General features: G+C 40.7%; 4 protein-coding genes and 2 non-coding genes across 8 annotated transcripts; 2 read left to right on the top strand and 4 right to left on the bottom strand.

Moving 5' to 3' along the window:
• The first annotated feature begins 12,630 nt into the window (after positions 1-12,630).
• Positions 12,631-30,816, top strand: MALSU1 (mitochondrial assembly of ribosomal large subunit 1). Its single transcript, XM_065884247.1, has 4 exons — positions 12,631-12,888; positions 14,676-14,854; positions 29,187-29,268; positions 30,601-30,816. Exons 1-4 carry the CDS (start codon positions 12,633-12,635, stop codon positions 30,786-30,788), a joined length of 705 nt encoding a protein of 234 aa, XP_065740319.1. The 5' UTR covers positions 12,631-12,632; the 3' UTR covers positions 30,789-30,816.
• A 5,115-nt stretch (positions 30,817-35,931) lies between these two features.
• Positions 35,932-173,843, bottom strand: IGF2BP3 (insulin like growth factor 2 mRNA binding protein 3). 2 transcript variants are annotated; one of them, XM_065883523.1, is made up of 15 exons: positions 173,669-173,843; positions 172,234-172,294; positions 134,384-134,432; positions 71,675-71,726; positions 71,515-71,578; positions 61,587-61,868; positions 57,200-57,334; positions 55,784-55,906; positions 53,538-53,673; positions 51,891-52,016; positions 42,978-43,094; positions 39,808-39,882; positions 37,145-37,276; positions 36,319-36,432; positions 35,932-36,030 (listed from the first exon to the last, which is right to left on the bottom strand). In XM_065883523.1, exons 1-15 carry the CDS (start codon positions 173,841-173,843, stop codon positions 35,932-35,934), a joined length of 1,740 nt encoding a protein of 579 aa, XP_065739595.1. The 2 variants fall into 2 exon arrangements, with proteins under 2 accessions (XP_065739595.1, XP_065739596.1); XM_065883524.1 differs by lacking the exons at positions 57,200-57,334; positions 61,587-61,868.
• Positions 112,972-113,079, top strand: LOC136128670 (U6 spliceosomal RNA). Its single transcript, XR_010656255.1, has one exon. It is a non-coding gene; the product is annotated as a U6 spliceosomal RNA (small nuclear RNA).
• A 33,560-nt stretch (positions 173,844-207,403) lies between the features above and the next one.
• TRA2A (transformer 2 alpha homolog) lies at positions 207,404-228,233 on the bottom strand. Of its 2 annotated transcripts, none has more exons than XM_065883861.1 (8): positions 228,040-228,233; positions 217,523-217,656; positions 213,950-214,115; positions 212,289-212,477; positions 210,007-210,122; positions 208,780-208,905; positions 208,247-208,314; positions 207,404-208,078 (listed from the first exon to the last, which is right to left on the bottom strand). In XM_065883861.1, exons 1-8 carry the CDS (start codon positions 228,073-228,075, stop codon positions 208,068-208,070), a joined length of 846 nt encoding a protein of 281 aa, XP_065739933.1. In that variant the 5' UTR covers positions 228,076-228,233; the 3' UTR covers positions 207,404-208,067. The 2 variants fall into 2 exon arrangements, with proteins under 2 accessions (XP_065739933.1, XP_065739934.1); XM_065883862.1 differs by having other exon boundaries at positions 208,068-208,078; positions 208,786-208,905; positions 228,040-228,075.
• Positions 228,234-233,683: 5,450 nt separating this feature from the next.
• LOC136128665 (U6 spliceosomal RNA) lies at positions 233,684-233,787 on the bottom strand. Its single transcript, XR_010656251.1, has one exon. It is a non-coding gene; the product is annotated as a U6 spliceosomal RNA (small nuclear RNA).
• Positions 233,788-233,964: 177 nt separating this feature from the next.
• On the bottom strand, positions 233,965-235,165 carry LOC136128173 (nucleosome assembly protein 1-like 1). The gene is given in 2 exon segments (XM_065883926.1): positions 233,965-234,141; positions 234,143-235,165. Coding segments are annotated over 2 exon segments (1,185 nt in total). The 5' UTR covers positions 235,151-235,165.
• Positions 235,166-252,584: the final 17,419 nt, after the last annotated feature.

Here is a 252,584-nt window from a genome sequence, read left to right as displayed (position 1 = left end):
GCTGCCCATTTGGTTTACTCACTCCACCTAGAATCAAACCAGCCAGCCCTGGGCTCCCACTGTCCTCTCCACCCTTCTCCTCTCCCACCCAGCATAAAGTGCTCTCTCCTCTGTTTTCAACATGTTCTCAACAAAATGTCCCTTGAGTACACTGTTTATGCTGGGCTCTCTGCTGAACTTCTTTAACACAATTGGAATGGTTTGTTTGGAGTTGAGGCCGGGGGCCAGTTACTATGGCTGAATAACAAACAGCCCCATCTTAGTGGTGTCAAATAACTGCTTTATTGTGTTGATAGATTCTGTAGCGTAGGGATTTGGACAGAGCACTACAAGGTTGGCCTTTTTCTCCTCCAAGATGTCTGGAGCCTTGGTGGGAAGACTCGAGGAATAGGGGCTGGGGTCATCCGGAGGCTTGCCCACTCACAGGTCTGGGACCCCAACTGGGATGACTGGAAGACTGAGTTCAGCTGGAGCTATGGACAGGAGCACATACATGTGGCCTCTCCATGTATCCTCGACTTCTCATGATGTGGCATTTGCATTCTGTGAGGGAATGTCCCAAGAGGGTTCATTCAAGAGAGCCAGGCAGAAGCGGCATAGCCTTTTCTAACCTAGCTTCACGTGGCACATAGTGTCGCTTCAGCCATGTTTTATTAGTTGGAACACTCACAAGCCCATCCAGACTTAAGAGGAGGGGACATAAACCCAACCTCTCAATGGGAAAAGTTTCAAAGAATTTGGAGTCGTATCTTAAAACAGCTACAAGGCATCACGCTGTTGTAGTATATACTATTAGTTAAATCCTTTCTTGTTATTTTCCTATCTCACACATTTGTATCTTTTTCTTCCACGACATGATAAGTCCCCAAAACTGGGTCTTAGACTCTGAACCGTTCCTGGAGTGCTTCATCAATCCCTTCCTGACACAGAAAGCCCTTCGAAACAATTTAACGGAAATCAATAATCATTAGGTGGCTGCTCCGAGACAACTTGCTGGTTGCCTACTATTTAAATCCCACAAACTCCAGGTCTTTAGCTAAGATTTTTTTTTTTTCAGCACAGAATGAGAGGCAGAAGGTCAGCCACTGTGTCAATGGCATGGCTGGAGACTTATGGCCACACATAGACTAATTATCCTAGTTAAAACTCCTACCACCCACACCCACGGAAGCTTCACCATGAGCCATCCTGTCATCATGTAGGTAGGAGACCTCAGAGAAACATAGCTCAAGAACCCCACATTTTGGGCTTCCCTGGTGGTGCAGTAGTTAAGAATCCACCTGCCAGTGCAGGGGACATGGGTTTGAGCCCTGGTCCGGGAAGATCCCACATGCCACGGAGCAACTAAGCCTGTGCGCCACAACTACTGGGCCTGAAAGCCACAACTACTGAGCCCGCATGCTGCAACTACTGAAGCCCCTGTGCCTAGAGCCCGTGCTCTGCAACAAGAGAAGCCACTGCAATGAGAAGACCGCACACCACAATGAAGAGTAGCCCCCACTTGCCACAGCTAGAGAAAACCTGCACGCAGCAATAAAGACCCAATGCAGACAAAAATAAAATAAATAAAAATAAATAAATTTATAAAAAAAATAGAACCCCACATTTCAACTCTGTCACTCCCAGAAAAACCACTCTTGGTTTGGTTTGGTTTAGATTTCTGTGTTTTTTTATTTAACTTTTATTTTATATTGAAATATAGTTGATTTACAATGTTGTGTTAGTTTCAGGTGTACAGCAAAGTGATTCAGTTATACATCTACATGTATCTATTCTTTTTCAAATTCTTTTCTAATATAGGTTATTACAGAATATTGAGTAGAGTACCCTGTGCTATACAGTAGGTCCTTGTTGATCATCTATTTTATATACAGTAGTGTGTATATGTTAATCCCAAACTCCTAATTTATCCCTCTCCCCCTCTTCCCCTTTGGTAACCATAAGTTCATTTCCTAAGTCTGTGAGTCTGTTTCTGTTTTATAAATAAGTTCATTTGTATCATTTTTTAGATTCCACATATAAGTGATATCATATGATATTTGTCCTTCTCTGGCTTACTTCACTTAGTATGATAATTTCTAGGTCCATCCATGTTGCTGCAAATGGTATTATTTCATTCTTTTTAATGGCTGAATAATATTCCATTGTATATATGTACCACATCTTCTTTATCCATTTCTCGTCAATGAACACTTATGTTGCTTCCATGTCTTGGCTATTGTAAATAGTACTGCTATGAACACTGGCGTGCATGTGTCTTTTTCTTTTTTTCGTTTTTTTTTGGCTTCGCCAGGCGACATTTAGGATCTTAGTTCCCCAAACAGGGATCAAACCTGTGCCCCCTGCAGTGGAAGTGTGGAGTCCTAACCACTGGACCACCAGGGAATTCCCTCTTTTTCTTTTTTTTTTTAAGTTTTATTTTGTATTGGACTACAGTTGGTTTACAATGTTGTGTTAGTTTCAGGTGTACAGCAAAGTGATTCAGTTAAATTCAGCTAGGTTGCTTCCATATTCTGGCTATTGTAAATAGCACTGCAATGAACATTGGGGTGCATGTATCCTTTCGAATCATGGTTTTCTCTGGATATATGCCCAGGAGTGGGATTGCTGAATCATACGGTAGTCCCATTTTTAGTTGTATGAGGAACCTCCATACTGTTCTCCATAGTGATTGTACTAATTTATATTCCTACCAACAGTGCATGAGGGTTCCCTTTTCTCCACACGCTCTCCAGCATTTATTGTTTGTAGACTTTTTGATGTTGGCCATTGTGACTGGTGTAAGGTGATATCTCATTGTAGTTTTGATTTGCATTTCTCTAATAATTGGGGTTGTTGAGCATCTTTTCATGTGCCTTTTGGCCATCTGTATGTTTTCTTTGGAGAAATGTCTGTTTAGATCTTATTCCCATTTTTTGATTGGGTTGTTTGTTGTTTTTGATATCGAGCTGTATGAGCTGTTTTTGTATTTTGGAGATTAATCCTTGCTAGTCACATCGTTTGCAAGTATTTTCTCACATTCTGTAGGTTGTCTTTTCGTTTTGTTTATGGTTTCCTTTGCTTTGCAGAAGCTTTTAAGTTTACTAAGTCTAATTTGTTTATTTTTGTTTGTATTTTCATTACTCCAGGAGATGGATCGAAAAAGAGCTTCGATTTTTGTCAGAGAGTGTTCTGCCTATGCTTTCCCCAGAGGAACCACTTTTTTTTTTTTTTTTTTTTTTTTTGAGGAACCACTTTTGATGTGGTCATCTGGCAGAGGAGAGCAGACCCAGTGTGAAAACAAAAGCAAAGCAGAGTTCAAGTCATTTTGTCTTGATCAAGGGAAGAGTCTTTGTGTGGTTTTTCAGTGTGACAAGCGTGGGTGTTTCAGGCAGCTGAAAGCACCGTGTTGTTGAGTGTTTTTCCCGTGGTCATTTCCTGTGCGGCCTAGAGCCTGGGCATTTCAGGGAGAAAGAAAAGTGGAGGCGGGGGTGCTCTGTGAAAGAGAACACAGGCTTAGAATGCTTCTCAACTGGGATCCTTTCGGTTTAGGATTGTTGCCTTAAATTTATTGTCTTACGGTCAATCCAGGCCACTCTGATTTGCCCAACATGAGGACGTCTTGTCCCAGCTGTAGCTACTCTAACATTTTTGCAATGTATCCCCGAGAGAAGTGTTTGGGTCTTAATTTGATCATAACCATGTTATTTCAGAGCCCTAAAGAGAGCAAATGGGAGCAAAAAGAAGGAAGCAAAGATCCCCACTGTGGCTTAAGTCAGGAAGCCCCCCACAGGGGGAAGCCGTCTTCTTACAAATCATATTTTGTAGAAAACGAAGGGCAAAGTAAACCTTCCGATTTTTTTTTTTAAAACTCCTACATCCTTACATGAGGTAGATTAAGATTCTTTTTTTTTTTAATTTTGTATTTTCAACATTTTATTTTTTAATTTTTTAATACATCTTTATTGGAGTATAATTGCTTCACAATGCTGTGTTAGTTTCTGTTGTACAACAAAGTGAATCAGATATATGCATACGTCTATCCCCATATCCCCTCCTTCCCTAACCCACCCCTCTAGGTGGTCACAAAGCACCCAGCTGATCTCCCTGTAGTATGCAGTAGCTTCCCACTAGCTATCTATTTTACATTTGGTAGTGTATGTATGTCAGTGCTACTCTCTCACTACGTCCCAGCTTACCCTTCCCCCTCCCCGTGTCCTCAAGTCTGTTCTCAATGTCTGTATCTTTATTCCTGCCCTACCACTAGGTTCATCAGTACCATTTTTTTAGATTCCATATATATGTGTTAGCATACGGTATTTGTTTTTCTCTTTCTGACTTACCTCACTCTGTATGACAGTCTCTAGGTCCATCCACCTCACTGCAAATAACTCAATTTCATTTCTTTTTATGGCTGAGTAATATTCCATGGTACATATGTGCCACATCTTCTTTATCCATTCCTCTGTTGATGGACACTTAGGTTGCTTCCATGTCCTGGCTACTGTAAATAGTGCTGAGATGAACATTGTGGTGCATGTATCTTTTTGAATTATGGTTTTCTCAGGGTGTACGATTCTTCTTGATTATTTAAGAATCATCCTGTTTGCCTGGTACCTCCTTAAGTTTAAAGAAAAAGAGATACCCAAAAAAAAAAAAAAAAAAAAAAAGAAAAAGAGATAAAAAGTATACCCTGACTATTAGACATTTGGGTTTTGGTTCTGGACTTTGGGTGATTCTGTAAGTGCAGAAAATGGTCTAATTTCCTCAATGTCAAGTTTATCCACTGCATTCCTGTTTTACTATGCATGTAAACTTGATATATATTTTTTAACCTTCAGACACCATATACACTTGACTTTCCAAAAGAAAAAGGTTTTTTTCTAAGCGTTGGTAAAGTATTGGAAAGAAGAATAATGAATTAACCTAGAGCCATAGAAACATCTGTACTCCTTAAGTTCTTGCTTTTTGCAAGCAATCAGGGCAACTTTATCCTTGGAAATGGGGATTTACATTTGGCAATTTGAAAGTTTTTCTTTCTGGAAAAAAAAAAATCACAATTTATAGAGTTAGAACAATAACAACAACTCAGTGCACTGTGGCTCTTCAAATGATTCCAAGACCTTTGACTGGTCCTACAACAAGGGGACTTTTACAGGAGTCGGGACTGTCTGAGGGTGCAGCGCTCAGGTTCCTTCTTCAGAAGGCCTTTCCTCAGCACAGCGCGGCTGAAACCGAGATAGGCCAAATCGAGAGGGGTTACCTGCTATTCCCCATGTAATGGGGAATCTTTAGTGTCTGCCGAAAGTGACTCTTTGGGGGACTAAAAAAGATAAAATCTCAATTGTCGATTCTCTTCCTAGCAATAAGATGGACCAGATGCTCAAAGAAATTCCTCCCACTACAACTCAACTGAAAATATTGAATAAGATATAAAAACATGTTTTTAATGTATGATCGAGCTGGCAGGAAACTAAGGAGATGCTTTCATGACCAGAACCTATCTCAAAAAACGCAGATCTAGAGAAAACAGTACAAATCAAGCAGTGAAGTCAGAGTTCTTTCCGGGGGTACGCCCACACCCCTAGGGAGCTAGAGCTTGGGTTTAAACACTTGTTCTTTGGGTTAAAGATAAACAAATGAAGAAGGGGCAGGATGGGAGGACACTCTCCTCCCCCACATTCAGAATTCTGCATAAAGCCAGAATTCTGGAAAGATATCCTTGATGGGTGAAATAGAGAAAATCTACCCCATTGAGGTAGAGAGTGGGGATGTTTGGTTGAGCTGGCTGGCAACTCTGATGGTGGGTGCGGAGGTGAGGAATGAAATGAACAATTCCCCCTGAGAGTTCCTAACCACAAGCCTGTACTCATGTGGTTTTAGAATTGGTATTCACACTGAAAACAACTCATAGTTAAACATTTCATTTAAAGTGGCCCTGGGTGAGTGAGTAATGGCTCCATATACCTGGCAGAAGCAATACAAACTTTCTCTTTAGGAACTCTAAGCTTTAGAGAATTTCCACAGATAAAACCTCAAGAAACATGGGATCATAATTAAAAAACGAAAGAGCAGGGACTTCCCTCGTGGTGCAGTGGTTAAGAATCCTCTGCCGGGCTTCCCTGGTGGCGCAGTGGTTGAGAGTCCGCCTGCCAGTGCAGGGGACACGGGTTCGTGCCCCGGTCCGGGAAGATCCCACATGCCGCAGAGCTGCTGGGCCCGTGAGCCATGGCCACTGAGCCTGCGCGTCCGGAGCCTGTGCTCCTCAATGGGAGAGGCCACAACAGTGAGACGCCCGCGTACCACAAAAAAAAAAAAAAAAAAAAAGAATCCTCTGCCAAGGCAGGGGACACGGGTTTGAGCCCTGGTCTGGGAAGTTCCCACATGCTGTGGAGCAGCTAAGCCCGTGTGCCATAACTACTGAGCCTGCACTCTAGATCCCGTGAACCACAACTACTGAGCCCGTGTGCCACAACTACTGAAGCCCGCGCGCCTAGAGCCGGTGCTCCGCAACTAGAGAAGCCACCGCCATGAGAAGCTCGCGCACTGCAAAGAAGAGCAGCCCTCTCTCGCCGCAACTAGAGAAAGCCCGCGCACAGCAACGAAGACCCAACGCTGCCAAAAATAAATAAATAAAAATTTAAAAACCAAAGCAAAACAAAACAGTAACTCGCTAAACACATGTGCAAACAATCGTTCATGAATGAGTCAGCAAACACGATAAAAGAGTCGGGCTGGCAACCACTGAAGATATTGGAATGATCAGATACAAAACTTAAATTTATTATGTGTCATACACTTAATGCTATAGAAGAGGAAATTGAAAGTGTGTTAAGGGAATGAGAAACCATCAACATTGGCTAAACGGACTTCTTCCCAAAAGCTTCTAGAAATGAGAATCATAATACTTATAGTCAGAAACAGCAGAGTTTGTTACTGTTGTTTTTACTTTTTTAAGTAGCAAGTTTCAAGTGCATACAAAAGGAGAGAGAAACCACTATAAAGACTTAATCTAGCTTCAACGATTTTCAGTCTTAGGTTTTTGTTTGTTTGTTTGCTTTCAAGACAGGAAGCTTTCCCTGATCTCACCCACCCAGTCTGGGTTAGGTAATTCTACTAAATGCTCCCATGGCAGCCTGTATTTATGCCCATCATAGCACTTATCCCACCAGATGGTAACTGCCTGGCTTTTGTTGTTATTGTTGTTGTTTATTTGTCTCCCCAACCAGAAAGGAAACCCCGTGAGGCCAAGGATCCTGTCTGCAGCACCTAGAACAGTGCCTGGAATATAGTAGCTGAAAAGTATGTTTAGGATAAATAAATGAATATAGTAAAGCCTTGCAAATGCTAGAAATGTTATTGGTCCCTAAAAGACTATGCATTTGATGTCACCTTGATCCTGACAGCAGCAGCTGCAACAGTAGCAAATAACGACGAAGAGAGCCAGAAGGAAATGCAGGATCCCCAGAAACCACTCACACAATGTCTGGACTCCCAGGGAGCTGAGAAAGCCCCTCTGCATTTTAAGACGCCTGAATGGATCAGCCCGGAGCGCTCCTAAACTCAAGGTTACACTTCTCAGAATCTTCTGTGGCATGAATTTGTGAAGCCACCAAGGAGATAGGAGGATTGATCTGCTGCAACAGTGGGAATGAATGTGTATTGTCACTTGCTGTCCTCAGGTGTGGCCCAAAGGTGCGCTATTGTAAAGGTGAGGTCTCAGGCTCAAACCTGACCACTCTGTGAGGTGTCCCCTCAGCTCTTCCAGGCACCCTTCTGCCGTGGTGACTTGGAGCCAGACTGAAAGCAGCCCACGTTGGGGATCCAATCAGAGGAGGCAGAGCTTGTTTGCTCTGAACCACCCCTTGGGAGGTTAGCCATCAGGGGTTACACTTATCTGCTCAGGTCTTGCAATAAACAAAAGGGAGGAAACTCATAAGACTGGGATCAAAAAAAGGAAAAGCTGAGCCGATTCTTTACTGGGTCGTCAACACACCTGATCAGAAGAAATCAGAGGCTCATCCAAAATGAGGTTTGGGCTGAAAGAAAACAACTCAAGGACTTGTCGGCCGGATGGAGTGGTGGGGCTCTGATTTGGTTTTGGGGGTCAGGAGGGCCACAGAGCCTCTGAGTCATTATTTAATACCACGGAGGAGGTTCAGGGTGCTGGGGATGTCACTGGTCACTCATTCAAGAGGGTTGTGTAGGCTGGGGAGAAGCGTGTACTGGTGTTAATACTGCTTCAGGTCCCTTTAGGAACTTCACCGTCTGATGACCAGCAGGGCTGAGAAGCAGACTCGTGGCCTTGCTCAGTAGACATGCAAAGCTGAGATAAATGCGGAGCATTGTCTCTGAAAGCCCTTTATCTGAAGTGCTGCTCCTAGAGAAGGTGAGATACCAAAACCCGCTCTCAGTGGAGGCATGACCCACATGCCTCCCGTTCTTCAGGCATGAGTGGGATGTTCCTTTCTCACTGAAATGATTCCAAAACAGCAGTTTCTCATAATCTCTGATTCTGGAGACCAGGCTTGTCAGCACCAAGTCCTTAAAGTTAATTAACAAAAGCAGTTTTTACAGGTCTTTCTTCCAACCTGGTAAGGACTCAGGGGAGGAACTTCCCTGGGGGTCCGGTGGGTAAGGCTCCGCGTTCCCAGTGCAGGGGGCCTGGGATAGGTCCCTGGTCAGGGAACTAGATTCTGTAGGCCACAACTAAGAGTTCGCATGCCGCAACTAAAGATCCTGCCGGCCGCAATTAAGACCCTGAGCAGCCAAATAAATAAATATTAAAAAAAAAGAAGACTCTGGGGAAAAGACTGTTACCCATTAGAGAGGTTCTCAGAAATGCAAAATACCCCCGCTTGAAAACAGAGCCATCTGCTGTTGAGTGTGGACTTTGTTTTCAGTCCTTGTTTTTTTTTTAATTTTAAAATTTGTTTATTTTTGGCTGCATTGGTCCTTTGTTGCCACACCCGGGCTTTTCTCTAGTCGCGGTGCGTGGGCTTCTCATTGCGGTGGCTTCTCTTGTTGTGGAGCAGGGGCTCTAGGCACGCGGGCTCAGTGGTTGTGGCACACGGGCTTAGTTGCTCTGCAGCATGTGGGATTTTCCTGGACCAGGGCTCGAACCTGTGTCCCCTGCATTGGCAGGCAGATTCTTAACCACTGTGCCACCAGGGAAGTCCACACAAGAACTTTTAAGTTAGTAGATCTTAATACCATCCTTGGTGTGTTAATTGAGGAGCCTCCTGTTTGTTCTGTTAGCAGCAAAGCCAAGCCGTTCCCGAACTTGTTTCCTGGAGCTTCATGGGAAGGTAGGAAGGTGGGAAGTTGCAATCAGAGAAATGTCCTCTTCAGCTAGACCCAGGGACTGCGGAGAGGGCAGGGGTGCTGGTTTGGGAGGTGACAGCAGAGGTACCTTCAAAGAGAACAGAGAGGAAGAACAGAGCAGGCTAAACTAGAGAAAGGCTGAGCAAGATTTCCTGGTGTACCCACACTTGACTCTGGGGCTCGTAACACTGCAACTGGCACTTCATTGTTTAATAAATGAATGATTGAATTCATATAGTTTGGGGACTAGGAAGTTTATCAAGTCCAACCTTTGCTTACCCCATGCGTGGGTTTACTACGTATCTGTGTTTCCTAGTCTCTGGACCTTTTGGTTGCAAAGAATGTAGTGCAAGTCAATATAATTTTATTTAAAAACGTTGTTTCATTCACAACACCTTTTTGTCATGCGTGTGTTCAATGACTAATATTCGAAGAGCCACAGTTTTTAGTTATTCATTATCATTAAATAGGTAGGGACCACTTCTCTCCAGCTCAGCTACCCTTCCCAGCCTCACAGGGCAGCTCCTTCCACAACTGGGCAGCTGCAGCCGTTGGTGAATATCCCTGCCTCGTTTAAGTTTCATCCTTTTTCTCGGATTTCCATTCTCTTTGTACTGTTTTTGCCCTCAGGAGACCTTGCAGAGGGAAGGGCTAGGATTAAAATTACCTCTTTTATAAATCTAATTAATTCTAGATATGCTAAGTTTGTGTATTTCTATTTAAAAATTATTTTGTCCTCCTCTTTGTAGATCTCCTAATTGGGAGCAGGAAAATCCTTTTAAGTAGAAGTTCAGCAACAGGGACTCATTGTTTTATAACCCTAGGGATAGGCACTGTCTGTCTGTCTTCGCCCCAAGCTCCCAGTGGAGTGTGGAGTCTGCATTGCCTCCCTGCTCATATATTTTCTGTTGGCTTGTCAGTCATGCCCACTGTGCTGTAAGGACAGGGAGTCCAACCTGGAGTGGGCTTTGAGGTCTACAATGCGATGAATTCTTGGTGTCCCAGGAAGCGCGGAGCCTGTGGTTTGAGGGCATTCCAGAGCCCCACCAGGGGCCTCTCAAGTAGGAGGCTCCTATGTAGGAAGAACCTCCTCCACCATTTCTGCAATGAGCCTGTTTGTTGGACCAAAGTGCAGGCTCACATTCCCACCTCTTGCAGCATTGTTTCCTCAGATCTCAGAACCATTGCTCAATCTGGAGCTGGGCCTCTGGGCACCCAGGCTATCATTTCTCCCACAGCCTACAGGAATTGGTAGGGACCTGAAAGCTGCCAGCCCTACTGGTACTCATCTTCACAATGAAGGGTGTACTTTCTTCTCACATTGATGTGCAGTTTGCATACAATGGGTCATTCTGAGTAGACTTGTGATTCACGACCTCCCCAGGGACCCTCACCAAGGCCAAGAAACATTGCAGTGCCAGGTGCTGGGCTAAGGCAGGGAGGGGAAAGTCCCTGCCCACTGGGAGCTTCCAGACAGGAGAGATGATGATTAGAGTAAATGTCAGCAGTATCATATATTTGTATTTGAAAGTCCAAAATATTGTGGGGTCACATCAGCAGTTCTGTAGGAGCTAGAGAAGGAGCTGAGAGGAGGTGATAAATAAAAGGCTCAGGGAGATTGAGTCACTTCAGTCGTACACTGCTAGTGAACAGAAGAGCTGGAAATAAATCTAAGTCCTTTCCAACGGGTTATCATCCAGTCGAACATGGTAAATGTTAAAGACATTTATGAACAAAGGGATGAAGGGCTTCTGAAGGAGTTTCTGAGTTTGTCATGTGCAAAGGTGGAAGAAGGGCACTCTTAAAAAATGGAATGGAATAGTATGTGCAAAGCTCAGCATGGAAAGATTTGTGTTTGGAAAACAGCAAAAAGCAGATGAGGCTAAAATAATTTTAGCAGGCAGCATGGAGGATGGAAAGAGTAGAGACGGATTGGAGACAGGAGAGCCAGGTAGGAGGCTGTCCCAGTAATTCGCCAAAAGCTGTTGAGGGCTCAGATTAAGGAAGGAACGGTGGGAATGAAGATGAGAAGTTGGATTCAAAAAGTATTTTGGAGGTGTAGCATAAGCAGGATTTGAGAATGGAATAGTTGTTGCAGGAAGATCCTGCAGTGAATGCAGTCCAGAATTTAGGAGATCTGGGGGGGGATGATGACCCATTAAATGAGATGGCAAATAAAGGTGGTAAAGCAGGTTTGGGGTGTTCAGAAAAAATAGTGGAAACGCAGAACTGATGGCAAATGCTGGAAGAAGCACCAAATCCATGCCTATGGGGAAATGGCAGTGAAGAGGATGAGACTTAACTTTATCTGTACCACTTTATTCTTATTTTCAAAAGTAACTTGAAGCAATTGTGAATATTCTGGGTGGTACACACAGGTGCTCATATTAGTTTCTGTAGTTTTTAATTTTAAAAATTAATGCTTGGAGTTATTTCCTTAAAAGAAATCAAGTAATGTGTCAAGCATTTGGAGTACCTACTATGTGCTTGGCACTGTTCCAGGCATCCGAGATATTTGCCCCCTTCTACTAGCCTCTTCCTTTCAGAAGTTACCAGGCTGGAGTACAGAAACAGCTGCTGGTTGCAGCTTGGCCACAGGCAAGTCATTTTTCCTCCCTGGGTCTCTTTCAGCTCTCACATCCTAGGACTCAATACTGTAACTGCAACTCAGCATTCCTTATTCTCACCGAGGTGGGCGCCACAGCGCAGTCCATTAGCATAAAATAACTCCATTCGGGGAGTGTCCCTGAAGGGCTGACCTACTAAGAACGTTTTCCAAATGGTCCTTAATCTCTGCCTCCCACCCAACCCCCGCCCAGGATAACAGATGTTCCTCATGGGATTTCAAATTTGCAAGGGAATCTTGACAACTTCTTTGGTAATGGGCTATGTCCTAATTCCAGTCTAATCAACAGAAGCAACTTCCGTACTTTCAACTTTAGGTGCTGTGGAGAGAACAGATAAAAACAAAAATTTCTGCCTTCATGCTGTTTACGTTCCAGTGAACGGAGACATCAAGGAAAAATAAGAACAATTCAAGGAAGACACAATGCGTCAGTATGGTGCAGGGGAACGCAAGGTGAGTAGTGAAATCCTGGTCCTTTGACGCCTACAAAACCTAATCCCGAATCCCTAAATTCTTCCGGGTCACTGTCGGGTTACCCTCCTCCTCCCACTCCGCCCACGGCCCCACCTTCTGGCCCTGGCCACGCCCACGCTCCTGACGTCAATTTTCCAAGCCGTGCCGCGTTGACCTGGCCTATGGTAAGCCACAGGCCCGCTCGAGCCCCATTAAGCCCCGCCTCGTGAGTCGACGCGTGGCGACGGCTATGGGGCCGTGGGGCTGCGTGGCGCTGCGGCTCGGGGAGCTGCTGTGGCGCCGGGCCTTCTCCCCGGGAGCGTGGCCCGCGGCGGTCGCGGGTCTCAGGCTTCGGCTGCTGTCCGTGGGGCGGCTTCCGGTGGGACCGACGCTCGGCAAGGTCTGCCTGGCCCCCGACCGAGCGCGCGGCCTGCACGGCGGGCCGGGCTTGGAGGAGCGGGCGGAGGGAACAGCCGGCGAGGGGCGCCCGGAGTCAGGCACCGGAGGTACGGGCGAGGAGGAGGGAGCCGGGTCCCAGCTAAAGAGGCTGAATTCCTCTTTTTGTATTTCTCATGGGGTCACAAAACTCCTACAGAGCAGAACTGGAAGGGACTGCAAAGGTTGTTGGCACCAACTTTGCATTTCACAGTGAGATCAAGAGATGGACTGAAGTCTCCCAAACCCCAGGCGTCTGTCCGAACGGCCACGTCGGACCCCTGGCCTCACAACCTCACCGTCCTCATCCCCCTTCACACTCTGTCTAGGGTTCCGAGAAATGGACTTGTCGAGAATGTTGGGGCTTGAGGATTCTAAGGAAGAGCCAGGGTCTGGGGGCTCAGGGGTGCGTAAGAAGCGCTAATAGGAGATGGGGCCAAGTTAAGAGCCTCTTAAGTATTGTAAGCTTTTAGAAACTTGAGAGGTGGTAAACAGATCACACCTGTGAAAGGATGCAGTATGAGAGGGAGAGATTAGCCACTAGGGCCCTGGGAGTCAGCTTTAGAACTGAAGAGAGCTGTTAAGTCCACAGGCTCTTATACACCATGGTGAAGAGCTGAATATCTAAATCTCTAGAGGAAAAACAAAAACGGTTTTCACAATTAACAGTTGTTACATAACCCAACTGGCATTGTAAGAAAACCTCGAGAGTTCAAAATGAGAATTGCTGTTAAAATTTTAACCCTCCGATTGGTAGATTTGGGGCCACACACTTACTCGCTAGTTCTCAGTTTCTCTCTCAAATGAAGGTTGTGGACAGATACTACCCAAGAGCCCTTCCAGTTCACAGTTCTAGTTCTGTGACCCTTTGTGGCTGGAATTCAATTTAATGTGCCCCAAGATATTACCACCTCCCCAAATTGTGCTCCAGTTTTCCTCCCCTTTTAAAAATTATTATATTAACCGTTATTATTATTTTATTTCTATGTTTTTTGGCTGTGTTGGGTCTTTGTTGCTCCGCACGGGCTTTCTCTAGTTGCAGCGAGCGGGGGCTGCTCTTCGTTGTGGTGCGCGGCATTCTCACTGCGGTGGCCTGCCCTGTTGCAGAGCACGGGCTCTAGGCACGCGGCCCTCAGTAGCTGTGCCACGCAGGCCCAGCAGCCGTGGCGCGCAGGCTCAGTAGTTGTGGTGCACAGGCTTAGTTGCTCAGCAGCATGTGGGATCTTCCCGGATCAGGGCTCGAACCCATGTCCCCTGCATTGGCAGGTGGATTCTTAACCACTGAGCCACCAGGGAAGTCCCGTTTTCCTCTCTTTGATTTTTTTTTTTTTTTTTTTTTTTTTGCGGTACTTGGCCCTCTCACTGTTGTGGCCTCTCCCGTTGTGGAGCACAGGCTCCGGACGCGCAGGCTCAGTGGCCATGGCCCACGGGCCCAGCCTCTCCGCGGCATGCGGGATCTTCCTGGACCGGGGCACGAACCCGTGTCCCCTGCATCGGCAGGCGGACTCTCAACCACTACGCCACCAGGGAAGCCCTCCTCTCTTTGAATAGCAGTTCTCTGCTTGAGCTGTGTTACTCATTTCCTCAGATACTAGAACAGAAAGCCATCGTTGCTGATGTCTGGTTCTACTTGCATGTGCTAATAGGAAAGGATGTGTGTGGTGGCTGTCTGTGACCTGCGCACCCTTCCCATAAGTTGAGCAGTGCTGTATGAAACCAGTGCCCAGCTTCAACTTCCAGGAGGCCTGAACACCTTCATGGAGGAATGGTTTCACTGTCAGCTGCCCGCATCTCTGGGTGCATATCGTGTCTGTCTTTACTTGGCCACCTGACAAAAGCAGATCTTTGTGCATTTCAGATCATACTGGTCCCAAGTTTGACATCGATATGCTGGTTTCACTTCTGAGGCAAGAAAATGCGAGAGACATTTGTGTCATCAAGGTTCCTCCAGAAATGAAATACACAGATTACTTTGTAATTGGTAGTGGAACTTCTCCTCGACACTTACGTGCCATGGCCTACTACATTGTGAAAATGGTAGGATGCTGTCTTTTTCTTTGGAACCTTTAACTTAATGGAATAGTGTCAATGCATCAGGCGGAAGAGCAACATTTAAAAACGAAACCCTAAGATTATATAAGAAGCCCAGGTTTTTAGAATTTGCATGAGTGTTTTATGTTCTTTGATAGTGAACGTTATGGGAACCAATATCTAGCCTTAGTGGGTCAAGATATTTTACATTCTTGTCTCTTGTGACAAAAAAAATATTATCTGAGGCAGGCTAGAAGACAGTATAACCCAGAGGGATTTCTAGAGCAAAACTGTCCAGTGTGACACCCACTAGCCCCATGTGGCTATGTAATTATAAAATAAAACTAAAAATTCAGTTCTTCAGTTGTACTAGCCACATTTCAGGTGCTTGGTGGCCACATGTGGCTAATGGCTACCATACTGGACACAAATATAAAACATTTCCATAGTTGCAGAAACTTCTATTGGATAGTGCTGGCCTAGAGTTTAATTCAAATGTTTGAGCAGGTCCAGTGTTCCCAGGCACGGTGCTGGGTATTGGGAAGACAAAAATGAAAAAGATTTAGTTCTTAACCTCCCCATTCACAGGTCTAGTTGAGGAAAGAGAAGGAAGTTCATTTTCCAACTAGACTGAATAGGAATCAGAATGAGGAAGAAAGTGTACTTGGAAGCTGATTCTGATACCACTCTGGAGGGGAACATACTTCTTTCACCCTGTTGAAAATTGGTCAGAGAGGGAACAGTTAAGACCAAAAGAATAGCTGGGATTGCCTAGAGAAGGGTGGTAAAATAAGGGAACTGAGAAGAAAACCCTGGTGCAACATGGCAGAACAAAGGAAGATTCAAAAAGAGGGGGTAGTTGGAGAGACTAAAAGAACTAGGGGGGCATGGAAAAGTTAAAAGGCAGGATCCTAGGGTCTCTGTCAGATGTAATAGTAAGACAGAGTAAGTAAGACTTAGAAGTGACCATTGGACTTGGAGATATAAAAAGAATGAGAGGGCTTCCCTGGTGGCGCAGTGGTTGAGAGTCTGCCTGCCGATGCAGGGGACGCGGGTTTGTACCCCGGTCTGGGAGGATCCCACATGCTGCGGAGCGGCTGGGCCTGTGAGCCATGACCGCTGGGCCTGTGCGTCTGGAGCCTGTACTCCTCAACGGGAGAGGCCACAGCAGTGAGAGGCCCGCGTACTGCAAAAAAAAAAAAAAGAATGAGAGATTTTTCAGAGAAAGTTTCTGTGGAAGAGCACGGGAGGGGAATAGAAATTCCTTTTGCAAAAATTTTAGATGAGGGAGAAAAATGCAAGGTCAAGAAAGTTTTGTTCTTGTTTATGGTAAAATATACGTTACAAAACTGAACATTTTAGCCATTTTTAGGTGTACAGTTAAGTGATGTTAATTACATTCACATTGTTGTGCAACCATTACCACTATCCATCTCCAGAACGTTTTTCTTTTTTCATCTTGCAAAAAACTCTGTACACATTAAACAATAACCTCCCATTCTTCCTTCCCCCAGCCTCTGGCGTCCCCCATACTGCTTTCTGTCTCTGTGAATTTGACTACACTAATAAGTACCTCCTTGAGTGGAATCATACTCTAATTTTCCTTTTGTGACTGGCTTATTTCACTTAGCATAATATTTTTCAAGGTTCATCTGTGTTGTAGCATGTGTCAGAATTTCCTTCTTTTAAGACTGATTATTTTAGTGTATGTATATACCACATTTTATCTTATTCACCCATTGGTGGGCATTTGGGTTGCTTCCACCTTTTGGCTATTGTGAATAATGCTGCTATAAACACGAGTGTAGAAATACCTGTTCAGATCCCTGCTTTTAATTTCATAAGTGGAATTGCCAGATCATGGTAATTCTGTGTTTAATATTTTGAGGAACCATCACACTTTTACACAGTAGTTGCACCACTTTACATTCCCACCAGCAGTGCACAAGGGTTCCAATTTTTCTACGTCCTCACCAGTTGTTTTCTGGTTGGTTGATAATATTGATAGTAATCCTAATGAGAGTGAAGTGGTACCTTGTTGTGCTTTTGATTTACATTTCCCTAAATTAGTGATGTTGAGCATCTTTTCTCATGGTTATTAGCCATTTGTGTATATTTGGAGAAATGCCTATTCAGGTCCTTTGCCCATGTTTTTTTTTGTTTTTTTTGTTTTTTTTGTTTTTTTTTGCAATACGCAGGCCTCTCGCTGCTGTGGCCTCTCCCGCTGCGGAGCACAGGCTCCGGATGCGCAGGCTCAGCGGCCATGGCTCATGGGCCCAGCCGCTCTGCGGCATATGGGATCTTCCCGGACCGGGGCACGAACCCGTGTCCCCTGCATCGGCAGGCGGACTCCCAACCACTGCGCCACCAGGGAAGTCCCGTGCCCATGTTTTAATCGAGTTTTTTTTTTTTTTTTGTGAAGTTGTAGGAGTTCTCTGTATATTCTGGATATAAATCCCGTATCATCTATGTGATTTGCAAATATTTTCTCCCATTCTGTAGGTTGCCTTCTTACTCTGTTCATTGTGTCCTTTAATGCACCAAAGTTTAAAATTTTTCTGCTGTTGTCTTTGGTCTCATATCCAAGAAATCATTGCAAAATCCAATGTCATGAAGCTTTTCTACTGTGTTTTGTTTTTCTTTCTTTTGGATTACTTTATGTTTTTATTTTTTTGAATTTTAGAATTTTATTTTTTTATACAGCAGGTTCTTATTAGTTATCCATTTGATACATATTAGTGTATATATGTCAAACCCAATCTCCCAATTCATCACACCACCACCTGCCCCCTCCACTTTCCCCCCTTGGTGTCCATACGTTTGTTCTCTACATCTGTGTCTCTATTTCTGCCCTGCAAACCAGTTCATCTGTACCATTTTTCTAGATTCCACATATATGCGTTAATATGTAATATTTGTTTTTCTCTTTCTGACTTACTTCACTCTGTATGACAGTCTCTAGATCCATCCATGTCTCTACAAATGACCCAATTTCGTTCCTCTGTATGGCTGAGTAATATTCCATTGTATATATGTACCACATCTTCTTTATGCATTCGTCTGTCGATGAGCAATTAGGTTGCTTCCATGTCCTGGCTATTGTCAGTAGTGCTGTAATGAACATTGCGGGTGCATGTGTCTTTCTGAATTATGGTTTTCTCTGGGAATATGCCCAGTAGTGGGATTGCTGGGTCATATGGTAATTCTGTTTTTAGTTTTTAAGGAACCTCCATACTGTTCTCCATAATGGCTGTATCAATTTACATTCCCACCAACACTGCAAGTGGGTTCCCTTTTCTCCACACCCTCTCCAGCATTTGTTGTTTGTAGATTTTCTGAGAATGCCCATTATAACCAAAGTGAGGTGATACCTCATTGTAGTTTTGATTTGCATTTCTCTAATAATTAGTGATGTTTAACATCTTTTCATGTGCTTCTTGGCCATCTGTATATCTTCTTTGGAGAAATGTCTATTTAGGTCTGCCCATTTTTGGATTGGGTTGTTTGTATTTTTAATATTGAGCTGCATGAGCTGTTTATATATTTTGGAGATTAATCCTTTCTCCGTTGATTCGTTTGCAAATATTTATTCCCATTCTGAGGGTTGTCTTTTGTCTTGCTTGTAGTTTCCGTTGCTTTGCAAAAGCTTTTAAGTTTTATTAAGTCCTATTTGTTTATTTTTTTTATTTTCATTACTTTAGGAGGTGGATCAAAAGAGATCTTGCTGTGGTTTATGTCAGAGAGTGTTCTTCCTATGTTTTCCTCTAAGAGTTTTATTGTGTCCACTCTTAAATTTAGGTCTGTAATCCATTTTGAGTTTATTTTTGTGTATGGTGTTAGGGAGTGTTCTACTTTCATTCTTTTACATGTAGCTGTCCAGTTTTCCCAGCACCACTTATTGAAGAGACTGCCTTTTCTCCATTGTATATCCTTGCCTCCTTTGTCATAGATGAGTTGACCATAGGTGCATGGGTTTATCTCTGGGCTTTCTATCCTGTTCCATTGATCTATATTTTTGTTTTTGTGCCAGTACCGTATGGTCTTGATTACTGTAGCTTTGTAGTATAGTCTGAAGGGAGTCTGATTCCTTCAGCTCCATTTTTTTCCCTCAAGACTGATTGCTTTGGCTATTCAGAGTCTTTTGTGTCTCCATACAGATTTTAAGATCTCTTGTTCTAGTTCTGTAAAAAATGCCATTGGTAATTTGATAGGGATTGCATTGAATCTGTAGATTGCTTTGGGTAGTATAGTGATTTTCACAATATTGATTCTTCCAATCCAAGAACATGGTATATCTCTCCATCTGTTTGTATCATCTTAATTTCTTTCATCAGTGTCTTATAGTTTTCTGCATACAGGTGTTTTGTCTCCCTAGTTAGGTTTATTCCGAGGTATTTTATTCTTTTTGTTGCAATGGTAAATGGGAGTGTTTCCTTACTTTCTCTTTCAGGTTTTTCATCATTAGTGTGTAGGAATGCCAGAGATTTCTGTGCATTAATTTTGTATCCTGCAACTTTACCAGATTCATTGATTAGCTCTAATAATTTTCTGGTGACATCTTTAGGATTCTCTATGTATAGTATCATGTCTTCTGCAGACAGTGACAGTTTTACTTCTTCTTTTCCAATTTGTATTCCTTTTATGTCTTTTTCTTCTCTGATTGCCATGGCTAGGACTTCCAAAACTATGTTGAGTAATAGTGGTGAGAATGGACATCCTTGTCTTGTTCCTGATCTTAGAGGAAATGCTTTCAGTTTTTCACCATTGAGAATGACGTTTGCTGTGGGTTTGTCATATATGGCCTTTATTATGTTGAGGTAGGTTCCCTCTATGCCCACTTCCTGGAGAGTTTTTATCATAAATTGGTGTTCAGTTTTGTCAAAAGCTTTTTCTGCATCTATTGTGATGATCATATGGTTTTTATTCTTCAATTTGTTAATATGGTATATCACATTGATTTGTGTATATTGAAGAATCCTTGCATCCCTGGGATAAATCCCACTTGATCATGGTGTATGGTCCTTATAATGTGTTGTTGGATTCTGTTTGCTAGTATTTTGTTGAGGATTTTTGCGTCTATATTCATCAGTGATATTGGTCTGTAATTTTCCTTTTTTGTAGTGTCTTTGTCTGGTTTTGGTATCAGGGTGATGGTGGCCTCATAGAATGAGTTCGGAAGTGTTCCTTCCTCTGCAAATTTTTGGAAGAGTTTGAGACGGATGGGTGTTAGGTCTTCTCTAAATGTTTGATAGAATTCACCTGTGAAGCCATCTGGTCCTGGACTTTTGTTGGAAGATTTTTAATCACAGTTTCAATTTCATTACTTGTGATTGGTTTGTTCTTATTTTCTGTTTCTTCCTAGTTCACTCTTGGAAGGTTATACATTTCTAAGAGTTTGTCAGTTTCTTCCAGGTTGTCCAGTTTATTGGCATAGAGTTGCTTGTAGTTTCTCAGGATGGTTTGTATTTCTGTGGTGTCTGTTGCAGCTTCTTTTTCATTTCTAATTTTATTGATATGAGTCCTCTCCCTCTTTTTCTCCCTTTTTTTTTGGCTAGTGGTTTATCAACTTTGTTTACCTTCTCAAAGAACCAGCTTTTAGTTCTATTGATCTTTGCTATTGTTTTCTTTGTTTCTGTTTCATTTATTTCTGCTCTGAACTTTACGATTTCTTTCCTTCTGCTAACTTTGGGTTTTGTTTGTTCTTCTTTCTCTAGTTCCTTTAGGTGTAAGGTTAGTTTGAGATTTTTCTTGTTTCTTGAGGTAGGCTTGTATTGCTATAAACTTCCTTCTTAGAACTGCTTTTGCTGCATCCCATAGTCTTTGGATCTTCATGTTTTTGTTGTAATTTGCCTCTAGGTATTTTTTCATTTCCTCTTTGATTTCTTCAGTGATCTCTTAGTAATGTATTGTTTAGCCTCCATGTGTTTGTTTTTTACGTTTTTTTCCCTGTAATTGATTTCTAATCTCATAGCGTTGTGGTCAGAAAAGATGCTTGATATGATTTCAATTTTCTTAAATTTACTGGGGCTTGAATTGTGACCAAAGATGTGATCTGTCCTGGAGAATTGTCCGTGTGCACTTGAGAAGAAAGTGTAATCTGTTTTCGGATAGAACGTCCAAAAATATCAATTAAATCTATCTGGTCTATTGTGTCATTTAAAGTTTGTGTTTCCTTATTCATTTTCTGTTTGGATGATGTGTCCACTGGTTTAAGTGAGGTGTTAAAGTCCCCCACTATTTTTGTGTTACTGTCGATTTCTTCTTTTATAGATGTTAGCAGTTGCTTTATGTATTGAGGTGCTCCTATGTTGGGTGCATATATATTTATAATTGTTATATCTTCTTGGATTGATCCCTTGATCATTATGTAGTGTCCTTCCTTGTCTCTTGTAACATTATTTTATTTTATTTTATTTTTTACCCCTTTATAACTGTATAGCGATCTTATTTGCCTCTTGTTACAGTTTTAGCTTAAAGTCTATTTTGTCAGATGTAAGTGTAGCTACCCCTCCTCTCTTTCTATTTTTATTTACATGGAATGTATTTTTCCATCACTTCACTTTCAGTCTGTGTGTCTGTAAAGCTGAAGTGAATCTTTTGTAGGCAGCATATGGTTGAAATTTTTTTTTAACATCTTTATTGGAGTATAATTGCTTTACAATGGTGTGTTAGTTTCTGCTTTACAACAAAATGAATCAGTTATATATATACATATGTTCCCATATCTCATCCCTCTTGCGTCTCCCTCCCTCCCACCCTCCCTATCCCACCCCTCCAGGCGATCACAAAGCACCGAGCTGATCTCCCTGTGCTATGTGGCTGCTTCCCACTAGCTATCTACCTTACATTTGGTAGTGTTTATATGTCCATGCCTCTCTTTCACTTTGTCACAGCTTACCCTTCCCCCTCCCCAACATTCTTTATTTTAAAGTTTATTTTATCTGATATGAGTATTGCTATTCCAGGTTTCTTTTGATTTCCATTTGCATGGGTTATCTTTTACCATCCCCTCACATTTCACTCTGTATGTGTCCCTAGGTCTGAAGTGGGTCTCTTGTAGACAGCATATATGTGGGTCTTGTTTTTGTATCCATTCAGCAAGCCTGTGTCTTTTGGTTGGAGCATTTAATCCATTCACGTTTAAGGTAATTATCGATATGTATACTCCTATGACCATTTTCTTAATTGTTATGGGTTTGTTTTTGTAGGTCCTTTAATTCTCTTCTGTTTCCCACTTAGAGAAGTTCCTTTAGCATTTGTTGTAGAGTTGGTTTGGTGGTGCTGAATTCTCTTTTGCTTCTCTGTAAAGCTTTTGATTTGTCCATCAAATCTGAATGAGATCCTTGCTGGGTAGAGTAATCTTGGTTGTAGGTTCTTCCCTTTCATCAGTTGAAATATATCATGGCACTCCCTTCTGGCTTGTAGAGTTTCTACTGAGAACTCAGCTGTTAACCTTATGGGAGTTCCCTTGTATGTTATTTGTCATTTTTCCCTTGTTGCTTTCAATAATTTTTCTTTGTTTTTAATTTTTGTCAGTTTGATTACTATGTGTCTCGGTGTGTTTCTGCTTGAGTTTATCCTTCCTGGGACTCTGTGCTTCCTGGACTTGGGTGGCTATTTCCTTTCCCACGTTAGGGAAGTTTTTGACTATAATCTCTTCAAATATTTTCTCGGGTCCTTTCTGTCTCTCTTCTCCTTCTGGCACCCCTATGATGCGAATGTTGTTGCATTTAATGTTGTCCCAGAGGTCTCTTAGGCTGTCTTCATTTCTTTTCATTCTTTTTTCTTTATTCTGTTCCACGGCAGTGAATTTCACCATTCTGTCTTCCAGGTCACTTATCTGTCTTCTGCCTCAGTTATTCTGCTATTGGTTCCTTCTAGTGTATTTTTCATTTCAGTTATTGTATTGTTTATCCCTGTTTGTTTGTTCTTTAATTCTTCTAGGTCTTTGTTAAACATTTCTTGCACCTTCTCGATCTTTGCCTCCATTCTTTTTCTGAGGTCCTGGATCATCTTCACTGTTATTATTCTGAATTCTTTTTCTGGAAGGTTGCCTCTCTCCACTTCATTTAGTTGTTTTTCTGGGGGGTTATCTTGTTCCTTCATCTGGTACATAGCCCTCTGCCTTTTCATCTTGTCTCTCTTTCTGTGGATATGGTTTTTGTTTCACAGGCTGCAGGATTGTAGTTCCCCTTGCTTCTGCTGTCTGCCCTCTGGTGGAAGAGGCTATCTAAGAGGCTTGTGCAAGTTTCCTGATGGGAGGGACTGGTGGTGGGTAGAATTGGCTGTTGCTCTGGTGGGCAGAGCTCAGTAAAACTTTAATCCACTTGTCTACTGATGGGTGGGGCTGGGTTCCCTCCCTGTTGGCTGTTTGGCCTGAGGCGAGCCAACACTGGAGCCCACCCGGCTCTTTGGTGGGGCCAATAGCAGACACTGGGAGGGCTCACACCAAGGAATACTTCCCAGAACTTCTGCTGCCAGTGTCCTTGTCCTCACGGTGAGCCACAGCCACCCCCTGCCTCTGCAGGGGACCCTCCAACACTAGCAGGTAGGTCTGGTTCAGTCTCCTATGGGGTCACTGCTCCTTCCCCTGGGTCCCGATGTGCACACTACTTTGTGTGTGCCCTCCAAGAGTGGACTCTGTTCCCCCCAGTCGTGTTGGAGTCCTCTAATCAAATCCCACTAGCCTTCAAAGTCTGGTTCTCTAGGAATTCCTCCTCTTGTTGCCGGACCCCCAGGTTGGGAAGCCTGGCGTAAGCCTCAGAACCTTCACTCCAGTGGGCGTACTTCTGTGGTATAAGTGTTCACCAGTTTGTGAGTCACCACCCAGCAGTTATAGGATTTGATTTTATTGTGATTGTGCCCCTCCCACCATCTCATTGTGGCTTCTCCTTTGTATTTGGTTGTGGGGTATCTTTTTTGGTGAGTTCCAGTGTCTTCCTGTTGATGATCGTTCAGCAGTTAGTTGTGATTCTGGTGCTCTTGCAAGAGGGAGTGAGCGCACGTCCTTCTACTCTGCCATCTTGAACCAATCTTATCCACTGTGTCTTCTTCTAAGAGTTTTATAGTTTTAGGTTTCGTGTTTGGGTCTTTGGTATTCAGTTAGTTTTTGTAGATGGTGTCAGGTAAAGACTCCAGCTTCATTCTCTTGCATGTAGATAATCTAGTTTTCCCAGCACCATTTGTTGAAAGGACTGCCTTTCACTATTGAATGGACTTGGCACCCTTGTTGAAAAATCATTTGACCATATGGGCTCTTTGTTTTGTTCCAGTGGTCTATAAGTTTATCTTAATCACTGTTTTGATTACTGTAGCTTTGTAGTAAGTTTTTAAATCAGGAAACTTGAGATCTTCAACTGTGCCCTTCCCTTTCAAGATTGTTTTTGGCTATTTGGGGTCTCTTTAGAGTACATATAAATTTTAGGATGGATTTTCCTATTTCTACAAAAGAAAGTCACTGGGATTTTGATAGAGATTGATTGTATTGAATCTGTAGATAAAGTATTAACAATATTGTGTTCCAATTCATGGATACAGATTATTGTATTTCAGTGTACGAGTCTTGCTTCATTGGTTATGTTTATTTCTAAGTATTTTATCCTTTTTGATTCTATTGTAAATAGAAATATTTTCTTTTTTAAAAAATTAATTTATTTATTGATGGCTGAGTTGGGTCTTCGTTGCTGCACACAGCCTTCCTCTGGTTGCAGTGAGCGGGGGCTACTCTTCGTTGTGGTGTGTGGGCTTCTCATTGCGGTGGCTTCTCTTGTTGTGGAGCACAGGCTCTAGATGTACGGGCTTCAGTAGCTGTGGCATGCAGGCTCAGTAGTTGTGGCTCACAGGCTCTAGAGCGCAGGCGCAGTAGTTGTGGTGCACGGGCTTAGTTGCTCCGCGGCACGTGGGATCTTCCTGGGCCAGGGCTCGAACCCGTGTCCCTTGCGTTGGCAGGCAGATTCTTAACCACTGCGCCACCAGGGAAGCCCTAGGGTTTTCTATGTATAAAGAGCATGTCATCTGCAAATTGAGACAATTTTATTTCTTCCTATCCAACTTTGTTACTTTTTTCTTTTGTTTTCCCTTGCTCTAATTGCCATGGCTAGAACTTCCAGTACTGTGTTGAGTACAAGGTGGCAAAAGTGGGCATTCTTGTGTTGTTCCTGATCTCAGAGGAAAAACTTTCAGTTTTTTGCCATCAAGTATGATGACAGCTAATCTCCATGGGCTCTTCGTGTATGGCCTTTATTACCTTAAGGTAGGTTTGGGTTTTTTTTGCTTATTTCTGTTGAGTTTTTATCATGAAAGGGTATTGAACTTTGTCAAATGCTTTTTCTGCATAAATTTGAAATGATCCTGTGGTTTTCGTCTTTCATTTTGTTAATGTGGTTTATTACATTGATTTTTAAAATTAATTAATCTATTTTTGGCTGTGTTGGGTCTTTGTTGCTGTGTGCGGGCTGTTTCTGGTAGTGGCAAGTGGGGGCTACTCTTTGTTGCGGTGTGCAGGCTTCTCATTGCGGTGGCTTCTCGTTGTAGAACACAGGCTCTAGGCGCGTGGGCTTCAGTAGTTGTGGCACGTGGGCTCAGTAGTTGTGGCTCATGGGCTCTAGAGCATAGGCTCTCGTAGTTGTGGCGCACGGGGTTAGTTGCTCCATGGCATGTGGGATCTTGCCAGACAAGAGCTCGAACCCATGTCCCCTACATCGGATTCCTAACCACTGCCACCAGGGAAGTCCCTACATTGGTTTTTTCATGTGGAATCATCCTTACATTCCAGAAATAAATCCCATGTGGTGTTGATATATAATTCTTTGAATGCAGTATTGAATTAGGTTTGCTAGTAGTTCATTCAGGAGTTTTCCATCAGTATTCATCAAGGATATTGGCCTGTAGTGTTTTCTTATAGGGTCTTTGTCTGGTCTTGGTATCAGGTTAATGCTACTCCCATAGAATAAGTTAGGAAGTGTTCCCACCATCTACAAATTTTAGCAAAATTTGATGTGAGCTTATGTTTAAGTATCTGGTAGAATTCACCAGTGAAGAAGCTGTGTGGTCCAGGGCTTTTCTTTGTTGGGAGGTTTTTTTCCTTTCTTCTTCTCTGTGTCTTCTTTTCTCTATACCCCACCCTTTCGTTTGAGATACAATTGTGTTGGGAGGTTTTTGATTAATGACTCAATCCTGTTGCTATTATTGAATAGGGCTATTCATACTTTCTGTTTCTTCATGATGCAGTCTTGATCGGTTGTGTGTTTCTAGGAATTTGTCCATTTATTCTAGGTTTTCCAGTTTGTTGTGTCTCTAATGTCTCCTCACTCCTCACTAAAATCACTAAATTTCTGATTTTAGTTATCTGGGGGTTTATTGATCAATTTTGTTGATCTTTTTGAAAAATGAAATCTTGGTTTCATTGACTTTTGTCTCTTTTGTTTTAATTTGGTCATTGACTTCTTCCTTCTGCCAGCTTTAAGTTTAATTTGTTCATTTCCTAGTTCTTTTTATTTTATAATATTTATTGGACTATAGTTGATTGACAATGTTGTGTTAGTTTCAGGTATACAGCAAAGTGAATCAGTTATACATACATCCACGCTTTTTTAGATTCCTTTCCCATATAGATCATTACAGAGTATTGTGTAGAGCTCCCTATGCTATATACAGTAGGTCCTTATTAGTTATCTATTTCATATATAGTAGTGTGTATGTATCAATCCCAATCTCCCAATTTGTCCACCCCCCCCCCCCCGCTTCCCCCCCCCCCCCCGCCCCCGGTAACCATAAGTTTGTCTTCTAAACCTATGACTCTATTTCTGCTTTGTAAATAAGTTCATTTGCACCATTTTTTTTTAGATTCCACATATAAACGATATCGTGATACTTTGTCTGTCTGACTTCACTTAGTATGATAATCTCTAGGTCCATCCATGTGCCTGCAAATGGCATTCTTTCTTTCTTTTTTATTCCTGAGTAATATTCCATCGTATATAGGTACCACATCTTCTTTATCCGCTCCTCTGTCAATGGACATTTAGGTTGCTTCCATGTCTTGGCTATTGTAAATAGCACTGCAGTGAACATTGGGATGCATGTGTCTTTTTGAATTATGGTTTTCTCTGGATATATGCCCAGGAGTGGGCTTGCTAGATCATATGGTAGTTCTGTATACATCTATATCTATCTATCTATCTATATTTTTATATATCTGTCTCTCTTAGGGTAGGTTTTTTGACCATGCCGCATGGTGTGCAGGATCTTAGTTCCCCACCCAGGGATTGAAGCCACACCCCTGCAGTGTTAACCACTGGACTGCCAGGGAAGTCTCTCATATGGTAGTTCTATATTTAGTCTTTTGAGGACCCTCCATACTGTTCTCCATAGTGGCTGTACCAATTTGCATTCCCACCAACACTGTAGGAGGGTTCCCTTTTCTCCACATCCTCTCCAGCATTTATTTATTTATTTAAATTAACTTTTATTGGAGTATAGTTGAGTTACAGTGTTGTTAGTTTCTGCTGTACAGCAAAGTGAATCAGTTATACATATATCCACTCTTTTTTAGATTCTTTTCTCATATAGGTCATTACAGAGTATTGAGTAGAGTTCCCTCATAATACTCTTATTAGTTCTTACAGTCGGTTCTTATTAGTTATATATTTTATATATAGTATCTACAGTATATGTCTATCCCAATCTCCCAATTTATCCCCCCTCCCCCCCAGATAACCGTTTGTTTTCTATATCTGTGACTCTATTTGTTTTGTAAATAACGTCATTTGTACCATTTTTTTAGATTCCACATATAAGTGATATCTTATGATATCTGTCTCATTTACTTCACTCAGTATGATAATCTCTAGGTCCATGTTGCTGCAAATGGCATTATTTCGTTCTTTTTTATGGCCGAGTAATATTCCATTGTATATATGTACCACATCTTTATCCACTCCTCCATCTATGGACATTTCAGTTGCTTCCATGTCTTGGCTTTTGTAAATAGTGCTGCAGTGAACATTGGGGTGCATCTGTCTTTTTCAATTATGGTTTTCTCTGGATATATGCCCAGGAGTGGGATTGCTGGGTCATATGGTAATTCTATTTTTAGTGTTTTAAGGAACCTCCATATTGTTCTCCATAGTGGTTGTATCAATTTACATTCCCACCAACAGTGCAAGAGGGTTCCCTTTTCTCCACACCCTCTCTAGCATTTATTATTTGTCGATTTTTTGATGGTGCATTTCCTAGTTCTTTAAGGTATAAATAAATTCATGTTGTTGATTTGGGAACTATTTTTTTCATGTAAGCACATACAGCTATAAATTTCCTTCTTACTGCTGCTCTCACTGCATTCTATAACTTCATTTGTCTCAAGGTATTTTCTGATTTCCCTTGTGATTTCTTCTTTGATCAGTTTAAGGTAATAAAACAGTTGATTTCCACATATTTGTGGATTTTCTAGTTTTGCTTCTGTTGATTTCTAGTTCATTTCATTGTGATCAGAAAACATACTCTATATGAGTTTAATCTTTGAATTTATTAAGACTTGTTTTGTTGCCTAACATATGATCTGTCCTGGAGAATGTTCCATGTGCACTTGAGAAAAGTGTGTATTCTGCTGTTGTTGGGTAGAATGTTCTGTTAATGTCTATTAGGTTCAATTGGTCTGTAGTGCTGTTCAAGTTCTCTATTTCCTTATTGATCCTCCATCCATTAATGCAAATGGGGTATTGAGTCTGCCATATTACTGGGTTAGCTCTGATTTTTGGTGCACGTTTCTAATTGTTATGTCATCTTGGTTGGTTGACCCTTTTATCATTATATAATGTCCTTGTCTTGTAATAGTATTTTTTTCTAACATTAGTGTATTTGTTGTTTTAGACCATTCATGGAATCTGCTGGGAAAAGAGATTATGGGATGATAAAGTCCCATTAACATTGTCATGAAAGTAGATGAGATGGAATCATTAAAACTGAGAAGACTAGCCTTAAAACAGGAAGACATCCCCTGAGAGGGAAAGGAAGCTGGGATGGACAGAAGGGATGATGTATGTGAGTAGTGGATATTGAGAGAGTTTAGGCCTGCCTCTGAGGCACCTTGGTAAATGAGTGAGTTGGCCCTGTCAGAAGGGTTTGGGCAGGAGGATTCAGGAGACAGGTGTAGGAGGCAGGTAGGATTTAAGGGGGAAAAAAGTTTCCGTATGTTTATATTAAGGGGCATGGTGTAGCTGTGAGGAATGAATAAGTTAGTTGCCAAATTAAGACCAAGAAAAATACCCCCAGACGCTCAATAAGAACAGAGATTTTCCCTATCCTCTTCCCCATTAACATGTGCTCTGGTTTTTTTCAGTACAAATACCTGAAACGTAAAAGTGAGCCTCATGTTAAGATCGAAGGGAAGGACACAGATGACTGGCTCTGTGTGGACTTTGGTAAGTTATTTTGGCACATTTTACAGATAAATATTTGATATTGCACTAATCTTGAACTGTTTGCAGTTGTAAAAGGATTGAGATCTGTTTCTCCACATACATTTTTCTTTTTAACTTGAGAATTTTTTTATACAGCAGGTTCTTATTATCTCCGCATACAATTTTTGAAGGGTGTCAAAAGAAGTTTTCTTATAACTTAGTTGGTCTTATTCACATGTGAAATCCTCATGTCACATGGTATGTATGTAAGTTGCCATACAGGTCAGAAAGCTGGTGGAGAACAGGATGGATAACATGGGAGAGATCCCCTAGTGGTGGTGGAAGGCACCTTAGGGTACCCCTAACCTTGGCCTTAAATAACTCAGATAAGGTGAAGGGCATTCTAGGCACAGGGAAGGACAAGAGCAGAGGACTAGAATTTTGAAAAGATTTAACAAATTTGGGTATTAATACATACATAGTTTCAAAGTATTTCCCCAAAAGATAGTTAATACAAAGGGAAAAACAGTAACTGAAGAACTGGGAAGGGTCTGAGATTTTATCTTACGTGTAAGCTAGCAAGTTAGTCAAGGTTTGATGAAGCACAGTTTGTTACTCAGCAATAGTAGTAGCCAGCATCAAGCACCATTTTTGCACCAGGGTCCCTGAGCAACACAGGACCAGATGACACCTGTAAAGTTCTAAGAGAAGAACCCTGAGATTAGGGCATCTACATCTTTTATAATGGGCAGGAAGCAGGCCTGCATTTGCTCTGGTGGAAAACACTTTTTCGGCCAAGGCTGTATGTCAGGGTTTCTCAGCCTTGCCACTATTAACATTTTTGGCCGGGTAATTCAGGTGCTGAGGAATATTCTGTGCATTGTAGGATGTTCTTCTCTTCTCCACCCCAACTGTGAAAATCAAAAATGTCCCTTATTGAAAACCACTGCTGTAAGCATACTTGTGCTTTGATCCAGAGGGAGACAGTAGTTCTGAGAATATTTGCCAACATCCTTAAAAATATAGTCCAGAACAAAAGCCTGTCAGTTTTGCTCACAGGCTGTGCAGACAGTCCTTGGAGGACTGTCTCCCAAGCAAACCGCATCACGAGTAATGTTACATATTGATATCATATACCTCCTGTATGATGCACTGAGAAAAGCACAGCGTCACTTCTGTGGTATTTTTGCTGGATGGTGTCCACAATTTGCATTTCTAACAAGTTCTCAGGTAATGCTAATCTGGGGTTCACACTTTGAGAACCACTGTTCTAACTGTCACAGGTTTGTGAGATCACAAGGGTAAAAGCAAATGAACTGCTTCTTCATTGTAAGTCTTATCTGTCCTTGATAGGCAGCATGGTGATTCATTTGATGCTTCCAGAAACCAGAGAAACGTATGAATTAGAGAAATTATGGACCCTTCGTTCGTATGATGACCAGTTAGCTCAGATAGCACCTGAGACCTTACCTGAAGACTTCATTCTTGGAATAGAAGATGACACTTCATCTCTGGCTCCTGTGGAGTTTAAATGTGAATAAAATGGTATGAACTGCTTTAGTCATTTCAGATTTGGATTGAGTCACTTATAAACCCTGCCTAGCTGGTTGTTGTCAAAACAAGTCTTATCTATGGACACTAATCCTAACTGACACGTGGAAATTGTAGGTAAGTGAGCTAATTCTCACACTGTGAATCAGTACATTCAAACTAAAATTAATATATTGTCTTTGTTCCTGAGATCTCAGCAGGATTTCCTGGAAGTTGCATTGGCCCCTGTGTTTTACTTGAGCTCTCTGCTCAGAGTTTATTTTTATTTTATTTTTTTGCTGACAAAGCAAGAGACTTTTTTGGGAAGGGGGCACCCAGGTGGAGAGCAGGAGGGTAAAGGAACCCAGGAGGACTGCTCCACCACATGGCTCACAATCTCGTGTTTTATGGGAATGGGGTTAAGTTTCTGGGTTGTCTCTGGCCAATCATTCTGACTCAGGGGTCCTTCCTGGTGGCACACGCATTGCTCAGCCAAGGTGGATTCCAGTGAGAAGGATTCTGAGAGGTTGGCAGGACATATAGACCTTTTGACCTTTCCTGAATTCTTCCAGTTGGTAGTATCTTGTTAGTTCTGCATTCCTTACCAGGACCTCCTGTTTAAGATAACTCATGCAAGTGGTTACTATGTTGCCTGGCCAGGGCAGGCAGTTTCAGTGTTTCCCCTAACAACTCCTCCCCGAGAGACTTCATATCAAGATAATTCTTGGGAATTGGAGTGGAGGTCTCTTTCTTCTGTAACTACTTCCTGCTGAGAGTTGGCGAAGTCCTGCCTAGTAGAGTAGAAGTCTCTCTCTACCTGATCTAAATTGAGGTATTCTGTACCCAAAACTGGCATTCATCCTTGTAGTAACAGCAGTTTAGTTGAAACTGTTGGACCCTGTGGGGGATGAACCTTGTAAGCAGTTGAAACAGACAAGGGCCAAACAGGAGGCCTAACAGGATGGTCATCACCAGGCCCAGAAAAGGCAGGCAAAATTTGGGGTGAGGGCTGCAGGGTGTGTGACTTTCTTCTGATCGATTGGTAGTGACGTAACAGGACAATGCTCCAGGAATCTTGGCACTCAGCCTGAAGTTACCATCCTCACCTGGGTGGGGGCCTTAGTTCCTGCAGAACTCAAAGATACAGTTATGCATACTCCTTGAGGTGGAACCAGGACCCTGCCCCAAGGCTGTACCACTAGTTGACAGCTCCTCCCCTGTTTTTGCATCCCCTCCCTCCCCTGATTAGCAACTGTTTGAATCTGCCCTTTGGAACTCAGGGAAGGTCAAGGAGGAAGGTCAAGGAGGCTGAGTGAAGCCTATATCCTACAAACAAGAAACAGGGGACTCAGAAAGGATTTGTACTCTGGAGCCCCTCAGAGTCCTGCCCGGTTCCAGTTCAGGGAACTAACTGGGCAACAGTGCTGGCCACTTCCTGCTACAATAGGGCATAGTCCTGTCTCAATTTGGAGAATAGACACTGGACTGGAAATATTTCTGATTCCCGATTCCTGGATCTGAGTCTTGTATGATTAAAATCTTAATCCCTTGGTCTGCCATTTTGGTGTAACAGACCCAATGAGAAGTAGCTGGATGAGTGACAATGGGATTTTAATAGGGAAAATAAAACGTCATTTCTTTTCAGGAGAATAAGCCTGAAACACAGTCTGGACCTGGTGCTTTGGGGAGACTTGTAGCCACATAGCCAGTTGTCTAGTTTTACTGAGGTAGGTTTTAACTTTTAATGTGGTATTAACACATAGGTAACAGGTGCTATTGGTCATCAAACATGTCTCTTTTTGTTAAATGTATGATCTAAAGCAATTCCATTGTCTAAAAATGTAAGTTACGGGCTTCCCTGGTGGTGCAGTGGTTGAGAGTCCGCCTGCCGAGGCAGAGGACACAGGTTCGTGCCCTGGCCCGGGAAGATCCCACATGCCGCGGAGCGTCTGGGCCCGTGAGCCATGGCCGCTGAGCCTGCGCGTCCGGAGCCTGTGCTCCGCAACGGGAGAGGCCACAACAGTGAGAGGCCCGCGTACCGGAAAAAAAAGTAAGTTACAAGAGGAGACCTTTAAAAAGTAAGGCTGCAGTTATCAGCTGCCAGCAGACATTATTTTGAGAACGGCTGGTGGCATCCAAGTCTGACACAGCTCAGAAAACTCAAGTTCTTAGCAATACAGGGATTTGCCTGAAATCACACCCACAGTGTCATCTAGTTATTTCTTGCATGTCTTAAACCATAGCTACTCCATTTTGACTCTTAATTGTAATATTCCCCTTAAGAGCCAAAGCAGATGTCACCATTAATGATGTTAGTGTTTCTCTAGGTATGAGAGGAGCAAGAATCTGGCCCATAAAATCTTCTCCTGAAAATATCTATCTCTCTGAAGGCCTGCTCTGCCAGTTTTTCCCAGAGCACAGAGTGCCTCATTCCTGTCTCCACCCTGAACTCCTTTTCAGGGGGTGTTGAAGGTCAGCAGCTGCAGCTGCTCGTGATTTATTAATCTTTGTAGAGGCAGACAGCAAGTGCCAATGGCGAGTGCCAATTTCCAGTCAGCAGGGCCCCTTCATGGTCATAAAGTTGACCATGGTTTGGGGGGCATTTCATTCCACAGTGCTAGGAATGCTCATTCCCAGGCCTAGCAAAGTGTTTTCCGAGTTTAAGTTTAAATCTTATTCTGTAGAACGGTATAGCCAAAAATTTAAAAAAATATATAGCAGAAAACATAACCACCCCACTAGTCCTGTAACGTAAAACCTTTAGTTCTCAGTTCATATGTAACAGTATTATCTAGGTTCACAGTCAGGACATTGGTAGATAGTGGTGCCTGCCTTGAGATTGACATAGCCTTACTAAAAATCTAAGTTTTACACTTTGACCAAATTCAGGACATTCACATTAATTTGAAAAGCCAAAAATACATACTACACAGCAGGCTGCACCTGATAATGAAACACTTTATTCTGCATCAAGGTATCTGGAAAATGAAGCTGCATTTGGGGCACGTTACAGATGAGGAATGATCCATATGTGGTGAGTACAAAACTCAATTACAACAGAATTATTTCCTAGCATTACCAGATACTCCATTACCAATGCTTAATTGAAAGTAAAACATGATTTGCCACACTAGAAGGCTAGAAGTGAAACATGACAGAATTTAAACAGGCAGATATAAATGTAGCACCTATCTGTATTTAAAAAAAAAAAAAGTTGGAAAAATCAAATACTGAGGAAGAGCTCTGGCCTTAAGCACATTTCACCCAAAATCCAACCAGAAAGCCAGTCCATTACTTTTTTTTTTAAAGCAATTCATTGTATGGAAGAAAATGATGAATGCTAGATGAATTCAGTGACAAAAAGGGCACTTTTTGGCTAAAACTACAAAATAAACTGATTTTCTGAAAACATTTAGGAAAACATTTCAAGTCATTTTCAAAATGTTTAAAGGATACAGTGATCTTCAGAAAAACTTACCTAGTCTGTAGAAATTCATCTTGAAATACAAATGAAGCAAAATGATTTAAGGGTTATATATATGCCCTTCAGATCAGTATAATATAACGACTGTGATCATTTAATGAACAAAAGAAACACAATTCTGAGAGCAGTGTGGCCTTGGAGACCACCCACACCCACATAACTGTACATACCAGGCTTTGCCATCAAGGTAGGAAATGGGCGAATGCGTTCCGTATCAAAGGTCAAATGTATTATTATATCACAGTCATTCAAATTATATTCCAAAAGTTGTTCTTGTATTTTTCTACCTTTTGACTTATTTTCAAATAACTGGTTGCAGAGAATACAGAAATCCTGCTGCAATTTATGTAATATTCTAGGTGGCCTTTCATTCTTCTTGATTTATCATTGCTTAAAATCTTCAAAATAGCTTAGTGTGAGGCTCATGACAGTGCCTGGCACGGGGAGATGTAGCCTTTTTATTGCCTTTAAACACTGTCACACCGTCTGACTGCCCCATTGGTCTTCACAAAGCAATTCTTTTGGGGTCTGCTCCAAGCACAGACCAACTGGTCTGAAATATATTGGCAAACTAAGCATCCTGTAAGGCAAGCTGAAGCTTTCTTCTTGCCAATCAATTTAAAGTTCACAGGAGCTGCATGTCTCCATAGATACACTTGCTTTAGGTAGTGATAGTCAAAAGCACAAAGCATTTATGCATTCAATCACATAGCCAAACAAAAAAACCCTGAAGTCTCCTGAAGCCATTTATTAAAACTAGCCGTTCCAAAACCTCCTGCAGCCACTTTGCTCTGTTAGTACCATCAAAAACTTCCCTACCATAAACAAAAAAATAAATGGTATTTGCTGCTCTCCAAATATAGGCACTGCTCTGTATCACTGAACGTTTACTGGATTTTCCAACTAATAACTGTCAAAAGCCTCAAAAAACCTGAAATTAATTTTCCAGCTTTACTGTCACCAGCCAGAAGTAAAATTTTTTTCTCAGTTATTTGCCTGTTAGCTAATTTTATTTTTTAAAAAACAGTTGGACTTATCTTTATAAAGTATATAAAATTTTCAGAAAAAAACAAAACAATTTTGCTTTCATTGCATTACTGAATACCTGAGGTAGTTGAGTAAAAATGCACATTTAATACCCCTGCCAACACCATTCAGCACTTCCCTTAGGTTATTTGTGTTAGTGTTAGATAAAACTGAGAACAGTTTTTCTATGCTAACAGCTTAACATTTAAGTTCTTGTAATAATCCTATTCTGATCCAATTTTAACAATTGGACATAGGAGCAATCTATTTTTATTTACTTGATGAATTTAGTAAATGCACCATTAAGCCAATTTCTGGCATTATGGGGGAATGAATATTAAGAAAAATTAGAATATTTGTTATACTGAGAATACAACAAAAGGGAAGTGCAGAGCTCCTCTCTTTCCCTCCCTCACCCCCTAATTTTTTTCTTTTTTTAAAGCTGGGTGTCATACATTTCAGAGAGCATAAAGTATACATTCTCACAGAGACAGGAGTTCGAAAGTTGCCTGGTCCTCAGAAACAACCGGCTAGGTAAAAACTTGTGCATGTGATTCTGGATAGGGGTTCAGCGCCCGTCTGTTGGTTAAGCAATCTGTCTTTGGTTTGGCATCTGCCTCTGTGGTGGGCTGTCTCCTGAGCCTTCACTTCCGTCTTGACTGAGGTGGTCCACTTTGCAGAGCTTTCTGCTGTTGGTGCTGCTTTACCTGAGTCAGAATTTCCTGAATTTTTCTCTGGGCAACCTGCAGTAGGAGAGAGCTTTGAAATTTCTACCTGATCAAGTATGACCAAAAGTTAATGTACTCTTCCATTTCAACAACTTCAAATTGAAACTTATTTGAAGATTAAAGATACATACTTAGTTTCTCCTAGCAGAGTCTCTGAACTCACCTGCTTAAAGGGGGATTAAAAGTGTTAAGCACCAAGCAGCCTGAAATATTTATATGACATGGGGACACGCATGGGAGGAGGATCACTCAGGAAGAAGGAAGAAGCAGAAGAGCTCACTTATCACACTAGAGCCCACTTGCCTGGCAAGCATAGAAGTGACCAGTTATTTTGACCACCACTTGGTCATTCTCATCAGGCGTCTGGTCACGAGGGACAACCACTTCTGCACTTGACAAATTCTGGAGCTCATTCACCTGAAGGAGATAAATACAAATCATGTTAAGTGGAGTTGTTCTTTTTTTTTTTAAATTACCATTTCCTTACTATGTAACCAAAATACTGAGCTTTGGCTTTATATTTATAATCTCATCTAATAATACTAATAATTCTATCCGTTTACTAGTATTGTCCCCATTTCAAGGTAATTAAAACTAAGCCTTAGTGAAAGAAACTGACTCGCCCACAGTTGCATAAGTTAATGACACAACCAGATTCAACCCCTGAAAATCTGATTCCAAAATACACACTTTGAATCACTTCAGAATTGTAAATAGCTTTGAAAATGACTTGGAAGTTTTATGTGTTAGAAACTGGAAACCATTTGCTTTTTTCAGTTACAGAGGTGTAAGTTATAAATGTAGATGAAATTTTTTAAAGTTTCTTTTCATGTCATTAAGTGTTTGCACAATAAAAGTAAAAAGCTGATGTATAACAACAGAAAATGCAAAATGCCCCTTATAAATATGAGACAGTTCTCCCATACAAAGTGGTCTGAAAGAGAGGCACTGCTTTCACTGGTAGCTGACACCAACACCCAGGAGGAACAAAAGGCAGTCTTCTCCAAACCTTGGCCCAGACGGTCCTGCTTTTTTATAAGTTAGCCAAAATTTAGGGACTTGGAACTCCTAAGTACCTTTCAACGCTTTCCCTTTCATACCACTGCACAGGTTTTGCTGAAGTACTTGCCGTTTTGCCTCCTTTTCCAATAACTCTGCCAGCAGCAAAGGATGGCACTCTGATGTGAGCTTCAAGTTTCACCTCTTCTTTAGGACTAACAAAGTTTTCTTCTTTAATTTTTCCATAAATTCTTCCCTGAGCCTACAGATGAGAACATATCTCATCAGTGTCATTCATGTAGGAAATGCAAAAAGGTCCATTAACTTTAAAGATGGCCCGGATCCACTGGAACAGACCTTTGCAGTGATACATCTGCATTTGATAGATTGTGGAACGTTGCACAAGAGGTGGAAAAGTAAGGAAGTCCTAGAAAAGGTTGACAACAATAATAACTATACATCACAGATGAGGCAATTGAATGATTGATAAAATAAGATTAAACCATATTCTTCTGACAAAAACGGTTAAAGGCAATAAGTTAGCAGTCAGCCGAACTAAAATTTTTGCAAATGACCATTTGCTCTCCAGTCTTGAAAGGTAAAACCTCTCCTGTTGGCAATAAGATAGTAACTGCATTTTTCTTGAGTAAAAGGGACTGCAGAGGAACTACAGAGCCACCTATGCGAGGCTCACAAGAAGCCAAGCCGCTGTCTAAATGGGCCAGCGAGGGATTTTCTAGTTAAACATTTCTTCATCTTAGCCAGATGGTTTCTACTTCGACTAAGGCTACAAAATCAAGTTAACATACACATCTGACAGTTATAGTCAAACACATCCTGTCACTTGCTGCATACAACTAGAAGTTATACATAATAAACCTCTCCTATTATGTACAACCATTAATTTGCTCTGGTATACACCAAAGGAAAAAGGAGTCAGAGTTGGTTTCATCTGACAAGCTGCCACAGCAGAGAACAAGAACAAAAGTACCGAACACGTTTTCACTGGTGCAGAAATGATAAGCTCATTTTAGGGGGTTACAGAAAAAAAAAAAAAAAAATCCATCTTAGTACCCTGTCTTCCATTCATCCTCAGTCTCAGGCCACAGATGTAGCTATCAACACAGTCAAAGGACACAACGGATATACACTGTCCTCCAATACAAGCTCTCGAATGCATAAGAAAAAATATGGGTTAGGAGGTTTACTATTACTTAGATGTCTAAAATAAAATAATTTGTTATTATCACTGATCACATAAATGACATTTAAGCATTACAGCTTTTCTTAAATGTCCCACTTAAGACAACTGAACAATACAGGCATAGGAGGATACAGGGAAACAAACTCTGAATTCCCCAGCATACAAGCATTATGAAAACTGCAAGATAGTTAATTCCATTTGTAGAATAATAAGACCATAATTGATGTTTGTATTTATCTTTTAGTATTTCAAACTAAAAGTGACTGTCTCTGTAAGTCTGGGATAGGAAGCAATTTTCAGCATCTCTGAGTTTTGATCTGAACTGCCTGGACCACAAGGACCACCTCCTACTTATGAGGAAGTAAATTTCTTGACCCAAGTTTGAGGCTAGCCAACTGTACCCCACATCTCAAAGCGCCTCCTTTTGTTTCCTGTTCTTCCTGTAAATGAAGTGAAAAAAGCTTCCGATTTTTAGTGAAAAATAGAGGTCAAAGAAAGTGATGGTTTAAAAGGAGGGAAGAAGTGGGCACTTGTTAACTTAGCCACATTTTAGAGCTAAGAGAAGTAGGTTAAAGAGTTATCCTGTTAACACAGCTGCTAGGCGGTAGGAACAAGACAGGAGTTTTGGATAAACTGCACTGAATTGAGTAGCTGCTTTTACCTATGACAAACAGGACACCCTACTGAGTTTATGAGAGAAATCACATACTCAAAGGTATACGTTTGTGAATTTGAGGATCTGGCAGGGTCTTGAGTCTGATTCATCCCAGGTCTGCTCAGCACCACCACCAGCACATTTATGTTGTACTTCCTGTGTCAGGCACTATTCTAAGCAATTCATATATTGTTTAAACCTTATCTAGATTTTGTGGGTGTTTTTAACCCCGATTTTATAGATGAGGAACTAGGCAGAGAAAGGCTAAGTAACTTGCCCAAGGTCACACCACTGGTAAATGGTAAAGCTGGGCTTTGAACCAGCAGCCTGGCTACCAGGTCTCTGCTCTTCATCACCCTGCTACACCACCTCTCAGGACATGGTGGGAGGCATTCCAGCCCCAAAGGCCCCAAACCCCAGTATGACCAATGGTTCACACCAGGACAAATGCTGTAAGAGTTCCTGCCATTTCTACCTCTAAAACTCAAAAGATTAGAGTGGCTTGTTGACCGACTGTGGACAAGGGCTAACGGTTAACCCAAGGGTAAGAGCAAACAGGGACATTTTAATTCAAGGTTGAGGCCTCTCTGGGACAAGAGGAAAAACTTGAGAACAGCAAGGCATATGAATCAGACTTGTAAATTTCAGTCGTAAGGTCTCACCTTCACACATGCTAACAGGGCATTGAGCAAATTCTCCTTTGGGAGATAGTCAAAACCAACAACCATTACAGAACTCTCAAAATTAACCAAAGGCTTTGGTTTATTTTTAAAGTGTAATTTGCGGTATGTTTCTACTCTGTTCTTAGTCTTAGAAATTTCCATTGAGAGATTCTTTCTACTATTAGATTTTTTTACAGGAGAAGCCAGGTTATGGATTTCCCAAGAAGACATCCATTCATTTGTTACCTGTGCACACACTCCAGAGCACATACCTTGAACTGAGCCTCCGGTGGCCCAGTGATAATCACCATCCTCACTTTAGCATCTGGCGCTTCAGCTGGAGCGATCTGTAACAGACCCAGTAACGGGTTATGACACTTCCAGGTGCCACCAACAGAAGTGTTACACCAACCAGCCTGTCATTTGCACATGACTTACTGAAATGTAGAATGAAAGCCTTCTGGAAGGTAGTTACACGAAGCAGTGATTAATGTGGATTCATTGGTTATGGCTCCTGCCCTATACTGTGTACTTACACTGTGCCTGGCCCTAATGTAAAAGTCCAGATGCAGCCTCTACCTAACCCTCACTATTTCCTGACGAGGTACTGCCTCATGGAGAGGCCAAAGGCTGGAGAAGGTGAGTCACCTGGCCCCTGATCACACAGTCCAGTGAAGCTGGAGGGAGAGCTGGGTCTGGCTTCACCATCACATTCTTTTGTCACTACACCAGTGGGTGCTCAAAGGGTGGTTCTTAGCCCACGCGCATCACAACACCCTGGGCCTCCTGTATGTGCAAGAAACTGCTAGGTTCCCAGTCTAAGGCTATCGGTACGTTCTCCCAAAGTACACTCGCTGGACTAACATATGGAATAAACTAACATTAATTTGGCAGAAGAAAAGTAAACTCAGCCTCTTCTATTTTGGCAGAGCGTGTGAAATCACACAAAAAGCCCAGGCTAGGGAATTGTTGCAGAGACTGTTGAAGGGGGAGGAAACCAGCATTCCCTTAGTAAGAAAGGATTTGGGGAGTTGGATGGTAGGAAGTGTTTTAAAAGAAAAAATTTTGCTAGATATTTGCTGTGCAAGAAGCAATTCCCTACAGTAAATAATGAGAACAGGAAGCAAAAAGTACAATAAAAGCCATCCCAACTACCACCCAGTATGATCACTGTCAACTACTTATAGTCTAGTAGGCCCTTCTCCACACCTTCATAATCAAAACAATGTTTTTTACTTTTAATAGACTCATGCTTCCTCCCTCAAAATAAAGCTAACATTTCTGTTACTTAGACCCAAATTAATACTATTCCTACTTTATTGCTGGGCACTAGTTTTGAATCTGTAAAACAAGCCAATAATTACTTCCTTTTAGACCACACTCTTAGGATTATTCACAGGAAACCCCAAAAAGAAGGTATCATTCTTCATCTTTCTGACTAAGGTTTCGTTTTTTTAAAAAGGATCTTTGTCAACACTGGTGATAGAGGGCTGGGGCTGAGGGCACTTGTACACTGAGGTTAGGAGTACAAATTGCTACAATCTCTCAAAAGCCTGAAAAAAGCACATGCCCTGTGACTCACCAAACCCACTTCTGTAGACTTACGTTAAAGGATAAGGTTATATATGACAATCTGACCAAAAGAACTTTGTCTACCCCTGTGCAGGTTAAATTAGGAACAATCTTAATGTCCAGTAAGTTAACACAAATGATTATGATTTGGTAATACCAAATATATGCCTATTAAAGTAAGTACATATATGGACATTTACATTATGGAAATGCAGCAAAGTGTTAGGAGTGCTGATGAATCTTTCAGATTATGCATGTTTCAGACTTTTTGGAAACAAAAATATTTTAACCTCATCATAAAACCTCCATTAAAGCCAGAAAAAGAGCCAAACGTCTAAATACCCAGTTCTTCTTGTTCATGAAATGTTCATCGCAGTTTTTCCAAAACAAAGCTGCTAGGTTCTTTTTGCATGTGTGAGCATGTTTTACAGATTAACGCAGTAATCAGGAAACTAATAGGATAGTAAAGTTAGTTCACCCCTTGGTCTTTTATCATGTCTTTTCCTTTACCCATTTATTTTGGCTGCATTTTCTGCTCACGTTATTTTGTTATCTTTTGCTACAAGAGAGACTATGAGGGCTTTCCTGTGTGTTTTGTTTTTTTATTAACTGTGTAGTTTACATACAGTAATGCTCACTCCTTTGGCACCAAATACATAGTTGTAAATACCACCACAATCAACATAAAAACAGCTTCTGTCACTCAAAATTTCCTCATGCCGCCTTTGTTTTCAACCCCTCCACCTCCAACTCCTAGCAACCACTGATTTTTTTTCCCCTCAATTTCCATAGTTGTCTTTTCCAGAATTTTCATATAAGTGGAATCATACAGTATGTGGCCTTTTGAGTCTTCTTTCTCTTAGCATAATACATGTGATTCACTCAAGTTGTTTTATGTATCAACAGTTCCCTCCTTTTTACTGCTAAGTAATTATTACGTAGACAGGCCACAGTTTATGCATCTGCCAGCTGATGAACATTTGCTTCTTCCCCATTTCCCAGTTATAAATAAAGATACTATAAACATTTGAGTGCAGTGTGGTTTTTTTGGTACTATATTCAAATTTAAAAATTCATTAAATATTTGTAAAATTGGACTTCCCTGGTGGCACAGTGGTTAAGAATCTGCCTGCCAATGCAGGGGACACAGGTTCAAGCCCTGTTCTGGGAAGATCTCACATGCCGCGGAGCAACTAAGCATGTGCACCACAGCTACAAAGCCTGCGCTACCGAGCCCGTGTGCCGCAACTACTGAAGCCCACGCGCCTGGAGCCTGTGCTCCGCAACAAGAGAAGCCACTGCAATGAGAAGCCCGCGCACCGCAACGAAGAATAGCCCCTGCTTGCTGCAACTAGAGAAAGCCTGTGCGCAGCAACGAATACCCAATGCAGCCAAAAATAAATTTATATATATATATATATTTATAAAATGTAACCAAAATAAACCCCCCAATAGACCGATGTTTTCCTGAAGAAAGCTATGACTTTTATCAAGCCTTTGTCAATTTGTATATTCCTTAAAAGGACCACAGCCTTGATTGTTCGGCCACTAAACAGTGTCATTTCGGAGTGTGAGGGACCAAAGCCACGCCCAGGGAAGATGAGCTAGAAGGAACATGTATCTGGGAATGCGGTGGGGCAGAACCACCATTCTAACGCTAAACTGCATACCTGCAGCCTACTTTTTCTAGAGAGAGAATTTAACTTACCTTGTGTAAGCTAGTGTTGTTGGGAGTTCTCTGTCACACACTTACGTAACCCCAATATAGACTACCACATTCAATTCAAATTACAGAGTGGCAGGAAGACTCACATTTCTGTAACTCGCTGTCCTTAAAGCACCAGGAGAGCCACAGCTGGCAGAACAGTACCTTAATAGAAGCTCCTGCAAAGCGAGAAAGCTGTTTGATGTGTTGCCCCTGCTTGCCGATGATGGCGCCGACAGACAGGGCTGGGATGAACAGATGGACAGTCTCTGTTTCTGACTGCTGTTGGAAAAGAAAGACAGGACATACATGCTTACTGGATACAAATCAGGCTGTATCGCTGGCATAGGGAGAGGGGCATTCTCATACTGTTAGAAATATTAGCATAGTTTTAGGAAAAACCACCACAGTAAGTTGATATGAGTTTACCTAACAGGTCGAGAAGATCTCACATTCATCCTGAAAGTGTTAGCATTTAAAACATCACTTTTCTCTGTACAGTTTTTCCTCAAATTTACAGATTTAAAACAGATTTTGTGCCACTTAATATTGGTCCACCAAATGACACCACTGCTCTTACCACACAAATTCCTAGTGGCAGTAACAGCTCCCTCTTCTCCCTGTAAGCTCAGCGTGGAGGCAGAGAGCACGGAGCCCTGAGCACCACAGACCTCCAGAGGGGCCCTGATACTCAGCGACAGCCGTTCCACTTCTTTGTCCCTCCACACACCCTCAACAGAAGGCTGTTCCACATGACGTCGTTTACTCACACTATTTGGTAGGAATTTTTTCTGTCTTTAGTTTCCTTCCTCTGAAGCAAAGTTGTTTTTTTTTTTTAAATAAATAAAAATACTAGTAATAACAGAAGGCTGGTCTGGTTCTTTAAATAAAAGGAAAACCTTTTGCCAATTTACCAATTATAAACATGGAATGAGAAAAAGGAAAGAATATCACACAAGACAAAACTAAGAACAATGTCCATAAATCTGAACATGTCCACGACTTGTCTAGAATTACCAAAATCAATCAGAAAAAATTACACTGACCAAATAACTGTTAACCCTGCAATCAACTAGTTAGTTAAATAAAGTGCCACGCCCAAATAGATTTGATTTTTTGTTTTCAAGCCAAACAGGAAGAATGATAAAAACCCAGTGAAAAGGAAAACAGGAAACTAGAAAAGGATAGGCAGACATGTTTCATGGAGGAAAGTCTATGAAATAAAACATTAATAAATGGGAGCCTACTGCAAATAACATGTTCTCATTTGTTTTACTTTAATACACCTTGGATATCTTCCTGTGTCATTCCTATGTCCCTGCCTCATTCTATGAACTGTATTCCTTCAGAGGGAGACACAACAGCAGATCGATCTCATCCCTGTTACGTATGTGCATAGTTTTCAATTGTCAACTAACGCATTTGTAATGCTGCAATCAAATCTTTGTACAAAAAAATTGTGTGCCCTTGTACAAGTACCTCTGCTGCATAAATTCTTAGCACTACTGAGTCAAAGGGCCTGAACATTTAAAACTAATAAATACTATCGAATTATCATACAGAAAGGTTCCCACTCAGTCCACACAGAATGATGGAATTCCAGTTAATACATTCATGGAACATTTGTGTTTTTTATTAGTGAAAGATGGGTAAAAAGCATGCTGAGGTAAAAACTCAGGCTTAAGAGGAAGATAACTATGATCAGGGGGCAGGTGCACATAGCAATCCTTCGTGGTGAGAGTTTGTGAGTGTCCCCTGTGTGAGCTTCTGTGTATTTACACCTCACAACTGATCCAACTGATAGAAACTAAGAGCATTCCCATTTTAAAGATGAGAAAACCGAGCCAGAGAGATTACTTGCACAAGGTCATATGATGACTGGTGTTGGAGCCAAGATTCAAACCTGGGCTTCTCTATCTCCTAAGCCATGTTCACAAAAAATGAGTATATACTCCAATTCCAACAGGTATGGGTGTACTTTGCAATATACATAGACCTGCAGGAATGACTGTTAAGAAAAATGTCCAGTAGAGCTCTCAGGGAAGTACTCCCTTCCCTGGTTGTATCACTCTTCTCCATCTGTGTTGGTTTGACTTCCATGAGTCAAAAAAATTTGTAATGTGTAGGTGGTAAAAGCTTAAGCCTTTGATCATCAACATGCTGAAAGGGGCATGAGAGACAGGCCATGAACATTTTTCTTTATTTTGAATAAGGAAAACTAGAGATTAAGAATGATGTCAAGTACTAAATGTAAAATATAGACAGCTGGTGGGAAGCGGCCACATAGCACAGGGAGATCAGATCGGTGCTTTGTGACCACCTAGAGGGGTGGGATAGGGAGGGTGGGAGGGAGATGCAAGAGGGAGGAGATATGGGGACATATGTATAATTATAGCTGATTCACTTTGTTATACAGCAGAAACTAACACACCATTGTAAAGCAATTATACTCCAATAAAGATGTTAAAAAAAAATGATGTAAAGAAGGGCAAAAGGTACGAACTTCCAGTTATAAGTCCTGGGGATGTAATGTACAGCATGGTGACTACAGTTAATACTGTATCGCACATTTTAAAGTTGCTAAGAGTAGATCTTGAAAGTTCTCATCACACTTAAGAAAATTTTTGTAACTGTGCAGTGATGGATGTTAACTAACTATACTTACTGTGGTGATCATTTTGCAGTCAATACAAATATTGGATCACCTGAAAATGTACATCAATTATACCTCAATTTAAAAATTTACCAAAAAAGATGCGTTTAATTGAATCACCAAGGGGCTTCCCTGGTGGCGCAGTGGCTGAGAGTCCGCCTGCCGATGCAGGGGACACGGGTTCGTGCCCCGGTCTGGGAAGATCCCACATGCCGCGGCGCGGCTGGGCCCGTGAGCCATGGCCGCTGAGCCTGCGCGTCCGGAGCCTGTGCTCCGCAACAGGAGAGGCCACAACAGTGAGAGGCCCGCGTACCGCAAAAAAAAAAAAAAAAAATTGAATCACCAAAAAAGAGGACAAGAAGCTCTACTAGAACAAGGAAAAGAAATCAACAAGTTTGTTGTCTCACCTGCAATACATCCATCTTAAGCATGTGTAAGACACTTTTAACTGAAACTTAAGGGTTTCAATGTTTGTTTCCACTATGAGAATAAAATAACCACATCACAGAAGAGTTGTCCAAAAAAAAATCTCCGATTCCTTCATCTTTCCCTGACAGTTATTTTGCTATATCTGAGGATGCTATTTTAAAGACCTTTAGAAAGTTTGGTTTCCAATTTTTCACCAATTTGTCTAACGCTGCAATCAAATCTTTAAACATAAATCTTGTGCCCTTGTACAAATTATTCTAAGGTTTTATGTAATAAAAATGCTAGATCAGAACATGAACATTTAAAATTGATATTTCCAAATTCTCATGCTAATTAATTTATCTTAGGGTGAATAAATGTGTAAAAGACAGGGGGAAGTCATTTTGGTTCGAAACATGCCTTTCACACTTACAAATATTAAGCAGTGTGTGATTCTAGACCCCATGTCTCATTTCCCACACATAAAAATCATCTGAACTCTGCTCTTCTAAGTCTCTTCCTTTATCTGTAACCACACCCCACCATGTACCTCCTTATTTCCTATACAAGTTAATCTAAAATTCAACTCCAGAAAATATTCTTGACAAAAACCATTGTACATTTTGTTTCTTCAGCATCTGTACAAATAGATGTGCATACTATACCCTTTACAACTTGGTATATCTTTGGTATGTTTCCTAGGATGTTGTAACACACTAGGGGCCTTAATACAGCTGTCAGTCTAATGAAGATTCCCTTGGGGCTCTATAAGCATTCCTGGAACACACATATCAGAAGAGGTTTTGCCTTCCCACTGAACTCTTGACTGTGGATATTTGTGAAAGAGGCCTATCCGGCACAGCTTGGCTAAGTCAACTTCTACTGCTATTCATCAGCGAAGAACCAAATGGAAATACTGAAGAATGAAATAATTTTAAGTCATAAGAACAATGCCTCTCTCTCTTTTTTTTTTTTTTTTTTTTTTTTTACGGTACGCGGGCCTCTCACTGTTGTGGCCTCTCCCGTTGCGGAGCACAGGCTCCGGATGCGCAGGTTCCGCGGCCATGGCTCACGGGCCCAGCAGCTCCGCGGCATGTGGGATCTTCCCGGACCGGGGTACGAACCCGCGTCCCCTGCATTGGCAGGCAGACTCTCAACCACTGCGCCACCAGGGAAGCCCAATGCCTCTCTTTTGAAAGCACTGTACCTCACAGCCTGCTAGGGTGTTAGGCAATTACCACATACCATTTTTTTCCAGAGGGACACTTTAAGGCCTCTCTTATTTTAATAACTGGACAGGAATGAATTAATGCTGACATTGCCCATAAACTGTGCTCAATGTTAGTATCAATTTATTTTGTCATTCTGGTCCTTATATTAAAACTGGTATGTTAATCTGAACCAATTTTTTAAAGTAAAGATAGGATCTGTTTTATCTCACTGAGAACATCCATGTAATGTTCTTCCGAATAATAAACTTTTTTTTTAGGGGGGTGGGAGGAGTCAGGGGGCTGGCAGTAATAAAGACCTAAGGGTCAGACTAAATCTAATGTGTAACTCACTCAGGTCTGCCCCACCGTATTTTGCCATGACTATATAATTATTTGCTTTCTGGGCCATGTTCCAGAAATATTTTATGCTGCTTACAAAATACACAATAGAAAGATAAGACAAAGGAGGTGAAGAAATAAGAGCATAGGGACCTCAACAGAAAAGATAAAACCAGAAATGCTGTTATTATACAAATTTGGCTCTAAGCTTCCTAGCAGCTAATTTAAAAAATTAGTTACATGACTTACCACATCTTGAGAAAAACTATTTGTTTAGTAAAAACTACTTTTCCTGGGACTGACCCCAGACAGCAACTTCTGAATGTCCTCAGACGCCGAATGTAACAGGCATCATCCCCAGAGCAAAAGTCCCAGAGCCTCACAAATGTAGCCTGAGCATGTCTCCGCCTAGAAGATACCGAGGACCATGGCTACGAGAAAAGCTCATGGGCAGAAAGTGTGTTGTAGTCTCAAAAGTTGAACAAAAGCAAAATCATCTTTCTGATACAGTCATGGATGAGAGGCTATAGATGTTTTTGTTTTACTGATTTTGGGGAGGTGCGGTAGGAGGTAACAAATCCATTACGGAGATTAAGAGTGAATTTAAAAGTTGAGGGAAGATTTGGAAAAGGAATGGTGGACAGTAGAGAAGGGCTAAAAGGACCAAACTATAATAGAAAGAAGGGGCAAAGACATAAAGAAAGCATCAGTATGCAGACAGAAAGAAGTTCCACACTGAGAGGTTAGAGGGAAGTAAATGAAGCCTGCCAGGAGGCCGTGTCCTGGACTGACAGCGCGGTGTGTACTGTTGGTAATAGCACCTTAATGAAAAGGTGACTCATCAGGTGTCTGAAGCCACCCAAATCCCTTTGTTCCAGTTCCATATCCACCAAGCACATCCCTGACCATAAATTTCTTTTCAAGGAAACTTTCCTCTGAGAATATAAGGCACCTCGCATAAACATCCTGTCTACTGGACAGTCATTAAACTGGCCCATTCTTATATGGGATTCTGTGTAGTAAGCCATGTTTTCAGGATTAGAACACCCAGATAAACAGATAATTTTTACATGTAAAACTAAGAAGCCAGAACAATGGGTTATAAGTCTCTTTCACCTGTGAATCTAAGACTCTGAGATGAGCTTAAAAAAACGCATCAGCATTACCCTATAGCGTTACACAGTCTTTCCGTGTAAGTTAAGTTCAGCTGCATTATCCTGAACGCTTCTTCCTAAACTTTCAGAGGTGAAAGACATTCAGGTCACAAGCTGTTTCCCAGTGGATTTCTGCCAGATGCCTATTGGCAAAACTTCCTTTGGACTTCTTGGCAGACCCTACGCTATAGCTTGAAATAACAGAAGAACAAAGCTGCTCAACTGAAAGTTTGCATAACTGGTGAAGTCTGCCAATGAGTAATTCCTAATCATCTATCATGAGGAAATACAAGAATGAGCAAACAGTAAGGTTAAGTGTATTTACTTTGTGGGGAACAGAACCTAAGACATCACAGAGGCATGGCGACATGCATGCCAGCCAACAAGACCAGCCTCCAGGAATCTGGAAGAATGCCAGTGTCTCCCTCTGGCTTGTAAAATACATACTCCTGGGGTTTTTTTTGTTTGTTTTAATGGATTTTGGTCTGGAACTGAAATTGGGTTTACTCAACTTCATGACCTGAACAGAATATTTAAGTTTAAAAAAATAAATAAAAAAGCAAAGAAAGTTTCTCCCTATAACTAAGTAACCAAGACCTCTCAGAGATAATAAATATATGCAACGAGTTATTTACTTTGAAGTTGTTTACTAACAAAAGAGCTGCACCCACAGTAAGAAATCCTAAACAGTAGGACTATAAGACTCCATGAGAGTCATTTGATCTAAAAATCCCTTTCAAATTATATTTTGTTTTTTTAAAGAGCACTTCAAACTAGGTAAGACCTAAGAAGAAGTGTTCAGCTTTCTTGCCTCTTCCATAAGCAGCCAAGTTAGCAATTTTCAGATTACACTGTTGTTCTAGAGACTTGGGGAGACTCCGAAGACACTATCAGAATTATGGAGACAACGGCGCCTGAACTAACATTTCCCAACCCCAACGCAAGCTGCCAAGACCATCCAGCTATGGATGTTGTTGTGTGCGATGCCAATTCCAGCTCTTACTCTGCTCACTAGCTGCCAAACGCCTCTTCCCTACTGTTTGAGCATTTCTGAAAGGAGCATTTCCTGTCATTTATAAACTTGAAGTTGGCCAATGAAGTACTGCGTAAGCCAGCTCCCAGGCAGGAAGTAGAGACTTTTGTCTGTTGGAAGAACCAACTCTTTGGCTCTATGGGAAAAATCAACCTGGCAGGTTCCGGGAAGAAGAGTATGTTTTAAGAGGAGGCATGGGCAAAATTCTGGACTAGAACAGCGACAAGGGATTTATCCAAAGACAGGCTGCATCAATTCTACTTTCATGTTACAAAGCAGAGGTGAGAAAACGTGTAGAGAAAAAAATGAAACTCTAAAAGAGGAAGCAATACATGACTCCTTGCCAGGCAATATATATTTAAAGTAAAAGCAGAGATTTGCTGCTAACCTACAGGAATCAAGGATAAAGAGACTATCTTAGTGAGTAACCTGACTTCTCTGTGAGAGCTTCTGCAGAACAGTAAGCTTCTCATCAGCAGCTGTAAATGCAATGGAGGAGAATCAAGAGTGCTGAGAGCAAACACCTGCCAACCTTTAATTCTCTAACCCAGTTTTTAAATACAGGCATACCTCAGAGACATTGCAGGTTCAGTTCCAGCCCACTGCATTAAAGCGAGTATCACAATAAAGTGAGTCGCACAAATTTTTTTGTTTCCCAGTGCATATAAATTATGTTTATACTGTATATAACTGTTGTCTATTAAGTGTGCAGTAGCATTATGTCTAAAAAATGTACTTACCTAATTAAAAATAATGCTATTGGGAAAATGGCACCAATAGATTTGCTCAATGCAGGTTGCTGCAAACCTTCAATTTGTAAGAAACAAAATCGAACTCTGTAAAAACTAGTAATGTTTGACCTGAAAGAAGAGTCCTTAGAGATAATTTGTTTATCTCGGTTTCTTCACTGCGTGCATAAGAAAAGAAACCCAGAGCAAAGAAGAGGAGACTAACACAAACAGAGCTGGCTCTTGTCTCTTTACACCCCACCCCTTTAGCACCAAGGTACAAACACCTCAGCCACTTCACATCACCTGTAGCTGCCGGTGCAAAGCTTTATAAAACACATCATCAATCTATTCACACTTGATATGAAATTCTGATGTCTATCTTTAGATTAATGGGCTTTGTTACATGGTTTTTACCCAAAGAGGTTTGAAGTGGCAGATGAGGGGCATGGGAAGATGCAAACATCGCCGACAGCAAAGGCAGAAACACACACACTGCAAGACCATGGCAAAAGCTAAGCACACCTGACAGCCTGGTAGCTTCAAGAACAGGCAAAGGAAATTCTCATTCTCATGGGGATAAAACACGAACCATCTCAGTGATCTATGTTCTCTGTAGAACTCCAGTTGCATTTTTACTCTACATGTATTCTAGGCACTGAGAGAACAGAGTCCTCCACCTTTTCTCCCTGGACATTTCCCTAAATTTGGTGTAGCAGGTACCGCTCACTTTATGTGATACGAGAGCCAAACAGGAAGGGAGAGACATAAAAACAAATTCAAGAAGGAAGATCCTAGAATGTTAATTTTATTTCACACGATTGTCTACCTCCAGTTATTATTGTTGATGCAACTGAATTGTGCACTTCTTTCAAAAAAAATGATTGTATACAGTGTCTGCTAGGCTGCATTTATTTTCATACTATCACTGGTCTCCTATTTCTGACCTCAGGAAAAATGCTACTCTTAAAAAGCAAATATAAAAATAAGGATTATTTCTTAATAATCCACCTGTTTAAAAAACAAATAAAAGCTGTTTAATGTTTGCACACAAACACACACATGCACAATAGATTTGTGGGCACGACTACCTGAGCTGTGTAATAAGTACAAACGTTCAAAGTGGAAAGCGTGTCTAGTCTCTACTGACCTTTCAAAGCAGTAAACTTTCAGGTGAAGTTCAAGATGAAGGAAGCCTTTTAAAAATCCTTTCCTTCAACATTTAAAAATAACTAACCTCTTTCCCCCTCCTCAAAGTCTCAAACTTTTCCTTTGATATCTGGAAACATACATTAACAACCCTACCACTCAAGAACTTCAAAAGAAATAACTCACGGTCTACTCTGCAAAGATAAGAAGGTTCTAGTGACAAGAATTGAAAAGCCTGTGCTGGCTCCTAACTGATGAGAGATCACACGGGGACCAGGTTTCGCATTAAGATTTTTCCCAATTAGCATTTAATGTCATACTACTCGAGGGCAACAGAGTCTGATTGTGTCCCTTTGACTTCATCCCCCTCAACCATAAAGAAAGCCAAGGCACATTGTCTTACCTCAAACTGTGGGTAAGGAGGAGTCATAGCTGAAGGGGGCCCTGAGGTGGGAGGTGGCATCCCTGAAGTGGGTGGGAACAGACCCAAGGCATTCAGATTTAATCCAGGAATTAAATGTGCTTGAAGCTGCAATGGTAAAAAGGTCCCTTCATTTTACAATTACAAGATCAAGTGTAAGTGAGCATTTATATGTGATAATATCCAGACTGTGACCTCGTTTTATGACTCAAATTTTAGAACAAAGCAGATGTTCCATGTGAGTATACTTGAGTATGTAGGTTATGTCTGTTTATAATTCTTGATATTTTAAAATCCATGTGCCGTCTGCCTCCTCTTTGACCTGAAGCCATGCTAGGTTCCTCAAAGCAGGGAACACAGCTTTCTTGCTTTTACGACCAGCTCACAGCGCTCAGACATATATGTAATCTGTACACTCTGGGCACACAGTAAATAGAGACTGAAAATCTTGCATTAATTGAAGAAACAAGCAAACAAGATTTGTTCATTGAAGAGCAAACCAGATAGCAGATATTAAGAGATCTTTACGCCATGGAAAAAATTTGGCAGTCATGAGTCTAAAGACCCAAAACAAAATCAAGCCCTTTGGAAATCAGGTCCCATCCCCATGTCTTCTACAATTAAACCTATCTTTGGAATGGATCCAGGAGCCAGAAATGGGATTTTGTTTTGGCTTAATTTGATAAGGGTTAAGGAAATAAGGTGGGGACTACAGAGTTCAGACTTGAGCACACTCAAGAATCTTTTTTAAAGGTCTATGGGGCTGAATTTACCCCCAGGCGACTCTGAAACATTTGGATGAGCAGTGATGTGAAGGAAGGTGGGTAGGCAGCAGTCATGTGGGGGTAAAATGATTAGCATTCCAGGCTCTTCTCACAAAGGTAATATCATTTTCACATTTTCCCTTCTTTTAGGTGTAATGTTTCAGATGACAGGCCCAACCGAGGAACCGTTTTTTAATCATTTACTTGAAAATTCAAGATAGACTTTGGAAACGCTGCATTTTCTGCACCATTCCATCCATTACGGAATGTCAGCAATGCACTTGCACTACACAGATTGTTTTGTCATTTGAAATTCTGTTATCTCCAAGGTTTATGAGTAAGCAAATTTTAAATTTGTATTCAAACAGCAGCTTTTATATGCACGGTATCTATTATAATCCTAATAAGCATGTCATGTAGGCAGTAGCCCCATTTTACTGATGAGGAAACTGGTGCTCAGAGAGACCAAATAAGCTGTCCAAGAGAATAGAGGTACAGCTAACAAATGGTTGAGCTGGGATTCAAACCCAGTTCACAGACCTCTAAAGCCCACATTCCTATAATACTCTCATCTCCCTCCAACTCACATGGTATGGGAGAGATTAACCTTTTTAAGGGAGGTATTAGCCTTACCTCACAGGTAAGGAAGCTAAGGCTCAAAGTTGGCTAAAATCACAGAGATAGCCAAGCCTGATGTCAAAGTCTGCATCTTGCCAACTATCCCAGGGCACTCACCGTGGTGCTAAAAATCAATTCGAAACCGCATCTAACAATGACACCCTTAAAGGAATCAATGTTAACGCAACTGAAAACGTCTTTTGATTGTTAATCAAAATAAAGACATTTCCTTCATATTAAAACTAACATTCATGGAAGCAATATCATTTTCATAAGACTCCCTGATTTTCTTCATGATCTCTTCCTCAGCTTTGGCACATGTTTCCACACTGCCTTTGACCGTAATGGTGCGCTCTGGATTGTACAGCGTCAGTTCCTGCAACCTGCAGATTGGAACAGAGGGGAAAGAAAAAGACTGGAAATTATAGGAGGAAGACAGTAATAGTCCAGCCACAGATGGCAATTAAAACCCAACTGTGGAGGCTGGCAATATGTAAAAGTGGGTGGTTAGCCATGATGAAAGATGAGTAAGCCCCTAAAGACATGACTCCAAGAATTGTAAAACTGCATGAGAGAAAATACTGCCCCTCCCACCTTCTCAATAAACATCGCTGAGTGTACACAGTTCGATTAAGTCCATGTTTTAAATAGAGTGCACTTCTTGACCACTTAAGGTGAACTATTTTCACAATTGAACAGTGAAATGTAAAGAAGATGATCGGAGGAATCTACAGTTTTAGTGGAAACCAAGAAGCAAATGAACATAACCTTTAATGAGTATGTTCCTAGTCTGCACTGACCAATTCGAGGCGTTAACTGGCATTCTCATGCAATTGCATTTTCTGGGTCGCCAAGCAAGGAATAAGCACGGAAATATTCCAAAAGGGCAAGCCAGAATTTAAACTTATTTTTGACGGGAATTTTAGAATTTAGATTGACGTAGGCTTCAGGAAATAATACAAATCAATCCATTTTGACTAAATTTTAAAAATAGTCCCTCAATGACCATTCAGACAACTAAAAAGTTAGAATGCAACAGCAATATTCAGAAACTCCCTGCTTCACTCAGCTCCTGCTGAAGTTTCAAAATCCATTCAGGTGACATCTGAGACCACCTAAGCCTGAGCCACTCAACAGCCTTGAAGGGAACCAGTGGGAGATACTTACCATAGAAATAAGACTAAATACACAGATGGAAAGGATACAGAATATTGAGACAGCTCCCCTTCATATTCCTAGGGTCCAAATTCTCATTTTCATTACTAGCAAAATGTCTCAAGCTAGACTTGAGCCAGATGAATAGGATATTTTTCCTTAACTTCTTCCTAAACTCGCTAAAAATACAGACATCTACACAATGAAGATGATTTGTCTTAGACAAACAAGTGTAGGTCTCATCTCCAGGCTCAACCCACCTCTCCACTGCCAAGCATTTTCTGTTACAATTTTTAAAATAGTTGCTTCCAGAATAGATTTTAAGATTATTTTCTATTAAAACCCTCCCCTTTCTGAGCATAAAATTCAAGACAGGGCAGGATCATTTGTTATTTTTACCACTTTGCGGTTTTTCCTTTCTTTCCCACAAAGCACAACTCTCCCACTTCCCTTCCATCCCTTTCTTTGAAAACTCCTTACTACGTGAACATATTGCCCCAGTTTTTCTCTACTATTCTTCGACTTTTTGGGGGGTACTCTGAAGGAAATGAAGGAAAGTCACCCTCAGAAGACAAAGGCCTTTCCATATAATTTCAGGGCATTCATGGCCCTAGGCATGGGGGCCAGCCTCCAAATCCCCACTCCCCAGGGATGGGCAGTCTCCTCCCACACTCACTAGAGCCAACATGTCAACAGCAATAGAAAAATGGTAAAAAGTGTGACTTCTGAGGCTATGCTATAAAAGACACTGCCGCTTCCGTCTTCCTCTTTCCTAGATCATTCACTCTGAGGGAAGAGAGCTGCCGTGTCCTTAAGACACGCAAACAGCCCTGTGGAGAGGCCCAGGAGGTGAGGAGCTGAGGCCTCACACTCCAAGAGCTGCCATCAACTTCTCAGCAACATCAAGAGATCCCCAAACGGCACCGCCCAGTCAAGCTGTTCCTGAATTCCTGACCCACAGAAACTAGGTGAGCAGTCAATGCTTACCCTTGTCGTCAGCGGTCCAGTGTTGGGATAATTTGTTACACAGCAGTGCATAACACACTGGGTTATATATTCCAACTTTGGGAGTATATGCCAGAAAACCTGACCAAGACTTCAGCTAGTAAATATGAATGTGAAGTATTTAGTGCATCCTGCCTTTTTAGTGGGAACAGATAATACTTTCACTTTGAGTTAGAAGCAGATAGCAGGCAGTAGACTCAGTTTGAGAAATGAAGTGTAAGTATGGTGGTACAGGCCAGCTCCAAGAGTTGTAAAATGCTTAATATATAACCTACAGCTTAGAAACGGTGTGTGAAAGTTTTCTGATTCAAAAGAAAGCAAGCCAGCACTTACGGAGATATTGTGATTTTAGTGTCTGTGTCTTGCTCAATTTTTTTAAGGTTCCTTCCTTCCTTACCAATAAGACGTCCTACAAAGTTATTATGGGCTAAAATCTTCAAGGGAATCTCTTCTGTGCTGTAAAGAAAGAAAAAAACAAACCAAAAAAAAGGGCCATCAAATCAGGGTAAGTAAACCTACCGTAGGGTAAAAAGACAATATTCGTTCATTAAACATTTACTTCCTACCTGCCATATAGGAAGAATTCTGCTAGGTATAGTTTAAAGCGTGCTGACCATTAGCCTACATTCTAGCAATGCATGAATAGAGGGGGTGAAAGAACACTGGCAAGTATTTGGATAGGAGTTAATGTTTAAAAGTTTTCTTTTATTCATCTCAGGGAATGTCTTCCAAAAATGGATTCTGTTAGCTCTTTGAAAACACCTTACTCGAACCCATATTCTGAAACCCTGAGTACCAGAACACCATGTACAAATGCAAACCAGTGTGATTTCAGAATAATTTTAAAACACAGTCCTGGAGGTAACATGCACAATTTATACAGGGAAACAGAAGAAACTCAACAGTGGTTACACCTTGGGGGAACAGTATAAGAGCAGGAAGGGACGGCTTTCACTTTTCACTGTGTACCTTTCTGAATTTCCAAGTCATATATGTAGCATTGTTTTAAAATGTCATTGGGGTTATCTGAATGGTGGGCTTTTTCTTTACTTTTCTCTGTACTAAAAAGAATTTTAATCTTATAATACAGCAACATATAATACCTTATAATTAAAATATATGTAATATATTTCAAAGGTCCCTACAAATTAAATGCTACTCATTAGGTCCCCAAGCTAAGTCTAGCATCTTACTCTGGATCCTGCTTTGAGCACACCACTGTGCTGGATGCTACAAGCAGCAGAGAACCCAACCTCTGCTCAAGGTTCCTGTGCAAAAAGATACTTAGACTTTCAACCTGAAACGCCCCAATCAATCTCCAGTTTACCGCAGCACCTGATTAGGGATTTCCCCACCTCCATACTCCCTGCTGCTGCAGGGTAGGCTGGGCAGACATGGACAGAGCTCCAACGAGCTCCAAGTAAAGGAGTGAGGATTTGGGGTCCCTGCTTTGGGTAAATCCCAGGGATACTTCTTGGACCTTAGGTGAGCTTCCTCTGACACCCCATTGCCTTCTTTTACAGCTAGACTTTTCCCATTACACCACTCACAACATATCCAAACATGAATGAAAACAAAGTATTTAAAAGACTTATGCTTTATTACCAAATCAATAGTGCCAACCCTCTGTCGCTCTCTGGGACGGTATTTCTCTTTCTTTGTTGGCAATTCCCAAGAACTGTGTCACAGAATTCCAAAATGAGACAGTGTAAATATCAACCTCTTCACGGGGTAATCCTCTTTACTCACAATTTTATATCTTGAGCTTCTTTATGCATAATCTCCAGAATAGACTTACAAGCCGCAGAAGTGCCCTCAGGGGTAGAGAGAATAGTAATTGACTTCTCAGCAGCACCTGCATTCTCTTTACGATGGACGTCAATTCTTCCGGTGGGCACAAAGGGAGAGGAAAACAAGAGCTGTAAGCATGTATTCACAATAGAGTCTGTAATTACCAACTTTGAAGTCACAGCACTTCCGGGCAAAGAGTGGATGACTCACCCCCCTCAAAAGCATCAAGTCTCGATAAGCTATCACCATGGGTGAGACCAATTTTAATTTCAGTACTCCCCTATCTTTGCTCATGCAGGGGCATCTTTTCATTCTGCCCAAGCTGCATGTGCTTTATTTTCCTTTTAGGTGCCACAGGTCAAACATCTCACGTCCGACGTCTGAGAGCCTGGCTTCAAACAAAAGGCTTTCTTCTGCTCTAAAAGCAAGGGGGATGGGAACACAAGCCAAGAGGACTGGAGCTGGAATTCCACAAGCCAGGTGGGACTCCTGATGCTATACTGTATGTCCACGATCCGTCACATGTGGGAATTTCGCTCCTCAGTTTCCTCGGGCAGGGCTCTTTCTACATTTTGCCTCCTCGAGAGAGGAAAGCACATAACAAATAGTGATGGGAATGGAACCCAAAGAGATGGCAATTTCACTTCAAAGTAAAACAAATGGCCCATAAACACAAAATGATGTTCCACGTCACTGGTCATTAAAACAAGGTGTCATTTTCTTCTAGGCCTGCGAGCATGTTAATGGATGAAATCAAGTGCTGGCAAGAGGATGCGCATCTGGGCATGGCCACCCTTCTGGTTCGGTGCAGAGTACAGAGCAAACCGCCAGGACCTACCAGAGCTGAGCTGCTTACGATCTTTTTATTTTTTGGCGGTACGCGGGCCTCTCACTGTTGTGGCCTCTCCCGTTGCGGAGCACAGGCTCCGGACGCGCAGGCTCAGCGGCCATGGCTCATGGGCCCAGCCGCTCTGCGGCACGCAGGATCCCCCCAGACCGGGGCACGAACCCATGTCCCCTGCATCGGCAGGCGGACTCTCAACCACTGCGCCACCAGGGAAGCCCTGCTTATGATCTTTTGACCTAAGAATCCTACTTCTCGTAACGCCTCCTACAGATGTAGTCTCATACATGGGCCAAGACGGGTGTTTTTCACCCTTTGCAGTATTGACCTTTCGGATCAGACTAGTGCTTTGCTGTGGAGGCTGTCTCGTGCCTTGTAGGATGTCCAGCAGCATCCCTGGCCTCTGCCCACTAGATGCCAGTGGCAGCCCCCTCTCATCCACATGTGACAACCAAAAATGTCTCCAGACATTGCCGAACGTCTGCAGGGTGGGACCACTACTGCTTGAAAATCACTAGTGCAGGGACGTTCACTGTAGCACTATTTGTAATAGAAAGAAAGTTGGAATTATCTTTGAAATACCTCTCAGGAAGAAACAGTTAAATAACAGTACATCCATACTATACAGCTGTTTGAAACCATGTGGTTAAATTACAGGTGCCAACATAGTTAGAGGTCCTTGATCTTATGTGAAAAAAATGCAATACATACCATGGTATGATTTCTCATTTAAGGCTACACGTTAGTAGGTACAAGGAACGAGTCCTGTAAAGACATATCCCCAACTTAACAATGGTCACCTTGGGGGTTAGATGAAGATTAGCTCTTTGTTTTTGTTTTTTTAATGTACATACTTGTACGTTTTGAATTAAATACAAAAATAAGTCTTCTGTTTAAAAAGTACAAGAAAGAAAATCAACTATCAAAAAAAAAAAATGTGTTCAGGGAAAACTGAAGTACTGGTGAGTTCCCCTGGCCACTCAAACACTAGATGAAGAGCTGCGTAACTCGTGGTCATGAGAAGGACCACTTCATCCTGCCAATAAAATCAAGGCCTGGATTTCATTTTCCTAAATGTCTGACTGAAAACTGAAGATTTATCTCAGAATTAAAACCTGTAACTAAAAATTAGGGCAATGTAGAAGTGAAACAAATAAGAGATATCTAGAAATAACCAATAAAAAAAGTATCTTAGATAACAGCTCTGATCTCAGGAACCATCTTTCCAGTCACTGGTTTCAATTCCCAATCACTGTTAAGTATTGTCTCTCTTCTAGTAGGTAACATGTTAGTCTCCCTCCTCCCGGTTTATTTCCATCTGCTCACTGTGTTAAGGATTACTAAACTCTGATCGTCTGAGAGAACGTGATGTTGCTTTACAGATTAGGGTAGCCCTGTGAGGCCATTCCAGAAATAGAAGATCTGATAATGACTAGTTTCAATGGCAAGAGTTAATTAAATCTGCTGGCAGAGCTGCAAGTGAATCATGGGATACAACAAAAATTGCTTCCCTTCCCTCTCCATCCTCCATCTTCCTGCTTAAATAAAACAAACAGTGCAATTTAAATCACAGAAGCTCTTTCCTCCTACAAGGAAATGAGTAGCATTAAAAGGAACAACTTTAATCTGCCATGTGACAAGGAAGGCAAACCATTGAATAATTAGTTTCTGCAGGTAACGGGGAATCAAGGGAAGCAAGAAGCCCTTAAATTTTAATATTAAAACCAGGCAAATTTAAGATGAAAAGTGATTAGGCTATGGTTCAGTTGTCTTCCCCACACTCTACATTATGAAGTCAAAGCCACTGAGTTTGCACAAACGTAACCAGCACCCAGCAACTCCTGCTTCAAAGCAGGTGAAGGCAGGACCAGATGTCACTCCACAGGGGAGTGGGTACGCAACCACCACTAGACACAGTTCGTTTGTTTCTGCGTGAGAAATGAGTCAGTCAGCTCAAGGCAGGCATGGTGCCTGTGATGAACATGGATAGCCCCTTAAGCCTGTTGCAACAAACACATAGGCAGGATATACACAGCACAAGGTTTAGTCGCAGTTTCTGAAGACGACTCTGCTTAACTCCTTGAACCACACAAAATAATAATTTTTCTTACTAAATTTAAAAAGCAAAATGATCCACAGTCATCTCTGGAGCTGGCCCAGGGGCCATTTCCCTACCCTTTCCTATAGAATGACACAAGAGAGATTTGTACACACAGCCTCTTCTCCCTAATACACCCACAGTTCTTCAGGAAATATGGCAGCAGCTGTCCCACAGGTGTGCCTGGTAGCAGTTCACAGAACTAAGGGTGAGGACAGAGTTCGTTACCAAGTTTCTTTGGGTCAAAATCTTCACTACAGCATAACAGGATGGTTACTAAAGCAAACAGGATGGTTACTAAAGCAAAACAATGAATATATAATCACTGGAGCTTCAAAATTGAGAAAGTACCTTAGATATATTTTAAAGGCATTAAATATAATTCACATACAGTTATTTCACTCATTTGACAAATATGAGACCCACCTACATGTAAGGCAACATGCCCACCACTGGGGCTACAGTGGTAAATAAAAACAAATAGCTCCTGCTTTCTACTCCTAAAAAGCTAGCGCCAAGGTTTGATGGAGAATCTTCTAATTCCTCAAAATCTGCAAATTAAAACTATCAAAGAACATCCTAAAGAAACAACCATTCTAACTACATGGCTTAAACACAGGATAACTATGGACCATAGCTGAATGATTCTTCACTGAAGTAAAGCAAGACTGAAAAACTATCTCTATATTAGACCCAGAAAATTACTTCCAAAAGCACTGAAGGCAGTTATCACTGGAGGTCAGAGTGGAGATGGGGGAGCAGAGAACCTAGAAGCTGCCCTTTTGTTTATCAGGGCCTCCCTCATCAGGAGTGGATTAAGTATCATTTGTTTTCCATTCATGTGTGAAAATTTGAAGTTCCCTTTGAGATTAAGGTTTAGCCCCAGGTTTATATGAAATGAACACTAAGATATCAAATCACGGGAATTCCCTGGTGGCGCAGTGGATAAGAATATCCGCCTGCCAATGCAGGGGACACGGGTTCGATCCCTGGTCCAGGAAGATCCCACATGCCGCAAAGCAACTAAGCCCATGTGCCACAACTACTGAGCCTGCGCTCTAGAGCCCTTGAGCCACAACTACTGAAGCCCACGCTCCACACCAAGAGAAGCCACCGCAATGAGAAGCCCGCGCACTGCAACGAAGAGTAGCTCCCGCTCGCCCCAACTAGAGAAAGCCCACGTGCAACCCACCGCAGCCATAAATAAATAAATACGTTTATTTTATTTATTTATTAAAAATAAAAAGGGTATCAAATCACAAAGATTTTCCGGATTCCCAAGTACCATACAAGAAGGGATCATTACCATGTTCAGAAGGACACAAAGTACCAAGACAACCCACTCTGTTATTAAGATCCAAAGCGGAAAGCATGAAGGCCCCCACACACTCAGGAATACTCACTTAGACTGGGTCTGTTTCGTAATGTTCCGAATGGTAGCACCTTCTTTTCCTATAATGGCTCCAACGAATTGGGTGGGAACCAGCAGACGTAGAGGCAAGTCGCACGGTTTCTGCTTGGACATGGATCCTGGAGACCCCTGCCGTGATAAGCCCCTTTGCCCAAACCCACGGCGACCTCGGGGCTGCTGCGAGGGGTTCTGCTGGGCAGCCATTTCGTCAGGGATGTAGGCCACTTTCAGTGTGAAGTTCTCCAGCTGGAATCCATTCAGTTTGTCTAAAGCTCTGAAAGTTGACAAGGAGCAGGGGGTGGGAAGAGGAACCAAGCTATAAAACAAACCTTTCAACAAAGCAATACCCACCTAATCCACTCAGGATTACTGGCTCTAAAACTTCTGAATAAAGCCACTGAAGAAGTAGCAAACCCAGAACACACATACACTTCCCCCACCCCTGACCTGCACTTTTCCTTTGAAGGACACATAGGAAAGACCAACAAGTTTCCAAAGGTAACATATTTGCCATCTACCAATAAAGTAAAAAAAACACTTTGTCAAACCCTGACTAGGGAATTCCCTGGTGGTCCAGTGGTTAGGACTCAGCGCTCTCACTGCTGAGAGCGCTGAGTTCAATCCCTAGTTGGGGAACTAAGATACCACAAGCCGCATGGTGTGGCCAAAAAAACCCCAAAACAAAACAAAGAAACAAACAAAAACCCAACAAACAAACAAAAAAGAAAAACAAAAAAACCCCACTCTTGACTAAGCTATTACCCATAAGGTCAGTAACAGCCTATGAGCACCGGCACAGCAAGAGAGGAGTGGGCAGTCGTCATCCTGGCCAGTTTTTCCAAATCAGAATGGAAAGGATGTAACGAATATACACCTCCCTTACTTCAACCTCTTAAATACAAATATTTTAAATATTTTAAGAATCAAAGGACAGGGACACTTCCCTGGTGGTCCAGTGATTAAGACTCCACGCTCCCAATGCAGGGGGCCCGGGTTTGATTCCTGGTCAGGGAACTAGATCCCACATGCTGCAACTAAGACCCAGTGCAGCCAAATAAATAAATAAATATTAAAAAAAAAAAGAATCAAAGGACAAAATTCTGTAAGCTACTCAACGGAGATGGGTAGGATTTAATACTCAGGTTAATCAATCACTGTAAATTCTCAATACCTATTATGAGCCAGTCCCTAAGGGAGTAAGCAGTCCCTGCCCTCGTGGAGTTTATGATTTGATTTGGGGCAGAGAGACAGGGGTGGTAGTGAGCCAAAAAAAGCAAATGAAGCTGTTTTCTACCTTACCTATCTAACCATCCATCCATCCATACATCCATTCATCTATTTTGAGAGGAGCTTTACTTTTGTTTTGTTTTGTTTTCATTTTTGAACCTTATTACGGAAACGTACCCAATCTTAAGCATACATCTCAATGAATTTTCACAAGGTGAACATGCATATCGAGATGCAGAACTAAGACACACCAGTGTCCCAGAAGCCCCACCAACCAGTACCTCCTTCCAGTAACTGCCCCTCCTCTAGGCTTCTCACACCATAGATTAATTTTGCCTGTTTAAATTTCTATATAAATATATATGAGTAGACATGTAATCTCTCATGTCTGGCATCTTTTACTTACCTTGTTTATAACAGTCATCCAAACTGTTGTGTTCTAGCTTACCTACATATTCTAAAAGTGAAAAACTCAATAAAAAGTTGACGGACGATATCACCAAGGTTTCAAAAGCATACACAGACATAATCCTAATAATACACACTCCCAGTGCACAACAAAATTTTTTTTCAAAAAGGCCTCACACTTTCTCTAGGTTTACTCAGATTCTTTGCTCAGATGGTGCTCCAGTGGGCCCTGAGTTCAATCCAGGCAGGGACAGAAATACAGGCATGAAATGCCCTCTGTCTAGTTGCTCAGAATGGTCATTTCTGGTTCACGTACTGCTTTCCTTATCTGGAGATCTTTCCATGTTTGACTTGGATGGAAAGGGTGGCGGGGGGAGATAGTCCCAGCACCAAAAAGCGTACCAAAACCATGAAACTGCATGGCAGATTCAAGCAACCAAACAAGGCATACCAATGTTCTTAGGACCCAGAATTCTGCCCTTTCTCACTCCAATCCCCTGTTCCATCACTGTCCTACAGTGCCTTGCACATGAATGAACTCTTATTAGAAAAGATCCCAATCATACAGGAAAACAAAGTATCAAGAAATTTCTGTCACCATCACCAACCCTCCAAGACCCTTCCCACTGTAACTGTTAACTGTGATAACTTCTGCAAATGGACCAGTTCTTTCCATATGTTCACACAGGTGTGTACGTGTTCAGTACCCTCTTTAAAAGCGTAACTGAGATCATGATATACATAGTCTTGTGACTTGCTTTTTTTCCAAATACAATACATCTTGGGATATTTCCATGTGATTTCTGTATCAGAGGGCATTCTTTTCTAATGTATATATAACTGAATCACTTTGCTATACAGCAGAAGCTAACACAACATTGTAAATCAACTATACTTCAATTTTTAAAAAGTAGCTAAAGATGGCATTCTTTTCATAAGCTTCACAGGTGATAGCAGGCACACAGCAAAACTTGTTTTACCAATGCCCACATACAAGAACCTTAAGTTAACACATTTTTCCTTGCTTCTTCCCTCTCCCCTTTTTTCTTAAGGAATATGTGGATTAAGGGCCCTAAAATATTTTGGCTATTTCTAAAGGAAGACAACAGCTGAGAGATTTTATTAATATCAATGATGTATATTTATTACAGGAAGCTGCAATTACAGAAGTTTCAACCAATTAGATATTCATTCAAAGTAACCTTTTTTTTGCCCACGCTGGGCCGCTTGTGGCATCTTAGTTCCCCAGCCAGGGATCGAACCAGTGCCCTCAGCAGTGAAAGCACAGAGTCCTAACCATTGGACCACCAAGGAATTCCCCATTCCAAAAAACTTTAAACCTTTTAAAAGCCCAGAAGAAACAGATCAATGAAGGTTCTTTCAGAGACATAAAGAAAGCCAAGCCCAATGTAGGAATTAACTACACCTACAGGGATAAAAGGCAATACAGTCCATAGTGACTTCCTTTCCCACTATAAAATTAAGTACTGCCAGCTTCAGAAGAGGGTAAGTAAAGTTTGATTCTAGAATTAAGTCAGTAATGTTACCAAAAAAAGTAATTAGCTTCTTTCTTGAGTGAGAGAGGCAGGCAGACAGACGTCCTTCTCCATGGGAATAAACAGAGATAAACATGTAAGTCACCAGATCCTTTTATGTATTCTGGGGCTATCCAGATAAGGTCATGTGTGTCCCAAGAAACAACTCTCTCAAATTGGCATAAACTGTAATTCCAAACTTCACTGTGCTGCTTTAAAAAGATTTCTTGGAGGGGAAAAGAAAAGATTCTCTCACTTGGGAGGTCAGATAGCACAGGGCTCCACGACCCAGGGCGCAGTCTGGGTCCCAAAGGCTCTAAACCTCAGGCTGCTCCTGTCAGAGAGCAGACAGCACACACTGTGTATATCCCACTGCCAACTGCCAAGGAAGCAGGGTTCCCAACCCCTCAGCCCACCGTGCTCCAAACTTGGACACAGCTAGCTGAAGGTACAGGGGTAACTTAACTGCAAGCAATGACTTTCTCATGACTGAAGATTCCACGTTTCTGAATTTTAAGTCAACCACTATAACCTTTCTATGCACAAAGCTTAATATTCAGCTATACCATTTGGTGGTCTGCTGAGTTCAGGGGAAACTCTAATAGTATTTTCACCAACCCTACTGTACATGCAAGACGTGTGATCAGCAATTGTCATCATAATTACTCAAAACATATGCGTTCAGCCCAACAGAACTCAAGGATGTTTATCCCACATGTGTATTACTCAGGAGGCTGTTTCTCATCATTACTTGACTCTGCTCTGATGCAATTTTAAGAGTCATTCAGAAGATGGTGAGCAGTTTTGCTAGCTGGTAGCTCTTAATTGCACTGCTAAGTTCATTGGGATAGACCACAGTGTAGGACTGAAAGGGCCTTGAGAGAAAGTGTAAGTAGTTTATCTCAAGGATGAGAGAGTAAGAAGAACTGAGACCCAGAGAGGTTAAATTTATCCAATGGTACACACATACAGAGCTGAGCAGTGAAAGAGAGACCCAAATTCTAGCCCAGCTTGAAGACTAAGTAGCCATGGAACCCTGGAAAAGGCGTTTTGTTGTTTGGCATTAGCCTAGATTTATGGGTCCCTTTCAACTCTAAATTCCATGTCTAAAATCTCTTTTTCTTATTCCTAGACCTCACTGCTGCGTATCTCATAGATCCTAACAAAATGAGGCTTAGCCATCATTGAAAAGTCATACCATTCCATTTTCTCCTTGTACCAAGAATAAGAGGCTGAGACATACAATTCAGCAACAATTACCAAAAGCCTGATAATACCACTGCAGGGATGCATCTTAAGGAAACAATTATGGACAAAGCCCATATATTTACCTACAAAAGACTTCATTACTAAACTAGTTCTAAAGGCAAAAAACAACTGCAAACAACCTAGATGCCCAGTAGAGGACTTGGCTACACAGACTGTGGTAGGGATGAAATACCAGATAAGAGATTACTAATAGTATAAATATAGTTAATGCAAAGACAGCCTGCACAACTCTACAGAATGACCTTTAGCATTTTAAAAGTTGTAATGCATGGACAAAGTCTAACAAACTTGATGGCAAATTTCACAGTGGTTATCTCTGAATGGCAAAAAGGGCAACAAATTTCTTTGTCTCACTACCTGCTCTATTGTTTCTTTTTCCAGAATAAATCTTCTATTTACATAATTTTCAAAGCTTAAGGGTAAATATCCTCCCTTTAGCCATCAGCCAAGTTGTTTCACACACTTCTGTGTGTACCCAATACAAATCTTCAAACTGATATGAAAAGATATGCAGTAATAGCTTCAATATATAAACTATATTCCTACTCCCCAACAAAAAAAAACACACACCAGAAATAGGAACCCCCTGGACAACAAGGTCCTACTGTATAGCACAGGGAACTATATTCAATGTCCTGGGATAAACCATAATGGAAAAGAATATAAAAAAGAATGTGTATATAAAACTGAGTCACTTTGCTACAGAGCAGAAACTAACGTAGCATTATTAAATCAACTACACTTCAATTTTAAAAAATAAAAAGTAAAATAAAATGCCAAATCAACCTTTAGAAAAAGCTCCTCAGATAATAAACAGCCCCAACTACAAAAAAAAGAAAAGAAATAAGAACCCTAAAAAATAGAACTAAATACCTACAAATTCTGAAGGGTTCTTTGTCACCCATTACAAATCTTCCAATGAATACTGTCTTTGTTATCTGAGCATCCCTGGAAGATGGAAGGAATAGGTATTCCACAGACCCAAGGCCCTCTTGCTTCCAGGAACAAGAAATACTAAGTACATACTCCTGTTTTTTAATAAAATGCTTTGATCTTTTTTTTAATTCATATTTTTAATCTATTTTTAAATTTTTATTTATTTATTTTCGGCTGCGTTGGGTCTTCATTGCTGTGCGCGGGCTCTAATTGCGGCGAGCAGGGGATTCTCTTCATTGTGGTGCGCGGGCTTCTCATTGTGGTAGTCTCCCTCGTTGTGGAGCACGGGTTCTAGGTGCGCGGGCTTCAGTAGTTGTGGCTCGCAGGCTCTAGAGCACAGGCTCAGTAGTTGTGGGGCACGGGCTTAGTTGCTCTGCAGCATGTGGGATCTTCCTCGACCAGAGCTCAAACCCGTGTCCCCTGTATTGGCAGGTGGATTCTTAACCACTGCACCACCAGGGAAGCCCCATACTCCTGGTTTTAATAATTTATTTTTTAAGTTTTCATTATTTTTACTCATGTATTATTTTAGTAAATTAGTAATTTGAGGCTTGAGTTAAAGCAAATGCATGCATTTCCTAGTAATACTGGCACTGTTAACGTTTGATTTTTTTCTTAGCCACAAGGTGGCAGGAATTTCCGTGTTAAATTCTTAGAGACATAGCCTTATTGAAGAATCCTCTTAAAAGTGTCATTCATAGAGCTTAAAAAGAGGCTTTTGAACTTGGTCCCTAACTCCTGAGGGTCAGTGGCCAGTCATTATCTGAAATGAAGTATATCCTGTACAATAACAGGGTGTTATCAACAGCAGTGAAAAATGTTGGGAAAATGTGTAATAGTTGCTAACTTAGGAACTCTTACCACCTTCCCATTTTACACATAGGGTTGAATTAAGACAGTTTAACTTGACCAGAGTCACAGCTAGAGAAGTGGCACAGAAAGTCCATTCCATGGAATTGGACTCTGGAATGTATCCTCTTAATCTCCATGCTCTACTCACTCCTGCACAAGCACATCCCAGTTACAGAGATGCCCGTGTAACAGACGCTACGGAAAAAAAGAAGTCAGCTGAGAATGTCACCTCAGCCCTTAACACCTAAAGAAGTGAGCTCTGGATGGCTGCAATGGAAAAGGCAAGAAGAAATCATGCCAGGTTAGTTTAGGCAACAGTCTTGCTGGAGCTCAGAGAACAGGCTCTCAGGTTTCAGCAGAGCAAGGCCTGAACGGACCAGCCTTCCCCAGCTCCAGCCAAATCCAGCTGTTCTTCAGGTGCCCAGAAGCAGTGGGTTGAACAAGAATTATTATTTACTGTAAATTATCAAAATTATATTTGATAAGACCACTGTCTATAAATATGAGCATATATGAATATATTTGTTTCTTGTCAGCCCTCATTTTGTAGCTGAAAAACTGAAGCTCAGAGAGGTCAAGGTTACAGTCAGAGCTGCCTGACCTCAGGGTCCATGCTTTCTCCACTACATCGAAAGCCTCTCAAATAAAATTAGTTCTCCTCAAAGGATGATAATGCACTTCACATCTTTTTTAAAAACTTACTAGAAAACTAATAGTTTTCATAACATTGTACACAAAATTGATTTGTCCATTCTTTAAATCTATTCACTTTCTCTGAATACTCACTTGTTTTCTATTTCTCTTTGATCTTTGGAATTCTTGAGAGGGAGAAAACCCAGTATTCCTAGAAGGAAACTCCACTTGGACAGGAATTAAATCAGGTAATCCCTCTCCAAATACTTTTCCAGCACTGGAAGGCACATCCTTGAGGACAGAGACTTTGCCTTTATTCACTGGCAACTTTTGGTCAATAATTGGTACTCAATAAATGTTAATGGGTTGACTACTAGAATGAAGGGCATGGTGATTTTTCATTCGCTGAAATGCCCAGTTTATTTGTTTAGATTATAGAACTGCCTAAACTACAAACTCCTAACAGTCTTTTCGTCCCTCCTCGTGATCAACAGGATCCTGACAATCTCTAACAATCATTGCGAAGTGCTTTTAGAATTAAAATGTCTCCACATTCAGCTTGCTGTCATGCTGAGAGTACCTTCAGCAGTCATTCTGCCTTGTCTAGCAGTCTACCCTTCCCATGCCTGTACTCTTAATGCTTCGGAATTTTTACAGGGGGTTGTGGGTGCTAAATGTCAGCCAGTCCCCATGAAGGCTCACTCCAAACATCTGCAAAGCTATGTGGGTATGTCTCCGACATGCGCTCTCCCATACAGCTGAGTAACTGCTAAATGAGACACCTCCCCTCTACCCAGCTAGCCTCACATAAACTGTCAAATAACACAACTGGGACAGGCCTCTGACAACCTCCAAACATCCTTGGGTTTATCATGCTGTCCCTCGTCTCCCATCTAACAGAGAGTTGGCTCTACCAAGTAATATTTATTACAGTCTTTGTAAAGACTAACACATGTAAATGAATGGAGCCCCTGTGTTCTCACTGCTCACTTTTACCCCCAATCTACTTCGGGTAAAAAATGTGCAATTTTCTTGTTATTCCTCTTATATCATGATTGAAGAATAAAGTTTGTAAGAAATCAGTTTGTTTTACAACATTTACCACAACTTCTATAATGTCCTCACATAAACTGTTAACATTTTAAAAATAAATGAACGATACAAACAGAAGGAAAAAATGAGTATTTTAAGATATATTAAGAGCCTCCACAGACGTGGAGATCAGACTTGTGGTTGCCAAGGGGGGTGGGGGGGGAGGGAGAGGGATGAACTGGGAATTTGGGGTTGGTAGATGTAAGCTATTACATTTAGAATGGATAAACAACAAGGTCCTACTCTATAGCACAGGGAACTATATCCAATCTCCTGGGATAAACCATAATGGAAAAGAATATTAAAAAAAGAATGTAGATATATGTAAAACTGAGTCACTCTGCTGTACAGCAGAGGTGGTACAACATTGTAAATCAACTATACTTCAATTTAAAAAAATAATATTAAGAGTCTCATATTAAAATATTAAAAGTGAATCTCGAGTCTTTTGCTCCTGAGAAAGAAAAGTGAAATTAACATAATTAGATACTACTTCTCACCCACTGGATAGGCAAAGTTTGACAAAGCCCTGTGTTAGGGAGAATGACGGAGAAATGGACTCTCGCACAGTGCTGACGGGAATTTAAACTAGTTCAAGCTTTAGGAAGGATAACTCATCAATATCCAACAAAATTTTTAAAATGCACATCCATCTTGACTCAGCAAATCTACTTCTAGGAATTTAACCTATGGCTATACTCGCACACTTGCAAAATGACTGCAAAAGGGATTCAATACATCATCGTTCATAACTGCAAGAGAACTAAAAATCCAATTTGGGAATAAGTCACTCCATATCCATACAATCAAATTCTATGCAACTGTAAGAGATACATTTATATGTATAAAACACTCAAATGTTATGGTATCATTTGGGTAAAAAGGAGGAAGAACACACACACGTGCTGTTCTTCCATACGGTTATCTACACGGAAGGGAACAAGGTAGGTGGGGAACAGCGCCGGGAGGAAGATCTGCACTACATACATCTTTAGACCTAGACCTTTAAAATTCTGAACCATGTGAATATTACCAATTTAAAAAATAAAGTTCCACTCGTGTTATGCAAATTTCCATCTCTTTCCCACCCCCATCTTTCTTTTCATAGTCCCTCCACGCGTGGGTACTGCCTTTGGTAACCTGGCTCTATTCCCACTCTTGCTGCTGGTTTCGCCTTTCTCCTTTAGGGCTCAGGGTCAGCCAGCATGGTCCTTCTTTTCCCACACAGAGCACAGACAGTCTGTTCCTGCCTGCACTTTAGCTGGCAGTGGTCAAAATTTCCGTGGTCTGCTGACACTCAGCACTGCTGGGTACCTTGCATGCCATCCCTCCATGTTTGTGTTCTGAGCAGATCAGTCAAAAGAAGTATTTGTGGGATCCTCATTTCCTCTCTCTAGTGGTCAATCAGTTCATTCGATTATTCCCGAGCCTACAGAATTATCTTTTCCTAGGTAAGATTTTTTTGATCTGTGAAACTCTGCCTATTGCATCAGAATATATTTTTTTCCACCAAATTACATTAATCCCACTTCTGCACACTCCTAAATGAGAACAGTAATCAGAAAAATCAGCGAACAAGCAAACTTAACAGTAACACTGTTGTCAGTTTAACCCATGATAAACTTACCAGCTTTGGGCAAAACAGCAACAATATATGTTATCATAACCAATAACAAGGAAAAAAGTCTTTAATGTAATTTAGCAATGATACCCAGGCCCAGAGCTTTTTGCAAACAGGATGCAATTCAGCTTCGTACTGTATCACTATATTCTTGGCATTAAAGATATACTGAAAATGTAATAAAAACTTTAACCAATGTAGGTTCTTATTAGACATTCAAACTTAAAAAGAACTGCAAGGTCAAACTTTGCAAAATAAAGTTTATGTCTGCCACCCACCAGCCCAAAATATAAGTACTATATTTAACCTAGTTATTACACAGAGATTAAAAGTTTCAAACTGCTTACTGTCTAGCTTGCTCCTTACTGGAATAGGTTACATTAACGACTGCAGTTTCCGAGTCAGTGTTCACTAGAGGAAGAAAAAAAATGAAGAGGAAAAAATAGGTTAGTTTTCTTTCTTCTTTCTTCCTTTTACAAATTTGAAAGCAATTGAGAAGACATGTACCTTGCTCACAGCTTTCCACCACTCCATACTGGACTAGTAAACTATCCAGCACCTATCAGGAGCGGGAGAGAAAATTACAAACTTTCAATTTCCCATGTTATTAACAAGGGCAGGATTAGGTTTTAAAATCACAAAGTAATTGTGATGGAAATGAGGCCTCCGCCCCCGCCAAAAATAACTGGGGTTTGGACCTACAGAAGTGAGGGAAGGGCCCCATAGGGAGCATACGGTGGGTTTTTCTCTTCTGCCTCTCCCGAGGTCCCTGACTTCGAGCTGATTTAACCAAGAAATATAGGGGCTCAGCAAAATATTCAAAGCTACAGCTGCTGGTCCCTGAGGCTGGAGGACAAAGAAGCATGTAATTCCCATACACACACCACCAACACATCATCACACTTCCTCCTTGTATAGCAAGTCACAAGACAAGGGCCCACGTTAAGTTTTATCTTTAAGATATTCCTTTTCAAAGAACTTCCTTTCACAGCTGGAACAGATGTATCAGAACAGACTACTCTCAAGGCAGGCTAGCAAAATGAAGAAAGATATTCTGCCTGGAGTCTTGAACTAAAGACTAATCTAAGTGGTTTATCAATTCTTGGGACAGTAGAAAGTATAAAAAGAAGTGAGTCTGTGCTGTCAGTCTTCTAAGCCTACACTGAGTTGGGAAAAGTACAGTTGGAACTATCTTTCCCATAGCTTCATTATTGCACATGCATGTTATTCTAATGAAAGACTGTTAAAACAGCGACTGAATTTTATTTATTATAGTATAAACTGCAGGTGTACATCTCATCCATGTAAACCAAATTCAACTGTCATTCGCTTCCAAGAACTGTAACAGGTTTTTCTTGAAAAGTAAAACAAAATAAACTTCTATTAATTTATAGTGAACCATTTACTCATCAATTTAATTGCAAAATTTGAAGGACAGTCCCTTGAGAATGTTTTCTGGCCCCCAGGACACAGTAAACCATTAAGAAGCTCACTAAATAAGTTTTTATGGTAATTTCCTACTAAACTTTAAGCAAATTCTTCTAAAGCAATGTTTATCTTAAGTGGTACCTTTCAGGCTTTTATTTTGTCTGCTGAGTCCAGATTGAAATCTATAGCAAGGTTTGTCTGGAGAGGAACTTTTTATTTATTTAGTTTTCCATTTTAAATAAGGTTAACACCTATTTGTGAATGGAATGGTTAGTATTTTCATAGGTAAGTTTTGACATAGGGAATTTCCTGTGGGTGAGGTCTAGAAGCACACTGATCTTTGTCTCAAATTATAGCTACTGCTTAAATCATAAAGCTTAATTTTTTACTTTTAATTCAGAACACTTAACTGACTACATAAAATTTCATTTGTCTGTCTCAGCCATTAGAATGCATGCTCGGCATGAACAGGAAGTTTTTGTTCACTGTACTAGCCCCAGCACCTAAAATATACAGGCAGAAAATGACATTCAAATAGTTCATAAATAAAGTGAAGCATTCTCAGGGGGAAATACTAGTATAGCTTATTAGGAACAGTTCTCTTTATAACAGTGCTCACCTGTTTTAGAGGTGAGTCTGCCGTGCGTGTAATGTTGATAAGAGACCTAATTTATAAAGGCCAAAAAACAGGAAACCTTTCACAATGCCATGCAAATAGTACGCAACATGTAGTGCCTTTAAAAAAATTTAAACAGCAATCTACTTATACTTTTAAAACTAAAAAAAATTTTTAATACCAATAAATGTTTTCTGTGTAAATTAAAAAATTCTAACAAGGTGTTCATTCCAACTTAAATAATTAAAGCAGCAGGAAAGGTACATCTACCATTTAAAATTTAGCTTTTAAATGAAAGCCACTCCAATAGTAGAGCTTTACGAAATTTGGGTACCTTGAGGGGCAGGGGTACGGAGGTAGCTAGAGGTGGTGGAGGAGGCGTGTAGGAAGTAGGGGGTAAGTGCCAATTTAATAGATGTTTATTTAAATAAACATCATTCTTAATTCTTCCTAAAGGCAATTTGTTCACTAAATACGTTAGTCTCCACGTAGCTTAACTTACACTACATTAACTTTTACTACTACAGAGAAAACAGTACAAAAGTTAAATACCCATGATTTATAAACAATGTTGACTAAACCTACAATAATGCTAATGAAACTAATGCCTCCAGAAGGCCCACTGGCAAAGTGATATATGAATTATATATACATTGATATATGTATACACACAAATAGACATATATTTATATGTGAATATATATATATATACACACAGACACAACTAATACAAGTAAATTTTTAACTTGAAAAAAAACAGGAAATGTCCATCAAATTTTTCACTGCATGTATTATATATAAAGTTTAGTATGTTCAAAACAAAATTGCTTGTAAGAGTTCAACATTCTAAGTAATAATAAATGTTATTGGTTGTCAACTGTCCCATGTGTAAAATCTCTAGAAATTAGAAACTACAGTCCTATGCACTAAAAATGGTAATTTTATTGTATGTAAATTAGCATCCCCATTTCCACAGCACCTTAGCTGACCTAATCCCCGAGATGAAAGCAATGTCATTTTATAATCTCTTCACCGATCTTTATTCTCCCACTAGACTAGTGATTATTGACCACAGTGATGTGATTATTTGTCAGGTGTGTCACAAGTAACTTATTCCTCACAGTTATACTGGCTTCCATACTCCAGATAATTTATAGGTGTATGATCATAGACTCCAATCCTCCTTATTGGACACATGTGTTTTAGAAGATGATGGGACAGTGTTGGTCATTACAGTCCAGGCGCCCCCTTCAGTGTGGCTCCTCCACACAGGGCTGCACTTGCTTCTAAACTTCTTAAGGGAAGGGACCGTGTCTTAGTGACCTGTGAGCCAAACACTGAGGAACCAAAAAAGGTAAGGGAGGGGTTAAAAAGAAGCCACAGAATAGTTTTGGTCCTAAGAGCAAAGGAAACAAATTCCAGGTTCATTTAAAAGTCCATAGTGGGCTTCCCTGGTGGCGCAGTGGTTCAGAGTCCGCCTACCGATGCACGGGACACGGGTTCGTGCCCCGGTCCGGGAGGATCCCACATGCCGCAGAGCGGCTGGGCCCGTGAGCCATGGCCGCTGAGCCTGCGCGTCCGGAGCCTGTGCTCCGCAACGGGAGAGGCCACAGCAGTGACAGGCCCGCGTACCGCAAAAAAAAAAGAAAAGAAAAAAAAAAAAAAGTCCATAGTGACATAAAGAAGTAGGAATTTATCACAAATTCATATAAAAAAGATGTAGACATGGAGAGTCACAAGCATTCTAAAAACCAGTAAAATTAAAATTAAAAGCAGGATATTTAACACTCTCTTGCCCCAGTACACCTTCCACTCATGCGCACGCACACACATACACACAGACCAATGACCTCCTGAACACCAAAACCAGACTCAGACTTCGAGGAGGGGTTACAAGAAAGAAGTCATCCTGACTATTCCTCATTTCAGCAGGAGCACGAGAAAAGCCATCGGAGATGAAGGGCGCTTCCTTCAAATACAGGTCAACACATTATACAGAAACAGCAACCAGTTGTTGCCAGATATGGATAAAATCATCCCGGGAACTTTGTTCTTTTACGTCTATCTATAGAAGACCAGCTACATTAATAAACAAAGAACAATTCTATACTGCACTTCCCAATAGCATTTCTAATAAATAACGCTACAAATTTCAAATACAAGGTAGTTTTTAGAAATATCTACCTTAATGTAGATTTTTATACAATGTTACCATTATAATTGGATAACATTCAAACCATTCCCTCTGAAAAGGACTTTCAACTCAAGGAGGTCTACGTACACACACCAGATCCCTGACAACCTCACAAGCCATGTTGCACACCATCTTCATCACCGATAAAACCCAGAGGGAGGGAATTCCCTGGCAGTCCAGTGGTTAGGACTCCACACTTTCACTGCCGGGGCCCGGGTTCAATCCCTGGTTGGGGAACAAAAATCCCACAAGCCGCACAGCATGGCCAAAAAACAAGAAAGATAAAAAAACCACCCAGGGAATCTCAGCCTCCAGTTTAACACACAGACCTTCCAGACCTCACAACTTTCTAGTTATCCTCAACTTTCACAAGTTACATCCTCTAACATGGGGAGGAGACTATAATTTAGGATTCCATAAAATCATGTGATCAGAGCGACCAAGAGAGAACAGTCCAAGCTACCATCCACTCACACAGACCTCAAAGTCACAGAGAAAAATGAACACCAGAAGGGACCCTATTCAGGCAATGCTTGAGACCTGACACCTGTGCCCAAGCCCCATATTGAATCCCTTTCTCCTCTGCTACTGCGTTTTCCTGTAAGAGGCAACACCATCTACAGTTATGTACACCAGGAACGTTGCATTCAACCTTGTTAACTGCACCTGCATCTCCCTCAAGCTGCTTTCTCTTCTGCCACCACCCTAGACCAAGCCTCCAGCATCTCTCTCTGGACTACGGCAACATGCTCCTAAGTTGTCTCCCATATTCATTTTGTTTCTAATTGTTCTCATAACAGACCAGCATCATCCAGGGTCACAGCCACTGCCTACGTGTGGCTATTACACACTTTAAATGTGGCTAATCCACAACTGAGATGTGCTTAAGTGTAAAACAAACTGCAGACTTTAAATACGTAGTACAAAAAATATAAAATATCAATTTTTAAAATACTGATCACACATTAAAACTGTAATATCTTAGATAGACTGCATTAAATATCATCAAAATTAATTTTCACTTGTTTTCTCTCTTGCTTTTTTAACATGGCTTCTAGAAAATTTTAAACTATCCAATAGAAAGCCTGAATTAGCCTTCTATTGGATAGTATTGGGCTAGACGGATTTTTTAAAGCTGAGCTAATCAACTCATACCCTACTGTAAACTCTAAGAACTTCCCTTTGTATTTGGGATAGGATCCAAAGTCCCTAAAGATGACCTCCCTGGTGGTCCAGTGGTTAAGATGCCTGCAGGTTCGATCCCTGGTCGGGGAACTAGGATCCCACATGCCACATGGCGCGGCCGAGAAAAAAGCAAAGTCCCTAATGAGTGCCCTGAAGGCCCCCTGTGACCTGCCCATCATCTAACGGCACTCTCTCCTCTCCAACAACACTGGCCTTTTTTTAGTAATAAACTATGAGTGATAACATTTGAGTGCTTTCTCGTAGCAGCACTGTCCCAAATGTTTAATCTGTTTTAACTCAGTTAAACCACACAAATCCCATGAAGTAACGTCCTATCTTATAGATGGGTAAGTTATGACATGGAGAAGTTAAACAGTATTTCAACTTGGATAGATAGTTAAGTGATGGAGAAATGATTTAAACCCCAGCTGTCAGATTCCGGAGCTCACACTCTTAACCACTTGGTCAAGTAAGCTACCGCATTTCCCCACACAATTAGAATAAAATATAACGGTGCAGACTGAAAGCAATTTAACCCTTACTTTGCTGCAAGATCAAAATCATCCTTTCGTAGGCAAAGAACTTTATCAACTCTCAGGGTCGATAAACTTCCCCACCCATGTTCCAAGTGCTCAACAGTTTATTTTTATGTTCCTCAATCAGATGAAGATATTAACCAGCATTAACTTGCTCTATATCTTACTAACAGAAAGAGTGGTTTAAAAAAAAAAAAAACACTCTAAATAACGCAAAGTTAGGGTCCCTTTTGACTAGGTAACTTCCCAACCAGTTACTCCACCAAGTGCTAAAAGAAACCACTGTCAGTTTGGTGGGTCTCTCCACATGTTTTTAGAAGTATGTGTGTCACATGAAAAAATGCTTAGGGACTTCCCTGGTGGCACAGTGGTTAAGAATCTGCCTGCCAGTGCAGGGGACATGGGTTCGAGCCCTGGTCCAAGAAGATCCCACATGCCACAGAGCAACTAAGCCTGTGCGCCACAACTACTGAGCCTGTGCTCTAGAGCCCGCACACCACAACTACTGAGCCCGTGTGCCACAACTACGGAAGCCCGCGCATCTAGAGCCCGTGCTCCGTAACAAGAGAAACCACCGCCATGAGAAGCCCGCGTGCAGCAACGAAGAGGAGCTCCTGCTCGCCACAACTAGAGAAAGGCCACGCACAGCAACAAAGACCCAACGCAGCCAAAAATCAATAAATTTTTTAAAAAAAGAAAGAAAAGATGCTTAAAACCATAAGTCATTAAGGAAATGCAAATCAAAATCACAATAAGATACCACCTTCATATCCACTAGTATGGCTATAATTAAAAAAAACAACAATGAAAATAAAATGTCTTGGCAAGGATGTAGAAAAATTAGAACTTTCATACATTGCTGGGAGGAATGTAAAACAGTGCAGCCTCTATGGACAACAGTATGGCAGTTCCTCAAAAAATAATAATAAAAAAGAGAATTACCATATGATCCAACAATTCCACTTCTGGTACCTACCCAGATCTGCAAGCAGGGACTCAGAGATATTTGTACACCTGTGTTCATAGCAACATTATTCACAATCACCGAAAGGTAGAAGCGAGCCAAGTGGATAAATAAAATGTGGCAGGGGTTACCACTTCCAACAGCTACAAATTACTAGAGGAAAGGGGGAAGACACGAGTTCAAAAGCCTGAGGATGATTCCAACATAATTCTGGGTAAAGGCACTAATTAAGAAGTGACTTATCTATCTTTTTCAACCCAAGGCAAAAAGAGCACGCTGGAATAAAAAGTTGCCTATATCTTCTCTTCCCCCTCAATCTTTGCCTCCATCCTCATTAAGATAAGTATCAGAAGACCAATTTCCCAGTAATTTCCTTAAGCTTCTAAGTGCTTGCTTGCACAAACGCCCTCTAGGCCCTAGGAAGGACCCTGGCAATAGATCATACAGTTAATTTTTCTTCAACTTGCAAAAGGAATATATATGGTGATTAAAATAAACACAACAAACCACTGTCTATTTCCACCTGGAATTCACCTCTGTCACATATCCCCTCGTGGAGTGTGCTGGAATAGAAGCAAGCACTTGGGGGATCCAGTTAGACGGAGCTGGTTGGACACACACCGAGTTTGAGACTAACAGGACAGCCTACGGTTCACAATCATACAGCTTATGGTTAACTTTAAATTGCTAGCTTCCAGAAAAACTCCTACCACCCTATGCCACCTCACCAGACATCTGACCCAAAGTGTGCAGGGCTAGAGGGTGTGGATCATGTGGTTCACAAACGCACCTACAGCCCCCCTCTTAGACCTATGTAGTAAGTGGAGGAGAAACCAGGTTTGGGGTATATGAAACAAGAAACTAGCCAGTGGGAAAATTTTCCAAGCATCAAGAATGTAAAACTGTAAGCAGAGAATCAGGTTTCCATTTTGTCTGTTCGAAATGGAAGGCCTCTCCTGTAGGAATACAGTACCTGGTGCATTTCACGTTTAAAAGAAAGAAGAAACATTTTTTTTCTTATTTCGTGGGGATGAGTAAAATAAAACTTTTCAGAATTCCTGTGGGGGGGGCGGGGAAGAAGTGACTTATCTAAATGAGGTGAAAAATATCCCCAACTGTAGTGGCCTCCAAAAGTGATAGCAGACCATCCCACTGCCCCCATTAAAGCTTATTTAAAAATAAAAGACAACAGTGTCTGGAGAAGAAAAATAAAGAAAGGGGTTGGTTCCAAAGTAAATACTGATAAAAACATTTGCCCATAAGAACTAGTCCTTCAGATGTGCAGCAGTTATTCCCCTGGGCTCCATGGGGCCTTATAATAACATCTCTGGAAGTGATGAATGGGTAAATGATATGTGGTACACTCATACACTGGAATATTATCAAGCCATAAAAAGAAATGAAGTACATACTACAACATAGATGCACCTTGAGAATATTATGCTAAGTGAAAGAGGCCACGTATTACATAATTTCATTTACATGAAATACCCACAATAGGTGAATCCATAGAGACAGGAAGATTAATGGTTGCCGGCAGCTGGGAAGAGGGTGGAAGCGAGGAAGGGCAGTGACTGTTAATGCTGTGAGTTTACTCTTTGGGATAATAAAAGTGTTCCAGAATTAGTGGTGATTCCTAACCTTGTGAATACACTAAAACACACTGAATTGTATGCTTCAAAGAGGTGAATTTTATGGTATGTCAATTATAGCTCAAACTTCCAATAAAGAAGAAAATGTTTAAGACACGACAGGATATAAACTTAGACATGAGCCAACCTTGTAGGAAAGCGCCTATCATACTAGACTAGTGTAACCGTTGGGAGAAAGGTTTTTTCTTCTTTCCTTGTGACTTTCTAAATTTTCTACAATGACCATGTAATTTTGCAATCAGGAAAAAAAAAAGAGATCATTAAATTGGATTATATTGGCCTTTACATTGTTTTCCAAAAGATAATGCCAAGAAATGAGTGTTGGGAATTCCCTGGTGGTCCAGCGGCTGGGACTCCACGCTTCCACTGCAGGGGGCACGGGTTTGATCCTTGGTTGAGGAACTAAGATCCCGCACGCTGTGCAGTACGGCCAAAAAAAAATAAAATAAATGAGTGTTCTCCTCTCTGATTCTTAAGGCTCTCACTGGACACTGCTGGAGTAACAATTAAACCAAAAATTGGTTAATTCCTTAATAACCGTCTTTAAAATGGAACATATTTTTGGTTCAATTGAACAAATGGCAAAGACAAACACATGAATTATTTGGGGACTGGGCAGAGGAAGGAGAGATTCTAACCACACCAACCCACGTAGCAGCCCTGAACCAGTAGTGCTAAGACAAGGTCAGGGTGCTAGAAGAGAATGGCCTGGGGACAAAAGTCAAGCGGAATCCCTTCCCTCCACTGCTACATGTTTCCTGTGACAGACATGCATGTCATAAGTTTAGCTGCTTTTGAACAGTGGTGTGGACAAGTCATCAGAGCGTTGTCAAACTAGTGACAAAAGCAGCCCATACAAATGTCCTCGACATTTCTCCATTCTGAAATGCACTGGTCAGGTGGGGCAGGGGGACCCACCAGGGTGTCCTCACACCCACTGCTCTCAGTCTCTGGTAGTGTGTGTTCAAAATCAAGGCTTTACTTGGAGCCCAGCCATGTATCTGCTATATTTAAAAACTGCTAATTAAGCTCTTGAGTACTGCTTTTGGCACCAAGTTCTACTGCACAAGCTTTGCATCCAGATCCCATGCCTCAGACTGTAACATGATCCTGCTTCATGCTCTTTAGAGAAGATCTGAGCACCAACTTGGAACAGCACCTATTACTGATAAACTGGGACTGGAAGTACACATGCTCAAGTAATTGTAAAGGTTTTAATAAGTAGCAAAGGTCCATCAATAAACAAGGAGAGGGGCTTCCCTGGTGGCACAGTGGTTGAGAGTCTGCCTGCCGATGCAGGGGACACGGGTTCATTTCCCGGTCTGGGAAGATCCCACATGCCGCGGAGCGGCTGGGCCCGTGAGCCATGGCCGCTGAGCCTGCGCGTCCGGAGCCTATGCTCCGCAACGAGAGAGGCCACGGCAGTAAGAGGCCCGGGTACTGCAAAAAAAACACCACCCCCCCCCAAAAAAAACAAACAATAAACAAGGAGAAGCTATACTTAGAGGAAGACAATTTAGCTAACTGCAAACTTTTCAGGAAATCAAGTCTATAAAATAGCAAGCTCACCTCTTAGAGGCTCTATTTAGTCACCAACCAAGTTTACCTCGGGTTTTTAAAAGATCTTGGGGGTCTGGGGTGGGGGGCGGGGAGGGGATCCTCAATTTTCTGATCTTCAAACTACTCCTCCTTGCTTCCTTCTTCTACTGCAGAGATTCCCAGAGTCCTGTCTACAATTCACCACTCCCAGCACATACCTGGTTTGGAAACTGTATGCTCTGCGGCTTCTACTTGGTCGCTTCAAAACATACCTCCACGTACTTGCTGTCCTCATGGCAACTCCGCGTCTTTGTTATCGCTCAATGAATCGAAATCTTATATGGGTGTATTTCAGAAGCAAAACCATGGTCAGCTCTCCACATCCTAGTAGCAGGGGATGCTAAAAATTTGAGCACCAATTTCTAAGATGGGTTGGAAGATTCATAACCTGGTGATTTGCTCAAATACAGAAAAGCTATTTCAAAATTCATACTCAGCCACGAATACAACAAACATAGCCACTACACTGTGAGATTTTAAAATTTAAAACCCTTGAACTTCCCCATGTCTCTTAGGGGAAAAAAAATCCAGGCAATTTAATATGGTTCCAAACATTATCACGGGGCTTCCCTGGTGGCACAGTGGTTAAGAATCCGCCTGCCAATGCAGAGGACATGGGTTCGAGCCCTGGTCCGGGAGGATCCCACATGCCACAGAGCAACTGGACCCATGCGCCACAACTGCTGAGCCTGCGCGCCACAACTACTGAAGCCCACGTGCCACAACTATAGAGGCCCACATGCCTGGAGCCCGTACTCCGCGACGGGAGAGGCCACCACAGTAGGAGGCCCGCACACTGCAGCGGAAAGTAGCCCCTGCTCGCCGCAACTGGAGAAAGCCCGCGTGCAGCAACAGAGACACAACACAGCCAAAAATAATAAATAAATAAAATAAATTTATTTTTAAAAAAAACATTATCACGTATTGCTCTCCAACCTCATCTCTCATCTAATCCCAACTAATTCCTTAATAACCATCTTTAAAATGGCATTTTGGTTCTTGTTATCCTCTAGAATGCAATCCCTGATCACCCCCAGTCTTGGTTAACCCCCTGTACTGGGTTGAAGAGTGTCCTTTAAAAATTCACATCCACCAGTACCTGTGAATGGGCTCTAATCCAATGACTGGCATCCTTTTAGTAAGAGGAAAAACTGGACACACAGACACACAGGGGGAGCACCACATGACCACCTAGGTAGAGACTGGAATGATGCAACTACTAGCCAAGGAATACCCACGATTGCTGGCAACCACCAGGCGCTAGAAGAGAGGCTTGCCAGCACCTTGATTTCAGACTGCTACCCTCCAGAATTGTGAGAGATCACATTTCTGTTGTTTTAATCCTCCCAGTTTGTGGGAATTCAACACGGCAGCTTCATGAAACAAATACACTCCCCATCCTCCACAGTAAACACCTTGTACTTAACTCTGGGTCTTGTCTTTACGATAATAGGCTGATTATCTGTCCACGTTGGAATTAGACTCTACCTCAGTGCTCTGTCTTGACGAGGACTTAGCACACAATTACAGACTTTGGAAATCCAACATGGCAACAGAGAACCCATGTCACTGGCAGCTCTATGTACACACAATAACTAACCTTCAAATATTCTTTCAATTCTTCACATAACATTAGCACATTTAATCATCCAGACAACCGTCAAAAGCAGATAATAACCCTGTTTTCAAGATGCAAAAACTGAGATTCTAAGAGGAGAGGCCACATGCCCAGTCAGAGAGCAAGGACATGTGGAGTCAGGATTTAGAACCCCCCTGCAACTCTAAAGCCAGTGCTCATTACATCACACCATCCATTTCTCAGAAGGCCACCATCTCGAATGGAAAATGCTTCTTCAAAAGCTCTTCACAGTAAGATGAAGGGAAGAAAATTGATAAATGTAGAAGCTGGCAGACAGGCACAGGGGGATTCATTATATACTCTCTACTTGTAATATGCTAATATATAAGAGAGAAAATATCAAAGTTCTTCATACTCATTGAAGTGATGCCTGAGTTTTTAAGTCCAATTCAAAGTATCAGTACTTCGCAACAATTTTAACAATCCTTGGGCAAAGGTATAATATTTGTACCATTCATTAAAACTTCAGTATGTAATAGACACTACCCAAGTCATTATCTCTGAATACACCAAGGACAGATTCACAGAAGAGCTGCTTCTCTGAATTTCGGAGAACAGGGAAGACGTTCTGAGTAAAATAAAACTATATCTCACCAGATTTATTTTTTCCAAGATTAAGTTTCCCAGTATTTCAACTATGCTCTAAGAAAAATGTTCTCTCATTTTTTTATACTCTACAGACAAAAAAAAAATTTTAGTTTTTCGAGCAGTTTTTCTAAAATTAAAAAAAAAATCATGCACTGTATCTGTCAGAATTTAAATCATGACCAAAAGTTTAGCTTAAATTCAAATTCACTCATACCACAACCAGTGCATCATCTGTCATCTCAGTAATTATCCTCCTACCACGTTCTATACAATTGTTCTATTATAACCTCTACTGTGAAATGAAAAGGCCCTACTCATTAGTGATACCTCAGATAAATATAAGGATCAAGGGAGCTCCCTAGTGGCGCAGTGGTTAAGAATCCGCCTGCCAATGCAGGCAGGGGACATGGGTTCAAGCCCTGCTCCGGGAAGATCCCACACGCCGCGGAGCAACTAAGCCCGTGCACCACAACTGCTGAGCCTGCGCTCTAGAGCCCGTGAGCCACAACTACTGAAGCCCGCGTGCCTACAGCCCGTGCTCCACAACAAGAGAAGCCACCGCAATGAGAAACCCGTGCACCACAACAAAGAGTAGCCCCCGCTCGCCATAACTAGACGAAGCCTGCGTGCAGCAACCAAGACCCAATGCAACCAAAAATAAAAAATAAAGATAAAAATACCAGAACGCTGTAATAAATTCACTAATTTTCCTTAAGCAAAGCTATGTGCAAAAACACTCTAAGTGCACTGATCATTTTGATAAATAAATCTTTAATAATTATTACATACATACAATGAATACTGATAGAAGTTGGGAGAAAAACTAGGACAGGTGACCTGATGGATTTACATGTTTACATGCAGGCTACCATGCAAATCATTCATCTGATAAGGAACTTGTATCTAGAATATGTAACGAACTCTTAAAACCCAATAATAAAGACAAATAACACAATTTAAAAATTGGCAGAGGATCTGAATAGACATTTCTCCAAAGAAGATACACAAATGGCCAAAAAGCACATGCAAAGACGCTGGACATCCATCATTAGTCATCAGGGAAATGCAAACCAAAACCACAATGAAATATCACTTTACACGCACTAGTATGGCTATAATCAAAAAGTTAGTTAATAACAAGTGTTGACAAAAGGTGTGGCGAAACCAGAAGTCTCACATGCTACTGGTAAGAAGTGTAAAACGGTACAGCCACTCTGGAAAAATGTTTGGCAGTTCCTCAAAACCTTACACAGAGTTACCATCGGTCTCACCAATTCCACTACCAGGTATATACCCAAGAGAAATGAAAACATATGTTCACACATCAAAAAACTGTACATAAATGTTCACAGCAGTAACACTCACAAGAGCCAAAAAAGTACAATCATCCCAAATATCTATCAACAGATGAACAAATAAACAAAATGTGGTATATCCATACAATGGAATATTGGTCAGCAATAAAAAGGAATGAAGTATTGATGCGTACTACAACCTGAAGGAGCCTTGAAAACATTTTGCTAACTAAAAGAAACCAGATACAAAGACCACAACAATTACATTTTATAAACTGTCCAGAACAGGCAGATCTACAGAGACAGAAAGTTTAGACATTACTTAGGGCTAAGAGGGATGGGAAGACAGGGGGTGATAGCTAAAGCATACAGGATTTCTTTCTGGGGTGATGAAAATATTCTAAAATTAAGTGTGGTGATAGTTATACATATCTGAATATACCAAAAAACACTGACTTGTATACTTCAAACAGATGAATTGTTTGATACGTGGACTACAGTTCAACAAAACTGTAGAACAATGGGGGGAGGTATTTATAAGAATAAGAAACTGGAAACAATCTATACAAGCAGCCTAAGATAAATAAGTCTTTAACAATTATACAGACATTAAAATGAATGGCCATGAATGATTCTCTACCAGGATACCTGGTAGGTACTAACAACTAGCTTGCAAAACAGCACCGATTGTGTCAGGCTGTTTTTGTGTAAACCACACGTGTATAGCCAAAAACTAAAGGATGTTCAGAAAGTTCTGAAATAAATCCCCTAGCCAATAGAAATTTTGACTTTTTGTTTGGCTTTTTATATAAGCAGCATGTATTTTCTTTACAAAAATAAGAAAAACTTTTAGTTCGTGGTGTCATTTATATGCCAACTTCCTTGCTATATTACCAAAGATGACAGGTGTATTTTCCAGGTTGGCTCCAGGACCCAGGAGCCAACTTGAAAGAGCTCCCACTGGCTAAACATGGAACAATTTGACCAGAGTAAAGCTAACAAAAAATGGACTGAAACAGAAAGTATTATAAACTCAAAGTATTTAAAGAAAAGTATCACTTACCACTGGAGAGCTAACAGCTGATAAATATTGATAGCTATAATCGAATATTTATCTTGCCATTTTTGTAAGAATTGAACCACATAGTACATCTGAAGAAGTTTCTCTTTATAAAAGTGGCTCAATTAATAAATAAAATAATAGAATCAGAAAATCATCATTTTGCCTCCTTTCACATGAAATAATGAATTTCTCAAAATCTATGGCTACTATATCACAGAAAGAGAAAACCAAATATGTGCTTCCTGACAGAAGTCTGTACCACCACGTATGAAGTATTCTTCCTTAAAGAGAAAGGAGGAGGAGAGGGAGGAAAAAAGGGAATCTGAATGTGATCAAGCCTTTTGTGGTTCTCAACCTTGAGAGCACAGCAAAATCACCTGAAAAGCCTAAGATACTGGTGCCTGGGCCCTAATACCCTGGAGATCTGATTTAGTTAGTCTGGAATATAGCCTGAACATTACCATGTTATAAAAATCCCCGATTGAGGGCTTCCCTGGTGGCGCAGTGGTTGAGAGTTCGCCTGCCGACGCGGGGGACGTGGGTTCGTGCCCCGGTCCGGGAGGATCCTGCATGCCGCGGAGCGCCTAGGCCCGTGAGCCATGGCCACTGAGCCTGTGCTCCACAACGGGAGAGGTCACAACAGTGAGAGGCCCGCATACCGCAAAAAAAAAAAAAAAAAAAAATCCCCGATTGATTCTAACATGCAGCCAAGATTAAGATCACTGCTCTAGATCTAATTACCAATTCACAGGATTTAGAGGACTGAGAAACAAAAGTACAAAACAAGGATGAAATCAGCTAATGTAGACAAGACAGGACCAAAAAATCCAGTTTCTTCAACAAACTGCAAGCAAACAGGAAAGAAAAAGGAGTGGGTATGCAAAGATTAAAGAGGCTTAAGGGAAAAATCAACCAACTGCAAAGTATGGACCTATTTTGATCTTGATGCAAACAAATTATTTTTTAAATATGTGGGGCAACTAAAATTTGTGAACACACTTCACATTTTATAATAACAATTTGTGTGATATTGGTTTTATTTTCTTAAGTCCTTATCTTTTAGAAATACACACTGAAATAATTATCAGTAAAATTAATTATTAAGATTTATTCAAAATTATCTAACGGGGGGAGGAACTGAGATTGGCCATAAACTGATAATTGTTGAAGTTAGGGGATGGGTCCACAGGGTAGTTTATTATACTATTCTCTTTACATTTGTATATGCTTTCAACTATCCACTTTAGAAACCTTTAAAAATATGCAACATGTTTGAAGTTAAAAGATCTAATATGGCTAAAGAATGAGCATACAGTTCATACAAATCAATACAATAATAAGAATTACTACCAACAGTCTTTGAAAGACACTTTAGAAAACAAGAAGACAAACTAGAGATTGGAAGCAAAGCAAATATCTGATAAAAAACTTTTATCAGAATAAATATCAGAAATCTCAAAACTCAATGATAAAACAAATTTTTAAATGTTCAAAAGATTTAGGAAAACACCAGAATCACAACTAACTGTTGAACAGTTATCAACAGGAAAACACTGGAACTCACCAAAAAAGATACCCCACATCCAAAGACAAAGGAGAAGCCACAATGAGATGGTAGGATGGGCGCAATCACAATAAAATCAAATCCCATAACTGCTGGGTGGGTGACTCACAGACTGGAGAACACTTACACCACAGAAGTCCACCCACTGGAGTGAAGGTTCTGAGGCTCACATCAGGCTTCCCAACCTGGGGGTCCGGCAACAGGAGGAGGAATTCCTAGAGAATCAGACTTTGAAGACTAGTGGGATTTGATTGCAGGACAAAGTAGTGTGCACACTGGGACCCAGGGGAAGAAGTATTGACCCCATACAGACTGAACCAGACCTACCTGCTAGTGTTGGAGGGTCTCCTGCAGAGGCAGGAGGTGGCTCTGTCTCACCGTGAGAACAAGACCACTGGCAGCAGAAGTTCTGGGAAGTACTCCTTGGCGTGAGCCCTCCCAGACTCCGCCATTAGCCCCACCAAAGAGCCCAGGTGAGCTCCAGTGTTGGGTCCCCTCAGGCCAAACAACCAACAAGAAGGGAACCCAGCCCCACCCATCAGCAGACAAGTAGATTTAAGTTGTACTAAGCTCTGCCCACCAGAGCAACACCCAGTTCTACCCACCATCAGTCCCTCCCATCAGGAAACTTGCACAAGCCTCTGAGATAGCCTCATCCACCAGAGGGCAGACAGCAGAAGCAAGAAGAACTACAATCCTGCAGCCTGTGGGAAAAAAAAACACACTCACAGAAACACAGACAAGATGAAAAGGCAGAGGGCTATGTACCAGAAGAAGGAACAAGATAAAACCGCAAAAAAACAACTAAATGAAGTGAAGATAGGCAACCTTCCAGAAAAAGAATTCAGACTAATGATAGTGAAGATGATACAGGACCCTGGAAAAAGAATGGAGGCAAAGATGAAGAAGATGCAAGAAACGTTTAACAAAGACCTAGAAGAATTAAAGAACAAACAAACAGAGATGAACAATACAATAATTGAAATGAAAAACACAGTAGAAGGAATCAATAGCAGAATAACTGAGGTATAAGAACAGATAAGTGACCTGGAAGACAGAATGATGGAATTCACTGCTGTGGAATAGAATAAAGAAAAAAGAATGAAAAGAAATGAAGACAGCCTAAGAGACCTCTGGGACAACATTAAATACAACAACATTCGCATCATAGGGGTGCCAGAAGGAGAAGAGAGACAGAAAGGACCCGAGAAAATATGTGAAGAGATTATAGTCGAAAACTTTCCTAACGTGGGAAAGGAAATAGCCACCCAAGTCCAGGAAGCGCAGAGAGTCCCATACAGGATAAACCCAAAGAGAAACGCGCCGAGACACACAGTAATCAAATCGGCAAAAATTAAAGACAAAGAAAAATTACTTAAAGCAGCAAGGGAAAAACAACAAATAACATACAAGGAAACACCCATAAGGTTAAAAGCTAATTTCTCAGCAGAAACTCTACAAGCCAGAAAGGAGTGGCATGACATACTTAAAGTGATGAAACGGAAGAACCTACAACCAAGATTACTCTACCCAGGAAGGATCTCATTCAGATTCGATGGAGAAATCAAAAGCTTTACAGACAAGCAAAAGCTAAGAGAATTCAGCACCACCAAACCAGCTCTACAACAAATGCTAATGGAACTTCTCTAAGTGGGAAACACAAGAGAAGAAAAGCACCTACAAAAGCAAACCCAAAACAATTAAGAAAATGGTCATAGGAACAAACATATCGATAATTACCTTAAACGTGAATGGATTAAATGCTCCAACCAAAAGACACAGGCTTGCTGAATGTACAAAAACAAGACCCATATATATGCTGTCTACAAGAGACCCACTTCAGACCTAGGGACACATGCAGACTGAAAGTGAGGGGATGGAAAAAGATATTGGAAATCAAAAGAAAGCTGGAATAGCAATACTCATATCAGATAAAATAGACTTTAAAATAAAGAATGTTACAAGAGACAAGGAAGGACACTGCATAATGATCAAGGGATCAATCCAAGAAGAAGATGTAACAATTATAAATATATATGCACCCAACATAGGAGCACCTCAATACATAAGGCAACTGCTAACAGCTATAAAGGAGGAAATCGACAGTAACACAATAACAGTGGGGGACTCTAACACCTCACTTACACCAATGGATAGATCATCCAAACAGAAAATTAATAAGGAAACACAAGCTATAAATGACACAACAGACCAGATAGATTTAGTTGATATTTATAGGACATTCCACCCAAAACAGCAGACTACACTTTCTTCTCAAGCATGCACAGAACATTCTCCAGGACAGATCACATCTTGGGTCACAAATCAAGCCTCAGTAAATTTAAGAAAACTGATATCATATCAAGCATCTTTTCTGACCACAACGCTACGAGATTAGAAATCAATTACAGGGAAAAAAAACTTAAAAACACAAACACATTGTAGGCTAAACAATACGTTACTAAATAACCAAGAAATCACTGAAGAAATCAAAGAGGAAATCAAAAAATACCTAGAGACAAATGACAATGAAAACACGATGATCCAAAACCTATGGGAGGTGGCAAAAGCAGTTCTAAGAGTGAAGTTTATAGCAATACAATCCTACATCAAGAAACAAGAGGGGGCTTCCCTGGTGGCGCAGCGGTTGAGAGTCCGCCTGCCGATGTGGGGGACACGGGTTCGTGCCCCAGTCCAGGAGGATCCCACACGCTGCGGAGCGGCTGGGCCCATGAGCCAGGGCGGCTGAGCCTGCGCGTCCGGAGCCTGTCCGGAGCCTGTGCTCCGCGGCGGGAGAGGCCTGCGTACCGCAAAAAAAAAAAAAAAAAAAAAAAAAAAATCAAGAAAAATCTCAAATAAACAACTTAACGTTACACCTAAAGGAACTAGAGAAAGAAGAAACAAAACCCAAAGTTAGCAGAAGGAAAGGAATCATAAAGATCAGAGCAGAAAGAAATGAAATAGAAACAAAGAAAACAAGAGCAAAGATCAATAAAACTAAAAACTGGTTCTTTGAGAAGATAAACAAAATTGATAAACCATTAGCCAGACTCATCAAGAAAAAGAGGGAGAGGACTCAAATCAATAAAATTAGAAATGAAAAAGGAAAAGTTACAACAGACACCACAGAAATACAAACCATCCTGAGAGACTACTACAAGCAACTCTATGCCAATAAATTGGACAAACTGGAAAAAATGGACAAATTCTTAGAAAGGTATAACCTTCCAACAGTGAACCAGGAAGAAATGGAAATTATGAACAGACCAATCACAAGTAATGAAATTGAAACTGTGATTAAAAATCTTCCAACAAACAGAAGTCCAGGGCCACACGGCTTCACAGGTGAATTCTATCAAACATTTAGAGAAGACCTCACACCCATCCTTCTCAAACTCTTCCCAAAAATTGCAGAGGAAGGAACACTCCCAAACTTATTCTATGAGGCCACCATCACTCTGATACCAAAACCAGACAAAGATACTACAAAAAAGGAAAATTACAGACCAATATCACTGATGAATATAGATGCAAAAATCCTCAACAAAATACTAGCAAACAGAATCCAACAACACATTAAAAGGATCATACACCAAGATCAAGTGGGATTTACCCCAGGGATGCAAGGATTCTTCAATATATGCAAATCAACCATTCTTCCATATATGCAAATCAACCAATGTAATACAACATATTAACAAACTGAAGAATAAAAACGATATGATCATCTCAATAGATACAGAAAAAGCTTCTGACAAAATTCAATACCGATTTATGATAAAAAATCTCCAGAAAAGTGGGCACAGAGGGAACCTACCTCAACATAATAAAGGCCATATATGACAAACCCACAGCCAATATCATTCTCAATGGTGAAAAACTGAAAGCATTTCCTTTAAGATCAGGAACGAGACAAGGATGTCCACTCTCACCACTATTATTCAACATAGTTTTGGAAGTCCTAGACTGGCAATCAGAGAAGAAAAAGAAATAAAAGGAATACAATTGGAAAAGAAGATGTAAAACTGTCACTGTTTGCAGATGACATGATACTATACATAGAGAATCCTAAAGATGCCACCAGAAAACTACTAGAGCTAATCAATAAATTTGGTAAAGTTGCAGGATACAAAATTAATACACAGAAATCTCTTGTATACCTATACACTAATGATGAAAAATCTGAAAGAGAAATTAAGGAAACACTCCCATTTACCACTGCAACAAAACGAATAAAATACCTAGGAATATACCTAACTAGGGAGACAAAAGACCTGTATGCAGAAAACTAAAAGACATTGATGAAAGAAATTAAAGATGATACCAACCGACGGAGAGATATTCCATGTTCTTGGACTGGAAGAATCAATATTGTGAAAATGACTATACTACCCAAAGCAATCTACAGATTCAATGCAATCCCTATCAAATTACCAATGGCATTTTTTACGGAACTAGAAGAAGAAATCTTAAAATTTGTATGGAGACACAAAAGACCCCGAATAGCCAAAGCAGTCTTGAGGGAAAAAAATGGAGCTGGAGGAATCAGACTCCCTGACTTCAGACTATATACTACAAAGCTACAGTAATCAAGACAATATGGTACTGGCACAAAAACAGAAATTTATATCAATGGAACAAGATAGAAGGCCCAGAGATAAACCCACACACATATGGTCAACTAATCTATGACAAAGGAGGCAAGGATATACAATGGAGAAAAGACAGTCTCTTCAATAAATGGTGCTGGGAAAACAGGACAGCTATGTGTAAAAGAATGAAATTAGAACACTCCCTAACACCATACACAAAAATAAACTCAAAATGGATTAAAGACCTAAATGTAAAGGCCAGACACTATCAAACTCTTAGAGGAAAACGTAGGCAGAACACTCTATGACATAAATCACAGCAAGATCCTTTTTGACCCACCTCCTAGAGAAATGGAAATAAAAACAAAAATAAACAAATGGGACCTAATGAAACTCCAAAGCTTTTGCACAGCAAAGGAAACTATAAACAAGATGAAAAGACAACCCTCAGAATGGGAGAAAATATTTGCAAACGAATCAACGGAGAAAGGATTAATCTCCAAAATATATAAACAGCTCATGCAGCTCAATATTAAAAATACAAACAACCCAATCCAAAAATGGGCAGAAGACCTAAATAGACATTTCTCCAAAGAAGACATACAGGTGGCCAAGAAGCACATGAAAAGCTGCTCAACATCAGTAATTATTAGAGAAATGCAAAACTACAGTGAGGTATCACCTCACACCAGTCAAAACGGGCATCAGAAAATCTACAAACAACAAATGTTGGAGAGGGTGGGGAGAAAAGTGAACCCTCTTGCACTGTTGGTGGGAATGTAAATTGATACCGCCACTATGGAGAACAGTATGGAGATTCCTTAAAAAACTAAAAATAGAATTACCATATGACCCAGCAATCCCACTACTGGGCATGTACCCAGAGAAAACCATAATTCAAAAAGACACATGCACCCCAATGTTCACTGCAGCACTATTTACAATAGCCAGTTCGTGGAAGCAACCTAACTGCCCATCGACAGACGAATGGATAAAGATGTGGTACATATATACAATGGAATATTACCCAGCCATAAAAAGGAACGAAATTGGGTCATTTGTAGAGACGTGGATGGATCTAGAGACTGTCATACAGAGTGAAGGAAGTCAGAAAGAGAAAAACAAATATCATATATTAATGCATATATGTGGAACCTAGAAAAATGGTACAGATGAACTGGTTTGCAGGGCAGAAATTGAGACATAGATGTAGAGAAAAAATGTACGGACACCAACTGGGGAAAGCCAGGGGGAGTGGTGGGGTGGTGGTGGGATGAACTGGGAGATTGGAATTGACATGTATACACTGATGTGTATAAAACTGATGACTAATAAGAACCTGCTGTATAACAATAAATAAAATACAAAAATTCAAAAAAGATTTAAATAAGGCACGTCACAAAAAAGGATCTATGATTAGCAAATACACACATGAAAAAAATGTTCAATTAGCGAAATGCATATCAAAACTATAATGATGTACCCCTTCACACACTCTAGGATGGCTAAAATAAAAAGACAGAAAATAACTGCTGGCAAGGATATGGAGAAATTGTAACCCACCTTCACTGCTAGAGGCAATGTAAAATGGCCCAGTCACTTCGGAAGACAGTTTAGCAGTTCCTTAAAATATTAAATATAGTGTTGCCATATTACTCAGCAACTCCATCAATAATTATTCTACTAGGTCTATATCAAGAGAACTGAGACTATATGCTTACACAAAAACTTGTTCAATAGCAGCATTATTTGTATATTCAAGAAGTGGAAACCATCCAAATGTCCATCAATTGATGAATCGATAAACAAAATGCGATACAGCAACACAATGGAATATTTAGCAATTAAAAGGAATCAAGTATCAGTAATATTTAGCTCAACACAGATAGTTACATATAGATATATTTATAGACATGTATATACACAGGTTAGTATATACACACATATTTCCTTACTGTGACAGCTGAAAGAACATGGAAGCAATAAGCATCCCAGTAGCAATGGTCATACCTACTGCCCAGATCTTGGTTTCTAATACCATTCTCAAATAAAAGGAGCCAAGCCTCCTTAGAGAAATGGTTGATTCTACGACTGTAGCAAGAATTATGGAATTGTGGAATATCTTCTAGTGCCAAAAAGTAAGGAAGTGTTTAAAAACAAAACAAACAAACAAAAAACCTACCACAAACACACACCATGGTGAGTGAAGGTACCATAGGGACACAGGAGCCAACTGAAAGTTCCCAACAACCAAAGCTGGAACAATAAAGCAAAATATTGGATTATAATCCAAGGTACAAAATAAATATCCATGAGTACAAATGATTGAATAAATGAATGGGGGAGAGCAGATAAATGTCCATGGAGAAGAATTCCAAATAATTGATGTAGAGACTCCACTCTCAAGGAAGCAGACCATAATTTCCTGCTCCCCAAGTGTGGACTATGCACACTGACTTCTTTCCAAGGACTACAGTATGAAAAGCAGTTTGGGGTGGGGCATAGCTTTACAGTGGAGCAATCTAACATACACTATTTCATCAAGGTCAACATCAACAGTGATGTCATGTTGATGGTATGTACTCTTTCGATATGATGTTATAGGAATGGCATCTTATCTCTCTGGTCTTCCTCCCCAAACCCATAAATCCAGTCTAATCACAAGAAAGACTTCAGACGTGTCCCAACTAAGGGACATTCTACAAAATACATGATCAATACTTCTCAAAACTGTCAAGGTCATCAAAAACAAGAGCCTCAGAAACTAAAACTTAAAGTAAGGAGGAACTAAAGAGGCATGATAACTAAATGTAATGCTGTTTCCTGGATGGGATCCAGGAACAGATAAAGGACATTGGCTAAGAACGAAGGAAATATAAAAAGTATGAGCTTTAGTTTATTATCAACTAGAACCCGACAATGCTGGTTCATTATCAACTAGGACCCAACAATGTTGGTTCATTAACTGTGATAAATGCACCATACGAATGAAAGATGTTAATAACAGAGGAGGAGACTGGCTGTGGGGTATATGGGAACTCTGTACTATCTTTTCAATATTTTTTTTTTTATAAATCTACAACTAATCTAAAATAGTTTATTAAAAAAAAGAAGAAAAAAGTAACGAAGCACTAATACATACTGCAACATGGAAGAACCTTGGAAACACACTAAGTGAAAGAACCTAGTCAAAAAAGTCGCTTATTGTATGATTCCATTTATATGAAATGTCTAGAATAGGCAAATCTATAAAGACACAAAATAAATTAGTGGTTGTCAGGGGCTAATGTGAAGGGAAAGTGAGAAGTGAGTGTTAACTGGTTGCTTTTTGGAGTAATGAAAATATTCTAGGGGTGGGATAGGGAGGCTGGGAGGGAGATGAAAGAGGGAGGAGATATGCGGATATATGTATAGCTGATTCACTCTGTTATAAAGCAGAAACTAACACACCATTGTAAAGCAACTATACTCCAATAAAGATGTTAAAAATATATTCTAAAATTACACAGTGGTGATGTCCCAAAACTCAGTGAATATACTAAAAACCACTGAATTGTACACCCTGCTGGTGGCAACATATAATAATACAACACTTTGGACAACAGCTGGGCAGTTTCTTAAAATGTTAAACATGTACTTACCTTATGACCCAGTTATTTCACCCCTAGAATTCCCCCAAGAGAAATGAAAGTGTTGGGAGGAAAAAGTTTTTTCTCTCCCAACTTAGGTTCAGTGGTTGGAGGCCTGCGAATTTAGCTAACTGACAGATTAACAGGAGAAAATACAAAGTTTATTGATATATGCATGTTGAAAGTACACAAAAGAAGTGGCTACCTAAATAAAGATGGGCATTTATATAACCTAACTTGTTGGGGGAGAAGAAGGGAAGAGAAGAGTTTTCATAGGAAATACAAATGGCAGATAAAGCTTGTGATGATGTTTGTTTATCTCATAAGAGTGGTTGAAGAGTGGTCTTCATCTCTTTTCAGGCCAGTTAAACTCCCCTGGAGAGGGTATTTACGGCAGCCTCACCACCGGAAGTTTCTGCCTTTAGTCAGATAAGGAAAGCTCTGAATAGGCTTCTTTCTGCATGTGCCGAATTTCAAAAGTCTTTAGTTTAAAATAAGCTTCATATGAACACTGGAGGTCCAAGTGAGTCCCCACAAAATCATACATCCATACAGAGACCCGCACATAAATGCTCATATCGACTTTATTAATAGTAATCAAAACAGGAAACGAGCCAACCGTCTATCAGCAGACGGATAAACAAATTGTGGTATACCCACACAATGGAATACTACTCAGTTATAAAAAGAAATGAGCTATTGATTCACATAACTGAGTAGAACTTAAATTATGCTGAAAGAAGTCAAATAAGAGTATACATTATATGACTCCTTATATAAAACACTAGAAAATGCAAACTAATTTATAGTGAAAGAAAGCAGAGCAGAAGTTGCTTGAGGGTAAGGGCAGGAGGGAATACAAAAGGGCATAAAGAAACTCTGGGGCAGTAATAGTTACGCTCACTTTTATTTATTTTTTTTGGTGGTGATGGTTTCACAGGTATATACTTATGTCAAAACTTATTGGGCTTCCCTGGTGGCGCAGTGGTTGAGAGTCCGCCTGCCGATGCAGGGGACACGGGTTCGTGCCCCGGTCTGGGAAGATCCCACATGCCGCGGAGCGGCTGGGCCCGTGAGCCATGGCCGCTGAGCCTGCGCGTCCGGAGCCTGTCCTCCGCAACGGGAGAGGCCACAACAGTGAGAGGCCCGCGTAACGCATAAAAAAAAAAAAAAAAAAAAAAAAAAAAAAAAAAAAAAACTTATCAAAGTGTACACTTTAAAGATATTAGTGTAATTTATTGTATGTCAATCATACCTCAATAAAGCTGTTAGAAAAGAATTTACTAATATGGCTTAAACTGTTATAAATTGAGAAAATGAGATTTACTCCCAATGTTTGACATGAGGAAAAAGTTCTAAGGTTTCCTTTGTTTTGTTTTTTTTGGTGTTTTTTTTTTAACATATAGAATGTTTAATTTATTACAAAATATTTCACATATTAAAGGAAATGAAAGTAGTTCAATTAATTCCTGAATACCTATTATCCATTTTAAGAAACAAATCAGGGGCTTCCCTGGTGGCACAGTGGTTGAGAGTCCACCTGCCAATGCAGGGGACATGGGTTTGTGCCCCGGTCTGGGAAGATCCCACATGCCAAGGAGTGGCTGGGCCCGTGAGCCATGGCCGCTGAGCCTGCGCATCCGGAGCCTGTGCTCCACAATGGGAGAGGCCACAACAGTGAGAGGACCGCGTACAGCAAAAAAAAAAAAAAAGAAAGAAATCAAACCCATGGATCCAAAGCCACTTTGGAAAGCCCTCTTACTCCCTTATTCTTTGTTGCTTATCATTCCCCTATCCTTCTTTAAAGCTTTATCACACATGTATTTATACAAAAATAATAATAATATTAAGTTTTATATATTTTTGAACTTTTTTGTATTCCGTGCTTTCTCTTTTCTATTCAACATTTGTGTTTTGAGTTTCACCCATATTAAAATTACCTATCTGTGCCTTAACATTTTTTTCTTCCTCAATCTTACCAGAGACGAATCTGCTTTATTAGTTTTCTCAAAGAAATGTTTGTCTTTGTTGATTATTATATCTTCGTTTTTCTATTTCATTTTTTTTTGTTCCTATCATTATTTACATTTTTTTCTTTGTTTTTGAATTTCTTCTATTGTTCTTTGTCTAAGGTTTAAGAGGGAAAAACAAAGGCAGGAAATTAAATTACATACAATAGGATAGATACCACTTCTTAAAAATTGTAATCCTACAGAAATGGAAAAAAGAAACAAAGAAATTGGATGATAAATCTTTAATCCTGACACACTATAAGTACCATTTGCCCAACAAGTGTGAAAAGTATCATCAGACATAGTCAGAGGAAAGGGGCCATGAACAGAACTGACAGCTAAAAATGATTAAAATGCATTTTAAAAATTTCACTATTGGTCAAAGTCAGGTATATATGCCAGTTGAAATAATAATGCTAGTTTTTTTGGGGTTTTTTTGTTTTTGTTTTTTTCTGTATGCGGGCCTCTCACTGTTGTGGCCTCTCCCGTTGCGGAGCACAGGCTCCGGACGCGCAGGCTCAGCGGCCATGGCTCACGGGCCCAGCTGTTCCGCAGCATGTGGGATCTTCCCGGACCGGGGCACGAACCCGTGTCCCCTGCATCGGCAGGCGGACTCTCAACCACTGCACCACCAGGGAAGCCCAATAATGCTAGTTTTTGCAGGTAAAATTAGCTAAGATTTTATATTATTTTAACATGAATTATGCTGGAGAGGATATGGGTGAACAATTAGTCTCATCTATTCATGGGGGAAGTATAATGGAGCACAAAACTTCTACATCAGTTTTCTAACAGCAAATGGCCTAAAAATTCACACTCTGACCTGCTAATTCAATGTATGTAGTATATTCCTACATAGGAATATAAAAGGTATACTAAAACTATTTTGTTCTTTACTTTCCAAGTTTTACCCAATGAATCTGAAAATGGGGGGGCGGGTATTTAAGTCATTCCTTTAACAGCAGCTTCTGAAAAAAAGCAGCTCAAATCAAAATACCAAGTGAAAAAAAGAGTTGATCTGTCCCTTGACTGGCCAGGACATGAAGGATGAAGCCACTGAGCCAGAGGCAAGCAAATACCACGAGATTGGGGCAAACCACCACACCTCTATCAGGAGTAGCCAGTTGGAAGATTCAGGGAACAAGCAACCCCTCCAGGACATCCCATTTTTGCACATGAACGAAATCCCTCGTTCAGGCTCTGATGCTAGCTAGAGCTGAATACAGAATCTGAAAGCACACAGCCACCCTTACCCCCTTCCATCCCTACTCAGGGCGGTGTGTGCAGTACACAGATGCCAAACCACAGTTTTATAGTGCACAGGCTCTCGTTTTTGGAAAGAAGCCTAAAACCTTCACAGCTGTTTGTTACTTTGGGTTTATATCTGCCTTTTCTTATCTCAACTCTGTGGCTACTGACATAAGATATGTCACTCACAAATGGAGGATGGTCCTCTCCACAACGGTTTCACTTTCCAGGGGCTTCAAGGACAGCTCTGACAATATGATGGGCTTTTAAAAACACTCAGACATTACTAATCCCAGACCTATTACTGGAAGCCCATGCTATCCACTTCTAACTCCTTCAGAACTGAGCCCCCAACAAAATACAAAACTGGTAATTGCATTACAGTGACCAAGGTATTACAAAGGCCTTCTTTAGAATCAAATACATCACCAAAACCAGGCAGGATAAGAGAGAAATGTTTCATTCAAAAATTACAAACAAAAAAACACTTCTGTGGGTAGAAGTAAAAAATAGCCAACACTAACAGCTGTCTCTAGACACGCCGAAGACATACTGTGGCTGACTAAATTATAACACGTAGAAAGTAGACCAATAAAATAAAGATGAGTGAGAACTTGCCTCAGAATGTTACTGGTCTTACATGTGAATGTCCATCATCCACCACTTCTAACCCTTACTCTCAAATGCATTTAAGTTCAAGAACAAGTACATTGCTAAGCATCTGTAAACAAAGCTACAGAACACAATAAATCTCATTAGTGACCATTCTAGGATATTCACGACATAAAATACAGTGCATTCGGATTAAAATGCACAACACCGGTGTCATCTGCTACACTCCCTGACCAACTTAGCTAGCCCTACAAAAATACAGAGACAGTATTCAAGTCCAGAAATGATTTGGGGGGGTGGGGGGTGACATACAAAAAAGGAAGACAATGCTCTTCTCTACATTCACAGTTGCTGCTTGATTGTAAATGCTGGCCAATACTGCCTACAGTATGGCAGATGTGGCCAAAGCCAAAAAGAAAGCAGACCTGCAGGACCTTCCTCACTGACCTGAGAATAACTCCCAATGCTTGGCTAAGCCTCAAAAGAAGAAGGCAGGGCTTCCCTGGTGGCGCAGTGGTTGAGAGTCCGCCTGCCGATGCAGGGGACGCGGGTTCGTGCCCCAGTCTGGGAAGATCCCACATGCCGCGGAGCGGCTGGGCCCGTGAGCCATGGCCGCTGAGTCTGCACGTCCGGAGCCTGTGCTCCGCAACGGGAGAGGCCACAACAGTGAGAGGCCCGCGTACCGCAAAAAAATAAAAATAAAAATAAAAAAAATAATACTTTAACATTCTTAATAACTAAAAGCTAGTTCAATTGTAATCAATGTGAGTCTCATATCCAGGGAATGTGGGCATGTAATCTTTCCCTAACTGAACAAATGTCAAGAAGGAAGGTCCTACACTGCAGTAAGCACAGTGCAGATCCATACAGAACACTATACTCAGTTCTGAACCCTACTCTCAGAGACTCAGAAACCACACCCCCAGCAGGAAACAAGCTGTGAGGGGTCAGAAGAGCGAAACAGAGGAGGGACACTTGAGCGATCTGGAAAAGTGCATCTCAGATAAACAACGTACCCCCTATATGAGCCCTCTTCACATAGTGGGAGGCTTTGTATATGTGAAGGAGGAAGGCGTCTGCTCAAGAGAGCAGAACCAAATAGGATTTATGGAAGTCATAGTGGATAATAGGTTAAAAGATCATCTTGTCCAAGGAGACACACAATGTTCTTCTCACATTCCAGCTGCAAACAATTGGTTGTGACTATCTAGAGCACAGTGTAAGAAGGATTCTGAGGCTTAATCTAGGCTCAGTGGGAAAAGAGTATCTTTCAGAGAGTCCCTCCTGCTGTGGAAAGGAAGAGGCATGGCAACCCAAGTATCATGGATTTCCCACCATTGATCCTAAATCATTGGATTGGATTTTTCAGAGGCCGTAGAGTTACTGCAAGGGGTAAACAAATCTATGCATGTTTTCATGAATTTCTGGCAAGTTGAACAAACAATGAATCTTACACTGTGTGTGTACCATATTTTTTTTGGATGTATATATGGGTTGTTTGATTTAAAAAACGAATTAGAGGGACCTCCCTGGTGGCGCAGTGGTTGAGAGTCCGCCTGCCGATGCAGGGGACACGGGTTCGTGCCCCGGTCCGGGAGGATCCCACATGCCGCGGAGCGGCTGGGCCCGTGAGCCATGGCCGCTGAGCCTGCGCGTCCGGAGCCTGTGCTCCGCAACGGGAGAGGCCACAACAGTGAGAGGCCCACGTACTGCAAAAAAAACAAAAAACAAAAAAAACCCACTATAAGGTAGAGGTGACCCTGAAGCTCAGTAACAGACAACACCAAGCTGCATCCAGCAGAAAGTAAGGTTCTATTGTGTACTATAAAGCTCGGTCTCTAGAAGCAGAGGGAAGCATATGAGCAAAGGTTCTTATTAAACAAGCATTAATTAATATCAAGTCAGGATAAAATTTCTAGCATACAGAAATAAAGCTGTGTCTGATCAAAGACTTGCCCACGTTTAATTAAGCAGGAAAGAAACATGATTAAGTCATGTCTTATGGAAAAGAAGTCATGAAGAGTATTTAAAATCAGAAATATTTGTTCAGCTGGGCGACTTCAAGTAGTGTTCAACAATACTGGAATCCTGGAAGCGCACAGAACATGCTCAGAGCTGATGGGCACCAAATTTGCTGAGAAAGGAGAACGTGGAGGTAATAATGGGTGTAAACTTAGTAGGACTTAGCATTAATCCATCTAATTAGGCTGGCATCTGGGAACACAGCCCACTCAGTAACAGCCATAGCCATAGGGAGCATCACTCAATGATGCTTCCAACTTCCCTGTGACTCATTTCTTCAACACAAGGTCTGATGTTTTTCTTTGAAAAAGAAAAAAATAAGAAACTGAATTTTTACCCAAAATAGAAAGATGGGGGCTTCCCTGGTGACGCAGTGGTTAAGAATACGCCTGGCAATGCAGGGGACAAGGGTTCCAGCCCTGGTCCGGGAAGATCCCACATGCCGCGGAGCAACTAAGCCCATGCGCCACAACTACTGAGCCTGTGCTCTAGGGCCCGTGAGCCACAACTACTGAAGCCCGCATGCCACAACTACTGAGGCCTGCGTGCCACAACTACTGAAGCCCACGTGCCACAACTGCTGAAGCCCGCGTGCCTAGAGCCCGTGCTCCGCAACAAGAGAAGTCACCGCAATGAGAAGCCCGCGCACCGCAATGAAGAGTAGCCCCCGGTCTCCACAACTAGAGAAAGCCCGCACGCAGCAACAAAGACCCAACACAGCCAAAAATAAATAAAATTTTTTTTAAAGTTATAAAAAAAAACTAGAAAACTGTATTTTAAGGTAAAACATTATTGGAAAAACTAACCAAAAACACTTGAACTACTTATAACATAAAACAAGCAGCCAAAGCAAGATAAAATACCAGATTTCTCTCTAAAACACAACTTGTTCTCTGCTAGCAAAGAGCCCAACATAGCTTGGAGGAAGATTTCAATTTGCTCCTCCCCCCCCACCCCACAATCCACAAACAACACCACACCAATTTTTTTTTTAGAACACTTCAGTGATTGATTTCTCCTTCAGCAAACTCAATGACCTGAGACAAAAAACTTATATCCTATTTTCTTCTACCTACCCTATCCATCCCTCCTAACACCCCAACCCCCGTAAAATCCAGCAAACTATGAAAAAAAATTTTTAATCTATTACAGAGTTGAAAACGTTTCCAACCAAGAGATGTGTGTGAACACTGACCATTCGTCTATACCAGGCTCTGTTCTGTGTCTTTGATGACAACACGGGAGAAGACACAGCCCCTGGCCCCTAAATTTTAGAGTCCGATGGGAGAATAGAAACAAGTCAGAAGGCAATTAAAATATCAAGTGCTGTGTGGTGCTATAGTGCTAAGTATAAGAGAAATATAGGGGACACACCTAATCCAGGTATGGCAGAAAAATATAAGGCTTTGTGGAAGAAACGACATCTGAGTTAAAGGCTAATAATGGGAATTAAGAAAAACAGAAAGAACCAAATGGATTATAGGCAGAGAAAACATGTACGCAAAAGCCCTGAAACTAAGAGGGTGATGGGGTTGAGGGAAAGTAAAGTTAACTTCACTATAGCAGAACCAAAGGATGAAAATTTCAGCCAAAGGGCAAAATCCATTGAAGAAGTTTATTAATTCATAATAAACTATGGGGCAAGGCACCTGTGTTATCTGCTGGTTCTCATGGTGAACCTGAAAGGACCATACTGTTAACCTCTTTTCCACAGATGGGAAAAAGGCTCCATATGGTTGAGTCACCTTCGCACAAAGCCCCCTGTCTTCCTATCCATCTTTCTGGGGCTTGATGTTCAGACACGGAAGCCCCATCACCTCTTCCTTATATTCTATGAAAACACATCTTCAAATTTATGTGGAGAATAAACAAAGCACTGGAAACCTTTAGTGAAAATGCATGCAGCAGATCCAGCCCTAGCACATAGTAGGGACGCAAATAAGTTCAATAAAGGCTTATAACAAGAGAAGCAGAGGCAAGGAGGCGCTAGGCTCTGCAGCTCAGGGAAGAGAGATAAAAATGACCCTAGGTCCACAGTTTTGTGGGCTGGACAAGGTCAAGCCTGAGCTGGAGCACGCACCAGTATCACCTTGAATCTGATGTTGGACTGCAGCTATCTTTTCCGTTATGTACGAAAAGGCATCAGTTATTCACCAACACGTACCTCCTTCTTCCTCATTTTCTGACAGGAATGGCACATCTGCTGTGCAAAATGACAAGCTGTACTCTGAATAGAAATCTCGCTAGGTTTTGAAGAGCTTAATCTTCATGTGTTTCCCTGTGATTACAGTCTCCACTCTTGAGATCATGGCCCTACCATTTATTTGACATGTGAGAGCTGACTGCAGTGTGGTCCTACTATGGCAGTCTGAATAATGGTTCCAAATATGTCTACTTCCTAATCCCTGAAACCTGTGAATGTTACCTCACATGACAAATGAGACTCTGCAGATGTGATTAAATTAAGGATCTTGAGCTAAGAGGTTATCCCCCATTATCCAAGCGGGCTGGATGTTATCACAAGGGTCCTTATAAAAGGGGCACTAGAGGAATCAAAGTCAGAGAGCAAGCCACGTGACAACACAAGTAGAGATCGGAGTGATGCACTGTGAACCTGGAGGAGAGGCTACAAGGCAGGAAATACAGGCAGCCGCTAAAAACTGGAAAAGGCAAGTAAATGAATTCTCCTCCACACCTCCAGAAGGTTCCAGCCCCGCCAACACCTTGACCTCTGAGACTGACTTCAGACTTCTGGCTTCTTGAACTGTAAGGAAGTAAAATTCTCTTGTTTTAAGCCACCAAGTTTGTGGTAATTTCTTACAGCAGCAAGAGGAAACTAATATACCTACATTTATGTGAGCATGTAAAACAAATCTTCTGTGCCAGCAATACCCCCTGAATTGCTTTAAAATAGTCCAAAAAACCAACAAAATTAGGGGATATCGATTAAACAAGAATACTGATAATCTTTAAAGCTGGGTACGTGGGGGTTCATTATACTATTTTCTCTATATGTGTATATTTGGAAACTTTCAAACTACAGAATTTTAAAAGTCACTTTAAAATTCCTAAGGAAGAAGACATACAGATGCCAAAAAGCACATGAAAAGATGCTCAACATGACTAATTATTAGAGTAATACAAATCAACGCTACAGTGAGGGGCTTCCCTGGTGGTGCAGTGGTTGAGAGTCCACCTGCCGATGCAGGGGACGCGGGTTCGTGCCCCGGTCCGGGAAGATCCCACATGCCGCGGTGAGCCATGGCGCTGAGCCTGCGCGTCCGGAGCCTGTGCTCCGCAACGGGAGAGACCGCGGCAGTGGGAGGCCCACGTACCGCAAAAAAAAAAAAAAAAAAGCTACAATGAGGTATCACCTCACACCAGTCGGAATGGCCATCATCAAAAAGTCTACAAACGATAAATGCTGGAGAGGGTGTGGAGAAAAGGGAACCCTCGTGTACTGTTGGTGGGAATGTAAATTGGTACAGGCACTATGGAGAGCAGTATGGACGTTCCTTAAAAAACTAAAAATAGAACTACCATATGATCTAGGAATCCCACTCCTGGAATGTATCTGGAGAAAACCATACTTCGAAAAGATACATGCACCCCAATTTTCATTGCAGCACTATTTACATTAGCCAAGACATGGAAGCAATCTAAATGTCCATCGACAGAGGAATGGATAAAGAAGATGTGATACATATATACAATGGGGTATTAGCCACAAAAAAGAATAAAATACTGCTATTTGCAGCAACATGGATGGACCTAGAGATTACAATACTAAGTGAGGTAAGTCAGAGAAAGACACATATCATATGGTATCACTTATATGTGGAATATAAAAATAAAATGATACAAATGAACTTATTTACAAAACAGAAACAGACTTCAAAAATAAGTGTCGGGGGAGGGATAAATTAGGAGTTTGGGATTAACATATACACACTACTATATATAAAATAATCAACAAGGACCTACTGTATAGCACAGGGAACTCTGTTCAATATTCTGTAATAACCTATATGGGAAAAGAATCTGAAAAAGAATGGGCATATGTATATGTATAACTGAATCACTTAGCTGTACACCTGAAACTAACACAACACTGTAAATCAACTACACTCCAATATAAAATAAAAGTTAAACAAAAAATTCAGCTATAAAATAAATTTCCTAAAGAAGATACCACATGTTGACACCTTCCCCAACATCTTTGTCATCTCAGGATGCTGTAACAAATACCAAAGACTGGATGGCTTAAACAACAGAAATTTATTTCTCACAGTTCTAGAGGCTGGAAGTCTAAGATCAGGGTGCCAGCCTGGTTGAGTTCTTGGTGAGGGCCCTCGTCCTGATTTATAGACAGTCACCATCTTGCTATATTCTCACATGGCAGAGAGAAAGCATCTCTTGTGTCTCTTCTTATAAGGGCACTAATCCCATTCATAGGGCTCTACTCTCATGACCTAATTACCTCCCAAAGGCTCCACCTTCTAATACCATCACATTGGGGATTAGGGCTTCAACATATAAGTTCTGGGGAGACAAACATTCAGTCCACAGCACCCACTAAGGCCAGATGAACCAGTCTTCCCCCCAACATTGGAACAAATTGTTATTTCTTTAGTTAAACACCATATCAGATTACTGACTGGTGGTTATGGAACACGTGACAAAAAGTATACACCTTTAAACATGTTCTCAGTGTGTATGAGAGGCACATGGGAACTGACCAACTGAAAAAGCATTCATGTCTCCTGTATCCCATCTCTCTAGGATGGAGGATCATGGAACAAGACAATGTTCAAAAATTCTCCACCCGAATTATTCTATTGCTTTTTTGGCTGATCATACATAGGTAAATCTATCTAAGATGATGAACACATCTCAACTCTGTAGAACTCAAAAAACAAAATGTATCTGAGCTATATCTGAACAGGTGGTTTTGGTCTCAGAGAGCCTCAGCTGACTGTGTCCTGCTCCTCAGGATACACATCTTGAGAGCTGGTGCTGTCAACAGAGCTTTCCTAAAGCATACCACTACCTCTGCCACACAGCTATCACAACCACAGGGGGCTGTTCCAACTAGGCTGACCCAGCCTTACAAAGCAAGATAGACAATAGAATCATGTCCTTCCACCAAACTGCACTTGCTACATGCACCAAAAATTGTAAGAAACACCTCAAGGCCCAAGCATTTCCAGTTCACTCGAGAACAAATTCAATACCCACCTCATGACTCTGTGCCTGGGTCCACCCCATAGGCACTTACACAAACACAGGCCAAAGCCAATTGTATGCATCACAGCAGAAGGACCGCATGTGAAGAGGCAGCCGGAGGAGGGAAGGTATTCAGGATGCTATCAAAACTCAGATTTTTAACTCACAGTGGAAGGACGGTCCCTACACAAATCAGACAACTGTTCTGCTGTTCCAGAGTAACCCAAAAGTAGGAAGAACAAGCTGGTCACATTTAAGATTCAGTCACTGTGCCAAAAGCATCCAATCTCTCAGGGAGAGACTTTCAGTCTCCCCACAGATTCTCAGGAGAAGCAGGTGCAGGCCCCCTGCTGAGGGTGTTCTGCCATCAGCATCACCAATGTGAACTGCTTGTGGCATTTTATGATCCAGGACCCTTCTCGGCTCGTTATAAGAATTATTTTCAATCACTAAGGCTCTTCACAGTATGAAAAACATTGCAGGAAGTCTTCTGAAATTAAGGTTGGAAAAGTCACTGCTTCTCTGTGGAAGTGCATGGAGAAAACACAGTGGATTTTACGTATATAAAGCTAACGAGGAATCAAAACCAGTCTGAGATGTGCCTGTTAACTACACTGCAAATTTCTGTCATGGAATAAAAAAGCATCCCTGATAGTGAAGGCAGTTAAGTTCACTTCCATCATTAAACAAGAGTTTTTGTAAAAAGTAATATTTACGGACAACAAAGGAGGTGTTGGGAATAAAACATTTGAGCATTTGGCTAGGGAGAATGCAACTATAATCTTCCAAGATGGACTTCCCTGGTGGTAAAGAATCCACCTGCCAATGCACGGGACACAGGTTTGATCCCTAGTCTGGGAAGATCACACATGCCTTGGAGCAACTAAGCCCGTGCGCCAGAACTACTGAGCTTGCGCTCTAGAGCCCACGCGCCACAACTACTGAAGCCCACGCGCCACAACTACTGAAGCCCACACGCCTAGAGCCCGTGCTCTGCAACAAGAGAAGCCACCACAATGAGAAGCCCGCACACCGCAGCGAAGAGTAGCCCCCACTCGCCACAACTAGAGAAACCCCATGTGCAGTAACAAAGACCCAAGCAGCCCAAAATTTTAAAAAATAAGATAAATTTATTTTTTAAAAAATCTTCCAAGAGGAAGAATTTTTCAGATACATACATTCACTTTGGGTGACTTCAGGGAAAGAAAGACTGAGATAAAGAGACCACTCCGTGGCAAGGTAGGTTCAGAAGTAGAGATTAAACATTTAGAAATTTTTATGGGAAATTCCCTGACAGTCCAGTGGTTAGGACTCAGAACTTGGTGCTTTCACTGCCAAGGGCACGGGTTCAATCCCTGGTCAGGGAACTAAGATCCCACAAGCTGCACGGTGCGGGGGGGGGGGGGGGGGGCCGGGGCGGGAGGGAGGGAGGGAAAAGAGAGAGAGAGAGAAAGAAAGAGAAAGTGAGAGAGACAGAGAAAGGGAGAAAGAAAGAGAGAAAGAGAAAAAGAAAGGAAGGAAGAAAAAAGGAGGGAAGGAGGGGGGACAGAGAGAGGGAGGGAGGGAGAAAGAGAGAGAAAGGAAGAAATTTTTATGGCAGATTGCCAGGAATTTTATGTCTGCTAAATCTAAGAATAAAGACCAGGACTTGTGTTTTTGACTGACTTTAGAATTTCATTTTTCTAACAAATTTTGCATTTTATAAAATGTCAGTGATTGATTAGAAATTTAAAAAACCTCATCCTTGGGACTTATCTGGCAGTCCAGTGGTTAAGACTCCACGCTCCCAATGTAGGGGACCTGTGCTCGATCCCCGGTTGGGGAACGAAGATCCCACATACCACACAGTGTGGCCAAAATACAAAACAATAAAACAAACAAACAGAAAACTCATCCTTCCATGAAGCTGGGGAAGGAATAACCTAGAGCAGTAATTCTCAATGGAGAAAACCTGACCACTTCGGGGGTGGTTTTAGAAAACTGTGGGTCCTTTGGGGTGGGGGAAGAGGGCCTCACGAACACTGGACAGGCAGAGACCAGATATGTCACACATCCTGATTTGTGCAGGACAGCCTCACACAGCAGAGGCACCCCAGCCCTGCACAGCTCTTCAAGGTCCTTGACATATATATACATTAAAAGCCCATTTTTTCTGAGCATATACCCTTAGTATTTATTGCTCAGTTTTAATATGTATTCTATCTTCCAAGACTGCAACCACCATGTAAATCAATACACAATTATATTTTGACCTGCTTATCACCACTATAGAAAACCACTTAACTGAGAGCAACACGGCGTTGAGTCACCCATGTCATACCTGTATATTATTAGCACCAGTACTGGTCTGCTGAGGATTATTCTATAATAATACAAGTACCGTACAAGTACTTGATCATTTCACTGTGCCTCAAGCTCTGGTCATGCCCAAGTGTTTATGTACTGAAAAATTATTTTGTATAAACGAATTCCCTTTTATTTCTTCTTTCTGGTATGTCTAGGACATTATATTGATTTTTAAATTTTAATTTTAAAAATTTAAATACATATATAATTATATTTTCTGTGAATTTCACTTCAGGACTGTAATTGGGACATTAGAAAATGTTTGTTAAAAAGAGGATGCAGGGGAATTCCCTCGTGTTCCAGTGGTTAAGCCTCGGGCTTTCACTGCCGTCGACCCAGTTTCAATCCCTGATCAGGGAACTAAGATCCCACAGGCCGTACGGTGCGGCCAAAAAAAATAAAATAAGCAATAAAACCAAGCAAGCTAACAACCAAAAAGAGGGTGCAGGTCTGAGAGTTGAAAATGCAAGTCTCTTTATTTAAATATCTCAGTGTTCATTATAGGTCAAACATAGTAAGAAATTATAGTATATCTAAATAAAAACATACTGATGAAGTTAGTGTTGCAAGTCATAAATAGACTTACAGGGGAAGTGAGAGGTCACGTTCTTATTTTTACATATGAGATGACAAAACTACTGCAGTTTAAAAAGGGGGCTTTAGGGTCAGGTTGCCAGGTCTGAATCCCACTCATCCAATGTTAGCTGTAAAACCTAGGCAAGTCTCTCCATTTCTCAGCTACCTCCCCTCCACCCCCTAAAGTCAGGATAGCACTATTTCCTTTCAATATCTAGGGTTGACTGGATGAATCAAATGAGACTCCTTCTGAAGAGTTTAGCATCCTGCCCTGCCCATGGTCAGGACTCCCCACGTGTATGCTATTAAGTTGATCTAAAACTTAAAGGCAGAGTAGTAAAGGAAAGAGGGGAATAAGAGCTAGGAATGTAACTGTGAGCCTAAAAATGAGTGAAAATGGACAAATCAAATATAGGACTTGTTAAAAAGAAAAAAGACTGAAGTATCAATTCACTACCATCAATCAATCCAACTAAGCTAATTAAACGATTTTAAGTCTTTTTACACATACTTGTACACAGAGGAAGTGTGACACAGAACAACATTAGACCAAGAAAGAATCTACCAAGATGAACACGGATCTCTATTTGGGTTATGGTCATGTTCTGAAAAGCATCATATGACTTCATCGGTTCAACTAATACTTAACAGAACACCTCCTTTTGTGTGTAAGAACCAACAACTGAGGAATCCTGAGAAGATGTCAGTACATGTATACTACACATCTAGGGAAGACCCCAGAAAATTACAGCCTTTCTCATCCCCACATGAGAGTAACTCTAAATAGTAAGACTGTATTTTTGGGTAAGACCAAGTAGGCCATTCAGCAATACAAAAATACAAAGGGGAAAAAATACCTCGAGTACTGAGGCAACCCTGCCTCTCTGGTTGCCGATACTAAAATTAGAAACAGGATTAAGAGTGCCCTGCCATTCCCAGTTGGTTTACTGTTCTAAACCCCCTCCTGGGGACTTCTCCCTCCCCCACGTTAACCCTGAATATTTTGTTCATTCATGTCAGAGGTGGGAAGCAATAGGAAAAGAGCAAAAAGTGAAGGCTTTTATACATTTACATGCGAAATTATCTCTCTTTTAGCCTTCCACACACATCTCCAGTACTGGATCACATGGACAGTTTGAATACAAGCTTCTTTTTGTAAATGATAGCTAAGTGCCTGCTCAGCCTTAATTCAACCAAGGGTTACCTATGAGAAGAGGAAAAAAAAAAAAAAAACCCTTAAAGCAAGTTACTTAATAGTTACTCTATTCTTAAGAAATAAATGATTCAATACCATTTATTTCTCAAGAGATAATTTAACCTCTTGAAATTTCAAAGTAACAAGAAAACTATAAACTGAGTGGGGATAGTCTACCCTGTTTCTCCCACGGAATGAGGATAAAATCTGGACAGAATGTATGACGCAGCTATTTGAAGACTCTGAAAAGTATATAAGGGACTTCCCTGGTGGCACAGTGGTTAAGAATCCGCCTGCCAATGCAGGGGACACGGGTTCCAGCCCTGGTCCAGAAAGACCCCACATGCCGTGGAGCAACTAAGCCCGTGCACAACTACTGAGCCTGCACTCTAGAGCCCGCGAGCCACAACTACTGAAGCCCACGCGCCTAGAGCCCGTGCTCCACAGCAAGAGAAGCCACTACACAATGGGAAGCCCGCACACCGCAACGAAGACCCAACGCAGCCAAAAATAAACTTAAAAATAAATAAATTTATGTTTTAAAAAAAAGAAAAGTAGATGATAGCAGGTGGAGCGGGGAATTTAAAGTACCACCAAACATGAGATGATTTATTCTGCCCTTCTTCCCTCTGGTATGCCCCAGCCTGGACTTGGGGCAGTTTAAAACTTGGAAATTGGGGCTTCCCTGGTGGCGCAGTGGTTGAGAGTCCGCCTGCCCATGCAGGGGACACGGGTTCGTGCCCCGGTCCAGGGCCCGTGAGCCATGGCCGCTGAGCCTGCGCATCCGGAGCCTGTGCTCTGCAATGGGAGAGGCCACAACAGTAAGAGGCCTGCGTACCGCAAACAAACAAACAAACGAACAAAAAAATAAACACTTGGAAATTGTTACTGAGCACAGACAGAACTGGAGGAGAAGTCCTGTAGCTCTGGCTTGAAGAGCAGGAAAGGGGTACCTAAAACTCTGATGAAGGGGAAGAACCATGGTTCCAATGGGGTGGGTTGAATCCTATTGCTTTTTTGCCCCTGTCTTCCTGCCACTTAGCCCCAGACATGACTGCAGCCATGAGAAGTGCACAACCAAGCAGGGTAACCAAGGCCCTATCTTTTCTGGCTGAAAAACCAGAAAGAGAAGCCCTTGAGAATCAAAGTACTAATCGGATCATGCAAAGGGAGGAGCTCAGGAAAGCAACTGCATGAAGCTGTTTAGGAAATCCTGGGTTTAGCTCCAATATGCACATGCTTGCATCATAAAACAAACAGCATACCCAAGACTTTGAGAGCAGAACCATGGGAGAGATCATCACCCAGGTCCCAACTGGCCACCCACTGAGTGCTACTACACACAGGAGACAGATCCAAAGAGTACTTCAAAGGCTTCAAAAATGAAGTGAAATTGGAACCATAATCCACAGAAGGCTGGCTGCAACTTGCAGCCTGAAGCCAATTGGGTCAAACTGTATTCTAAAATGAAATTATCAACATTCTCCATAGGGTTTGAACCAAGATCCAGAGTCTCATAATATTATATTCATAATGTTCAAGGTACAATCCAAAATTACTTATATAAAGAGCTAGGAAAATCTCAACTCATAGGGCATGAGGCAATCAACAAATGCAAATGCCAAGAATGACAAATATGTTGGAATTATCTGACAGACTTTGAAGAAACTATTATAAAAATGTTCCACAAAGGGTGAGCACTCTTGAAAGAACAGAAAGAAAATGTCCAAGAAACAGTAGGTATAAAAGAAATAAAAATTTAGAACCAAAACACAATAACCCTAAATAAACTCACTGGATGAACAAAATAGCAGACTGGAAACAACAAAGGAAATTGTCACTGCTCACGAGGACAGATCAATAGCAATTATTCAATCTGAACAACTGAGAGAAAAAATGCACAGAGGCTCAAAGCCCTGTGGGAAAATACCAAAAGCCTAATTTACGTTATATCGGTATCTCACAAAGACAGGAAAAAAGAAAAATATTTGCTGAACGTATCTTTGAATAAAAGGTTACTGAAGTGCTCACTTCGGCAGCACATATACTAAAAATTGGAACAATACAGACAAGATTAGCACGGCCCCTGCTCAAGAATGACACACAAATCCGTGAAGCGTTCCATATTTCCTAAAGACCTAAATGTAAGGCCAGACACTATCAAACTCTTAGAGGAAAACATAGGCAGAACACTCTATGACATAAATCACAGCAAGATCCTTTCTGGCCCACCTCCTAGAGAAATGGAAATAAAAACAAAAATAAACAAATGCGACCTAATGAAACTTAAAAGCTTTTGCATAGCAAAGGAAACCATAAACAAGATGAAAAGACAACCCTCAGAATGGGAGAAAATATTTGCAAACAAAGCAACTGACAAAGGATTAATCTCCAAACTTTACATGCAGCTCATGCAGCTCAGTATCAAAACAACAAACAACCCAATCCAAAAATGGGCAGAAGACCTAAACAGACATTTCTCCAAAGAAGTTATACAGATTGCCAACAAACACATGAAAGGATGCTCAACATCACTGATCATTAGAGAAATGCAAATCAAAACTACAATGAGCTATCACCTCACAATGGTCAGAATGGCCATCATCAAAAATTGTACGAACAGTAAATGCTGGAGAGGGTGTGGAGAAAAGGGAACCCTCCTGCACTGTTGGTAGGAATGTAAATTGATACAGCCACTATGGAGAACAGTATGGAGGTTCCTTAAAAAACTAAATATAAAACGACCATATAACCCAGCAATCCCACTATTGGGCATATACCCTGAGAAAACCATAATTCACAAAAATAGTCATGTACCACAATGTTCATTGCAGCACTATGTACAATAGCCAGGACACGGAAGCTACCTAAGTGTCCATCATCAGATGAATGGATAAAGAAGATGTGGCACATATATACAATGGAATATTGTTCAGCCATAAAAAGAAATAAAATTGAGTTATTTGAAGTGAGGTGGATGGACCCAGAGTCTGTCATACAGAGTGAAGTAAGTCAGAAAGAGAAAGACAAATACCGTATGCTAACACATATATATGGAGCCTAAAAAAAAAAAGGCTCTCATGAGCCTAGGGGCAGGACAGGTGTAAAGATGCAGACGTAGAGAATGGACTTGAGGACACGGGGAGGGGGAAGGGTAAGCTGGGACAAAGTGAGAGAGTGGCATGGACTTATATATACTACCAAATGTAAAACAGATAGCTAGTGGGAAGCAGCTGCATAGCACAGGGAGATCAGCTCAGTGCTTTGTGACCACCTAGAGGGGTGGGATAGGGAGGGTGGGAGGCAGATGCAAGAGGGAGGGGATATGGGGATATATGTATGCATATAGCTGATTCACTTTGTTATACAGCAGAAACTAACACAACATTGTAAAGCAATTATACATCAATAAAGATGTTAAAAAATATATATGGTTACTGAAGATTCTCCAAATTTGTCAAAAGATATAAACCTATAGATTGAAGAAGTTCAATGAACCCCTGTGAGATAATAGAAAATACATATATTGGTCTCCCAGCTGCAACCCCTCCTCTTCCTGGCACAGAACTCCTAAAATTCTTGTAATTTCCTAAGTGATAAGAGCACTAGGTGTATCTCCCGTTCTACTGAGGAAACTCTAGGTACATTCTTGGATGGCTCCTGGCTGGGAGCTGGTCACCAGAAAGATCAAGTCATGATCAGAAGCCTGGAATTTTCAGCGTCATGCCCTGTCCTCCAGAGAGGGGAGAGGCGCTGGAAATGGAGTTAATAATTGATCATGCCTACAAGAAGAAGCCTCCATAAAATCCCAAGAGTAGCAGGTTCACAGAGCTTAAAGGTGAGTGAACACATCCACATAGGGAGGGTGATGTACCCCAACTTCACAGGGACAGAAGCTCCTGCACTCAGGACTCTCCCAGACCTCGCCTTATATATATTTCATCCGACTGATTATCTGTATTTTTTATTATATCCTTTAATAAACTGGTAAATGTAAGTAAATGTTGCCCTCAGTTTTGTAAGCCACTCTAGCAAATCAGTCAAACCCAAGGAGCGAGGTCTTTGGAACCTTCTATCTATAGCTGGTTGGTCAGAAGCACAGGTGATGATAACCCAGGCTTGTGACTGACACGTGCAAGGCGAGGGCAGGATGTCGTCTTCTGGGACTACTGAGACTACAGGCCCTTAACCTGTGGGACCTAACATTATCTCCAGGTAGAAAGTGTTAAAAATTCAGTTAAAACTGTAGGACGCCCAGCTGGTGTTGCAGAGAATTGCTTGTTGAAGGGAAACATCGCCACACATTGGGTGACCAGAGTGACAGAAGTGAAGTGTTCTGAGTAATAAAGGAGACACACAGGAAGAAAAAACACATAATAGGAAAGAACTGGGTTTCTCCCGACACAGGAGGAAAACTGGGTTCTTTCCCTTTACAACCTCAAACAAGATAAACCCAAAGAAATCTATCTCCAGACATATCATAAACTAACTGTTGAAAATCAAAGACAAAGAAAAACCTTGAAAGCAGCCAGAGAAAAATAACACATTACTTACCGGAAAGTGGTTCTCAACTGGGGATGTTGTCCCCAAGAGGATATTTGACAATGTCTGTTGACATTGTTGATAATCACAACTTGGGCAGGCAGGGAGCTGCTGGTATCTAGTAGGTAGAGACTAGAAAAAACTTAAAAGAAACACTCTACCCAACATGAAACATTTCCCAAGATATACTGTATCTGTCTAAAACAAAGATAAAAAACAGGTATCAACAGATTTTAAGGAAATATAAACATATAAGGTATGTTTACCAACCATAATGGAATTAAACTAGAAGTTAATAACAAAAAGATAACTGGAAAATCTCCAATCATTTGGAAATTTAAACTACATAGTCCAAAAAAAAAAAAAAAAATCCACAGGTCAAAGAGGAAGTCTCAAGGGAAATTAGAAAATATTTGGAACTGAACAAAAATGTTAAAAATACACCAAGATTTATGGGATTAAGTGCTTTAAAGGGAAATTCATAGCATCATATGTTTACATTAGAAAAAAAAAAGGTCTCCAATTAATAACCCAAGCTTCCAACTTAAAAAACTAGCAAAAGGAAGCACAAAATAAACCCAAAACAAGCAGAATAAATGAAATACTGAAGAGCAAAATCAATGAAAAGAAAGAAAGAAGGTAAAGATCAATGAAACCCAATGCTGTTTCTTTGGAGGAACATAAATAAATTAATTAAACCTCTGGCCAGACTGACAAAGATGATGAGAGAGAGAGAGGGAAACAGAGGGGGGGCGGGGGGGGCAAGAGATCACAAACTACCAATATCAGGAACAAAGGAGATAACACTATAGACCCCAAGTCAATTAAAGCATAATGAGGGAATACTGCAAAACTTGATGCACCTCTATTCAACAACTTGGATGAAATGAACCAATTTTTCAGAAACTACAAATCATCAAAACTACGCAAGATAAAACAGCCAAAAAAGCCCTGTAACTATTTTCAAAGACTGAATTTGAGCTAAAAAAAAAATTTAAAGTCTTCTGAGGAAGAAATCTCTATGCTCAGGTGGTTTCACTGGCAAATGCTATCAAACGTTTAAAGAAATAACAGCAACTCAGCACAACCTCTTCCAGAACACATAGCAAGCACTTTACAAGACAGTTTGAGGGTTTATTACCCTGATAACAAAGTCAAAGACAACACAAAAAAATAAAACTACAAACAAATATTCCTCATCAAGAGAAATGCAGTAAGCTGTCAACCAAAAAGTGAGCAAATTGAATCAAGGAATATGTTCAAAGAATAAACGCCACAACCAAGTGGAATTTATCACAGGAATGTAAGATTGGTTCAATATTTGAAGAACAATGTAATCCATCGTAGTAACAGCCTAAAACAAATGTATGCTCATATCAATTTTCGCAGAAAAAGCATTTGACACAAACCAACATTCACTCATTGTAAAGACGGTCAGCAAACTAGGAATATAAATAATATCCTCAACCACATAAAGGGCATCTACAAAAACCCTACAGCTAACATTTTACTTAAAGGTCAAAGACTGGATGTTTTCTCACAAAGCGTAAGAAAAAGGCAAGGATGCCTACTCTCATTCGGGCAGTGTAACAAGGCAAGAAAAGGAAACAAAAGGCATATAGATTGGAAAAGAAGTGAAACTATGCCAACTTGCAATGACATGATTGTCTAAGTAGAAAATTTCACACAATCTATTAAGAAAACAAACTTTTAGGGAAATTCCCTGGCGGTCCAGGGGTTAGGACTCAGAGCTTTTTCACTTCCAGGGCCCGGGTTCAATCCCTGCTCAGGGAACTAAAGTCCCAAGCCTTGCAGGGCAGCCAACAAAATATAACATTTTTTTTTAAACTTTTAGAACTAATTAGTTTAGCATCAATGTAAATATACTTAACACTGCTGAACAATATGCTTTAAAATGGTTAGTATGGTGAATTTTATGTGCACTTTACAGTTTAAAATAAAAAATCATTTATAACAGCAGGCCCCCCAATTTAAATACATAGGTACGAATCTCACAAAACACATGTAGGACTTGTTGACTTCCAGCAGAATTTTTAATTTTTTTTTTTTTTTTTTCTTTGCGGTACGCGGGCCTCTCACTGTTGTGGCCTCTCCCATTGCGGAGCACAGACTCCAGACGCGCAGGCTCAGAGGCCACGGCTCACGGGCCCAGCCGCTCCGCCGCATGTGGGATCTTCCCAGACCGGGGCATGAACCCGTGCCCCCTGCATCGGCAGGCGGACTCTCAACCACTGCGCCACCAGGGAAGCCCCCAGCAGAATTTTTAGAACCAAAAACTGGTTCTAAAATATATATGGAAAGGCAAAGTAACTAGAATAGCTATAACAATTTGAAAAAGAATAAGGTTAGAAGAATAACACTACCCAATTTTAAGACTTACTATTTAAAGCCACAGCTGCCAAGAAAGTATAGTATTGACAAAGGGATAGACATATAAATCAATGGAGCAGAATAGAATCCAGAAATATTCACACAAACATGGCCAAATGATTTGTGACAAAAATGCAAAGGCAATTCAGTGGAGAAAGGAGTCTTTTCAACACACTGTGTTGGATTAACTAGACATCGATATGCAAAAAATATGTGTCTGCCTAAGCCTCACACATTATACAAAAATTAATACAAAATGCATCATAGCTGTAAATGTAAAACATAAGGCTAGGGACTTCCCTGGTGGCGCAGTGGTTAAGAACCTCCTGCCAATGCAGGGACATGGGTTCGAGCCCTGGTCCGGGAAGATTCCACATGCCATGGAGCAACTAAGCCGGTGCGCCACGACTGCTGAGCCCACGTGCCGCAACTACTTACTGAAGCCCGTGCGCCTAGAGCCCGTGCTCTGCAACAAGAGAAGCTACCACAATGAGAAGCCTGCACACCGCAATGAAGAGTAGCCCCTTCTGGCTGCACCCAGGGAAAGCCCGTGTGCAGCAACGATGACCCAACGCAGCCAAAAATAAATAAATAAATTTAGATTAAAAAAAAAAAAACATAAGGCTATAAAACTTCACAACAGGAGAAAACTTTCATAGGCTAGATTTAAGTACAGAGTTTTTAGACAACACACCGTACTACACAAAAAGGGGGGATTGTCGAAATGAATAAATTGGACTTCATTAAAGTTTAAAACTTTTGTTCTGATAAAGAAAATGATAAGGGAATGGGAAGAATTACTGATCAGGAGAAAATATCTGCAAATCACATAGTTGACTAAAGACAGATGAAGAACATCCATGACAGATGAAGAACTCTCAAAACCCAATTAAGTAGCAAAAGAGGTAACCAGACATTTCAAAGAGGATATGCAGAAGATAATTAGTACATGAAAACACGCTCAACAGGTGGCGCAGTGGTTGAGAGTCCAGCTGCCGATGCAGGGGACACGGGTCCGTGCCCCGCTCTGGAAAGATCCTACATGCCGCGGAGCGGCTGGGCCCGTGAGCCATGGCCGCTAAGCGTGCGCGTCAGGAGCCTGTACTCCGCAACAGGAGAGGCCACAACAGTGAGAGGCCTGTGTGCCGCAAAAAAAAAAAAAAAAAAAAAAAAAAATGCTCAACATAATTAGCCATTACAGAAATGTAAATAAAACCAAAATGAGATACCGCTACACATCTATTAGAGTAGCTAAAATAAAAAACATCAACAATACCAAGTGCTGGTGATGATGCTGACCATCTGGATCACTCAAAAATTACTGGTGGGATAGATACACTACCAAACGTAAGGTAGATAGCTAGTGGGAAGCAGCCGCATGGCACAGGGAGATAGCTCGGTGCTTTGTGACCGCCTAGAGGGGTGGGATAGGGAGGGTGGGAGGGAGGGAGATGCAAGAGGGAAGAGATATGGGAACATATGTATATTTATAACTGATTCACTTTGTTGTAAAGCAGAAACTAACACACCATTGTAAAGCAATTATACTCCAATAAGGATGTTAAAAAAAAATTACTGGTGGGAATGTAAAAATGGTACAGCCACTTTGGAGATGAGTTTGTCAGTTTCTTATTAAGTTAAACCTATTTATCATATGACACACACCAACTCTTTATTTGTTGGTGGGGGCAGCAAATAAAACACCCCCAAGGTTACCACGGGGGTGTTTTTTTTTGGTGCAATAGGATTATCCTATATCCTGACTGCGATGGCAGAACACAAATATATACATGTTAAAACTCAAAGAAATTTCTACCCCCCAAAAAGGCCATTTTCAAGCATATTTAATTCCATACTTTTTTTATAATAAGCTAGTTGGCAGGATGACATCAAGAACATGATAGACACCATTGTAAAGCAATTATACTCCAATAAAGATGTTAAAAAAAAAAAAAGAACATGATAGAGTCATAAAGAAAAACAACAAGACTAACATCTTCCTCACCCTGTAACCCAAGTCTCTATAACATACTGTCCTGTCTGAATCCTGAAGACTCCCTTTTTCTAGGATGAACAAACCAGGGGCCCCCAGTTTATCTGAATGGCATGCCACTTTCAATGGATTTCAATATTCAATTATTTTGAAGGACGTTAAGAGAGATTTCCTATCTAGTAGTTTACCTGTATCTGACAGTATCGTAAGCTTTCCTGACCATCAATCTTTTTTTTTTTTTTTTTAATAACTTTATTTATCTTTGACTGCTTTGGGTCCTCGTTGCTGCACGCGGCTTTCTCTAGTTGCGGCGAGACGGGGCTACTCTTCACTGTGGTGCACACGCGTCACATTGTGGTGGCTTCTCTTGTTGCAGAGCGTGGGTTCTAGGCGTGTGGGCTCAGTAGTTGTGGCTCGCAGGTTCTAGAGCTCAGGCTCAGTAGTTGTGGCACACAGGCTTAGCTGCTCCACGGCATGTGGGATTTTCCCCAACCAGGGCTCAAACCCCTGTCCCCTGCATTGGCAGGCGGATTCTTAACCACTGCACCACCAGGGAAGTCCCTGACCATCAATCTTAAAGCTTCTTCTTTAAAATCAGGCTTATTTCCCTCCATTTTCTTCTTGGACTCAGTAACTTATCCCTATTTTGGTTATCAAATGAGCCCTATATTCATCCTTAAAATACACTCAATCTAGTTTCCAATGAAAGTATTTAAGTTAAATCCCCTTAAAGAGAAGGAAAAGGGTCTCAATGATGAAAACAGAGCTCCTGTGAAAAAGGTAAAAAAATAAAAGTTACCTACAAACCTATCACACCACTGTTAGTGTTTTGACTTTTGCCCTTCTGGGTTGTCCTTTTATGTGTGTTCTTAAATGGTTTATATGAGTAAATTAAACATTCTTAATTTTTTCAGTATTTTGAAATAGTTGACTCATTTTCTCCTTAAACTGAAGCTTTCACTATTGTTTTTGTTTGTTCGTTTGTTTTTTGTTTATTTATTTTTTGGCCATGCCATGCGGCTTGTGGGATCTTAATTCCCTGACCAGGGATTGAACCCAGAACACCGCAGTTAAAGTGCCGAATCCTAACCACTGGACCGCCAGGGAATTCCTTTCACTATTGTTTAAAGAAGAAACCCTCACTGTGGGGGGGTGGAAGAGAGACACAAATGTCCCATTAAATTATAGGTTAACTCTCACACCTCATTTTGATATCCACTGAGTTTGATCCACTATTGTACACATCACAGCGTTAATAGAACAAAACTCATATTTGATTCAGTTCAACTGCTCTCTAATAGGCGTCACAAGTAGTAAAAACTTCAGTGTGGGACTCGGAGTTTTGTTTTGTTTAAATGTACTTCTGTGCTTTCAAAAACAGGAAGAAAAAAAAAGTTGAGGGAGAGAGAAAAGGGAAGCATGTAGGAGGGCAAGAAGCACCATGCCGTTTCCCCCACACTTTGCCCTATGCATCTCTTCCATTTGGCTATCCCTGACTGGGATCCTTCATAATAAACTGGTAACCATACCAAAAGGTAGGAGAAAGAAGTGGAGAAAGGGGAGGGAGAGCCCAAAGTACTGTGTAGGACACAAGGGTGATTTTTAACCTTATTCCTAAATCATCTTTGATCCCACCAGAGTTTTTTGTTTGTTTTTAGTTTTGGGGTGGTTTTTTTTTTCTTGGCCTCCTTTTTCAACTCGTGCTACTTGGTAGTCTACTTGGTTTATGAACGCCTTCTTCTAAATCACCTGAATGCCCTTCTAGAATAAAGTGTATGATTACAATTCGACTTGTTATTCTACCACTCATTCTTCGAAAAGTTTTATGCCAAGTGATGCCAGGCACTGAGGATAAGACAGTCTCCTGTGGCATAAGAAATACATATCTGGTCTTTGTCCCTGGTTCCCGACACAGAGCTCCTAAATGCCATAGTTTCCTGAATGATAGGAGTGACAGGAGTGTCTTTTATTCTGACGAGGCAACTCTCAGTAGGCCCCTAGATAGCTTCAGGATGAAGGTCTGGTCGTCAGAAAGACTAAGGCATGACTGGAGGTTTGGAACTTACATCCTCACTTCTCCACTTCTGGGAAGAAGAGAGGGGCTGGAGACTGAGTTAATCACTAATGGTCAGTGATTTAACCAATCATACATATGTACGGAAGTCTCCATAGAAACCTAAAAAGACTGGGTTCGGAGAGCTTCTGGGCGGGTGAATATACGGCAATGTGGGGAGAATGGGAAACGGAGAGGGCATGGAAGCTCCACGCCCCTTTCCCATACCTTACCCTATGCATCTCTTCCACTTGGCTGTTCCTGAGTTGTACCCTTTATAGTAAATTATAGTAGTAGTAAGTAAGGCACTTTTTCTGAGTTCTGTGAGCCATTCTAGTGAATTACCAAGGAGAGTGGGGGCATTGTGGGACCCTCCATCCAGATTTATAGTCAGCCAGGCAAAAAGGTGAGGAGACTTGGCATCCCACTGCACCTGGCACCTGAAATGAGGGCAGTCCTGCGAGACGGAACCCTTAACCTGTGGCGTCTGACACTAAATCCGATAGTTAGCATCAGAATTGAATTGAATTGTAGGACACCTAGTTGTTGTTGGAGGGTCAGAGAAGTGGTATTGGAGAAGACACCATGTATCCGATACCAGAAATGCTGTCAATGAAAATGACAAAGGTCCTCTCTCTCGATGTTCTCAATCAAGCCGACAAGGCTCTTACTTCACACTTAGGTTACCATTTTGCACAGAAAAGAACAAGGGTAAGTATTTTTAAGGCTCTTGAGAGTTTAAAACAAAGATCTATTGGATCATGTACAGAAAAAAGATTTAAAGTTTAAAAATGTTTAAAGTTTTTTAAAAGTCACTTTGGCTGTTTGGCCATGGAGCATTGAAGTCTGGATAACTATCACACTATCTCCCACCCACTAGTAGTTAACTTCTTTTCCTCTCAGTCTTTATTCATGGGATCGCACTTATTCCTAGTCACCAATCTAAACAGAAACAGATTGGTGCTTTGTGACTATCTAGATGGGTGGCATGGGGTGGGAGGGAGGTCCAAGAAGGAGGGGATATAGGTATACATACAGCTGATTCACTTCATTGTACAGCAGAAACTAACACAACATTGTAAAACAATTTTACTCCAATTAAAAAAAAAGAAAGAGAGAGAAAAAGAGACACAGGGATGTGTGCACACAGAGGATAGGCCATGTGAGGACACAGTGAGAAGGCAGTCACCTGAAAGCCAGAGAAAGGCAAGAATCCAATCCTGTTGACACCTTGATCTTGGACTTCCAGACTCCAGAACTGTGAGAGAATAAGCTTCTCTTGTTTAAGTCAAAAAAAAAAAAAAAAAAAGCCAGAAACAGAGATTTACCAATTATTTCTTCTTTAATCTCCCATGACTTCAAGTGAATACTGCTGAAACCAAAAACCTCTTTTTTTAATGACCTTTCCTATTTACAACCATAAGTAATCTGTTTGTGGTTGTGGACAGTTTAATGTAATTCAGACAGAAAGGACCAATTGTTTTCATTTGAAGAGTTACAGGACTCGTTTGCAGATTATGAAATTGAAAGAGCAATTTCACAACTTGGCACTAACACAGAATCTTAAAATTAGTGCTCAGGCACCTCTAAAGATGATTTTAAAGCTTGAGAACACACAACAGTAGCCCTCCATGGCCACCCCTCCATAGGCTGGTTGTGCCTATAGGCTGTTTTTCCCATTTACAGCTGGTGAGATGCTTTAATTGGTTGATGTACGACTGACTCCTCTACAGGGTGGTGGCCATGGGTACAGGAAAGCACACCAAAGGCAGCATGGGGTGGGGGTGGGGGGACCTTAAGGACACCGGGTGTCCTGTGGCCAGAGAGCAAAAGGGAGGAAAGTGAAGGATAACCTCAAGGCTAAGCCCACATGACCTAAGTCATATTAAATTTCACAGAGAAAGCAAAGCGATGATTCGAGAGGCAAAAAAATTGGTTTTAGACACCTTAAGTTCAATGGGTATTCAAGTGAATGTTTGCTTCCAAGTAGAAAACAAAAACAGTAGGAACAAATGGAACTTCTAAGAGAGGAAAAACAAAGGGTGCACAGATTTGTTCACATTTAAGAATGGAGAAGCACATGTTGGGGAATAATACACAAGAGTAACCATGACTAAAACCTGCAGGGAAAGGAACTAAGGGCATAAATGCTGCAAAGAAAATGAACAACCGGGACTTCCCTGGTGGTCCAGACTCTGTGCTCCCAGTGCAGGGGGCCCAGGTCCAATCCCTGGTCAGGGAACTAGATCCCGCATGCCGCAACTAAAAGATCCCGTACACAGCAACGAATATCCCGCACGCCACAACTAAGATGTGGCGCAGCCAATTAATTAACTGATTAATTAATATTTTTAAAAAAGAAAGAAAATGAACAACCAGGGAAATAGCAACACACGTGGTCCCAGGAGGAGCACGATCACACTGTGATCTCTAAATACCATTTCCCAAGAAAGCAGGCTTTTTGAAGAAAGGGCCGATTCCACCCCTTGAAACAGGAAATGTACATGACAAACCTGGAATTTCTTAAACCAACCATCAGGGAAGCTATCAACTATTGAGGAAGCACCAAAAGCACAGGCCTCTCAGGAGAGGATAATTTCCGTATCAATAAGAATGATTCCAGGCACTGCATTGGTGGCGCCGTGGTTAAGAATCTGCCTGCCAATGCAGGGGACACGGTTTCGAGCCCTGATCCGGGAAGATCCCACATACCACACAGCAACTAAGCCCGTGCACCACAACTACTGAGCCTGTGCTCTAGAGCCTGCGCGCCACAACTACTGAGCCCATGTGACACAACTACTGAAGCCCGCGAGCCTAGAGCCCATGCTCCGCAACAAGAGGAGCCACCGCAATGAGAAGCCCACACACTGCAACGAAGAGCAGCCCCACTCGCTGCAACTAGAGAAAGCCCGCGTGCAACAACGAAGACCCAACGTGGCCACAAGTAAATAAATAAATAATTTTAAAAAGAATGCTTCCAGTAATTCTGAAACCCAAGTATGTTTAAACTCATTAGCTCATAGTTACACAAAAACTCATTGATTCAAAAACAAAAACAACTCATTGGTTACCCTTGTAGGATGCCAAGGCACCCAATATTTATAAGGTAGTAAATAAGTGGAAAGAGTCAAGTATTTTTCCTATCTCTTTTACACAAACTGTACTTCAGTAGAGTAATTCAATAGCCTGCAAGGACAAGTTCCTCTTTACAAACGCATTCTGACTAATACATGAAGAAATTGTAGAATTAGAGTATTACCATCCTGCAGCCACACGATAATGAACGTAAGCAATGATCAATGGCATTTCATAACCCAAAGACAGGCATTATGTACCTCCTGATATAAGAATACATCACCACCTATTACTTTGTCTTGTGCAAACAAACCAAAAGTGAACTTGAGTCTAATCCAAGTCCCATAAGGGTCAGAGGAACATGGTAAGTCACCACACATGGATGTAGTTCAGCAAAGTAAGAATGTGGAACATTCTGCGGAATAAACCAACTTCAACAAATACACTACACCCTCCCCCCTACCCCAAAAAAAAAGACATACCTATTGATTAAATGTCTTGAAAAATATCTTATTTGGATCCTGACTCAAATCGTTTTTCTTAAAAAGATAATCAAGGAAATATGAATGATTAGATTTGATATGTGAGAGTTACTATTCATTTAATACATTTATTTTTTAAAGAGACTGTTATGGGTTGAACTGTGTCTTCCCCAAAATTCACAGAACGGAGTCTTAATTCCTAGTACCACAGCTCGACTGTATTTGGAGACAGGGTCTTTACAGAGGTAGTCAAGGTCATTAGGGTGGTCCCTAATCCAGTAGAGTTGGTGTCCTTATAAAAAAGAGAAATTTGGACAGAGACACACACAGCAACAACACCACGTGAAGGGTGGATTTACACTGTCGCAAACCAAGGAACTACCCAAAGAGAGAGAGGTCTCAAACAAATCCTTCTCTCACAGCCCTCAGCAGGAACCAAATGTGCTGACATCTTGATATCAGACTTCTAGCCTCCAGAACTATGAGATTAAAAGTTTGTTGTTTAAGCCACCCAGTTTGTGATGTTTTGTTCAGCAGCCCTAGCAAACTAATTTGGAGACATTTAACTTCTAACTTCTAGGGATGCATTCAGTATTTACTGAATTAAGTGACGTGATGTCTAGGATGTACTTTATGTACAGTAGTCTGGGAAAGGATGAAGAGGTTAGAGTTATTAACAAGAAAAGAGACTGGCTATATATTGATAATGGTTGAAACTGAGTGTCATTATATTAGCCTTTCTTTTTGTTTATGTCTGATATTTTTCATAATAAAAAGTTTAAATAAAGGGCATAGAGATCTTTGAGATGACCATCCCAGAAGAACTATGAAGCACAGGACACAAGTCCAGGCATTGAGTGCAAGGGCATGGTAAACACGGGGAGAGAGCAGATCAGGAGCAGAAATACGTGCCTCGTACACCACTCACCTAGGGGTCACAGGGAAACACCGGTATTCCCCAAACCCCTTGCACCAGCTCATCTCTCATGAAGCAAAGCCTGGCCCATCCCAGAGCAACGATGCATGAAGAACTCTACCACCCTCGGTTCTCTAAATGGAACAGTTTACCAATAACTTCCCCAAATAAGCTGTCTAAGCCCATTCATCACTCATAACCACATATTTCCTCCAGACCTAGGGAGGATCCAGTTTCTATTGGGTTCACTGTCCAGCCTTCAGGGGCATGGTGAAAGCAAATAAATGATGATAATTTTAAGAAATAGAAACTTACCTTTCAGGGGAAGTGTTCTGTTTGAGTAACCTGATTAAGAGCAGAAACTCTACCACTTTCCAGCTGCATGACCCTGGGCAAGTTACTTCACCTCTCTGACCTCAGCTGCCTCATCTGTAAAATGGGGACATGGGACTGTGGTGAAGATTAAAACAAGTTAATTCAGCACCCGGCACATTAGTGCTCAGTAAGAGTCAGCTGTTTATAGGCCAGTGCTCAGAGTCAGGCCATGGAGAAGAAAGATCACCTATCAGTGTCAACGGTCTCATACTTGTTGTATAAGTTCCTTCAAAATTACTTGACAGAGATCAACTACTTCTAACAACTGTTCATACTCAAATTCACTGAAGCCATGGTGAATTTCAAACAGTCCAACAAAACCTCTTCTTTCGGATTCCTGGACCCAGTTCCAAAGTGTGGAGGGGTGGTGTTCCCACACCACCAATAAACAACTCTTAGATATTAGATGCACGTCTCACAATCCAACTCATTTCTGACACTGTCTACTTGGAGATAGAACCTGATTCCACAGGTTAAGGGTTCAGTCCCGTGAGACTGCCCTCCACCCTTCAGAAGCCAAATGCAAGCCCAGGCTGTCACGTGTACTTCAGACCAAACAACTACAGACAGGAGGTTCCAACAAGCCCTCCCTGGGTCTGATTAATTTACTAGAGCAGCTCAAAGAGCTCACAGAAACATTTTACTTACTGGATCACCAGAATATAGATTAGGAACAGCCGGATGGAAGAGGTGCCTAGGGCAAGGTGTGAGGGAAGGGTGTGCAGCTGCCATGCTCTCTGGAGCGCACCATTCACTCCACACTTTACCACTTTCCCCACATGTTCACCAACTAGGAAGCTCTCTAAATCCAGTCCTTTGGGGTTTTTATGAGGCTTCATTACACAGGTATGACTGATTAATCATTCGCATTGGCAACTAATTCAACCTCCAGCACGCTCTCCCGTCCCCGGAGGTAGGGGTGGGTGACAGCACACTGTGACTCAAAGTTCTAACCCTCTAATCACCTGGTCAGTAGCTCTTACCCTTAAGCGGTTTCCAAAAGTCATATCATTAACTTAACGAAAGACACCTTCATCATTCTCACCACTTATGAAATTCCAAGGGTTTTAAGGAGCTCTGGGTCAGAAACGGACCAAGGGCAAATATATATTTTTATTATAAACCACAATATCACACCTGCACCCAAGGGATTCCCTCGGGGCCAAAGAGGGAACCAGCAGGCAAGGTTCTATGCCACCTTTGAATAACTCTAACTTTATCTATATTCACATACCAGGTTTCTGCCATACCATCTCCTCCAAAGAAAAGAGAGAACTTTGAAAATCACCAACCCAGAACAGTGTTTTTCTGCTACTACATTACGACTCCAAGATGTCTGCTGCAAAAGGCAACCTTTAAGGGACTTCCCTGGTGAGGCAGTGGTTAAGAATCCGCCTGCCTGGGGCTTCCCTGGTGGCGCAGTGGTTGAGAGTCTGCCTGCTGGTGCAGGGGACACGGGTTTGTGCCCCGGTCCGGGAAGATCCCACATGCCGTGGAGCAGCTGGGTCCATGAGCCATGGCCGCTGAGCCTGCGCGTCCGGAGCCTGTGCTCCGCAACGGGAGAGGCCACAGCAGTGAGAGGCCTGCGTACCGCAAAAAAAAAAAAAAAGAATCCGCCTGCCAATGCAGGGGACACGGGTTCGAGCCCTGGTCCGAGAAGATCCCACGGACCGCAGGGCAACTAAGCCCATGTGCCACAACTACTGAGCCCGCGTGCCTAGAGCCCATGCTCTGCAACAAGAGAAGCCACGGAAACGAGAAGCCCGTGCACGGCAACAAAGAGTAGCCCCTGCTCGCCGCAACTAGAGAAAGCCTGCACTCAGCAGCGAAGACCCAGTGCAGCCAAAAATAAATAAATAAAATTAAGTTTAAAAAAGTTAAGTACCAGCCTCATCTCACAAGGTGTCCTATTACAGTGTATTTTTCATTACAGTCTGAAACACAGGCATCCCTCTAAAGCTTTAGCCCTTCTGCCAGAGAGTGGATGTAACTCGCGTGAGTGTAATTTACAGGGAAGTTCAGCCTCATCCCACTACATCTTACCACTCATGCCACACTCCCCACCCCCAAACTTCAGAGAAAAAACTTCTTTTCATGGGGCTTCCCTGGTGGTGCAGTGGTTGAGAGTCTGCCTGCCGATGCAGGGGACACGGGTTCGTGCCCCGGTCCGGGAAGATCCCACATGCCGCGGAGCAACTGAACCCGTGAGCCATGGCCACTGAGCCTGCGCGTCTGGAGCCTGTGCTCCGCAACGGGAGAGGCCACAATAGTGAGAGGCCCGCAAAAAAAAAAAACAAAACAAAAACTTCTTTTCATCATGAAAGAAGCCAAGGCTTTCTAACATTCCTTATGCCCTAGAAGTCAACTTTCTCCAAACTGGTTACTAGGGGGTGGGTTCAAACTAACAAGCCAAAGTGTTTCAATAAAGAAAGTGTTCTGTTAGGGCAATCCTATGGCCCAACAGAAAAAGCCTTTTAAGATTTCCTACAAGATCTACTTACTTCCAAAAATTGCCTCAAGCTTACACAGAACAACCAAAAAGAACTTTGAAAGAGAAATCATTAAGATAACTCTGCTGAGGAAAAAAAGCAAAGAATATTTTACATCGCAATGTTCGACTTGTAGTTTTGGGCTTTCATTTTCAGCATACTGGTTACTTGCTTTCCATGTCAAGAACCAGAGACCAACCCCCTGGTATGTCAGAAGCCTGGATGCAATTCGAGGATGCTTTAGTTATGAAGAGCCCCCCTTTACTGCCCTATGTTTAGGCCAGGAGACAGCTTCCACTTCCTTTACTCAATCACACCAGACAACACATGTGGCAGAAAAATGGATCTTACAGTGTGGAAACCTCTTCAGAGTTCCTTCCCAAGATATTCATCTTCTCACCTCAATTAAGTCCAGGAAAAATCTGATATCCAAGCCTTGAGGTAAAGCCAACAGACATTCTGCATTTTCCAACAAGTTGTAATTTTAAATTATGCATTCCCCGTAAGTATTTGTCAGATCATATATTCAAAATTTTGCCTCAGAAAATACAGTCACTCCAGGCATGGGCAGTCAGGGCCTTATGATGCAAACCACAAACTCAGTAGCTCAGTCTGTTTTGCCAGACACTAACCTCTGTGGAAGCATCATTCTACTTTCATTCAATACCTGACCCCCAAATGAGAAACTAACTTGCCCTTTACTCTAGACCCTTCATTTACATAATTAATGGGCGTTACGTTTCCCTTCCGGGAGGGTATTCCCTTTTAACATTTTATGAGTACTAATAACTGATTGGAGAGTAGTATTAAGATGATAAGATTAGGAAAAACTCTCTCTGAGAAGTCCTTTCCTAAGGCCTTGGCAATTTATTTTTTAAATGAAGAAAGATACCCCTTAAATTCAGAAAATGGGGCCAATTTAAGACACTGAGTCAGGCAAAAGAAAAAGGATTCTTCTCAAAGGTGTTTAAAGTCAAGTGTTCTGGGGCTCTATCCCTTCTTCACCTCTTTGGTGTTTGCCCAAGGTGTTCCCTCAAACCCTTATCACACACGTTTACATCCCTTAGGGCATCTGAGGATGCAGATCTGTCCAACATTAGGACTACTTGTAGAGGAGCCCTTCCAGTTCTGGTCACACCACAGATCTATTCTTCCAGTACCTCAGGCAAGAGGGTTGGAGAGGGAGTAGAAACAGTTTCTTCTATTTCCCTTCTACATTCCACCTATTTGGGGGAAAAAACAAACCTACCTAATTCTCCAGCAGCAGGTCCTTCCAAAAGTTAGTTTCCCCATATCTTTATCTGCCAAAACACTTAAGCAGTGAAACATTTAGCCAGTCCAGAACACTTGAGTGCACTTTACCATCAACCAAAACTAATGGGCTAGAAATCATTTAAGCCCCACATGACACACAAAGCGTGCATGACGTGGTATTCCAAGAACTTGAGAGGAATCCCCGTGTGTCATTCAGCAGGATCTAGTGGTAAAAAGGTAATGTAAATAAGAAATAAAAACATAAAGTATCACAGTGGTATAAAGATAATCAACAATCCAGTTACAGACCTTATAAAACGCCTCTTAGCACTGTTATCTCATGGTGTTTCTGCCATGGTCCCCGATTCTGTCATTTCTTTGATGACCCCACAGAAAATGGCTTAGAAGAGCACTGGCAGAACAGGGGAGGAACTTTCACTTTTGGGATAGGACTCTGACTGGAAATTAAGCTCTCAGTTCCAAATACACCTTCCAACTCTGTGATGCTGGGACTGGGACTCTACCCTATTATCGCACCTTTGCCAGCCATTCCCTGGTGGTTTCTGCTGACAGAATGCACAAGAGGGGGACTGGAGAGCACGAGTGGAGATGACACATGTTCCTTCCCATTTATCAGCATCATCCTAACAGCCATGGGTTTGGGACTCTAACGGCTCTGGGCATTCCCAGAACCAGCTTCATCACTTCCCTTTTTCCCCCATCCCAGGCACCAGCTACAGCCAGGGAGCATCCTTTGCTCACTCTCAGCTACTCGGAGCTCTTCCTTCAAGCTTCTAGGATCTGATAACCTCACCCTGTTCCCTTGACCCCTTTCCTCCCCACTCAGCCTCAGGGTGGGAGCTGCTATAGTCCTCACTATCTATGGATTCCGTCTTTGCTCATTCAGCCCTCTAGCATCTGTGTAATTCTCCACATTTAATTCCCCCGGTAGAATACCTGTTTTTTTGTGTGTGCTATAGGCTGCATCTGAGTTAAGCACAAGAACTTTAAGTTGGGAGGAAATGAATGTGTTGTTCATACCATGGCTAAAATGTAGGGTGCACTTATATGTACCAAGCATTTTTTAAGGGTTTGAGCATGCATAATCCTATTAACGCCCATAGCAACCCAATCAAGTGGCTGTTATCATCCCCATGTTAGAAAGGAGGAAAATGAGGCTTCGACAATTTTAAAAACTGGTTCAGAGATCCCATATCGAATAAGCAGTGGAGCTGGGATGTAATCCCAAGTCTGATGCCAAAAGCCTCCTGCAAAAAACTCTAAGGCTTTTCTAGATACTCCATGCTGCTCCTAAGGACTGTTTACATGGTTCACAAATAACTCAGTGCAGGTGTATGCTTGCTTTTTTGTTATTCTCATAGGTCTTATTCTGTAACAGTCCCCTTCCCTTTTAATATGCCATCACTTGATTACTAAACAATGTCATCTGTCCCGTGGAATGTCCCATATTCTGGAATTGGCTAGGTGTTTCTTCATGGCATCATTTCATTTGTGCCCCTACCGTCTATATTTCTTATAAACTCAAAGTCAGACTGAAATTGAATCCAGTCAAACCTCTATTTTTTTGACAAGAATTTTTCATCTATGTTGCTATGTATTTCCTATCGCGTCAAATCAGGAGGTACGTAATGTCTGGTCATTACATTTTCAGTGATTCTAAGATTAATTCGTGGATTCAAAGTCTAATTTTTCCATTATAAAGGGAGTCCAGACATATAACTGCAAAATTATCACCTTCTATAAGGCTTTGGCACGAGACAACCAGCAGGCTCAGCGTGTACAAATAAAATGTTACACAAAGTGACTCCTCAAAAAGGAAATAACAGATGGTGGTCATTCAAGCCTTCAAAGAAAGGAAATATCCCAATAGTTCATCCTACTCCTAACAAGCCCTCAATAGTTTTTGTCAATCAGTATTTCAAACCACCCTTTAAACTGTAAAAGGGTCAAAGGTCAAGAGTTTCAAAGTCTAGTTCCACGCCTCTTTAAATTCAGTGTCTGTTCTTACTTAATTCTTTGAACCCTGTGGGCCCGTATTTGCCCATTTGAAAATGGAGATAATGTCACCAACTTCACCTTACCTCAAAGGACTATGGGTAAAATGAAATTTAAAAAAAAAGTTAGATGTGGCAAATAAAGATTTATTCTCATAGATTAAATTTTACCCAGAATGAAGAATGCAATGAACTAAAATCTTGAGAAGCCACCAAAACTAGAATCAACAATGCTCAAGAAGCCACTGCAATCTAAATTTGAAGAGATACTATGAATGAATTATAAGGAAACTACCACTTGCCTATAGCTGATATGCTACTACACTAACAATTCACTTACGTAAAATTGGCTGCCACCATTTGACTCTTTCATTGAAAGCTACATTACACTAGATATAGTTCCCAAGTAGAAAATCATATTTAACACAGCCCATGTTAAAATGAAGGGATTAATTAACATGCACACGCTACTATAAATAAATAACAAGGACCTACTGTAGAGCACAGGGAATTATATTCAATATCTTGTAATAACGCGTAATGGAAAAGAATCTGAAAAAGAATATATGTATATATTGAGTTGGCCAAAAAATTCATTCAGGTTTTCCCATGAGAGGTTATGGAAAAACCAGAATGAACTTTTTGGCCAACCCAATATATATATGTGTATATATATGTATATAAAACTGAATCACTTTGCTGTACACCTGAAACTAACACACTGTAAATCAACTATACTCCAATTAAAAAAAAACACATAAATTAAAAAGGGGATTAAACCAGTAATCTTGATACCATGACACTTGATTCAGGGACTCATCCTCCAAGACACTGAATTTCCTAAACAAATGTTAAACTAAAACAAGAAAATGCATTGAGTTTAATCTAATGTCACTGTTTTTATCTACAAAAGTATACATTATATAACTTGAAAAATATTCAACATAGACCAAAAAACCAAGTCCTACAAAGACTAAATTCAATAACATTGTTCTGAAAATAAATGTGCTGTAAAATATTCTGAGCATAAGTGATTTGTTACCAACTGGGACCTTGGAGAATGAGACCTCAGGCCAGCTTTCCTAAACTCACCACCAAAGAAACCTTTTAACCATTCTTTGCATTTTGATGAAGGTTCTGGTTTAGTGACTCTACAAATGTCATTTTAGAACACTAATGTGAAACACACAAAGCTAGTTACTCTTGATTTTTATATTAAAAATACACAAAAGCTGAGCAGTTTTCCCTGCACCACCCTCTCCAAAGTAGCTTTTAAGAATTTTCAGGTCCATCATCTGGAAGAGTCAACAGACATTTCCTTTTATCTTTTCAACTACTGGGGTCTCAAATTCTCACCATGACATCATCAACATGGTTTGGAAATTGCTGACACAGCCTATTCAATTGTGCTAAAAGGTTTGTGTTTATATACAATTACTACAGTGCCACCCTGTGAGCAAAAGAAAGCATAGTAACATTTTAAAATAAAGCATAAATAGCAGTATTTGCTCTTTAAAACATTGCCAAGGAGGGAACTTCATATTTAAATACAATTAGCAAAACTCATCAGAAAGATCTCAAACAAGATTCTGTGGGATGTGACTGAATGAGCAAGTTTACGCAGTTACCCCAGAACTTATTTCAACTTTAAATATCTCAAAGAGCAGATTGTTTTCAAAGATATAGTATACTCTTACAAAGCAAAGCCCAATGCAAGACACAGACCATAAAAGAGAAGAACCATGTGTGTTCTAGCACATCCATGAGTTGGAAGGAGAAAAACCTTTGGAAAAACTACCAATAGGCTTAGATACTAAAATCTTAGTTTTAAATATAGAAATTCTTACCTCCCACTGTAAATGAGGCGGGATATTTCGTATCTGAAGTTTCCGAATCCTGCAGAAGAATTAAAATGTTTTTTAAAAGAAAAAAAAAAAAGTAAATGCAGAAGATATTAATAGCCAACATGGATGCTTAGAAACTACTTAAAATACTTTATATTAATTACAAACTAATATATAATAAGAAAAGGCAGCCCAAGAAGGAAAAAGGAGACAAGGTTATCACAATATGCATACTGAGACCATTTGGAAATCTAGCATCATTGGATTGTTATGGCTTATTCTAAAAGCCACTAAAATTGGCAGATACATTGTTTGAAAAACATTTCATCTGATGACTATATTCTAAGTTCAAACCCTTTAGCCTCAAAGTAAGCATCCCAGAACACAAACAAAGCCTTAGTCCAGATGTTCTTAATCTGAGATCACAGCCAAGGGGTCCATGGACAGAATTCAAGGAACTTGGATAGCAGGGGTGGGGTATGGGGGAAAATCACATGTTTATTTTCACTATCCCCTAACTGAAATTTAGCACCACCTTCAATTATGGATGTTGGCATCAAACAACAGTAGAATTATATGACTTGTACTTTTGACATTAAAATAAATCAGATATTTTCATATCACTTACGTTGTTGCAGATCTTTAAATATCATGTATAATCACTACTGTGAAAGTTAGCTGTGTTGCTAGAACTTTTCCTTATTATGTTAAGAAACACATGCTACTACAAGCTTTAACATTATTCTAACTTTATTTCAAAATAATTTCCTTTATAATCCCATGTGTTTTATTTTATGCACTTAAAAATACCTTAAGAGGTCCATACTTTTCAGGCTGCCAAAGGAGTCCATGGCACAAAAAAACATTAAAAATCCCCTACCTTAGTTCAAATGCCTACACATATACCTATACATATGGTATGTATATAAAACACAATATGTATTTTATATAATAATAAAATCTATTGTAATATACATCCCTCTTCTTCTATCCCCTCCTCAATACTATCAGAGGGAGGGAGCAGAAGAAGAGAGGGAGGGTGGAAGGAAGGAAGGAAGGAAGGAACATGAATTATGTGAGATTGTACTACGGATACCACATACCAGTCACACTCTTAGAAGGAAAGGAATTTACAGTCAACTAGCTATTTTAAAAAAAGAGAGAGACTAACAATTGGGCATGACATCTCAAGTGAAATAATTTTTTAACTTCTAGAACTATAGTTAATTTCCTTTTCTGGGTCAAACGATCCACTTTTAAGTACCACAGCAAAACACCAGCTGGGACTACATTCACAGCCTACTCCTTTGTCTCTCCCATTCACCCCAAAGCCTTAACAACAAATAAATGCCACAGACACTGCCTATGCCTTATGGAACTCTAAAGAACATATAGATTAACAAACTCTGGTACATCCTGTTTATAATGATAAAATAGACGATGAAGGAAAAATCATTTTTACATTATTTTTATGAGACAGTGAAACAAAGCACAATCACCAAGGGCAATATATCAAAGAGATAGTGACAGAATGACAATTTAAGAAAAAATTTTCAAACACCACATAGTCTTAGAATTTACACGTTATTCTGGGATTTGTTTCAAAAATAACTCATGTGCTAAAAAAAAACTCATGTGCTAATAAGTGTTAAAGCTGCAGGATGTGTACTGTATCTCTGCTTTTGTATAAGTTTTATATTTACCTTAAAAAATATACCCTAATAAAAACATTCCTAAAACATAGATTTCAAATCTGCCATGTATTGCTTTAGGTAGCAGAAAAGTTACTCACACTGTGTAAATACTTACCCTGGGTAACCAAGGAAGTAAGAATTATTTACTATACATTGCAAGTACTAATCTGTCTTAATCAAGCATCTGACACAGTAATAAATTACAGCACAATGTTAAGAAACTAAGTATTCATCTCTACTGGACTCATTTTTCTGGGTGTATATATTACCAAAAAATTTTCCCAAAAGCACACACAGAAGTGTACATAGAGAGTTATGGTCACCAAGCAGGTAATTATTCATTATTAAAACAACAAATACCTACTTCACAGGGTTCCCAAGAACTTCTTTAAATAGGATACTATTTTTTGTACATTAGAAGTAATCCATTAGCCATGTTTTCCCCATTCTTCAAAATGTACATCTGGCACCCATTTACTTATTAGAAGTTCCTCCAGAATAATTATTTCCCTTAAATGGCTGTCCCTTTTCTATTATCTGATTCTCTCGTGTTTCATTTTAGACAAATACCAGGATTATTTTCATACAGTTAGTGTTTTGACATCTAGCAGTGTTCTTTCCCACTTACCCAGTAACTAATCTTAAACTCTGCAGTTTCACCTCTAGCTCCTCTCCCCATGGTCCACTCTTATCACTACAAGAGCCAAAAGGCCCAGCATTAAAAAAGTCCAAGCAAAGGCATGAATTCTCATCTAGTACATAAACACAAACCTCTGACCCAGAAGGTACTTGAGAAAAACGACCCCACTCAGCTGTACTAATCAAGTTGGCTATACACAGTTAAAACACTATCACCTGGACTTCCCTGATGGCGCAGAGGTTAAGAATCCGCCTGCCAATACAGGGGACACGGGTTTGATCCCTGGTCCAGGAAGATCTCACATGCCTCGGAGCAACTAAGCCCATGCACCACAACTCTGAAGCCCGAGCCCCTAGGGCCCTTCTTCCGCAACAAGAGAAGCCACCGCGATGAGAAGCCCGCGCACGACAATGAAGAGTAGCCCCCGCTTGCCACAACTAGAAAAAGCCCGTGCGCAGCAACAAAGACCCAACACAGCCAAAAATAAATTAATTAATTTAAAAAAAACAAAAAAACACTATCACCTGTATTCTTAGCTCCCATCTCCCATCTGAGCTTTTAGAAATAGGTTGGTTATATTTGGGTTTGATGCTAAATAAGAGTCAAGAAAACGGATACTGTTTTCCACTGTGATTACCCACTCATTAAAGTTCAATTTAACTATCAGCAAAGTAAGTTGGTGTTTCACCTCCTCCTAAAACACACTTACGTAGTAACAAGGATCACTCCCTGTAACAACAGGGACTCATTAGGCTGTCTTGTTCACTGTTGCATTCAGAGTCTGGAACAGTGTGTGGCACCTGAGAAGCACTCAATTGATAGTTAAATTAACATTTGTTATAACATATAGAAGGGGAAGAAAACACAAGACTCATGGATCCACCAACCAAAAACTAACATGATTTTATTACAGCTCATGGGGGAGTGAGAAGAACAATAGCTACACTGAAGTTTGAGAACAAAAACAGGAAAATGCCGATTTAATCTCTTGTGCTATTTTAAAAGAAAACTTCCACACAATCTACTTATAAGTTAATCATATAGAATTTAAGGGTTTTCCCCCTGAGAGGGAAAAATGAGGTAAAGTTTAAGCTCTCATTTAACCTTTAAAAAATGCTTACTGTGCCTGAAATAGTTGCAATAAAATTCAGTACTCTTTTTCTTTTGGGCTGCACTGGGTCTTCCTTGCTGTGTGCAGGCTTTCTCTAGCTGCGGCAAGCGGGGGCTACTCTTCATTACGGTGCATGGGCTTCTCATTGCAGTGGCTTCTTTTGTTACAGAGCACGGGCTCTAGGCGTGTGGGCTTCAGTAGTTGTGGCACACGGGCTTCGATAGAAGTAGCACTCAAGTTCAGTAATCGTGGCTTGCGGGCTCTAGAGCACAGGCTCAGTAGTCGTGGCACACCGGCTTAGTTGCTCCGAGGCATGTAGGATCCTCCCGAACCAGGGATCGAACCCGTGTCCCCAGCACTGGCAAGCGGATTCTTAAATACTGTGCCATCAGGGAAGTCCCTCATTATTTATTAAAAGCTGGTTTAATTACAGGATAAAAAGCCAATAAAGCTCATATAGACTCCTAAGGGCATCTTCAAAAGTTTTAGTAATAAATGGAACTGACTTAAATTGATTTTATGGAAGTTTTCAAATGGACACCAAAGGAGAAAAATCATATCAACCTCCATATGCCTGTATCAGTTACCAAGTATGATCACCTGATCTTGTTTATCTATACTCACACCTGTACCAACAAGTCCCACTTACATGGCCTGTCACGCTACAGTACATCTATAAATACTGACAAAAGGACCTTTTTTGTTTAAAATTAACTATATCACCATTATTGCTTCTAAAAGTGATTAACAAAAATTCCTTGAGAACAAATACCCCCACTCTGTTTATTTCCAACTGCTTAATAACTATCTTTTTATAGTTGGTCTGTTCATATCAAGATCCCAACAATATGCCCACATGTGTAGAGTCAACATCTCTTAGGTCTCTTGGATATAAGAGTTCCCCTTCACTCTGTTTTCTTGCTATTTATTTGGAGGTCCAGGTAATAAATCCTGTGCAATTACTCATTCTGGGTTTTACCCATTGCATCCTCTTTGTGTCATTTTAAATAATTGCTATGTTGAATTTGATATACAATGATGTGTAATACCTTTACATTACAAAGTATAAAACATATGAACCCACCTCACCAAATCAGAACAAGACAATTGAAGCTACCATGCTCTTCCCTCACCCTAATGCCTGCCTCCTAGAGAGTAACCACCACCCTCAATTTTTGTCATTCTCATGTCTTTTATATTAGCATCTTCTTTCAAACAACTCTTTAAGTAGACAAAATACTATTATGTCCTTAAAAATGGATAAAAACTTCATACTGAATATCTAGTTTACATTTCCCCATATAAAAAAAATTTTTTTAAGTTTGTTCAATCAGTATCAAAAAAGAGCCATACACTGCACATGCTTCAGTATGACTCTAGCCTCATAAGCTACATGTTTCCCTTTCTATCCTTACAACTTATTCGGAGAATAAAAATATCCCAAACCTGTCATTTGTCTCCTGGTTTCTCACTGCCTGGATTTTGTTACTTACACTCCCATGGTGGTGTTTATTATGATGTTACTCTGACCCCTATAAAAGTGGTAATTAGATCTGAAAATCTGACTTGTTTTTTGCTGTTGTTTGTTTAGGGAGAGACAATAAACTATCACAGGGGAGGTTTTATACTTCCATGAAAAGATACATTATCCCTGGTTGTCTACCTGTGATGTTGCAATCACTAATGATCACTGCCTAAATCCACTGTTTCATAAAGGTTGAAAATGTATTTCCTCATTGTATCATGCCATCCATATTTTTTTAATGAATTTATTTGTTTGTTTGTTTGTTTATAGCTGCGCTGGGTCTTTGCTGCTGCGTGGGCTTTCTCTAGTTGTGGTGAACAAGAGCTATTCTTTGTTGCGGTGCGCTAGCTTCTCATCACTGTGGCTTCTCTTGTTGCGGAGCACGGGCTCTAGGTGCACAGGCTTCAGTAGTTGTGGCACAAGGGCTCAGTACTTGTGGTTCGTGGACTCTAGAGCACAGGCTCAGTAGTTGTGGCGCACGGGCTTAGTTGCTCTGCGGCATGTGGGATCTTCCCGGACCAGGGCTTGAATCCGTGTACCCTACATTGGCAGGTGGATTCTTAACCACTGAGCCCCCAGGGAAGCCCCGTAGTTTTTAATTTAGCTGGAGTTCTTCCATAAAGAACAACTTTCCTTTATCACATATTTGGATACGCTGAACCGCAGTAAGTATAGTAAAGGCAGGGTAAGTATTTGATTCTTTCCCTTCTGCAGATGGTTTTGTGCTGCTCATCACATCCCCCTGCTCACCTCTGATTTCATTCACAGCTGTGGGAGACAGTCCCAAGCACAGTGAAGTTGTCCCACCTCCTTCCACCCCTAAGCACACCCTTAGGCATCTCTGTTTCACCTCAGATTTTTCACCAAAGCCTCAGAAGAGTTCAAGAAGAGCCCAGAGGAATGTAAATTGACACAGCCACTATGGAGAATAGTATGGAGGTTCCTTAAAAAACTAAAAATAGAACTACCATACAACCCAGCAATCCCACTGCTGGGCATACACCCTGAGAAAACCATAATTTAAAAAGAGTCATGTACCACAATGCTCACTGCAGCTCTATTTACAATATCCAGGACACGGAAGCAACCTAAATGTCCATCGACAGATGAATGGATAAAGAAGATGTGGCACGTGTATACAATGGAATATTACTGAGCCATAAAAAGAAACGAAATTGAGTTATTTGTAGTGAGGTGGATGGACCTAGAGTCTGTCATACAGAGTGAAGTCAGAAAGAGAAAAACAAATACCATATGCTAACACATATATATGGAATCTTAAAAAAAAAAAAAAGGTTCTGAAGAACCTAGGGTCAGAACAGGAATAAAGATGCAGACATAGAGAATGGACTTGAGGACACAGGGAGGGGGAAGGGTAAGCTGGGAAGAAGTGAGAGAGTGGCATGGACATATATACACTACCAAATGTCAAATGGATAGCTAGTGGGAAGCAGCTGCATAGCACAGGGAGATCAGCTCAGTGCTTTGTGACCACCTAGAGGGGTGGGATAGGGAGGGTGGGAGGGAGGTGCAAGAGGAAAAGATATGGGGATATATGTATATGTATAGCTGATTCAGTTTGTTACAAAGCAGAAACTAACACACTATTGAAAAGCAATTATACTCCAATAAAGATGTTTAAAAAATAAACACCCTTTGTCAAAAGGGAAAATTAAAAAAAAAAAAAGAACAGCCCAGAAACAGAGGAGAGATGAAACCCTCAAGACAACCTGTAATTTACAGAGGAGAACTGTTGCGAGCCAGTAGATAAATGTCCCAGTCTTCCACCTGGGAAACATTCTGTACATTTCTCAAAGGTCCTATTTCCTTATGGCAACCTCAATAAAGTGCCCTTCGTTGGCTTGTCCTAAACCCCCATTTCACCCTCCCCATTCCCTCATTTGGAGATGAAACCATCTCCTAAATAAACCAGCTTCATGCAAATCCTCATTTCAATGTCTTCTTTCAGGAGTTCAAAGACATTATTGTTTTAAACTTTTCAGAATGATGAGTTGGTCCCCTGGCATTGTCCAAAGATGACCAAATGCTTATTTTTTTCAGTAACATTATGGATTCACAAATACTTTGTGTGTACCAACCCGCTGCATTAATTCCTTTTAATGCTCAAATTGCCCCATCTTTGGTTAATCAGTGGAGGCCTCTTCACACTGATCCTGTATCTTTTGAAATGACTCCAGCAATCTTTGAGAGCTTTTTTGCCTTCTGTTATGATAATCCAGGTTCAACTTGTACACTTCCTGCCCCCGTCTGCAACCAGTTTCATCTACATGGAGCACCGGTTCCTTTTAGTCAGAAATAATACAACGAGACACAACCTGGGTGCTGTTATAGGGCTGGTCATTACTCCTAGGCCAGAGCTAGACAATACCCATTTTGTTTGAAAGCGAAATAAACCATGTGTCCACGGTGATTACAGTCATCCTTCCAAATTCACAGGGGATTAGTTCCAGAAGCCCCTCAGATACCAAAATCCACGGATGCTCAAGTGCCTTATATAAAATGGATAGTATCCCATATACTTTACTTATTTATTTAAATTTATTTAATTTAGTTATTTTATTTTTGGCTGCGTTGGGTCTTCGTTGCTGCACGTGGGCTTTCTCTAGTTGCAATGAGCGGGGCTACTCTTCGTTGCAGTGTGCGGGCTTCTCATTGCAGTGGCTTCTCTTGTTGCACAGCACGGGCTCTAGGCGCGCGGGCTTCAGCAGTTGTGGCTCACGGGCTCTAGAGCACAGGCTCAGTAGTTGTGCACAGGCTTAGTTGCTCCGCGGCATGTGGGATCTTCCCGGACCAGGGCTCAAACCCGTGTCCCCTGCATTGGCAGGCAGATTCTCAACCACTGCACCACCAGGGAAGCCCCCATATACTTTAAATCATCTCTAGATTACTTATAATACCTAATGCAATGTAGATGCTATGTAAATAGGTGTAAATACAATATAAATGAGATGTAAACAGTTGCCCCCAAAAGGCAAATTCAAGTTTTGCTCTATGGAACTTTCTGGATTTTTTTCCCCAATTATTTTTCATCTATAGTGGGTTGAATCCACAGATGCAGAACCCATGGATATGGAGGGCCAACTGTTATTTTCAATTCAAATTTTAGGTTACTAAGTTTTTGCCAAAAGTCTTTGATATTTACGTCTTTTTTCCACATTAAAGCTTGACAGGTATAAATAAGAATATAAACAAGAAAATGCTTTATGTCTGTTATGGATTGAATGTTTATGCCCCCCCCAAAAATTCGTATGTTGCAGCCCTATCCCCCAATGTGATGCTGTTAGGAGATGGGGACTCTGGGAAGTGTTTAGGCTAATGTGAGGACATAAGCATGGAGCCCCCATAATGGGATTACTGTTTTTCTAAGAAGAGAGACCAGGGCTCTGTTCACTGCACACACTGAGGAAAGATTATGTGACCTCACAGCAAGAAGGCATCTGTCTATATAAGCCAAGAACGGGGCCCTCAGCAAGAACCCAAAGAATCTGTGTGCACCTTGACCTTGGACTTCCCAGCCTCCAGAATTGTGAGAAATAAACATCTGTTAAGCCATCCAGTCTATGGTATTTTATTACAGCAGCCCAAACTGCCTAAGACAATGTTTGTTATCTCATGTAACCCTCCCAGTCAGCGTTTTATAGATTCAAAGACAAAAGCACAAGTTTATCTTGCCCAAACATACCCTGCTAATGAGTGGCAGGGTCAGAATCCAGCTCTTGGCATTCTGGCTCCACAGTCTATCCTCCTAACTATATTCCATCTTACTGATTTCACTTATAATCCAACCAATAACGTAACCATTATCAAAAAAACTTCAGAAAAATTACAGGTTGCGTGTTAAACCCAAAGGTCAAAGATATGCCAATCTCAAGCAAAATTTTCACTTTGCTCCACAGCTTTAAACCGTACAATCAATTCACATACTAAAACTCAATATTGACATTAAATGGACAAGGTTACATATGAATACCAAGAAAGTCAGCTATGCTGGAAACTCAGCTAATTCAACTGCCTCAAGATATTATGAAAATTGTATACACTGGCACCTAGGCCCTTAAAGCTAGTCATTTCATGCTAAGTCGCAGTGCAAGACATACAAGTGTACAGACTTGCAACCTTCCATCCAAACCACCTATAAGTCCTAAATGTTCATTTTCTTTATCTTGTTTCTCCCAAAAGGCCATCCCTCCTTTCTTTCTTTCTACTATCACTTATACAAATCAAGAGAATCACCACTTTCCCACTTCACAGATATAAAGAGGCCGAGGCTTGGATCATGATCTAACACAGCTAATACCAGCTGAAGACAGGAAGAGAAAACCAAGTCTAACTTAACTTCTAACATTTTCCTCTTTGCCTTGATCTCTTACACAAAGAGCTGGGACACATGGTCCATATGTGTACTGGTCATTTTCAAATAAAAAGACAAGCCTCTGGACTCAGAGCAGTATGGCCTGGCCTCTTCAACCTGTCACTTGCAGGCACTCTGAACCAGCTGCAGATTTTCATTCTAAGCTGTGCCCAACCAACACAAACTATGCCCAAAGAGGAAGTTCAACCTGGCCAAATTCAATACAATTACTTGTACTAATTGCAATATTCAACACTGTAATTATATCTATCCTTGCTTCTTTTATACAGTTAAAAATTAGCTCCTTAAAAGGTCAACCTCAATTTTTTTTTTTTTTTAAAGCAGAATACTCCAAGTAGATGAATACCTGGGGAAATGATGCATTTCAGATTGCTGGTGATAAGTGTCAACTGGCATAACCCTGCCTCATGACTGACTCGGCAGTCTCTTATCAAATCCTCAGACTAGAAATGCAGCCTCTCAAGCATTCTCCTCCTTACAGTGTCTCTAGATAAAGCTGCAACCGACTCAAAAACTTAGCTATAGGGCTTCCCTGGTGGCGCAGTGGTTGAGAGTCCACCTGCCGATGTGGGGGACATGGGTGCGTGCCCCGGTCCAGGAAGATCCCACGTGCCGCGGAGCGGCTGGGCCCGTGAGCCATGGCCGCTGAGCCTGCGCGTCCGGAGCCTGTGCTCCGCAACGGGAGAGGCCACAACAGTGAGAGGCCCGCGTACCGCAAAAAAAAAAACCCAACATCTTAGCTCTAAGTTTGTAAACAGGTAAAACTGGGAAGAACCCAAATGTCCAGGTAAAAGGGATAAGCTCAAAGGAAAAAAAAAAAGTACCCCTGCAAAACATATATATATATATATATATATATATATATATATACACACACACACACATACACATACATGTATATGTATTACGTCAAGGATAGAAGTATTCCACATCTTGATAGTGGGTGTACTTTCACAGGTATATATAGCTTTCAAAACTCACTGCACCGGGGACTTCCCTGGTGGTCCGGTGGTTAAGACTGCGCTCCCAGAACTTCCCTAAGTGGCGCAGTGGTTAAGAATCCGCTGGCCAATGCAGGCGACACAGGGCTCGAGCCCTGGTCGAGGAAGATCCCACATGCCGCGGAGCAACTAAGCCCGTGCGCCACAACTACTGAGCCTGAGCTCTAGAGCCCGCGAGCCACAATTACTGAGCCCGCGTGCCACAACTACTGAAGCTCATGCACCTAGAGCCCTCACTCCGCAACAAGAGAAGCCACAGCAATGAGAAGCCCGCGCACTGCAACCAAGAGTAGCCCCCGCTCACCGCAACTAGAAAAAGCCCGCGCACAGCAACAAAGAACCAACCCAGCCAAAAATAAATAAATAAATAAAATATCAAAAACAGACTCACAAATATAGAGAACAGACTTGTGGTTCCTAAGGGGGAAAGGGGTGGGGGAGGGAAAGTTGGGAGGTTGGGATTAGCAGATGCAAACTATTATATATAGGATGGATAAACAACAAGGTCCTCTTGTATAGCACTGGGAACTATATTCAGTATCCTGTGATAAACCATAATGAAAAATACGAAAAAGAATATATTTATGTATAACTGAATCACTTTGCTGTACAGCAAAAATTAACACAACATTGTAAATTAACTATACTTCAATAAAATTAAAAAACAAAGAGATGTCATTCCAAGGGTGGTCTAAGGAGCATCTACATTAGAATCACCAGGATGGCTTACTTAAAATGAAAATACCCAGGCCCTAATACAGACCTCCTAGATCAGAGTCTCTGGGGATGGGGCAGGGAAATGTGGTTTCACACACACTTAAGTTTGGTGGCCACTGAGGTCTATTTAACAGGGCAAGCCCCATGAAGGCCAAGTCATTTCTACCTTATTGACTATTGTATACTCCCGTGCTTAGCAGATTTCCTGGTTCCTAACAGGCAATTACTCAACAAGGAATAAAGAAACAAAAGACTCTTTTAACACAACAGTTCTAAGTGAGAATCTCAGGTGATTTTTCTGTCATTCCTCAGCTCCCACATCTTCATGGGAATAATATCCATGTCCCACTAAGGAAAACAGAGGTATTTATCTTTTAAAGGTGCACACTATCATCTGCATCTATGTAGAACAGTCTGACAGCCCTAAGCGTACGGATGGAAACTTGGTAGAGTCCAGGAAAGGCTGAATGTTCTTCTATGTGCTGTTCTTATTACTAATGCCTGCAAATATACACTGCTGTCTCTTTTTCTTGTAGGAGACTATATGTCCCTTCAACGGAGGAATATAAAGTTCTTGACCTTCATTAGGATATGTGCAAGGCAAGATGACAGATCACTTTGAAAAGTAATAGTTGAATTAATAGGAAACAAACTGACCTTGATTCCTGAATAACCAAAAGATTTCTCTAGTCTTCACACTGAGAATCTGAAAATGTGTCTTTAACCAGAAAAGTCACCACAAGTATTTCAACCAACCACAGAAATGCATGTAGTTGAACATCAGGGACAGTGTCTATTTAAATAAAAGACCCAGTGCCTGTATGACTCTTTCAAAAGTGTAGGGCTTCCCTGGTGGCGCAGTGGTTGAGAATCCGTCTGCCAATGCAGGGGACACGGGTTCAATCCCTGGTCTGGGAAGATCCCACATGCCATGTAGCAGCTGAGCCCGTGAGCCACAACTACTGAGCCTGCATGCTGCAACTACTGAAGCCCACGTGCCTAGAGCCCGTGCTCCACAATGAGAGAGGCCACCGCGATGAGAGGCCCGTGCAGTGCAACAAGGAGTGGTCCCCGCTCACCGCAACTAGAGAGGGCCCGCGTGCAGCAACGAAGACCCAGCACAGCCTAAATAAATAAAATTTATTTTTAAAAAAGTGTAACATTAACACAATATAGCAAATACATATATATTGCCTGAAAATTAGGGTGGTCACAAAGGAATGAAGTACTAAGATACAAAACCTCTAATACGTTTGAGTCAAACTGAAAAATAATCATTCCCGTTTTCCCACAAACTAATTTTATAAATACCATTACATTTTTTCCCAGCAAGACTCATCATATTTTTTTTCTTTCTTTTTTTTTTTTTTTCCAGTACGCGGGCCTCTCACTGTTGTGGCCTCTCCCGTTGTGGAGCACAGGCTCCAGACGCGCAAGCTCAGCGGCCATGGCTCACGGGCCCAGCCGCTCTGCAGCATGTGGGATCCTCCCGGACCAGGGCACGAACCCGTGTGCCCTGCATCTGCAGGCTGACTCTCAACCACTGCGCCACCAGGGAAGCCCCATCATATTTTTTAACAAGTGATTTTACAAGCTGTGTATCTTTTTTTTAATAAACTTATTTATTTATTTATGGCTGCGTTGGGTCTTCGTTGCTGCAGGCAGGCTTTCTCTAGTTGCGGCAAGCAGGGGTTACTCTTCATTGCAGTCTGCAGGCTTCTCATTGCAGTGGCTTCTCTTTGTTGCAGAGCACGGGCTCTAGGAGCATGGGCTTCAGTAGTTGTGGCATGAGGGCTCAGCAGTTGTGGCTCACAGGCTCAGCTGCTCTGCGGCATGTGGGATCTCCCCAGACCAGGGCTCAAACCAGTGTCCTCTGCATTAGCAGGTGGATTCTTAACCACTGTGCCACCAGGGAAGTCCCACAAGCTGTGTATCTTAAAACTGCTCTATCTAATGGAATATTCACTGGTCACATGAGGCTACTAAGCACCTGAAGTGTGGCTAGCCCAGTCCAAACTGAATTGTTCTATGACTGTAACATATGTAACAGATTTTAAAGAATACAGTACAAAAATAGGAGTATAATAAGATTTCTCAACAATTTTTATACTGATCACATGTTAAAAAATTTAAAGTTCTAGACTAGGTTGTATAAAATATTAATTTCACCTGCTATTTTTTAAGTCTACCTGTGGCTACTAGAAAAGTTTAAATTATATATACATAGTTCACATCTTTCAACCGGACAGAGCTGATCTAAAATGTAGTATACTTGTTACTCAAAGGGAAAACTGATTGAATTTTATTTCCACTTATCAAAGTAATTTCAGGATCATATAACATTTTATATGTAATATTTATTTTCCACATAAAAGTCCCCATCACTAAGTAAACTATATCTGCAAGAAGAGGTGTATTAAGAGGACTCAATTTTTAAAAGTGCTGTATTTTGAACATAGGGATATCTCTATATTAATGTTTTATTTCATATTACTGATACCTGGACGTGGTCCTTATCCAAGACAAATCCTTGGGTTTGTTTTGCTTTTTTAAGTGAGAAAGTTGCAGTTGGTCATTATCAAGTTATATAATCTTCTCATCAACTTTAGCAACTACAACAATCCCAGTACACCTGACAGTTTGAACAATGAAGTTTAGATGCCTTCTTGTTTCCAAGAAGTAGAGTTATACAATTCACATGATTTATATTACTAATTTTTTTTATATTTCTAATTTTAATATTTTGTATAATCAAGCAAATAAAATAACAATTGTTATTGCTTGCAAGAGAATCAGTATGAAAATTCTGTTTTATGTAATTGAAGAATTTCTTTTTCTGATTTGGGTTTTTTTTGTTTTTTTTTTTTGCGGTACGTGGGCCTCTCACTGTTGTGGCCTCTCCCGTTGCGAAGCACAGGCTCCAGATGCGCAGGCCCAGTGGCCATGGCTCACGGGCCCAATTGCTCCGCGGCACGTGGGATCCTCCCGGACCGGGGCACGAACCCGTGTCCCCCGCATCGGCAGGTGGACTCTCAACCACTGCGCCACCAGGGAAGCCCCGGGCTTTGTTGTTGTTGTTGTTTTGCGGTACGCGGGCCTCTCACTGTTACAGGCTCTCCCGTTGCGGAGCACAGGCTCCGGACACGCAGGCTCAGCGGCCATGGCTCACGGGCCTAGCCGCTCTGCGGCATGTGGGATCTTCCCGGACCAGGGCACGAACCCGTGTCCCCTGCATCGACAGGGGGACTCTCAACCACTGCGCCACCAGGGAAGCCCTCAAGTTTTTTTTTTTAATTGAAGTATAGTTGATTTACACTGTTGCTAGTTTCTGGTGTACAGCAAAGTGACTCAGTTATACATATTATTTTTCATATTCTTTTTATTATAGGGTATTAAAAAATATTGAATATAGTTCCCTGCGCTATACAGTAGGACCTGTTGTTTATTTTATATATAATGGTTTGTCATGTAGCAAGAAAACAAAGATATATAAGTTTAATCCAAATATCTCTGACATTCCTCATCCAGGGCAACTCAACTCTTTTCTTCCAAGATATAACCATACTAGACTTTGCAGATAACCTTGCACTATCATTATACACAAAAACACATTATGACTAACATCTCCATGCCCATGGAGGACACAAGTCTCTCAAAGGAAGAAACTCCTGGTCATATTTATTATAATAGATATGATTGGCCAAAAAGTTTAACATAAGCCAGAAGGAGAGTACACTGAGCACCACAGGTATAAAAGGCTCTCACCTTTGCAGAGTAACTACCCTCAAGTGTATCTGGAACTCATCTACCTGCCCTCAGGCTTTCTCTGTAACACAGACACCAAGAGTTTAAAACGGCCCTTTCTGCCCTCCTTCCAAAATGTTGTAATCCTTTTGAAAGCTTTACTATCAGAAAAACCATCGGAATCTGTCATTAACAATCTGTACAGGACATTAAATTTTAGTGGGCTGGACTTTAGACTTTAACACCTTGTAAAAATGTTGAAATAAAAACTTATGCATTTTCAAAACACTTAAGAACATGTTAAACAGCCAAGCACTTTAATTAATTGCCTAAAGACCGACTTGTAAAAACAAGTGCAAAAACCTAGGCGATAGTGACAGATCGTCCACCAGGGGGCAGCACACCCAGAATCTGACACACCTCTCACCACCATCTGTTCACGTATCACGTTTTTTGTTTTTGTTGTTTTTAACACAGGCTTCAGAAGGGCTGGGGAAAGACCTAGGTCAAAGTTTTAACGTTTTTTTCTAAGAGGTTCTACATCATACACATACACCTACATTTAGCATGTTCTACTGATGATGAAATCCGGAACACATCTTAAACGTAAGAGTATCAGTTACAGGGAATTCCCTGGCATTGCAGTGCTTAGGACTCTGAGCTCTTACTGCCGAGGGCCTGGGTTCAACCCCTGGTGGGGGAACTAAGATCCTACAAGCCCCCACGGTGAGACCAAAAAAAAAAAGTTACAAGTATTCGGGATCATAAATACCTTCCCTATAGATTTATCTGCTGGACGTCATTAAAATATTTACTCCTATGTTTATAACTTTAGGTATTTGGGGACTTGGGAAAGCTTTAAATATGTAGTGGGTAAATTTTTAAAACTAGCTACAGATTTCTATCTTCATTCTCATACAAGCATAAAAAGCAACAGGAAAAATACTATATATGCAGCTTGGTCTATCTTTCCAAGAGCCTATAAATTCAGTCATAACAGTTATGAGGTCAAACAAATAGCTTCAAAACAACCAACCAGAACCAGATCTGATTTACTTGTAACAACACACATACCTTAAAATTCTGTAGATTAAATATATCTCTCTCTATATATAGATATATATATAATTTCAGAATCTTAACAGCTCTCATGTCTTCCAGAAACTGCAAATTACCTAAGCAGACCGTCTGAAAAACTCAGCCCAGCTATGCATTTAAAGTTACTGCCAATTACGACAATAGCTAAAAATGTTAATGTACATATCTTTTTTTTTTTTTTTTTTTTTTTTTTTTGCGGTACGCGGGCCTCTCACTCTTGTGGCTTCTCCCGTTGCGGAGCACAGGCTCCAGACGCACAGGCTCAGCGGCCATGGCTCACGGGCCCAGCTGCTCCGCGGCATGTGGCATCTTCCCGGACCGGGACACGAACCCATGTCCCCTGCATCGGCAGGCGGACTCTCAACCACTGCGCCACCAGGGAAGCCCCATCATTCTTATAAATTTGCTTTCTTAATTTAATAAGATTACTATAAAATATTAATCGTGGGCTTCCCTGGTGGCGCAGTGGTTAAGAATCCGCCTGCCGATGCAGGGGACTCGGGTTCGAGACCTGGTCCGGGAAGAACCCACATGCCGTGGAGCAACTAGGCCCGTGCACCACAACTACTGAGCCTGCGCTCTAGAACCCGTGAGCCACAACAAGAGAAGCCACCGCAATGAGAAGCCTGCACACCACAACGAAGAGTAGCCCCCGCTCGCCGCAACTAGAGAAAGCCCGCACAGAGCAATGAAGACCCAACGCAGCCAAAAATAAATAAATAAATTTAAAAGTAAATAAATAAAATGTTAATCTCTTTCAAAATTTTAAGTTAACGCTTTCCTGTCTCTCTGGCACCTGGGCACACTGGTCATTGGCAGGACTCAACAGATAAGTTGAAAGAAAACAAAACTGCAAATGAGCCACAGAAGTTTTAAAATGCAATCTCTTGAAGAAGATTTATTATCAATTGGCTCTGGATTAAAGGCATCTTGGAAATTTTTAAGTTTTGCGCAATCAGTAATTTAAAACTTTATTTTCAAATATCTCAATTCTTAGCATTTTTTGTGTTTTCTTCATTATTGGAATAACAAGAAATATACAAACTCAGACTTTGCTGAGACCAATTCCAGATTCTAAAAGGTTTTAGTGTTTCAAATTTAATCAAAAGTTAAATATTTGTTTCAGGTATTCTGATGTTATAAAAATATCCATCTAGTCCTTTGATAAATATAGAGATTTAGAGTGGCAGTATTTAAACCAAATTAAAAATTACAATGAAACTAGCTAACTAGAATTTTATATCTGACCAAACCATTCAGAAGTTTAGTGAAATTTTAATTTAATAAAATCAATTAAAGTTAAAATTTAAATTAATAAAATTTAAAACTTGTTTTGAAAAAGTTAAATACTAATACCCATATGAAAAGCTAACATACACAAAACTAAAACGTGTCAGATCTACATATTTATACAGTATAAACAGTAATATTTTAAAATAAGCTTAATAAATTGTTTAAAATTCAAGACAACTGATCTTGGATATATTATGCAGTAATGAATTACTAGCTGTAATTCTATTATGAGATGCTTAGTAACATTTAATTATGTAGTTTATTTAAGATCTATTAAACAAGTCTATAAATTCAGAATCAGCCAGACTGATGTTCACTAAATGTCTTAGACTTCCATTTGGAATTAAAACACACCATTATTTCATTTGTGAAAAATTTATTAATGTAACTTCACTTTAAAATATTTATATTAACAGTTTAAAAACTAAAAATAATTTCCTTCTTTAAAATCCTGAACTATTATCTTTTAACTTGCAAATCAGTTTCAGTATTTTCCAGAGTATTTTAATAAGTTTTCTCTGGAAAAACCCTAACTTGAAAAATAAACAGCCGTTTGGGAATCCAAAAAAGCAGTTTAAGAACACCATTTTAAAAGAAGAAAAAACTAAAATATTAAAAGTAAAATTAAAGGTTTTAAAGATTTTTAAAGAAATTTTTACAAACAAAAAAGTTGGGGGGAAAAAATCAGAATTAAATTTAGAGCACTGAACTAGTTCCAGGTAATCTAATACATTATGTACATGCTATTTAAAAGGACTACTCTGAGGTTTTTCAGAGGTTTGGTGGGTTTTTTGTTCTTTTCTAATTTTTGGTTTAACGTTGCACAACACATTTCTTCGTTCCGTAACTGATGATGGGGGTAAACCACATGCTGGAGTTTTCAGAAAATTAGAATCATCTATAACAAGTACTAATAATGAAACGTAACATACTGTTAATATTCTATTCATAACAAACACATTTAAACAAGCTTTAATGAATCTGCAGCCCAGATATGAGTAAATATACTTTACTCCTAACTCAACACTCCACTATTTTAATAGTACTGAACATACTATATTATCACGATTTTCCCCCCTCCCAGCTTCCAAAGCACCTTTAAAACTGTTCCTTAAAACTTCAAAATGGTAAGGGGCAGAACTAAACTATACTTTTCTAAAAAGTATGCAATCGTAGATTCTTGTGTATGTATACAAGTCTCCTCCCCAACAACAACAAAACCACAAGAAACTACAAAGTGGGTGCATTTGGGGAAGGAGAAAAAGATCATTTCAATCATTTTAATGGTTTAAACTTTGCCATGTATACTATGGTTTTTTTTTTTAATCTTCCAGCTTTTTAAATTACCATAGAAAAAACAAGTTTTGCTCGATTCTTGTGGGTGTTCTGTATACAATACAGTATCTCAAAGAAAAATAGTTTAAGATACATTTGATTTTAGTGTGCATACCACTCACCAACAGATCTAAGATTAAACAGGAACATTTTTTCCAGTTGTTATTTTTCCCTTCCCACACCTGTTTTTCCACAAACTGAAAATATACATTATATTACATTATAATTTACCTATAAATAGTTAAATTATAATATCCATGAGATATTTTATATTCTCTTTTTGAACCAAGTCTTCAAAATCCAGTGTGTATTTTACACACAGACATCTCAGTTTGGACTAGCCACATTCTGACTGCTTGATAGCCACATGTGGCCAGTGGCTGCCCTAGTGGGCAACGCAGTCCTAGACCCTAAGCTTCACGAGAGCAAGTTCTTGTCTTCTGTTCACTTGTCTCCCAAGAACCTAAAGCAGTAGCTGGAATGTAATAAACACTCAACAATTTGTTGAATGGATCATTTAAAAACTGCCAAGATCAGCAAAACAAAGCCATTTAAAAAAGAAAACTTAATGGCAAGCTACCAAGCTTTCTCAAACCAATAAAAATATAAGAAATGGAAAAGACTTGTGAAATACCTTGAAAGGTCATTGTTGTATTTAATTCTTGAAAAGAAAAGAATCATTGCCTAGGGGCTTCCCCGGTGGTGCAGTGGTTAAGAATCCACCTGCCAATGGAGGGAACACAGGTTCGAGCCCTGGTCTGGGAAGATCCCACATGCCGCAGAGCAACTAAGCCCATGCACCACAGCTACAAAGCCTGCACTCTAGAGCCCGTGAGCCACAACTACTGAGCCTGCGCGCCACAACTACTGAAGCCCGCACGCCTAGAGCCTGTGCTCCGCAACAAAGAGTATCCCCCACACGCGGAGAAAGCCCACGTGCAGCAACAAAGACCCAACGCAGCCAAAAATAAATTAATTAATTAAATTTTTTAAAAAAAGCATTGCCTGAGAGAAGAAAACTACTTCTCCTGCGATAGGAACAAAACTAGTTATTTTCTAAATTTAACTAACTCACATAGGGCACAGAAAGCTGGCTGAAATGTGTCAGAGGCTTGACTCTTTACTTGGTCATCCTTACAAATACAATGAATCAGCACAAGCTTCCAGCCTCAAGACATCTAAACTGTCAAATGAAACTCTGATGGTGCTCTTAGATTCTAGTTAGTTTTCTCTAACATTTTAGGAATAACCAAAGGTTACCCATACTGAAGGTACTGAAGGCCATTCATTTTCTTAGGCAAGACCTGTACTCATCATGTAGGGTTCACGTTGGTTTGAGGAACTTAAAGCCTCGCTGTGGCTGCCCAAACGCCCAAACTCGCTTCATTTTGCTCATGCACGTTGAAATGCTCCCTAACTATTTGTCTCTTATACACCTAGATTTCTCTTTTGTATTTAGTTTCTTGTATTTTTTTCCATTTTTTTTTCTCTTCCCACACCTGTTTTTCACAAACTGACTTGTTAAAATTCCCTCTCAAGGCTAACATGCCATGGAGTTGAATAAAATCCTCAGTTGCTCTTGCCATCTGTTGTGTTATGATGTAAATACACATTCACAGGAATACCTAATCCAAATAATTTCAAACATCACATTACTGTAGAGCAGCAATTCCCAACATACAGCATGTGGACTCCTGATTGGGGGCGGGGGGTCCCCTGAGACATTTTCAAAGAGGTACAAGAAGTCAAAACTATTTCTATAATACTACTAAGATGTTATTTGTGTCTTTCACCGTGTCGACATTTGCCCTGATGGTGCGAAAACAATGGTGGGTAAACTGGCTGGCACCTTAGCGTGAATCAAGGCCATGGCACTAACCTGCGGTACTCATAATCATTGTATTCTTCACCGGCACTTGCAGTAAAAGTTAATTCATTTCATTTTTAAATGCCCTTAATGAAACAGTAAAAATTATTAATTTTCTTAAATAACCCTTGAGTACACATCCTGTTAATATCTATGTGAAGAGAAGGGCAGTACACATGAAGCACTTGGGCTACCTAATATGGTTGTCTGCAGAAAAAGCACTGTGCAACAGTGAACCAGCCACATTTCACAGAGCGCCATTTTTACTTGAAAGAGCTATACACTAACTGTGGTTATTTAAGATTGAATGTCTGGTGGACATTTTCCCAAAAGAGAACAACATCAACCAGTTAAGTCAAGAAAAACTAACAGCATTTGTTGCCAATGACTGAATTTAAGCTTTTAAGTAAAAATCAGAATTTCAGCAAAAATATCTACCACCTTGAACTTTGACAGTTTCCCAATACTTCGGGATAAAAATGCAAGAGAGACCAATGGATTTTTGTTTGTTTGTTTTACTGTGCTTTGCTTTAGTGCACTTTGCAGATTTTTTTTTACTTGCCTTTTTTTTTAATGGAATTGTATGCTATTGGTACAAAACAAGAAATATAGATCAATGGTACAGGATAGAAAGCCCAGAGATAAACCCATGCACGTATGGTCACCTAATTTATGACAAAGGAGGCAAGAACATACAATGGAGAAAAGACAGCCTCTTCAATAAGTGGTGCTGGGAAAACTGGACAGCTACATATAAAAGAATGAAATTAGAACACCACCTAACACCATAAACAAAAATAAACTCCAAATGGATTAAAGACCTAAATGTAAGATGGGACACTATAAAACTCTGAGAGGAAAACATAGGAAAAACACTCTTTGACATAAACCACAAAAAGTTCTTTTTTGACCCACCTCCTAGAGTAATGAAAATAAAAACAAAAATAAACAAATGGGCCCTAATGAAACTTAAAAGCTTTTGCACAGCAAAGGAAACCATAAACAAGATGAAAAGACAACCCTCGCAATGGGAGAAAATATTTGCAAACGAAGCAACTGACAAAGGATTAATCTCCAAAATATACAAACAGCTCACGGAGCTCAATATCAAAAAAAAAAAAAAAACCCAATTAAAAACTGGGCAGGAGACCTAAATAGACATTTCACCAAAGAAGATATACAGATGGCCAAGAAGCAATGAAAAGCTGTTCAACATCACTATTAGAGAAACGCAAATCAAAACTACAATGAGGTATCACCTCACACCTGTCAGAATGGCCATCATCAAAAAATCTAGAAACAAGAAGAAAACAAAAATCTAGAAACAATAAATGCTGGAGAGGGTGTGGAGAAAAGGGAACCCTCTTGCACTGTTGGTGGGAATGTAAATTGATACAGCCACTATGGAGAACAGTATGGAGGTTCCTTAAAAACTAAAAATAGAACTACCATATGACCCAGCAATCCCACTACTGGGCATATGCCCTGAGAAAACCATAATTCAAAAGGACACATGTACCCCAATGTTCATTGCAGCACAGTTTACAATAGTCAGGACATGGAAACAACCTAAATGTCCAATGACAGATGAATGGATAAAGATGATGCGGTACATATATATATACAATGGAATATTAGCAATAAAAAGGAATGAAACTGGGTCATTTGTAGAGATGTGGATGGACCTAGAGTCTGCTATACAGAGTGAAAAAGCCAGAAAGAGAAAAACAAATATTGTATATTAACACATATATGTAGAATCTAGAAAAATGGTACAGATGAACCTATTTGTAGGGCAGCAATTGAGACACAGATGTAGAGAATGGACATGTGGACACAGGTGGGGAAGGGGAGGGTGGGATGAATTGGGAGATTAGGCTTGAGATAAATACACTACCATGTGTAAAACAAACAGCTAGTGGGAACCTGCTGTATAGCACAGGGAGTTCAGCTTGGTGCTCTGTGATGACCTAGATGGGTGGGATGGGGGGAGTGGGAGGGAGGTCCAAGAGCCAGGGGATATAGATATACACATAGTTGATTCACTTCATTGTACAGCAGAAACTAACACAACATTGTAAAGCAATTACTCCAATAATTTTTTTTTTTTATTTAAAAATTTGGGCTTCCTTGGTGGTACAGTGGCTAAGAATCTGCCTGCCAGTGCAGGGGACATGGGTTCGAGACCTGGTCCGGGAAGATCCCACATGCCGAGGAGCAAGTAAGCCTGTGCGCCACAACTACTGAGCCTGCACTCTACAGACCAAGAGGCACAACTACTGAGCCTATGTGCCACAACTACTGAAGCCTGTGCGCCTAGAGCCCGTGCTCCACAAGAGAAGCAACCGCAGTGAGAAGCCCGCGCGCCACAGAAAGAGTAGCCCCTGCTCGCTGCAACTAGAGAAAGACTGCAGGCAGCAAGGAAGACCCAATGCAGCCAAAAACAAATAAATAAATCTATTTTTTTTTTTAAATCTACCCTCTAAAGCTCAAAAATGAGTAAATTCAAAATGTTCCAGACAGTCAAATTAAGGCTAGGGATCCTCTTTGCTTGGAAAGTAGACAATGTTTCACCAGATTACCTAATACCTATTAAAATGTAATGAATGATATAACAAAACCTAAAAGTTTATCTGCATATATTTTGGACTCCCACCCAAAGACCTTTTCACCAAGTCCTGCCTAGTGATTTCAACTCCTTTACAACACTGCTGATTAAAACTATGCTTACAGAGCACACAAAACTATGAAGACTAGGCTGTGTTCCATAATACTTGAAGGGTATTCACATTTTAAGTTCTAACAGATACTCCCAAATGGTATGCCAAGAAGTCTTTGCCAATTTACATTCTAGCCGTTTGAGTGCCCATTCCTACACACTCTTGCCAACACCAGGTATTACCAATCTTGTTCATTTTTCCCAACTTGATAGGCAAAAATGCCATTACAATTGGCATTTCCCTAATGACTAGTGAGATAGGGTATCTTTTCCTAAGTAGACTGGCCTTTCAGATAACCCCTTCTGAACCGCTGCTTACCCTTTGTACATTTTTGTAGTATGTTGTCTACCTTTTTGAGATTAACAGGAGTTCTTTATCTCCTAGTCTTTTTTTTTTTAAATGATATGATCTCTCTTAAGAGAATTTCCTAACTAGACACATTTTAGGGATGCTAAGACCTACACATCCAGACATAAAGTACAAACTTTTTTTTTAATACAAACTCTTAACTTATTCACAATGCATAACTCATACTCTACAAAGAAGTGTGAAACACTGCTATGTATCTGTACATGTGAGAGCAAACTATGGGATTAAGCAGGAATAGATACACTCAACTCTTATTTTCAATCTCCACTTGTAAATACACAAGTTTACTAATATAAGACAACACCATTTAGGTGTCAGATACTCCAAGAAATCCTTTACACACATTACCGTTTAATTCCCAACGACCTCATGCAATAAATTTTATTGCTCCTATTTACAGATAAGCGGAGAAATCCAGAGTAGCATCAGTTTGCCTGGGATCACAGAGATGAGCAAGGATTCTAACTGACGTCTGTGTGATTCGAAGCAAGATACCACTGACCCTCCCAACAGTTTGTGTACTGCTGCCCCTAATTTTGCTCAGTTAATAGTGTGTGCACAGTGGAATCTAAAATATGACACAAATGAACCTACCTACGAAACAGAAACAGACTCACAGACAGAGAACAGACTTGTGGTTGCCAAGGGGGTGGGGGGGGATGGAGTGGGAGGCTGGGATTAGCAGATGCATACTATTATATATAGGATGGATAAACTGTAAGGTCCTCCTGTATGGCACAGGGAACTATATTCAGTATCCTGTGATAAACCATAATGGAAAAGAATATAAAAAAGGACGTATATGTATAACTGAATCACTCTGTCATTCAGTAGAAATTAACACACTGTAAATCAACTATACTTCAATTTTTTTTTTTTTTTTTTTTTTTTTAAGAAGATGTTGGGGGTAGAAGTTTATTAATTAATTAATTTATTTTTGCTGTGTTGGGTCTTTGTTTCTGTGCGAGGGCTTTCTCTAGTTGTGGCAAGCGGGGGCCACTCTTCATCGCGGTGCACGGGCCTCTCACTATCGCGGCCCCTCTTGTTGCGGAGCACAGGCTCCAGACACGCAGGCTCAGTAATTGTGGTTCACGGGCCTAGTTGCTCCGCGGCATGTGGGATCCTCCCAGACCAGGGCTCGAACCCGTGTCCCCCGCATTAGCAGGCAGATTCTCAACCACTGCGCCACCAGGGAAGCCCTTCAATTTTTAAAAAATTATAAAAGTAAAAAAATTGGAAGAGAAATGGGAAAGGAAGGTAAAAGGTAATACAAGAACATTGACCCCATCATTTTAGTTTAGGGAGGGAGGGAGATATCACCTAAACTGACATAAAAAAATAGAAGACTAAGTACACATCAATGAAAAATTAGTTGATCTAAGAAAGAAATGGAAGATCTAGGAGTTGTCTTGTTGACGCTCGAAGAATGTTGCTCTTTATGGCTGAGCAGGTATTTCTGCTGATGGGGGAGGTATGGTCAATGCCTAATGCAGATACACAATGCACAGTGCGCAGAGAGGGGAGGCCACAGGGCAGAGAACATTTTCTTATGTTTAAATTTTCCTGGGAATTCCCTGGCAATCCTGTGGTTAGGACTCCACGCTCTCAGCGCAGAGGGCCCAGTTCGATCCCTGATTGGGGAATTAAAAGTCCCACAGGCCACGGGGCATGGCCAAAAAATTAAAATTAAAAAATAAATTTTTCTTGCCTTGCTTAAAAAAAAAAAAGTGTGTGCACATAGAAGGGTCTCATTTTCCTCCAAAGGTTCATTATATCATTTGAGATGTCTTAATAAAATCAAATAATACCAGGTGGTTTAATCATTACCATCGACTAAAACTATGGCTGTCATAACTGACCTTAAAAAAGCGGCACAGGCTCAGTCAGCCTTACTACAGGGTTCCTAGGCCTCTCACGATTTACCCTAATCACCCTGTCAGAGGGTGTCCTGGGAACAGCTCCATGCCCCATGTAATGTTCTGGGGCACAGCCGTTTCCAGGAAGCACTTAAGAGGTAAAAGCAGCTGAACATAATCGCTGATGAGCAGATCCCCAAATTAACCCAAGCATCAAGTCTTGCATGAGATGATCCCAAATAACCATCTGCTAAATGACATTAACTAAACTGAGTGAACCCCTAAAGTTAAACGCATGAAGGATCAGATCTCCTGAGCCCAGCAGAACACGGGGTGCCCTTGCTGCCCCTCTGGGCTCAGGATCCGCCACAATCCTGCCTCACACTTGGGCCTCTCTAATTCCGAACAGCTTGCCATTCCCCCGCACACACCAGGGTATCTCACACTTACATGCCTTGCCTCCTGCTGTCTCTTCTGCCTTTCCCATCCCCACTGCACAGTTAGCCTCAGTTGCCTTCACATGCCTTGCTCTCTGAACCTATGCCTGGCTGGCTGCACCAACACTCAGCTACGCCAAATGCGCCTCCTGTGTTTCTGGGGCATCCCATATATACCTCATGACATATTTACCACTTCTCTACCTGCAGAGATATTAATCCACCTCTGGGATCACTGGCACTGTGAGCCACTGTTAGTGCTGAAAACAAAAGTATCACTCAGGGATTGAGACAGAACAAAGTACAAGTCACTATACTCCATGTACTTTTCTTTAGAACAAGTATCTTATTCACCTTTCTAGCCCCTGAAACCTAGTATCGAACTGCCTACAAGCACAGGTGCTCCATCTATGCTTGTTAAACTAAAAATTTTTTATAAGCCATAAGGAATGAATTCACTTCTGAAACTCAAAAACAATGCAGAAATAGGTAAATTTGCACACCAAAAATACAGAAATTAAAATTTTCAACCACACTTATCTCTCCAAAGAAAAGCAAGAGCTTCTCCATTTTTGTAAGAACAGCTGACTTTAAAAAAGTAGTAAACATTTGGGGATCACTGGAAAAAACTCTATCATCATCATAGGTTTTCTTAAATAAGCTCGCCAATCATCATCTGCCCAGCTCCAGTGGCAAGCTGAGTAGGACTTTGTTTTGAAAACTAATTCTTTTTGTTGTTGTTTTTTGTTGTCTTTATTTTGCTTTGAAAACTAATTCTTAATCAAATCTCTCCTCAAAATATTACTTAGTAAAGCTCCCACTGCAAGTAAGTATTGTTAGTTTCTGAGGTAAGATCCAAAATTCAAGGTGGTAAGTGTAAGAGAACATAAACTTCAGGTATTCGAACTTTAAGTTTTCAGAATTTAATCTTTATAGCTTTTGACTTAATTTTTACATGCAAGGGACACAAATGAATCGGGACTTAAACTTGCAAGAGTCAGCAGAACATCCATGGTAGAAAGAATAAGGCTGTTCCTAGAATGATACAGTCCTCCATGCTTGAAAAGACCGTTTTATGAGCTTCTATGGTGGCGCAGTGGTTGAGAGTCCGCCTGCCGATGCAGGTGACACGGGTTCGTGCCCCGGTCCAGGAGGATCCCACATGCCGCGGAGCGGCTGGGCCCGTGAGCCATGGCCGCTGAGCCTGCGCGTCCAGAGTCTGTGCTCCGCAACGGGAGAGGCCATAACAGTGAGAGGCCCGTGTACCGCAAAAAATTAAAATTAAAAAAAAGTAAACTTACGTTTTCGGCAGAGCACTTCCAAATTTAAATGTGCATGTCTTTTGACATAGCAATTTTCAGTCTAAGAATTTACCTTATAGAAATATCCAACCAAGCTTCCCTGGTGGTGCAGTGGTTAAGAATACACCTGCCAATGCAGGCAACACGGGTTCGAGCCCTGGTCCGGGAAGATCCCACATGCCACAGAGCAAATAAGCCTATGCACCTCAACTACTGAGCCTGCGCTCTAGAGCCCACGTGCCACAACTACTGAAGCCCGCGCCACAACTACTGAAGCCCATGCACCTAGAGCCCATGCTCTGCAACAAGAGAAGCCACTGCAATGAGAAGCCCGCGCATAGCAACGAAGAGTAGCCCCCGCTCGCCACAACTAGAGAAAGCCCGCACATAGCAACAAAGACCCAACTCAGCCAAAAATAAATACATTTATTAAAAATATATATATATCCAACCAAGAGTCCTATGACATACATATACTTATGCTCCACTGAAATCACTATGAAAAGAACATTTAAATTGTTGCAACTATTTATATTGTTGCAATGCAACTTGGTTTAAGGAGAGTGAACTATTTGCACCTACACTGAAGATTCTTCAGGATACATTATTTAGTAAAAGCACAAAAAATAAACAGTATGATTTGATTATTAAATTAAAAAGTGTGGATACATGCACAGAAAAATTTCTGAAAAATAATATACCAAGTTACCAGCTATAAGACATGGGAAATACATGGGGATAGGGAGGATTAAAGAACAAATATTTTCACATTTTCATAATTCATGTGTTTTGAACTAATTTACATGTATACATTTGTTAAGAATTCATCAAGATGTTTAATATTCATATACTCTATCGTAACTAGGTTATACCTTAATTTTTTTTAATACATACTCAATGAAGATAAAAACAAAAAGACACCACCCAAAGATTTCTACTTTTATGAGTCCACATCCCAAACAGAACAAAAATTTTTCATATTTCTGTCATCACCACCAAATGTAATATACATCCAGCCTTCACATTTGAATCTCAAGAGGAAAAAATGTAACAGCTGCCATGGGAGTGACTACTGGGTGATGCTCTATTGATGCTTTATACACATCCCCAGGATCCTATGAGCCATCCTTTCCATTCTAACCTCCCAGATTTGATTTCCTCATCCTTAAACATTTATCAACATGAATTCAGAAAGTAGAGTTGGGATTCAAACCCAGATGTAACATTCTTCTGGCTACACCCTTCAGTTCAACAAGAGCACATGAGGCAAGCACCAGGGCTCCTCAACAAGATGTTTCAGTACGGGCTTCCCTGGTGGTGCAGTGGTTGAGAGTCCGCCTGCCAATGCAGGGGGCACGGATTCGTGCCCCGGTCCGGGAGGATCCCACACGCCTCGGAGCGGCTGGGCCCGTGGGCCATGGCCGCTGAGCCTGCGCATCCGGAGCCTGTGCTCCGCAACAGGAGAGGCCACAACAGTGAGAGGCCCGCGTACCGCAAAAAAAAAAGATGTTTCAGTACGATTTCCCCCTCCTACTCTCTCCCAATCCTTAGTATTCCAAGTTTAAGAGACTTCTTTCCGCAAGGCAGGATCCTACTAAACTTGGTAACAAGGCGGGACAACCAGGCACCATGGACTCCACACAGGACACCTCTACCTCCTTTGCCATCTAAAACACATGCTGTGAATCACAATCACCTGCCTGGGATAAAGCCATGGCATCTACCTCCTCATGCCCTCTGTTCTACTCTCATATCTCCTTAGGCCCCCTCCAACTTCCCTGCAATTCATTTATACTAAGATGAAGCTGCTTAGAAAAACAAAACAAAAAAACCTTCAAGGAAAAAGTAGTCTCATTTTCTGTCTTAAAACAGGATGTCCGGATATTTTTATTCTGCAGTAAGCCCCGGATTCCAGACTACCTGTACCTGTCTTTTTCCTGCAGGAAGACAATAAATCAACCCTTCAAAGAAGCCAAACAAGATTTCTTTTTTCTTCAGAGAAAGCAAGAAACAGGACATCTCTGCTCCAACTTGCCACTGCAAACAAGATCAGGCTGCTGTGTAAGCTACTTTTTGAGGATCTGACAACTTTAAATGGGAGAAATGAAGACAGGGCAGAGTCACAGGACCTGGAAATGGGTTCTACTAATCACCTGCAGTGCCATGGGCAAGTCACTTCTTCTCCCAGGGCTTTACGGGAAAATCCTTGGGTAAAGCAACTAATACCGTTTTTTAAAAACCCTATTGTGCTATCTCATTTTTATTAGTTTTCTCTCTTAAAATAGTAGGTGTTTAACACATTCTGAAGGTAGCATTCTATTAATTAAAGGACTTGCATAGACAAAGAAAGTCTTAAAAGAGTTATTCAGACCAAGTCACCTGTCTCAAAATCAAGTGCTCTAACATATCACCTTGTTTTGGTGACTCCTGTGGCCAAAGACAGCATTCATAATTCGAGAAGGAGGCTACTTTACCAAGGACCAGATTTCTTAATATGCAAAAATGAGAGAATTTAGGGCACTTCAAGGGTTTCTTATATTTCTTATAACTTAAATTTTATTAATAAAATGGACGGAATGCTTTATTCAAGTATACTAAAATAACAAAGTGATTAAAGTATTTTAAACCTCGCCCATAATATTCAAAAATATTGTGGCCATTAGTTTCAGCCTTTGCTTGTCTTTAATCAAGTATTTAGACAAGCGCATAGAAGCACTGGACTTTGCACTGTTTTGGAACCAAATATGCACTAATAAAAAGCAGAATGGGTTGTCCACGGGAAAGCGAGCTCACAGTCACCAGAAGGGTGAAAACAGACGCCAGAGGGTAGGTCAACTGTTACCAACAAGTCTTGTCCACTGAACAAGAGAAGGATCTACTAACCTTAGGAGCCACTTCCATCTCTAGCAACTTATAAATAGAACATACTTATAGATGTTTCTGGAACATTAAAAAAAAATAACTAAGAGCCTAATAAATGAATTCTGGATGGAAGGCTGTATTCCAGGTTGCTCCAAAATTTGTAAATCGCTCTCCATTTATTTACAGCACAGCCAGAAGGCTGAGACTTAACACTGCTCCCACTCATTTTTTCATCCATCTAAAGCACAAACTCTCAGTGATACTCTACACAGTTGATTACTTTCCTCCTCCACAGGCTTTCTTCACTTCTCTCCCAGAAATAGTTCGCTGTGCTTGACTTCCGCTCATCACTGACCTCCTTCACTCTCCTCTGCCGGTCCTTCCTTCCTCCTAGAGCTCCAGGCTCAGTTCCTTGATGATCTTGTCCAATTCCATGATTTCAATACTACAAGCTAATGAAGCCTCTAATGCTCACCTCCGCTTCCTACCTTCTCCTGGGCTCCAGACCAATATATCCAACTACCTACTTGACGTCATCATTTACATTTCTAATAAGCATTAGAAACAAAATATGCCAAAAGTAAAGCTCCTGACTTCCACCCAAGAACCTGTTTGTCTCACAATACTCTCCATTTTGGTCAATGGCACCACCTTCCAACCAGTTGTTCTGGTCAAAAAACCTTGTCATCCTTTCCTCTTCTCACACCTCTCATCCAATCCATCAGCAAACCCTATTAGCTGTTCCGTAGAAATAAACAAAGACTGACCACTACTCGTTACCTCAAAAGTTAACACCATGCTCTCTTACCAGCATATTACAAGGGGACTGGCTCCCCATTTCTAGCGCTAAATGCTATTTTCAGGTATTTTATGTTCTAAGCATTTTCAAGCCTAAATGCTCCCCTCCTTCAATTTGTGGAAGACCTACAAAGATGGCCACCATCAATTCCTCCTCTGTGTACATGCATGCCACTCCACCATCAAGAGAGGGAAGCTATTTCCACATCCCCCTTGAACCTGTCCTGGCCTCGTGGCCTGCCTTTATCAATAGAATGGGATTAAAAGCAACAACGTGCCAGTTCTGCACCTAGCCTTTAAGAGGCCCCGCAGCTTCTGATTTCACTTGCGGTAGCCAGCCAGGGGCCACTACGAAGTGATGAGATACCGAGTAGAGAAAGATGACCTGGATAAGCACCAAGAGGCCAGACATGTGAGTGAAGTCTTCTTGGACCTTTTATCCCAGCTTAGTAAATGACCCAGAATGATACCACGTGGAAGAGACCTAACCACCTAACAGACCCATATGACCATAGGAAAAAGTAAGTTGCTGTTGTTCCGAGCCACCAGTTTTCAGAGGGCTGCGATAGAGAACTGAAACATCATGATGACAATCAACATCCTAAACAACTAAGTGATAATGGCCAATATTCTAAGGACTCAGGCCTCGTTCAGCTTAGAGTTCCACTAGATTTTTTTTTTTTCCACTAGATTTTAACAGCATTTTTTTTTTTCATTTCAAAGTTTGGTTTGAGGAAACAATAATTCCATAATTTCAAACCTTTTCCTAATCAAGTTAAATGGCCTCAGCATAATTCTCTCAAACACATAATTTATGTACTATGGACTCCCCTTCAGGGCAACAAAATTCCTATACTGTATTGATATTTATTATAGCTGTGTTTATTTACCAAATACTTACCAAACAGCAATTTCAGACCATGATAAATTTTAATAGAACACCGAAAACTGTTTGCAACCAGCTTTCAAGCAAAACTCTGTAGTCAAAGCCCATTTGTAAGCATCAGATTTATGGGGCAGAGATCTTAAGTAAACATGCCAATCCAGGGACTTCCCTGGCAGTCCAATGGTTAAGACTTCACACTTCCAATGCAGGGGTCACGGGTTCAATCCCTGGTCGGGGAACTAAGATCCCACATGCCATGTGGCCAAAAAAAAACAAAAACAAAAACCAAACAAACAACAACAAAAAATTCTATGCCTGTGGTGACTGTTACACACAACTCTGTAAATATACCAAAAATCACTGAATTGCACAAGTAAAGCAAGTGAATTGTATGGTATGTAAATTATAACTCAATAAAAATTTTTAAAAATAAAAATGCCAATCCTATCCCTTGGTCACTGCTCCCACACTGCCACCTCCTGTCTTATGACTCTAGAAGCTTGAATCAGAGTCAACAGTTGATAAAGGAAACTCAGCTAAGAATAGCACAGACTCTCTCCTTCCTCCCAGACGAAACCAACCACCAGCGTTCCTGAATGGATAATTCACTTTTCAAAATTAGTTACTGCTAGAAAAGTTGCTGTCTGAATGCTGCTAAAGACTATTAAAATGGAGTTGCTTCAAAACATATATCAAGGTGGCTCAACAGCTTCACTTTAATACGAAATCCCAGACCTCTAACAACACATGACCTACAGTAGTGTGGCTCACAAAAGCATTTCAAAGTACGGCAAAGATCATGTCCCTCTTGCTGACTGCCCAAAAAAGGTACACGTGCAAAAGCAACTGAACTACCATACTACAGAAAAGAAATACAAGTCAAGTTCCTTACAGGGAAAAGCCCAGCTCTCTGCAATTCCAAAATATATTTTTAAACCTTAGCTGGTAACTCATTTATTTCAAGCAGAATGCAAAACTCAGAACAAAATATGCCTCCTGTTAGTTTATTATAATGGCATTTGGCGTGAACAGAGAATGTAAGTCATCACACAAATCAAAAGGAAACCAGAAACAGAAGCCAAGATTCTCAGTTCCCACTGGCTCCAGGCACATGTCACGTTTTCATAACGTCTTCCTTGTTATCATGGACAGCCACACAGAAGCTACTTATCAACATTTTTTTAAAATTCTAATAAAGTGAGACAGAAAAGTGAGAAAACTTTCTCAAACCGTACTGAGAAAACAACGTGAAATCAAGAAAAATCTCATTGGCTACAACCACTTAAGCAGTCATGCATTACTGATCTTAAACCGAGCACTGCAAAGATAACCTTGCCTATGATTCTTTACCAGCCGTGAAAGTTTCCTAACATTCAGAATCTCAGGGCTATGCGTGTTTGAGAAATTTCCCTAATTCACAAGATTCACCTGTACCACCACTGATAAACCAGGGGCATACCTGTTAAAATATTTAGCATTAAAAACAGCTTTTACCGTCCTGAGACAACAGGGTCTTATGCCCTGGCTAATGGCACCATCCTATTCTATACTTAACAGCTTTTAAAAGGCAGCACTAGCTTTTAAATGGCCATTTAAAGTAAGATATATTTAAAACCACAGTAATTTTTATACATGCTCTACCCCATTTATATGCTAAACATAAGATTCTAATACGGAAATAAGCTGTTCATTTTATTTCCTTTTTTTTTTTTTTTTTCAATTTTAAGGAAGCAAGAAACAAAGACATTTGAGCTTAGGCACCACAGTCTGTTTTAACGGATCCTTCCTGGAAAAATATTAACTATGATATCCCACTATTTTTTCTCTTTCATTCAAATATGTTTTGGCTACGTACAATTCTAATCAAGGCCAAGAGCTAAATCATGAGGAAGTTTAAGCTAGAAAAAGCTGGAAAATACACAAATTCTCATAATTTAAAAAAGTAATGGAAAACGAATTAAACCACCATCCGCTCAGTTCCCCGGCGTCAGCAACTTTCCTGTTACCTCTCCCATGCCCAAGAGCCCACAACATAACAAAAAGGAAATCGGCGCTATTTACAAAATCATATAGGGGCACACCAAGGTTCCCCAAGATACCAGTGACCCTTCCAACCAAAGTCAGCCACCGTCTTCCAAAGTCAAAACAATTTTCACACCCACCCTCACCCCCAAGGAGGGAGGGAAATTTTTTTTTAAAGCTTATACCTCCAGAGTGAAGCCAAGTCTTCATGTGCTGTATCTTTCATATCTGGAACAAAAAGTGCAACACCATCACTGGTACTCAGTGCAATCTTCTCTTCATTCTGGATGCACGGGACCTCAAACTCTGTGAAGCACTGCTATAATCTTCCCCAACTGGGGGGTATCTGAATGCAGAAAAGCAACATTCCTTCCACATTCCCTTGTGACTTGGGTAATCAGCAGCTAGGCTTGGTCTGAACCAAACTCAACAATGCCCCTTCCTGAAATGGTCCCACCCAGCTCTGCTCCCCGTCAAGAGTTGGGCCATCCTACCATGCATCAAATCACCCCCTGGGCCTGCTCCCCTGTTTAGCTGCTGCAAGCCCATTGATCCATCTCAGAGTGCTGCCATAAGCATTCTTCTGCACCGGGCTCCCAACATGCCTTGCACAGCAGGTATAAAGGTCACTGCTGCATATGTGGGTATGCCTGCCTCAGGTGCCCACATGATGATGGGATGGAATGCAATGACTGCTAAGCACAAAGAACTCCACCCAGAAGTCCAGCAGGCTCACTGGCAAGGGCTGGTGCACAGCATTCAATTCACTGTCACCAGTACCACCTCTTGACCCTCCTATAGGTGCTGGGCATGTGGATCACCAAGGTGCCTTCTCTGCCCTCTCCCAAAGCCTATTCAGACAGTGGAACAGTCCAGATAAGGAAAACTACAACACAGTTCCAAGGTTCAGTTAGAACAAAATTGTAACATAGATTTCCGGCAAATGTCCCTGGGCAGGGCTTCCCCAGTAGCGCAATGGATAAGAATCTGCCTGCCAACACAGGGGACACAGGTTCGATCCCTGATCCAGGAAGATCCCATGTGCCGCAGAGCAACTAAGCCCGTGTGCCACAACTAGTGAGCCTGCGCTCTAGAGCCCACGAGCCACAACTACTGAGCCCACGTGCCTTAGAGCCCATGCTCCACAAGAGAAGCCACCGCAATGAGAAGCCCGCACACCGCAACGAAGAGAAGCCCGCATGCAGTAACGGAGACCCAACACAGCCAAAAATAAATAAGTGAAATAAAAATTAAAATTAAAAAATTTTTTTAAAAATCCCCTGGCAGAGAAAGCAAGCTCTATTGTTGTTTTTAGCCATTTCTGTACAAGCAAAGGACTTACTTGATTGCTCTCTAAATCAGTTAAAAAAAAAAAAGAAAGTTGTCTCCAATGTACTCACTCCTATTTACTTTGCTAGTAAGACAGTAACATTCAAAATCCTCAGCATTTTAATGCTAATGCAAATCAGCTACAAAATTTAATCTACATTGTTAATAAACTGAAGAAGTTTCCATTGATAAATACTTTCTGCCACTGGTAACATTTTACTTTATGTGATTTCCTAAGCAGCAACTCCTGTTTGCCATAAAGTAACAAGTAAACTAAGTATGTTTTTAGGTTGGGCAAAAGCCTTTAAGAATAAAACAGGCAGTCTATTAACCAGACAATGTTTTTAATTCCCTACACATGGGGGACAAATTCACACCAGCCTGGAGAAGGAAAATCAGGAGAGTAAAGCAAAGTTATTGCATTTACACACAGGTCAAGACATTTAATGTTTAAATTTAGAAACTCTCAAATGTTAAAATGCCTGTCCTTCAACACAACCATCTGCCTATTTCTTATTCAACATCTGAAGAAAATTAAGATACAGTGGCTAAACATGAAACCAATTAGAATTTGAAGAATGTGCTTACATTTTTTTCCAGTAGGTAAACAATTCAGACTATGCCTTTAACCTTTTTTTAAGGAGCTATGACTTCTCCCGCAATTTTTCAATTGTTTATTAAACTGAGATCAATTTAGATAGTTTTCAGTACACGTTCTATTGTTTTAGAAGCTTTTAAAAGAGAACTCCATTCTGCTATCTAAAATAACTTGACCCCTACCAAAATTCCCAACTAGAACTAAATCTGTCCACGCCAAATCCCTTTCCAACTATCCTGATGAAAATTAAGTACATGGAGAAGAGAAATCCACAAAAATCCAAACAGGCTGGCAAACAAAAACACAATTTGTAAAAGTGCTTTACCTGGAAGAGAGCTCAATCTAAAAATAGGCATAGGGGGCTTCCCTGGTGGTTCAGCGGTTAAGAATCCGCCTGCCAAGGCAGGGGACACGGGTTCAAGCCCTGGTCTAGGAAGATACCACATGCCGCGGAGCAACTAAGCCCATGCGCCACAACTACTGAGCCTGCGCGTTGCAACTACTGAAGCCCGCACGCCTAGAGCTCATGCTCCGCAACAAAAGAAGCCACCGCAAAGAGAAGCCCGCGCACCACAACGAAGAGTAGCCCCCCGCTCACTGCAACTAGAGAAAGCCCGCGCGCAGCAACAGACCCAACGCAGCCAAAAATAAATAAATAAAATAAATTTTTTAAAAAATAGGCATAGGGACTTCCCTCGTGGCACAGTGATTAGGAATCCGCCTGCCAATGCAGGGGACACGGGTTCAATCCCTGGTCTGGGAAGATCCCACATGCCGTGAAGCAACTAAGCCCGTGCTCCACAACTACTGAGCCTGCGCTCTAGAGCCCGCGAGCCACAACTACCGAAGCCCACGTGCCACAACTACTGAAGCCCGTGCACCTAGAGCCTGTGTTCCGCACCAAGAAAAGCCACCGCAATGAGAAGCCCACTCGCCACAACCAGCGAAAGCCTGCGTGCAGCAGCGAAGACCCAACACAGCCAAAAATTAATTAACTAATTTTAAAAAGAAACTAAAAAAAAAACACTCTTTAAAATAAAGTAAAATAATTTTAAAATAAATTAAAAAAATAAAAATAGGCATAGGATGACCTGTTAGGTAGCCATCTCTCCCAGCCAAGCACCAGGGAAATGCACAGCAAACCCTTTCCACCCTCCAGCATACACACCCTCACCAATATCTAACCAGACGCTCTGGCTGCCCTAGTTTAAATTAACTTCCAGCTTACTACTTGGCCCAGGTTGGGAGTGGGGGATGGTAGGGGGGAAAGGAAGAAACTAACCCCACCTTGCAAAGCCCAGCAACGCATAAGCCAACACCAGCACCACCGGGAGGAAGCAGAGCCTTTCAAGTCAGAGCTACAGAGCCGGGATCTGGCCCGCTCTGGAGAAGGGAGCCATTTCTCCAAAATACTTAAGAGATTAAAACACAGTCTCCAAACATTCTGTAAACTGACACACTACATATGCTTTCCGAAAAGTGCAATCCCCCTTGTTTAAGTAGCAAAAATCTTCAGCCTTCTCCATCTCTTGGTGCTTATCTGTAAGCAAAAGTATTTTTTAAATGGGGGCGTGGGGGGGGAGTGGGGGGAAGGCCTGGAGACAAAGGCGGGTTTGCAGAAAGCTGTCTTACTTGCAGTGACTGAAAGGCGCTTCTGGGCAGGAGAAGCCCAGGCGTTCACTCACGTGTTCCAATCCCGGCGGGCGAGCTACCAGGGTAAAGGCAAATTCTTCTCCTCTCAGATGTGCGGACGGCCTCCCAGGCCTCTCAGACTCGTCGCCGCCAACTCGGGACAGAGAAGGAAAGGCACGCCACACCCGCGCGTGTCTGCAGCTGCTTCCGCCTATCCTGCACTTTCAGGTGGGGGGCGGCGGGCTGGAGCGGTCACCCATTGCTTCCTAATTCCCACAGATACCCAGAAACTGCCCTTTGAGACTTTGATTTCCTGTTGCAGCAACTTGACCTACTCTGCCGGAGAACATGTAGCTGTGAGAGCTTCCTCAAGCGACTTTATTACCAGTAACAATAATCCAGTGGCAGGGGCCACAGACAAGTCGTCTATTCCTTCACAGCAGTACCAACACACATTCACACTCACACACACACACCTGCCAGAAACTTTAGGGCAAAAGACGAGAAACGCCAAGTCATACAGCAACCCAATAACAGTAAGAGGAAAAGTTGTTTTCAGCTGTGTTGAGTCTCTCCTCCCAATGGTTGAGAACAGAATCAATGAGAACATAATAAGTAAGCTCACCTTTGCCTTTTGGGGACCGAGTGCTCAACTTCTATGAGTTTCCCGTGCAGTTCCACTTTACCTGCGGACACACAAGAGGTGGAGGGGCAGTTGGCCCGGTTTAGCGTTTCTCTGGGCCCGAAGGACCCGCACAGCCTAAGCAGCGACACGAGTGGCCTCCTGAGACCCCGAAAGACACCCGGACGTGGCTCAAAGCCGAGAGAGAAACCGGCCCCGCGCGGGTGGGAAGCTGAGCCCCTGGAGGCTGCGTGGGTGTAACTTACAGATGGGTGGGAAGGGGGATCAACTGGCTAACCCACTACATCGGGAACACTCTACCCGACCCCCCCCCCCAACCCCGTCCGCTTCCCCAGAGACTCCAGAAGACAAGCTCGGGGAAAGGGGCTACGTGGGCTTTCTTCAGGAGGGGCGCCCAGGCCCTTCTCCCGGGTTCAAGCCCAGGCCCGCCGGGAACTGGCAGTGAGCGGCGGGAAAGGCTCGAGGACCGCAAGGCAGGAGCGGCAGAGCGAACGTCCAGAGGCGCAGCTCAGCACAGACTGCATAGCGCGCGAGGGACGGCGCAGCACCCGCCACCCCGAAAGGCATGTGGCTCGGAGTGGGACCTGAACACAGCCTTCCCCCGGGCGTCCCACCCCCGCGCGCCTCCCCGCCACGCACGGCCCCCCGCCCTCGCCGAGCGCTCCCCACCAGTCCCGGAGGCCGCGGCCCGAAGCCTGGCAGCCCGGCGCCACAGCGGGACTCGCTCCGAGGCGACCCGTGGTCGCCCGCGCCCACCTGCCCCTCTAGCTCGTTGTATGCGGGAAGGTCGAGCAAATAACTCGGGTCGCCCTCGCCCGCCTCCCGCAAGGTTGAGGGGAAGCGCGGGGCCGCCCGTGCTAGGCACCACCCGCGGCCTCGTTCGGCAGCCGGGTCAAGGCCACTTTGAGTTCTCCCGCGGCCGGGGTCTGGGGCGGGAGTGGAGGCAGCGAACCAACACCACAAATAACCGGCAGGGAGAGGAAGGAAGGAGCGAGAAACAGGCGTTCGCTCTCGTTCCCCAAGCAAGGCCCGGCGGGCCGGAGCCTGGAGCACGCGCCTGGGCCCGGGCGGGGCGCGGGGCGAGCACACCCCCCCTTCCAGCCCCGCTCCCAGGCGCCACACAGTCCCCCACGCCTCCCCTCCGAGCCCGCGCCGGGGCTTTCTTGACAGCGCGTTCGCTCTCAGCCCTCAAAGCCCGGCGGGGGAGGGGAGCCGCGGGGGCCGGGTAGGCGCCCGGGCTGGGAGAAGGGCCCCGACCCACGCGTGCAGGCGCCCGGGCCTCGTTCCCTCTCCCCCGCCCGCCCAGGCCGGGGCCCTGTGTGGACAACCCCGTGTCAGCCGCGGCCCGACCCCGGCAGGCCCGGGCAAGAGGCGCGGGGCTGGGCAGGCGTCCCGGCGGAGCCCGGCCGGGGCCCACCTGAAAGCGCTTCGATGGCCTTGAGGGCCCAGCTCTCGTCCGGACAGTCCACAAACGCGTAGCCCGTCTTCACCAGGAAGGGTCCCGACACCGGGATCTTGGCGTCCTTGAAGATACTTTCCAGGTCCGAGGGGACGGCGTTCTCGCTGAGGTTTCCGATATACAGTTTGTTCATTGTGAAGAGCGGTTGTTTAAAAAAATTAAGAGAAAAACGAAAAATTAAAACCACCCACAGCGATGGATGGATCCGGCGGGTTTTGTTCCCCTTCTCTTCTCGCCGTTAAAATACACAGACACACTAAGAACCAAGGACAAGAACGAGGAGCGAAAAATCAGATCCGAGGGTTTCTGTTTTTCTTTTTCTAGGTATTAAAAAAAAAGAAGAAAAGAAAAAGCCTTGCTACAACCCAAACGCATCAACGAGTCTTCCTAACTCGGAGGAGGAGGCGGGATTAGCGAGAAAAAGGAGGAGAGGAGGGAGGGGGGGAAACTACTTTTTGTCTCTTACTCCCCAACCCCTCTGGCATCGGCCAGCGGACTGTGAAAATATCACACTACGTGAGGGCAGGCGCCGCCTCCCCATAAAAAACCCAGAAGGGTGACTGGCAGGGGGGAGGGGAGAAGGGGTGGAGGGAGGAAGGCGCAGGAGGCGGAAAAAATCCGCTCCGAGTGTCCGGCTTTTTGAATGAGCCACGTGTTCAAACTACAAATCAACGTCTCACGTGAGGAATCCCAGCGCCTCAATTAGAGTGGGCTTCGCAGGAAAAAAAGAGCTAGCAGGAGGAGGAAGAGGGGGAGGGGAAACGAGATTGGGCGAGGGACCGTGAGAAGGCGAGGAGGAAGAGGGGCGGAAAATGCTAAAGGAGCCGCAGCCGAGGCATGGAGGGGAGCGCGGCCGGGGGAGCAGATTGTCACCACGGAGTTTAGAAAGGGTTATCTGGTCGGGGCGGATCCGGAGGGGGAGGGGAGAAATATTGATTTTTTTTTTTTTTTTTAATGAGATAGGAGTCGGGGTGCTAACTAGGCAATTCCTCAGCTCTATTTACCGGAGTTTTCAATGTTCGATTTTTAAAAAGAGGTAATTAACAAAGCCAAAGAGTCCCCATACCGAACTCGCCTTGTGGCTTTGATGACACAAGTGTAACCTCGGCAAAGCCGCGAGCACCTTCCCAGGGCTGGCAGGGACGGAAACGCAATGAGGGGGTGTCTGGGTGGGTGGGTGCGGGCGGGAGAGGCGGGCAGACGCGCCCCACCCTGTGCCCCCTTTACAGTCGCGGGCACCGGGGAAGTGGGGCGGCCCCGAGCCAGGGGGATGGGGGATGGGAGCCCGCGGCGTCCTGGGCGGGTGTCTGGGCGACACCTCCTCCGCCTCCGCCTGCGCTCGCGGTGGCTTTGGGCTTCGCGTTTGCCATTGGTTGCGCGATTCAGAAAAGGCTCCGGGATCAATGAGGCCGGGGGCGGGCTTGGCCACCGGTGGGGGAGGGGAGCGCAGGGGCCGAGGTTTCTGGCGTGGGGATGGGGGCGTCCCGGGCCTCGGAGGCCGGAGCCGAGAATTCAGAGTGGGAAAAGTCGGTATTTAAACGGAAACCATTTCTTCCTGTAGTTTCCAGAGGAGGAGGAGGAGTGGGGTAGGCTGGTACTTTTATTTAAAGAATTTTAGTTGGAGAACTTGGGACTCTTAAAACAGGAAGACCGCTCTGCGTTACCCCTAGGTGGTATTTGCACTCGAAAAATTGCTCGAGTCTCTTTCTGCTTCTTTTCTGCCCGCATTTGGCCATGAGAACCATTCATAATTTCCCCTGTGTGTAACGAGTACAATGGTGGGTGTGGGGGGGAGGGTCTGGGCCCGGTGGAGCCTTACTGGGCCGACAAAATGAGGACTGGAGACGAGGAATACGGAAATGAGTGCTGGGGTTCTTCTGGAAATCTCCAAGTGTTTCATGATTGTGTACTCCACTCAAAGGCTTCATGTGCACCAGGATACTTGAGGTTTATTTTTAACAGGTATTCCATGGAAAAGAATGCTTATTTTTAAAAAGTGATTGCAATTATGTATAGGATGGAAATATAAGCCAGAATCTTTAATGACTTAATACTTATTATTAGAAAAATGTATTGAGTAGTAGAGAAAGTACTGTTTACACTGAATCATCTTCAGTAATTATGACAGTTGATATAGTTCATTTCTTTTGGTCCAATCCGTATATGGCATTTAAAGGTGTATGATTTCCAATTGAAAGATGAATGGCGGATTATTTTTTAAATATGTGGGAATTATTGCATGGTATAAAGAGCATTTACATTTTTTCTTTTAAAAGGAACATAATTTTGTGTTAAGAAACCGGAAGGTGTCAGATCATCCATTTTAAATGCAACTGTTTCTTTCTAACAGGTTTTTCTTTTCCTGCCAAGCAAATCCAACTTTTTAAACGTAAACTCACTTTCACAATATTTTCATTCACATTTAATTTAGTGAAATGTTTTTACTTTACGATACGGAGGGGGCAAACATGTTCTTGTGTAATCATGTTTTGAACTGCGTTATGAGCTATGTCTTCAAAGAACGTTTTGGTGGTGAAATTTTAAGTTTCTGGTTAGATTTAACTTTTAAAAAGAGCTTACTTATTTTTCCTTTTCATGTTTTTGAAAAGAGAACCTTCGTTCTAAAAAAAGGGAAAAAAATATATGTATTCTTTATGACTTCTGTGGTATTCAAAATGTAAATATCAAATTATGAATTTATTTTTCATTTACCTGTTGCATGTGATCAAAAGCTATTTGGAGAAATATGCTTTTCATTCACTTAGTAATATTTGCTTTTCTCTAAATTTTATAGTCTGTTGACCATTTAAGTTTTAGTAATTTTTCATAAGAACAATTTTATACGTTCAACTTGCTTTCAAAAATCAATTGAATGGTGCCTTCTGGATTCTTGACTGTACTTGCTCTTATTAAAACTGAGACCTAAGAAAATACTTCTAAAGCAGGGGGTAAAATGTTTATTTTCCATAAATACTAGTCCGTGCCTGTCTGTCACTATCAAACAAATCTAACAGCTGGAATTTAAAACAAGTGTGTGCTGTTTTGATGAATATGTTCCTGGGGCTCTTGTGAATTTAATCTGTGTATTATTATAACAAACTGGATACTCCGTCTAGGACCTTAAAAACATACACGAGTTATATAAGCTCAGACATCAAAAAGGGAGGTAAATACAGTCCATTCCACTTCGAATTTTCCTAGCATTTGAGGGATAAGTATATAATCAATGGCTGAGTAGGAAGAGCATGGGTAATTGGTTTTTTTACTGGCATTTCAAGTGTAAAAATATCTTCGGTGGATTTTCAAGAATGAATATAAGGTTAATGTAACCTCCAGTCTGAATGAGTCTCACACAAGAAATTAACCGTGTGTATGGGCTACTCCAAGTTCTTCCTGAAGCAACTGCAGCTCCTAATTAATGTTAACTCCACGAAGGACTCCCACCCATTGTATGTGCTCTGATGCGGTTGAGTCTTTCCAACTGTAGCCTGTTTACTCTTTGGACAGCTGCACCTCCTCCTGATCTCCTGACCTGAAGGCAATAAAAATGTTTCTTAAAGGTCAGTGTAATATTAAAGGAGAAAAACCATGCTTAGAAGGTCGGTTACCCCTCCTGTATCCACAGGTTATGAGCGACGGCTTATCAGGTAGAGGAGGGAGAAGGGGCATTCTTGTTGCTACCCCCTAACTCCTGGCTTCCTCTGAGACCAGCCCAGACCCGAAGTCCTTAACGCGGGTGGGCACGCAATGCCCGCCGCGTCGCCTGGGCCTCATAGGAGGTATTTTTTAACATTCTCTTGCTCCTTCGAACAGCTCTCCTGGACTCTGATCTGTTAAAACCAGATGCGTGATAAGTGGTAACCTGGCTCTGCCCTCTCTTCAGAATATGCCTTCAGTTATTTTTGTTTAAAATAAAAAATGGTGCCCTAGGAGATGTTTCCTTTTTCCCCTGGCTCTGCCGGGAGAAAGAGGGCGGGATCCTTCGTCGGCCGCTGCTCGCCTCAGAGGCCCTAGACCACCCGTCCGCCCTAGCCCTGCCGCGGGACAGGCGCCTGCTGGCTCCGCCTCGGGGTCTGTCCCTCCGCGCGGAGCCGCGTGGAGGGTTAGACGTGGGGGCCCGGGCAGGGGAGCCTCTCTCGTCCCCCTCGCGGCACTACCCCACCTGAGCTCGTCCTTCCCCTGCCGGCCGGGGCGGACCAGGCAGCGAGTCTGGCGACCCTGCCACACTTCCGGCCTGTTTCGAGTGTGCCAGGGGCTCCCTGGAGCTAGGGGATGCTCGGTACCCACGGAGAAAGACCGCAAGGAGAGCTCCCTGAACCCTCCGCCTATGCCCGGGGCGGGGCGGGGCGGTGAGACGGGTGCACTGGGCGCGCGAACGCGGCTCCGGGGCGGGGCTTCGCTCTCTGTGGGGCCGACTAGCTGAGCCCGAGACTGAGCAACCAGCTTGGAGAGAGACGCCGCCCCTGGCTGGGGAGGGGGCGGGAGGGCTTCTCTCACCCGATTGGTGGACGGAGGGAACCTATCACCGTCGGCTACCTCCGCCGGAGCCGTTTGCTAGTTCCCATTCATTGGCCATCGAGCAGCCCTTGGATTTCCATCTTTTGTGGCGCGAAAATAACCCTTTGCTCCCTCTCATTGGTTTTGTTCTTGTTGAGGGGTGAGATTGGGTTCCTCTCTTCTTGCTCTCATTTTCCCTGCCCTTTAACTGTGAGACCCCCAACCCCAACCCCCAAGGAGGAAAGAAGGAGATAACTGAGGAAGAGTGGAAAATGGTTGTGCGTGTGCGTGTGAATTCCGCCCCTTGGGCTGACCGCGTGGTGCCCGCAGAGTCCCTTCCCTTCCCCCAACGTCCAGCGCCCAGAGGTCGTAGGTTTGCTCCATGCTTAGCTGCTGGAGTCACATCGTTTCCCTGCTCGATTCCAGCACTTTAGAATGTATACGTCTTTTTTAGTTAAAACAACATAATACGTTTCCAGGTGCCTGATTTTTTCCGGGGCTTCTAGAGAAACTGACTCATTCCGCCCCCTCCTTTCCTAACCCCCTTTGTGGTCCACAGGGTTGTTTTAAGCAAAACCAAACAATCCCTCCAAAAAAAGCAAACGAAAAATTCCGGGTAAAATCAACTATGCCGAGACCACGTTTTCGTTGAAGCTTCCCTAAGACCTAGGAGCTGAGACCGACCTTGAAGGATTAGCGATTTCTGTAGCTGAAATGTTCTAATTTTACTGACGTTTGGTGAAGACGGTGAGAAAAAATAAATATGAATTTGGCTTGGAAAAGCACAAAACAAACGAATGATCGTATTTAATGTGATTAAATAAAAAGCTAACAGCACAGTGGTGTATTCTAGGTAGTGATATCTTGGATGCATTTGTAATTTTATATGTAAGTTGCTACTGGTCTCAAAAATAAATTAAAAATCAGAACTCTGACCATTACAGAAAAGAGGGAAGTATAAATTTGTTTGGTATAGCTAATTTCATGACAGACTTTTCAATTCTTTGATTATCCAAAGAAAAGGAAATGTACCAGTTAGAAATATAACAATATGTTCACAGATAATTTAGTTGTTTTTTTGAAGTCTTGACAAAATACTTGATTTGGTTTTAAACTAGTAAAACAATAGTTCCCCAGTAAATATTTTAAAGTAGTCAAGTTACATCATCCTATCATCCTCTTAAGTTCATTTGGAAAAACTATTTATTTAGTTTTGTACTTTTTCTTTTTAGTCTCTGAAAACCAGCTAATTGAAGGAATATAAATGCCATGTACCATGATACTAAAACAAAGTTATTTGAGCAGCTCTTTAAAACAAATTTTAAAAACTGGCTTAATTAGTAAAAACTGTTCTAAAATACATTTTGTTTACATTTTGTATAATTAAACTACATTTCACTAATATGGTTAATAGATAATGTATTTTTTAAGTTTTCATGTAAAATTATTTCTCAGAAACCAGAGTAATTTACAAATGGTTTATTTTGACTTGAACAAATTAATGAAAGTTTAGAGACTAAGTTTATAGTGTAAATACTGAAGATTACAGAGTTAATAATTTATATAAACCTTAAACACCTAAGAAATTTAAAATGTAAAGACATGATTATTTGTAAAATGAACCTAGATTGGGTTTTATATATTATGTAACTTTTATATTTTGGAAATGATACAGTAGAAAAAATAATTTTTCAGAGTAAATTTCAATTGTAAAAAAGAGTTCCAAAATAATCTGTACAAACCCAAACTCTAAAACCTGAGCTATTTTCAAATGTTTTCTCAAACTCAAAGATTTATATAACCAATATTTTTATTTAAGGAAACTTTGTTCTGGTTGGAGAAATTTATTTATTTTTTTAAAACTTTTCAACTACTAAGTCAGGAATCAGAATTTTCATCTATCTGGTAACCTAAAACATAATTGTTAAAGTAGTAGATAAACATGATTCCTTTTATTGCTATTATATTCTTTGTTTTACTGCTTCACATGAGTGAAACTTTAAAAAAATATTCATTTATTATTGCTACTCTGGGGGTGGGGGGATTGAGACCTTTAGTGAAAAGACTCTGGTAATTGATGTGTACATAAGTATTTGCAGACCAGCCACAGGAAACAAAGAAGATAGACATTTGTTTGTGGGGGCAGGGGTATGGGGAGGCTGAGAAGACTTGGATATTTAAATTTGTTTCTTGGTTGCAACTAATTTATCCTGCAGGTTTTCCTGCTAAGGGTGTAAGGATGGTGGTAGAGAGAGAATGTATTGACTGATGAGTAAAATGGGACAGTAATCCAAGCATGAAATCCCACTGGAGAGAACAATAAGAACCTCCTCTCCCCACTAAAATAATCCGAAAGCAAAGCACATGCTGAGGTTATAACTAGTTCTCAGCATTTTCTAACACATACAATTAAAAGACACATCTTAGGTTACTATTTTCATATTGGGACCTTTTGTTTTCCTGGCCATTTCTTTTCCAGAATCCCATTCAAAAGAAAAAAGGAACTATGCAGATTTCATGACATGGATATACAAATCAGCTCCTTTAGAGATAAACTGATGAATCCTTCATGCTATCTATATATGAAAATACAGTTTTTAGATATAATAAGGCAAAGTATATTTATAAATTCCTTACTTGCAGGAATAATGGTAGATCATTATCATTTACACTTTGACTCTTTAAAATTCATTCCTTCTGAGTTCTGTTTGCATTTTGGTCCTGAACTTCTCTAGCATGATGATCCCAGCTTTAAAGATGGAAACAACAGGCTAGATGAGGATTTTATTGTTATTTCAAAACATCTCAGCTAAAATTCATAACAATCTGAGAATATAAGATACAGCAGAAAAAAAACAAAACCTAGTCTAAAATCTTTATCAAAATTGACCCTATAAAGATTTGTGCTAAAATTCATGCCTAACACACTTCCGTTGAAACATTTCTTTTTTGTAGTAGGTTGCTTAAAAATATAAAAGTTGGTAGTATTTTTTGTTGCTTTTCTCAAATGACTTAAATTTACTGACCAATTATTTTTAAATTGACAGTGCTAGTGCCTTCTCAAAGGCAAAATTTTGCTTGAACTGGGATTTAAATTTAATATCAATAATTGAAACTGATAATTTCCCCTCATTTAATTTTGGTTTGGGGGAGGGGAGTCTTGTGCCAGTCATTGAAGTAATTTTTCTATTTTTTAAGTTATTTTTCTTTGTAAACTCTTCATATTTGTAATCTAAAAGTGTTTTTCCTAGCACTTTCCAAGACTTGGAAAAAAATTTAAATGTAACTAAATCTTACTCTAAATATTATTAAAACTTTAAAAAATGTGTATAATTTGATACAAAGAAGTATGAAACATATTACTATTGAATATTTTCCACTAAGCTAACATAACTGTATGGCCCCTCTTTTTAATTCTAACCCATTCTAATTCAAATCCAGCTACTAAAAATTTAATTCATAAAAAGGACACTAACAAAGGTCATAAATACCAAAAAAAATCAATTTTGTTACATCAAGAAAAGGTATGATTTCTGTTATATTGTTAACAGTTTGTTCTGGGACAATTAAATACTGAATGATGTCACCATCTTTTGCTTTCGTTTGTTGAAAATTGCCTAGAATTTTGCTCCTTCATTCTAAATATTACCATATATCTTATGGTAATTTATCTGCTCTTATATTTTTTAATACCAAGATTCAAATGCCATTTTTGGTTTTGATTTAAGTGAATGGCCATCTATAAAAAGCCAAATAGAAAATAAACTAAAATTTTTTTTAATTTTGGTGTAGTACATTATAGATGCTTATCTCTGGCAACCATAGAGAAATATTCAAATTGTATTTTAATCCACAGCCAATATCATAGCCTTTAAAAACAGATTAAATTGAATTTTGTTTTAAATATTAATAAACAGCAAAAGAAGCTGAGAAAATGTTTTAATCCAGTGAAATAGACAATAGGGTTAAAGGTGACATTACTCTTTTCCCTCAATATCAACAAATCTTCCAGTTGAGGGCAGTTTTGTCAGGTATGGAATGCAGTCAGTGTGTGCAATTGGACAGGAGAACATATGTACATATTCCTGCTGAGAAACCCTTTGTGGAGATTTGTGGAGTAAAGCAAGATAGAACTTGTGTTCAGTTGTGAGGTTGCAGGTTAAAACAAGCAAGGTAAGCATTATTTTATTAAGTTTTTTCCTTAACTCTCAGAATACTTCAATATGATGCTTTTAAAGGTGGGGAGAGAAGAGTAATAATATAGACTGAACTGGAATTAGGATGCTATTAGTACATCAACATTAGAATTTAAATAATACAAATATGTTTGGAATTTTCTATTTTTCTTTGTCTTGTTTTCTATTTTTAAAAAACTATTACATATAGGTTAAAAATATCCAATAACATTATTAAAACATACATGTAATGAATTTTAAAACTTAGAATAATATCACATATTTTGAAAATGTTAGGTGTTAAATGTACTCAAAAAATATGAAGTTATTATCACAAACCATTTCTGTTGGATTGTTCTACCACTTCTATTTTTGCATATGATCCATATATGGATGGTTTCTTTTAATCAAAGTAAATAACATTATTTGAGAAAATGTCCCTAATTAAAAAAAAAAGCCAAAGATATGGTGTGCTGTTATTGTGAAAACAACAATGTGTTTTGAAACCTAAATATAGAGAGGAAGCTCAGATTTTAAGTGAAAGCTGGGTCCTATTATTTACTGCATTTTCTCTATTTATTGAGGGATAGGGGAACGGATTAAACTGTAATATTGCTTCAGGGCTGACCACCAATAAAGTTTTTAGTGGCTATAAATAAAGGATGTTGTTTCAATCAATCATAGCCCCTTCCTATTACTATTCTCACAAGAGATTCTCTTTCCTTGATTATTAAATATCCCTAAATTATTTCATTACAGAGTTGGGGGAAAGTCATGTTACATTAGGATAACCAAATATTTTTAACACTTTGAGCTTTTGACAGATGAAGAAGGACCACTGCTTTTTAAATAAACAAAACATTGTCTTTTTTTGTAATAAGTGATGCATTTATTTTCTTTCCTATTCTCTACCAATGTTCTGCTAATATAATAATAAGCTGAATTACTCTCAGATGTGGTAGTTAATGGAAATAAATATATTACAACCAAAGTGCAAAGAAGTTGTATAAGCAAGAAAAAGAGAAAAATCAGCATGTCGTGATTAAGCTAAAAATTAAAGTATCTTCCCACAACCAAATCCAGTGATCTGGATTATAGTTTTTATTGTTTAAAGTCTATAACAGTTAAAATTTGAATGTATTGTTGGTTTGCAGTTACTGCTAATTATCATAGGTAGAATCTCTTTAATAGCTTGTGGTTTCATTTAATGTGACTTTGTATGTAATATAAAAACCAATTACTTTGTTTTTTAAACAATTTTTCATATTTTTTTCAATAAGTTTGAAAACATGAAAGTTAAGCTGAAGACTTCTAGTTATTTTGTTAAAATCTATTATCTGTGGGTTAAAATATGGTCTTTTCCATCTAATTTTTCCATGAAAGCTTGAAATAATAACCTATTAAAAACCAACAGATGCAATGGCATTTACAAAGTCATAAAACAGGTTTTGCTGATTTTTTTAAAAATAGTCTTACAGGTAATTTAAGGATATTAGAGAATTTGATTTATGTATATGTAACTAATTAGAAGTTGGACATTTAAACAGAAATTCATTTTGAAAGTAATACAATTTAAGCAAATTGCCACCAAGTGGCATTACCAAAGTGATTATGCTATATAAAATGTGGTATAGACTCTGGATTTTCAATTCTACTATGGATATACCAATATAAATATGCAAATAAATTATTGTTTTCAAAAGCCCAGGCTAGAGTGGATGTAAAGTCAAAAAAGCAGACTCTGTGGCGTAAAGGGAAGTCAAAGTGTTTGAAGCACTTGTAACAGGAAAAGGCTGTGTGAACTGGAAGATATCTAGATTCACTATAGTAAATAGTAAGTTATGATTTCTCTAAAATGTAATTTTGGTAGTTAAGATTTGGTCTTTGGAAATGTAAACTGTTAGCACTTTTTTTTATCTAATGGAAGGAGAAAGAGATTGCAGCAGTTCATATTAGAACTTAGTCCTAAAAGACTCAAAGTGGGAAAATAGCCCTTTATATATTCCAAAATCTTGGATTCTTTGTATAAAGAAGTTTGGGCTTTTCGTTTTTGTGTTTAATTAGGGGATAGTACAGAGTATCGTCTCTTTTATATGTCTTTCATTTGAACCTCTTTCATTATAAAACAATTCTAAAATTTGAGGGCTGGGAGGAGTTTTGGGGGTCTGCTAGAGTCTCCTTTTACATTTGAGGATATTGAAGCCAGGGAAGGTCAAAGCAGGTAGACACACAGCTAGTTCAGTGGCAGGACTGAGACTGTGTTTATCATAGAATGATACCACATAATAATCCTGACTGGAAGGTAGTAAAAATACTTTTTCCTATTTTTGGTGGTAAGAAAACTGACCCAAGGTGAGGTTTGCCCAGACCCAATAGCATTACTTTCTAAAAAACAAACAAACACCTATATTTATCCAGACCAAAAGTTCTACATGTCATTGAAAGCTAAAGGCAAAAGAAGGTAGAAGAGACCTTGAAAAAAACAATTACCTGGTTCATCTCAGTCACTTTCCCCAGGATCTCATTTAAACTACCCCAAACATGTTAAACTCAGTTTAATGTGAAAGGCTGATATGGAAAAAGATCCCATGACTTTTCTTCTCTCAAAAGCTTGATTCAAGGCCCAGCCACATCAGAACCTCCAGAAGCCAAGGAATCTGTATTAACAACCGCTTCACACACTCTTAGCAGTAAGCTAAGAAATTCCTCCTCATATCAAAATTTTAAAATGATATGTTCAGATTTAGTCCAAATTGACAATAGTTTATCACTGGGTTTGAATTTTATTTTCTTTTTGCTTTAGTGAAATTTCGGGGGGGGAGATGTGTATATACATATACACGTACATATATTTGCATATCTATCTCCCTGTGCTGTAGTTCAAACTCTTCCCTCCTCTGCTATCTCCTGCATTGTGTAGAACAGCTGGCAGAAGCACCCCCTGCCACTAGCCCTTCTCTTATTTGCTCACACCGGGACAGAGTGGTGGTCACAGGCCATAAATCCTTCTGGCTTCCCACCCCTAACTAGAGACATGAACCATGGCCTGTTCGCAGAGCTCAAAGTCCCTGGCTGTGCCTTTGAATTAAAAGCTGCACTTAAATAACTTCATTTACCTGTAAATCTGTTGATCTTCATAAACTGTGGATGCCACAAAGGCGCCTGTTTTCTCTGTGTGTCACTGACCCTGCTGTGACCCTGGGTCAGTTTTTTTTCACCTCCTTGGTCTGGTTTCCGCAGTTGTAAAGAGAATTAAACTATTTATACCATCCTTTACCTTTTCCACAACAACCGGCACTGAGTAGACTTTCTACAAATATTTGTGGAATTTAGTTTTCAGAAAGAGAACTAAAACTGGAAATAGCAATGAAATTATTGGACCACTTCGGAAAGTTCTATCAAATGCAAGAGGGGAAGGGATTATTGCTTGACACTGGAAAATAATGCAAGTAGGATACTTTGTGTATATAGAACCAGTATCAGAGAAAAGAAAGCTCATTTAAATACCACAGCTAAGTAAGAAGAGTTGGTAGGGAAAGCAGAACAAAAATGAAAAACTATCCCCTGTAAAGGAATCCCTTACTGATGCCAACCACCCAAACAAGCCAATGTCCCGACCAGAGGTTGTAAAAACTTTGTCTCAGCTCTCCGAGTAAAACAATTTATTTCCATAAACGGTTTCCTTCTGTTAGAATCAGAACCTCATGCTTCAGATGAACTTAGATAAGAAATTATTACCATAATACAGAATTTATAGGTAAAAGAGAATTAACACAGAAAACCAAAAATGTCAAAATTTTGAAGGTGATGAGTCAAATGTCAGATTACTAGATGATCAATCAGTGTGAATGTTTACTGATAACTACATTTGGCCTATAAATTAATTTTCTAACTGCTTCCCTTAGATTTTTTTTTTTGTGGGGGGGCGGGTCATGTGGGAAACTTCCCTGACCAGGGATGGAACCCATGCCCCCTGCATTGGAAGCATGGAGACTTAACCACTGGACCACGAGGGAAGTTCTTCCCTTAGATTTCTGAAGAATGAATCAATTTGGATATTTTAATTTTATAGAAACAAATTTAAGATGATTAGAACAAAAACTTGAGCCTCTTGAGCCCAATTATATTGAAAATATACTAGACCAAACTAAAGGTAAACAAAATATCATTAGATTAAGACCATGTATATTAGATTTAAAGAATTTAAAGTGCTCAGTTAAAATATCTATGTTTACTTCTATTCCTGGTGGTTTCTTGAACTATTCTGCAAGAATTACTTAGAAAAAATACATAACATTTTTGTTTGTGCTGCAGTGACTATCCCTGGCTTGGCTTTTCCCCCTCTAGAGTGGAAATGTTCATTTGAGCAACATTTTCAAGAGAAACTTTTCCATAGAGTTAAAGAAGTTCAGCATAGTTGCTCTTTCATGCTAAATAGCTTTAGCAGTGGTGCACTTGAAAAACTCCAAAAATAATGGGAATAGCAGGGCTCTAAGAGAAAAAAAGATCCTGCAGATGAATCTTTATTTTCAGTATTTGAAATAAGCACAGTTATATAATGCAGCTTTTTTTTTAAAAATAAATTTATTTATTTATTTTTTGACTGCATTGGGTCTTCATTGCTGTGCGCGGGCTTTCTCTAGTTGGCGGCAAGCAGGAGCTGCTCTTCGTTGCGTTGTGCAGACTTCTCATTGCGGTGGCCTCTCTTACTGTGCAGCACCAGCTCTAGGCGTGCGGGCTCAGTAGTTGTGGCACTCAGGCTCAGTAGTTGTGGCACTCAGGCTCAGTAGTTGTGGCTCGCAGGCTCTAGAGTGCAGGCTCAGTAGTTGCAGCGCACGGGCTTAGTTGCTCTGCGGCATGTGGGATCTTCTCGGACCAGGGCTCAAACCCGTTTCCCCTGCATTGGCAGGCGGTTTCCTAACCACTGTGCTACCGGGGAAGTCTCTATAATGCAACTTTAATACTCTGTGATTATGAGTATCCCTGTGCATTCTATCTGCTTAATTCATTCTCATAAAACGAAGGAGAGAGAAGCTTGATGGAACAAACTGACTGATTTAGGAGCCATTTCTTATTTCTCACTTATTTAAAATAATAAATTGTAAAGAAAAAAAGCAGCTTATTGGAATTTATTGTGCTTTTCGGGTATGATATTTCAAATTTTTGTAGAGACTAAAATTTTTAGAGTCTAGGCAAATTGAAAACTATTTTGTTAACAAAAAATTCATAATGTGAAAGTAAATGAAGACTCTCAATGATAACAGCAGAAAAGATTATTTAGCCTATTTAGTTTATACCTCTAAGTATTTATAAAAATAATAGCCTTTTAATCTTGTCCTGCTACTTTGAAGTTATTAATAATGTAAATATAGAAGAGATGTTTATAAAACTTCTATTCCACTGCAACAATTTAAATATATTTTAAACAAGAAAAATCCTTATAGTCTAAAATCAGAACTAATAATGTTTGAAAACAAGGAAGCCAATCAAATTTGGGTTGATTTTTCCTTTTACTTTTTGTGCTGTTGTGTTTTTCATATTGAAAATCTTTCATGCCCATGACACATTCAAAGGTAGACACATTGTGCACTGTATATTTTAAACTTACCTCACTTTGTTCTTTTTATTTTGTAATATAATGAACTTAATTTAAAGTAATCATGTACGACATATTCATAACTTAGACTACACATGTAGGCTGGTCTCAACTAAGTCATTATTTTCCATGAAGCCTTCCCTGATCCTTGACACTAGAAATTACCTCTCACTCCTCCAATGTTAGAATTCAGAAGCATGAATTTGACATAGCACTTCATATATTGCAAGACATTTATCATTAAAAAAAATTTTTTTACACTTATCTCCTCTGTTAGAGTGTAAACTGATTAGAAAGACTGATTTATCTTTGTATATAAGTAAACTCCATGAGTGCAGGGGTTTTTTTGTTTTGGTTTGGTTTAGTCTATGTTGCTTATTGCTAATTTCCCAATACCTAAAATTGTGCTTGACACATAGTATATACTCAATAAATATTTGTTGAATGAATGCATGATACTATCTAACATCCAGCCTTTTATGAAGCAAGCCCTCAATTAAAGTTGTTGAACATACAAATGCTGGGGCTTTTGGGGTGCAAATGCATACTTTATCCCACCCTCTAAAATGCATGTGGTGACCCTGTTTCAAAGAAAAAAACTAGCTACTTTGGGATTGAGAATATAGACTAATTCTGCAACAAAATACATCAAAGTTCTGTCATTTCCAGTTTTGTGAAGGTGCTGAAAAGTCTTTGATCATAATTTCTTATCAGTACAATCATGTCAGATAGAGCATCATAAAGTTTAATCACTTCATACACAGACTAACTTCTAAAAAACAGTAGAGAGTATAATTGAATTTAAAGGAAACTTTTTTGATACTTACTCTGTATGAATGATTTTTGTCACATCTGGCAACGTATATTGAGTAAACATGAGGTTTTTATTAAGTAGCCCTATGATACAGTCCTATTTTAAGAGAAGAAATGGTAAAATTGTCCAGAAAAAAAGCAAGTCTATGACCTAAAACTCCTTAAACAATAATTTTCAAGTTAAAAAAGTAAAGTGGCTGAGAACCTCATACAAATTATCAAGTGGGATTCTGGGAAGTTACAATAAACTCATTTCACCTTCTACTTTGAAATAGCTATGATTTTCAGATAGTGAAATCTATGCTTTGATTTTTACAGAATCTTTAATTTTTACATTTCTCATTTCACAGTGGCCAATATCAAATAGTTAGCATTATCTAAAATGTAGTAATATAATGTGATAAGTTTTAATTATGTAGCTAACAAAAATGATTTATAGAATCACTACCTTCTGAAAATAATGAATATAACAGATACATTTTTCTGTAAAGACTTTAGTGTATTGGGTATACTTTGAACTGGATTTGTTCATGTCTACAATTCTCTCTCTAATAAATGTCATCAAAAAATATTTGGTGAAATAATGTTTTCTTATTTATTTAACAAATATTTGAGCCCCCAAAGGTGTAGGGCACTGTGGAGGGCAGAAATTGATGCATAAGGTGTGGTCCTTGCTCACCACCCCGTAAAAGGCAGCATATAAATGCCATTTATGCAGCCCTTAAAAATGTCAGTGATGCACCCCAAAAGCCCTTAACTTTCTTTAATGGCCCATTTTAAAGACTGTATTTAGAAATCCATCCAAACCCTTCTTGAACATATCTAAATGATATAAAAATATCAAAGTGCCTTCAAAAAATAATGACTCTATCAAATAAACTATTTAGTTTTATTTTCTCAATCAGAGGTTTCTTGGTTCATCATGTCCTAACAGAGATTGACAGTAAAGGGCCACAAGAAACTCACTGCCTACCCTCTAAAGAACTTTCTTTTTTCCAAAGATCTCTCAAGGTTGAAACTATGCTTTCTAATTCTAAATACCAAACAAGTTCACACACATCCCACCAGTTCCTTTCAGGAATTTTTGAACCTCAATGATATATCCTCTTATTTTAAGGTTCTAGTTTGTAGTGTCCTGGTTCTCTCAGCCTGGTCTCTTAAGATACTCATTGATGGATGTCTTTGATCATTTGTTGCCTTTTTCCAGACTTCTGTCTTCCTTTCACTGTTTTTGGAGCAATATTCAACATCCAGGCAGGGGTTCACTATGATTTTATGAAAGGAGAAGTTCTGTTTTCCATCTTGTTTCAGTGATGTGTGAGTATCACCCAGGGTGGGGAGATTTCAGGCTTTTTGGACCTCTATCTCAGGCTGCTGTTTAAATGCAACTATGCACACTAACTCCTCAATCTCTTCCCGAGGTATTGGTTATTGTTTGGAGCAGAGCCCCTTGTTTTTTCTCTTACCTAGACTGAAGCTTATTTTGTACCCTTTATGTTCTTGGGCGAATGGATGGAGGAGAAGAATAGATAACTGTTAACCAGTGTGTTAAAGTGGTGAGTAGAAATCATCAGCACTGTCATATCCCACAGATAGGATACTCTTACCCACTAATGATTAAACAGATCAGGTTCATCTCAATGATGTCACCCAAAAGTTTAGCCTTATAATTTTGTCTGGCTGTCCCCTAATTTGAAAATGACTGGCCTGGACTTAGTGATCTTTAAAGCCCTTTTGAGCTCTAATATGTTACTGATTCTCCTGAAACAGGAAATTGCTACCCAAGGTTGACTTTGCTTATAGCTTATTTGTTGCCATTTAGTATTTAAATAGTGTCTAGAGAAAATTTTATCACAGCCAACATGGAAACTTATAAGTTGAATTTTCTGGGAAGAAATGCAGAATAAGCTAAAGGATAATAAATTTCCATCTAGAGAGTTGTAATCGTAGCAGAATTCATTTTTTGAAAACTCTCACTTATACATACGGGTGAGAGGAAGAGTGAGTGGGCTTTCATCCCCCATGCACCAGCCTTTAGAAATTTTAGCATCACTTTTTCAAAAATTCACCATTTTGGCCATATTAAAATGTACAATTCAGTGACATTTAGTACATTCCCCATGTTGTATGACCATCCTCACTACCTAGTTCCAGAATATTTTTGTCATCCCAAGGGGAAACCCTACCTATCACCACTTTTAAGGAGAGAGGGAGCAAACATCTCATGGACACTTGGCATCATTTGTTCTTTTGGTTCTAGTACTTATAAAACTAAACATAAATTCTAGCCAAACTTTAGTACTCACTTTCACCTTCTGTAGGCTGAAACTATTAAGATTCAAGAAATAAAAACTAATTAAATTCATAACTTAAATATAGAATATTTTTTTCATAGAATATTAAATAATGAGATACAATTCAATCTGAAGTCAATATATTCTTGTCTATTATGTTATGGTTTTATCTAATGGGTGATCTTTTAAATTTTTTTAACTTTTCTGTTTATGTAGTACACAGTTTGCTACTAGTTGCACTTTTCTCACTCTATGAGACCATAGTGTGTTTTCCAAAGGATTAATCTGCTGAAAAAGATTCTAAACCTACTTGCATTGTAGTTAGCTAAGTGAAATTCCTTGTGCTAGCAAGCCTAGGAGTAGTAATTCATACTGTATACAGTGTAGAAATGTTCTTTGAGGAATTGGGTCAGTCATCTCCCTTTCGTTTTACTTTTTTTTTTTCTCTCTTTTTTGGTGCTGAAAACTGGGATTATTTTTACTTTCAAAGCTAAGGTTTTTCCCAGTTTTTTAAAAATATAAATTTATTTATTTATTTATTCTTGGCTGCATTGGGTCTTTGTTGCTGTGCGCAAGCTTTCTCTAGTTGTGGTGAGCGGAGGCTACTCTTCATTGCGGTGCATGGGCTTCTCACTGCGGTGGATTCTCTTGTTGCAGAGCACGGGCTCTAGGCGCGCCGGCTTCAGTAGTTGTGGCTCACGGGCTCAGTACTTGTGGCTCGCCGGCTCTAGAGCGTAGGCTCAGTAGTTGTGGCGCACGGGCTTAGTTGCTCCGTGGCATGTGGGATCTTCCCGGACCAGGGCTCAAACCCGTGTCCCTTGCATTGGCAGGCGGATTCTTAACCACTGCACCACGAGGGAAGTCCCTTTTCCCAGTTTTTAAAAAATTATAATTAAATACGCTTTAGCCACAGTTGTCTCCTCTTCAAATTATGGGTTGGAAACATTTCAATTTTTATTTAAATAAATTTATACTTATAGAAACTCTGAAAGAATAGTGCAGTGAATCCACACAGCTTTTTGACTTAACTCTGTATCTGTATATACAGTTTTTTTGTTTGAACAATTTGAAAAAGGTTGCAGTCATCTTGACACTTCACCTTTTCAGTCTGCATCTTCTAAGAATAATGATATTCTCCCATAGAATCATTATGCTATTTTCATAGCTAAGAAAATTAACATTCATTCAGTCACATTAGCTAATATGCATAGTTCAAATTCAGTTTCCCAAAGTGACCCAAATACCTTTTGTGGATATTTATTTGTTTGATCCTGCATGCAATCAAGGTTTAAGTACAGCATACCGAAATCATATCTTTTCAGTGTCTTTTAATCTAGACCACTACACACCCACCCCAGCCTTTCAGGCTGGTTGTGTGTAGAATTCCTCACATTCTGAATTTGTCAGATTATTTTCTCCAGATTAGATTCAGGTTAAACACTTTTGGCAAGAATACTTTTAAGCAAAGTTTTAAAACTTACACTGTCTTACAATACAGGTTCATGGAGGCACGTGTGTTGTTCCACTATTGATGATGCGAAATTTGGTTACCTTGTTAATGTGATGACTGCCAGATCTCTCCATTGTAAAGGAATATTCCTTTCTTTTATGATTAATAAGTAATCTGTAGCATGATACTTTGAGTCCCTTCAAATATCCTTCTTTCCAACAAACATTCACCCAAAGGTTTTAGAATCCATTGATAATTTCTGTCTAAATTTGTTATTATATTGAAGGCTGCAGAATGATTTCTTAATTCTATCAGTTATACATTCACTAACTGTCATTCACCTGTAAAGAACTTTCCCACTCCCTTCTCTGTGTGTGTGTGTGTGTGTGTGCGCGCGCGTGTTTGTGTTTGACTTCATTTTTTTTTTGTTTGTTTTTTTTTTTTGACTTCATTTTTAAGAGTTTGTGGGGGGGTATGTGTCTATCACATATATATGGAGTTTCACCCTTTGTAATATATTTACAAGTGTTTTCTGCAGTTTATCATTTCTCTTCAACTTTGTTTATAGTATGTGTCACACTTTTTCTTTCTATGTAATTGAATTTATCAATTTCTTTTATTGCAAATGGATTTTGAGTGATAATTAGCAAGGATTCTCTCACACCCAGATGATGAAGAAATTCACTTATGTTTTCTTTTCAAACTGGCACGGTTTCATTCGTTTCATTTAAATCATTGCTTCATTCTGGAAATTCCCTGGCAGTCCAGTGGTTAGGACTTGGCGCTTTCACTGCCGTGGCCTGGGTTCCATCCCTGGTCGGGGAACTAAGATCCTGCAAGCCTGTGGCGAGGCAAAAAAAGAAAAAAAATCATTGATTAATTCTGTGTTTCACTGTATACTCATGGGTGTCCCAACACCATTTCTTAAAAAGTCCATCATTGCCTCAGTGATTTCAGAAGGCTACCTCTTTAATATACCAACTTTCCATATGTAAATTGGTCTATTTCTAGACTTTCTGTTCCACTCACTTATCTGTGTGTCTATTTTCATGGACTAGTACCACACTGTTTTAATTATGGAGATTTTATAGTATGTTTTAATATCTGGTAAGGATAGTCTCGATTTGCTGCCTCCATGCCCAGGGTTTTCATAGCTATTTCAGCAGGTTTAGTTTTGCAAATAAACTTTAGAATCATATTATCTGTCTCTAAGGGGGAAAAGGAAAAAACACTTGGATTGGGGCATATGAGAACTCTCTGTATTTTCCACTCAATTTTGCTATGAACCTAAAACTCCTCTAGGAACTTCCCTGGCTGTCCAGTGGTTGAGACTCTGTGTTCCCAGTGTGTGTGTGTGTGTGTGTGTGTGTGTGTGTGTGTGTGTGTGTGTGTGTGGAGGGGGGCATGGGTATTTTCCCTGGTCAGATCCTGCATGCCGCACTGCACAGCCAAAAAAAAAAAAACCTCTAAAAAATAAAGTTTATTAATTAAAAAAAATTGTTAGAATGGATGAGTTGTGTTGAATTTATATATGAATTTGGGAAGAATTGTCATCTATATGATGTTATATACAAGAATGAAGCATTTCTTTTCCTACTTTGATGTCTTTCAGGAGGGTTGTAAAGTTCTCCTAAGTATTCCTACGTATTTAATCTTTACTGTTGCTGTTGTACATGGATTTTCTTTTCCATTATATTTTCTAACTGGATGTGTTTATACATTTGAAGACCCCTGGTTTTTGCATTTTTGATTTTATACGTTGCTACCTTATATATGAATTCTCTTATTGTTTATGTTAGTTTTATCATTGATGCTTTTTGGTTTTCTATGTTCAGTACACCTTCATATCACCTCCAAATAGAGATTTTTTAAACTTCATCTTTCCAGTCTTTATGCCTCTAATTTTCTCTGCCTAACTGCATTTACTACCTCCAATACAAAGTTATATAGTAATGGAGATAGTAGACTTTTTTTTTTTTATGTTAGGGATAGGAGTTAATTAATTAATTTATTTTTGCTGTGTTGGGTCTTCGCTTCTGTGCGAGTGCTTTCTCTAGTTGTGGCAGGCGGGGGCCACTCTTCATCACGGTGTGCGGGCCTCTCACTATAGCGGCCTCTCTTGCTGCGGAGCACACGCTCCAGACGCGCAGGCTCAGTAGTTGTGGCTCACGGGCCTAGTTGCTCCGCAGCATGTGGGATTCTCCCAGACCAGGGCTCGAACCCGTGTCCCCTGCATTAGCAGGCAGATACTCAACCACTGTGCCACCAGGGAAGCCCCCAAAAAAAGAATAGTTATTGAATTTTGTAAAGAGCCATTAGACAACTGGAAATAATCATACGATTTTTCTCTTTAGACTATTAATATGGTGAATTATATTAATGTATTGCCTACTATTAAACATTCTTATATATGTAGAATAAATCCCCTTTGGTGTATTTGTTTGAAATGTGCTCTTGGAGTCTACTTGCTACTTATCTCATTCAGAATATTTGCATTGTTATTCTTAAATGAAATTTGTCTGTACTTCTCTATTTCGTGCTACCTTTAAGTTTAGATATCAATGTTAAACTTGCTTCACAAAATAATTTGGATTTAAAAATAAAATTCCCTGAAACAATCTGGATAACCTTGGTATTATCTGGTTTTTGGAGTCTTGTCAGAATTACCCTTGGAAATCATGTGGGCCTGGCGCTTTTTCTTGAATTAGTTCTTTAATAAATGTATCTATTTCTTCTAGAAATTGGTCTGTTTAAGCTTTCTGTCTCTACGGACGGCAACATTGATAAAAGGAAACATATTTTAATATGAGTAAGTTCATGCTAATACCTCCAATTCAAATCCAACACAACAGAGATCTTCCTCACCTTCCCTTACTCCATATTTCTATTTTCCTTCTCTCACAAAATGAAAAATATGGGCTCCCAACAACATCCATATTTCCACTCATTATTTTCAAATCATACACAGCTTCAATTCTATTAGCCTAAAAGACCATGGTTTTTTACTTGGGGAGGGTCATGAACACCTTTTAGAATCTGATAGGAGCACTAAACTCTTTCTTTAGAAAAATAAACATAAACACATCTAGTTCTGAATACATATTCAAAGATTCAGGGTCTCTCTAAAGTTCATTCACTTGGCTATCCCCTAGCCAAGGACCCTAGGTTAAGACTCATTTCCTTAAACTACCTACTGTAAGGAGTATCATGTTCTAGAAAGGATTCAATTATTAGATGGAGAGTTGGATTAGATCATTTTAAGACATTACTCAACCCTGAGGTTCCAATCTAGAATGTTTAACTGAATGGTAAAACAAAACAATACAGCATGAAAGACTGATCAAGCATTTATGGACTGCTTATACAAATGACCAATTTTAAAGGACTATATGAATTTAAGAATGGTAACTAAGAGATTCTTCCAAGTTAAGAGGTTCTCTCTCTCCCTCTCTTTTTTCTTTTGAATAATTTTCTACAAAACTTTGTTTTTTTCCCATATATTGAGAATTATTTTTCACTGAATTGAAGTATACACATCACTCTATATTTTAAAATTATACATTCTATCTTTGGAGATAAAAAATAGTCACAATTTGATTACATTATTTTAAATAGATAAAAACACGTATGTTTTAAAAACTTCAAACAGTACTAAAAAATGTACTGTGAAATTTAAGCCTCCCTTCAATATGTGAACTGCAGTCAACTAATTTCTGGAAACTACCATGTCCATGTCATATATGTTTCCAAAGTACTTAACAGCAGATATGCACATATTTCCATTTCATGCATGAACACATGCACTACATTAATACAGATACACAAATGGCAGCATAGAATACATACTATTCTACACCTTGTTTTTCACTTTACCTCTATATTTTGGATGGTTTTTTGTATCAGTACATACAGATTGTATCATTTTGTTAATGTTTTTCTTCACTTTTTGAATAACTATTGAATGGGTTGCCATAATAAACTTTTTTATTAATTTAATTATATTTATTTTTGGCTATTCTTCATTGCTGCACACAGGCTTTTCCCTAGTTGCAGTGAGCGGGGGCTATTCTTCATTGTGGTGCGCGGGCTTATTGCTGTGGCTTCTCTTGTTGCAGAGCACGGGCTCTAGGCGCGCGGGCTTCAGTAGTTGTGGCTCGTGGGCTCTAGAGCACAGGCTCAGTAGTTGTGGGCGCATGGGCTTAGCTGCTCCTTGGCATGTGGGATCTTCCCAGACCAGGGCTCGAACCCGTGTCTCCTGCATTGGCAGGCGGATTCTTAACCACTGCACCACTAGGGAAGCCCCATAATACACTTTTACTAGTTTTCTGTTGATGGACATTTAAGTTGCATCAATAAGGAGTTTCATATGTGAATATTTGTGCCCACACTCATGTATATCTAAGGTATATTTCTAGAAGTAGCAATTTTTTTTTTTTTTTGGCCTTGCTGTGGGGCTTGCAGAATTTTAGTTCCTTGACCAGGAATTAAACCTGGGCCTTCAGCAATGAAAGTGCAGGGTCCTTACCACTGGACTGTCAGGGAATTCCTGCTCTTTAAATTTAAAAGCAAATTTTTCGTACTAGTTTGGCAATTATTAGGTAAAATAAGTGTATATATTTGGGTATATCTTAAGATATAAACTCAACTTAAAATGTCAGTTAGTTTTTAAAATGTATTAGTGTCCTGTTCTCCAAAGATGACTTACAATTCTAAATCTAACGGTCCCATTCAGATTTGGAGTACCATATATTATGAACACATTTAACTCAAACTTTGGCCCATTTCTATGAAGATCCGTGTTAAGATTTAGTGAAGTTTTATTTATTTATCTTTTATTTTTTGGCCTCGCCTCGTGGCATGCAGGATCTAACCCCGACCAGGGATCGAACCCGTGCCCCCTGCAATGGAAGTGTGGAGTCTTAACCACTGGACCACCAGGGAAGTCCCAAGATTTAGTAAAGTTTTGATCAGCTGTTGGAGTGATCTGGTTAATTGAATTTTCTCATTGACTTTTAGTCAGAAAGTCCTTTATTTCAACTCTTGAAGTTTTTTAAATGTGTTAGCTTCCTGCTTTTAATCCAATAAACAACTTTTTAGCAATCTTCACGCACCTTAAAATTGTCTAATTGTATTTTATTGTGGAAATTATAGGACCTTTACTAAACAGTCTAAAGGTCATGGAATGAAAATTGTTTCACTAAATAAGATTTTGGTTAGCACTTTGCTTTCTCATGACACATCTCTGTCACCTAAAAGTAGAGTAACCCTTAGCTTAGTGAGAACTCAATTAACTTTTATTTAAAATCAAATATAACACTCTTTTTTTTTTTTTTTGTGGTACGCATGCCTTTCACTGTTGTGGCCTCTCCCGTTGTGGAGCACAGGCTCCGGACGCGCAGGCTCAGTAGCCATGGCTCACAGGCCTAGCCGCTCCACGGCATGTGGGATCTTCCCAGACCAGGGCACGAACCCGTGTCCCCTGCATCGGCAGGCGCACTCTAAACCACTGCGCCACCAGGGAAGCCCCCAAATATAAAATTCTTTTTCACACCAATTCAGTCTGTCTGGAAAGTCAGTTTACAGAATTAACTCTCTAATACGATAAGTACTAAAGAAGTACTAAGAATAATTGTTGGTATGAAAAGGTTTCTGTGCTCTGTAACTGCTGATTTAAAAATTAATATAAACCCTGACTGTACACATTTAGTCAAAAATCATATTGTACACTTAAAAGTGATGAATATAATTTTATGTAAACTGTACAATAAAGCTGATTTTAAGAAGAACTAGAGGATTGATTAATCAGTGGTATGAATCCCCATGACTGAAAACAATGAAACCATTTTTTATTATTTTTTAAAAAATATTTATATTTATTTGGTTGCACCGGGCCTTAGTTGCAGCTCCTGGGCTCTTTAGTTGTGGCATGCATGTGGGATCTAGTTACCTAACTAGGGATCAAACCTGAGCCTCCTGCATTGGGAGCACAGAGTCTTAACTACTGTGCCACCAGGGAAGTCCCTGAAACCACTTAAAAATCATATTTTATTAACTTATTAAAAAAATTTTTTTTATACAGCATGTTCTTATTATTTTATACATATTAGTGTGTATATGTCAATCCCAATCTTCCAGTTCATCCCACCACCACCACCACCCTCCCCGCTTTCCCCCCGTGGTATTCATGTTTGTTCTCTACATCTGTCTTTTTTTTTAATAGTTTATTAAAAAATTAAATTGTTTAATTTATTCATTTCTGGCTGCACTGGGTCTTCGTTGCTGTGCAAGGGCTTTCTCTAGTTGCAGTGAGCGGGGCTACTCTTCCTTGCGGTGTGCGGGCTTCTCATTAAGGTGGCTTCTGCTGTTGTGGAGCACGGGCTCTAGGCACGCGGGCTTCAGTAGCTGTGGCTCGCCGGCTCTAGAGCACAGGCTCTGTAGAAGTGGCGCTCGGGCTTAGTTGCTCCGCGGCATGTGGGATCTTCCCCGACCAGGGCTCGAATCCGTGTCCCCTGCATTGGCAGGCGGATTCCCAACCACTGCGCCACCAGGGAAGCCCTGTGTCTTTACTACTGCCTTGCAAACCGGTTCATCTGTACCATTTTTCTAGATTCCACATATATGCATTAATATATATTTGGTTTTCTCTAAAAATCATATTGTAAAAAGAATAAAACACAATCCCAGATCGTGGCTTGCATTGTTATATGGCTTTTTAGTCTCCTTTATTCCTCAATCTTATCTTTCATGACATCCGCATTTTTGAAGCAAACAGATCAGTTACTTATACAATGCCTCTCCACTGGGGGTGATCTCCTTTCTCTCATGATTAGAGTCAAGTTACATATTTTCTGTTGACTGTCACAAAAGTGATATTGTCCTTAGTGTTTCATATCAGGAAGCACGTGATGTTCATCAGTCCCATTACTGTGATGTTAACTTTTTTTTTTTTTTTGGCGGTACGCGGGCCTCTCACTATTGCGGCCTCTCCCGTTGCGGAGCACAGGCTCCGGACACGCAGGCTCAGCGGCTATGGCTCACGGGCCTAGCCGCTCTGCGGCATGTGGGATCCTCCCGGACCGGGGCACGAACCCGTGTTCCCCGCATCGGCAGGCGGACTCTCAACCACTGCGCCACCAGGGAAGCCCCTGTGATGTTAACTTTGATCACTTGGTTTAAGGGGTGTCACAGATTTCTCCAGTGTACAATTACAGCTGACCCTTGAACAACGTGAATTTGAATTGTACAGGTACACTTATACATGGATAATTTTCAGTAATAAATACTACAGCACTACATGGTCCTGGTTGGTTGAATCCGAGGATACAGAGGAAGCACAGATACAGAGGGTCAGCTGTAAATTTACACAGATTAACCCCCATGTTGTTCAAGGGTCAACTGTACAAATTTTTCCCTTTGTAATTAGCAGGTATTTTCTGGGGAGAGATTTTCATACTACGTTTTTTTCATTATTCCTCACACTTTTACCCTAGTTTTGGCACCCAAAGAGCCTTGCTTGTCTTAGTTAATACTATCGTGGTTCCCAAATGGTAATTTACAGCTTCATTTTTCACATTTAGATATTTAATCCACCTGTAATTCATGGTAATGTAGTATGAGGCAAGGGTCTAAATTTATTTTCTCCCAAATAGTCAATTGTACCATCTTGATTTGTCCTTTTTCTACCAAAATGAAACGTCTTTATAAATTCTCGTATGTACTTGGATCTATTCTGGATTCTATTCCTGTTTATTCATTCCTACGTACATTCTTCTATGTGGTCCTTGGAATAATTTCATCCACTCCTCCCAAACTGCCCATCTTGTAGGGGCTATTATAAGCAATTAACAAAACCCTTCCCCCTTTTGTATGTTTATACATATACATATTTTGGGTAAGGACTGGAATGTTTATACTAGTACTACTAGGTCTTCCCATTCAGTAATGTATAAATGGATTCAGGATCCATGTATACAAGACAACAAATGTTTTTAGTTTTCCTTATTTCTTCTTGAGTTTTGCACCTACTAAATTTATATTAACAAGTGTAAACCCTAAATAATTCTGAGAAACCAGATCACACAAACCATAATTTAAAATTTAAAATTGTATTACAAGTTCAATTAGATATGTGTATGCCTTCACAAATAATTTTTAATGTAACAGTACTTGAAAATAAAACTAATGTCCCTTTTTAATTTCAAAAAACATTTGCCATTGTGATGTCTCTGTTGCACTTGATTTTGTAAATATCAAATAGAATGCTTCACTTATCTGATACCAGGGATCCCAGTGTTTCAGGTAAATGAATTTTCGAGGTGACTTAAACTCCAATACTTTTATAATTTTTTTTCCTTTTTTTTTTGGCTGCGCCATGCAGCTTGCAGGATTTAGTTCCCTAACCAGGGGTTGAACCTGGGCCCGTGCAGTGAAAGCACTGAGTCCTAACTACTGGACTGCCAGGGAATTCCATAATTATTAAATTGCCTTTTCTCTTCCTTTATTAAACAGATTTATATTAAATGTGATTCTTAATCCCTTTTTAGGGTCATCGTCATTGAATATAGTTTCAGCCTAGACCCCTTCTGTCATACCCCTTTTATACTTCAGCTTTTCAGTTTAATTTGATGGAAATTTTGGACTGGGAATTTCCTAAGTTAATAGGCCTCACCAATTATTTCCCTATGTTAATTCACTCATTTATACATACATACATTTATTGGACACTTACTCCATCAGGACTTATAGGTACTATAACTATTACCTCATTGGTTACCTAATCATTTTTGCTATTTTCAAATTGCGGGATACACCAGAGAGAAACAGTACCAAGCTAGATATGTGTGGATCTTTTAGGCTTTGGGGGTTTTTGCTATGTCCCTTTTTTTGCGTGGTAAACTATACATAAAAGTTACCATTTGTTAAAAAAAAAAAAAAAAAAAAAAGTTACCATTTGTAAGTGCCCAGATTTGTGGCATGAATACATTCGTTGTTGTATAACCATCACCACCATCCATCTCCAACTTTTTCATCTTCTCCAACTGAAACTCTATTCAAATTAAACTTTCTATTCTCCCTTTTATTTGTCCTTTTAATTTTTCAAAATTAAAGTGATCAGAGCCACATTTTGTGTTCTAAAACTCATGCTTCAGTTACTCATGTGTCCATGTTCACCTTTGAGGGGAAAGTAGGCCCTCTCTTTGAAGAGTCAATTTTTCCAAGTTTGTCAATTTTATCCCCAACTCATCGTTAAAGTATGTTGCCAGTTACATTCCCTGTATCAAGGAAGTATCCTCTCAAATTTACAAAGAAGCAATATGTGTAGTAGTCTGAAAATTACGCCATGAAAATGTATGCCTGGATTAAATTATCATCAGAGAGATACAGTAGTCCCTCCTTTCACACTTTCTGTAGTTTCAATTACCTGAGGTCAACCATGATGCAAAATTACTAAAAATTCCAGAAACAAACAATTCTTAAGTTTTAAATTGTACGCCATTGTGAGTAGTGTGATGAACTCTCGCATCATCCTGCTCAGAATCTCCAACCATCAACGTCATCATAGATCCAAGATCCAGCATCACCTGAAGATGATCTTGTTTCTAACCTATCATCAGATCAACAGTAGCCTAACAATGTCTGTCATTCACCTCAATCTCGTCACATAGGCATTTTTATCATCTCATAGTATCACAAGTGTAATTACAGTATAGTATTTGGAGAACACATTCATGTAACTTTATTTCAGTTTATTTTATATTGTTTTGTTTTGTTTGGCCACGCTGCACTGCTTGTGGGATCTTAGTCCCCAACCAGGGATTGAACCCAGGTGCTCAGCAGTGAAAGCGCGGAGTCCTAAACACTGGACTGCCATGGAATTTCTTACAGCATACTGTTTTTGCTTTTGTTTTCGCTTTTTTGGCCGCGTTGGGTCTTAGCTGCAGCACATGGGATCTTTTGTTGTGGCGTGCGGGCTTCTCTCTAGCTGTGGCGTGTGGGTTTTCTCTCTCTAGTTGAGGCACGTGGGCTCAGTAGTTGTGGCAGGTGGGCTCTTAGTTCCCTGACCGGGGATCAAACCCGCGTTGCCTGTATTGTAAGGATTCTTTACCACTGCACCACCAGGGAAGTCCCAGTATATTCTTTTAACTGTTCTACTTTATTATTGTTAATCTCTTACTGTGCCTAATTTATAAGTTAAACTTTATCATAGGTATGTACATAAAGAAAAAAAAATGTGTAGTACAGGGTTTGGTACTACCCGTGGTTTCAGGCATCCACTGGGGGTCTTAGAATGCATTCCCCCAGGATAAATGGGGAACCATACATACCTAGATTGCACTTCATAGAGTCCTGTGAGGACTCACAACTTTCTTTTTAAGCTTGTGAACATCGTGCTGATGTTTCCTGACTGGGTAGCCTTTTTAGGGTCACTTGCAAGCACGTGTAGGGCAGAATTAGTGAAATCACTTTAAGTATACAGGATTCCATAGTATGCATATTTTGTACCACTATTATGTTGTCCTCGCCATTATTTTTTATGTAGTTTTTTGGCTGCATTGGGTCTTCATTGCTGCACACGGGCTTTCTCTAGTTGCGGCGAGTGGGGGTTACTCTTCGTTGCAGTGCGTGGGCTTCTCATTGCGGTGGGATCTCTTGTTGCAGAGCATGGGGTCTAGGCATGTGGGCTTCAGTAGTTGCAGCATGCAGGCTCAATAGTTGCAGCACATGGGCTCTAGGCCACACGGTCTTAGTTGCTCCGCAGCATGTGGGATCCTCCCAGACCAGGGCTCAAACTGTGTCCCCTGCACCGGCAGGCAGATTCTTAACCACTGTGCCACAAGGGAAGTCTCACCATATTGTTTTTGAAAATTGCTACCTTAATTTCATTTTGAAATAATTTTGTGGTGTAAATAATTCCAGAGTATAGAAGCTTATTTTCCTTCAGTAATATCTCAATACCTTTTGTTTCAAGAGAAGACCTCCCTTTCACATGCTCTTGGTGGGAGTATAAACTGGCAAAGCCTGTTATTCCGTTTACTTGTGTATTTGCTTTCTTGGAAGTTACTTAAACCTTTCTCATTTCCTATATTCATTACTCCTCAGTGGTATCTCTCTCATCTTACCTTTTAATGTGTCTTTTGTATAATAAAAAAATGCACTGATTTTAATCATTGAATCCACTTAATTTCAAATTCAGTTTAGTGGGAAGAAGAAAATCCATACACTCTAAACATTATATATGACATTGGGGTAGACCTATTTAGAACAAATAAACCTTCAACTTACATTATAAATAATAGTCTCTTAATTGCCATAATGAAGCAATATACATGTGTGCCTCACAGTTCTCAAGGTGCTATTAAATTCAAATGTTCTAAGCAGTAATATCCTTAAAAAAAGCAGCCAAGGAAAGACAATTATTCTTCTTGAATCCATGGGCAATGTCTGTATGTTATGTGCTTTTACCTTAAAAGAGATGTATGCACAATGTCTGTGAACTTATATTGTTTTATACGTGCACTTTACCTAGGAAGACAGTTTGCAAGTATTTTTCAGATTTTTTATCTTTTTTAAAGAGTCAGGAACATGTCTGCCTCTTTTTTTTTCTTACTATTTGTTAGTTATTTAGTTGTGTCAGGTCTTAGTTGTGGCATGTGGGCTCCTTAGTTGTGGCATGCAAACTTTTTAGTTGCAGCACACATGTGGGATCTAGTTCCCAGACCAGGGATTGAACCCGGGCCCCCACATTGGGAGTGCGGAGTCTTAACCACTGCACCATCAGGTAAGTCTCCATTTTTTCAGATCTTTAAGGGCTCCATGACCCAAGTAAGATTAAGCAGGAACCACTGTTGTAAGGAGTTAACAACAAAACAACCACCACCACCACCCCCCTCCCAAAGTTATTTCTACCTTTCAGTGAGATAAAAACACTATCGTAGATTTTTACTTTAATACTGTAGGGGACTTCCCTCGTGGGAATCCACCTGCCAATGCAGGGATACAGGTTCAATCCCTGATCTGGGAAGATCCCACATGCCATGGAGCAACTAAGCCTGTGCACCACAACTACTGAGCCTGTGCTCTAGAGCTCACGAGCCACAACTACTGAATCCCATGTCCCTAGAGCCTGTGCCCCACAACGAGAAGCCACCGCAGTGAGAAGCCTGTGCACCACAACGAAGAGTATATGTATAGCTGATTCACTTTGTTATAAAGCAGAAACTAACACACCATTTTAAAGCAATTATTCTCCAATAAAGATGTTAAAAAAAAAAAAAAGAGTAGCCCCTGTTCACTGCAACTAGAGAGAGCTTGAACGCAGTAATGAAGACCCAATGCAGCCAAAATTAAAAGAAAAATACCGTAGGAACTCTCCTACACTGTTGGTAGGAATGTAAACTGGTACATCCACTATGACGAAGAGTTCCTTAAAAAACTAAATACAAAGCTACCATGTATGATACTGCAATACTACTCCTGGGCATATATCCAGAGAAAACCATAATTCGAAAAGATACATGCACCCCAAAGTTCACTGCAGCACTATTTACAGTAGCCAAGACATGGAAACAACCTAAATGTCCATTGACACATGAATGGATAAAGATGTGGTGTATGTGTATACACACACACACACACACACACACACACACACAAATGGAATATTACTCAGCCATAAAAAAGAATGAAATAATGCCATTTGCAGCAACATGGATGGACCTACAGATTACCATACGAAATCGAAGACAGACAAGTATATAATATCACTCATATGTGGAATCTAAAAAAATGATACAAACGAACTTATTTACAAAACAGAGACTCACAGACCGAAAACAAACTTATGGTTGCCAAAGGGGAAAGGGCAGTGGGGGGAGGGATAAATTAGCAGGTTGGGGTGAACATATACACACTACTATATATAAAATAGATAACCTATAGCACAGGGAACTATACTCAATATTTTGTAATAACCTGTAAGTTAAAAGAATCTGAAAAACAGTATGTTTTATACACACACACACACACACACACACACACATATAAAAGTCACTGTGCTATACACCTGAAACTTAAGACGATATATGTAAATCAACTATACTTCAATACAAAAAAAAAGAAAAAATTGTCTTGGATTTTTACTTACCCATTCTCCCCAGCAGTGCCGAGCCCTCGGTTATTATCTTTGTCCTCTGACCTCTTTTCTTCTCCAACACTTCCAGGTATGTAACTGCCTTAAGGCAGTTATGCATGCTGTACCCTACACCTAATACATGCTTCCCCCACGTATCTACAAGGCTCCCTCCCTGCTCACCTTAAAATTTTACTGAAATTCCACCTTCTTAGGGAAGCCTTCAAAGACTGGCCTATTTAAAACTCCTATCCCCCTTACTCCCCTTTTCTCCTTCCCTGCTTTCTTTCCATTAATGCATATGTAACGTCTACATTTTATGGTTTTTTTTTTTTTTTTTTAAATTTTTGGCCGTGCCGCAGGGCTTGCGGAATCTTACTTCCCTGACCAGGGATCGAAACCGCGCCCTCGGCATTGAAAGTGTGGAGTCCTAACCACTGGAATTCCCTACATATTGTCTTTAATTATGTTCACTATCTCTTTATATGGCTATTAATTCTCCAGATTGTAGCCAACGTTTTTACTTTTGTTGATGATATACAGCTTAAATCTTTAAAGTACTCCTATGGTCAACAAATTAATGTTCTCTTTAGGGCAATGATTTCCAGTCTTTAAATAACCTGGTTTTAAGAACAAAAACCCTCTAGGGAGCAATAAGAGACAGCTTCATTCTCTGGATAGCCCTTATTGGCAAAAAAAATTTTAAACACATTTTGAAGAGTTAGGTTTTTTTTTTTTTATAAAGATGATGTTGGGAGTAGGAGTTTTATTAATTAATTAATTAATTAATTTTTGCTATGTTGGGTCTTAGTTTCTGTGCGAGGGCTTTCTCTAGTTGTGGCAAGCAGGGACCACTCTTCATCTCGGTGCGCGGTCCTCTCACTATCATGGCCTCTCTTGTTGCAGAGCACAGGCTCCAGACGCGCAGGCTCAGTAGTTGTGGCTCACGGGCCTAGTTGCTCCTCCGCGGCATGTGGGATCCTCCCAGACGAGGGCTCAAACCCGTGTCCCCTGCATCAGCAGGCAGATTCTCAACCACTGCACCACCAGGGAAGCCCTGAAGAGTTAGCTTTTTAATAAAGATGTCTGAGGTACTTCAGTTCCGTAGATCCCACTGATCTATTATATAGATCATAATTATCTAATTTTATTCTCATTGCTTTGAGGAAGAAAACAAAGGAGGCTCATGCTCCTTTACCTTTTTAATAAAGGTCACCTGAAAAATCATCCACCTCTTCAGCCTAACAGCCTCCCCTTTCATTACATTACAGTCATTTAAGTGTGTTGTTTCCTATTAGAATGTGGGCTTCTTGAAGAAATGAACCGTATTATTTATCTTTCCTTCAGCATAGTGTTTGACTCAGAATACTCTCAATATTTCCAAGTTCGTTGACCAAAAAAGGGAGGAAAGAAAATGGTTTTTCAAGACTGAAGAAGAGGCACAGATTATACATTCAGGCGTAAGCAAAAATGTTAGGAAAAAGGAAATCCAAATTAATCCAGTTATATTTTCCCATTGTACCACAATAAAGAGACAGTCCCATTTTCAAAGAAATTAACTTTTATTTGAAAGGAGACTACCCTTCCCCTCACTATTTCTAAGGACTCTATACAATAGCCTACTTAAACCATTTCCCTAATACCAAAATTTCTAACAGCAAAGCATACAACTGCTCTAAATAATAAATAAGGGTTGTCCTTCACTGATTAAAATTCCAACACAAAAATCAAACTTTACGTTTTTAAGTTTTAACAAATGTATTTTAAATACAACATGTTTTGTAGGAGTCCACAAGCTTTTCATCTCTAAAAAAACGACATTTTTAGGGCTCAAAAATTCCATTCTTCAAAAGAAATGACCAAGTGTTTCCTTCTATAGCTTCAAACTTTCTACACTCAATTATTTGATTGCTCCATGCCACCCCAGACAAACCTGACATGACGGAACTACTTTATGTTACTAACTTTCCCAAAAGAAAGTTAAAAAAGGAGTTTGTAGTAAATGCAGCTCTCTAATACCATGTCTAATACAATATCTAACACAAAAGAAGCTTTAAAAAGATCATTTCTTTCCTCATTCGATTAGGCAGGAGTTAATTTTCTGTAAAAGCAACAAACAAACAAAAGAACATTTACAAAAGCATAACACTGGGGGTTCCTCTTTTACTCAAGATGCTTAACTACTCAAAATGACAATTACATCTTTAAGAATATAATAAAAGGGGTGAAAACAGCAATACAATCGACAAAGTGTAGATGCTAAATAAACCAAAGATGTTTGTAAGGGTTCTTTTTAAGGAGTAGGAAGGATTAGAAGCTTGGGGAAATCCAGAATTAAACAAAAAAAGAGAAAGGGAAAAAAAAGAAAGAAAAATATGTCCTCAACTGCAACCACTCTGTTTATCAATAGCGTCCTGGAAAAGAGTAAAAAAAAAATTTTTTTTAATCAAATGAGAATTATAGTTTGACTTGCCTAATATTTTCCCAACTATTAACAGTCACTATATACCTTAATTTTCTAAAATATAAACCATTAATTAGAAATGAGGTTCGTAATTCAACAAAAACAAAAGCGTACGTACTTGGGCTGTAGGAACGAGATCTTGATCGTGATCTGTATCGACTATAGTAAGGAGAAGGCGATCTTCTCCTGTAGGAAATAAAAGATTAATCAGCATATCACATAATCACTACACCGAGGCAGATAAAACCAAAAATTCCATCATTCAAAATAATAATGGACCTAAGAGGAAAGCTATTAAGTTTTCCATGTGCCAACAATACTAGAACAGTATTGGCCAATACAGATAATTAACCTCTTTTCTTGGTCTTGAGAAAAATCATGTTTCCTACTTTCAAGAAAGCATCATATAAAATCTATTTAATTTTTTTCTTTTCGGCCACGCTGTGCAGCATGTGTGATCTTATCTTAGTTCCCCGACCAGGGATCAAACCTGTGTCCCCTGCGCTAAAGCATGGAGCCTCAACCTCTGGACCGTCAGGGAAGCCCCATATTTTAAATATTTTTATTAATACACATTAAACAAAAATTAAAAGTGCCAAACACTACTACTATCATCTAACTTAGAACAGAAATCGTAAGTTAAAACATTACCTGTACCGGTAATCATAGTCTTCGTACCTGTCGTACCCACGATCATATCCTCTATCATAGTAAGAATCTCGACGTCTGCCACCTCCTCCACCTCCACCTCCACCACCACCACCTCCACCACCACTGCTACAGAAAAATGTGAAAACTCTACATCAGTGTGAATGATCACCTTCTGTCATCATTTAATATAAATGGATGCTTAAATAAAATGGAAGAAGGAAGGGAGATAGACGAGAGAGGAGAGATAACCCTTTCATGCTAATTACTTCCACGTCTCACTTTGCTGACTCCCATGGTATTCTGCTTTTGCTTCACATGTATAACATAAATAACCAGGAATAATTTCACGAAACTCTCCAAACTATAAAATGCTCTTCTATTAATGTACTATCCAAATCAGCAACACCTTTTCCATAAGGTGAAAAAAGCATCGTGCTTTTTTCCATAAGGTGAAAAAGTACCAAAATGCTAAGATGTATGTCCTATGACTAGTTCAAAAGCAGTTAATAAATATCAAGAATTTAAAAGTAACCAACCCTGAACACCAAAGAGAACTGACGTCCAGTGCTAAAAAATTTCAAGGTCTGGTGTTCAAACCTCTGGCAGTGGATTTAAACTCTAAGCCCTCTTTTTCCTGCTGTTTTCCCAACTCCTAATCATAGGGACATTATTTTCACTATTACTACTATTTTCTGTAGGCTCTCCTTGTCAAATCCTATATTTTCCCAAGAGGCTTCACATTAAATGAAAGCCTATATTTCTTCTTTCACTCTTAAGAAATACTGCCTTTGGTTATATTATATTAAAAAAACTTTTATAAAAGTCCCTATTTATGTTGTACACAATGCAAAACTGGCTTTTTAAAAAACAAACATTAATATCAGTAAAACCATTCCATATACACAGAGGCTTCCAAGGTCACATATACATTTAGAGAACATTTAAAAGCATACAATTTTCTAGTATCTAATATTTTTTCTATTTCTGTAGTACAAGAAAATAGCCAGGAATGCACTTCAATAGTTTTAATTTCTCCCCATGCTCAAATATACATATAAAAAAATCAAAGAAATAAAACAATTCAAAGAATACATATAGTCATATTAAATAACTTTCAATTCAAATTACAGAGAAAAGAAGTTTATCTTTTGATTAATCAAAATTTTGCACACATTTCTGGTGGATTTCTGGCTCCTAAAATTCAGCTTAGGAAACTTGAAATCTTACTGAGTTGGTCTGCCCATGTATATGCCTGGTGTAGGTGTGTGCGCTCTCTTGGTGATAGAATAATCTACACGAATTCTTCTACCATCCAGCTCCATTCCATTTGCCCTTTCCATAGCCTATAAAGGAGAACAGGCACAGAAAGTCATGCATAATTCACCAAGGAGAAACTATCAAAACTGCAAAAAAATTTAACACATTTTTCATTTGAAATTTCAAAAATTAAAATTCTCTAAACACTTCTTTCTCAAGTAAGAAGGGCTAGGATTTGATGTATTAATCTCTGCTATATGCATGTCAATAGTACTGAGTTCTCAACGTACACATGGACACTTAAGCAGGCCTCTGCTGAAAGACTAGGGGCAGCTACAGCCATAAAGAAGGAACCACACAACCCAGGGAAGCCTGAAGAATTCTGAGGCTTCAGTAACTAGCTTCAGTCTGAGCAACTCAAAGCAGAAACTGCAACTCAGTGGACAAGTCTAAACTAGTCAAGCCATTCCTTGAAAACTTGTAGAGCCATTCCTTAAGTAACACACTGCCACCTAGTGAACTCCAAATATAAAGGAACTTCTTAATCCGCCAGCAAGTGCTGTCTTTATGTCTGTGCTCACATTCCGTAACACTTTGCCCTTTGGTACTAATACCAATAAATGCAAAAATGAATCCAACCACTTTAACACATTTTAAGAAGTTCTCAGGAACTAAGTAAAGTTGCCATTTTCATTTTATCTTATCCAGAAATAAGCCTAAGAGGAGGAGGTGTGTGAAAAGACTGGACAAACAAGTTTCATATTAAAAAAATGTTTAATTATGATATTGTTTGCACTATGCACTTCAGGTGAGATATCCTGGTATTTCTAAATTTACACCTTTATCCCTTAATTGAAAACAGGAATAAACCAATCACAAACATGTAACAGTAAAAAAAAACCATTACTGTGTCTATCATAATGTCTATAACATAAATGCCTTCAACTCAGAGCATTATTTTGTTAGAATTATCCAGGGTTTTTCAACCACACCACTACTGATACAGTTGGGGCCTGCTAATTCCGTGTTGCGGGTGGCTATCCTGTGCACTGTAGGATGTTCAGTATCATCCCTGGCCTCTACCATCAAATAAAAACAGCGTTTATTGTTTCTGAAAGATACTCTTTTATTACGACTGCTTATACCGCAATCAAACATTGCTGATGCAAAGAGCAATAATGACCTATAACCACCAACTACTGTCACGTGTAAAATGGTACAAAAAAGAAATGCCAGTACCTTCCATTTCTTTAACAAATGACCTTCAAAAATTCCTTAAAATGGAATTTTCTAATTCAGTCACCATGAACTTTTAATATGGAGAAGGCAAGCCTACTGCTTCCTCTATAATCCATTATCTAGAACATGAGAATAGCACTATTTCAAATCCCTGACATTGATTAGGATCATTCTGTCAGGCAAATTAAGAATGGCACTAAACAAAAATGAAAAAGTACCAATTCTTTCCATGTATTATTTTCATTTATAGAACAGAATGGTAGATGAACTTAAGAGAATAGACAGACAAAGCTCTGTAGAGACAGGGAGCTAATTATAGACACTTACAAAAATTAAACAGATTAAACCTAAACACAATTCTTTTTTTTCTTTTTTTTCTTTTTGGTTGCATTGGGTCTTTGTTGTAGTGTGCAACCTTCTCACTGCGATGGCTTCTCTTGTTGCGGACCACGAGCTGTAGGCACACGGGCTTCAGTAGCTGTCATATGCGGGCCCAGCAGTTGTGGTTCACGGGCTCTAGAGTGCAGGCTCAGTAGTTGTGGTGCATGGGCTTAGTTGCTCTGCGGCATGGGGGATCCTCCCGGACCAGGGCTCGAGCCCGTGTCCCCTGCATTGGCAGGCGGATTCTTAACCACTGCGCAACCAGGGAAGCCCTAAACACAATTCTTTTAAAAGGTCAATGTAATCATTTGCTTGGAGTATGAATAAGGGTTATTCAAAAGAGAACACTTATATATACTTCACCTTTTCCATTAACTCAAACACAACCTCACTTTACAAAGCCGGATTTCAATAAAGATATGCCTATACCAGAGAGTATTAGCTGGAAAGTGAAACTGGCCATTCCAATTCTAATACTGAGAGGTAGAGTTTAAATCATGTCAGACAATGAAAGAGGACATAATGTTTACAGAACTGGGAGTTTATCAATCAGCTTTTAACAGTAACTCAATACTAAATAATGCACATCAGAAAATTTTCAAAATGACAAATAATTACAAAAACAAAATTACCTCCTTTGAGTCATCTATTCTCTCGAAATAAACAAAAGCAAATCCTCGTGATCGTCCAGTTCGCTGGTCATAAACCACATTGACACCACTCAACGGTCCATATCGAGAAAATACTTCGCGAAGATCTCTCTCTGTTGTGTATAAACTGAGGCCAAACACTCCTAGACACGTGTTGGGATCTGGATTTGCCTGTTGAATAAAGATGTTATTTAACTTTGAGCTCCAAATTAAAATAAAAACACACAAAAATACTTTGCTTAGAACACTTCACCCAATACACAAAGACTATATTGTTTCAAGTCACTTGGAAACAAGAATTTAAAAGAAAAAAAAACAGGCGAGCTATATTTTACAGTTCATAGTACACTCAAGCCTTCTTTAGAATATACGCCAGGCTGCATCCTGCATAAAAATGTCCCTAACTTTCTAGCCCAGCAATTTTCAGAACGTATCCTAAGAATTCATCCTTAGTTTAATGCCATATTTTTAGTTTATTCAAATGTTTTATATCCCTTATAGATTTGTACTCAACGTTGACTTCATCTGCAATTGCTGATTAGATTCTCCTCCTCAATTTTCATTCTTTAGCAAGGATAATCTTTCAAGGTTCCCACAATCCAGATTTGAAAAAATAACATGCAAATTTCAAAACATCATTAAATAATAGCAGACTCCACCATGGTTAAATACAAACAAACCTCAATGTCACATATCCAAGACTCAATTTCCTTATCAATAATAAGGTAACTTGACTCAAAGAGAGATTAAAAGTATTACTTCATTGGGGAACTTTGCACATTGCTCAATATAAGTGTTAGCTATTAATATTACTACAGAGCTTTTGCTATTTCCTTGCTACCCCTTCCCATGGTAAAACTTTTAATCTCAGTATTTTCAACTCAATTCTTGGAACATATTGCTTCTTCCCCAATTTCTTTCTTTTATAAAAATAAATTTATTTTATTAATTTATTTTTGGCTGTGTTGGGTCTTCGTTGCTGCACACGGGCTTTCTCTAGTTGCAGTGAGCAGGGGCTGCTCTTCATTGTGGTGCACGGGCTTCTCACTGCGGTGGCTTCTCTTGTTGTGGAGCACGGGCTCTAAGCACACGGGCTCTAGGCGCGCGGGCTCCAGGAGCTGTGGCACGAGGGCTTAGCTGCCCCGCGGCACGTGGGATCTTCCTGGACCAGGGCTCAAACCCATGTCCCCTGCATTGGCAGGCAGATTCTTAACCACTGCGCCACCAGGGAAGTCCCCAAATTTCATTTAACAACTCAAAAGTCAAAAAAAGAAAACACACTTGAATGCATGTAAACAATATTCATATAGCCAAGGATGTTTCTGAAGTACCACTTTTAAACAGTGCTCTAGCTCCCATAAAAGATGTTATACTATGACTAAATACACAGGAAAGACAAAATAAGCTTTCATTAACTTTGTTTTTAAAAATTTATTTATTTGGCTGCGTCAGGTCTTAGTTGCAGCACTTGGAATCTTTGTTGTGGCGTGCAGGCTCTACAGCACAGGCTTAGTTGCCCTGCAGCATGTGGGATCTTAGTTCCCTGACCACGGATCGAACCTGCATCCCCTGCATTGGAAGGTAGATTCTTAACCACTGGACCACCAGGGAAGTCCCGCATTAACTTTTAAAAAAACACATACCCTGCTGCCTGTATGTCTTCTCCGGTTAGACATTGGAGAATGACTTCGGCTCCTGCGACGCCGGTATTCTGGTGTATAGGACCTACTTCGAGATCGTCTCCTATGAGAGTGAGAATGGGATCTGGATCGAGTGTAACGTCTATGAGAATGCCTCCTTGACCTCGACCTTTGAGAGAAATAAATTTAGGTAAAGATACTGGAACAAAATGCCTAATGCTGTTAAAATCAAAAGCAAACGGACACCAAATGAAGGTTCCCTGAGCAGACAAAACCAGGTCAGTCATTAATTTACCTTAATCACCAAATACTGTGAAGACACTGCCTGCTCACCATATAAGCTGCTTTGTAACAACATACCACTGAGCCTCATTCCATGTTTGGCTGGAGTGCTCCCAGTTTGCAAAGTGTCTTTTTGGTATGTGTACAGTAAATTTTTACTAATTATGTTCATGATTCATTGGTTTTACTTTCGCTTTCTGAACTTTTGACAATGCCAAGGACCTATACCTATATATATCCCTGCTTATTCTCAGCTCCTTTCCCCTTTCAGAGGAAAAAGTATTCTTCCTCACTACAACTCCTCCTTGTTCCCAGTCTATCCCTTCTAAATTCACTCTTCCCACCTCACCTTACAAACATGTTAAGGCTCCACCTTCTTTAGAAAGAAAAAAACCAACTGGCACTAGCAAGAAAATTCTTTAATATTCTACAACATGGATAAACCTTGAGGACATTATGCGAAGTGAAATAAGCCAGTTATAAGAAGACAAATACTGTGTGATTCCACTTAGATGAGGTACTTAAGAGCAGTCAAAATCATAAGAGACAGAAATAAGATGGTGGTTGTCAGTGGCTGGGAGGAGAATGAGAATCATTGTTTAATGGGTAGAGTTTCAGTTTTACAAGACAAAAAGAATTATGGAGACGGATGGTTGCACAACAATATGAATGCATTTAATACCAGTGACCATACACGGAAAAATGGTTAAGACTATAAATTTTGTGTATTTCACCACACACAAAAGACAAAACAAACCATCAACTTCCATTACCATCACAATAAAATCGCTTGATTCTTATCACATTTTCAAAATAGTCCTATATTCCCTCCATTGTTAAGTATCATTTCCTTCCCAGTCTTTCCTTAGCCTGCTGCAATCTAGCATCTGCTAAATTAACTCGTCGCAACCTAAATCCCCACTAAACTAAGTCTTCATGTCTAATGGTCTTCATTTCTTCAAGCTTTCTACAGCATCTCACCAATCTCTCTACTGCTGATTCCCTAGTTCATCTCCTATTTGATTATTTCCAATTGCTCACAGTCCTTTTTCTTTGCCTATTAATGCAAAGAAAACGCTATTTCTTATTACTATTCATATGATCTATCCTTAAACACCCAGACCAGTAGTCATGAAAGTCATACAAAATAACTTCTATGAGGTATTCAATAAATGATATAAATGCTAAGGGCCAGAAAGTTTAAACAATAAAGCTAGGAGACTTAATAAGATTCTACTAGGGAGACAGGGGAAAAGTATTCTAGGAATACCAAGAACAAAGGTTCCTTAGCAAGAAAACATGGAAATGTGATTAGAGAATTGCAAAAGAGTATAATCTGCTAGGAATTAGGATACTTATAAAGGATGGAATGAAAATGAAGATGACGAAAGGACTGGGACAAATCTTGTGTATGAAGCTTAGAGTACAGCTTTATTGAAAGGAGGCAAACAATCTTGAGTGGGAATGAAAATAATATGAATGGCCTACTATCTACAAGAAATTAATCACTGGCCGGGGTGGGGGAGAAACAAGAAAATAATTTGTGTTTTATACGAATAATAAACAGGACATTTCCTATTTTCCTTAGCACCAATTTATAGCTTCAATTTAAAATATAAAAAACATTAATAAGTTGTCACATAAAATATCAATAGTTACATTTAAATGCAGTTGGTCCTTCGTGTGGAGGGCTGACTGTACCATGCCATTTTATATAAGGGACTTGACCATCTGAGGATTTGGTATCCGCAGAAGAACCAATCCTTCCCCAACAGATACTGAGGGAGGACTATAGTAACAAAAAGTGACGTTAATTTAATATCTTTCAGGACTGCTTACCTTTTCTCTAAGTCAGATAGTGATAAATATTACGAAAAAAATTAGGAATAAGGGAATAAAGAGTGTGCATGGTATTTAATGTTCTCCAGTGATACAAGAGCAGAGAACTGCATCAAGTGATATGAGAATATCTTGATGGAAGAGAATTCTAGGCTAAGGGCAGCAAGTACAAAAGTCTTAAAATGAAAATGTGCTCACTTCTGTTTCTACACCTGAATTCTATCTAGCACTATTCTGCACATGTGGATTCAATTAATTATGTAGAGTGGTTAGCAAATCAAGCACTAGGCTGGACCCTGGATACAACAGAGAAAAAGACATAGCTGTGGATTGCACGAAAAGTACGCCTTTGATTCTTTTGTCTCATGCCCCCTTGCAATCACACTCTATTCAAAGACATAAATTACCTCTTTAAAGAAGAAATTACAATGACTTATCAAACCGACTGTCCAGGTTGTTTTTATTTATTTACTTTAAATTTTATTTATTTGTTTATTTATTTGGCTGTGTTGGGTCTTCGTTGCTGTACGGGCTTTCTCTAGTTGTGGCGAGCGGGGGCCACTCTTCATTGAAGTGCGCGGGCTTCTCATTGCGGTGGCTTCTCTTGTTGTGGAGCACAGGCTCTAGGGGCATGGCTTCAGCAGTTGTGGCTGTGAGCTCTAGAGTGCAGGCTCAGTAGTTGTGGCGCACAGGCTTAGTTGCTCTGCAGCATGTGGGATATTCCCGGACCAGGGCTTGAACCCGTGTCCCCTGCATTGGCAGGCAGGTTCTTAACCACTGCACCACCAGGGAAGTCCCAGGTTGTTTTTCACTGTTTTTTCCACACACCAGTACACCTGGGACATCTGATACAGTGAGCCTTGCAGTGGCTCACTAGAGTCTTTGTTTTAATCAGTGTAAGTGGTAGTGGCTGGGGCTCTGAATCACTCCAGGACCACTTCCTGCCAATTGTATCTGACCAGAGTTCCACACTGGATCTAATTAGTTAGAATCTTCAGGTAAAGGATGTAGCTGGAAGGTGAAACTTGAAAAATCTTCTGAAATCATTCTGATAACCAGTACAACATACATACATCAACCATCTCTGCACTAAACTGCATGCCAAGTCTCCAATGGAGAAAATTACCTTTTTGTTGTGTAAATATTATTGAAATAATATCAAACATTAACCTTCAAATGCCAAGCACATTTAAATCAAACAACACATTTAATTTGTATTAATAGCTAGCATCAGATTAATGGACGAAGGGAAAATTCTACCTTATCTTTGTATCTACTACGTATCATTCATTTCTAAACCACAGATTAAAAAAAAGACTTCATGATTTTGAGTCTTCAGTGAAATTTCCACAAAAAATGCAACAAAAATGAGGGATTTGGTAAAAACCACTTTGCCCTGAAAAATCCAAGAAAAGCATTTTAAACATACTTACATATTACTTTAAACACACTTACCTGGATTTTGATCTTGATCGAGAATGGGATTCAGAGTGTTTGGAAACTCTTGATGGACTACGAGATCCTGACCTGCTCTCCGATTTTACACGAGCAGGAGTTCCCGTTGGAGATTTTGACTGAGAGCGAGACTCCTAACAAAGAAGACAGTATTACAAATGGCACTGGTCACGTAGATGCCTAACACCTAACATTTAAAGTACCGTAATTATTTATATTGATTGCTCCTGAAAAACAAATGGTTAGGCAACACCCTCCAGAAAAAATTTCAGCTCATTAATAACCCATTGTTAATACTGCTAACTGTCCTCAATAATTCCCTACTTGAACCAGATCACCAATTCTCTATTAACTAAGTAATCATGCAAATTCATCTACAACTTGATCATACAGACACTGGAACATAAACCATACATTTACTTAACCTAGGACCCATTCATTCTTCCAGATTCTTTTAATTCTACTTCACTCTTGCTTTCTACTTCTCTTCATTCTTCATTGAGTTTTTCATTTTTCATACTTCGTGTATTCTTCCCCAATTCAAACAATTCAAAATAGCCTTAAAAAAAAATATTCAAGTGCTTCTATCTGACCAATCTTCTGTTCAATTTTTTCCCCCATTCAATTTTAATTTTCTGATCTTTAATACTTTTCATTAGCCTTCTTTTATCTTGATTTATCTTCCACATTCTTGGAAAAAACTCTTCAATTTCTTCACGAACATTAACCTTAATGGAAAAAGAACATTTAGTATATTTAAGCACGTGGGGATTATAAAACTCTGCTGGAGTTCAGAATGTTATCTACCAAATGGAAAAGCCAGCAGGTAAAGTGCAAATAACTAGTTTATTAAAAAAACAATTTTATAATCTTTAAAGTTGTTCAAAAGTCTAGTTTCTAACAATTAAAGAGAATTTACTGAATTTCTCTAAATGTTTTTACCATACTCTTCACCCTCCTCCCCTTTCATATTTCATCCTAGTTCCTAAAACGTGAACAGTTTTAATATAAATACTTAATTCAAGCATAACTCTAACAAACTGTAACCCCCCCACCTATGCCTTAAGTTTTCACTAATTTATAACCTGAAGATTCCAAGTGATCTTAAAATAAGCCTTCACTAAGCCATGCTAAGGTATCAAGATATAGTTAAAGCAAAGCATCATAGGCTGAAAGATTTGTACACACCTATCTAAACTCACACATTATAGGACACATGTTGAGGTTCAAAGAAGTAAAAAAAATTAGTAAAATCACTACCATCTCCTGATTTTGTTTGACCACTATCTTTGCTCACTCTGACTTAACCAGAAAGATACAACCTGAAATAAAACAAGCATACTGAAAAAAACCAAGGGGAAAAGAAAGTATGAAATTTAAAAAATTTCCCCTTTGGCTTGTAAATTCCTAGTAGTAGATGTATTTTTGCAACTGAGCCATTTTAAAAATTCTATTTTATCCAATGAAGTACATAACGTACATTACAAAATTAGTATCATGGTCTTTATTGTTTATCCTACCTCTTTTGTTCATAGTTTTTGCATATTTTATGCAGCTATGCATACTTATACTCCCTTCAGTAACTATATCCTTTATCAGAAAATTGACTGGCTTCTGAAGAAGCTGGATATAAAAAACTGATTAAAAGCCTGTTTGTTTTTTTTAAAATTTGATAGACATATGAAGCACTTATGACCGAAGTTGGATGGACAGTGTGGTTTCTCTGTCCACTTAAGCCTTGATTATTAGTGAAAATAATCCCAATTTCACACCAATTTTCATTTAGGCTATTTATTAAGACTATCACGCAACTTCCTTAAAGTTTTCCTTCAGGTTTAATATCAAAAGACTTATTCATCAAGGACAGTACTAATGCTGCTAGGCCTATTTATTTTTTTCAGATGAAAACAAAATCAAAATACATAGCTACCTTTCTGTTTAATATCAGCTTTTCCCATTTATTTACCTACAATAAGTCTTTCACCACATCTCAGATACTTGCTAAATTTCTGGACAGATGCCTGGAGCAGGCACAGCAACTTAGGCTTTTTCATTCACTGAAACTGTAAAAGCAGCACATTCAGGACTAAAAACAAAAACAAAAACAAAACAAAAGTATGGCTAATTCACTTGTAATTGAAGCCTCACAGGCCAGTTCATTACCTATAATTCATTAGGTAAAAATATATTCCCCTCTCCCTTTTGGCTTTCCCTCATATAAAACAGATCCCCTGGTATAAATCTACAAACATCACCACAGCCTTTGTTATACATATAGAAAGCTTTGAGTTCTGTGACACTCTAAAGCCTTTTTTAGGATAGAAATCAAAATTTTATATATTAGGTTTAAGCCTTCCATCATAAAAACAATAGTTGAAAATTATTCAGTAGTGCTGAAAATAACCACTTTTTAGGTATTAATGTTAACAAGGTAACTCCGTAACAACTTAAAGTTTAAATTTTAAATCCCATTTCTGGTATAGCAACGCACTGGAAAATATGCAATTTTCCTTTTAGTTTGTTAACAAAAGCATTAAGATATGACAGAATATCTTTTCAAAAGACATCAGCAAATTTAAAAGAAGGCTTGCTTTTTATTATCCAAGGTGTCACATATACGTAAGTTGCCTACTCTTCAATTTTTATATCAGGGAAACCTCAAACTACATATTTTTTCCCCCCGGAATCATTCAAGATTAAGAAAGAGTAACTTCCCTTTAACTTAAAAAGATGTCAATAATTTTAACTTCCAAAAGCAATTTGGAGACTTATCTATCTAAAAAGTAAATCAGTAACTGTCAGTAAACTTAAAAGAATAAACTGTAAAGCATAAAAAACTTTCAACCTTCATAATTATTTTTACTATAATACTAAACAAACGCCCTGTCACTGTAAAGAACTGGTAGTTTAGTCTTCAAACACACATAGTCATATTCACCATTTTAAAATAACATTCCTCAAAGGCTGATAACCAAATAAATGCCACTTTCACCAAACTGTGCATTGGCAATCAGGCAACCATAAGCCCTTTATGGACAAATGCTGGATTATCCTTTTCTACCTTTGACTTGTCTTCATTATGAAATGGTAATTTCAACTTTTTCCAAAGAAATTCATACAACTATTCAGAATTTGGAAACGGAACTGAAATTGCGAAGAGAAAAATAAATATTGAGAAGGGGTGTTACCTGTCCTGTTTCACTGGAGACTACTTAACCTGCTTTTAAAGCTGTCCAGTCAAGAAGTTCTGCAAATTCTTCAGTAACCTGCATCTAGACCCACTGACCATTAAAAATATAGTGCCTACTTGAAATGGGCAGATTAATGACTCAACCAAATCATACCACGAATTTTAACAGAAATATATCTTAAGGAGGCTTCCAGTCTACCTTACCTACTATAAACGAGGAGCTAGGCAGAACGTTCTCACAGTACAACCTGCTTAAATAGTGTCCATTTTGGTTTATTTTTTTTTGCGGTACGCGGGCCTCTCACTGTTGTGGCCTCTCCCGTTGCGGAGCACAGGCTCTGGACGCACAGGCTCAGCGGCCATGGCTCACGGGCCCAGCCGCTCCGCAGCATGTGGGATCTTCCCGGACCGGGGCACGAACCCATGTCCCCTGCATCGGCAGGCAGACTCTCAACCACTGTGCCACCAGGGAAGCCCCTGTCCGTTTGTTTTTTGAACTATTTTTGAACTATTTTTTATTAACAAGATGCCTCTGGTGGTAGTTGAAGGACACAGCCAAAAATAAAAAGGCGCTAACTACAATTACTATAGTGTATCCAATACAAGCAAAGAACTATCTTTCTATGTATAAAAATAGTATAACCATGTACTATTTTTTAAACCAGGAAAAAGGTTATTAAATATGTTCATGTCGAACATGAACGATTCCTACAGCAAACAATAACTTCAGGGTCTTTTAATACAGCTAGTATATTATAGATGGGAAAAAAATTCTGACCATATGTATACTTAATACTTAAAGCCCATTAAAATAAACCAATATAAATGCTATGCTGTAACCCATTCTAACATTATGGCAAGGCAAATTCCAAGGCAAACGCCAAGTAAGAGTGCCAAGTTTACAGAAATTCAAGTCTATATGAATATAGTATACGCTTTTAAAACAAATTCTCAAAATTATATTTCCCTACTACTTTGTAAAACTGGAGATTTCCACAGAAACATACGAGTGCATTTAGGTAAACTGTATGTGGGGGTGGGGAGGATTTTAAATTACCCAAATAACTTATATTTATTGTACAAGAATTTCCTTCTTTAGGATTTGAGGGAAACCTGTGTTTACTCACTTCTTTCATTTCAGTCTACAGAAATAGCAGTTCTGCCTCCTTCCTTTCGAGTATGATAGACTGCTTCTTTTACAGATTCATCCTTAGGCTTGTAAAAGAAATACTTTCACTCTCTTTTTAATCCATAACTGGTATTAGAGCAATTTCTTAAAAAGAAAATACCGATTGCTCATAACATTAGCTATTTTTAAATGGTAATTTCCCCCTTTTTAAAGTCATCCCAGTATCTGCATTCTAAGTAAGATTAAAGTGGTCTTTGTACCTACAAAGGCTCACACATATTCCAACCTGTATGTCTTTATATTCTCTAAAGTTTGGAATAATTTTGGCAATGTGTTAGACAAATTATTAAGGAATTGACAGTTAATCAAATTTAAACTCATGTCACACTGTGAAATTACCTGTAAAATCTACAAATCTTCTGTACAAATTTTATTTATTTATTTAGTTTGGCTGTGCCACAGGGCTTTGCGGGATCTTAATTTCCTGGCCAGGGATCAAACCCTTGCCCTCGGCAGTGAAAGCTCGGAGTCCTAACCACTGGACTGTCAGAGAATTCCCTTCTGAACAAATTTTAAATGTGGCTCATAAACCGGCTGGCTTATATGCCATGATCAATTGTAATGTCCAAAAAGCTAGTGTGTAAGTGGCAACTTCAAAGGTACAGAAACAAGTATAAAAAGGCTAAAGAGGTTTAACTATATTAAAACAAACGACTAAGAACCTGTTACAGAATTCCCTACTTATGTTCTCATCTTCTAATGTCATGGAGTATTTACAAATCTTGAATAAGTAAGACTACAGGGCTTTAGTTTCAAGGAAAAAAAATAACTTTTCTTCTACCTCAGATTGGTCAGGCCTAGTCACTCACTTTGGTGAAAATCATGAGACAATAAGGATTATACAGAACTACATACAGCAGTAACTTAAAGGAGGGAGGGGAAACAACACTTCCTTCTGTTATTCTCTTCTCAACTTTTCTTTTTTTAGTGTTTACTGATTCTTTTCCCCATCTGATCGCTACCATTTTCTCACCTCCACTTCAGTCTTACTAAATTGGTTATGACATGTGTACAAATAATCAGTATTAATTCAGTCAGCTTGTGGATATATACCTTTTATAAAGGTCCCAGGGTTAGTTACTTGATGCCTGAGCACCCACTGATGCTATCAAAGAGGTTTTCGCACTGTTCACAAGTTCTAAAAAACTATTATGCTGATTACTCATGGCTATTTCACACCTGTTACATTACACACTATACCATAAGTAAGTAACCCCACTTCATTTACAAAATTAAGTCCATAAACAAAGTTTATCTGTATTTTTTTAATGACTCTCATTCTTAAATATTTAAATCTCTTGATATTCTTTCAGATCCCAAGACTCTTTATACTTGTTTTAGGAATGGTACAAATCATAAAAAGTATCTACAAAAAATCTGTAAAATTAGTTAGGCACCATGGGTATGATTAGTTGCACTGCTCTTTTTAAAAATCCCAACTTCTGCTTATAATGAGCAAATTAGCACCCTTCAGTGAAAGAAACTCAAATACAAAAATTTGAGTATTAAAACGTCACCTTAAGTTTCACAAATTCTCTGCTTAAATGGATGGGGGAATAAAAAAGCATTAAAATTGGATAAACCATAGTACTTTAGGGAAAAAAAATTAAACCCAAGACACATGACTATCCCCCAAGTTTAATACCACTGCTACTAAAAGGAAGCCTTACCCTTTTAAGCCTTACCCTTTTGCAACAGGTTGATGAGATATATAAATTGCTTAAGAAGGTGAACCAAGTTTTGTTTTTTTTAAAGCTAAAGTGCTAACATTCTTAATCTGTAACAGGGATTCAATCGTATTTGTATTCTTAAAAAAAAAAAAGAAAGAAAGAAAAGAAAAAAAGAAAGGAGGTATTTTTTTTTTTTTAAAGGAACCAGTCACCAAGCTGGGTTTTTAATGGCATAGTCATCACCCTTATTATAATTACAAACCAGGGTTCAAAGAAGCAAAAAACCACCAAAAAAACAAAAAGCAAAACCTCCCCCATTTCTGCTATTCTTCAACAAAATATCTTAACACACACAAATTTAAATTCCAAACTGATACAGATAAATTTGTGTTTGGCTCTTCACTTTTATCATCCAGGTAATCATCTCATATATTAAGACGGGGAACACTAGGAGTCGCTTTAAAATATTCCAGCTACTCAAGAAGCCAGAATAAGCTCTGAAAAACGGACGCCAGAGTAAGTAGTATTCTTCCTCTTCAACTATTCTAAACTATTCTACAAAGCATAGACAATTGTGGAATTATAAGCTAGAGAATCCTTAACCTCTATTAAGAGCACTGGGCCACTGTCAAAGAAAAAAATTGGACTTAACGTTTTTCTAAGCTTCATTCAAAAAAAAATTAGAGGTAGAGGGGAATAAGTAAAATAACAAGGAAGTCTTAATTTCTGTCCCCCTTAATTTCTATCAAGGACACTAAAATTTTTTGAGATTGAATTTTAGTTGAAGTTGTATTCTTTTTCTGAAGATGACATTCAAAGTCATAGATCAAGTGCCAACATCACTCCCAGCTCCAAAAGACATTTCCGCTTAAAATTCTGTTAACTTGATATACATGTCCCAAGCAAACTGCTTTAATGGACCTACTTATTGATATTTTATCAGCACCACTATTCTCCTGGATCCCTTAAAAATGTCTCGCTCATTCTTTACATCCCACTGTTGTCCAGTTTAGATCAGATTTTTCATAAGCTCCTTCCTTAAATATTTCAAGTGTGCCCTGCTGCTCTTCCTATATTGGTCTCATTCTTTGCTAAAATTCCTTTCATTTTGCCACTCCCAGAACTAAAAATCCATAGATGGCTCCTTACTGCATACTGGATTAAGTCCAAATTTCTAAATCTAGAATTCAAAATCCTCCATTATCTGACTACACAGTCAAATCTATCATGTCTCATTAGTCCAGCAACCTCTTCCTTGTCTCATCCTTATAATCAATATTCGTATTTCCCTTATCATAATGTCCAGCATAAGTTTTACATATTAAAGCTTTCCCTTTCCTCTAAGCTCACGGAACTGCTCAGCTTTATTTTCTGAATTCCTTATTAATTCTATCACACAGCACTTGATTATATACTTACTTTTACCCAGATGTGAGCTGTCAGTCATCTTAAATCAGACTCCAAGCTCTCTTTCCCTCAAGAACACCTGGCCTTTACTAAAAAGGTAGTGGATGCTCAACAGTTTCACCCCAGGCAGAAGGGAAATTGGTCGGTTAACTGTTAGGGTTACTTATAACAAAATTCAGCCAATTATATTTTCTTTCCTAAAGCTCTTTTACTCCAGTCCTTTGAAAATGCAAGAGATATTAATATATAATGGAAAATTAAGCTCCTGTCATTGTTTTCAGCAAACTCCATTAATGGCTCTGAGACACTGAAGTGCAGTGTGCTCCTTTAAAAAAAGTAATCAAAATATATACACAGCATAGTTTAAGTATACAATGAGCAATGGACTGGGACTTGTAAATCTCAGATTTCTGGCTGCATGGTCTTCTGGACCTAAGTTTTTAATTTCTTAAAATGCTAAGAGTTCTCCAGCCCTTGCAAGATTATGAGCAGTATATGAGAAAATATGTCAAAGATGGCGGGGAGGGGAGGAGATGCTAAAATGCTATAGAAGTAGTAACTATTAGTACCAGTCCTGATTCTTTAATATGTTCCGCAGTCTCTAGGAACTTACCCTCTAATTTTAAATATCTTTTCAATAAGATGGCGTTAAAATGTGTTGTTTATTCTATACATAAAGCAAATGAAATCTGAATACTGACCTATGTTTTCTCTAATTTGTTTTAGTCAAAAAGTTTGAAGTATAATAACAAAACACCTCAGAAACATCATTTGAAAATCCTTTTTCTGAGGCTCTCTAAAAGGTTACTACATTTAGATACAAAGATAACACAACAACTGTATTCTATAAAACCTTTTTAAATTGCTGGTTTGTGGTTAGTTGATAAAAGATCACTATAGTTTTAAAACCAAAAGAACTGGTGAATATGAAACTGCTTTAAGAGAACAACAACAACGACAAAGCATACACCCTCAGAAAAGTTTCTGGCATTTTAATTCTTCACCCAATTATGAATAAAGACAAATACCTCAACCAACCAAAAAAAAGAAAAGGTAACAGGTGAATGTATTTATTATACAATCGGAGTTCATTAATACTAAAACACATTTGGGTATCACATGTGAAAAAATATTTTCTATGACCACAAACACTCTAAAAGGAAAAGGTAAAAACCTTTTTCTATTAAAATAAATTGTTAATGCCTACATGCATTTTAGCTTAAAACTGGGTGGGAATCTTACATTTATTTCTTTCTCAGATGGGTAAGGTAACAATTACCTAGAACTAGCCAAATTCAACCTGATGACTACATAAAAAAATAAGAACTTAAAGGAAAACAAGGTCCAAAACAGTAGTCCTCTTCACTTCACCACAAACCAAAATAAACATTAACTGCCCAAAACTGTACTGAAGTTAACTGAAGATTAACAGACAGCAAAATTTCTTCCCATAACTACCTAACATTTTCAAAACAAGAAGCAGCTTATGACTATCGACCACCTAAATACCATTACGATTTTAAAAACTTCTGTTGTGACAATCAATACCCCATCCTAAAAAATGAGCAGGTTCAACTATTCATTAATATCTAACGCTCCAGATTTTATTAGAGAAATCCAATCTTAAAGGCATTAAAGATAGCTTTCTTTGTCTCTAACCTCAAAAAGAAAACCCTAAATTGACCGTCTGATTTAACTGTCTGGTTCCAGATGCTTATCTTATGAACTTCTTATAAAAAGACAAAATTCATTCCATCCAGCATACACCTGAAGTGTTTTTTATGAGGTTTCCCCTAGTGACCAAAATGCCAACACAAGAGCCGGAAAATGCTGTCTGGGGACTGTTTTCTTTTCAGGGTTCTACACTAGCTCACATCAATTTTCACTACGAGGGTAACTTCGGAAATATAACCCAATCATTGCTAAACGTTCTAGTATCTTTAAGCTGAGGATAACGTATCTTTGTGATGTTTATATTCATCACATCCAAAATAATGAAAAACTTTGAGCCCTCTTTCCTGGGGGATGGGTTGAGAAGAGAAATGGAAGACAGAGGGCCTGTAATTTTCAGGTAACGTTTTGAGTTAAGAGAGTAGCATAGCATTAACTACTGTAAAAATACTGAGCCATGAAATTTGTTCAGTTATGTAAGATTAAGACAGAAGATTCTCTTTTTTGTTTTTTGTTTTTTACCGTAAAAACCTGTAAAGGAGTGGTCAGTGTTGAGGTGAAAGGTCATAGGAAGAAAAGCATTAAAAGGTGAGATATAAAGAAGAGAAAGAAAAAAAAAGCCCAACATCAAGGAATTCGAAAAATAAGGCGTTATAGCATTTCCACATTCATTTTGAAGTGAAAGGAAAGCAGAAGGGACATTAAAGGAAAAGGGCTCCTCGCGTAGTTTTCCCCTCACAGCTCTCGTCTTAAGAACGCTTAAGGGTCGGTGCGGTCGTTGACTAACCACTTCATTAGGCTCGTCCCACCTTCAACCTCAAGGCTTTCGCCTTTATAGACGCAACGCCGCCGGTTCCAACAGAGACGCGGCCGCTCACTGCAATAGAGAGCCAAGGAGACACAGGCCCCAGCTAGTCCCACGCCAGCTTCTCCCCGCCCGGACAGCAGCCCCGCGCACTTTCGACCCCGAGACCCTCTACGATGCTCGGGGTCGCCAGAAACGCCACCGCAGGAAGCACCTACCACTATCCGGCCAGGGGGAACTCCCTGCCGTCTCCTCCCGCCCCACCGGGACCCACACCTCGGAACAGAGATAAGGAAGCCTCGGGGTAGGGAGAAGGCAGGGCGCACCGCTGGGGGAAATCAGACCCAGGGGTCCAGCTATCAGTCTCCAAAGAAAGGGGGAAGGGGAGGTTATCCGTGGTGTTTGGGGCAAGAGTGTAACCCAGAAGCCATCTTGGGATGTGAAGAAGCGACCTCGATGGCTCCAGAGGTTGCTCCCCGTGGGCCCCCGCAGAACTCCCCGCAACCCCGCCCGACCGCGCTCGTCCCAGAAAAACCCCGAGCATCGGGCCGCCGCCGAAGACGGCTCCCGCGGCTTTGTACTCACTCTGCCCTCGAAGTTGTTCTCCTCTACATCACTCATGTCGGCCAGGCACTCCCCAGAACTAAATAAGAGACAGGTCTCGGCTTGAGGGCCGATGGCCTAATCAACCAGCTGACTGGACCGTGGGGAGGAGGAAAGAGTCGGCAACAACAGCCGCTCCACTCCACTCCCACTCGGTCGCAGGCTCCGGCAAAATGGCGCCGATGCCGCCAGAAACCTTCTGGTCTCCCGAGTGCGCGACGTAAGGAGGCGGAGCGTCTCTGTGATGTCAAGTGGCCCCGCCCCCAGCGAGGTTTTGTGGTGGCCCCGGCCTAGCAACGCGGGCAGTCCGAGCTCTGACCCTCCGCATCTTCGAGTCCCATGCCCACCAGACCTCCGAACTTCAGACTCCTTCCGACGCGTCAGTCCTTTTGAAGATTTTCAGTCACCAGATAAGCTTTTATTGACCTTGGTCCCTTTATATATTTTCCAAGTGGATTCTGATGGAACAGAAAAAACTGGAATCGTCTACATAATTAGTAGGCTTTTTTTTTTAATTAGTAGGCTTTTTATTTTGAATGTTTTCCGCACTCTTACTTTTCTCTGCCCTATGTAATACTATTGAAGTAATATAGGCACAGATGGGGTTATAATGAAAAGTCACAGTTCCTTGCTTCACTCCTCCCTGAGACAGCTGTGTCAATTTTATTTTTAATAATGCTTAGTTCCCTACTAATCTTAGGGAACTAAGAATTATTTGACTTAGTTCCCTAATTTTTAATTAATTAATTAATTAATTAATTTTTGGCTGCATTGGGTCTTTGTCGCTGCACGCAGGCTTTCTCTAGCTGCAGCGAGCGGCGGGCTAGTCTTTGTTGCGGTGCTCGGGCTTCTCATTGCGGTGGTTTCTCTTGTGGCGGAGCACTGGCTCTAGACGCGTGGGCTTCAGTAGTTGTGGCTCACAGGCTCAGTAGTTGTGGCTTGCAGGCTCCAGTGTGCAGGCTCAGTAGTTGTGGCGCACGGGCTTAGCTGCTCCGCGGCATGTGGGATCTTCCCAGACCAGGGCTCAAACCCGTGTCCCCTGCCTTGGCAGGCAGATTCTTAACCACTACACCACCATTGATTTAGATATTTCCTTATATCTTCATAGCCAAGACCTCCCAAATCTATCTACTTAGTTCCCAATCGTGGTGGTAATTTCTGAGGTGAATATGAGCTTTATTTGTATTTTGCAATTTTAAACTTAGTTTCCTCATAAAAATTTTTTTTCCATAATACTTTGTAATGGAAAGGTTGATGTGAACCTTCAACCACAGTTTTATGTTAGGAAAGGTAATTGAAAAACATTTTTATGAAGATTGCTACCCCAGGGCAAGATTTCAAGATTTGAATGTGTCTGCTGTTGATAGAGCTAAACATATATAACATCTACTTTTTTTTTTTTTTTTCTGCGGTACGCGGGCCTCTCACTCTTGTGGTCTCTCCCGTTGCGGAGCACAGGCTCCGGGCGCACAGGCTCAGCGGCCATGGCTCACGAGCCCAGCCGCTCCACGGCATGTGGGATCTTCCCGGAGTGGGGCACGAACCCGTATCCCCTGTATTGGCAGGCGGACTCTCAACCACTGCACCACCAGGGAAGCCCTAACATCTACTTTAAAAAAAAAAAATTTTTTTTTTATTGAAATATAGTTGGTTTACAATGTTGTGTTAGTTTCAGGTGTACAGCGAAATGATTCAAAAATATATATTCTTTTTGTACATTCTCTATTATAGGTTATTACAAGATATTAAGTATGGTTCCCTGTAGGTCCTTGTTGGTTATCTATTTTATATATAGTAGTGTGTATATTTTAATCCCAAACTCCTAATTTATCCCTCCCCTCCTTTCCCCTTTGGTAACTACAAGTTACAAAACTATATGACTGTGAGTTTATTTCTGTTTTGTAAATAACTTCATTTGTATCATTTTTTTAGATTCCACATATAAGTGAAATAATATGATATTTGTCTTTCTCCGTCTGGCTTACTTCACTTTGTATGATAACCTCTAGGTCCATCCACATTGCTGCAAATGGCATTATTTTTTCTTTTTTATGGCTGAGTAATATTCCATTGTATATATATACCACATCTTTATCCATTCATCTGTCGATGGACAGTTAGGTTGCTTCCATATCTTGGCTACTGTAAATAGTGCTGCAATGAACATTGGGGTGCATGTATCTTTTCGAATTATGGTTTTCTCCAGGTATATGCCCAAGAGTGGGATTGCAGGATCATATGTGGTAGTTCTGTTTTTAGTTTTTTAAGGAACCTCCATACCGTTCTCCGTAGTGGCTGTACCAATTTACATTTCCACCAACAGTGTAGGAGGGTTCCTTTCTTTCCACACCCTCTCCAGTATTTATTATTTGTAGATTTTTTTTTGATGTTGGCCATTCTGACCAGTGTGAGGTTATCACTGTAGTTTTGATTTGCATTTCTGCAGTAATTAGCGATGTTGAGCATCTTTTCATATGCCTTTTGGCCATCTGTATGTCTTCTTTGGAGAAATGTCTTTATTTTTAATTTTTTTTTAAAAACATATAGACACTATACATAGAATTTTGCCTTCAGAACTGCTTTCATTTTATTTTCTTTTTTTCATTTTTTTCTTTTTTTGGCCGTGCCGCACAGCTTTCAAGATCTTAGTTCCATGACCAAGGATCGAACCCCAGGGCCCCGGCAGTGAAAGCGCCAAGTCCTAACCACAGGACCCCGCAGGGAACTCCCTGAAGAATTTTTTTTTTTTTAAAATAAATAAATTTATTTATTTATTTATTTTTGGCTGTGTTGGGTCTTCGTTGCTGTGCACGGGCTTTCTCTAGTTATGGTGAGCGGGGGCTAGTCTTCGTTGCAGTGTGCGGGCTTCTCACTGTGGTCGCTTCTCTCGTTGCAGATACGGGCTCTAGGCGCACGGGCTTCAGTAGTTGTGGCACACGGGCTCTAGAGCATAGGCTCAATAGTTGTGGTGCACGGGCTTCGTTGCTCCGCGGCATGTGCAATCTTACCGGACCAGGGATCGAACCCATGTGCCCTGCATTGGCAGGTGGATTCTCAACCACTGCACCACCAGGGAAGCCCCAAAAATGTCTTTTAAGATCTTCCACCCTTTTTTTTTTTTTTTCCTGCGGTACGCAGGCCCCTCACTGCCGTGGCCTCTCCCACCGCGGAGCACAGGCTCCGGACTCGCAGGCCCAGCGGCCATGGCTCACGGGTCCAGATGCTCCGCGCACGGCATGTGGGATACTCCCGGACCAGGGCACGAACCCGCATCCCCTGCATCGGCAGGCAGACTCCCAACCACTGCGCCACCAGGGAAGCCCCCACCCATTTTTTGATTCGGTTGTTTATAACAACTACTTTTTAAAAAGATGTTGAACTTTATAATGAGGGAATCAGGTGTGTACCATTTGAACCTCCCAATCAATCTTAGTACCATTAAAAGTGAGATAATAAAAAAATAAGTGAGAGAATCAGACATGGTATACTTCTTGAGGTGACACAATAGGAACTACAAAGCACCTTCTATAAGTATTTATGATTCCTCCAAATTGAACTCAAGTCTAATTAAGCCTTAGCTCTAACCAACAGTTTATAGGAAATACAGGGAATAGAAAAAGAAGTTTAAAAAAGCGCACCAGAACACCAAGAAGTAATCAGGTTTCATAGGACAAATAGCCTAATTTCCCCAACAAATTGAATAAATTTAAAAACAAGGGACTTCCCTGGTGGCAGGGTGGTTAAGAATCCACCTGCCAATGCCAGGGACACAGGTTGAAACTCTGGTCCGGGAAGATCCCACATGCTGTGGATGCAACTAAGCCCGTGCACCACAACTACTGAAGCCCTTACACCCAGAGCCCGTGGTCCTCAACAAGAGAAGCCACTGCAATGAGAAGCCTGTGCACTGTATCTAACAGTAGCCCCCGCTTGCCGCAACTAGAGAAAGCCTGTGTGCAGCAACGAAGATGCAACGCAGCCAAAAAGAAAGAAAGAAAGAAAGAATGCTTATTATTATTATTTTTAAGAATGCTTATTTTAAAAAAGTCAATAAAAACAAGTGTGTAAGGGGGAAGGTGGACTATCAAAGACTAAAAGTCGGGACTTCCCTGGTGGCACAGTGGTTAAGAATCCGCCTGCTAGTGCAGGGGACACGGGTTCAATCCCTGGTCGGGGAAGATTCCATATGTTGCAGAGCAACTAAGGCCATGCTCACAACTACTGAGCCTGTGCTCTAGAGTCCACAAACCACAATGACCGAAGCCTGAATGCCACAGGTACTGAAGCCCACGTGCCTAGAGCCCGTGCTCCTCAACAAGAGAAGCCACCGCAATGAGAAGCCCGTGCACTGTAACGAAGATAAATTAATTAATTAATCTATTATTTAATTTAATCAATAAAATAATTAAATTAAGATAAAATAATTAAAATAAAATAATTAAATTATAATTATTAACAATAAAATTAATTAATTTTATAAAAGACTAAAAGTCTTAAGAGACATAATCAAATATGTACCTCATGATCTTGATTCAAACCAATTGTTTTAAGACAGCAAAATCTGAATTAAGCCTGGGAATTTGATCGTATTCAGGAATTAATATTAGTAGATGTGATAATGGTATGGTGGATATATTTAAAGAAAAAAGTCTTTACCACAAAATGACATATCTGGGACTTGCTTTAAATTATTCCAGAAAAAAAACCCAAATAAATAAATATTGTGAATATGGGGAGGATAATGACTGCTAAAATTCAGTAGTGGGTACACAGGGTTCATAATGGAAACAAAGGGTTATTCTCTTTACTTTTCTGTTTTAAAATTTCCATAATAGTTAAAAAAAAAAATTGGAAGAAATTACTTTTCTTGTGTCATTTTAAACTGATACAGGGTACTTCCCTGGTGGCACAGTAGTTAAGAATCTGCATGCTGATGCAGGGGACCCGGGTTCGAGTCCTGGTCTGGGAAGATCCCACATGCCGTGGCGCAACTAAGCCCGTGCACCACAACTACCGAAGCCGGTGTGCTCTAGGCCTGTGCTCCACAACAAGAGAAGCCACTGCAATGAGCAGCCCCCACACCACAATGAAGAATAGACACTGCTCGCCAAAACTAGAGAAAGCCTGCATGCAGCAACAAAGACCCAACACAGCCAAAAAAATAATAATAAGATTTTATATATATATATATATATATATATATATAAACTGATATGGAAAGCACTTTCAAAAGAAAAAGTCAAAAACTGTTTTTCACAGCCTTACAATAAATAACATTTCAGAGACAGTACTTTGAAGTATAATAATTATTTGAACAGACAAGTTCTATTTTTGTCTTTTCATTTTAAAATAATTCCAAGCTAATTTTTTATTTTTATTTTTTTGGGGTACGCGGGCCTCTCACTGTTGTGGCCTCTCCCGTTGCGGAGCACAGGCTCCGGACGCGCAGGCTCAGCGGCCGTGGCTCACGGGCCCAGCCGCTCCGCGGCATGTGGGATCTTCCCGGACTGGGGCACGAACCCATGTCCCCTGCATCGGCAGGCGGACTCTCAACCACTGTGCCACCAGGGAAGCCCTTTTTTTTTAGATTCCATATATACGTGTTAGCATGCGGCATTTGTTTTTCAAAAATATGGAACGCTTCACGAATTTGCGTGTCATCCTTGCACAGGGGCTATGCTAATCTCTGTATCGTTCCAATTTTAGTATATGTGCTGCCGAAGCAAGCACTCTCTCTCTCTTTCTTCCTCTCTTTCTCTTTCTTTCTTTCTTTTTAATTATATTTGACATTTTTATTTTAGGCTGCAAAACAGAAATGAGCAAACAAACAACAAAAAACTTGAAATAGGCTTGTCAAATGATGTAAATTCATCCTTTCCAGGGAAGCAGAAAGTAGACCATTGTGCTTCACTGCTGCTTGCACTCTGCTGGGTTTTGATCCTTCTTTGGGTCATAGTCTGGATCATTTTCCTCATCTCCTTCTTCTTCCCCTTCCTCATCCGCTTCTTCCCCTTCTTCATCATAATCATCATCATCATCTTCAATAGCTTCTCCAGTAAAGTATATTGATCTTGATTATGTGCTCTGATCTTGGGATTATGCGCTCACGTAAAAAGTGACCAATATCAAAGTCCTCAGCAAGGATAGCTTCAGCAGCATCATCCAGATCTCCACTCTCAGGAACTTCAGGAGGGGCAAAAAAATTAAAGAAAGAGTCATTAGAAACTGTTTTGGTCACAGTATGAACTGTCCCACGTCCCTTGTGTTTCTGCTTCTTCTTAATGATTTTCAAAGTCACATTCTTCCCTTTTTTCCAATCTATCTCGCACCCTGTGCAACCCATAATTTCTGGTCCATCAAAAGAAAACGGATCATCTGGTTCTGACCTCATCCTATACGTCTTTGTCAACACTTCATTTGTGAAATATTCATTGGGTTCAAAGTGAAATTCTAAGACAAAACCCATAGGCTGACCAGCATCTGAGAACTTCACTTTAATATCTTTCAAGTGCTTCAGAATAGGTTCATCATGTTCCTGAACCATATCACTGAGCAAGTCAACATTCTTAAAAATGGGCAACCAAAAGTCAAGAATTCCTTTGGGGTCTTCTTTTTCTTCATCCTTTTTCTCATCTTCAGTCTTGGCCTTTTCTTTTAGTTCCTCTGAAATTTCATCTTCCTCATCTGGCTTCCATTCACATTCTTCTTCTGTAGGTTCATAAATGGCATTGATGATCTCAAATCGCTTATCAAATGGAGGTTGATAGAGAACAACATACTTTCTTTCAACATCATGAACTTCCTCATAGAACTTGGCTTCTATCTGTGCATATTTAACTTGAAGGTCTTTGAGAGCATTCACGCGTCTTTTAACTACCCTAGGAAAGCTTTCAATGTGTCCTGTTGGTGTTTCTACCAGACCATCAAGTCTTTCTTGAAGGACTGCAAGAATCTGAGGATTTTGCATCATCTGAACAGTCAGCTGATGTGCTTTGATTTTTGTTTCTTCACCAGTTTCTTCTTCTTCTACTTCTTCAACGTCGTCCAAATCTTGATCAAGTTCAGACTGTTCTTTGTTGTCTATGTCTGCCATGTTGTATGAGCGCCAAATATTGGTGGCTAGCACGGGGAGCCAGGCGGCTGGAGCTGCGCAGGCAGCGACTCCGGACGGCGACGGGAGGAGCAGAAGGCGGTGTGGCGAGCAGATGGTGCTAAAAAAGCTCTTTCTTTAAAAAAAAAAAAAAATTATTTATTTTTGGCTGCGTTGGGTCTTCATTGATGCGCGTGGGCTTTGCCTAGTTGCGGAGAGCAGGGACTACTCTTCGTTGAGGTGTACAGGCTTCTCATTGTGGTGACTTCTCTTGTTGCAGACCACGGGCTCTTGGCGCGCGGGCTCTAGAGTGCAGGCTCAGTAGTTGTGGTGCATGGGCTTAGTTGCTCTGCGACATGTGGGATCTTCCCGGACCCAGGGCTCGAACCCATGTCTCCTGCATTGGCAGGCGGACTCTTAACCACTGTGCCACCAGGGAAGCCCCCCCACCAAATTTTTAAAATTTTAAGATTTTGGGTATCAAAGGACACTATCAACAGAGTGAAAATACAAATTACAGAATAGGAGAAAATATTTGCAAGAGTCTAGTATGTAGATTATATAAAACACTCCTACAACTCAGGAAAAAACCCCCAAATGGTTCAGTTTGAACATGAGGGAAGGACTTGAAAAGACATTTCTCCAAAGAAAATATACCCATGGCCAATGAGCTCATGAAAAGATGCTCAACATCATGGGTCATTAGGGAAATGCAAACGGAAAGCACAAATGAGATACCACTTTATACATACTCGGATGGTTATAATAATAATTTTTCAAAACCATAACTATACTCCAATATAAAATAAAAGTTAAAAGAGATTAAAAAAGTAAAAACCAGACAATAACAAGTGTTGACAGGGATGCAGAGAAATTGGACATTGGGACTCTCATACATTGCCGGTGGAAATGTAAAATGGTGCAGCTGATGTGGAAAACAGTTTGGCAGTTCCTCAAAAAGTTAAACACAGAATTTCCATATAAGTCAGCAATTCCACTTCTAGGTGTATACCCAAGAGAATTGAAAATGTGTGTTCACACAAAAATTTTTACACAAATAGTTATAGAAGCATTGTTCATAACTGCCAAAAGGTGAAAACAAAACAAATGTATGTCATCTGATGAGTGGATAAAGAAAATGTGGTATATCACTACAATATAATATTATTTAGCCATAAAAAATGAAGTAATGTTATACTCTACAATGTGGATGAACCTTGAAAATATTGCACGAATTCAAAGAAGGCAGACATAAAAGTCCACATATTGTATGATTCTATTAATGTGAAATGTCAGTTAGGCAAATTCATAGAGACAGAAGGTAGATTAGTGATTATCAAAGAATGAGGAGAAGGGGGAATTGGGGACTAACTGCTAATGCATACAAGGTTTCTTTTTGGGGTGATGGAAATGTTCCAAATTAGATAGTGGTTATGGTTGTTACAGAACAGAGCGAATATACCAAAACACACTGAATTGTATAAACTAGTGAATTTTATGTTATATGAAGTATATCTCAAATTTTAAAATGTGAAACCATCATGTTGACCCTTAATCACTTTAAGTGGTTCCAAAATGTTGCCAGACAAAATTTACCCAATGAACCTGTGATGATGATTTGTTTTTCCTTTTCAATTTATTGCGGCAGTAAAAATGAATCAGGTGTTATAAACAAGTAATAGAAGGACCCTATATAAAAATTATTAGGGCTTCCCTGGTGGCGCAGTGGTTAAGAATCCATCTGCCAATGCAGGGTACAGGGGTTCGAGCCCTGGTCTGGGAGGATCCTACATGCCGCGGAGCAACTAAGCCCGTGCACCACAACTACTGAGCCTGCGCTCTAGAGCCTGCAAGCCACAAGTACTGAGCCCACAGGCCACAAGTACTGAGCCCGCGGGCCACAACTACTGAAGCCTGCTCGCCTAGAGCCCATGCTCCGCAACAAGAGAAGACACCACAATGAAAAGCAAACACAGCACAATGAAGAGTAGCCCCCGCTCACCACAACTAGAGAAAGCCCGCACGCAGCAAAGAAGACCCAACGCACCCAAAAATAAAAAAATTAATTAAAAAAATTATTATGCTGTGTGACCTGTCAAATGATAAGTAATCGATTATACACACTGTTAATACAGATATATAAATTATGAGTTTTAAACTTGATGTATATAACTATCATTTATAATTGTTTGAATATGATAGTGGTGTGATCATGTCTAAGAATATAATACATTAAAAAAAAAATCTATTCATGGGACTTCCCTGGTGGTCCACTGGTTAAGAATTTACCTTGCAGGGTGGATTGCAGGGAATGCAGCTTCAATCCCTGGTCGGAGAACAAGATCCCACATGCTGCAGGGCAACTAAGCCTGCACACTCTAGAGCCTGCGTGCCACACCTAGAGAGCCCGCATGCCGCAACTACTGAGCCCTTGCCCTCTGGAGCCCATGCACCACAACTATAGAGCCCGCATGCTCTAGAGCCCGTGCACCACAACTGGAAAGAAGCCCGCTCACCACAACAAAGATCCCAAGTGCTGCAACTAAGACCCGACGCAACTAAATAAATAAATAAGAGGTTTGTTAAAAAAAAAAATCTATTCAGTATCCATATTGGCTTGTATATTCAGAGAGTATCTCTGAAAGGGTATAAAAAACCCTGATATCATTCTTTCCCTGAGGTCGGGGAACTGAAAGACGTAGGTGAAAGGAGTTTTTTTTATTATAAACCATTCAGTACCTTCTTAATTTTGAACGATGTGAACGTATTGATTACTCAAAAAATATGTTAAACCACCAACATTATTTTTATAGGATAATCAGATTAAACTTAATTTCAATTTATAGCATCTTTTCCAGTTCTCAGAACTTTTTGTGATGACATTCTTGGTTGGATATTTCAACCTCAATGCACCATGGAATTTTATCACTGGCAGTTGGACCTGCATTGATGTAGAGCTTAAGTCTTAAGAGCTACAGGAATACCAAGGTCTGTTAACTTATTGTCCCTGTCACCAACCTTCATTAGGCAATGGTGATATCAAAGAGAGCAACTTCGAGAGCAGAGACACACCTTTGCAGAAAATAGAGAAAATTCACTTCATCTTTAAACACCTTGATAGGACCAGCCTTGATCTGTCAGGTGCCAGTGGTATGATTTGACTGGTGCACCGAAGAACTTTCAGCTTAAATTTATCCCCACCTTTTCCTCTTTGCCTTCTGGGGCTCATGGTTAAACATCTGCAAAACTCCCCTATGTTTTATTATTTTTCCTTTATTTATTTTTTGGTTGCGTTGGGTCTTAGTTGCAGCACGTGGGATCTTTGTTGAGGCATGCGGGATCTTTTGTTGTGGCGTGGAGTCTCTTCCTTGCGGCACGCGGGTTTCTCTCTAGTTGTGGCTTGCGGGTTTTTCTCTAGTTGTGGTGCGCGGGCTCTAAAGCGTGTGGGCTCTGTAGTTTGCGGCACACAGGCTCTCTTGCTGAGGCGTGCGGGCTCAGTGGTTGCGGCACACAGACCTAGTTGCCCCTCGGCATGTGGGATCTTAGTTCCCCGATCGGGGATCGAACCCGGGTCCCCTGCATTGGAAGGTAGATTCTTTACCACTGGACCACCAGGGAGGTCCCGCCCTTATGTTTTAAATCTCTTCTTTGAATATTTCCTGCACCTTCTTGCTCTAGTTCAGCAGTTCTCAATAGGGGTAATTTTGCCCCACTCCCTGGTGACATTTTGCAATGTCTGGAGATATTTTTGGTTGTCACACTAGAGGTGATGCTACTAGCAACTAGTGGTTAGAAGCCAGGGATGCTGCTAAAGTTCCTACAGTGCACAAGACAGCCCCCAACAACAAAGAATCTTCAGGCCTCAAACATCAACAGGGCTCGGGTTGAGATGCCCTGATTCTGTCTTGGAGGAACTGCTTCACCTGCAGCCTTCTCAACTAGTGTCTGTGTTTTCTTGTAACAGGATTGGGAAGTATTTTGTCTTCTCACTGCTTTCAAACACACCCCACCGACCGCCCCCCCCACCGCCCCTTCCCCTAAATCCTTAAGAAAAAGTTTAGTTGTGAATTTCTTATCAGGCTTGACACTCTGCTTCCTCTCTTTACTGCAGTCATTTACTGATTTGAGCTCCTCTTTCACTGTCATTCTCTTCAACACTGCAACTGTCTTAAATCTTGGTGATTTCTCTATCCATCCAACATCCTAGACTCTCAGTTCCCTGTATTCCTCTCCTGCAAGAATCTTACTCTCCACCCTACCTCAGTCACTTGCTCACTTATCATTGTTTCTCATTGACTTTAATTGCAATGTCTCCATCATTTCAATTCACGTGGTCCATTTTCTGACCGCTACCTCCTGTCAGTTTAGCCCATTCCTTCTAGCAGTCTGATTTCCACAAACCTTTGATCTGATGAGGACAATCAATCTACTGATCCTCACCACTTTTACTTGTCCCTGGTAAAATCCAGTTATCCATCTACCCAGAGCTTACACCATGCAGCTGAATGTGGCTGAACCAAAGCATTCAATTATGCTAACTGTTCTCTCTTCAAGTTTATGACCACTAACCTCAAGTGGGCCCTTAATGCTACCCAACAATATATTTCCCTAATCTTTTTACTCTCCTTTTCTAGACAACTATTTTATTTCTTTCCTTGCTTTTTTTCCCCCAGCTTTATTGAGGTATAATTGACAAATAAAGTTGTAATATATTAAAAGCCTACAACATGATTTGGTATCCGTATATGTTGTGAAACGATTCCCACCGTCGAGTTAATTAACACATCCGTCACCTCATATATTTACTTTTTTTTCCCTTGGTGAGAACACTTAAGTTCTACTCTCTTAGCAAATTTCAACTATAAAATACAATAGTATTATTAACTATAGTCACCATCTTATGCATTAGATCTTTATTTATTTATTTATTTTTAAAAGAAGATGTTGGGGATAGGAGTTTATTATTAATTAATTTATTTTTGCTGTGTTGGGTCTTCGTTTCTGTGCGAGGACTTTCTCTAGTTGTGGCAAGCAGGGGCCACTCTTCATCGCGGTGTGCGGGCCTCTCACTATCGCGGACTCTCTTGCTGTGGAGCACAGGCTCCAGACGCGCAGGCTCCGTAGTTGTGGCTCACGGGGCTAGTTGCTCCCCGGCACGTGGGATCCTCCCAGACCAGGGCTCGAACCCGTGTCCCGTGCATTAGCAGGCAGATTCTCAACCACTGTGCCACCAGGGAAGCCCAGCATTCGATCTTACTAATCTCATAACTGAAAATCTGTACCTTTTACCAGCCTCTCCCTATTTCCCCACCTCCCAGTCCCTGGCAACCACCATTCTACTCTCTGTTTCTATGAGTTTGACTTCTTTTTTTTTTTTTTTTTTTTTTTTTGCGATTCCACATATAAGTTATACTGTGCAGTATTGTCTTTCTCTGTCTGGCTTATTTCACATAGCATGATAACCTCAAGGATCATCCATGTTGTTGCAAATTGCAATATTTCCTTCTTTTTGTGGCTGAATAATATTCCATTGTATATATACATCACATTTTCTTTATCCACTCATCTGTCAATGGATACCTAGGTTGTTTTCATGCCTTGACTATTGTGACTAATGCTGGAATGAACATGGGATATATACCCAGAAGTGGTACTGCTAGATCGTATGATAGTTCTATTTTTAATTTTTTGAGGAAACTCCATACTGTTTTCCATAGTGGCTGTACCAGTTTACATCACCAATAGTTTATAAAGTTTCCTTTTTTCCACATCCTTGCCGACACTTATCTCTTGTCTTTTTTTTTTTAATTTATTTATTTTTGGCTGTGTTGGGTGTTTGTTGCTGTGCGCGGGCTTTCTCTAGTTGTGGCAAGCGGGGGGCCACTCCTTGCTGCAGTGCGCGAGCTTCTCACTGCAGTGGCTTCTCCTGTTGCGGAGCACGGACTCTAGGTGCGCAGGCTTCAGCAGTTGCGGCACATGAGCTCAGTAGTTGTGGCTCATGGGCTCTAGAGCACAGGCTCAGTAGTTGTGGTGCACGGGCTTAGCTGCTCCGTGGCATGTGGGATCCTTCCGGACCAGGGGTCGAACTCGTGTCTCCTGCATTGACAGGCGGACTCAACCACTGCGCCACCAGGGAAGCCCTCTTGTCTTTTTGATAATAGCCATTCTTACACCTGTGAGATGACATCTCATTCCAGTTTTGATTTGCATTTCCCTGATGATTAGTAATATTGAGCATCTCTTCATGTACCTGTTGCCCATTTTATTTATTTACTTTATAAATTTATTTATTATTTTATTTTATTTTTGGCTGTGTTGGGTCTTCGTTGCTGCACATGGGCTTTCTCTAGTTGTGGCGATCGGGGGCTACTCTTCGTTGTGGTGCGCAGGCTTCTCATTGCAGTGACTTCTCTTGTTGCAGAGCACGGGCTCTCGGCACGCGGGCTTCAGTAGTTGCAACACGCGGACTCAGTAGTTACAGCACGCGGGCTCAGTAGTTGTGGCTCATGGGCTCTAGAGTGCAGGCTCAGTAGCTGTGGCACACGGGCTTAGTTGCTCCACGGCATGTGGGATCTTCCCGGACCAGGGCTCGAACCTGTGTCCCGTGCATTGGCAGGCGGATTCTCAACCACTGCACCAACAGGGAAGCCTCCTTTGCCCATTTTTATTTTATTTTATTTTATTTATTTTTGCGGTACGCGGGCCTCTCACTGTTGTGGCCTCTCCCGTTGCGGCGCACAGGCTCTGGATGCGCAGGCTCAGCGGCCATGGCTCACGGGCCTAGCCGCTCCGCGGCATGTGGGATCTTCCCGGACCGGGGCACAAACCTGTGTCCCCTGCATTGGCAGGCGGACTCTCAACCACTGTGCCACCAGGGGAACCCTGCCCATTTTTAAAATGGGTTATTTGTGGGTTTTTTTCTTCTGAATTCCTTGTATATTGTGGATATTAATCACTTATCCGATACATGGTTTGCAAATATTTTTTCCCATTCCATAGGTGCCTTTTCTTTCTGTTGATGGTTTCTTTTGCTGTGCAGGAGCTTTGTTATGATTTTGCTAAATCAACTTTTGTTAAGTAGAGCCCCAGGGTGACATATAGTTCAATAAAAGACCACAAAAGAAACAGAGAAGTTTATTACTCTTGGGTCCTCGAGAAAGGACGCCTCACAAGGCCATATGGGGAGATCAAGGCAGGGTGCAGGCAGAGAGAATGACAGGACCTGGGGAACATACCTTTATTAGGGTCCAAAGGTGATGTGCTTTGGGGTTCGAGGGTTAAGGCTGGATTGGTCTATTAAAACAAAAATGAGTGGAATTTTGATAAACTTTATCAGGGGCCTCATCTAAAGTAGAAGAAGGTCCTGGGACTCAGGGGAAACTTTATCACAGGCCTGTTGGAGGAGTCATATCTGGAACTTTTGTTTATACTCCATGGGTTGTTATCTAGGGCATGCACCTGAACGAGGGGCTTGTGTCATTTTAAAGCGCCTGCAGGTCATTTGGCCAAACAAAATGGATGCCAAGGCAGCAATACCATATAGCAGCTAAACTCTCAACAATCCGTCCTGTGATGCCTCAACATTAGGAATACAATCCCCTGTGTAGCTGATATGTTAAAGGACATAGGGATTGTTTTCAGAAGCCATCAAAAAGCACATTTAACTAGGGCAATAATGATGAAGGCTATGATGAATAGACTTGCTACTGTTTGAAATCCAGTTTAGCCATTGTGCCAAGGTGGTTGGAGAGAGCCATGAGTACAAATCAGGGACCTTGAGGAGTGCGGGAATTTGTTGAAAGATTTTAATTATTTGATGCATGATCTGTAAACCTTGACATGGCTTGTGGAGGTCGGGCTGTACTTGTCCTGAGTTGTTAATGTACCTGCAGTAAGAGGTGCCTTGTGAAGAACAGACTGCACCCTGTTCTGCCAGGAGGAAATCTAACACCAGTCAATTATGCATCATCTTTTGTGCTTGTGAGTCATATTGTTGCTGCCTCAGACTCGGAGTATGGTGTAGTATCTGCCTGTAGTTGGTTAGGGTGGCTGGTAATTGCTGGGTGGTTTTTAATATTTGACCTTGTTGGGCTAGGGTAGAAGCACCTGTTCCTGTGTCTGGTGATACCCAGTCCCAACAGGATAGGGATAAGAATGGCTCTCTTGGTATGTGAGCCAGACACATCTCTAGCAGAGAAACGCCAAGAGGTTAAAAGGTGGCTAGAATATCAAAAGTGACAGTGTTGCAGTAATAAAGGTCATCTCAGCAGATTGCTTGCCCATGGGGCAGAGTCAAGTGGACTTGATACTGGCCTCCTGAGTTAGGTCCACAATAAAACTTAAGTGAGATGTTATTTATCATTAAGGGGCAGTGAGTACACAGGGTGAAGTCCAGCCTTTTACGTTCTAGTTGAGTTGGTAGAAAGTATCGCCGTGGAGGGTTAATTATTTTGATGCTTACCCACAGGGTACCCTGTTTGGGGTCTAGATTAGAGGTTTGGTTTAGCCTAAATGAGGTTTGCTGTGTTTTGAAGGGAATTAGCCCAAGGGCTGATCGCTAGGAAGAACTGCAGTATAGATAGTTCTAAATGGGCTGTAGGTGTGACCCTGTGTGGTGACACGTCCAACTTCATTTTACTTGCAGGGCCTGGGCTGCTATCTTGGAGATTTGTATGAATATAGTCTTGTCAGCCCTGGCCCACTTGGTTGTGGTGCGGGGCAGTGCCGTCGCACGCCATGGTGAGGAGCTTATGGATAATATGTGGACAGGAGTGGAGGTAGCACTTTCCAGTGTGGAGGAGGTACTGGTAGGCATGGTGGGAATAACAAGAGAAATTGGGTCTGTCATGGATGCATCGTGTGGAAAGCAAAAGCTGTAATCTAGTACGCTGAGCAGTGAACACAGCCGCAAGAGGTCCCTAACTGTGGGATCTAAGTAGGTCAAACTAGGGGTGTTGTGTCCAAGTCCCTCATTGTGGCTAGTGTGGTTTGGAATATACTTGGTTTGGCTTACCACAAAGGTGAAATGATGTCTAGCGCTGCCGGGGGACTTACAGTCTTGCAAGCATTCTGATACGGACACGCAAGGTTCACGAGGCCAGCAATTAGCTATTTCAGAGAAATAGTGTTCTATGGGGTCCTGAGGGTCGATCAACTGAAAACATTTTTGCAACTCAGCCTGGAAGTTAACAGTCACCATAGTAATTTCCCTCCTGGTGTGGAGGTGATCTGGGAGGGGAAAGTCCCAGTGTCCAGCGGGGTTGGAGTACATCGCCATCCTCGACTTTCTCTTGGGTTGTGAAGTCACAGTCTGAGATGCCGTCATCTCCAACGGTGAGCTCTTGGACTGGGGCCACGTTGTCTGAGGGGTTGGTGTGCTTGGGATTGGCGAAGGCCAGCTCAAGGAAGGATCGCCTTGCCAGGTAGAGATCCAGGAAGGGTAAGAATGGCTGGCTGGGGTTAAATTCTGAGCAAATATGCTAGAGGCCTGCCTCAGGATGAAACTGGAAGAATGGACTCTACTGTTGGTTGAGAGGATCACAAAGATCTCCATCAGGGGTGCACCTTGCAAAGCAGCATGTGATCTCCATGACTGAGCTTTGTGGGAACTCCATCCACAATTTATATATAGTCTGGGCACATAGATAGGCTAACTGTTGGGACATTTTGTGGACAGCAGCTTTACAATCCAGAAATCACCCCATTTAAACTACAGTAAGCTCATTAGGGTACAAATCTGCCAGCCCAATGAGTTTGATTCGGCTACATTGGGAGAGCCATTCTGCCTGGGATATAATTTTCAGCATGGTATAATGAGGGAGTGACTCATTGAAGCATTGCTTCTGTTGGTACCATTGAATGTAGAGGAAGGTGACCTCTGGGTCAGAATCAACACCTGGAGGCTCACTCACTGTAGCCCTTTTAACAGGGCCTGCCAGCATCTGGTGCTCAGCTATCCTGGGATGCAGCTGTGCACCTGGCTGATTTGGCTTCTGCACATCTCCCAAGACAGAGTTAGGACCGAGGGGACTACTAGCAACCTATTACCCAGGCTGTAGGCAATAAGAGTAATAGCCACAACAAAGGAGAGTATTTGCATTTGACTAGCTTGCAGGGCCTCCTTCCGGTCAGCATTCTGGATACTAACCAAAGGCTGAATGTACTTGCTTTGGAACAAGAGTTGTTTACCTCTTCCTTTAAGGTGGGGTAGGGACCTGTCCTGAATGTCCTGAGAGCGCAGTAGATGCCAGTGTTTCTGCTTGGATTTCATTTCCAAAAGTGACTGGTATCCACTAGGTGGAGGCCCTCTTTTCCTCTCTCTGAGGTCCACACAGTTCTGCTAGTGGGTCCTGGAGCTATCATTTCAACCTTCTGCAAAATTTTTGGTGAATTTGGTTTAATTAATCAGCCTTTATAACCCAGATAATGAGGCAAAGCCTATGGCCTCAGCTTCCCGGTTGGTACTGGACCATTATCTCAGCCAGTAAAATCTGTATAATCATGCTCTCCAGGCAGTTGGGTAGGGGGTTTGTCCTCTTGGGTCATATTGCACAATTTGCCCTCAGTTGGGTCACCAGCATGTGAAAGATGGTGAGAGGATCGAAGCATTAAAATGGTAACGGGAAAAAAAAATGGTAAGGGAAGCATTCATCTGGTGAATGCATGTGAACTACATCCTCTCTGAGGTCAAAGGAGAGGGGGTTCCCTGTGAGTACTAGCAGGGGAGTCTTTCGAGAAGACTGGTAGTTGATGTTCAGGGGATTGGAGACCTGGGGGCTAGGAATAAAGTGGTATTAGAGCTGAGGTACAATTTCTGGCCAATTGGGGGACCACTTATTGTTAAAAAGCTCGAGGAGCATGTCTTTGAGTAGGTCATGTGCTCAGTAAGTGTAGCCTCTTGGGACCGGTAAGCAAGTGGAGATCCCCCAAGGTTTCGTGTTCTAGAGCCCAGGGCTGGACAGCTTGGGAGGTGAAACGGGTACCTTGATCTGAATTTATGATGTCTGGTGGGCCAAAGGGGACGAGCAGATACCTGATTAAGATTACGTGATAGGAAGCCGCCAGCAGGAGTCCCACGAAGGTGTGGTTGATGATGGTCCTGTGCTTATGATTTCAGCAGAGGGCAGCAGCAGCGTGATAAAATCAATCTGCCTTTGTGAGAAGCGTCTGTTACCTAGCGGTTCATAGCCCCACGTGAGAGCCTTTCAGCGTTTTGACCGGGAGCAAAGGAGGCAATTATTAACCACCACTTCAGCTAGAGTTGGGGGTAAGGGGGATGATGAACAATACGTGTTTGAACGGTGTGGCTCTACTTAGGCATGGATTTTTTTCAGTCAGTGCAGTACTACGCCGTCCACAGTTGTCTGAATCCACGGATGCGGAGGGCTGACTGTAAAGTCATCGGCGGATTTTTGACTTTGTGAGGGTCAGCGCCCCAACTCCCTACATTGTTCAAGGGTCAACTGTATATGCCCATTAGTGAGTGCTGTCATTCCCCTTATGGCCTGATGGAATATGGGCTCCCTCTGCCAGTGGGTATGACATCTCTGGAGGAATAGTTGTGTCCGGGGCTATGTCTGGTATTTTGGGAGGTGGCTCACTGGGGGCCTTGGAACAGGTGTGTACTTTGGAAAAGGAGTTGGCAACGTTATTATAATTTGCTTTTGGTGTTTGCTGGCTTGTGTGGGCAGAGACATGAGTGACCATATTCAGCATGGTTATCTCTTTCTGAGTGGAGGCTCCTATATAGGCTTTCCCTGAATCATGAAATTATCCCTTTGCCATTGTCCAGACCAGACAGTGAGCCTATTGGATACTACCCAGGGTCAGTTAAAAGTGTGTGCCCTTGGGAGTCTCATTTTCATGGCCTATTGGAGAGTCAGGTACACTGTCACCAACTCCGTCAGTCAGGCTGAGCCATGAGAACCCTTCTGGACTACTGAGATGCCGCTAGCAGGATGATACGCTGTGACCTTGTATCAGACTAAATTGTGTACATTGGTGGTGCTGCCATCGGTGAAGATCACCCACTTCCTTTCCATGTCAGATAGTTCCATCCCGAGGGACTCCCCAAAATGTTAGACCGGCAGTGAGGGTGCCACTAGCTGCCCCTCAGTGAGTGGGCAAGGGGCCGAGCATGGGGGAAGCCACACCCTCCTGTAATTTGGAAATGCCCTTTATATCAGGTTTCACTCTTTCCCGAAGGTACCGTTTCCATTTTAACAGTGAGGCTTCAGTGGCCATGATGAGCTTCTTTTATGTTGAATCCCCAACCCAAGGCAGCGTGGGGACTTGTATGTAAAGCTGTGAGCCTATTAACGCCTCTGTCTCTAAAAGAACCCAGTAGGCTTCCACAGTTTGGGGCTTGAGTGTTATGTAACCAGCTGCTGTTTGGGGCAGACGTCTGGTCCTGAACCCCACGGACAGCTAGGTAGAGCTGTCCTTAGTCCAGACACTCTGTGAGGCGTAATGAGGCATCGACAGTGGTTCGACTCGGCAGTCTGAGCCTGGAGGGACTGAGGGCAGCGGCTGAGGTGTGCCTTGCTGCACCAGCCATAACGCAGTTTGTTGAGGTTCTCCCCAATAGAAAAAAGCCGATTTGCATGAAACAGCATAAACAGGCCTGAGTAGAAGGGATAAGTGTGGAATGTGTTGTCTCCCAAAGGGGAAGAGAACCCATATGTGCTGTGCCTGCCGTAGGTAGTGGGAGGCTTGATCATGAGGAAACTTGACAGAAGTGGTCAGTCCTTGGATTTTACGTGGGGTAATGGCCCGTCCTCTCTGCTGTAAATGTTGTGTTACTAGGTATAAGTCTTCTGAGACTGCATCCTCAGAGGGCCCCTACAGTAGAATGTCATCTATCGGACGTCAGGCAGCAGTGGTTTGGTTTGAGTGAATGTAGATCTTGTCTGCATAGGTTATGTGCGATGGAGGAGCTATTCAGACAGATAATCCACGGGCAGCTGCGTAAAGGTCTACCGGGTGCCCTGAAATTGAAAACAAATTTAGGTTGTGGGACCAGGTAAAAGCATGTTGGCTAAATCTAGGACAGCAAACTAGGGGCCCTGAGCCCTTTGGCTGTTATACATCATCTCTGTAATATTGGCAATGAGAGCCTTAGTGGTGGGAATCCGTGCATCTGAGTTTCGATAGTCAATTGTTAATCTCCTTTCCTTGGTGGCCAGTTTTAACACTGGCCAGATATGGCTGTTTATCAAAGGGTGAGATGGTGGGCCTAATGACCCTGGGGTCAAGCATATCTCTAGTGATGAGCCAAAGGCCCTCTGTACCTTGCTTCAGCCAATATTGGAGTGTATTTACTGTTTTCACTGGAGGAGGCAGGTGGACAGGTCCCCATTTGGTAGCTCCCAAGAGAAAGGCCAGCAATTTGGGTTTAATCCACCAGGTGTGTCCCTGAGTGAGGGCATCCATACCTATACTAGGAACAGAGAGAGTCATTGGGGCAACCACCACTAACTGTTTGAGAAATATGGTGCCAATAGACACATGTAGCTTAATTTGTACTCTTTATAGTTTTACCTGCTATGCCTTGTAGGCTGTATGAAGTTTGCTTGGGAAATTTAGAAGGGTTACCTGGAGTTACCGTGATTTAGACTCCTCTGCCTATTAGAGCCGGGAATGTTGGTAGCAGACCATTAGATCTTGTGCTACCATGCACCAGAAGTGACCCCATGACATCCCATAGGGTCAGAGGATGAAGTGTGACAGCAGCAAGGTATGCAGCGTCAGAGGGACCTTGGCCCCAGCCTCACTTGCGTTCTCAAGGAGCCCTGACTTGTCCGGCAAAGGTGTCTCTACTGTACTGGTTAAAACTCAGAGTCCTGGGGCCGTCCACAAACATGGGGCATCAGGGAAGGGGAGTCTCCTTCTCCTCCTTCTAAAGCCACTGCTCCGCACCTTGAGGAGCTCACACTTGGGCAGGAGTTGCCATGAATACAATGTGACCAGGCTTCCCTGGTGGCGCAGTGGTTAGGAATCCGCCTGCTAATGCTAGGGACACGGGTTCGAGCCCTGGTCTGGGAAGATCCCACATGCCACGGAGCAGCTAAGCTCGTGCGCCAAAACTACTGAGCCCGCGTGCTACAACTACTGAAGCCCGTGCATCTAGAGCCTGGGCTCCGCAACAAGAGAAGCCACCGCAATGAGAAGCCCGCGCACCACAACAAAGAGTAGCCTCTCTCGCCGCAACTAGAGAAAGCCCGCGTGCAGCAACGAAGACCCAACGCAGCCAAAATATAAACAAATAAATAAATAAAAAATTTAAAATTTGTAAAAAAAAGTTTTATAAAACTGGTTTAATATAGTATGTTTTCTGATAAAATGTTTCCCCTACAACATTACGTTTTTGAGACGTATTCAGGTTGATATGTGTAACTCTAGTTCATTAATTTTTATTGTCCTGCCCCATTCCACAAGAAGATAAACTCCACAAAGGCACAGATTTTCGTTGGTTTTATTCTCTGCTATATTCCTAGAGCTTCGAACAGTGCCTGGTACAAAGTAGGCTCAGTACATATTTATTTGATGGAATGAATGACGTGTGCCTGAAGTTCTACCTCTGCTGTTCTCTGAGTTAACATGTTGCTCAGCTATTTGGGAACTTAGTAGATCTTAATATACTGACCCACTTGGATTTTCAAATCTTTTTAAGGAATTCATTTTGCATACCCTTTACCACCAGAAGAGGGCAAGCTTGGAGAGAAGAATAGGTAAGAGATGGCCGTCAGTCATAAATGTTGGACCCTACCTGATCTGGAGACTCAAAGCCAACAGGTGGCAGTATGAGCGTGTTGGAAAACCAAGGTCAGGGATCCGGGATACTGGAGTCTCTGCGTGCAGGTGGGTGCCCCAAACACACACATTTCCCTATTTTTTTCTTTTGGTCAACTCATCCTTTATTAACATTAGTCTTCTGCAGCTTTATATAAGTTGTTGCTTTATATTTTCCCTTACATTCGACAATACTGATTTATTGGAGCAGAACAAAGCAGATTAAAAATTTTTTTTCATTGAGATAAAATTCACATAACATAAAAATCAGCATTTAAACTATTTTAATGTGCACAATTCAGTGGGTTTTAGTATATTTACAAAGTTATGCAACCATCATTACTATCTAATTCCAGAATATTTGTATCACCCCAAAAAGAAGCCACCCCATACCCATTTAGAAGTCATGTCCCATTTTCCCTTCCCTTCATTCTCTAACAACCATTAATCTACTTTCTGTCTCTATGGATTTGCCTATCCTGGGCATTTCATATAAATCGAATCATACAATATACAGCACAGATTTTTTTTTTCCTTTCCTTTTTTTTTCTTTTGGCTGCACGGCACGGCATGCGGAACTTCCCTGACCTGGGATTGAACTCACACCCCCTGCAGTGGAAGCGTGGAGTCTTAACCACTGGACTGCCAGGGAAGTCCTGTAGCACAAATTTTTTTTTTTTTTTTTTGCTTGTTTTTGTTTTTTTGCGGTACGCGGGCCTCTCACTGCTGTGGCCTCTCCCGTTGCGGAGCACAGGCTCCGGACGCGCAGGCTCAGCGGCCATGGCTCATGGGCCCAGCCGCTCCGCGGCATGTGTAGCGCAAATTTTTAATGGCAAGATTTATCTATGGTGTCAAGATAAGGCTATGTTTCATCTAAAATATCAAAGTTATATACAGGATGGAAAAAACATATGGTTTTGGAACAATTAGTTGCTTTAATATTTCCTACCAGAGTTTTAAGAACTACCCAAATTGGGTTTGCCTGCCCTCTTGGGCAGGAACACATCTCAGTTCCCTTGATTGCTGTGAGACAGAGACTAAAGGATAGAAACAACAAAGACTAATTAGCAGGGTTCACGTCCCCTTAATTCCTTAGCAAATAAAAAGCAAAGCGATATCTAGACATCACCCATCAAGTACTCAGATTCCTGCTGAAGTCCAGATTCTTTCATAGTCTTCATGGCTGTGGGCCTGGAACTGGCTGCAAGTGGGTTTTGCCCACATCCCACATCCCACATCATGGACACCCATGGGGACAGCTGAGCTATTATCAGCAAAGGTTGAAGGGAGCAGGGAGAAGGATTTGTCCTCCTGTTACAACTTTCCCAAGGGGAGAAATTGTGAGTTCATGGCAACTTTCAATCACAATAACTTTCTTAATCTTGTTTGAGATACACAGAAAATAGATCCTCTCAATGCGTTTTTTTTTACAGGCAACTATATCAAGAACAAAACAACTAGAATTTCCAACCCAAGGGGATGTGTAAGCAGGGGATTTAAAGATGCTTCAAATTCTCTCTCTTATATGGAATAGCACCTCCATTTGGAAAGGGCACAGGTCTTTCCTCAAAACAGTTGTCACTGGCTGTTACTCTGCTACCCATGAAAAAAAATCATTGCTTGTAGGTGATGCTTGGGGTCAACTGTGTAATGTGAACAAGTGACAGAGTGAGCAGAACTCTGAGTCTGTCTTCTATTTCAAGGAGAATGCTCTTCATACCGAAAATGGTTAAACCAAAGTGGGTTAGAAGAATGAGAGTATCTAACTTGTGAAGAGATCTAAATAACTTCAATCATCTGGACTACGTGAATTATGTCCAGCATACTCAGACAGCCCAGAATGAGTGGTTGAACAAATGTTATTTTGAAAATCAGGGGGAATGAAATCAGGATTGGATATTGGTGAATACAGAGGCAATTTTCCAAAAGGAGAAGGTGGAGAACCCACACCTAATTTTATCCTGGGCAAGACTCAAGAAAGGATTATTTAAGGTATTGTTTATGTGCTCTTACAGAGTAAGCACATCATTAGAAGTGAGAGTTTGCTAGAGACATGTATTTTCAGATTAACTTCTTTTCTTTTGAAAATATTAATGAATTTGTAGAAGAAGAAATGAAAATGAGAGTAATCTTGACTTTTGCAAGGCTTTGGAATATGTGTCTCATTACGTCTTCCAGACTCCAAGGTCTTCGAGTGTAGGGGATTATGCCCCATTTGTCTTTGGGTTCTCCAATGCCTAGAACAGTTTTATTTTTTAATTTATTTTATTTTATTTTTTTAAAATTTATTTATTTATTTATTTGGCTGTGTTGGGTCTTCGTTGCTGCGCGTGGGCTTTCTCTAGTTGCGGGGAGCGGGGGCTACTCTTTGTTGCGGTGCGCGGGCTTCTCATTGCAGTGGCTTCTCTTGTTGTGTTGCAGAGCATGAGCTCTAGGGACGCAGGCTTCAGTAGTTGCAGCAAGCAGGCTCAGTACTTGTGGCTCACGGGTCCGAAAGCACGTGGGCTTCAGTAGTTGAGGCACATGGGCTCAATAGTTGTGGCATGCAGGCTCAGTAGTTGTGGCACATGGGCTTAGTTGCTCTGTGGTATGTGGGATCTTCCCGGACCAGGGCTTGAACCTATGTCCCCTGCATTGGCAGGTGGAT

This window comes from Phocoena phocoena, chromosome 9 (assembly GCF_963924675.1).
Source record: "Phocoena phocoena chromosome 9, mPhoPho1.1, whole genome shotgun sequence".
NCBI lineage: Eukaryota > Metazoa > Chordata > Mammalia > Artiodactyla > Phocoenidae > Phocoena > Phocoena phocoena.
The sequence above is the reverse complement of the archived record's forward strand: the minus strand, read 5'-3'. Positions and strand labels throughout refer to the sequence as shown.

What these genes read in the sequence shown, in the direction of transcription:
- MALSU1 (XM_065884247.1), top strand. Translation starts at nt 12,633, where the DNA reads ATGGGGCCGTGGGGCTGCGTGGCGCTGCGGCTCGGGGAGCTGCTGTGG. An exon ending in CCCGGAGTCAGGCACCGGAG is followed by an intron (nt 12,889 to 14,675) that starts GTACGGGCGAGG and finishes TGTGCATTTCAG; the next exon opens with ATCATACTGGTCCCAAGTTT. An exon ending in CCTACTACATTGTGAAAATG is followed by an intron (nt 14,855 to 29,186) that starts GTAGGATGCTGT and finishes GGTTTTTTTCAG; the next exon opens with TACAAATACCTGAAACGTAA.
- IGF2BP3 (XM_065883523.1), bottom strand. Translation starts at nt 173,843, where the DNA reads ATGAACAAACTGTATATCGGAAACCTCAGCGAGAACGCCGTCCCCTCG. An exon ending in CGCCTCATTTACAGTGGGAG is followed by an intron (nt 71,727 to 134,383) that starts GTAAGAATTTCT and finishes CGCTCCTGATAG; the next exon opens with GTGCTGGATAGTTTACTAGT. An exon ending in TTGGAAAAGGAGGCAAAACG is followed by an intron (nt 36,433 to 37,144) that starts GCAAGTACTTCA and finishes TATCTCCTTCAG; the next exon opens with GTGAATGAGCTCCAGAATTT.
- TRA2A (XM_065883861.1), bottom strand. Translation starts at nt 228,075, where the DNA reads ATGAGTGATGTAGAGGAGAACAACTTCGAGGGCAGA. An exon ending in AGAACAACTTCGAGGGCAGA is followed by an intron (nt 217,657 to 228,039) that starts GTGAGTACAAAG and finishes CTTCTTTGTTAG; the next exon opens with GAGTCTCGCTCTCAGTCAAA. An exon ending in TACATGGGCAGACCAACTCA is followed by an intron (nt 208,906 to 210,006) that starts GTAAGATTTCAA and finishes ATTTTTCTGTAG; the next exon opens with CAGTGGTGGTGGAGGTGGTG.